Here is a 286,252-nt window from a genome sequence, read left to right as displayed (position 1 = left end):
AAGCCCAAGTGGAGAGGGATAGCGGACTCTGGTCAGCACCCGCCTTTCACCTTTCAGATCTTTCAAGTCCCGTGCCAAGCCCAAGCGGAGAGGGATAGCGGACTCTGGTCAGCACCCGCCTTTCACCTTTCAGATCTTTCAAGTCCCGTGCTAAGCAAAGCGGAGAGGGATAGCGGACTCTGGTCAGCACCCGCCTTTCACCTTTCAGATCTTTCAAGTCCCGTGCCAAGCCCAAGCGGAGAGGGATAGCGGACTCTGGTCAGCACCCGCCTTTCACCTTTCAGATCTTTCAAGTCCCGTGCCAAGCCCAAGCGGAGAGGGATAGCGGACTCTGGTCAGCACCCGCCTCTCACCTTTCAGATCTTTCAAGTCCCGTGCCAAGCAAAGCGGAGAGGGATAGCGGACTCTGGTCAGCACCCGTCTTTCACCTTTCAGATCTTTCAAGTCCCGTGCCAAGCCCAAGCGGAGAGGGATAGCGGACTCTGGTCAGCACCCGCCTTTCACCTTTCAGATCTTTCAAGTCCCGTGCCAAGCAAAGCGGAGAGGGATAGCGGACTCTGGTCAGCACCCGCCTTTCACCTTTCAGATCTTTCAAGTCCCGTGCCAAGCCCAAGCGGAGAGGGATAGCGGACTCTGGTCAGCAACCGCCTTTCACCTTTCAGATCTTTCAAGTCCCGTGCCAAGCCCAAGCGGAGAGGGATAGCGGACTCTGGTCAGCACCCGCCTTTCACCTTTCAGATCTTTCAAGTCCCGTGCCAAGCCCAAGCGGAGATGGATAGCGGACTCTGGTCAGCACCCGTCTTTCACCTTTCAGATCTTTCAAGTCCCGTGCCAAGCCCAAGCGGAGATGGATAGCGGACTCTAGTCAGCAACCGTCTTTCACCTTTCAGATCTTTCAAGTCCCGTGCCAAGCCCAAGCGGAGATGGATAGCGGACTCTGGTCAGCACCCGCCTTTCACCTTTCAGATCTTTCAAGTACCGTGCCAAGCCCAAGCGGAGAGGGATAGCGGACTCTGGTCAGCACCCGCCTTTCACCTTTCAGATCTTTCAAGTCCCGTGCCAAGCAAAGCGGAGAGGGATAGCGGACACTGGTCAGCACCCACCTTTCACCTTTCAGATCTTTCAAGTCCCGTGCCAAGCCCAAGCGGAGAGGGATAGCGGGTTCTGGTCAGCACCCGCCTTTCACCTTTCAGATCTTTCAAGTCCCGTGCCAAGCAAAGCGGAGAGGGATAGCGGACTCTGGTCAGCACCCGCCTTTCACCTTTCAGATCTTTCAAGTCCCGTGCCAAGCCCAAGCGGAGAGGGATAGCGGACTCTGGTCAGCACCCGCCTTTCACCTTTCAGATCTTTCAAGTCCCGTGCCAAGCAAAGCGGAGAGGGATAGCGGACTCTGGTCAGCACCCGCCTTTCACCTTTCAGATCTTTCAAGTCCCGTGCCAAGCCCAAGTGGAGAGGGATAGCGGACTCTGGTCAGCACCCGCCTTTCACCTTTCAGATCTTTCAAGTCCCGTGCCAAGCCCAAGCGGAGAGGGATAGCGGACTCTGGTCAGCACCCGCCTCTCACCTTTCAGATCTTTCAAGTCCCGTGCCAAGCAAAGCGGAGAGGGATAGCGGACTCTGGTCAGCACCCGTCTTTCACCTTTCAGATCTTTCAAGTCCCGTGCCAAGCCCAAGCGGAGAGGGATAGCGGACTCTGGTCAGCACCCGCCTTTCACCTTTCAGATCTTTCAAGTCCCGTGCCAAGCCCAAGCGGAGATGGATAGCGGACTCTGGTCAGCACCCATCTTTCACCTTTCAGATCTTTCAAGTCCCGTGCCAAGCCCAAGCGGAGATGGATAGCGGACTCTGGTCAGCAACCGTCTTTCACCTTTCAGATCTTTCAAGTCCCGTGCCAAGCCCAAGCGGAGATGGATAGCGGACTCTGGTCAGCACCCGCCTTTCACCTTTCAGATCTTTCAAGTCCCGTGCCAAGCCCAAGCGGAGAGGGATAGCGGACTCTGGTCAGCACCCGCCTTTCACCTTTCAGATCTTTCAAGTCCCGTGCCAAGCAAAGCGGAGAGGGATAGCGGACTCTGGTCAGCACCCGCCTTTCACCTTTCAGATCTTTCAAGTCCCGTGCCAAGCCCAAGCGGAGAGGGATAGCGGACTCTGGTCAGCACCCGCCTTTCACCTTTCAGATCTTTCAAGTCCCGTGCTAAGCAAAGCGGAGAGGGATAGCGGACTCTGGTCAGCACCCGCCTTTCACCTTTCAGATCTTTCAAGTCCCGTGCCAAGCCCAAGCGGAGAGGGATAGCGGACTCTGGTCAGCACCCGCCTTTCACCTTTCAGATCTTTCAAGTCCCGTGCCAAGCCCAAGCGGAGAGGGATAGCGGACTCTGGTCAGCACCCGCCTCTCACCTTTCAGATCTTTCAAGTCCCGTGCCAAGCAAAGCGGAGAGGGATAGCGGACTCTGGTCAGCACCCGTCTTTCACCTTTCAGATCTTTCAAGTCCCGTGCCAAGCCCAAGCGGAGAGGGATAGCGGACTCTGGTCAGCACCCGCCTTTCACCTTTCAGATCTTTCAAGTCCCGTGCCAAGCAAAGCGGAGAGGGATAGCGGACTCTGGTCAGCACCCGCCTTTCACCTTTCAGATCTTTCAAGTCCCGTGCCAAGCCCAAGCGGAGAGGGATAGCGGACTCTGGTCAGCAACCGCCTTTCACCTTTCAGATCTTTCAAGTCCCGTGCCAAGCCCAAGCGGAGAGGGATAGCGGACTCTGGTCAGCACCCGCCTTTCACCTTTCAGATCTTTCAAGTCCCGTGCCAAGCCCAAGCGGAGATGGATAGCGGACTCTGGTCAGCACCCGTCTTTCACCTTTCAGATCTTTCAAGTCCCGTGCCAAGCCCAAGCGGAGATGGATAGCGGACTCTAGTCAGCAACCGTCTTTCACCTTTCAGATCTTTCAAGTCCCGTGCCAAGCCCAAGCGGAGATGGATAGCGGACTCTGGTCAGCACCCGCCTTTCACCTTTCAGATCTTTCAAGTCCCGTGCCAAGCCCAAGCGGAGAGGGATAGCGGACTCTGGTCAGCACCCGCCTTTCACCTTTCAGATCTTTCAAGTCCCGTGCCAAGCAAAGCGGAGAGGGATAGCGGACACTGGTCAGCACCCACCTTTCACCTTTCAGATCTTTCAAGTCCCGTGCCAAGCCCAAGCGGAGAGGGATAGCGGGTTCTGGTCAGCACCCGCCTTTCACCTTTCAGATCTTTCAAGTCCCGTGCCAAGCAAAGCGGAGAGGGATAGCGGACTCTGGTCAGCACCCGCATTTCACCTTTCAAATCTTTCAAGTCCCGTGCCAAGCAAACCGGAGAGGGATAGCGGACTCTGGTCAGCACCCGCCTTTAACCTTTCAGAACTTTCAAGTCCCGTGCCAAGCCCAAGCGGAGAGGGATAGCGGACTCTGGTCAGCACCCGCCTTTCACCTTTCAGATCTTTCAAGTCCCGTGCCAAGCAAAGCGGAGAGGGATAGCGGACTCTGGTCAGCACCCACCTTTCACCTTTCAGATCTTTCAAGTCCCGTGCCAAGCCCAAGCGGAGAGGGATAGCGGACTCTGGTCAGCACCCGCCTTTCACCTTTCAGATCTTTCAAGTCCCGTGCCAAGCCAAAGCGGAGAGGGATAGCGGACTCTGGTCAGCACCCGCCTTTCACCTTTCAGATCTTTCAAGTCCCGTGCCAAGCCCAAGCGGAGAGGGATAACGGACTCTGGTCAGCACCCGCCTTTCACCTTTCAGATCTTTCAAGTCCCGTGCCAAGCAAAGCGGAGAGGGATAGCGGACTCTGGTCAGCACCCGCATTTCACCTTTCAAATCTTTCAAGTCCCGTGCCAAGCAAAGCGGAGAGGGATAGCGGACTCTGGTCAGCACCCGCCTTTCACCTTTCAGATCTTTCAAGTCCCGTGCCAAGCCCAAGCGGAGAGGGATAGCGGACTCTGGTCAGCACCCGCCTTTCACCTTTCAGATCTTTCAAGTCCCGTGCCAAGCAAAGCGGAGAGGGATAGCGGACTCTGGTCAGCACCCGCCTTTCACCTTTCAGATCTTTCAAGTCCCGTGCCAAGCCCAAGCGGAGAGGGATAGCGGACTCTGGTCAGCACCCGCCTTTCACCTTTCAGATCTTTCAAGTCCCGTGCCAAGCCCAAGCGGAGAGGGATAGCGGACTCTGGTCAGCACCCGCCTCTCACCTTTCAGATCTTTCAAGTCCCGTGCCAAGCAAAGCGGAGAGGGATAGCGGACTCTGGTCAGCACCCGTCTTTCACCTTTCAGATCTTTCAAGTCCCGTGCCAAGCCCAAGCGGAGAGGGATAGCGGACTCTGGTCAGCACCCGCCTTTCACCTTTCAGATCTTTCAAGTCCCGTGCCAAGCAAAGCGGAGAGGGATAGCGGACTCTGGTCAGCACCCGCCTTTCACCTTTCAGATCTTTCAAGTCCCGTGCCAAGCCCAAGCGGAGAGGGATAGCGGACTCTGGTCAGCAACCGCCTTTCAACTTTCAGATCTTTCAAGTCCCGTGCCAAGCCCAAGCGGAGAGGGATAGCGGACTCTGGTCAGCACCCGCCTTTCACCTTTCAGATCTTTCAAGTCCCATGCCAAGCCCAAGCGGAGATGGATAGCGGACTCTGGTCAGCACCCGTCTTTTACCTTTCAGATCTTTCAAGTCCCGTGCCAAGCAAAGCGGAGAGGGATAGCGGACACTGGTCAGCACCCGCCTTTCACCTTTCAGATCTTTCAAGTCCCGTGCCAAGCCCAAGCGGAGATGGATAGCGGACTCTGGTCAGCACCCGTCTTTCACCTTTCAGATCTTTCAAGTCCCGTGCCAAGCCCAAGCGGAGATGGATAGCGGACTCTGGTCAGCACCCGCCTTTCACCTTTCAGATCTTTCAAGTCCCGTGCCAAGCAAAGCGGAGAGGGATAGCGGACACTGGTCAGCACCCGCCTTTCACCTTTCAGATCTTTCAAGTCCCGTGCCAAGCCCAAGCGGAGATGGATAGCGGACTCTGGTCAGCACCCGTCTTTCACCTTTCAGATCTTTCAAGTCCCGTGCCAAGCCAGAGCGGAGAGGGATAGCGGACTCTGGTCAGCACCCGCCTTTCACCTTTCAGATCTTTCAAGTCCCGTGCCAAGCAAAGCGGAGAGGGATAGCGGACTCTGGTCAGCACCCGCCTTTCACCTTTCAGATCTTTCAAGTCCCGTGCCAAGCCCAAGCGGAGAGGGATAGCGGACTCTGGTCAGCACTCGCCTTTCACCTTTCAGATCTTTCAAGTCCCGTGCCAAGCAAAGCGGAGAGGGATAGCGGACTCTGGTCAGCACCCGCATTTCACCTTTCAAATCTTTCAAGTCCCGTGCCAAGCCCAAGCGGAGATGGATAGCGGACTCTGGTCAGCACCCGCCTTTCACCTTGTAGATCTTTCAAGTCCCGTGCCAAGCAAAGCGGAGAGGGATAGCGGACACTGGTCAGCACCCACCTTTCACCTTTCAGATCTTTCAAGTCCCGTGCCAAGCCCAAGCGGAGAGGGATAGCGGGTTCTGGTCAGCACCCGCCTTTCACCTTTCAGATCTTTCAAGTCCCGTGCCAAGCAAAGCGGAGAGGGATAGCGGACTCTGGTCAGCACCCGCATTTCACCTTTCAAATCTTTCAAGTCCCGTGCCAAGCAAACCGGAGAGGGATAGCGGACTCTGGTCAGCACCCGCCTTTAACCTTTCAGAACTTTCAAGTCCCGTGCCAAGCCCAAGCGGAGAGGGATAGCGGACTCTGGTCAGCACCCGCCTTTCACCTTTCAGATCTTTCAAGTCCCGTGCCAAGCAAAGCGGAGAGGGATAGCGGACTCTGGTCAGCACCCACCTTTCACGTTTCAGATCTTTCAAGTCCCGTGCCAAGCCCAAGCGGAGAGGGATAGCGGACTCTGGTCAGCACCCGCCTTTCACCTTTCAGATCTTTCAAGTCCCGTGCCAAGCCAAAGCGGAGAGGGATAGCGGACTCTGGTCAGCACCCGCCTTTCACCTTTCAGATCTTTCAAGTCCCGTGCCAAGCCCAAGCGGAGAGGGATAGCGGACTCTGGTCAGCACCCGCCTTTCACCTTTCAGATCTTTCAAGTCCCGTGCCAAGCAAAGCGGAGAGGGATAGCGGACTCTGGTCAGCACCCGCCTTTCACCTTTCAGATCTTTCAAGTCCCGTGCCAAGCCCAAGCGGAGAGGGATAGCGGACTCTGGTCAGCACCCGCCTTTCACCTTTCAGATCTTTCAAGTCCCGTGCCAAGCCCAAGCGGAGAGGGATAGCGGACTCTGGTCAGCACCCGCCTCTCACCTTTCAGATCTTTCAAGTCCCGTGCCAAGCAAAGCGGAGAGGGATAGCGGACTCTGGTCAGCACCCGTCTTTCACCTTTCAGATCTTTCAAGTCCCGTGCCAAGCCCAAGCGGAGAGGGATAGCGGACTCTGGTCAGCACCCGCCTTTCACCTTTCAGATCTTTCAAGTCCCGTGCCAAGCAAAGCGGAGAGGGATAGCGGACTCTGGTCAGCACCCGCCTTTCACCTTTCAGATCTTTCAAGTCCCGTGCCAAGCAAAGCGGAGAGGGATAGCGGACACTGGTCAGCACCCGCCTTTCACCTTTCAGATCTTTCAAGTCCCGTGCCAAGCCCAAGCGGAGATGGATAGCGGACTCTGGTCAGCACCCGTCTTTCACCTTTCAGATCTTTCAAGTCCCGTGCCAAGCCCAAGCGGAGATGGAGAGCGGACTCTGGTCAGCACCCGCCTTTCACCTTTCAGATCTTTCAAGTCCCGTGCCAAGCAAAGCGGAGAGGGATAGCGGACACTGGTCAGCACCCGCATTTCACCTTTCAAATCTTTCAAGTCCCGTGCCAAGCAAACCGGAGAGGGATAGCGGACTCTGGTCAGCACCCGCCTTTAACCTTTCAGAACTTTCAAGTCCCGTGCCAAGCCCAAGCGGAGAGGGATAGCGGACTCTGGTCAGCACCCGCCTTTCACCTTTCAGATCTTTCAAGTCCCGTGCCAAGCAAAGCGGAGAGGGATAGCGGACTCTGGTCAGCACCCACCTTTCACCTTTCAGATCTTTCAAGTCCCGTGCCAAGCCCAAGCGGAGAGGGATAGCGGACTCTGGTCAGCACCCGCCTTTCACCTTTCAGATCTTTCAAGTCCCGTGCCAAGCCAAAGCGGAGAGGGATAGCGGACTCTGGTCAGCACCCGCCTTTCACCTTTCAGATCTTTCAAGTCCCGTGCCAAGCCCAAGCGGAGAGGGATAACGGACTCTGGTCAGCACCCGCCTTTCACCTTTCAGATCTTTCAAGTCCCGTGCCAAGCAAAGCGGAGAGGGATAGCGGTCTCTGGTCAGCACCCGCATTTCACCTTTCAAATCTTTCAAGTCCCGTGCCAAGCAAAGCGGAGAGGGATAGCGGACTCTGGTCAGCACCCGCCTTTCACCTTTCAGATCTTTCAAGTCCCGTGCCAAGCCCAAGCGGAGAGGGATAGCGGACTCTGGTCAGCACCCGCCTTTCACCTTTCAGATCTTTCAAGTCCCGTGCCAAGCAAAGCGGAGAGGGATAGCGGACTCTGGTCAGCACCCGCCTTTCACCTTTCAGATCTTTCAAGTCCCGTGCCAAGCCCAAGCGGAGAGGGATAGCGGACTCTGGTCAGCACCCGCCTTTCACCTTTCAGATCTTTCAAGTCCCGTGCCAAGCCCAAGCGGAGAGGGATAGCGGACTCTGGTCAGCACCCGCCTTTCACCTTTCAGATCTTTCAAGTCCCGTGCCAAGCCCAAGCGGAGATGGATAGCGGACTCTGGTCAGCACCCGTCTTTCACCTTTCAGATCTTTCAAGTCCCGTGCCAAGCCCAAGCGGAGAGGGATAGCGGACTCTGGTCAGCACCCGCCTTTCACCTTTCAGATCTTTCAAGTCCCGTGCCAAGCCCAAGCGGAGAGGGATAGCGGACTCTGGTCAGCACCCGCCTTTCACCTTTCAGATCTTTCAAGTCCCGTGCCAAGCCCAAGCGGAGATGGATAGCGGACTCTGGTCAGCACCCGTCTTTCACCTTTCAGATCTTTCAAGTCCCGTGCCAAGCCCAAGCGGAGAGGGATAGCGGACTCTGGTCAGCACCCGCCTTTCACCTTTCAGATCTTTCAAGTCCCGTGCCAAGCCCAAGCGGAGATGGATAGCGGACTCTGGTCAGCACCCGTCTTTCACCTTTCAGATCTTTCAAGTCCCGTGCCAAGCCCAAGCGGAGATGGATAGCGGACTCTGGTCAGCAACCGTCTTTCACCTTTCAGATCTTTAGAGTCCCGTGCCAAGCCCAAGCGGAGATGGATAGCGGACTCTGGTCAGCACCCGCCTTTCACCTTTCAGATCTTTCAAGTCCCGTGCCAAGCCCAAGCGGAGAGGGATAGCGGACTCTGGTCAGCACCCGCCTTTCACCTTTCAGATCTTTCAAGTCCCGTGCCAAGCAAAGCGGAGAGGGATAGCGGACTCTGGTCAGCACCCGCCTTTCACCTTTCAGATCTTTCAAGTCCCGTGCCAAGCCCAAGCGGAGAGGGATAGCGGACTCTGGTCAGCACCCGCCTTTCACCTTTCAGATCTTTCAAGTCCCGTGCCAAGCAAAGCGGAGAGGGATAGCGGACTCTGGTCAGCACCCGCCTTTCACCTTTCAGATCTTTCAAGTCCCGTGCCAAGCCCAAGTGGAGAGGGATAGCGGACTCTGGTCAGCACCCGCCTTTCACCTTTCAGATCTTTCAAGTCCCGTGCCAAGCCCAAGCGGAGAGGGATAGCGGACTCTGGTCAGCACCCGCCTCTCACCTTTCAGATCTTTCAAGTCCCGTGCCAAGCAAAGCGGAGAGGGATAGCGGACTCTGGTCAGCACCCGTCTTTCACCTTTCAGATCTTTCAAGTCCCGTGCCAAGCCCAAGCGGAGAGGGATAGCGGACTCTGGTCAGCACCCGCCTTTCACCTTTCAGATCTTTCAAGTCCCGTGCCAAGCCCAAGCGGAGATGGATAGCGGACTCTGGTCAGCACCCATCTTTCACCTTTCAGATCTTTCAAGTCCCGTGCCAAGCCCAAGCGGAGATGGATAGCGGACTCTGGTCAGCAACCGTCTTTCACCTTTCAGATCTTTCAAGTCCCGTGCCAAGCCCAAGCGGAGATGGATAGCGGACTCTGGTCAGCACCCGCCTTTCACCTTTCAGATCTTTCAAGTCCCGTGCCAAGCCCAAGCGGAGAGGGATAGCGGACTCTGGTCAGCACCCGCCTTTCACCTTTCAGATCTTTCAAGTCCCGTGCCAAGCAAAGCGGAGAGGGATAGCGGACTCTGGTCAGCACCCGCCTTTCACCTTTCAGATCTTTCAAGTCCCGTGCCAAGCCCAAGCGGAGAGGGATAGCGGACTCTGGTCAGCACCCGCCTTTCACCTTTCAGATCTTTCAAGTCCCGTGCTAAGCAAAGCGGAGAGGGATAGCGGACTCTGGTCAGCACCCGCCTTTCACCTTTCAGATCTTTCAAGTCCCGTGCCAAGCCCAAGCGGAGAGGGATAGCGGACTCTGGTCAGCACCCGCCTTTCACCTTTCAGATCTTTCAAGTCCCGTGCCAAGCCCAAGCGGAGAGGGATAGCGGACTCTGGTCAGCACCCGCCTCTCACCTTTCAGATCTTTCAAGTCCCGTGCCAAGCAAAGCGGAGAGGGATAGCGGACTCTGGTCAGCACCCGTCTTTCACCTTTCAGATCTTTCAAGTCCCGTGCCAAGCCCAAGCGGAGAGGGATAGCGGACTCTGGTCAGCACCCGCCTTTCACCTTTCAGATCTTTCAAGTCCCGTGCCAAGCAAAGCGGAGAGGGATAGCGGACTCTGGTCAGCACCCGCCTTTCACCTTTCAGATCTTTCAAGTCCCGTGCCAAGCCCAAGCGGAGAGGGATAGCGGACTCTGGTCAGCAACCGCCTTTCACCTTTCAGATCTTTCAAGTCCCGTGCCAAGCCCAAGCGGAGAGGGATAGCGGACTCTGGTCAGCACCCGCCTTTCACCTTTCAGATCTTTCAAGTCCCGTGCCAAGCCCAAGCGGAGATGGATAGCGGACTCTGGTCAGCACCCGTCTTTCACCTTTCAGATCTTTCAAGTCCCGTGCCAAGCCCAAGCGGAGATGGATAGCGGACTCTAGTCAGCAACCGTCTTTCACCTTTCAGATCTTTCAAGTCCCGTGCCAAGCCCAAGCGGAGATGGATAGCGGACTCTGGTCAGCACCCGCCTTTCACCTTTCAGATCTTTCAAGTACCGTGCCAAGCCCAAGCGGAGAGGGATAGCGGACTCTGGTCAGCACCCGCCTTTCACCTTTCAGATCTTTCAAGTCCCGTGCCAAGCAAAGCGGAGAGGGATAGCGGACACTGGTCAGCACCCACCTTTCACCTTTCAGATCTTTCAAGTCCCGTGCCAAGCCCAAGCGGAGAGGGATAGCGGGTTCTGGTCAGCACCCGCCTTTCACCTTTCAGATCTTTCAAGTCCCGTGCCAAGCAAAGCGGAGAGGGATAGCGGACTCTGGTCAGCACCCGCCTTTCACCTTTCAGATCTTTCAAGTCCCGTGCCAAGCCCAAGCGGAGAGGGATAGCGGACTCTGGTCAGCACCCGCCTTTCACCTTTCAGATCTTTCAAGTCCCGTGCCAAGCAAAGCGGAGAGGGATAGCGGACTCTGGTCAGCACCCGCCTTTCACCTTTCAGATCTTTCAAGTCCCGTGCCAAGCCCAAGTGGAGAGGGATAGCGGACTCTGGTCAGCACCCGCCTTTCACCTTTCAGATCTTTCAAGTCCCGTGCCAAGCCCAAGCGGAGAGGGATAGCGGACTCTGGTCAGCACCCGCCTCTCACCTTTCAGATCTTTCAAGTCCCGTGCCAAGCAAAGCGGAGAGGGATAGCGGACTCTGGTCAGCACCCGTCTTTCACCTTTCAGATCTTTCAAGTCCCGTGCCAAGCCCAAGCGGAGAGGGATAGCGGACTCTGGTCAGCACCCGCCTTTCACCTTTCAGATCTTTCAAGTCCCGTGCCAAGCCCAAGCGGAGATGGATAGCGGACTCTGGTCAGCACCCATCTTTCACCTTTCAGATCTTTCAAGTCCCGTGCCAAGCCCAAGCGGAGATGGATAGCGGACTCTGGTCAGCAACCGTCTTTCACCTTTCAGATCTTTCAAGTCCCGTGCCAAGCCCAAGCGGAGATGGATAGCGGACTCTGGTCAGCACCCGCCTTTCACCTTTCAGATCTTTCAAGTCCCGTGCCAAGCCCAAGCGGAGAGGGATAGCGGACTCTGGTCAGCACCCGCCTTTCACCTTTCAGATCTTTCAAGTCCCGTGCCAAGCAAAGCGGAGAGGGATAGCGGACTCTGGTCAGCACCCGCCTTTCACCTTTCAGATCTTTCAAGTCCCGTGCCAAGCCCAAGCGGAGAGGGATAGCGGACTCTGGTCAGCACCCGCCTTTCACCTTTCAGATCTTTCAAGTCCCGTGCTAAGCAAAGCGGAGAGGGATAGCGGACTCTGGTCAGCACCCGCCTTTCACCTTTCAGATCTTTCAAGTCCCGTGCCAAGCCCAAGCGGAGAGGGATAGCGGACTCTGGTCAGCACCCGCCTTTCACCTTTCAGATCTTTCAAGTCCCGTGCCAAGCCCAAGCGGAGAGGGATAGCGGACTCTGGTCAGCACCCGCCTCTCACCTTTCAGATCTTTCAAGTCCCGTGCCAAGCAAAGCGGAGAGGGATAGCGGACTCTGGTCAGCACCCGTCTTTCACCTTTCAGATCTTTCAAGTCCCGTGCCAAGCCCAAGCGGAGAGGGATAGCGGACTCTGGTCAGCACCCGCCTTTCACCTTTCAGATCTTTCAAGTCCCGTGCCAAGCAAAGCGGAGAGGGATAGCGGACTCTGGTCAGCACCCGCCTTTCACCTTTCAGATCTTTCAAGTCCCGTGCCAAGCCCAAGCGGAGAGGGATAGCGGACTCTGGTCAGCAACCGCCTTTCACCTTTCAGATCTTTCAAGTCCCGTGCCAAGCCCAAGCGGAGAGGGATAGCGGACTCTGGTCAGCACCCGCCTTTCACCTTTCAGATCTTTCAAGTCCCGTGCCAAGCCCAAGCGGAGATGGATAGCGGACTCTGGTCAGCACCCGTCTTTCACCTTTCAGATCTTTCAAGTCCCGTGCCAAGCCCAAGCGGAGATGGATAGCGGACTCTAGTCAGCAACCGTCTTTCACCTTTCAGATCTTTCAAGTCCCGTGCCAAGCCCAAGCGGAGATGGATAGCGGACTCTGGTCAGCACCCGCCTTTCACCTTTCAGATCTTTCAAGTCCCGTGCCAAGCCCAAGCGGAGAGGGATAGCGGACTCTGGTCAGCACCCGCCTTTCACCTTTCAGATCTTTCAAGTCCCGTGCCAAGCAAAGCGGAGAGGGATAGCGGACACTGGTCAGCACCCACCTTTCACCTTTCAGATCTTTCAAGTCCCGTGCCAAGCCCAAGCGGAGAGGGATAGCGGGTTCTGGTCAGCACCCGCCTTTCACCTTTCAGATCTTTCAAGTCCCGTGCCAAGCAAAGCGGAGAGGGATAGCGGACTCTGGTCAGCACCCGCATTTCACCTTTCAAATCTTTCAAGTCCCGTGCCAAGCAAACCGGAGAGGGATAGCGGACTCTGGTCAGCACCCGCCTTTAACCTTTCAGAACTTTCAAGTCCCGTGCCAAGCCCAAGCGGAGAGGGATAGCGGACTCTGGTCAGCACCCGCCTTTCACCTTTCAGATCTTTCAAGTCCCGTGCCAAGCAAAGCGGAGAGGGATAGCGGACTCTGGTCAGCACCCACCTTTCACCTTTCAGATCTTTCAAGTCCCGTGCCAAGCCCAAGCGGAGAGGGATAGCGGACTCTGGTCAGCACCCGCCTTTCACCTTTCAGATCTTTCAAGTCCCGTGCCAAGCCAAAGCGGAGAGGGATAGCGGACTCTGGTCAGCACCCGCCTTTCACCTTTCAGATCTTTCAAGTCCCGTGCCAAGCCCAAGCGGAGAGGGATAACGGACTCTGGTCAGCACCCGCCTTTCACCTTTCAGATCTTTCAAGTCCCGTGCCAAGCAAAGCGGAGAGGGATAGCGGACTCTGGTCAGCACCCGCATTTCACCTTTCAAATCTTTCAAGTCCCGTGCCAAGCAAAGCGGAGAGGGATAGCGGACTCTGGTCAGCACCCGCCTTTCACCTTTCAGATCTTTCAAGTCCCGTGCCAAGCCCAAGCGGAGAGGGATAGCGGACTCTGGTCAGCACCCGCCTTTCACCTTTCAGATCTTTCAAGTCCCGTGCCAAGCAAAGCGGAGAGGGATAGCGGACTCTGGTCAGCACCCGCCTTTCACCTTTCAGATCTTTCAAGTCCCGTGCCAAGCCCAAGCGGAGAGGGATAGCGGACTCTGGTCAGCACCCGCCTTTCACCTTTCAGATCTTTCAAGTCCCGTGCCAAGCCCAAGCGGAGAGGGATAGCGGACTCTGGTCAGCACCCGCCTCTCACCTTTCAGATCTTTCAAGTCCCGTGCCAAGCAAAGCGGAGAGGGATAGCGGACTCTGGTCAGCACCCGTCTTTCACCTTTCAGATCTTTCAAGTCCCGTGCCAAGCCCAAGCGGAGAGGGATAGCGGACTCTGGTCAGCACCCGCCTTTCACCTTTCAGATCTTTCAAGTCCCGTGCCAAGCAAAGCGGAGAGGGATAGCGGACTCTGGTCAGCACCCGCCTTTCACCTTTCAGATCTTTCAAGTCCCGTGCCAAGCCCAAGCGGAGAGGGATAGCGGACTCTGGTCAGCAACCGCCTTTCAACTTTCAGATCTTTCAAGTCCCGTGCCAAGCCCAAGCGGAGAGGGATAGCGGACTCTGGTCAGCACCCGCCTTTCACCTTTCAGATCTTTCAAGTCCCATGCCAAGCCCAAGCGGAGATGGATAGCGGACTCTGGTCAGCACCCGTCTTTTACCTTTCAGATCTTTCAAGTCCCGTGCCAAGCAAAGCGGAGAGGGATAGCGGACACTGGTCAGCACCCGCCTTTCACCTTTCAGATCTTTCAAGTCCCGTGCCAAGCCCAAGCGGAGATGGATAGCGGACTCTGGTCAGCACCCGTCTTTCACCTTTCAGATCTTTCAAGTCCCGTGCCAAGCCCAAGCGGAGATGGATAGCGGACTCTGGTCAGCACCCGCCTTTCACCTTTCAGATCTTTCAAGTCCCGTGCCAAGCAAAGCGGAGAGGGATAGCGGACACTGGTCAGCACCCGCCTTTCACCTTTCAGATCTTTCAAGTCCCGTGCCAAGCCCAAGCGGAGATGGATAGCGGACTCTGGTCAGCACCCGTCTTTCACCTTTCAGATCTTTCAAGTCCCGTGCCAAGCCAGAGCGGAGAGGGATAGCGGACTCTGGTCAGCACCCGCCTTTCACCTTTCAGATCTTTCAAGTCCCGTGCCAAGCAAAGCGGAGAGGGATAGCGGACTCTGGTCAGCACCCGCCTTTCACCTTTCAGATCTTTCAAGTCCCGTGCCAAGCCCAAGCGGAGAGGGATAGCGGACTCTGGTCAGCACTCGCCTTTCACCTTTCAGATCTTTCAAGTCCCGTGCCAAGCAAAGCGGAGAGGGATAGCGGACTCTGGTCAGCACCCGCATTTCACCTTTCAAATCTTTCAAGTCCCGTGCCAAGCCCAAGCGGAGATGGATAGCGGACTCTGGTCAGCACCCGCCTTTCACCTTGTAGATCTTTCAAGTCCCGTGCCAAGCAAAGCGGAGAGGGATAGCGGACACTGGTCAGCACCCACCTTTCACCTTTCAGATCTTTCAAGTCCCGTGCCAAGCCCAAGCGGAGAGGGATAGCGGGTTCTGGTCAGCACCCGCCTTTCACCTTTCAGATCTTTCAAGTCCCGTGCCAAGCAAAGCGGAGAGGGATAGCGGACTCTGGTCAGCACCCGCATTTCACCTTTCAAATCTTTCAAGTCCCGTGCCAAGCAAACCGGAGAGGGATAGCGGACTCTGGTCAGCACCCGCCTTTAACCTTTCAGAACTTTCAAGTCCCGTGCCAAGCCCAAGCGGAGAGGGATAGCGGACTCTGGTCAGCACCCGCCTTTCACCTTTCAGATCTTTCAAGTCCCGTGCCAAGCAAAGCGGAGAGGGATAGCGGACTCTGGTCAGCACCCACCTTTCACGTTTCAGATCTTTCAAGTCCCGTGCCAAGCCCAAGCGGAGAGGGATAGCGGACTCTGGTCAGCACCCGCCTTTCACCTTTCAGATCTTTCAAGTCCCGTGCCAAGCCAAAGCGGAGAGGGATAGCGGACTCTGGTCAGCACCCGCCTTTCACCTTTCAGATCTTTCAAGTCCCGTGCCAAGCCCAAGCGGAGAGGGATAGCGGACTCTGGTCAGCACCCGCCTTTCACCTTTCAGATCTTTCAAGTCCCGTGCCAAGCAAAGCGGAGAGGGATAGCGGACTCTGGTCAGCACCCGCCTTTCACCTTTCAGATCTTTCAAGTCCCGTGCCAAGCCCAAGCGGAGAGGGATAGCGGACTCTGGTCAGCACCCGCCTTTCACCTTTCAGATCTTTCAAGTCCCGTGCCAAGCCCAAGCGGAGAGGGATAGCGGACTCTGGTCAGCACCCGCCTCTCACCTTTCAGATCTTTCAAGTCCCGTGCCAAGCAAAGCGGAGAGGGATAGCGGACTCTGGTCAGCACCCGTCTTTCACCTTTCAGATCTTTCAAGTCCCGTGCCAAGCCCAAGCGGAGAGGGATAGCGGACTCTGGTCAGCACCCGCCTTTCACCTTTCAGATCTTTCAAGTCCCGTGCCAAGCAAAGCGGAGAGGGATAGCGGACTCTGGTCAGCACCCGCCTTTCACCTTTCAGATCTTTCAAGTCCCGTGCCAAGCAAAGCGGAGAGGGATAGCGGACACTGGTCAGCACCCGCCTTTCACCTTTCAGATCTTTCAAGTCCCGTGCCAAGCCCAAGCGGAGATGGATAGCGGACTCTGGTCAGCACCCGTCTTTCACCTTTCAGATCTTTCAAGTCCCGTGCCAAGCCCAAGCGGAGATGGAGAGCGGACTCTGGTCAGCACCCGCCTTTCACCTTTCAGATCTTTCAAGTCCCGTGCCAAGCAAAGCGGAGAGGGATAGCGGACACTGGTCAGCACCCGCATTTCACCTTTCAAATCTTTCAAGTCCCGTGCCAAGCAAACCGGAGAGGGATAGCGGACTCTGGTCAGCACCCGCCTTTAACCTTTCAGAACTTTCAAGTCCCGTGCCAAGCCCAAGCGGAGAGGGATAGCGGACTCTGGTCAGCACCCGCCTTTCACCTTTCAGATCTTTCAAGTCCCGTGCCAAGCAAAGCGGAGAGGGATAGCGGACTCTGGTCAGCACCCACCTTTCACCTTTCAGATCTTTCAAGTCCCGTGCCAAGCCCAAGCGGAGAGGGATAGCGGACTCTGGTCAGCACCCGCCTTTCACCTTTCAGATCTTTCAAGTCCCGTGCCAAGCCAAAGCGGAGAGGGATAGCGGACTCTGGTCAGCACCCGCCTTTCACCTTTCAGATCTTTCAAGTCCCGTGCCAAGCCCAAGCGGAGAGGGATAACGGACTCTGGTCAGCACCCGCCTTTCACCTTTCAGATCTTTCAAGTCCCGTGCCAAGCAAAGCGGAGAGGGATAGCGGTCTCTGGTCAGCACCCGCATTTCACCTTTCAAATCTTTCAAGTCCCGTGCCAAGCAAAGCGGAGAGGGATAGCGGACTCTGGTCAGCACCCGCCTTTCACCTTTCAGATCTTTCAAGTCCCGTGCCAAGCCCAAGCGGAGAGGGATAGCGGACTCTGGTCAGCACCCGCCTTTCACCTTTCAGATCTTTCAAGTCCCGTGCCAAGCAAAGCGGAGAGGGATAGCGGACTCTGGTCAGCACCCGCCTTTCACCTTTCAGATCTTTCAAGTCCCGTGCCAAGCCCAAGCGGAGAGGGATAGCGGACTCTGGTCAGCACCCGCCTTTCACCTTTCAGATCTTTCAAGTCCCGTGCCAAGCCCAAGCGGAGAGGGATAGCGGACTCTGGTCAGCACCCGCCTCTCACCTTTCAGATCTTTCAAGTCCCGTGCCAAGCAAAGCGGAGAGGGATAGCGGACTCTGGTCAGCACCCGTCTTTCACCTTTCAGATCTTTCAAGTCCCGTGCCAAGCCCAAGCGGAGAGGGATAGCGGACTCTGGTCAGCACCCGCCTTTCACCTTTCAGATCTTTCAAGTCCCGTGCCAAGCAAAGCGGAGAGGGATAGCGGACTCTGGTCAGCACCCGCCTTTTACCTTTCAGATCTTTCAAGTCCCGTGCCAAGCCCAAGCGGAGAGGGATAGCGGACTCTGGTCAGCAACCGCCTTTCACCTTTCAGATCTTTCAAGTCCCGTGCCAAGCCCAAGCGGAGAGGGATAGCGGACTCTGGTCAGCACCCGCCTTTCACCTTTCAGATCTTTCAAGTCCCATGCCAAGCCCAAGCGGAGATGGATAGCGGACTCTGGTCAGCACCCGTCTTTCACCTTTCAGATCTTTCAAGTCCCGTGCCAAGCAAAGCGGAGAGGGATAGCGGACACTGGTCAGCACCCGCCTTTCACCTTTCAGATCTTTCAAGTCCCGTGCCAAGCCCAAGCGGAGATGGATAGCGGACTCTGGTCAGCACCCGTCTTTCACCTTTCAGATCTTTCAAGTCCCGTGCCAAGCCCAAGCGGAGATGGATAGCGGACTCTGGTCAGCACCCGCCTTTCACCTTTCAGATCTTTCAAGTCCCGTGCCAAGCAAAGCGGAGAGGGATAGCGGACACTGGTCAGCACCCGCCTTTCACCTTTCAGATCTTTCAAGTCCCGTGCCAAGCCCAAGCGGAGATGGATAGCGGACTCTGGTCAGCACCCGTCTTTCACCTTTCAGATCTTTCAAGTCCCGTGCCAAGCCAGAGCGGAGAGGGATAGCGGACTCTGGTCAGCACCCGCCTTTCACCTTTCAGATCTTTCAAGTCCCGTGCCAAGCAAAGCGGAGAGGGATAGCGGACTCTGGTCAGCACCCGCCTTTTACCTTTCAGATCTTTCAAGTCCCGTGCCAAGCCCAAGCGGAGAGGGATAGCGGACTCTGGTCAGCACCCGCCTTTCACCTTTCAGATCTTTCAAGTCCCGTGCCAAGCAAAGCGGAGAGGGATAGCGGACTCTGGTCAGCACCCGCATTTCACCTTTCAAATCTTTCAAGTCCCGTGCCAAGCCCAAGCGGAGATGGATAGCGGACTCTGGTCAGCACCCGTCTTTCACCTTTCAGATCTTTCAAGTCCCGTGCCAAGCCCAAGCGGAGATGGATAGCGGACTCTGGTCAGCACCCGCCTTTCACCTTTCAGATCTTTCAAGTCCCGTGCCAAGCAAAGCGGAGAGGGATAGCGGACACTGGTCAGCACCCGCCTTTCACCTTTCAGATCTTTCAAGTCCCGTGCCAAGCCCAAGCGGAGATGGATAGCGGACTCTGGTCAGCACCCGTCTTTCACCTTTCAGATCTTTCAAGTCCCGTGCCAAGCAAAGCGGAGAGGGATAGCGGACTCTGGTCAGCACCCGTCTTTCACCTTTCAGATCTTTCAAGTCCCGTGCCAAGCCCAAGCGGAGAGGGATAGCGGACTCTGGTCAGCACCCGCCTTTCACCTTTCAGATCTTTCAAGTCCCGTGCCAAGCAAAGCGGAGAGGGATAGCGGACTCTGGTCAGCACCCGCCTTTTACCTTTCAGATCTTTCAAGTCCCGTGCCAAGCCCAAGCGGAGAGGGATAGCGGACTCTGGTCAGCAACCGCCTTTCACCTTTCAGATCTTTCAAGTCCCGTGCCAAGCCCAAGCGGAGAGGGATAGCGGACTCTGGTCAGCACCCGCCTTTCACCTTTCAGATCTTTCAAGTCCCATGCCAAGCCCAAGCGGAGATGGATAGCGGACTCTGGTCAGCACCCGTCTTTCACCTTTCAGATCTTTCAAGTCCCGTGCCAAGCAAAGCGGAGAGGGATAGCGGACACTGGTCAGCACCCGCCTTTCACCTTTCAGATCTTTCAAGTCCCGTGCCAAGCCCAAGCGGAGATGGATAGCGGACTCTGGTCAGCACCCGTCTTTCACCTTTCAGATCTTTCAAGTCCCGTGCCAAGCCCAAGCGGAGATGGATAGCGGACTCTGGTCAGCACCCGCCTTTCACCTTTCAGATCTTTCAAGTCCCGTGCCAAGCAAAGCGGAGAGGGATAGCGGACACTGGTCAGCACCCGCCTTTCACCTTTCAGATCTTTCAAGTCCCGTGCCAAGCCCAAGCGGAGATGGATAGCGGACTCTGGTCAGCACCCGTCTTTCACCTTTCAGATCTTTCAAGTCCCGTGCCAAGCCAGAGCGGAGAGGGATAGCGGACTCTGGTCAGCACCCGCCTTTCACCTTTCAGATCTTTCAAGTCCCGTGCCAAGCAAAGCGGAGAGGGATAGCGGACTCTGGTCAGCACCCGCCTTTTACCTTTCAGATCTTTCAAGTCCCGTGCCAAGCCCAAGCGGAGAGGGATAGCGGACTCTGGTCAGCACCCGCCTTTCACCTTTCAGATCTTTCAAGTCCCGTGCCAAGCAAAGCGGAGAGGGATAGCGGACTCTGGTCAGCACCCGCATTTCACCTTTCAAATCTTTCAAGTCCCGTGCCAAGCCCAAGCGGAGATGGATAGCGGACTCTGGTCAGCACCCGTCTTTCACCTTTCAGATCTTTCAAGTCCCGTGCCAAGCCCAAGCGGAGATGGATAGCGGACTCTGGTCAGCACCCGCCTTTCACCTTTCAGATCTTTCAAGTCCCGTGCCAAGCAAAGCGGAGAGGGATAGCGGACACTGGTCAGCACCCGCCTTTCACCTTTCAGATCTTTCAAGTCCCGTGCCAAGCCCAAGCGGAGATGGATAGCGGACTCTGGTCAGCACCCGTCTTTCACCTTTCAGATCTTTCAAGTCCCGTGCCAAGCCCAAGCGGAGAGGGATAGCGGACTCTGGTCAGCACCCGCCTTTCACCTTTCAGATCTTTCAAGTCCCGTGCCAAGCAAAGCGGAGAGGGATAGCGGACACTGGTCAGCACCCGTCTTTCACCTTTCAGATCTTTCAAGTCCCGTGCCAAGCCCAAGCGGAGATGGATAGCGGACTCTGGTCAGCACCCGCCTTTCACCTTTCAGATCTTTCAAGTCCCGTGCCAAGCAAAGCGGAGAGGGATAGCGGACACTGGTCAGCACCCGCCTTTCACCTTTCAGATCTTTCAAGTCCCGTGCCAAGCCCAAGCGGAGATGGATAGCGGACTCTGGTCAGCACCCGTCTTTCACCTTTCAGATCTTTCAAGTCCCGTGCCAAGCCCAAGCGGAGAGGGATAGCGGACTCTGGTCAGCACCCGCCTTTCACCTTTCAGATCTTTCAAGTCCCGTGCCAAGCAAAGCGGAGAGGGATAGCGGACACTGGTCAGCACCCGCCTTTCACCTTTCAGATCTTTCAAGTCCCGTGCCAAGCCCAAGCGGAGAGGGATAGCGGACTCTGGTCAGCACCCGCCTTTCACCTTTCAGATCTTTCAAGTCCCGTGCCAAGCAAAGCGGAGAGGGATAGCGGACTCTGGTCAGCACCCGCATTTCACCTTTCAAATCTTTCAAGTCCCGTGCCAAGCCCAAGCGGAGATGGATAGCGGACTTTGGTCAGCACCCGTCTTTCACCTTTCAGATCTTTCAAGTCCCGTGCCAAGCCCAAGCGGAGATGGATAGCGTACTCTGGTCAGCACCCGCCTTTCACCTTTCAGATCTTTCAAGTCCCGTGCCAAGCCCAAGCGGAGATGGATAGCGGACTCTGGTCAGCACCCGTCTTTCACCTTTCAGATCTTTCAAGTCCCGTGCCAAGCCCAAGCGGAGATGGATAGCGGACTCTGGTCAGCACCCGCCTTTTACCTTTCAGATCTTTCAAGTCCCGTGCCAAGCCCAAGCGGAGAGGGATAGCGGACTCTGGTCAGCACCCGCCTTTCACCTTTCAGATCTTTTAAGTCCCGTGCCAAGCAAAGCGGAGAGGGATAGCGGACTCTGGTCAGCACCCGCCTTTCATCTTTCAGATCTTTCAAGTCCCGTGCCAAGCAAAGCGGAGAGGGATAGCGGACTCTGGTCAGCACCCGTCTTTCACCTTTCAGATCTTTCAAGTCCCGTGCCAAGCCCAAGCGGAGAGGGATAGCGGACTCTGGTCAGCACCCGCCTTTCACCTTTCAGATCTTTCAAGTCCCGTGCCAAGCAAAGCGGAGAGGGATAGCGGACTCTGGTCAGCACCCGCCTTTCACCTTTCAGATCTTTCAAGTCCCGTGCCAAGCCCAAGCGGAGAGGGATAGCGGACTCTGGTCAGCACCCGCCTTTCACCTTTCAGATCTTTCAAGTCCCGTGCCAAGCCCAAGCGGAGAGGGATAGCGGACTCTGGTCAGCACCCGCCTTTCATCTTTCAGATCTTTCAAGTCCCGTGCCAAGCAAAGCGGAGAGGGATAGCGGACTCTGGTCAGCACCCGTCTTTCACCTTTCAGATCTTTCAAGTCCCGTGCCAAGCCCAAGCGGAGAGGGATAGCGGACTCTGGTCAGCACCCGCCTTTCACCTTTCAGATCTTTCAAGTCCCGTGCCAAGCAAAGCGGAGAGGGATAGCGGACTCTGGTCAGCACCCGCCTTTCACCTTTCAGATCTTTCAAGTCCCGTGCCAAGCCCAAGCGGAGATGGATAGCGGACTCTGGTCAGCACCCGCCTTTCACCTTTCAGATCTTTCAAGTCTCGTGCCAAGCAAAGCGGAGAGGGATAGCGGACTCTGGTCAGCACCCGCCTTTCACCTTTCAGATCTTTCAAGTCCCGTGCCAAGCCCAAGCGGAGAGGGATAGCGGACTCTGGTCAGCACCCGCCTTTCACCTTCCAGATCTTTCAAGTCCCGTGCCAAGCCCAAGCGGAGAGGGATAGCGGACTCTGGTCAGCACCCGCCTTTCACCTTTCAGATCTTTCAAGTCCCGTGCCAAGCCCAAGCGGAGATGGATAGCGGACTCTGGTCAGCACCCGCCTTTCACCTTTCAGATCTTTCAAGTCCCGTGCCAAGCAAAGCGGAGAGGGATAGCGGACTCTGGTCAGCACCCGCCTTTCACCTTTCAGATCTTTCAAGTCCCGTGCCAAGCCCAAGCGGAGAGGGATAGCGGACTCTGGTCAGCACCCACCTTTCACCATTCAGATCTTTCAAGTCCCGTGCCAAGCCCAAGCGGAGAGGGATAGCGGACTCTGGTCAGCACCCGCCTTTCACCTTTCAGATCTTTCAAGTCCCGTGCCAAGCCCAAGCGGAGAGGGATAGCGGACTTTGGTCAGCACCCGCCTTTCATCTTTCAGATCTTTCAAGTCCCGTGCCAAGCAAAGCGGAGAGGGATAGCGGACTCTGGTCAGCACCCGTCTTTCACCTTTCAGATCTTTCAAGTGCCGTGCCAAGCCCAAGCGGAGAGGGATAGCGGACTCTGGTCAGCACCCGCCTTTCACCTTTCAGATCTTTCAAGTCCCGAGCCAAGCAAAGCGGAGAGGGATAGCGGACTCCGGTCAGCACCCACCTTTCACCTTTCAGATCTTTCATTACCGTAATTCGGCCTGTCTCCAAACAGCAGTAAACCAATTTAGAAAAGACGTAAACCAAGGGGCAGATCACTTTGTTACAGGGTATCCTAATAATCATGATTAAAACTTTTACCATGATTTAATCATTTTTAATCTTTGTACAGCCAAAGCTATAGATTTAATTTTAATCTAATCTAATCATGATTAAATCATACGATGGTGTCCTAATAATTATTGGAGCATAGCCGGCTGTATTAGAGATTGGAGTGAGCGGCCCCTCAACGTAAACTGACTTCGGCGCTTTAAGGGTTGCCTGGCTATCCAAGAAAATTACTTTTTCTTGAGACGAAACACTGAAGCCCATATTTTCATCAAATCCAAACGTACACTTTATGTGGATTTTCCAGGAAATACGAGATAATTAGAGAGACTGGTAAAAACCACCAGAGATTTCTATTACCCAAATCATTTTATGGATTAAAAAAAGTCCTACTATTTCATTGCTCGAACATGTTTAGCTCTTACAAGGGAACTACCTTTGGTGTTACCCATAAATTTTGTTCAAACTCGCTGCTTATGTAGAGTCCTTTGTATTATGAAAAACCCTAATGGCCAGCCGTTTTGTCATGGCAACCCAGGCCAGTAGCCAGGATTTTTCAGTTAAGGGGGGGCCAAGAAATTCCTAAGGGGGCAACCTTAAAAATCAATGTTTTTCCTAAGACCTATGAGGCTATGACTACTTTCAAATGAGCTTACAGGTCCACAAGAGCCGCACTAGCGTTTGACATTTGAACACGTTATAAATAGTAGTTGATCGTCATATATGTTGGAAGTTCTAATTCTATTAAATCTTTTTAACACTGCACAACGCTAACGGGAGTCACATCAGGGAGGATAAGAGAGTCGTAAATTTCGCGCTCAATATGTCCAAGCAGGGAAACCGAGACTCCGAGGGGGGGGGGCTGACAATAGGAGTAAGATCAAAGGGGACCCATTACGGGACAGGTTCAATTTAAGCGCCATCTATCCTCCCTGCTCTCAGCTTACCATCAGCATTAGGCCATTTCAAATCTTTAGTTGTGTAGATGGCGCTTAAATCGTACTTGTCGCGTATTTTACGACTCCCTTATCCTTCCTGGTGATATCCATCTGGTACAGCTCCGTTGTATAACTTTCAAATCTACCATAACCGAGGTGTTCCGTCACTTCAAGGAATCACGTATAGGCCCTGGATTCCCTTATTCCGAATCACAGGAATCTGGGCGGGAATCTTAAAGCAAGTGTCGGCTCTAGGTGAAGTAGCTCTTTTTTCAACAGATGTCGCTAGCGTCGAAATTAAAACAAGATGCTGAAGCTACATTTTGACCCAAAAGGCGGGACATAAAAGTATGCTTCGCGTTGATTGGCTTGTTTGTAAATTTGTCAATAACTTCAATTATAGTAATTGTTTACAATATATTTTATATGGGATAAATAATTTAGGTTAAAGTTCACTAACGAGGAGTGTACCCGAGGTGTAAATCACCGTTTTTGATGAAACTCGGGGGGTATGTAGACCTTGGGATAACATGAATTTTCACCGAGGGAAAAGTTACGCTGGGCTTCCGTTTTGCTATGGCAACCGAAAACGTTTTTGACAACATAAAATGAAAAAATCTACATTTAAAAAAGCATGGGATTTTCTCGGTTTCACAGGGGGGCTACTTGATGGATTTCACCCAAAATTGTTAAAATTTAGCATTTTAGTTGAAATTTTAATTTTAATTTTTTTTGAGTTTTCAAACATTTTCCCTGGGAAACCGAGAAAATCCCATGCTTTTTTAAATGTAGATTTTTTCATTTTAAGTTGTCAAAAACATTTTCGGTTGCCATAGCAAAACGGAAGCCCAGCGTAACTTTTCCCTTGGTAAAAATTAATGTTACCCCAAGGTCTACATACCCCCCGAGTTTCATCAAAATCGGTGATTTACACCTTGGGTACACTCCTCGTAAGTAGAGTAAAGGTGGTATAAATATAATACTCTATAATGGCTCTCTGGCGACGTTATTGTTTCGCTATTTGGAATTTTAGCTTCCGTTCCCATTAATAGATGGCTCCACGCTCTCCACGAAAGTAATTGTATTCGAAGATTCGGATAGATTCATGGCCATCTCTAATAACAGGGGCCTTTTAATAATGCAGGTGGCAATTATAGAGCCGACAGTTGCTTTAAATTTTTCCGGAATCAAAGAATCATCTTCGGATCTGGAATCATAACCGAATCATGGAATTTTATAGGGTATCAAATTCTAATCCTTGAATTATCTCATGAATCTGGAATCATACCAGAATCGTGGAATCACCTCGGGAATCAAACTCTAGTGAGGGAATCTTTTCGGTTAATCATGGAGGATATGAATCAAAATCGCGCCCGCCATTACCGGATTTACTGAAGGTGGGGCCATCGACAAATAACATAGGGACTCATAAGGTAAGCCAAACTCCCGGCAGGGAAATTTCCCAAGAACGGTCACGCTAAACGACTGGATCGCCACCTCGCGAATTTTTAAGGAAACAAAAATATAGGACAATATGGCTGCCTCCTAGCTCTCTGTTTATTTACGAAAAATTTCAATTTTTTACGTATAATGACGTTAAAATAGTGTTTTTATGGCGACAGCAAGAATGATTCAAGGCGCGAAGTTGAGGGAATCAAATACTGTAGGTTTCCAAACCCTAAAAAACAATTTACAAAATTTGAAACGTGGTTATTGAACAGCGGTTGCGACTTGGCCTATATTGATAAATTCGACTACAAGAAGAGTGCCAAATATGTTTGCTCACTACATTTCATAGGACAATCTGGACCAACTATTTTAAATCCACATCTAGTCCCACTAATTGGAAAGGTAATTAATCAGTCTGTTTATAATATTTAACATATTAGGTTTTCAAAATCGTTGTTAAGAATATCTGAAAAAAAAACCTATTAGCCAAGGCCTAGAAGTCATAAGCAATTATTAAATAAATATTCTAAACACAAGGCTAGAAAGATTCATTTCATTTTCTAACTATTCCAAATTTATTATTACTAACACAAAATTAATTAATCCTGTATCAAAATTACTCAAAAACATTTTTTACCTTTTATTAGCGACTTCTCGTTGACTCGTTTGGACGTAGCCATTTTGTCCTAAATTTCTTTCTCCAGAGAGCCGCGCTAGAGGGCGGGTCGTTATTTAGGCTAGACAGAAAAGGGCAAAAATTTCTATGCTTGCCTTATGAGTCCCTATGTTATTTGTCGATGGTGGGGCCCTAGGCAAATTTTGGTGGGAGCCTATGTAAAGAAAGCATAAAAACGCAAAACTCGTGTGTCCCGAAGCTGAGCTTATGTCACAAGAATAATGATTTTTCCAATAATAATGCAAAAAGCCTAATATCTTTTTCGCTTAAACGAAATCAGTGAAAAATCCATTGATTTCATCAGTGGTGGGGCCTTTTGTTGGTGGGGGCCTTCTGTTGGTGGGGGCCCATAGGCCTGTGCCTGGTAGGCCTAGTCCCTAATCCGGGACTGGCACCCTCTCGATCGCGCCTCTGAATCTTTGCTTCTCCGTCTATTTTTTCTGTTGTTTGCTACGTACTTTACAAATCTATAACGAGGTCGGTGTGGGGATGGGGCGTAAGCCTTCCAAGGCCCGTGGGGATGGTGGGGAGTGCGTATGTATTCCGAGAGCGGAGAAGTTTGATCCCACTTTTTTATTTTAGGCAGTATCATTTTAAAGGGATGTGCAACCTAATTTGCAGAAAAATGGTAAAAGATGGATGTAGTGGGAATACCTAGTGATCGCGGATGCTGGTGGAGGGATACAAAACATCATTATCAAATGCTGCAACGTAGGTTGCGGATCCCTTGTAATGCAAAATATTACATTTCCTGTTCCCAAAGAAATATCCTTAATCAGAGGGATCAATTAAGAAATTAGGAATTTTCGTAAAATTGTGATTATTTGGAATTTTAGCAGAATCAACGATTTTTTGAAGGAATTAATCCACGGAATCAAAGGTGAAATCAGAAAAATCAATTTGGATTACGAAAGAATCAGAATAGAATCATGGAAGCAAGGCGGAATCAAATGGTGTAAAGAATTTTTGGAATCAATTCTAAGATTCCTTGATTCCGAATCTTGTACGCATTTTTCTTAAGTGACGGATCCCTCGACCATGACTCGGAACTCGCGAAGACGGAATTGTTTATGAAAATAATATATCTCCTAATAGCAAAAATAATTTGACAATGTTGTTTATTGTTAAATAAGAATTTAGGTTATAAATATTTTTTATGATTAATGATAATAAATAATTAAACATAACATTTAAATCTTTCTTAAAAAAATTAAACATGAAAATCAAATCTAAATAAATTAAGCGAAGACAAAATTAAAGAAAGAAAGAAATAATCAGCTAGGCTAATACCCTTGGCACCGCCTTAGGCCTAAGTCATCAAGCGACTTTTAAAGCCATTAATTCAGTTGGCTCGGGTTATTCAAGTTTATTTAATTTAAATATGTTCGAGTTTACTCATAAAAAATTTGATTTTGTCAAATTTCAGCTTAACCAATTAAATCGAAATTATCCACTTTCTGGATTTTTTTTAAAGTTATTCCATTTTTACCCAATTTATTCGATTTTAACGAAATATTCTTGATTTTACCCAAATTACCGGCAATTCACCTAGTTTTGGTGAAATTAATTAAATTTACATGATTTTACCTAAAATTTTAAAATTACCCAAATTAATATATATATATATATATATATATATATATATATATATATATATATATATATATATATATATATATATATATATAGAGCTTTTAACACCTATTAATTTCCCCTTATCAACGAATTTTACTAAAAATTTACTTGCATTTACTCAAATTCACTTGTAGTTTTCATCTCAAAGGTCTACATAACCAGCGAGTTTGAAAAAATCGGTGGGTAACACCTCGGGTAGTTCCCTTGTTAGTATTCGGCTTTAACGTACATTATTTTTATAATTTGTCAGGTAAATGCACTTACCTCTTGCGCGATTGAAAACCGATTTGGAGTTAAATAGATGAAATGTTGACAAGTCTCACTCTCTCGTGTAGAATTCCATTCGGAAATGTTAGCTATAGCAACACTGCATTTAGAACTGGTGTAGTTGCTGTACAATTCACCAGCGGAGACATTTCCCAAAAACGAATAGTCGCAACTAAACAAAGGGCTTCTCGATATAAAATTGTAATTATTGAAAACAGAAGAAACTACGAATTGCTTGAGCGCATTTATTAAAAGAATTCTCTTTTGTAATGCTCCAAACTCTCCAATAACATCAGTCACGTCCATTGTATACGCTACGTTGCGTTTGTCTACGGACCAAGGTTGTTTATTGTGACAACGAATGCTACAAAATCCCAATTTATATAGCAGATGTGCGTTAACCAATACTGTAAAACAATACTTGTTCCTAAATCTACCGCTACTTCAGGAGGTAAGCAGCCTCAAGCGCCACTAAAAATGATATTGGTGATTTTAGACGTATGTACCACTAGATTATAGTTGAGTCAGGTCTGAATTAACCATTAACAAAAGAAGTACGTGTTTACTGGATTTTTGTTCTCAGGTAAATAATGTAATATGGAACCCTGGCTTTAAAATGCAGTACAATGTAACAATTCCAAAGAACCTCACCTGACACCATTGCATAAAGCTAGACAGGTAGTGTCAGGTGACATTTTAATATTTGAAAAATTAATTACTTATATCAAAAGAATAAATCCCGTATTTAGTGCAAAATCCGGGACTAGCCATTCTTGCATCTCCCCCCCAGTGTGAGGGCGTCCAGTATGAATATTAGATCCGAATCCCCCAAACCTACAGGAAATGTTATGTGAGTATCTGAATTTTAGGTTTACTTATTTTTTTTGTTACATCTTTTATAGCACGATATAGATATACCTTTTGAATCCGGATGTTGGGGATCGCAAAGGTCTTAAGAAATAATTTAGCCCAGGGCTTTCTTCCTGTATATACTGTAGCTGACTTTTCCAGTGAAATACATGGTTGGGACCAGTAGCCCGTATAGTAAGGCAAGTGCCATTGTCATATGTACTCAGAATATATAAAGCGAGACACTGCAAACAAAATTTTAGAGCTGAAAATAGTTGTTTAGCCTCGAAAACTAGAAATTTTCGGTCCACTAGGACATCCAGGTGCTTGTGATACTCCCTAGATCTATAAAGATTGAAATAACATAATCAAATTTCAATTCCTAGGAATTACATCATGCCATAATTTTGTATAAATAAATAACTTTTAAAACCAACGCTTAAAACTCCCTGCCTATTCTAACCCTCGATTATGCCCTTACATTAAAAGATCTTCCTCTGGTAACTCTGAAGGACAAAAACTGGTATCCAATCTTAATCGAAGTCATAGTGAAGTTTATCGTTATCGGAGTACGAGTTCAACAATGAATGAAGTGGAAATGTTTGACAAGACTGGTCGACCATTTTCCAGTTGTTATTATAGTTATGATACCGGTCTGACATGCTGAAAGTAGTTAACCGTTTAATTTCCATCCTGAAACCTGTGACTTGCGCGTGACGATAGCCTAACTCGATGTTTGGTATTTAATTTTTTGTTTTCACATTCAGGCTGTACCACTACACTTTTAGTGTCCACCTTTGAATGGTGTAATTTAATATTAACAGCGTTCCTTCTATAAAAATATCGTTGAGCTTGCTACTCGTTACCTCTCCGCAAGCACGTAGATATAGAAAGTCTAAGGGGGGGGGGGGGCGGGTTATAAGACAACCAGATGAAATCGCGAGCGCGAAATTTTTCGTTAGCAATAACGCATATTTAAAGTACTGGCTAGACTCGGGACGAGTGACAATGACATTTCCGAACGTGTATCAAACGAAGTTTTTTTAATACATTTAATGTTGCGCTCCTTTCGTAAGAAAGGAATCGACTCCTAAGGGGGGGGGGGTTTGAACCCCCTAAACCCCCCCCTTATATACGTGCTTGCCTCTCCGTGTATGTGTATGTATATGTGTGGGTGCGTGCATGCGTGTGTGTGTGTATGTAACAGAGTATTGAATTTCGGTTTTTATTAAAATGGAACGAAATTTCGTGTTCCATTTAAATTATTGCATCGAAGATATTCTAATATAGCGTCTTCTCTGTTGATTAAAAACGAATGCGCCGCCCAGGTTTCGAACCCGGGCCGTTCTGCGTGGCAAGAGAATGCTTTACCACAGAACCACTGACAAGTATTAGCACTAGTTAATTTTTTAAAAAACAGCTTTGGCAAAAGGTCCGTTCTCCTTTACGCTCTTATGAACTTATTAATGTCAAATATTTCTATCATGTTGTTCACATTTATGAATTTCATTACAATTAAAAAATCTATTAATTTTTATCGTCTTTTTTTAATAAAAAACGTTTAGAGGATATTTAAGGAAACTTTTAAGGAAAACGTTTATGGAAATTTAAGACAATTTATTTTATTTTTAATAATAAATATTCTGCGGGTCGGGACTCGTGAATCGAAACGTGAGCCATTGCTTCTTGTGTTTTTTGTTTAATCATATTGTCGTATTTAATATAAATTAATAAAAAAATGAATTAATATAAACTCAAGCTTTCGTTAATGTATTTTATTAATTATCACGTACTTCACTGGGTTGAGCAAAAGTAGGGTTTAACGATACTTTCGTTTGAGTGTTTTTTTTAATTTAATTTATTTATCGAACGAGAGAACGAGTTGTTTTTAATTTAACTTTGTTCGATTTGGTTCTTTCTTGTTTTTTTAAGTCGTATATTTTTATCTATTGTGTGGTTAGCGTATTTATTTTCAAGCGTAATATTTCATTTATGAAGTAAATTTCGAGTTGTATACATCTGGCTCTTACATGTATGTTGGTCTGGTTTTTAACTGGGTCGTCACTACTGCGTAATTTAATTTAAACGTTTTCTCGACTGATTAAGATGTTTAATGCAGTTCATCAATTGGGTTTGTTTGTTACCTCTCCGAGGGGACAAAGTCCCCTAGGAGGGGTTATACAACGACCGTGTCTGTCTGTGGGTCTGTGGGTCTGTCAGGCCTGCGAACGCGTTCGCATTTTCAGTGCAAAGTGTGATCACTGCGTACGCAGTTTCTCGAGATCTCTGCGTTCGCAGTTGCTAGTAATTAGGGAACAAAGTCGAAAAACCGTGTTTGCAAAACAACCGTGGGACGGTGAGCGTTAACGGATAAATTTGCAGTCGGGGTTGGTTTGGTGGTTTTTTTTCGTCAACAGTCACGACAGGTTTAATTCAGTGGTTTGGATATTTCGCTATTGTAATGTTTATGTGTAGGGTGGTAATGTTGTGTTATTGTTATGACGTTTGTGGGTGTTGAGTTCGTGGTGTGTATGTACGGGTGGTATCTCTCCAACTCTTTCTTATTGACTTTTGGGACGGACCGAGTGCTGAGTGTATTGCTACCTCTCAACATCCAATGGCAGGGTTTCCACCAATTGTTCACGGTATTCGTCTTAGTATCAATTTGCGATCGCAACGGTCGGGTTTCGAACCCGAGACCGCCTGTTTGACAGGCGGACGTTCTACCGCAGAACCACCGACACTTATCACGTTTAATTGAAAATTAGACCTTCAGCTTTATCGAAAGCGTATTTAATAGAGCATGAAATTTTGGTTTAATTGAAATAGAGCAAGATTTCGTGGAAGATTTAAATTATTGCATCGAAGAAATTCTAATTTAGCGATTTCTCATTTGATTAAAAACAAATGCGTCACCCAGGTTTCGTACCCGGGCCGTTCAGTTAGGCAGTCGAGCGCTCTACCACAGAACCAACGATAACTTCAAGCTATACTGCAAATAAGACACTCATTGTAAGCATAATAGTTAACAAAGTCTTGAATTTTTTTACGAATGAAATTGTGAAGGCCTAATGTGGTTTTTTTACGAAAAAATTATAAAGACTTAATCTTGTTTAATATAATAAGTTGCTTTATTTCAATTTGGTACTTTTGTTTAGGGTTTTTTTAATGAATGGAGTTAAAGATTTTTTTCTTCTATTATTTGACGTTTTATTTTTGCGGTTGTATATTTGTTTTATCTTTTATTCTTTTAAAATTATTTACTTCTTCCGCAAAATGGTTCATTTTTTGAAGGAACCTTTTTACTTATTTTTTTGTGTATTAATGTTTTGAGAACCTTTACGTTTGGGAAAGGATAATTTTTGACGGAACCTTCAAAGTGTATACGTCGCATTTTCAAAAAATTGAATGGTCAAATCTTGTTTTAGCGCAGTCAGCAGATAAGATAAAGGGTAGAACCCGTTAGTTTTTTGTAATTTATTTAGTTTTTTCAGTCGTATATTCTTATCTATTAGGTTTAGCGTATTGGTTTTCAAGCTTAATAATTCATTTATTAACAACATATCGAGTTGGTCTGGTTTTCATCTCGGTCGCAATTTATTTTAAACGTTTTCTCGGCTGATTAAGATGTTTAATGCAGTTCATCAATTGGGTTCGTTTGTGTTTATTTATAAAGAACCCTAACTATTCCCTCTACGGTCATTTATTGATATACGTTTAGTCAAGTGGCTTTCTGTGCTTTGTGAATGGTAAGTTTTTCGCTTCTTGTTAATAAGTTTTTTGGTGGTGTGGATATTTGGATATCTACGATTCCTAATGCAGTCATTGATATCCTGGGTGTGCGAGTCATTATATGATATTGGAGATTGGACGGTTTTGGTCTTTTTCATGCGGTATGTGTCACAACGTCAACAGGATGGTTCCGACAGTCTACGAGTCGTCCACTACCAGATATCTACGGTATCTTGATCGGGCGAACGTTGAAATAAAATGAGCGTTAACTATGCGGCAAGTATTTCGTAAGCGACAAAAATACAAATACCCTCTGTAGATATTTCTTTCATTAAAATTGGCTTCGTATTATATTTAACTGCTAAACTTGTACCGTAAATAGGGTTAAAGTCAATTGTGCATAGTTTTAGTACGTCTAACTCACTGTTGTAACTACTTAATTTATAATATTCTGAATTAATTAATCTCGGTTGTTTCGTCTCAATTATTTTAATTCAAATTAAAATTTTATACCGGGCGGGATTGAACCGGGATTACGTTATTAGTAAATAACTCTGAATTGGGGAGATATAACTTTGAGGGTCATCTCGAGAAATTAATACCGCTAGTTGTATTTTAATTTTGATTGTGTTGAGCTTTTGGGCGGTATTGTTGGCTTTAATTATCATTTTTTCGTGTGAAGTGGTTTAAAGAAGGTTTTCTGTGTAGTTATATCGTAAGCGATAAAAATACAAATACCCTCTGTAGATATTTCTTTTATTAAAGTTTGCTTCGTATTACATTTAACTGATAAAATTTTTCTGTAAATAAGGTTAAATTCAATTGTGCGTTGTTCTAGTTCGTCTAACTCACTGTTGTAACTACTTAATTTATAATATTCTGAACAAATTAATCTCGGTTGTTTCGTTTCAATTATTATAATTCAAATTAAAATTTTATACCGGGCGGAATTGAACCAGGATTACGTTATTAGTAAATAACTCTGAATTGGGGAGATATAACTTAGAGGGTCATCTCGAGAAATTAATACCACTAGGGACAATGCTTCCGAGGAGAGGGATATTTTGGCTTGCCAACTTGTTTGTTATTTATTTACGGGTGTTCTTAACGACCTATATATAGTTGTGTTAATTCAAAGGAGATAATTTAACGTTAATTGCTTTAAGAGCTGGCGGTTAGTCAAGTGGCTCTCTGTGCTTTGTTGATGGTAAGGTTTTTGCTTCTTGTAAATACATTTGGTGTGGATATTTGGATATCTACGATTTCTAACGCAGTCAATGATTTCTTGGGTGTGCGAGTCATTATATGATATTGGAAATTGGACGGCATTGGTCTTTTTCATGCGGTATGTGTCACAACGTCAACTGGAAGTTGAAATAAAATGAGCGTTAAAGATGCGGCAAGTATTTCGTAAGCGAGAAAAATACAAATACCATCTGTAGATGTTTCTTTCATTAAAATTTGCTTAGTATTATATTCAATTGATAAACATGTACTGTAAAAAGGGTTAAATTCAATTGTGCATTGTTTTAGTGAATCTAACTCGCTGTTGTAACTACTTAATTTATAATATTCTGAATAAATTAACTCGATTGTTTCGTCTCAATTATTTAAATTAAAATTAAAATTTTACACCGGGCAGGGTTTGAACCGAAAATACGTTTTTCGTAAATAACTCTGAATTGCGGAGATATCTTTGGGGGTCGTATCGAGAAATTAATACCACTAGGGACCATACTTCCGAGGAGAGGTATATTTTGGCTTGCCAACTTGTTTTTATTTATAAAGAGCCCTAACTATTCCGTCGTCATTATTTTATTGTACGTTGTAAGCCGTGTATTGCTAACGGTAAGGTGTTTTTCGTTTTTTCTTTCACATAATTTTTTCAACTTTCGGTAATTGGGTTTATTTATTCCCGATTTCAAAGTATTTGAATAACTTGTTTCTTGGTTGAATATTCTTTTATATTTTTCTATTGGCTATTTTTGTGGTTTAATTTTATCGAAAGTATTGATAGTTTATAACAAATAAAATGTTCGTATTTGGATTGGCTTGTACATGCTTCGTTGGGTTGTCGTGGTGAATTGACGTTATTTTGTTCAGAGCTTCCACTTATAATTTAAATTTTCGCTTAACATTTAGTTTCCTATATATCTCATTTTTAAGGACCTATAATACCATTTGTTGGCTTTTTCCCCTTAAAGTGGTTTTTCGCACGTTTATACTGTACCGAAAGTGTTGATAATGTGAGCGAAAATTTGTGTTCGATGTTTTATTTGCATTGATCCAGAATTCCAGACTAACCCTATTCTCGTTCACCTTAATTACTAAAGTGGTAAAACCTTCAGAATTGTGTAATTTCTAAATAATTTTACATTATCGCTGTGATAATTAATAATTGTTTAAGTAAGTATTTGATAAAGTATAAGTCGTTGTGAAAACCTGGTCTAAAGAACAATAAACTATTTTGTGTTGTGTTTTTTCACCCTTACAAACCGAATTAACAACCTAGTACCAAATACATTTTCGATGTAGCAGCAACGGGATTAAAGCCTCGTAAATTTTGGAATATATTAGTGAAATATATAATACATATTCAATTTTTAAATTTTCAGCCCGTTTTCTTATTTTCTTTTAAAAAATGTAGCGCCGTTATAACAGTTTTGATTAAACGTAGTTATAATACTGCGAGACGACACGTGGGGAATGAACTAACTCGACCCCGAGGGGGTCCGTTAAGTTGACCCCGCCATAGAACGATATGCAAATTAGTAGTGCCATAATTTCGCTCTCATTTTTCTCTATTAAATTGCACTATAAAATAATTTCTCTCCGCATTCGTTAATGAGTTATTTAATTTTTAATCGGCGGGGCCAAGTTAACGCTTGGCCCCGCCACTCAAACTATATGCAAAATAACAGTGCCATAATTTCGCTCTCATTTCTCTCTATTAAACTGCGCAAGAAAATAATTTATCTCCGCATTCGTTAATGAGTTATTTAAATTATTAATTGGCGGGGCCAAATTAACGCTTGGCCCCGCCTTAGGCCGATATGCAAATTAGTAGTGCCATAATTTCGCTCTCATTTCTCTCTATTAATCTGCGCAAGAAAATAATTTATCTCCGCATTCGTTAATGAGTTATTTAAAATATTAATTGGCGGGGCCAAATTAACGCTTGGCCCCGCCTTAGGCCAATATGCAAATTAGTAGTGCCATAATTTCGCTCTCATTTCTCTCTATTAATCTGCGCAAGAAAATAATTTCTCTCCGCATTCGTTAATGAGTTATTTAAATTATTAATTGGCGGGGCCAAATTAACGCTTGGCCCCGCCTTAGGCCGATATGCAAATTAGTAGTGCCATAATTTCGCTCTCATTTCTCTCTATTAATCTGCGCAAGAAAATAATTTATCTCCGCATTCGTTAATGAGTTATTTAAATTATTAATTGGCGGGGCCAAATTAACGCTTGGCCCCGCCTTAGGCCGATATGCAAATTAGTAGTGCCATAATTTCGCTCTCATTTCTCTCTATTAAACTGCGCAAGAAAATAATTTCTCTCCGCATTCGTTAATGAGTTATTTAAATTATTAATTGGCGGGGCCAAATTAACGCTTGGCCCCGCCTTAGGCCGATATGCAAATTAGTAGTGCCATAATTTCGCTCTCATTTATCTCTATTAAACTGCGCAAGAAAATAATTTCTCTCCATGAAATAAAATACCTAAACATTTCGCCAAGAAATAAAATTAACTCAATTTCATTCGTATAAAGGGCATCATGAATACTTTTACGTGTCTGATATTGGTTATTATTTTATCTTATAAGAAGTAGACTTTAAATATCATACTTCTACTGTTTTTTTGTCTTAACCGAATGGTGACCTCCAGCTCTGTATTAATAAGTTGCTTCTATTATTAACACATATTATTTCAGCAATATGATACAGGATAAAATGGTTAAGTTGACCCCGCCATAGAACGATATGCAAATTAGTAGTGCCATAATTTCGCTCTCATTTTTCTCTATTAAATTGCACTATAAAATAATTTCTCTCCGCATTCGTTAATGAGTTATTTAATTTTTAATCGGCGGGGCCAAGCGTTAACTTGGCCCCGCCGATTAAAAATTAAATAACTCATTAACGAATGCGGAGAGAAATTATTTTCTTGCGCAGATTAATAGAGAGAAATGAGAGCGAAATTATGGCACTACTAATTTGCATATCGGCCTAAGGCGGGGCCAAGCGTTAATTTGGCCCCGCCAATTAATAATTTAAATAACTCATTAACGAATGCGGAGAGAAATTATTTTCTTGCGCAGTTTAATAGAGAGAAATGAGAGCGAAATTATGGCACTGTTATTTTGCATATAGTTTGAGTGGCGGGGCCAAGCGTTAACTTGGCCCCGCCGATTAAAAATTAAATAACTCATTAACGAATGCGGAGAGAAATTATTTTATAGTGCAATTTAATAGAGAAAAATGAGAGCGAAATTATGGCACTACTAATTTGCATATCGTTCTATGGCGGGGTCAACTTAACGGACCCCCTCCGGGTAGAGGTAGTATTACGGGCTTGACCGTCTTGTTGGTTTCACATTGCTATGGACGGAATGTCGTTAAGTGTTTGTTGTTGTTGTTTGTTTGTTTGGCGTGGAAAGCGACTACACAGTAGATGGAGCTGCGAAAAATAATGGCGAAACTGGGTTTCGAACCTAGATTTCTGACCGCGTAATCTCCAAAACCAACGCCTGTACCAAGTGAGCCTCGCCGTCCTCTTCAAAATTAATGCTTGAACTTTTAGCATTGAACACTTTTATAGTTTGTATAATTGGTCCAGAAATGTTTCCGCCCCCTCCGACCAACCCCCTTAAAAGAAGAGGGACCGGAAAAAACAAGTTGTTCTCATTCGATAGAACTCTTTGACGCGTACGCAGTGCCGTAAATTTCCGCCTACTCCACCCAACCCCTTTGGAGAGTGACAGCTTTTGTATTGGTTTGCCCAACCGCGTATCCTGAGGGTGGGCGGTGGCCACTCTTTAACATAGGATGGTAAATTATACATCAAACGATAATAAATCACATGGCCTCAACAGCTGTTGTATTGGTTTTCCCACCCGCGTATCCTGAGGGTAGGCGATGGAGGCCCCTCTTTAACATAGGATGGTAAATTGTATATCAAACGATAGGAAATCACGTGGCTTTTGTATTGGTTTGCCCACCCGGGTATCCCGAAGGGGGGGGTGGGCGGAGGCCCCTCTTTAACATAGGATGGTAAATTATATATCAAACGATAGGAAATCACATGGCCTCAACAGCTTTTGTATCACTATAATGATTAGAGTATGGTCCGGCTATCGCTATTGGTATCGGTATTTCAGTATATGTATCTGAAGCATCTGTGCGCGTCTCCGATATCAGGGATCTCTGTAATTTTATTGGCAAAAACTTTATTAGGATCTTTAACTGTATTTTCCACACTAGTTTCAGTAAGTTGAGTTGTGTTATCTTTTTTTTTTTGTAAAAATTTGGCTTACCACTGTTATCAGTTAAAATTAAACAACCTTTTTTAAAAAGGTATCAACTTTTGGCAATGTATTAGTTTCCTCTTTTTTCTCTTTTGAAATCTGTTTTCAAAAGATCTCTTCATCATGTTTCAATTTATGATTTTCTTTAGTTTTAGTTTTAGGCTTTTAGCTTCTGAATTTGTAAGGTTTTGTCTTATCGTCTAGTGTTCTATCAGTGGCGTAGCTTGGAAAATTCGGCCACAATGCAAGATACGTCACTGGCTTCCAATATCGTGATAATGACATCACGGTAATACTCTCTTTAAAAATACACATGTATACGGCGTTGTTTCGTGAGACAGCCGATCGGACAGACGACTAAGTAAAAGTTTATGGACCCCATTACTGGGGTGGGTTCCAATACACCGCATTGGCTGCATTGGCGTATTTACGCCACTGTGTTCTATACAAAAAGTGGTTCTCAAAATACGAGGTATTATAAACCGTACTCCACTGCAATCGCTTAGCAAATTTTTACGAATTCATAAATCTCAATAATCATTAAGCAAAACAGAATTTAGACTAATCCTACTTAAAATGCTATCTAATTCTAAACCTTTAAAGGGCAACGCAAGTGACCATGCAGGGGGTAAATTATCTTATAGATAAAAAGAACGACTGCGCATGCGCTATCTGCCTAAGCCTTTCCCTCTGTAAAAAAAGCAGAACCATATTTGCCGAATTTATTTTGTATAAATGCGCCTCTCTCGGTTTTTACGCAAAATCCATGCATTCTTTAGTCGCGAAAATGGCCGAGGAAAGTGAAGTCTCCGTGCTTACCGACAAATCGGATCCTAAACTTCTACAAAATAAATGTAATAAAAAAAGATAAATATTCTGTCGGGGTATAATGATAGGGAAATTGTTAAGGGAGACGGGATTTCAGAGTGTGTGTGGTGTTGTATTTTCTTAATCCAATGTGAGGCTAGCGGCAAAGATTTACCGCGTCAAAGGCCTAATGTTTCAACTTCCATTATTAAAAATATTCAATTCGCAAATAATTTTATTTCAAAACATTGTTAAATCGAAAATATCAAAGTCCAACTCTCGGAAACTAACCTAGTTCTTTTCTCCATAATAAATAAATTAAGCTAGGCCTAAATTCCTGGATTCGTTGATTGCGAGCTAAACTCAGCGAAGAAAATCGAAAAATTCGCGAATGAGAGCGAAATTGCGCCACGTGGCTACACCAAGGAGAATAAGGCTTTCGCGCTCTATAAAATCATCCTTGGAAAACCTACTTACGGCTTGGTGAAGAAAACATAGTTCCCCCCCCCCCTGCATGACCACTTGCGTTGCCCTTTAATTAAACCACAACATTCATCAGCTAACTTGCTTACCTGTCAGAGTCGTTCTTTAAGTTTTTACTCCACTCAGAGCACTCTCCAGAAATCCCAAGGCCTACTGTACCGAATGTAGCTAAAATAAGTCTTCTTTTCCCGCAATAAGTGGAAAGCCAAATAAATAACCAATAGGCCTTTCGATTTTCCTATACGCCAGGCTACGCGGTTACGCCGTAAAAGGGGGATCTAGGATCTTAGGACAAAGCAAGCAAGAGTAGAGAGGGGCCAGGCTGAGAAATAAGGAATTTTTTAAACTGGACCTAGTTTAATTAAAAAACTGGCCACTGGCCACTTACCATTTTTAACCTTCAAAATCAGGCTTTCATAATTTATGGTCAAATTATCTATTGTAGGGCATAGGCTTAGTAGGTTAGTGCTTGGAAACACACAGCATAGAAGCAAAGACCAAACAATTTTAGGGATTAATATAGAATTTTTTTAATGAACTACAATCTTGAAGGGAAAAAACTTTGAATTATTTAAGTGGTCACCAGGGCCACTGACACCCCAAGAATTTAATTTTTAAACTGGCTCAGCGAATTTTTAAAATGGAGATTGGCCTGTGATAGTGCCTTATTTCTCACACTGGAGAGGGGCACTTCCACTCGCTCGATACAGACGATTAGTCGATACTCCAGACGAAACGATGTATTTTGATTTTTGACACAGACTAAATAAAGAGCACTTGGCGGGTCCTATTGGCAATTGTCATTGAATTGTACTCCTTGGTGCCTCTCCGAAATTGTTTTATTAAAAGGTATATTTAATAACATAAGCCTATCATAAGGTCCCCATAAGCAAAGGTCTAGGCCAAATTTTTAACGATCAACTACCCGTAGGTATCAGTGCTTCCACTTCCAAAAGATCATTTTACCCAGACATAAACTGAAAAATACCCTTAAAATTCCCACAAGAATCAAACAATAAAATACCCACTTTTACCCATTTTTAATTTAAAAATAGTAAAATAAAATTCCAATAAAAAACACCGATTTAAAAAATGTAGTTTAATTAACACAGTTTTTTCTTTAATTTTTACAAAGAAAAAGACACTAATATTAATGGTAGGTATGCAATTTGCTTACTAAGGGACGAAAACAATATTTTTGTCTGCTCCAATCGGCAAAGCTGACAACAGAGAAAGAGCCTAAAAAGGTCTCGACTTAAGCAAAAGCAGTTTTCCACTTACGGCCAACTTAGTTACACTTTGTCAAAAAGGGAAATTATATTTCATGGTAAATTATTTTCAAAATGTTTAAATACCCTTAAATTTCCCATGAAATGTTCAAAATACCCTCATTTTACCCATTACCCTCAATCTCGAAAACCAATCCCTCTCGAAGTCAATTTTTCGCGAAAAAGGGCAAAATACCCTCAAAGTGGAAGCACTGGTAGGTATTCAAAATCTGCACTTCCTAACTGGTTATACATGTATTGCATGATGAATCTCTGACCAAATTTCAAAATCTCTGACGAAATCGCGAAATCTCAGATGAAATCGCAAAATCCCTGACGAAATCGCGAAATCTTCGACGAAATCGCGAAATCTCCGACGAAATCGCGAAATCTTCGACGAAATCGCGAAATCTTCGACGAAATCGCGAAATCTGATGAAATCGCAAAATCTTTGATGAAATCGCAAAATCTTTGATGAAATCGCAAAATCTTTGACGAAATCGCGAAATCCCTGACGAAATCGCGAAATCTTCGACGAAATCGCGAAATCTCCGACGAAATCGCGAAATCTCCGACGAAATCGCGAAATCTCCGACGAAATCGCGAAATCTTCGACGAAATCGCAAAATCTTTGATGAAATCGCAAAATCTTCGATGAAATCGCGAAATCTTTGACGAAATCGCAAAATCCCTGACGAAATCGCGAAATCTTCGACGAAATCGCGAAATCTCCGACGAAATCGCGAAATCTCCGACGAAATCGCGAAATCTTCGACGAAATCGCGAAATCTCCGACGAAATCGCGAAATCTTCGACGAAATCGCGAAATCTTCGACGAAATCGCGAAATCTTCGACGAAATCGCGAAATCTCCGACGAAATCGCGAAATCTGATGAAATCGCAAAATATTTGATGAAATCGCAAAATCTTTGATGAAATCGCGAAATCTTTGACGAAATCGCGAAATCACAGAGATTTCGAAATCCCGTACGCTTTTTTTGGGAATGTCCGACCCCTCGGTTATAACGATTTTCATAACGGGAAAAGTTCTCGAAGTAGAAGGTCTTATAAAATCGGGTCAATTGGTTTTCCCGATATATTTATATTCTCGCAAGGTAGAACTGATTGGTTTTTAACTATGTTAATCTGCATTACTAGGCCTATTGGAAGAAACAATAATTGACCTTCTATTTCGAGAACTGGCGAAATATTTGGTTGTTTTTAAAAATGCACGCGTTCCAAAGCAGAGAAATTCTATTGTAGTCTGAGATTTTAAGTAGTTTAATATAGTCTAACCGGTTTTTCGTCTTATTGAGTCCTACGTTACCCCAAAAATATTTTTCGTTGAAAATGATTTCTGCCCTTAGCACAATTTTATCACTTTCAATCTTAAAATTAACACTTATCGTTGCAAAATGATTCATCAGAACCTAAAACTGGCTTTTGGATATAAGAGAAATTGTTTCTGGAGGTATTTATTTTTCAAATTTGATATTTAGACGCTTTTTGCGTAGCATTTATCAACCCGAGCGTGGCTGCTCTACCAAGTAAGAGAATATTTTAGATGTAGAAATTTTTGAAACGAAGATGGCGCTACTGCCCTAACGTTGTACGTTAATTTTCTTCTCTCCAGGGCAACGTCGTTAGCATGGGCCCCTATGGTATGGTAGACCTTTGCTTATGGGGAGCTTATGATAGGCTTATGTTAATAACTAAGTCTGTATCAACGGCGGCAAGTCAAGGATATTAGACGAAAAGTTTGTTTGACAAATTCTAAGTTAGCATGGTCATTGGCTGAATTTCCCTCATTTCCTTAATTTTAACGGCTTAGAATATTTATGAAATCGAAAATTTGGAGGCCCGTCCAGCCTGAGGCCCGAAGCTGTAGCTTTCTTAGCGTGTTCGGTAATCCGGCAATGATAATCGACCTTGAAAATGTCAAATTAGAAATTTGGGCACCCCGTAAAATATTGTTAAAGGGGAACGGCCAAGCTTTTCCAAATATGGCCTTATTTCCGTATCAAAAGATTAACAAGACGTTCAATATACTAACACGTACCTTTTTTTGTCTTGAAAAAATAGCTTTTGGCCCAAAAAGTTGAAACGAAAAATAACGCCAGGTGTTTGGGTTTGAATTTTCGCCGCCATCTTAGGGGGTGCCGCCAGCGCCCCTAACCCCGTATGAGCGATTTGCGAACTATCCTAACTTTTAAAATCGCGCAATTTAGGCTTAAGTCTCTTATAAATGGAACGCGCCACGCGTGCAAAACCAATTTTTCGCGTCTTCAGCAGCGCGCGCTTTTCGGTTGTTTTTCTGTCTCACCGACTTCTCACCAGGTGTCGCGGCGGACGCGCGCTTTTCGATTTCCCGAAATTTCTTTATTTTATTAAAAATTAACCACTCAATATTTTTTGACGTGGTTTTCGCCATAAATTTTAGATTTTAATGGGCTATAGGGCTATCTAACTGGTTAAAGCTTGACCGCTCCCCTTTAAATAAAAAGTTACGTAAGAATAATAACAAACATTCTCTTTTTCACAATTTTATTCCACTATCGAGTGATTCAGAAAATAATGAAGCATATAGATTTCGCAAGCATGACGATGATAGGACAATGTTGTTGCTGTTTTGTTTGGCACATTAATAAAACCGAAAGAAATACAAGATTGCGGTCCTCTCTTTAAAACAGAGACAAAAAGTAGGTGTGTTTTTTCGTTCGAACTCGCAGCTCCTTGTATAAGTAGCGCCAGGAAAAAACAAAAAAGTTTTCTTACGTCACAAAATACACCTTTTTCACGATATTTTTCCTTTTTTTAATGGACTATAAGCTCATATCGCCAAGGTGGACCACAAAATGCACTACATGTAATGGCTACATTGTAAATAGCTACATTTGTTTTACACATTCTGTTAAAAACTATGATTTGCTGAATCACTAAAACAAATTCATTGTTCGTTTATAGTTCGTAGACTATTTTTTTTTAGCTGGAGGCCAGAAATCAGCATCATTTTCCTTTAAATCTGTCACCATTGGTAGGTCCTTCGTCGTAATAATGTTTGTTTAATTATTCTTTTTTTAAAATAAATAATTTATTAAAACGCAAATAAATTATTTCATACAGTCGTGTCATCGCCATCTTAATTTTTTAGGAGTAATTTTTAAAACTAATTTATATTAATTCAAACTAATAGAAAACTAAATTTGAAACTAAAATAAAAAAGGGGTTCCAATTAATAAAATTAAAGGACGAAAGATATGGTTTAAAGTTTTTTTTTGTAACCATCATATAATTATTTAAATCCTTGAAAACTCACGTTTTTTTCTGTATCACAGATCCTTCTTTTGGTACACATTTTTTGTTTAATCTTTATAATTATGGCACACTTTATCGACCAGGATCGGGGGTCTGTTAATACATGAGAGCGCCAACGCACGAGTTTATAATTTCTCAGTTAGATGGCGATACCATCGTGTTAGAACGCAATCCATTCGCGTCTTCCGAAAAAAACGGCCAAACTTTTTTGATGCTGACAATTTGTATAGTGTTGTACTAAAATTCACGTCACATTTAAACGCTGAAAAAATAGCACAATTTTAAATTATATACAACCATTCTCGAGGGACAGATTTCTAAATCTTTACGTTAATCGATGAGGTACTCTAAAATTTCTTTTAAACCGAAAATAAGCACTTCATTTAAAAAAAAAACTTGTTTCAATTGAACTTTTCAATAAAATACAACTAATCAATTAAGCGCGGTTCAAACCACAAAACACTATGTGCGGGTGAAGGGGAACTTGACATTAAAGAACTATTTACAGACGATTAAAGTATTAATAGAGATTTAGGGCGACAGATGTCGCTAGGAGAGAAAGAAACTGTACATAATAAAAAAAGCGACGACGCAAAAATCCAGAGTCGACGTCTTAACCCGTGTCTATCCGCGGATTTTGTTATAGATTAGGCTCAAGTCTTTGTCTCGCGCTGGTCACAACTAAAATTAGATGAAAACGTGGATTTATTTTTGTTAATAACGATAACGCCTCGTTAGTATTTTATGTGTGACTTCTCCGAGGGTCTTGAAAATCTTTTTAAATTCCATTTCAGTCTTTTTTTATTTGATTCCGCCTATCTCTGATTTTTCTTCTCCTCGGAGGTTTCGGATTTCCGGGATTCCGCGTTTCCGCTACTTCAAAGAAAAGTAAAAGTTAAAAAATGGAAACAAACCAAGGTAGATTAAAAAAAATCTACCAGAAACAATTTAAGCGCCTCAACTTACATCGTTTTTGACACTTCGGGCAACATTCGCTGATGGGGCCATCTGACGTCGGACAACCCACCTTCGGGCATTTTACTCTCCGACAACGGTAACGTTTGTCCTTAAAGAAATAACCAAAATTTTAAAGCAAGTTTCGCTAGGCGTCGACATCAAAACAAGATGCTTAAGCTACATTTTGTCCCTCACGTTGATTGGCTCGTTTTTAAATTTGATAATAACTTCAATACGAGTAATTTTTTACAATATATTTGATATGGGATATATAATTTAGGTTAAAGTCCATCAACAATGTAAGTTCTAATTATAATACTCTACAATGGTTCTCTGACGACGTTATCGTTCGCTATTTTGAATTTTAGCTTCCTCTGCCATTTATAGATGGCACCACGCTCTCCAGTAAAGTCGTTTCTTCGAAGAATCGGTTATATTCATAGCCATTTCTAATAACAATTGCCTTAGCATAATACAGGTGGCAATGATAAAGCCGACAGTAGCTTTAAGGTAAATTAGAACACTGACTTGTACACTGACTTGTTTAATTTTTCATATTTATGAAAATTCATTTTGCGCGTTAAAGGTTGTAAAAGAAAATAAATAGCCCAATTTTAAAATCTGTAAAATTTCATTGGCTGTCATAGGATTTCCGCGCCTATTTGGTTTCACATTTTCACTATAGGTGGCGTCATGTTAAAAGGATTTATAACTAAATTAAGCTTAGTATAAAAACCGGTAAATAACCCTAATTTTAAAATCGACTAAACATTATTTATGTTTTAAGCTTAAACCGCCTAGCACTTACAAGTTAGTGGCTCCATCTAATCAGTGGCTGCTCTTAAAAATTTAACTCGTTACAATTTACGAAATAAAATTCAGTGCCAAGCCTTGGTAAGACCTTTTCTCAAAAGGCCTTATGTGGCTTTTTACCGATCTGAATTCCTCTTTTATAAATTTCTGCCGTTAGATGCCGCTACTATTTAGGTGCTTCTCTCAGTAGTCACATGTCTTGGATGCCTATATTTTATTGGCCAATACTCTGGTCGTATCTGGGGGTAAAATAGCGACACCCAGTAGCGAAAACAATATCTCGCGAGAGAAAATCACGGTCGCGAAACATTCTTTTCTAACTGACAGTAACGGGGTAAAAGGAAACGGTATGACAATCTTACTTTGCAGTGACAAGTGACGCATTTCTCCAGTCCATAAGGCTGGAGCGTTGGATACCAGGAGTGGCCATTTTCGTAGACCATCCCTCGGAAAAGGCAGCCTAAAAAAAGAGAGTGATAATTATTTCCCGCGCTCAATTCTTAACGAACTCTTTATCGATTCGCGATAATAGGGAAAAGAGAGTGGAAAGAGACGTTCGAAGAAAAACGTTTCCAATCTTAGCTGTCGGACATACTAATTTAGGATTGGAAATTGCCGCTACAATCATTCGCTCTCTATCTAATAAATTCCGCCTAGAATCGGGCGCCAAAGGGTCAGTTCGAAGATTAACTCGCAGTAGAAGCAATTAAAGTTTAAGGCTAGAAACAGAAATCGACTAGAAGTATATCTTGTATTTCGATATATATATATATATATATATATATATATATATATATATATATATATATATATATATATATAGATTGCGATCAGTCGGAACAAGAGTAACTTAATAAAATAAGTAAGACCTTTCCTACGGCTTTAAAGGGGAACGGTCAAGCTTTAACCAGTTAGACAGCCCTATAGCCCATTAAAAACTAAAATTTATGGCGAAAACCACATCAAAAAATATTGAGTGGTTAATGTTTAATAAAATAAAGAAATTTCGGGAAATCGAAAAGCGTGCGTCCGCCGCGACACCTGGTGAGAAGTCAGTGAGACAGAAAAACAACGTAAGAGCGCGCGCTGCTGAAGACGCAAAAAATTTGTTTTGCACGCGCGGCGCGTTCCAGTTATAAGAGACTTAAGCCTAAATTGCGCGATTTTAAAAGTTAGGATAGTTCGGAAATCGCACATACGGGGTTAGGGGCGCTGGCGGCAGCCCCTTAGATGGCGGCGAAAATTCAAACCCAAACACCTGGCGTTATTTTTCGTTTCAACTTTTTGGGACAAAAGCTATATTTTCAAGACAAAATCTTTAAATACGGAAATAAGGCCACATTTGGAAAAGCTTGGCCGTTCCCCTTTAATGCTAATTTCCTGACTATTAACCTTTTTTCGACACTGACATTCTCACGTCAAGAACGCGTAGAACTAACTACTAAGAACTATAAAAATGGAAAATTCTGGCACCATGAAGCTATACTTTTCAAACTTAAACAATTGATTGGCGCCCTCTAGTAGTCTTTAAATTAAAATTTATTATTATATGTTATTATTATTTTTATAATTCTAAGTAATAATACTTCAGTTACAAATAAAAATTCAATAAATTTTCTTCGTATTTTTGAATGTTCAATCAGAGCGGGCAAAAATTATTCAACTTTTGCATTTTCCAGATGGCGCTACGACTCGAGTTCTTAGGGCGTTTCCATTCCAAGAAGCATAACATCATGGCCGCAGGGGACAATAGTTCTTAGTTTCTTCGAGGGGCTGACCACTATCCGTAATCGGTGTACAAGCCTGTAGCTTTGACTGTACTAAAGTGATTACGTAATCGATTTAAAATTTAACACTACCAAAGGCTGTAATCGGTGTACAGAATTTGAGGAAGTGGTTAGCCCCTCGAGTTTCTTATAGAGTAATGGCACTCCGTAGCTTTGACCATGGTCGCCATTTTGGTCGCGATTTTTTATCTATAGGAAAAAGCATGGGTGACGTGCCGTGACGTCACACTGCCATTGCTCTATACTCGTTCTTGGTAGCATGTTATCGTCCAAGGTAGTAGTATATTTCACTTACAGAATATTTACGGGCTTTGTGCTAAGAACTCTGAAAATCCGTTCGGTGATAAATTTTCCTAATTGACATACTTATTGTTATTATGTTACTTATGGTTAGAAGTATATAATATCGCTCTTAGATAGAAGTATCCACAGCAATCTATTGCTATTCCGATATATTGAAAAATCATACTGTATATATTTCATAGATGGCGCCACTCTCCAGGTATTAAACCCCTTACCGCTAGAGAGCACTCACCTATGAATAAAGTTAGTAGTTCATCTATCGTACCCGATGCTTGTAGCTCATTCAATTCGCCTAATCATAGTTAGTCCTGAACATCACAGTAAAAGAATAGAACACCTATAATTGCTAATCACGTGGAAGGTGTACCTTCGCAGACTCTCGCGGCATTTTTCAAAAGAAGTTTCATTAGAAAAAAATAGTGCGGAGCGAAATACATCATTATCGTAATTTTCTAAGACTATTTCATCCGAAAAATTTGTTTTCATATGTAAATATCCTTATAGAGCGTAATTTGAACAGGTTTAAATCTTTACTCGGAGAAAATCAGGCGTTAAAATTTAACGCGTTATGTGTATTGTGCTGTATACATCCGCGGTTTGCAATGTTTCCACTCGGGCGACTTAATTTTCCCCCTTTTTGGTAACAAAAAATTGTTTTTCCCCGTTTTTAAAAGCCGTTTTGTCTGCAATTTCACTCACGAATCCCGCGGGAAACTAAATTTAAACGCGTTAATTACCCCTTTAATTAATTCAAACATACAATTAAATTCTATTAATTAATTGATAAATAATACAATTAAATTATATTTATTAATTGTTAAATAATACAATTAAATTCTATTTATTAATTGATAAATAATACAATTAAATTCTATTTATTAATTGATAAATAATACAATTAAATTCTATTTATTAATTGATAAATAATACAATTAAATTCTATTTATTAATTGATAAATAATACAATTAAACTCTATTTATTAATTGATAAATAATACAATTAAATTCTATTTATTAATTGATAAATAATACAATTAAATTCTATTTATTAATTGATAAATAATACAATTAAATTCTATTTATTAATTGATAAATAATACAATTAAATTCTATTAATTAATTGATCCGGACATTTTATTGTGAAACAATCGAGGATTTTTTTTTACGAAAAGGGGCCTTTCGAAAAAGAATTGTTTTTAACTCTGTTGGTAAAAGTTGATATTTGATGGAAAATATCTTCGGAAGACCAAGCTAAAATTCTGGCAAAAGAGTCTTTCAATCTAACGGCGGATGTAATAGTAAAGCCAGCTAAGGTTGATGGGCAAAGCTTTTAGGAAGAATAGTCCACTGATAACGCGAGAGGGGACCTAGGGAAGCTCTTGACTGCAATAAAAGAAAGACGTTTTCCGGGGGTGCTATTTCTATTTGTCTTCTGAAAAGTGTAGGCCTAGAAGATCCTGTAAAAAGCGACACAAAAGAAATAAAGAGGGCTAAATGTCAAATAACCCGCGAGTAAAGACGCTTTCGGGTAGTTCTCGGGAGGACGTGATTTCTGTCTTCTGACGACGACCGCTCAGAAAAAGCTCTTCTTACTAAAACCCTTTACAAAAAAACTAAGCCTGTAAAGGATTAGGACCGGGTTCTAGAAATAACGTCAAACTCTCGATAAGAATCTGGATAATTAATTTTCTCTTTACAACCGATCCAAATGTATCATATATACGAACGGTAAATTTCAGAAATAGTCTTAGGAAACTAATTCTAGATGGCGCCCGTGTAGTAATAATTGGCTGAAATAAGCGGATTTTAATCACTCATTTTTAAGCTACTTTATAATATTTATTCCACAAAATGTTATTTAAAGAGAAAGATTTTTACTCCGACTATGCTCTAGATGGCGCTACACAACACTAAGGTGCTTTCTCGCTCCTATTTAATAGACCATGGACCAATAATCTAAGGGGACTCACTGTTAATACTGGGAATAAGAAAATCACGAATAATTTTAGTTAAATGTGGACAAACTTGGCATCGCTAAAGTCGTTTTCCGACGTAGTTTCGTAGAGAAGCTGGAGCGTTCACGTTCAATTTTGACAAAATTGCGCCGTTGTTTTCGGTTAAATGATTAGGCTTAGTAAGTTTTAGACCTATTATTTTTTAAATTGGTTCTTTAAAAAGTTTAAGTAATGGTAATTAACTATTGTGTTAAGTAAAAATAACCAGTAATCCCCGACGTATGGCTGATGTTTTTTATTTATCAAATTCACTTCATTTCTAAACTTTAAAAATTTAATGAACTAAGCCTAACCTAACTTTATCGCACGTACTGTCGCCTAAGCCCCGACTAAGCCTCTCGTAGTGATAGTTGAACAGAATTCTTAAGGCGCTTCAAAGCGGCTGATGTACCTCAGTATGGCTTCCGATTTAGGCCACGCCTACCGTGTCAAAATATCGGGAACAGTGAGTCCCTTTAGATTTGTGGTCCATTAATAGACGCACGTGTTATTTGGAACGTGCCACTGAGCATAAAGTCACGCGCTTTATTAAATAGAAGAGCGAAAGCACCCTTGTGTTGTGCCTAGGTTAAAAACGTGTTTTAAACTTCTAGTCTATTTTCGCTATTTCCAATTTTTTAGTTAGAGTTAGGTTAACATAACTATCAGAATATAATACTTATGTCCAAATCGTCGTTAAATGAAGTTTCACAATGAAGGTCGTTGAGATTATAAAAAAGTAAGTTTGATAACTTAACCTATGATGCTTATGAAATTATATTATAATATAATCAGGGTTGCCACAAAATTTTCAGATTCAAATTCCCTGACTATTCCCTGTTTTCCCTGACCATTTTAACAGATTTTTCCTGACTTATTAAGGCCAAAATTTTTGTTTTATATTTTACTTTTATCAGAAGTTAATAAATTTAGATGAACTTATATTTCAGTAAAAAGGTTATTGCAATGTTGAAAAAATTAGCCAAACATTCAAGGAAATAAATGATAATCGTGGAATTTGTCATAGATCTAGAGTAAAATTATATTCAAAAAGTGCCCAGATAAAATTGAATTCCCTGACTTTTCACTTAAATTTTTACCAATTCTTAAAATTCCCTGACATTTCCCTGACTTTTTAGGCCCATTTTTAAATTCCCTGACTTTTCCCTGATTTCCCTGTTTTCCCTGACGTGTGACAGCCCTGTTATCTCATTTGGAAATTATTTGTAATTTGTGTTTTGCATAGTTTTGGTAACCATCCTTAAATAGGCCTTGCCTCAGTGCTAGCTTTTCTTTAAGAACTAAGCTTGATAGTCTTAACGTTACAATTTCAGTTATACAAAGGAAAACTCTGTTCACAAATTCTTTAAAATAAATTAAATTATCGGGTTCCATCAATTAATTATTTTATCATCGCGTGGCAGCTTTAAAAAATAAGTTTCTTTCATAAATTGAAGTGCCAAGAGAAGCAAGAACGCCAAGCAAAGATTATTCGCTCTACGTGGAATATTTAAGACATCAAAATAGCTGAAATCGTCCATTACCAACCTACGCGTTTCGCTAAATGTTGCGTCTCCAAAACGCCTCCAAAGTTATTAGAAGATGAATATAAAGGGGGAGGGGGTATCGCCTTTTTACTCCGGCGCTTCATTGTTGCCGCCAGAATGATACTCTGAAAAATCGCAGACCACCTACCCCAAGAGGGACAAGTATTGGTTGTTGTTTTTTCAATTTTTTTTATGTCTCGAATGTTACGCGACTTTTTAAAGAGCGCGCCATCTCACGGCAAGTAAAAGCAGTTTTAAAGGTAGAAAGTTGACCCTCGTTATTTTTATTTCGTAAAATAAAGGATTTTCACGCTCTATTTTCGGTTTGCTGTAATAAAAGTCGCATTATTTTTAAGACACCTTTTTTCGAGGTTTGATGCAAGTCCTTCTTGGGGTAGGTGGTCTGTGGATAAATGCACAAATTTCAAAATATTCGTTTAGCGCACCTTGAATATCCGCAAATTGGCTTCCAGCGTATAGAGGGAGAGTATATAAAAGGTTTTTCGCTTGGTCTTTGTCGCTGTCTGTTCTAGGGTAAAGCTGTCTATTCATTCACGCTGGAGATTAAACTCGAAAGCGTAATTTTAATATTAAATTAAAATGAATAATAATATCAATGTTAAATTTAAACGAAGAATTACATCAATATTAAATTAAACTGAAGAAATTTATCAATAATAAATTAAAATGAATTATATCAATATTAAATGGAAATTGGGAATTAAATTAATTAATATTAAGAATTAAAAGTGAATTAAAAGTGAGATTAAAATTAAAAGTTAAATTAAAAGTGAAATTGAAATTAAGACTGAAATTAATATTAAGAATTAAATTTAAATTAAAAATTAAATTACATTTATAATAATATTATTATTACTGTGCTTTTCTCGCCAAATGTTCGGTTCCACAATGTAGATGGCAATGTAAGCGCCGGACTATATTTCGACTTCACGCAGCTTGTTTTTTAACACGCGTGGCTAGATCGTATTGCCGAAAAAAAAAGCGAGGTAACCGTGTGGGCCCAACCCATCACATTAAGCTTGTGGTGCATAGTACAAAAATCATTAAGGACAACTTTTAACGCAGTAGTAGCCACAATTAAACGTTTTATTTTTTTAATAACTTTCACCTTTTTATGAAAAAAAAATTGTTGGAAACGTAAAAAGTTAATAGGTAGGAAAGGTAATACGGCTGCCCCATGGCAAAACCTTATAACCAACAAATTTTTGAAAAATTAGATTTTTACGCATCAGTATTACTTAGGCATTCACAAGAGTACTGTAAAAGTTTGAGGTAAAAGTCACAAATATTTAACAATTTATGACTTAAAAAATGGTTTTGGATTTTATAATTTTCGCATTAAAAACCTCGTTAAAATCTTATAACTTAGCTTTTGAAAAAGTCGAATATCTCCAAATTACGTTCGTGTCGGTTAAAAGGTTTTGCCATGGGACAGCCGATTAGCTCTTTATATAAAATACGAGAGGTCACGTGATAACGTTAGATTCATCGTGCAGTTAAAGTTAGAGAGCGCGCGCATATTTTTGTTGTTGTTGAGCTCGCGTGAAAACGCACGAGACCCTCGACACGGAAATATTAGGAAGCGCGAGCTCCAAAAAATAACACTTGTTATACATGCATGCGTATATAATATTTTATAGAAAGAGCTATTGAAATCTGCACATTTTTATAAAATAAAATTAAAATAAATGTGGGAACACAAAATGTTACTTTAACTTCAGAAGAATAGCAAAACGCGAGATAAAGACGTAAGAGCTACGCAGAAACAAGGTGGTCATAGGATTAATATTTTTAAACACCATAGCAGGCACTGTATAATATAATTATATTAGAAGTTCATAAACTGCTGGATTTTCGTCTGGTAAGAAATTTATCTATTTCAAAAAGTCTGATTATCACATGAAAATCCAGGAGTTTTAGGTCCTTGGGTTGGCCGCTAGGTGACTCTATGCAAAATGAAAAGGCTAATTTAAAATAGCTTTCTATACAAAGGTAACGTGTAGAAATTTGGGGATTGATAAACTTATGCGAAATATATATATATATGTATAGTGATGATATACATCGGGGTGGTTAGTACTTTCACCTCGCAAGAGCCGGTTTCGATCCCAGCTTGTGGCACTGGGTGGAAACTCGGAACAACTCCTTCCGCGTTGAGTTAAGGAGTTTTCCCCGAGCTCTTCGGTTTCCCCTTCCATAAAATCTTGTAGAGGTTAACGGTAATAGTGAGTGTAGGGAGCTGTTGGCTCGCGTGGCTTGCGGGGCTAGCCACCACCCTCCTACGCATTGTAACCCGGCCACCTGAATTAATGGCCTTAAACGTCGCTTGATAACTTAGGCCTAACGTGGTGCTTTGGGTATTAGCCTAGCTGATTATTATTATTATTAACTATAAACAACAACGTATAACTTTTCCCTTGATGCCCTGTGCACGAGGTTATATAGCTTAAAGGGAGTATCACGAAATACCAAATTAATGGTAGATCAAAGAATTTAACATTTAGCCCACCAGGTTTATCAGCAGCGCTAGTCACGTTCAAATCGAAGCTCGTGTTGGCAGACGATTTTTCGTTTTAGTTCCAACTCCTTTTATTGTTTAATCCGTTACTTTATAGAAAACACCATTTATTTATGAAATGGTGCTATCACGAGTAAATAACTACTACAAAATAATTATTAAGTACATAGCGAAACTATACAAACCTCCGTTGGCTAGTAATGTCTCCTTGAGGTTGGTCAAGGAACCAGCATCTCCCATCACGTCCAGGACACTCGATGGTGGCGAAAGGAAGCCTGATTTGACTGACACTGGGTTTGGACGGAATCAAAACCTCATTAACAAACCATATCAGTTTAATCTTGGACCAATAAACTACAGAAACGCATTATCGACCATTTTTGACTTTTTGAGTTTGAATGCTCTTCGTACTAATTTTAGGGCGCTGATTCTTAATTTGAAGTCCGTTTTCTTCTATCTGGTCTAGTTTCCGAGATGTGAAAATGCAAAAAGGCATTAAAATCGTAAAGTTCGAAAATACTCAGCAAAACGCATTAAAGGCCTAGTACTTCTTCTGGCTGTTTTCCTTGAAGTTTACTTCCCGCCGCGCAAATATCCTGGTGGTAGGCCAACGTGTTCTGCGGTTGGCCTACCACCAGAATTGAGGCGCTTCCTCAATTTATAATTGAGAAATGGAAGGAAAATTCATTTTGCTGCCAGATTTAGTATGTCGTCAGGGGCTAGGCGGCAGTCCGTCAGAGAATGTGACAATCAAACGTTTTTGGTTCATAGGGGTGGACGCATTTACTAAAATTACTCCGGAAAATATTTTGTGAAAAGCAAATGATTAAAGTTTTGTACCCTCTTGGTGCCCCTTGTAGGCTTGGTGCCCTAGGCCCAGGCCTATTCGGCCTATTGGTTAATCCGGCCCTGTGTAGAGAGATGTTGGCTAGCTTTGCGCTGAAGGGCTTGCCATCACCCTCCTACGCATTGTAAATCGGCCACCTGATTTAAAAACATTAAAGTCCAGGGTTTTGCCGGGACATGAGGGAAAAACCGGAAAAATGTGGAAAAAACCCTTTTCAGGGTAAATTAATCATTGATTAAGTTACTAATTTGGTCATTGAAAATAGGAGAGATGAAAAGCCAGAAGAAGAGTGAATAGAATAGAAGAATATAACTTCTTTTATTATTTATGTTTTATGGAATTTACTCCGGAAAATATTTTGTGAAAAGCAAATGATTAAAGTTTTGTAATTTTATTTTTTTCGATCCCTCTTGGTGCCACTTGTAGGCCTATTGGTTAATCCGGGCCTGTTTAGCGGGTGATATAATTTGAAGAAAAGGGTTTTGGTTCACCATTTGGTTCCAATAGTTTGTTGGTCCACGATTTAATAAATTGCTAGCAGAAGTATATAATATCCCGCTTCAATAAGTGTAAGAATTGATGGCGCCACTTACCGTTGCACTTCTTGCAGCAGGCTTTGTCCGGCCGGTACGAGTCTTTCTCGGCGCAAGTTAAAGATGGGCATGTTAATCTCTTGCACTGCACCGTTAAAGACGCGGCGTCACAAGTGCAAATGGCGCAGGAGCTGAAGCCCGTCGGCGGTATATAGGGGTGCCACCTAGTGCCCGCTAAGTGAAACTTCTTGTCTCCTTCGAAATAGCAGCCCAAATATTTGCCACCCATGGTTGTGGCGTTGCCTCGATTCACCGGATATTCACCTACAAAAACTTATTTCATTAACTGGTTAAGTTACTTACGATATTACTACAGAAACGCGGAACCTAAAACGAACTTAAATTTAAAATTACTAAAAACTAAAGATAGGGGGAGTTGTTAACCTAAAACGAGCAACTTACTTCATTAATTAGCTAAGTGGTTAAACTTAGTTCCTTAATTAGCTAAGTGAAGTTACTTACGATATGACTACAGATACGGGAAGCCTAAAACGATCTTAAATTTAAAAGTACTAAAAACTAAAGATAGAGGGAGTTGCTAACGTAATAGCGCCATTGAGAGAAAGCTTTACATAAGTTCGCGAAATCGCATCGAGAAGCTTTTATCTTTCCTTCTAACATTCATTAAAGAGTTGGAAAATTTCGCCTTAATATACTAGGAATCGAATCCTAAAACCGTATTTTGCCTAAGCCACGATGTGGTACAGTCAATATCCGCCAACCACGTACGGCATCGACCCAACAATACGCCTTTGCAGCGACTATACGTTCAGTATCGACTGAGAGAGAGAGAGAGAGAGAGAGAGAGAGTGAGAGAGAGAGAGAGAGAGAGAGTGAGAGAGAGAGAGAGAGAGAGAGAGAGTGAGAGTGAGAGTGAGAGTGAGAGTGAGAGTGAGAGTGAGAGTGAGAGTGAGAGTGAGAGTGAGAGTGAGAGTGAGAGTGAGAGTGAGAGTGAGAGTGAGAGTGAGAGTGAGAGTGAGAGTGAGAGTGAGAGTGAGAGTGAGAGTGAGAGTGAGAGTGAGAGTGAGAGTGAGAGTGAGAGTGAGAGTGAGAGTGAGAGTGAGAGTGAGAGTGAGAGTGAGAGAGAGTGAGAGTGAGAGTGAGAGTGAGAGTGAGAGTGAGAGTGAGAGAGAGAGAGAGAGAGAGAGAGAGAGAGAGAGAGAGAGAGAGAGAGAGAGAGAGTGAGAGTGAGAGTGAGAGAGAGAGAGAGAGAGAGAGAGAGAGAGAGTGAGAGAGAGAGAGAGAGAGAGAGAGAGAGTGAGAGTGAGAGTGAGAGTGAGAGTGAGAGTGAGAGTGAGAGAGAGAGAGAGAGAGAGAGAGAGAGAGAGAGAGAGAGAGAGAGAGAGAGAGAGAGAGAGAGAGAGAGAGAGAGAGAGAGAGAGAGAGTTTCCCAGTGGAATGAAAAAAGCCCAACATTTAAAGGTCACGTATCGCGTAACGCTGGAGAGAGCAGGGGATACAATTGGGGGGGGGGGTGAAATTTTAATTGCGAGCCTCCAAAATTGCCACTTAAAAGCGCCCCCCTAACCTTTAAGTCTTCACCCCCGCCTCAAACTGTCTTCTTGAATTCCCCGCAGATTTTAATTTTAAATACATCGAAGATAAAAGGCCCAGAGCTAAGTAAATTCCTATACATATCAAGACAGTACGTACGCCTCGACGTACACTGTCAGTTTGTCGTAAAAGTTGACAATGCCATACGTCCCCCTGGACCCGTGCCAGAACGTTCCTCGAGAAAAGAAAAATATCATTTCAGACCAAGACAAAATGGAATACACTTTTGCTTTATAGACAAAGCGTTGGGAGGATTCGAAAAAAGTTGAGTCTGCTCGCTGGTAGACGAGGCTCAGACGAAACCATTGTGGCTTAGACTTTTAAACTACTTTTTTTACCACACCCTCCCACTCCTTCACCATTGACTCCACAACCGACTGACTTTATCTACAGTCTAAAATCAGAAGTTTATTATATAAGTCGAAAGAGATAAGTAACCATTCGGCTATTAACGTGAAAAAAGTAACTTCACGGGATGCCCACAGACCACCTTCCCCAAGAGGGACCGGTATCGTTGTGTAGTAATTTCAATTTTTTTATATGATGCAGCTATTTTAAGAGCACGCCATCTCACGGCAAATAAATAAAATGTATTGTAGAAGTTGGCTCGCTCACGACTTCATTTAAATTTCGTAAAATTAATAATTTTAATTAAAAATAGCCGCATCATTTTGAGACACCTTTTATCGAGGTTGATGCGAGTCCTTGGGGTAGATGGTCTATGCTTCGCTTGAAGATGTCAAATGTAAAAATTAAACGGCATAGGGATTTTACTACATGACATTGGGATTTACTACACGGCATTGGGATTTACTCATTATAAAACTTTTTGAAAATTCAGGCGAATATCATAAGCAGTAAATGCAGACATATACTTATCTCGTAAGATTTGTATTATATACTTCTGATAAAACGTATTCGGGAAATTTATCTCAATCGGTTTTATTATTATTTTCTTCCGTCGCGTCGATTGTAACTTCTTAGCGCCATCTGTTTTCAATCGATATAAATCGAATATATATAATATCTAATATCGTCGATTTTGTTTTCAAAACGGCTGCCTTTCGTTTAATATGAAATGTACACGATGAGGCGCGGATATTTGTTTTTTATTAAAGTCGGCTTCTCCCTGAACACCGGAGTGTGTGGGCTGGAACACTTCTACAGGGGAAATTGGCGTATTTTTGACCTACGTAATAATTACGAAAACCATATTTACCTGGGCAAATTTTGCAACATTCCCCCTCGTGGTTCTCTGGATTAGTGCAAGGAGGCGTTGGACAGATCATGTTATCGCAAACGACCCGTCCACGCTGGTTACAAAAGATAAGAAGTGTCAGATAAAATAGACATTTGATAAGGGAAATAATCCTTCCACATTTGAAAATGCTATTAAAGGTTGATTCTTAAATACCCTAAATCGTACCAGATGGCGCCAAAATGTTTTATACGTTGAAATTTGAAATTATAAAAAAATCACTAATTAAATTCTTATTCTAAAATCTTATTGGTCGTTTTTACTACAACATTGTGTGGTTTTTAAGTAATAAATCAGTTAAAAATTAGTCAAGAGTGTACATTAGCACCATCTAGTACAAATAAAAGAAATAAAATCGAACCTTTAAACGCTACGTTTTCAATATTTGTTTCCCTGTAACCAATTTGCAGTTTAAGTCTAACATTTCGTCATAGAAAAATAACACAGCTATCTTCCTCCCGCACACGCCAACCCAAATAAAGTGGCTAAAATAAAAATGGTAGTTTGTCTACGTCCGAACCACCAGTAAGTTTCCTAAAACGTTCGCCAAGATAAACTATAATAACTTTTATTAATTAACTACGTGAGGGGGATATAGCTAGAACGTTTTCTACGTATATCTACTCCGTTGGAAACACTCCAAAAGCCAAAAGTGATAGTTCTCCGAATACCAACTAAAATATGTTTCTACTTTTTCTTTTCTCCCATAGATACAAAATATATATATATATTTTCCGAACGCTTTGGGAATTTTTCTGGAGAGGTTACCGGGTCTTTGATCCCGACACTTTTTTCGCGACCCGTCGTCCTAACCAATTTTCTTTTCGAACGCGTCAAAATTGATACCATTTGCAGGCTGTCTACTTCGCTGAGTTATATTTGGGCTTATAGCAGACACTATTTTTTTCCTGGAATTGGATTGTTTGGTGGTTTTTAGACAAGTTATTTCCATTTAAAGCAATGTCTTGAAATTATAATACTGGCGTTTGACACTAGATGGGGTAAGTGGTCCCTCAGCTTCACGCTGTATTGACTTGTTAGGATGAATTACATTATTTTCATCTAGAAACGCTTCTAAAACTTCAACTTTTAAAATAATTAACATATCATTATTCGTAAATAAAGTAAACTAAAAAAATTGACTAGATTTTAAAAATTTGGCAGAGGGGTTCGCACTTTCACCTCGCAGATTGTGGCACTAGGTGAATATTTATAATTTTCTTGCACAATATTTAGTATAAACAAGAATGTATTTATTTCTACTCAGGGAGAATGAATATGTCGAGACAATCGACGGACACGTTGAGGCCCTAACCCCGTCACGCAAAGGGGGGGGGAGTAGGAAAAAAGGAGGCGGTCTTATTTTTTGCGTCCTCGCAGCAGCGTTAATCGCGTCGAAAAACGTAATTTTTAAGAACCAATGAGATTGCGGTATTTGATTTTAGTAAAGCGGGGGAGCATACCGGGGCCTCCAACGGGTGGAATTGGAGAAACGCTAAAAATAATCTCGACATATTCATTCTCCCTGAGTATAAATAAATACATTCTTGGTATAAATGTATACTAACAATATAGAGATTTGACCCCACGAACAAATTATCCTAAGTGGGGATGCATATTATGTTTCAAACCAAATATTAGAAATAAGAAATAAATAAAAAAAGGTGGTTGAACTCACCAAACAAGAGCACATGACGCAATTACTCCGACTAGAGACCCACTGGGCGCCATCGACGAAGTGGTGTCCATTATCGTAGCAACTGTGAGGATTGTTATCATTGTTGCCGATATTGTTGGGGCCGTCGCCCGGGTCCAGGGAGTTACTGTCCGAAGTGCTCCCCATAGGACGCGATAAACAAATCACGGGAATCGGAACCTAGCGTCAAAAAAAAATAGATTAATCCTCGTAAAAAAACGGCCGATATAAAAAGTGTTCCGACTTCTTTAAGCCTAGTTTTGGCTTAATACATCCTTAATGCCCCAGAGTAATATATCACGGCCGAAAATAGGCTTAGCTGGCTCGGATTTGTATTAGGCGTACCCGGGAATAACATTCCCATCTAGTCGGCAAACGTCAAAGAGAAAGAATTGCCCAGGGCGTTATAGATGAGCCTTTTATACGATTATTAGAGATACGCGCGCGCCTTCTTCCATAATACGATTTTACCGATACATAATTTCGTCCGAAAGTTATAGTCCAAGAGCCCATGACAAAATAAGCATGTGATAAGGTACACGATGGGACACGGTATTTTTTAATTAGGTTAGTGATTTGTAACCAAGAACTGTTTGTCTTGCGGGTCAAATTGGGGGCTTTCCGGAAATACGAGTCACGTGACGTCACTTCCGGTGACCTAGAAAATTGATATGACCTGATATTGGTATCTTTCGATTGATCTCAACGTGCTCTTACGAAATATCGCTAAATTAACCTTCAAATCTGAACCAAGAGGCGTATAAGACTAAAAAAGTAATTTCGAGCCCCTCCCAAATTTACATGTATAAGTCAAAATTACTTTTTTAGTCTTATAGGCCGTTTGGTTCCGACTTGAAGGTAAATTTAGCGATATTTGGTAAGAGCACGTTGAGATCAATCGAAAGATACCAATATCAGGTCATATCAATTTTCTAGGTCACCGGAAGTGACGTCACGTGGCTCGTATTTCCGGAAAGCCCCCAATTTGACCCGCAAGACAAACAGTTCTTGGTTACAAATCACTAACCTAATTAAAAAATACCTTGACCCATCGTGTACCTATCACATGCTTATTTTGTCATGGGCTCTTGGACTATTATCCTTGTGTTTCTATATTGACTTCGGTGGCGTGAGAAGCTTAATTGTATGGCGTAAACCGCTTTAAAAATTATTAAGCGTTTGATTCATTAACTAAATTTGAAGTTCAATTTTCTCCACGTTACTAGCGACCTCCACCCGTAACCATGGCAACTTGGGTCGCCGCTCGAATTAGCTCGTGCTGGCAGCGCGCGAAAGCTTGATTTAAAGTCTTCCGCCGAGTGACTCTGGGCGTATGCTATTCCTATTAGTAGCTTTCTCGAGGGTGTGTGTTAGTTGCCATGGTAACACGATTAGGTCGGCCATGACATTAAGACGCCCATGGTGGTCACGTGATTATTAAGCAAGATCGTGTGGCGTTTTGCCTCGTGATCTGCCACGTCAAATTAATGCCAAACTTGGTCAAAAAGGCGGGAAATTATAAATAAAAATGGCAGCTAATATTCTAATCAGTTTACTTGGTGCTGAAGAAAATAAACAGTATGACATTTTTGTCGACGAAAATAAATTTCAGAGAAAACCGAATGTTAAGTTAATTTATAATTAAATATTTATTGTTAAATTATAAATAAAATGTTTTCTTTCTTAATATTTTGCCGTCAAATCGTGCAAAAATAATATTTATTGTCAAAGGCTTAGTTTACTACGTTCGTGGGATTATCGTAAGCCGCCATCTTTAGAAGAATCTTTTTACATTTGACGCATTTTAGCGAGTTCCCCGTGGGGATAAACATTCTCACGAAGAACTCTTCTCAAGAGAAGAATTCCTTCTTCGAATTTAGACGTGCCCCATGGCGGCGGTTTCAAGGCAGGGCTTATTTATGACGTATGCCTTCGAAGCTACGAGCAACCACCGAATAGTGATTCAGATTAACATCGAAAAGGGCGAGGGGCTAACCACTCTCTGAAAATCTGTACACCGATTACTAATGAGTACAGCCTTTGGTAGTGCTAAATCTGTACTCATTTACATAATCATTTTAGTGCAGTCAAAGGTACAGGCTTGTACACCGATTACGGGGAGTGGTTAGCCCCTCGGAAAAGGGGAATAATTCTCTCCGAGCCATTAGATGGATTAGGTAGTTAAAACGTTAATGTTTTTAAATTAAATGGGGCTTTGTTCAACGTTTAAATAAACTGATAATTGCAAATGTTTAGCGTTTAATCCCAATCTTAGATTAGAACAATATTGTGATGAACTTACATTGACTATTTTGGTCTTCAGTTCGACCATTTTTTCTCTAGAAGCTCGTAGCGAAACTGCAAGATAGACAAACCCGTGCTGTATCCTGTCCAACGTTACAGGTTCCACGTCCTCTTGTACATCCTCCGCCTATAATTTAAATATAAGAAATTGTTTTATTAATAGGTGGGATGTCTTTATGAAATAAATAAATATAAGTAACCTTATCAATGAGTTAAGTTAATAAGGACCACCTACGGAATGTACGAAAAATTTCTAAAACACAAGAAAAGGACTTATATACCGTTTCACGTGTTAGTTTTGCCATTCTTCGCATTGCAGTCTATAGTAGTGCTCGGAATTGTTTATTCATTATCCACAAATTTTCCGATTTATTTAAAAAACGTTGGTAAAAAGAATATCATTTTAACTTATTTAATTATGTTTTTTACGCAACCAAGCATTTATTTGAATAAAAGTGGTATTTATTTAAATAATTGTTTTATTTAAATAATAGGCTTAATCACTTTCGATTATTTAAACATTTAACAATTTTTATTCAAATATTGGTTATTTAAATAAATATTATTTAAATATGCCGAGCACTAGTCTATAGGTGGTTCTTATTAACTGAACTTATTGTTATTTAGTTTTAAGGTTAGCGAACTTGCACAGAGATACTAGGTTAGTCAAGAAAAAACAACGAAGATTTAAAAGTGCACAAGAAGTTATTTTAATTTTTAAAAGATTAAAAATATCAAAACCATATTTTTAATATTAAAAAAGTTTCTTGTGCACTTACAACTTTTCGTTGTATTTTCTTGCCTAGGCTAGTAACTTTTCGTATTTTTTATTTTCCACCACTAATCCCCCTATTTGGCTTTCCGTTGCTACGCAACGAGTTTTGAAATTTTTAACGATTAGGCTTAGCTTCTGTTTGGTGTGTTCGTCGCGAGCATTGAATCATGGACAGTAAATTAAGAGGACAGGTTTTCGATAGCCTTCCACAGTGCATTTTATTTCTCCCCGCGTATCAATCAGCTCGAGAGACTCCGAGGGAGTCTTGCAAGGTCGTTTGTACCACGTGATCTTAAAATTTCAAAATGGCAATCTTATGCGGTTGATATTGTTACTTAATTTTTTGCGCTTTATATTTTATTAATTTTTAATTTTGTTTTTTTAATTCAATAAAAACTATCAACTGATATTTAGTATATCATATTTAATCTATAAAAACGTGAAAAAATACCTTTTGCGTAAAAATGTACTTTGTGTTTATCTTTTTTCTTTTTTCGAACAGTATCGTCCAATCTTAGCGATACTTGTTTTTTTTTTCAAATAACCTTGGCCGACTCCCTTAGTGTGATTGGTTTACGGGGGCTAAAAATAAGGCTTTTTACCGATCCTGTAAAATCTACTATCCATGATTGAATTGGGAATAATACAGCTAGAATTACAATTACGATTTCGGTTGCCATGGTTACGTGGGACCTGTTCCGATAAGACTGTACGAAATTCATCTTTATAATTAGGCGGTAGCGCCATCTATATTTTGTAAAGTGATATGGCTAAAAATAAATAATTATTAGCTAACTCACCGTAACTTGAGTTAAAATGGATCGTGTTGACAGAATAAAATTATTTTTAAAGAACTTCAAAGGTTTTTTTGTTACGAGAAATCATACATTTCAATTTCGCATCAGATTCGCGAAAAAATTCAATTGCAATATAGTTTCCACCACTTGAGACAGATGTCACCACGGTAGAACGATAAAGTTGATAAAGCCTCCTTATGGAACGAAATTGGTACCGCGCCACCCAGATTTATTGTACCTCTATTTATTCCCAACTCAATGGTCGCGAGCCAGATTTCCCGCACGGTACTGATGAGTCCCAAATAGGACGAAACCGGTCAACCGTTTGAAATTCTGGCAAATTTATTTCATTTTGGGTCTTAGCTTTTTCCCGCCCTTTTCATTGTGGACTTTTCTATGTTTTCGCGTGTTTTGCCATAATAATAATAAGTATGTCAATTGGATACAATTGACGGCTTTCAAAAATCATTTTGCGCGTGTTAATTTTAAGTTTGAAAGTGATAAAATGGCGTATAAGCCTTGGCTACGGTGCTAAGAGCTAGCGGCGGAGATTTATCCCGCGTGGTTCTAAGTTTAAAAACTTTCGCGCGAAATTCATTTGGGGAAATGCCTAGTTGAGAACATAACCACTAGGAGGTGCAGGTTTTGAATACCTACCTCTTAATAACGGGTATGTGATCGTCAAAAATTTGGCCAGACCTTTCTTTGCTTATGGGGACCTTATGATAGGCTTAAAAGCTTGTTTCCCTGTAGGCAATTTTGGAATAAATTTCATCTTACGTCATCGGAGGTGAGTCGCTGCAGCACCCTCTGTTGGGGGGAATCGATATGAGACGGAGGCTCTTCTCGAAGTTCCAGCAGATGGCGCTCTCGACTCTTATCGTCCAAATCCGAGCGCCTCGCTTGGCTCGTCATGAGTTCGGTAATGGGCAAACCCGCGACGTACACGGCGTAATGAAGGCCGCAATCCTTGTCCACCGATAGCCACGCTTGACCAACGGCCGATGGAGTTCTGATGTTCTCGGACACGAGGGTCATGGCTGCACCTGCAATTGAAATTATTTAGATATACATTTAACAAGCGATAAAACACAAAAAACGACCCTTTTATTCGGTGCGGAACACTAATACTTCTAGCATTGTCCGCAACATTATATGGCGCTAGTTAGTGAATTCTTGTTTAAATTTTTAGGAGGAAATAGTTAAGGCTAAATTCCTTTTAAAGAGGGTATTTATTTATTATACGAAGTCACAATATAACGTATATTAAACGTTTAGGGGTAGTATCCAATGGTACGAGTTTTGCATAAGAAAGTATTACTATAAATAATTTTCTAAAAACCACTTTTGCATAAAGAATAAAACATTTATTTTAAAATACTGAAACTACTAGTTTCAGATGAGGTTACCTGATGGCAACGAAACTAGTAGTGTCAATATTTTAAATATGTATTTTATTTACTATGCAAAAGTAGTTTTTAGAAAATTATGTATAGTATTTTAATGGAAAGGCTTGATTCAACCATATCAATAAGACATTATTAATAGAAAGCATAAGTTACATAAGTGTGACACTTCCTATTCTTAACATGAAAATGTTTTACTGAGAGCTATTCACAAGACAGACTGTATTAAGGGGTTTGTCGCAGTTTTGCGTCCGCTTGTTAAGGCGTCACACTCGCTAGGGGGAGATTTTCTTCTTGTGATGACGTCACTCCATTACTAGCTCTCCGTAAATATTCCCCAAAGTGACAAACTTATGTAGGAACTAATACAAACTTTTAACCCTAACAGTTAATCAACAGTAGAGCTCGGCGGAATAGATAAGGCGAAACTATAAAGTAAATTTGGTCTTAACCAACTTGTTAAAATGGGAAAACAAAATCACGTGACTACCATATCACAGCCAATTTCGATTCGCAACTCGTGTTTATAGTTGGCCGTGTGACGGTAAAGGAAAAATTATCCTTCCAGATACTGCAGACAGCTATTTAACTTCCACTTTTCCATTACAAAATGTTTTAAATAATAATAATAATAATTAGATAATTTAGATAAATCGATCAAAATTTAAACCGCCATTAGCAAAATAAAATGAATAATAGAACTTCGTATTACTTAGGATAGATGGCGCAACAGCTCTCCAGAAAGTCACGTGACTACCATCTTTTCAGCCCCCCCCCCCCCCGGACTTTAGAGTTTCGTCTATTAACCGTCAAATTTTCGATTATTCATAAAAGATTCGGTTAACTGTTTATTTATGGATTATTCGCGGTTATAAAACGATTTAATATGCAAAAAATAGGTATTTATTGGGATAATTTTCGGTTATGGATAAAAGCAAATAAAACGGATACTCTAATCAACAACGCTTCTAGCGACAAGAATGTTAAATGCTGCTTAACGTTCTACTTCATAGTCCCTTAAACGGTTCAAATTATTCCATTAAAAATTCTAGAGTTGTTAATTTTCCGGAAAAATTAAATGCGGAAAAATTTCCAAGCGGGAAATTTTCCGGCTTACAACGCTAAAACATTCCCTTAGAAGCATCTTTTGAAGATGGGTAAATAATTTAGAACTCGAAAATACTGAAAACATCAAGGATATTTACCCATTTTTCGGGGTGGGAATGGTGTAGCAGCTTAGATATAACGCCGCTAGGTGGACATATTAGTAATTTATAACAAACAACGTCATTTATCAAACACGCGGAAAACGGAGTGGCAAAACGAAAACCCTTTTAAATGGGTTTGAGGCAAAGAGATAATTAATGCACTTACAAACCCAACCATAATCTTTTAATGGCGAGAAGTTGGAGGAAAGCCGGGGGGGGGGGAGGCCAAGATATATCCCTCCAACGGCGCCTGAAGGCAGGGTGCTATTTTCGTATTCCTCCGCCGTACCGAGAGCCAGATAAGAAGAGCGGTTCCTTTTCCCAAATGACCATAAACAGTATAACAGTGGGCGGTGGGGTTCAGCCTATTTGCGCGGGGCCAAAGCGTCAAACATTGTTACTCGTTACGAGCGCCGGTAGCAGACGCCGCGAATTCACTTTCGCGCCCTTCAGCCGCTTTCCTTTTGATTAATGTCCAGTTTGCGTGGATAGAATAAAATGCCCTTCGTCCACCCACGCACTAGCCATTACGTACGAAAGCCCGCCACTTCTTCTGATCAAAAGCAAATAGGAGATGAAAGTCTAGGACTTGTATCGGCTGCCGCTATTTGGAGGGAGGAATTATTGGTCACGATTTCGTTTCCTTCCCCCCTCTACCTGTTTACGGGGACTTTATCAATGCGTGTACTCTGACGCGGTAAAATATAGTTCCGTTCTTTTTAAGGTTTTAATAAGGTTAAATTAAACTTGGGAGTGTTTAAAAACATTGTATTCTATCCATTTTTTTACGCGGTTATTTCTATTGCAAAATTATTATGGATTTTAATTGAAACTTGCCCAAGAGCAATAATTGTTTGTTTGACATTATAATCAGCTAGGCCAATAACAATAATAATAATAATAAGTTAGGCTAAAATCCAAGACACCACCTTAGTCCCAAGTTATCGAGCGTAGGAAGGTGGTGGCAAGCCCTTCGTTACTATTGCCAAGAACAGTGAGAACCTTCCCCTTAAACCAAACCATAAGAGCCTAGTATCCCATTGGTTCTCTAAAAATGACGTCTTTCGATGCAATTGAAGACGTTTTTCGCCCCCCCCCCACCTCTCGTGAAAGGGGAAAATATATTTTATCTTTAACCTCTGAAGTATTATTGTTTTTATTATCAAATTAACCTCACATTTTTACCCATATAAAAAGCATATTTATTTTTAGAAAAGGGACCGATTTTGGAGCGATTTCATTGGCACTAGGAGTGACTTGTTTTCTATCTCGTCTTATAAACCGCAGTGGACAGGTGACGCACAGTGGAAGTTAGTACACGAGGCCAGTCCAATACTTTCTCCTCCTATTTGCTTTTGCTATCGACAAAGGAAGCCAAGACAGACAGACAGACAGACAGACAGACAGACAGACAGAAAGCAACGAATGCCGATAGGAAAGGGGGCAAATATTAACACTGCATTCTTGACAGGAGTACCTAGAGATTTGGAAATCCTCCTCGGACTTTATTTCGCTCTAGTCCCGCAATGAAAGCTAAACAATTTTGGTCTTCATACGGCGAGGAATGGCCGGAAGGGGCGCTGCACGTCCACACATCAGAATGACCACTCCTTCTCCTCCCAAAGATAAACGAGCGCCTGTCTTGTTTATTTTATTTCCTCCTCCCCCCCACCCGAAACAAAATATATCGATTGGGCTTTATCCTGTTGCGAGAGCTATATCATAAGCCGATAAGTACCCTTTTGGAAAGTGACCTAATTATCGTTCCATTTCGAATGGAGAGACGTCATTATCGAAAAGATTCTGGAAGGATGTCTCTTTGCCGTTAAGCCTTCCGGTACTTGCGGCAAATTGGAGCGAAGCTGGTACGCGGTCTATACTATCTAGATACTGGCACTTAGGCGTAACTAAGGGTGCTGTCATAGTGACACTACCTGAACCGTACTTAACAGGTCATAAAAGGTCACGTTTCTTGTAGTTTCTCAATAATAACTTACAGATTATACCCAGTGGCGTAACTAGGTTATGGCAGACATGGCACATGCCATGGGCGCCACTTTGAGAAGGCCGCAAAATGGCCAAAAATAAAAAAAAGTAATATGAAAAAATTCAGAAATATTTCTTAAAAAGTGTATATCTTCAGTAAACGTTTTAGCCTCTTTAAGAAATATCACATGTTGGTCTGACATCAATACAAGAGATAATAAAATAATCTATTCTTTTGCTTATACTATTCATTAATCACCTTTCTCCTAAGTAGAAGCCCCCAGTGCGTACGGTAACACGACATTTTTAACTCCCCTGGTCCCAAACCCCCTTAAATGCGCCCTTGCAGACTGGGCGCGATTTCTGTGCTTGCTATAGGCGACATTTACCCTAGTTACGCCGCTGATTATACCCGGGATAATAATAGCAAAATTTGTGTATATTTTCAAGAACTGATCCAAGCTACTGAGAATAAAAGAAACGTGATCCACTATTATAGGCAACGCCTACTTACAATTTAGTGGCGAAATTAGATATTAAAATATTAGTTTTACAAATTTTAAACTGAATTACTTATTAATAGTAATTGAATGTTAAATATTTAGATTTTAAATATTATTTGTGTTTTATTTTAAAATCAGTTATACTAAAATGTTACGCTGCTACTACGATTGTCCATTTTAAATATTACAATAAAAATTAAAAATACATTTTTAAAAATTTAAAATATTTTTGTAAAATAGGATTTGTGACCAACAGATGGCGATTATATACATATCCCTGACGTAAGCCCCACCAATTCAATATAAGAACGAGTACATCACCCAAACAAAGTGATATATCAGTGTTTATTCTCAGATGCCTCGATCGGTTCTTGATAAAATTTGATGTGGCTTCCATTGGAGCGCTTAATTCGTCTAAAGTTTGTTAGTTCCTGGATATTTCGCAAATTGCTTATTAACCAAGACATCACCTTAGGCCCTAGTCAGCTAGCTAAAGAATTGTCATGATTTTGCCAGGGTGGAAAAAATATATTTTCCGCGGGTTTTCCCACCTGTTGTTTTCTTGTTAAAAACCGTGTGGAAAAACGTATGCATGGTTTTTTCCACACCTATAGTGGCAAAATTCCATAAAAAATAAATAATAAAAGAAGTTATATTCTTCTATTCTATTCACTCTTCTTCTGGCTTTTCATCTCTGCTATTTTCAATGACCAAATTAGTAACTTAATCAATGATTAATTTACCCTGAAAAGGGTTTTTTCCACATTTTTCCGGTTTTTCCCTCATGTCCCGGCAAAACCCTGGACTTTAATGTTTTTAAATCAGGTGGCCGATTTACAATGCGTAGGAGGGTGATGGCAAGCCCTTCAGCGCAAAGCTAGCCAACATCTCTCTACACAGGGCCGGATTAACCAATAGGCCGAATAGGCCTGGGCCTAGGGCACCAAGCCTACAAGGGGCACCAAGAGGGTTCGGAAAAAATAAAAGAACAAAACTTTAATCATTTGCTTTTCACAAAATATTTTCCGGAGTAATTTTAATAAATGCGTCCACCCCTATGAACCAAAAACGTTTGATTGTCACATTCTCTGACGGACTGCCGCCTAGCCCCTGACGACATATTAAATCTGGCAGCAAAATGAATTTTCCTTCCATTTCTCAATTATAAATTGAGGGAGCGCCTAGCTCGCTTCGCTCGCTATTGAAGAGGGCACCAAAATTAACTTCGGCCTAGGGCCCCAAAAAGTCTTAATCCGGCCCTGCTCTACAGGAGTAATCGAAGAACACGGGGGAAAACATCTAGTACGAAACAGTCAAAACACTCGCGACACATCATTATCCTTGCCCCCTTTTTGTTTGTTTATCAGCAAACTATTTGTAAATCCATCTATTAAGAAATAGACGGAGAAACCATAGGGAACAGCTTGATCTAATTAGTACACGCACTAGCCATCTTGACACAAAGGTAATCTAACAGAGAAAGATTAGCTCGTACAAAGCAAAGGGTGTAAAAAGCGTATCTTACCATTGACGAAGGCGTCGGAATAGAGTCTTTGTCGGATGCGACCGCTGAGGCGGGGCCAAGGGGGGCCTCGGGGCGTCGACATGGAGATGAACAAGTCTCCACTCAACAGCATCTCCGCTTCTTGGACGTTCTTGGCGCTCTTCGGAAACAGACCCGTCACCTTGAGAGAGAGAGAGAGAGAGACCCGACAATGAGAAAAAGACAATGCTTATAAAAGGGCCAAAGAAGAACGCTTCTTGTTCGAAAATCCGCGGATTTCTGCCCGTATCTCTTATAGGCTCGCACCATCATAACCCTCTTTTTCTAGATCTACGTTCGGTTCGAGAGCGTCTTATAAGCCACGTTCACACCTACCCTCGGAAACGTTTTGCCCATTGAGTTGGGAATAAATAGAGGTACAACTAAATCTGGCTGGCGCGGGACCAATTTCGTTCAATAAGGAGACTTTATCAACTTTATCGTTCTACCGTGGCCAGGGCCGCATTAACCAATAGGCCGAATAGGCCTGGGCCTAGGGCACCAAGCCTACAAGGGGCACCAAAAGGGTTCGAAAAAAACAAAAGTACAAAACTTTAATCATTTGCTTTTCACAAAATATTTTCCGGAGTAATTTAAGTAAATGCGTCCACCCCTATGAACCAAAAACGTTTGATTGTCACATTCTCGGGCGGACTGCCGTCTCGCCCCTGACGACATACTATATCTGGCAGCAAAATGATATTTCCTTCCATTTCTCAACTATAAATTGAGGAAGCGCCTAGCTCGCTTCGCTAGCTATTGTAAGGGGGCACCAAAATTAACTTGGGCCTAGGGCCCCATAAAGTCTTAATCCGGCCCTGACCGTGGCGGCATCTGTCTCTAATGGTGGTACCTATATTGCAATTAAATTTTTTCGCGAATCTGATGCGAAATTGAAATGTATGATTACTCGTAACAAACAAACCTTTGAAGTTGTTTACAAATAATTTTATTCTGTCAACACGATCCTTTTTAACTTAAGTTACGGTGAGTTAGCTAATAATTATTTATTTTTCGCCATATAACTTTATAAAATATAGATGGCGCTACCGCCTAATTATAAAGATGAATTTCGTACAGTCTTATCAGAACAGGTCCCACGTAACCATGGCAATCGAAATCGTAATTGTAATTCTAGCAGTATTATTCCCAATTTAATGGTTTTGCCTCGTGTCGATCTCGCTGCGGTTCTTAGCGTTTGGAAATCTTTTAGTTCACACGTTTGATTTCCAGTGAGTTTTGTAGAAAATTGGGCACGCGTAGTATAGAAATATAATTAGAAGTTCGTCCGCTCACGCATTTGAGTGGCGTTTCAAAACATTATTATTAAAAATGAATGCACCTAAAATAAATTTGTTGGATTTTTTGAATAAATAGACAAAAAGTTGCGAGATATTTTCTTCTAAGAATAGGCATAAAATTTTATTAGGCGCAAAAAATTCACGATTAACGATATTTGTAAAAAAAAAAGGCTCGTGGTTCACAAACCGACTCGATGACGTCACGAATCGCTGCCAAAATGGTCAATGAAGCGGTTGAGCCGAAGCGATCTGAAACTCTGGGACGCGTAACGGTCACTGTTCACACGACGGGATACAAACGTTGCGGGAGCACATGCAACGTTGCAGATGCTATGTGTGAACGCGGCTACAGCCTCGAAGGATGGATATATCGAGCAGAAAATAACAAGATTTCAGAGTTATCTTTTTTCTCGAAACTTTTCCGAGACGAGGTAGCGCCTTCGACGCTTCATAGCGACACGAACCCAGATCGAAACGAGAGATGAGACGGGGGGAAAGTTTTTCCGAAATTAGTTTAGTTAAGATTAAAAGTTCCCCTCTTGAGAATTGTGTACCTGAGAAGGAATCCTTCTAAATAATTAAGCCGGTAATTAAACCGGTAATTAAGTTAAAAATATCGGAAAGGCTGTAAGTTACAAAATTGATAATGACAGAAGTATATTATATGCCTTTTACCAAAGCCATGGAGGCGTACAGGGCATTGCGATACAAAATGTTCAGTGCAAGCCAAACGATGTAAAATGTAAGTTACATTATCTTATGATATTGAGCTATTTTAAATCCGTTATAGATTTCGTCTCCCACAAATGTTTCTTCCAAAACATTTCGAAAAATCTGCGGCAGCCTGCGAAGGCACAAGTATCAAGGCCATAACATAATAATAATTATCAGCTAGGCTAATCACCCAATTTAATTTTATTAAATTTAAAATTTTAGCGTATAATTAATCACCCGAATTTAGAATTAAATACACAGAAACTTTTCTAAAAGTTATATTAAAAAATTAATGGGGTTAATAGCGAATAATAATAATAATAATCAGCTAGGGTAATACCCAAGGCACCACCTTAGGCCTAAGTCATCAAGCGACTTTTAAAGCCATTAATTAAGGGGGCCGGGTTACAACGCGTATAGAAGGGTGGTGGCAAGCCCTTCATGCCACGCGAGTCAACAACTCCCTACACTCACTATTACCGTTAACCTCAACAAGTTTTTATAGAAGGGGAAACCCCTTAAACCAGTGGGAAGAGAGCTTGCAAACTCAATGCAGAAGGAGTTGTTTCGAGTTTTCACCCAGTGACACAAGCTAGGATCGAACCCAGCTCCTCTTACTGCGAGGTGAAAGTGCTAACCACCCCACCCTCTATAGCTATAGGTAGATGCATACTCTGTGAATAATGATTACCACTGAAATCGTTCTCGGAACGTTAACTACCTAGATTTTAGTGTCCGAATGTGAGATACTTTAAAACGCAATCTGGTCTATTTCTGGCCAACCACCTCCATCAAGAGTCGCCATTAAGCCAACAGTGAAGGAATATAATAACCCTCAATTATATGGGCGGCCACATCGGAGTGGAATAAGACACAATGTTAGTTCTAAGTATCCCTTCCAAAATCCTCAGGAACGTACGTTCTCCTCGAATAACAATAAGAGGTGATAGGGCACGCCAAATCCTAGGCAAACATAGTCTCCGCGAAACCATTTAGGCATCCATTCCGGGCATAAACACTATTACAGAATGGAGAAGACTCGCTAGTAATAGATTCCCTTTGGCGTTATCCCGAAGGTAGATTCTTCGGATGGAAGACGTTAAAAATAGAGCGGGGCAGCCATTAAGCCCACCCTCAGCCCCGCAACCCTTTCTCCTTCCAGGGGCGAATCGCGTCAAGCCAAAAGGGAGATGGATCTCTTCTTTAGATTATAATGACGCCAGGGACCGTTCCATCACGCTGACAGAAAAAACCGCGCCATAGCCTTACCGAAAGCGGAACCGAGTTAGAAATATCATTGGGAACTTTTTGCTCGATCCCTTGATTAGGCCTGCCGGGGTGATAAGCGTAAAACTGCATCAGCAATATACGGGGAACGGGGAACAGCAGCAGGCAGCTGCCGAAGTAGGATTACCAAGAGGGTTTTATCCGCGACTAGTTTTCCCCAGACGCGAGAAGCTGGGATACATTTTTTCGGACCCAATAACCTATCTTTCCAACCCGATTTTTTTCTCGCTACAGTGTATTTTTCGTGGTCGCTTTTTTTGGGGTGTCATACAGTTTTTCTTTGGTAAACTAAATTAATATCATCACGTGTTATCACTTTATGATGTCCAAAAAGTATCTAAAGTTACGGGAAAGCTCGAGGTTATTACCGGTTTTTCGTTTCATTTGGTCCTGAAGGAAAATTTTTCGTATTACAATCAGTCTTCGTACTGTTAATAATTCCATAAATTAAGATGTTAAGAACTACCGAATTAAACTAGAAAAGGATAAAGAACTACCGTATTAAACTAGATAAGGGTTAAGAACAACCGTATTAAACTAGAAAAGGGTTAAGAACAACCGTATTAAACTAGAAAAGGGTTAAGAACAACCGTATTAAACTAGAAAAGGGTTAAGAACAACCGTATTAAACTAGAAAAGGGTTAAGAACAACCGTATTAAACTAGAAAAGGGTTAAGAACTACCGTATTAACCTAGAAAAGGATAAAGAACTACCGTATTAAACTAAATAAGGGTTAAGAACAACCGTATGAAATTAGAAAAGCGTGAAAAACTACAGTATTGAACTAGATACGGGTTAAGAACAACCACTTTAAACTAGATAAGGGTTAAGAACAACCGCTTTAAACTAGAAAAAGGGTTAAGAACAACCGCTTTAAACTAGAAAAGGGTTAAGAACAACCGCTTTAAACTAGAAAAGGGTTAAGAACAACCGCTTTAAACTAGAAAAGGGTTAAGAACTACCGTATTAAACTAGAAAAGGGTTAAGAACTACCGTATTAACCTAGAAAAGGATAAAGAACTACCGTATTAAACTAAATAAGGGTTAAGAACAACCGTATGAAATTAGAAAAGCGTGAAAAACTACAGTATTGAACTAGATACGGGTTAAGAACAACCACTTTAAACTAGAAAAGGGTTAAGAACTACCGTATTAATCTAGAAAAGGGTTAAGAACTACCGTATTAAATTAGAAAAGGATTTTACATCTTCAAAGAGAAGGGATTTTCTCCTTCCGAAACTACGCAAAAATCAGCCGGCACTTCAAAAATATTAGGACTAACGTTGCAATTTTTATCCGGTCCAATTAGTCACGATAAATAATAAAAGAATGTACCCGAAAAAGAAGCCATTAACGATTTGTACAAAATGATTACTAAACATTTTTAAACAACGTTGGCGACTAAAGTATTAACGGCGAATTGAATGTATACGAGAAACGTGAGCTATACGTAAAATGACTTGAAAGGAAAAGTCTTAAAAAGGAAGAAATAGGATGCGAAGTAAAGTCGAAATAATGGGCGCAGATTTCTCCTTCAAAAATGAAAGGAATCTCGCTTGGTTGCTTTTAAATAAAGAACGATTAGAATATAAGCGATGTCTGACATCTCAAGGCCCGAAGCGAGCGCCCCCTGACGACCAGCGCGAGAAAAGGATAATGGATGAATAATAGAGTTTGAGCCACCAGCGGCTCCGTTCAACCAGCAACGAAAGATGGAAAATGATGAAGAGGAAACAGAAGGTGAAGTCGACCAAAGGGAGCGCCTACTTTTTGCCACTTTTCCGCTACTTTTTTCCCCAACTCACTTTTTGCAAACCCAGCCTCACATGGTTGTTTCGCGTAAGGCGAATAAGTACCAATTTGTACGTAATATTTAGTGTCAGATTATTCTACGTTATTCGCAACACATTACGAAAAAAAAAAGAATTATGCTTTCGTTCGAAAGTAAAATTCAAATTGGCTCTTCTGACTATTCGAAATCAATTTTGAAGGCTTAAAAATGGGATTTATTTTCTGAAAGGGTTGTACGCCAATACGCCATAATCAATGATTTTGTTTTAGAAATTGGTAGTAAAAATATTCAGTATTTCTACGTTATCCCGAAGCGAAAAAGGTTTTTAGAAAACTTTTTTTTCATAGATAATAAATGGATCAGTATATAGAATCTCGCTCGAAGGCATACAATTTAATACCTAGTTCACACCTGGAGAACATTTTCCCAAAGACAGCAAACGAGGAAGTCAGCGTGGCCGCCATATTGGGGGAAAATTTTTATTTGTAGTGAAGTGACATTACCAAGAATGTGTACATTCTTAATAATACTTTTTAAAAAGTTTATGAAATAAAATACTTCGTGAAATTTGCATATATTTTTTTAATTTAAAAAGGCTAAGCCTAGGTCACCACTATAACGCCATCTGGGACACTTTCTTTATAGGCATAACGCGAACAAAAAAATTGTAAATAAACAAGTATATAGTTTCTTAAAAATAAAAATAGATTAATATAAATATCCATAACACGATAATAAATATTCAAATTATACGTATTTTCTGTCCCGGTTGGTAGATTTTTTAGCGTTTTTTCTCACTTTGACAAGGTTTTTTATGGCTGCTGTAATGTTAGACTTCGATGTATTTATAAAAATTATAGTTGTTTTAATTTTGAACTTTGTTATTCTCTCGTAACCATGTGACTTTTGTCCTGTTTTTATGATCATCTAAGCTGATCGAAACTTTGTAAGACCTAGGTTTAGCCTTTTTAAATAAAAAATATATGCAAATTTAACGAAGTATTTTATTTCATAAACTTTAACCAAGCATTTAGAATTGCTAACTAATATTTTAAACTTACCTATTTAAAAAGTTACAAATTAAATATTATTCTGGATTTTCTAGCTCAGTGAAACAATAAACACAGTAGTTTAAAAAATACGGTGACAATTACCTTATTGTCAGTCAAAAAGATTTCGTTGGAAGTCATCAGAGTGCGCATTTCTTTCTTGGTAGGTTCCTCGGCGTCCAAGGTTATGAGGACGGGTTGGTCTGGCAAATCCACCGACTCAATCTATATTATAAACAAAAAAAAAGAAAAAAAAACCCTCAACATTAGAAATTAAGTCGTTTCGATTTTCGTAAAGAACGCGCAGTTTCAGATAAATAATGGTTTTTAAAACTGTTTTTGTAGCTTGTAAAACGAAGAATGATGGAAAAATTGTCAGCGGCGGAATTCAATTAGATCAAGGTTGTACATTTTCGAGTATGACACCGATTCTGGTACCGTTTTTTACGGCCTTTTTTTTTCGTTCATTTAATGATTAGACTTTTGGGAATCCGTGAGCTGATTTTAAATCAGTTACCCGTTACGTCCTGTGTTTTGGATCCTTGAAATTTATTTAACAATCTTCAATTTTCTTTGAAAAAGTCTTAAAAAACATTCCACTAACTAAATGGAATTTTTACCGTATATTATATTGAAAAGTATCAATTTAGGACGTAAAAATTAAACAGAGGTTTAATGTAGTTTTCCCGAAACAAACTAGTGTTAACTAATATTAACGATGTTAAATGACATTTACAAAAAGCAAATTAGCAAACAAGGTCAAACGATATTTCAGAGGCGATTGAAGTAGCTTGTTTCCACGGCTATCATAGGGTCCAAAAAAAAATTAGTTAAGACGACTTTACTCCCCCTCGCGATTTAAAAGTAAGCTCCTTCACCCTGCAAACAATTAAAGCAAGTGACGCCTCGACGTGTACTAGCTCTGTTGTCAATAGATGTCGCTAGCGACATAAAAATAAGATGCTGAAGCTACATTTTGACCCAAAAGGCGGGACATCAAAGTACCACTCACGTTGATTGGCTCGTTTGTAAATTTGACTTTCTAACAATATATAATTAAGGTTAATTTAAACTAACAATTGTAAGTAGAGTATAAGTTGTCTAATTATAATACTCTACAATGGTTCTCTGACGACTTTATCGTTCGCTATTTTGAATTTTAGCTTCCTCTGCCATTTATAGATGTCACCACGTTCTCCAGTAAAATTGTTTTTTCAAAGAATCGGTTATATTCATTGCCATCTCTAATAAAAATGGCCTTAGCATAATACAGGTGGCAATGATAGAGCCAACAGTGGCTTTAAGAGACTATGTCAAAAGTCTCGTTATTCTACTAGAAACGCCTCCTTTCTCGTTATTTAAAATGCCTTAAAATACCGATTCGATTTCAGTTCATCCTATAATAATAATAACATATCAAGAACTGATACCGGCAACTGAGAATAAACGTAGAATTGATCTATGGTGTCGTCAGTTCGTAACGACTTCTGTTGACAGGAAAGGGAACTAGCTATCTCGTGTTTTTTCATTTTGGAATGTTAAACATTAATATAATAATAATATTTTCAGTTTTTATGATTTTTAAACTGTAATATTAATTAATTGTAATTAAATGTTTAATTTTCATATTTGTAAATACTAGAAGTTATACTACTACTTCTACTATAAATGTTTATTTTTAATTATAAATATTTTTCAGTTTGGTTCCCTTAAACTGACCCCATTTAAAGGGAAATTGTAACCACCCTAAAATTGGTTAAAAACCATTTAAATGGATAGAGGACGTCCGAAAATGGTTATACAAAAAAATTTCATGTTAATATTTCCAGTATTTGATTTATCATTTGTAACCAAATTTCGAGTTTTATGCCCCTGACTCGAGAATCTCAGAGCCGCTCGGTTGAACCTACCTGCAGCACCATCTCGTGAACGAAATATTAATTTCCCTGGTTTTATCGTTTTTTGATCGGAAGTGTCGTCTGCTACGACATTCTCCTTGGCTTTACAACCGAGTTATACTCGTAGATTGTAGTTTATCGTGTTTTTAAAATGCCTTACACGCCGCACTTTCTCAAATATTTGCCGCTTCATTCTGTTGGCGCTGCACGTAGGTTCAACCGCGATTTCTGAAATTTTTGGAGCCGTTTGATGTAGGTTGCGGAAAAAATAGCGTAACTTTTTAAATACTTTTCCAATAACTATAAAATTTCAGGGACATAATCATTAATATGTTTTCCATAATCCTGTAAAAAAATCTCGTAAATTTTGGTTTTGGTGACAATTCCCCTTTAAGCTACATTTTGACCCAAAAGGCTCATTTTTAATTATGAATATTTTTCAATTTATTTTGGTTCCCTAAAACTGACGCGATTGAAGCTCACGCCGGTGACGTCTTTCCTTCCCCCATTTACCCCCCCCGGGGTGATGCGACCATGATACCAACGGACCGTCTTATCCATCGATTCATTCTCCAAAAGTACAAAAGAAAACATGATTAAATACTCGAAGAAAGGATAATAAATGCGGAAAGTGTGAACTTACGGAATAGGCCAAACTTCCGTCCGTGTGCAGAGAGACGACGGCCGTGCCGACGGGACTTCTGCTATTGCTCCAGGGGTTGGAGGTCATGGGAGGCGGCACGTAGGGCGCGTCGCCGTCGAAAGACGGGCCCTGGAGCGCTTTGGCTGGCGTCAGGGATTCCCCGCCTTGGTTCTCGAGCGTCATGGTGGCTTGGAAAACTGGAAGAAAGGACGGCGGAATCGATTTTAATTACAGGCCAGATCGCTCGTGATTCCGAGACCCTCGTTACGTCCGTGATTAATAGGAAGCCGCCACCACTGCCCCCCCCTCTCCGCTCGGGGGTCAAAAACATTTTCACCAACACTGGCCGACGAGACACCCCTGACGAATCTACTTCATATACTGATCTTTTAATAAGAACCGGTATGGTTTCTATATATTATTACTCATTTTTTCCCCAAGTTTTTTCCCCCACTAGTTTTATTTATATTGCACCCGAGGGGTCGGACATTCAGAAGACCCATGTACGCGGTTTGCAAATACAGTTGATTTTTTGAAAAAATTATCAAACTGTATTTTTGAAAAAATTATCAAACTGTATTTTTGAAATAATTATAAAACTGTATTTTTGAAAAGATTATCCAACTGTATTTTACAAAAATTATCCAATTGTATTTTACAAAAATTATCCAATTGTATTTCACAAAAATTATCCAACTGTATTTTACGAAAAAATATCAAACTGTAATTTAAAAAAAATAATCCAACAGTATTTTTAAATATTTATCCAACTATTTATAAAAAAAAAATTATCCAACTATTTATAAAAAAAAATTATCCAACTATTTATAAAAAAAATTATCCAACATTATTTTTGAAAAATTAAACTTCTTTAAGAAAAATCGCGTATTTATAGTTTATTGTTGTTTTATCTCTAATATTTTGAAATTTAAAAAAAATTAACTATTTTAAAACATACAAATCTACAAAAGAATGCAAATCGGTGTAAATTTATGTTGGATTTTTTTCCAGAATTTAGTGGATTTTTGTAGTTTGGAATTTGTTTCGAGATACTTCACTGCGTCGCTTGAGGAATTCTAAAATCTTTCGACGGATTTCGTGGATTTGTTAAAAATCCATGATTTTTAAAATGTGTCGTATTTTCGGTGTACTTGAATATTTAATGGGCGGCCCCCCGCGAACAGCCGGTTGTTAATTGAAGCATTTCTTCGGCGGCTTCGTTCTTTCTTCTTTAATAAGTGATAACGAGGGAAAATATTTTTTTGGCGAACATTATAATTACGAAAAGATTGAGCCTCCGAGCCGATTTAGGGCGCGCTTCTTCCGACTTGGAAGCCCCCCTGGTAGGCTCACTTCCTAGGAGGGTTACCCCTCGCGTAGTGAAGCGATATTTCTCCAAGCGCAATTGCTTTGGACAAGGAAGCCGTCGCGCGGGGGCAATAGACTCGATAAACTTTTTAATTGCTCCAGATGGCGACGATTTTCACGATTTGATTTCTATAAATGCGAGAAAGTCATTCTCTCCAAATATAAATAAATACTATATTGAGACTATCCGCGAGCATCATGGTCGTAGATTATCCCTGGTACAAGTGAGGGGATAACGTCACTGGCTTCTGCTTCAATTGCGTGGGGAGTTAAGGACCCAATGAGATGCCGTGATGGTTTGATTGACTTTAGGGGGAAGGAGCTTGCTGTATGAGTGTGAAAATATTTCCCTTCCACTGCTAACGCCTTTCCCTTCCACTGCTAACGCCTTTCCCTTCCACTGCTAACGCCTTTCCCTTCCACTGCTAACGCCTTTCCCTTCCACTGCTAACGCCTTTCCCTTCCACTGCTAACGCCTTTCCCTTCCACTGCTAACGCCTTTCCCTTCCACTGCTAACGCCTTTCCCTTCCACTGCTAACGCCTTTCCCTTCCACTGCTAACGCCTTTCCCTTCCACTGCTAACGCCTTTCCCTTCCACTGCTAACGCCTTTCCCTTCCACTGCTAACGCCTTTCCCTTCCACTGCTAACGCCTTTCCCTTCCACTGCTAACGCCTTTCCCTTCCACTGCTAACGCCTTTCCCTTCCACTGCTAACGCCTTTCCCTTCTATTGCAAAAATATATCATAACTGCTTAAAAATTTAAGTATTTAATTTTGTTAACACATTCAGTTTTTTATTATTAAATTTAAACAAAAAGGCGAACTACTTTTATGTTAGATCGTTTTTAGGAAATGGAAACGAAATCGTAAAAATAATAATTTATATCTCAAATGGCTCATGACGATCCAAGTTCTAGACTTTACCCGTCATTTACTTTTCATAAAATCACATTAACTAATCTATCAACAAAACCAAATTATTTTAAATGTGAGCAAGAAGATATAAGATTAACGTCTGATCTACAGGTATATTCCCATTCGACCGAATTCAATATGTTTCCGAAATATAGCCCAAAAAGCGGATTCGGTTCATTGGGACCTTTTGTTTTGTTTTTTACTTCTGCCCCGAGATATAGCAGGGTACGCAAAAAACGTTATACCTAAACAAAATTGCTACAGGTGTACTAACGGTAAGGTTAGGTTAGGTTAGTCTCTCACTTCCCTAGGGTGGCGCGCTTTTATAAATATATTTATGCTTTGAACTTTTTATTTATATCAAGAATACAATAATTCGAACAATTTGAAACACTTATTTATATAAGAAGTAAACCTATTTTAAAAACGTCTCATAAAAACGAAATTTGATGTACTATAAAAAATAATATAAACGTGCAAAATTGGGCTGTAAACCGCACAACTGGGGTATTTTCGATCGATTGGGACTCAATGTTAAATCGTTTTCGAACGAATGGGATTTCGGTCGAATGGGACCAAAGCGATCTACAACTTTTGGAGAAATATATTTTGGGAGTAAGTGTTAAATCAGATTAAAAAACGTCTTTAGTACGGTACGCTTTTTTAAGTAGCTATAGTCAACCTTCCATTAACCTTTTAAAGGCTAAAATTCCATCAGTTCACTGTCTACAAAAAATAATATTTCCCAGACTCCGATAAAAATGTAAATAGGTAGACTACATCGCGGCTTGGGTCAACCAGAATTGACAGTGGAGCGAGACTAAAAATCGCCAACTTCTATAACCCATCTAATGGAGCCAATACCGTTTGTCAAAATCCGGTAAACCTATCAACAATCAGGAAACGATGAAGTTATCGGTATTTTTTTCGTAAAAGAAACCGCTAGAAAAACGATGTCGCGATAAGGTCACGTATTTTTATCTCTTTGAGGCGTCGCGAGATGGCGCTGATCACTAAAAGGGGACAAAATGTGTTTGAGTGTAAAAACGAAACGCTATTCCTTACCACCCATTTTTGGGGAATAAAAAAATAAAATAAAAGGCATCCATTATGGGCCGCGCCGAAATCGATGTAAAACTTTAAAAAAATAAGAGCTCCAATACAGGAAACGAAAATTGACCTCCTTTCTTTCAATAAACCTCCCCACCAGAGGGCCTTCAACTTGACCCTCGCATTACCAATGATTGACTTTAAAGTTCGACGGGTAGCAACCGCCAGGGGGATTCGTAATCGTACAACGGTTTATTAAATGTTTCAATCGGAAACTAATAAACCCGGTTATTGGATAATTCTAACAGAGCCACTATCGAGATATTGAGTACGCCCTCGAAAAATGCCTTAAAATACCGATTCGATTTCAGTTCATCCTATAATAATAATAAAATATCAAGAACTGATACCGGCAACTGAGAATAAACGTAAAATTGATCTATGGTGTCGTCAGTTCGTAACGACTTCTGTTGACAGGAAAGGGAACTAGTTATGTCGTGTTTTTTTCCTTTTGGACTGTTAAACAAATATAATAATATTTTCCGTTTTTATAATTTTTAAACTGTAATATTAATTAATTGTAATTAAATGTTTAATTTTTATATTTGTAAATACTAAAAGTTATACTACTACTACTATAAATGTTTATTTTTAATTATAACTATTTTTCAATTTATTTAAATTTTTTTTAAATAAAATTTGTGACCAATAGATGGCGACTGATTTTTTGAGAAATATAATTTGTGACCAACCGATGGCGACTGATTTTTTGAGAAATATAATTTGTGACCAACCGATGGCGACTGATTTTTTGAGAAATATAATTTGTGACCAACAGATGGCGACTGATTTTTTGAGAAATATAATTTGTGACCAACAGATGGCGACTGATTTTTTGAGAAATATAATTTGTGACCAACAGATGGCGACTGATTTTTTGAGAAATATAATTTGTGACCAACCGATGGCGACTGATTTTTTGAGAAATATAATTTGTGACCAACAGATGGCGACTGATTTTTTGAGAAATATAATTTGTGACCAACCGATGGCGACTGATTTTTTGAGAAATATAATTTGTGACCAACAGATGGCGACTGATTTTTTGAGAAATATAATTTGTGACCAACCGATGGCGACTGATTTTTTGAGAAATATAATTTGTGACCAACAGATGGCGACTACATAATATACCCGACGTAAGCTTAGTCCACTAAATTTGAGAGAGTATATCACGCGCGTTTGTATGTTCTCAGAGGCCTTAATCCGTTCTTGTAAGTAAAATAAAAGGCTGCTGTAGCTCAGTAATATACCCGGGTGGCATTCTTGTTTGCCCAAAAACGCCCGAATAAAATGGCTAGCCCAAAAAACGCGATAAATTTTACCGCTTTATACCGAAAACGAATAGAGAGATTTAGCTACAATATTGGAAACCATTTTTCATTTCAGATCAAATTTAAAATATAAAAAATGTGAAAAATGAAAAGAGGAGAGGAAACCCAGAAAAAACATTGATTTCGGGGTTTGTCGGCATTATCAAGAGTCTAAGCGGGGACCGTTCATCATCCCCAGCTCGGTTTATAGGTTGAGGGAATGTTTGTCATCTCATTTGCATATCGAGGTCTCGACCCCGCCAAATATTTCCCGCAAAAGAATGTTCAAACCGACGTCGTTACGACAAAAATTGTCATTTGTTTTAACCAGTTTTTCCCGGTTCGCGGTGTAACCTCCTTGACATTATGACTTACCATAAAACACCAAAAATACCGAGATGCGTTTTTGAAGTGTCGCGAATACGTTTTATCAGAAGAACATAATTAATCTTACGCGTAAAGTATCTGTCTCACTTAACTGCGATTGTATCTTCGCAGGCCCACAGAAAGCGTTATGTTATCACATTGTTTCTCAAAATTATTGTGTGATTTCCAATAATGCTTTAAAGGGAATATAACCTCAAGTCTTTTTTAAGGTTTTTTTATGTTTTTATGTTAACAATTAAGGCGGGAAATCACTAACCAGCGCCAAAAATATCTGAAGCCATAGGAGGGAGCGGGATATGGTCGAATTGTTGGTGTTCCACACCCAAAAACCTGAGGTTATTTATAAATATTAAATTTCATTTCCATTGTAAATTAAAATTGGTAAAATTTTAAATAAAAAAGGGATACATTTTTAAACAAACAAACAATAGTATAATCAATTAGGCTAACAGCCAAGGCACCACCTTATGCCTAAGTCATCAAGCGACTTTTAAAGCCGTTTTTATATACAATAAATAGATAAAAATGGTTAAAAAAAACGTTTTTATCGATGAAGTAACAGTTTCTTGAATTTTTGATTTACTTCATGGATAAAAATGGTTATTCTAATTAAACATTTAGAATGTTTTAAGAAAATTTCCATGATTACCAAAGATTTGTATACCTGATATTATAGTGTTTTTTTACAAAACTATTCCAACGGTAAAATATGTTTTATAAATAAGTAAATTTCATTTTAGGTAAGTTAAATCATTTGAGGCTGTGGCTAAAGAATCACGTAATTTTCGAGTCGTGTCCCGGAAGAGTAGTCCTGAGTTACACGAAATTCGGGACACATTTTTCAAACGATCTTGTGAACATTTAAAAGGAGTACAAGTCACAGAATTACTCCAACCAAACTTCAAGCGCAACTTTATACTCCCTTTAGATCTCAAAATTACTACAACCAAACTTCAAGCGCAACTTTTTACTCCCTCTAGGTCTAAAATTACTCCAACCAAACTTCAAGCGCAACTTTTTACTCCCTCTAGGTCTCAAAATTACTACAACCAAACTTCAAGCGCAACTTTATACTCCCTTTAGATCTCAAAATTACTACAACCAAACTTCAAGCGCAACTTTATACTCCCTTTAGGTCTCAAAATTACTCCAACCAAACTTCAAGCGCAACTTTTTACTCCCTCTAATTCTCAAAATTACTACAACCAAACTTCAAGCGCAACTTTATACTCCCTTTAGGGGTCAAAATTACTCCAACCAAACTTCAAGCGCAACTTTTTACTCCCTCTAGGCCTCAAAATTACTACAACCAAACTTCAAGCGCAACTTTATACTCCCTTTAGATCTCAAAATTACTACAACCAAACTTCAAGCGCAACTTTATACTCTATTTAGGTCACGGAATTTCTAGAACTAACTTCATACCATTGAGTTGGGAATATTAATCTAGAGATCCAATGAAATCTGCTCCCCGCGAATCAAGTTTTTGAAAATTACGAATGTGACGTCTCGTCTAAAATGACGAGAAAACGTTATCATATGACCCGTGGCGCCATCCATTATTTTTGAAGAAAAAATCTTTTTGCCGGAAAACGCGTCTTATTTGAACGAACCATTGAGAGATAGACGGCGCCACGGGTAAAATGATCAAGTTTTCTCGTCATTTGGGAGCAGACGGCCTTATTCTTATTTTTTAAAAACTTGTTTCGCGAAATACTGAAATCCGACGTTTACCTTGGACCTTTAGATTAATATTAACAACTCAATGCTTAATATTCCCTTTAATCACGCGTAATTAGTACGTAGGATAATGCGTATGTCCACTTACCATTGCAAGTAACTTTGACGGTGATACGTCCGAGCAGGAACATGGCGTCGTCCTTGGCGGATAAGCGCAAGCTTAATTTCCCCGCGTACAGCAGCATTTGGGCCGATTGATCCAAATCCATCTTGACGCTGTGCGAGTTGTATTCCTGAATCCGGGAGTGATATTAACTAATTAGAGTTTAGAAATTGGCTGAATGATTTAAGCTTCGTCGTAGAGGCTTACCGGATGGACTTTGCTCATTAGAAATACGTTCGATTCGACGGCTTTGGGCTGCTGCTCGTCAGTCGTATTCATTAATTGCACGTACACGGGCACGTTTCGACTGTCTACGGTTGACAAAAGGAAACAATTAAACTTCACGCGTCACCATTTAGGACGTAGGCATTTTGCTTCCCGAAATTTCCGATCTACCCAATTTTTGATTATAACTGCCTTATTGTTATCCTTAAAGGCCTAGGATTTCTTCCGCCTGTTTTCCTTTAAGTTAACTTCCTGTCACGCAAATATCCTGGTGGTAGGCAGTAGGCTAACCGCGGAACACGTTGGCCTACCACCAGGATATTTGAGCGGCGGGAAGTAAACTTAAAGGAAAACAGCCAGAAGAAATACTAGGCCTTTAAAGAAATTAATAATTTCTCTGGAACCTGTCTTCACTTCGCGAAAAATGTAAAGGTCTCTGTAACACGTAATTATTTCCATCTAAGGACACAATTTTGTAAAACAACTAAAACAATTACTTCTATATTTTATTACGGGACCAAACTTTGAATATTCGTTGAATCCTTCTTTACAAATCACTGATAATTTTACCTATTTTAAATTGTAAATTAAAAAGCTAATATTTCGGTTAGCGGAATAATTTTTTTTATAACTTTTTATTTTTTCATACACTTCTGTTATTCTAAATATTACTTTTTTTTACATAAAATTAATGATTTTGTATTTTACTTTTACTAATTGGTTTGATTGTCGAAGAGGGGCTTACTGACTTAGCCCCTTACAACCTTGTACCACTTTACCACTTCCACTCGAAATATTCTAACAATAAAAATGAATGAATGAATGAATGAATGATGATGGCGCTAAGGTCTCGGTTGGGCCTTAACGAGTTGGAATAGAACCAGAGTCAATTTGGCGTTCTGCCATTTAAAACCCGGACATTCATCTTCCTAGGAATTTACACTCCTAGACGAGAAAATGCTCGAATATTTGGTAATGAAGAGGAGAGACCGCGGAAGAGTCAGGAGGGGAGAAAATACCGCGAGACTCAGGGCTAAAAAGTCGAGTTTTACCGCCAAAAAATGTAGGAAGGTTTTTGGGTCCCAGTCTTAGAGACGGTAAAGTTCTCATTCCAATAAATTACCTGGCCATATTCGCTTCCTAGACACCACCTACACACGAAGTTTAGCCAAGAGCCAATTTGAGTGGCTCTTATTTTCAAATTAAGTGGGGCTTTCCGATTTAAAACTTAATAAGCACTTAAACTTCTACTTCTAAGTCTGGAAGCGTAATAACTCAAAAGATTTCGATGTTTGAAATTTTTCTACATACATAGTCATAAGAAGCATTTTGTAGCTACTAACGTCAATGGGAATAGAACCTTTCACGGGGGTAACGCCATTAGAGGTTGAGTTTTTAATAGCGCGAGCTTTACCAGATGGAGCCACCAGTCTGAAAAGCCACCAAATATATTAACTTTCCCGTATTACTTTTTACGCCGATTTTTTCCAAAGTTGAACTTTTGTTTATAGTTTTTACATAAAGCATCGCTTTAAATAAAGTGTTTTTATAATAAATCAGTAGGTACTTATTCCCTTCCGTCAGAAGGTTTGAATTCGCGCCACTAAGATGTAAACTTCGCCGAAAGTTCATTGATTGATAACTAATTTCAAACGTCTGGTCTACGTTTTGCTCAGAAACTACGTTGAAAATTCCTAAATCTTTCGTGTTGGCTTACGACAGTTATCGCCGTACACAAATTTGAGGTCAGAATGTTTTAAAGGGAATATTAAATTAAAAGGAACCACCTATGGACTGCATTGTAAAGGATGATCAAATTGGCGAATAAGTAGATTAGTCCATAATGAAAAGGGATAATAAAGCTAAACCCTAAATAAATTTCAAGGAATTTAAAAACTTACTAATAGCTCGTACCGATAGGTCTTCGAGCAAACAAAAAACGCGAAACTCGGACCAAATAGATCTTCGAGTGAATAATTAAATAAAATAAAATAAAATAAAATAAAATAAAATAAAATAAAATAAAATAAAATAAAATAAAATAGCCAGAAAATCCAACGGTAGACCGGTTTCGTTTTATTTGGGACTCGTCAGTACCGTGCGGGAAATCTGGCTCGCGACTATAACACCGAATAGAGAAACTAAGCCTAAATATTAAAGATTTCAAAACGAGTTTAAATTTCTTCAAATTTATTTAGGGTTTAGCTTTATTATCCCTTTTACATAATGGACTTATCTACTTATTCGCCAATTTTATCATCCTTTACAATGCAGTCCATAGGTGGTTCCTTTTAACTTAACATTACGTATATACTAATCTCCACCACTCTCCCCCTATTCGGCTTTCCGTTGCTACGCAACTCGTTTTTAATTTTTTAATATTTAGGCTTAGTTTCTCTATTCGGTGTTATAGTCCCAATGTTTGCAGCTTTGGCCGCTCTTGCCTTTGGCTTTAAAAATATTTGGCGCCACTGTACAGAGTAATTTGAAAAATTGAAGGGGTCTTCCGTAAAGACGGCTTTGCAGGTTATGTTCCCTTTAGTAAGCATCGTTCGACTAAAAAATATTTAAATCGAATTGCCTGCACTAGTCACTATAGTTTATTTAGGCCTGTGTGGTTCCCCTTCATTTTAGATGATCTCTAAGGGCTTCGATCTAAGTGTTTGTTTCCCTGAAAGGAATTCCCGAATCGGTCTGCAACCTTCTCTTAATGTTGCTTTTAACTTACCCGTTAATAGAAAAATTCCATTGAATTCCAGGTCTAGATAGATGCTGTTCCCTTCAGTGTAAATGATTGCAATTCCGCCTCCGCCCAAGGTCTCCTTGCTCGTCGGTGAACCGGGAATCAGCAAGGAACTGAATACCTCTGCCAAAACGAGAAACAAAATTTGCAAATATCAATGTTTGTAGTTTTCTAGAAAGATTTTTTTTAAAAAAAAGGTCAATTCCAGTCATTTCTCAATTTATCCTTGAGAATGCGCGTTTGTTATTCAGGCCTTTTCACGGAGTTCGCGACCCCGAACGTCAAATAATTGCCGATTGAAAAATAAAATAATTATTAGTTCATTTATACGATTGATCGAACGTTTCTTTAAAAATAAATATCAATAAACAAAATATTTTCGTAATTAAACCTTTTGAAATAAACGTGAAATTCATGCCTCATCAATTGTAATTATTTTTCATGTATTATTAATTTTAAATCCTTTACAAATCTCTTTGGCAATTATTTAACATACGACTATAAAAAAACCTCACCGCCTTCATAAGAATCAACTTCATAAGAATTATGAGATTAATAACAAAACATTTAAATCTAGGGATAAGAATAAATTATTTCGAACATTCGCGTGAAGAAAGTTAAAACCTACAAAACGAATCCTTCGATTGATTATAACACAAATAACATAGCTAACGTAAGTATGACAAGGGCTATTCACGAGCTGCTTAAAGCAGGGTTAAAAAAACCCCGGGTTTTTTTTTAAATACCCAGCCCAGTGGGTTTTTTTTTGGGTTTTTTCGGGTTTTATTGGGTATTTATGGGTTTTATTGGGTTTTTTATTTTAAAAATATTAAATATATTATGTTTATAAAATTATTATTGTTTATAAAATTATTATTGTTTATTAAATATATTATGTTTATTAAATTATTACTGTTTATTAAATTATTACTGTTTATTAAATTATTACTGTTTATTAAATTATTACTGTTTATTAAATATATTATGTTTATTAAATTATTACTGTTTATTAAATTATTACTGTTTATTAAATATATTATTGTTTATTAAATATATTATTGTTTATTAAATATATTATTGTTTATTAAATATATTATTGTTTATTAAATATATTATTGTTTATTAAATATATTATTGTTTATTAAATATATTATTGTTTATTAAATATATTGTTTATTAAATATATTATTGTTTATTAAATATATTGTTTATTAAATATATTGTTTATTAAATATATTGTTTATTAAATTATTAGTTTATTAAATTATTAGTTTATTAAATTATTATTGTTTATTAAATTATTATTGTTTATTAAATTATTATTGTTTATTAAATTATTATTGTTTATTAAATTATTATTGTTTATTAAATTATTATTGTTTATTAAATTATTATTGTTTATTAAATTATTATTGTTTATTAAATTATTATTGTTTATTAAATTATTTTTTATTAAATTATTATTTTTTATTAAATATATTATTTTTTATTAAATATATTATTTTTTATTAAATATATTATTTTTTATTAAATATATTATTTTTTATTAAATATATTATTTTTTATTAAATATATTATTGTTTACTAAATATGTTATGTTTATTAAATATAATAACAATTTAATTTTACAATTTTAGATGTGAAAAGGCAATGAACCTTGTGAAAGTCTATAGAGTAGTAACACTCTGTAGCTTTGGCCATGGACGCCATTTTGGTCGCAAATTTTTATCTCTAGGAAAGAGCATGGGTGACGTACTAGGACGTCTTTGTGCCATTACTCTATAAAGATTTAGATATAAGGTTGTTTAGATAATAAAAGTAATAATAATCTTACTCTGAGTAAGTTAGTCTTTTTAAGTTCTTTACAAGTTGTAAGAATATTTTTAAATTTCTAAAATAATAAATATCTAAAAATTTTCCACTCGTGTTTTTTAAAATTCAAAACATTGAATGGGGTTTTTTTAAGTGGGTAATACCCAAAAAACCCATGGGTTTTTTTGGGCTGGGTTTTTTGAATTCGAACCCTGGCTTAAAGCCTTTGTAACTGCCTTAGATATCTTCGGCTCCAACTTATTTTACCTAGCTGCTAAGGCCTATTTATTTTCATCAAACTTTACAGCTTCATTTGAAGAAGAAACGACATCTTTCCCACCCATTCCCGTTGAATTAATATCCATTCGCATACCACTACCGTTCAAATATTTGTCTTACAACTATTCCCATTCTATTGGACATTTTCTTATTCCTGTCCATTTCCGAAATTCCCATTCCCGATTCAAGTATTGCGACCAGAGGGAAAATCCATTCCCGATTCAATTATTGCGACCAGAAAGTAAATCCATTCCCGATTCAAGTATTGCGACCAGAGGGAAAATCCATTCCCGATTCAATTATTGCGACCAGAAAGTAAATCCATTCCCGATTCAATTATTGCGACCAGAGAGAAAATCCAATCCCGACCATTCCCGAAATTCTCAATCCTGATTCAATTATGGCGACCAGAGAGAAAATCCATTCCCGACCATTCCCGAAATTCTCAATCCTGATTAAATTATGGCGACCAGAGAGAAAATCCATTCCCGACCATTCCCGAAATTCTCAATCCTGATTCAATTATGGCGACCAGAGAGAAAATCCATTCCCGACCATTCCCGAAATTCTCAATCCTGATTCAATTATGGCGACCAGAGAGAAAATCCATTCCCGACCATTCCCGAAATTCTCAATCCTGATTAAATTATGGCGACCAGAGAGAAAATCCATTCCCGACCATTCCCGAAATTCTCAATCCTGATTCAATTATGGCGACCAGAGAGAAAATCCATTCCCGACCATTCCCGAAATTCTCAATCCTGATTAAATTATGGCGACCAGAGAGAAAATCCATTCCCGACCATTCCCGAAATTCTCAATCCTGATTCAATTATGGCGACCAGAGAGAAAATCCATTCCCGACCATTCCCGAAATTCTCAATCCTGATTAAATTATGGCGACCAGAGAGAAAATCCATTCCCGACCATTCCCGAAATTCTCAATCCTGATTCAAGTATTAGGACGAGAGACAAAATCCATTCCCGACCATTTCCGAATCACAGTATTGCACCCAGAGAGAAAATGAAAATACATTTCCGAACTAAAAATTACAATTTCGATCCATTAACTAACTCAAAATAAGATATCAATCCGATCCCCACCTATTCTCGCGGCTACCGTGGTAAATGGTAAAAAACCGTTTCCACCTCAAAATAAATATATTTTAAGAGCAGAAATTTATACAATTGTTTTTTTTTAATTTCTTCACAAACTAAGTATATTTTAAGAGCAGAAATGTATACATTTTTTTTTACTTTCTTCTCAAACTAAGTATATTTTAAGAGCAGGTATTGATACAATAGGAAATTTCTTTAATTTCGTGTCATTAATTAAAGAAATTTCTTTAATCTAGTGTCTTTAATTTAAAGAAATTTCTTTAATCTCGTGTCATTAATTAAAGAAATTTCTTTAATATCGTGTCTTTAATTTAAAGACATTTCTTTAATATCGTGTCATTAATAAACGAAATTTCCAATTACATCAAACTGCTGATATTTTGCGGTGTAGGGTCGACTAGGACTCTTTCCAAACCGACTGATCATTAACAAATTTCGTTCAGTGTCATACTTATACGTACTATTTTACTTATAATAAAGGGGGGAAATGAACTGAAAGGTTTCAGACGTTCTTTAAAAAAAGGAGATAGAGACGAGAAACACTTGACATCAATATTTTCTCAGTGGCGGCGGCGGCGGGGAAAGTGGTTTATGGGTGTACTTTACAAGGCGCCATCTTCAGGAATAGATTCTAAATATAAAACGAAAAGATCCCCTCCTGAAGGAAGTCCCTCTGCAGGGCGGAAAATCAACTCGTTATCTCTTCTCTTGGCTTGGAGCGCTCCAAAACTTCGCATAAACCGATTATAGATTAGTCCCGGAAAAGAACACTTTCTGCTCGATAAAAAATTTTATAAATAAAGACACGTAAACTCGTCAGAATTTTTGCAAGTTAAAATAGAAATTCACTTTAAAGAAAGAAAAAAAAGTTACCAAAGGGTTTTTTTTTTATACATGTCGTTGTTGGGGTTCAAGGGGTACGTTTAGATTTTATAAGAAAAAAATATATTTATAGAGGTTTGGTTTATTGCGTTTGTTAGACGGTAAATCAAATTTAAAAGTATAGGCAGGATAAATATAAAATATGGAAAATAAATGAGATTTTGTTTTGTCAATTTCACTTTATCCTGCCCAAAATTTATTTATTTATAATGACTATGTTGTAAAAATACAAAATAATGAGTTTTGCAAAACCGCATCATAAATAAAGCTCCAAATACATATTTAAAGGGCTACGAAAGTCATATCTTATAGATAAAAACAACATCAGCGCATGCGCCTCTGGTAGGGGAATGGAAACGTTAAAGGGGGGGGGGGTCTGAGGGAAAGAGAACACTTGGGAATTAACGGGGGATTGGCTCATGCGCAGATACAATTCTCACCTGCATCATGACTTGTGTTGCCCTTTAAATGAAAGACCAATGTTTTTGCAAATGCACTCTGTTTACTTTTTATTAATGAATTTATTGTACACGCGGAAAACATGATTAAATACTAATTAATTATTATTATTAATTAGTAATTAATAATAAATGTGGAGATTTGAAAAGCATCCTCGAAGTCAGCGTGGGAAATAAAGCGGTGGCACTGTACGAATGTTCGTCTGCTTCTGACAAGGAGACTACCCGAGGTGTTACACACCGATTTTGTTCAAACTCGGGGGATTGGTAGACCTTCATGTACCTTGAAAATTTTATTCAATGGGCAACAGGTTTGCCATTGCAACGAAAAATGTTTTTGACAACTTAAAATCGAAATTTTCCCATTGCAAATAACATGGGATTTTGACCGATTTCCCTGTGAAAAATATTTAAAAAATCGATCAAAATGTGATAAATTTTATTTTTTTCGTCAATTTTTATAAAAAAATTATAATTTTGGTATATTATTTTTTTTCCAATTTTGTAAAATGTTTCACAGGGGTATCGGTCAAAATCCCATGGTTTTTTCAATGGGAAAATTTCCATTTTATGTTGTCGAAATTTTTTTTCGTTGCCATGGCAAAACTGTTGCCCATGGAATAAAATCCCTTTAGGATTTTTCAAGTTATATGAAGGTCTACTAATCCTCCGAGTTTGAACAAAATCGGTGCGTAACACCTCGGGTAGTCTCCTTGTGAGTAAGTGAGTAACTGGGTATCGCCATCTATGATTACTTGGGAGGGAATAAGAGCTGCGATAATGGTACCAGAGTTAAAACATTTTGAAAGGTTTTTCCATATATCAAACCCACAAAATGCAAAATAGTTTCCTAGAAACTCAAAATTCAAAATGGTATTTTTTGAGAACGTAGAATGAACAATAAATACTACAAAAGATATTAACGAAGACTCCAAAAGTCCATCGAAGGTTCCAATTTCCGATCCACCAAGATTTAGACCCTGAGGAGAGCGTGAGAGTACAGAATACAGGCCCAACTGATTCTAAGGGACGCGTGTACTGCTGGGCGGCAAAAAGAAATGAAATTCGTCGTCTAGAATGAGGGTGGGGCCTGGGGATAGGAAATCTGTCTTGGGCTGAAATTGCATCCCGCCAAAAAGGATCATTTTAGGTTTATGCCAAATATGAAAATCAATAGCGTTAAACCCACGTCCAATATACGCCAACAGGAAGGATGTCGAGTATTATGGCCTGGCAATATTCAGGGCATTTTTCTTAGAATCCCATCCCACCTCGAAAACAACAAATAATAAAAAAAACTTTCCCATTTTATCGTCGAATCAGAAATTTTTGCAGGTTGGGCATTTTTGAGACCAACAAGATGTCACGTATGAAATATCCAGTAATATTTAGGTAGTATTCCGCCTCGGGACATAGGGAGCGATTTGATAAGACTTCACTTTGAGCTCGGTTTTTTAGATTTCGCATCCCTCCCAGAAGAATAATGAAGGCAATAAGTCAGTCGACAAATGCCGCATCTATACACCCGCAAAGAAAAGGTTTCTTACAGCGGAATCCCCATCTGCCCGCGTTCATCACTATATCTAGAGCGGACACTTAAACGATCCTTTTTTACCAGTTACAAGATCCGTTATACAGGGTGTTTCAAAAGGTGATGCAAGAATGTTAATTGTTGTAGGGGGTGAGTTGAGAAGTATGCCTGTTTTTTCCCCATTTTCCTACGATGAGTTAAAAGAGCGCCAGAGAGCTTCAAAGTGTGGCCTATTAGCCCCTGGAAATAGGCTGCAACAAGCGCAAAACCAAGCAGCGGGGAACGGCGAACATTAAGGTTTGGGTTCGTGTGATAGGTAAAAAGGACTTTGTAAGCAAATCGAGGTAACCAGCGTTAAAAAGTAAGCTTAAAAAGTATTTAAAGTCCCTGTTGCGTGGTTTTGCGCTTGTTGCAGCCTACTTCCAGGGGCTAGTAGGCCACACTTTGAAGCTCTCTGGCGCTCTTTTAACTCATCGTAGGAAAATGGGGAAAACAGGCATACTTCTCAACCATTGCCCCCTGGATTAAGAGAAGGCCTAGAAATGGGCAGATGTTGAATTTTTGAAACTGGCAAAATCAATTTTAGTTTTATGCATCTGTTGGCCGAAAGATGGCCCTAGATCTTTCCATTTTGACGTCATCAAGTCAGGCTGACAGCGAAAGATCGGCTGCTATTGCTTAAGGGCATTGGCTTATGCGATAAAATTTAAAATTCCCGCCTTGATCGTCTCGATATAAAGGTTGGAAATCGCGCCCTCTACTGAGTGTTTCGCGAGCGAGTAAAAAATGTTTGCCGCCCCCTGTAGAAAAACGATTTCTAGGCCTTCTCTTAATCCAGGGGGCAATGTCTCAACTCACCCCCTACAACTCCTTCAAATTTTTGCAGAACCTTTTGAATCACCCTGTATATGCCACAAGAAAAGTTTACTTAAACACACTCGAAAGCGCAAATGGTATGGGCTCGCGACCCACCTGTTGAGAACCTCGAAGACAACATCGGGTAAATTCGCAATGCGGAATCAACCTTTTTTTCCAACTGCTAGAACCCGGAAGACAGAATTCCGCGAAACGCATTTAATTAAGTTTAATAGTCGTAAATTAGCGTTGGCACCACGTGAGCTGACCACCCAAAATTTGACCATTTAAAGTTTTAAAAGTCCAATTTACCACAATTACTGGAGGGTAAAACTAGAAGAATAAATTCAACTTCCTACGTTAGATGGCACTGTTGACAGAGACGGATGGGACTAATTAGTAGCGAACGAGGAAGGAGGGGCGACCAAAAAAAAACTACGTGCTAGTAGACGATTTGTATCCGAAAGAAAAAATGCCCAAATTAAAAAGGATAAATTAAGAGACATACTAGAAACTAATTTTACCCGCGACTAAGAGCGATGAAATACGAAGGTCCTGTAGCTTTTGATAGCGGTAACTGGTAAGGTTTAAAGTCGAGTACGCTAATTTTCCCCGAGCGCGGCTTACTCAAAGCAAATGTAAAACGAGAACCCAAAGGCGAAGGACCTCGCTCAAACTGGTCATTCAGAGCGGGCTTTCACATCCACCTCGTTTACCCAGTTGCGAATATGAGGTTTACAAGATAGCCAAGGTCATATGACTGATTTACATAAGCGCGACATTTAGTTCGGAACCATAGAATTGGGAGTAGTACCGGCAGTGGCGGACTGGGTCTAATATTTTGGGCTGCCAGAAGACAAAGGGCCCCAGCTTTAACAATTATAACGCTATCATGTTTGAGGGGCCCACCTGTCATCGGGCAGGTTCATTCTATGGCCAGTCCGCCACTGAGTACCGGGTTCGGGAGTCGTGGTTTCGCGAAACAAATTCTGAAATTTCGAGTCGGTGCACTCAGCCGTCAACTCTATATCTAGTGTTGTAAGTCGGAAAATTTTCCGGAAAATGATCGAGGCCTTTTTCCGGAAACATTTCCGCAATTTTTTCGAAAAAAATAAAAAAGTTTTCATTACATGATTAGTCTAATATTGTTTGAAAATTTAAATAAAGAGGAATTTTCGCCTCATTTTTTCCAATCAAAAAGTAAAACAAAACTTCTAGACTAGTTTAAACTGATTAGCAGTGTAACATTATTAATGTTTTGTAGTATGTTTACTGTTATTAGATTTTTAGATCGATAATAAGTTAAAAACCCTTAAAAAATAATTTATGTTCCAATTTTTAATTTTTCAGATTTGCGGAAACTTTTATGGAAATTTTTCCGGAAAATTAACAACACTAATTCTATAATTACATGGTGGCGCCATCTATCACTTTCAAGGTGGAATATTGGAAAAAGTCATTTTCATAGGATATAGTTCCCGCCGCTAACCGCGGATGGCGCCACCGACAAATGCGAGTTCTCAGTTCTCAATTTTTAAAAATTGGTTTCGTGGAAGGCAGATTGAAACTGTAATTCTAGAGATACTATTCCCAATTCAATGTTCAAAACTGATCTGCGTAATCGAAGAACGCAGCTAACTTTGAGATTTCCTTCCGCTTTGAGTTTGTTAGTTATCTCTTTGCTGATTAGGGGTTTTTCAGTTTCCCCTGTCCATCAAAACTTGCTGAGGTTAACGGTTATAGTAGGTGTCTTTTCGCTTGTTCCGGGATTTCGGAGTAGGGTAAGAAGAGTAAGGCTATGACGTCATTTTACTCCGAATAGTTTGGAGTGAGTAAAATCGTTTTTCCAAAATGGCTGCCTGTGACCTTTTTAGCAGACGACCAAATCCGATTTACTCCTTTACACCTCCTTTCCAGATGGAGTAAAAAGAGTAGCCCTAATTCTCCGGTACAAGCGAATAGTTTATGGGGCATAGTAATTCTTATCCCCGGAACAGGCGAATAAAACGTTTTAGGGTAAAAAGAGTACACTTTTAGTCCGAGAGCAGGCGAATAAAACGTTTTAGGGTAAAAAGAATACACTTTTAGTCCGAGAGCAGGCGAATAAAACGTTTTAGGGTAAAAAGAGTACACTTTTTGTCCGAGAGCAGGCGAATAAAACGTTTTAGGGTAAAAAGAGTACACTTAGTCCGAGAGCAGGCGAATAAAACGTTTTAGGGTAAAAAGAGTACACTTTTAGTCCGAGAGCAGGCGAATAAAACGTTTTAGGGTAAAAAGAGTACACTTTTAGTCCGAGAGCAGGCGAAAAGAAACCACCTTTTGAGTGTAGGGCTTTCCATCACCCTCCTACGCATTGTAGCCGGGCACCTGTTTAAAGGCATTATAAGTCGCTAGATGACATAAGCCTGTGTGGTCTCTTGGGTATTAGCTTAGCTGATTACTATTTCTTCAATGTCGCATTGATTTATATAAACAAGAACGTATTTAGGTTACTAAGAACATTGAACGGTAACTTCACGGAATATCCACGCACCATCTGGTGATTGTTGAAAATCTAGATATTTTTTGTTATTTAACAACTCAGGATCAAATGCCGGATCAGTCCGGCCACTTCTACAGCCAACCATACCCAATTCAATAAGTTTCCTCTCCGAATTAAACTAAAAGCGGCGCAAATTGAAAACGACCGCAAAAACTACCAACCACCCAAGGAGTTACAGAGCCGAAAGGGACAATTTAACTTGGCAGTAACGAAAGGGCGAAGAGGGAGCGGAGATAATACAAACGGGGGGCATGCCAAGAGTTTAATATTTTTCCATTATTTCAAGTCGAAGAACTAAAATGGTTCGGCGTTTCTACGATTCGCAAAATTCCATTAGTAACAATGCCCCCCCCCCCCCCGAGACAGCGCTAAAACGAACTCCGTGTTCGATTTAAGCTTAATTGTTTTAATTTGTTTATACTTCATCAATTTCGAGCGGGGGACACTGCGGGAGACAGTAACGCTTTCCCTAGAGTTCAACGAAACGGCGTCCGTCGTCCCAAATGACGCTAAAGCCACGCTTTGAAAATTGTCGACATACAAGAAACAAATATAACGATAGTGTATCGTCTCTTTCCGAGTAATTACGTAACTTATCTATTAAGAGTGATAGTTTTAAGTCGAAACAGCGCCCTTTGGCGGTGAAAAATAAGAGGTTTTTAGCTTATTCCATATAGCTAACAAATATACTTTTAAATTGAGCTACGGATTAATATTAATGGTTTTGTCTGTTTTCGAAGTTCTCTATCCGCTTTATTAACTGCGTTGCAACTGTTAATCGATTTAAATATGGAGAAAAGACGAGTGTTTGAGTTACCATTGGAGCCCCTAGGATGAGTTCGGGCTTCAATAAACCTTTAAAATTTAACGATGTCGTTCGGGTTTGCTATGCTATTTAGCCTATTGGTTAATAATTTTAGTAATAATAATTAGCTAGGCTAATACCCGAGGTACAACCATAGGACTAACAAGGAGAGTACCCGAGGTGTTTATTGCCGATTTGGTTCAAAGTCGGGCGTGATGTAGACCTGTATGAGATGAAATTTCCCAAAAGGAGACGTTGCACTAGCCATTTGATTTGCCATGGCAACCGATAATGTTTTTGACCACTTAAAACAATAAAATCTCCATTTAAAAAAGCATGGGATTTTCTCGGTTTCACAGGGTCCTAGCCGAAAAATGTTCCAATTAACCCATTTCGTGATTTATTAGGTAGGATCCCATGCTTTTTTAAAGTCTAGCGTAATGTAGACCTATATGATATATGAAATTTTCCAAAAGGAGAGGTTGCACTACCCATTCGATTTGCCATGGCAACCGAAAATGTTTTTGACCACTTAACACAAAAATAAGATTTTTTCCTTATTTTACCCAAAAATTATTACAATTTTAAGCCAAAAATATTCCAATTTACCCAAACTTAATGAAATTTACCTAAATGTGGTCCAAATTACCCATTTCGTGATTTTCAAATTTTTTAAAAACTTTCGTAGAGAATATCCCATGCCTTTTCAGATGGAGATTTTTTGTTTTAAGTGGTCAAAAATATTTTCGGTTGCCATGGCAAATCGAATGGGTAATGCAACGTCTCCTTTTGAGAAATTTCATCTCTCATATATCTACATTACGCCCGATAGAGGTCGGGGATGGTTAACTTTTATTCAATAGATAAAGCTCTCAAAATTATTCGTAAAATGTTTTGATCAGGTAATTTATATTTCTCTATTATCCGATTAATTTTTTGATAAATTTGTAAAATTAATCGGAAAAACGACGTTTTTTTTCGATAAAAAGCTCAAATTTTACGAATAATACATGTTTTTTAATCATTTTCCGAAATATTAACTGGTAAATTTCTTTGTTTACATTTTTTTCCTGAAAAAAATCAATTTAAACATGGAGAATGATTAACCGTCCACGACCTCTAACGCCCGACTTTGAATAAAATCGGCAATAAACACCTCGAGTAAGTGATTGTCTTGCCCGTCTTCCTTTATTTTAAATTATTCGAATGACACCAGATGACTACGTTAATTCTTTTTATATAAATAAAAGACCTGGTTACAAGTCCCTTTTAGAGTAGTTTTCACTAGCATGGCTAAATCTTTGTACGTGCCAAAGTGAACAAAAGTTAATGGAGCGACTCTACATAGTGTAAACATTTGAAACTACGTCCTGAAATGTTAAAACTCCGTCCGTATAATTTTAATTAGGACGCTATGCTTTGGCTCTTCGTAAATTCCGGAAGAGGGCTTCTCCTTCCAACTCGCGTAGCAGTCCTGGAAATGGTCGGGACTACTAACTGCCGAAATTAATGAATTCCTAGTCTTGACGGCTTTGAAATATGATACCGGAGACATATTAAGTTCGGGTAGAATATTAACTAGACTCCTTGCTAGACGCCTAGTGCTCGGAATTGTTTATTCATTATCCACAAATTTTCCGATTTATTTAAAAAACTTTGGTAAAAAGAATATCATTTTAACTTATTTAATTATGTTTTTTACGCAACCAAGCATTTATTTGAATCAAAGTGGCATTTATTTAAATAATTGTTTGTTTTATTTAAATAATAGGCTTATTCACTTTCGATTATTTAAACATTTTACAATTTTTATTCAACTATTGGTTATTTAAATAAATATTATTTAAATATCGCCGAGCTTATTTTATTCATGGATAAAAATTAATCGAAATCCGAGCACTATATACGCCACTATTTGGAATGTCTGACGTGGATAATTCTCCACCGGAAACGGCGCGAGGATACGAGGACACGAAATGGTTAAGAGATGGCGTTAGTGTCCTCAACAATGTCTTTCGTATCGAATTAAACGCCGACCGAGGCTTATTTAACATCGGAAAGGAGCTATTAAAATACGCGGGAACGTATTTTCGAGAATTGTGACAAATTCGAAAAATGAAAGGCATACTTCCGGATGTTAAATTCGGATGGCGACATCGGCCTAGTCATTGTCTGAAAGCTTGTAAAATTTGTACGATGTCCATATTTTTATGACTGTTATCCCCATTGTCCGAGCGTCGCCAGCCGAAACTGTTTGTTCAATTAAAAACGATTTTGTCTTCATTCGTCACACCGGAAACTCGAGTTCCACATTTCTGTCCTTTTTACTTTTTCAACCCTTTCTCGTCGCCGAGTCCCCAATTCAACTTTCATTTTCTACTCCCCCCCCTCCCCATCTCTCTCTCTCAAGTTCTTTCGTATTCCCACGCTTTTATGAATGCTTGAGTTAACAACTCATTCAAAATCTCTATTTTTCCTCCCCATAATGTTGCGTCAGTCTACCAAGGTTCATTTAAAAAAAAATACCCAAGGCGCCACCTTAGGCCTAAGTCGTCAAGCGACTTTTGAATACATTAATTTGCGTTCAGTGGCGTAAATAAGGACCCCCCAAATTCCGGGGCCATGGCTGTAGAGGCCCTTATATTGCTATCAATCCATGGCTAGATACCGGATAAAATCTTCCTAAGATATCAATTTCGTTCGATGGTATCGGAATTCTTATTTACCGATTGGATTGTTCAAAATTCCTAATTTATTTCAATTTATATTTTTTATTGTTTTCTTTTTGTCTTAAAAGTATTATCTTAACTTACTTTAATTTTACTTTTTATTGTTATTTATTTAATGTGTTTGTTAGTGTCCTGGTAACCGCCCACAACAGGATTTGTCTCTGGGGTTGCCTGCAAAGCGTTTGCGAAATAATAATTATTATTACTACTATTACTACTATTATTACTATTACTTCTATAATTATTACTATTATTACTATTACTTCTATAATTATTACTATTATTACTATTACTTCTATAATTATTACTGTTATTACTATTACTTCTAGAATTATTATTATTATTACTATTACTTCTAGAATTATTATTATTATTACTATTACTTCTAGAATTATTATTATTATTACTATTACTTCTAGAATTATTACTATTATTGCTATTACTTCTAGAATTATTATTATTATTACTATTACTTGTAGAATTATTACTATTATTACTATTACTTCTAAAATTATTACTATTATTACTATTACTTCTAAAATTATTACTATTATTACTATTATTACTATTACTTCTAAAATTATTACTATTATTACTTTTACTTCTAGAATTATTATTATTATTACTATTACTTCTAGAATTATTACTATTATTACTATTACTAAACAATTTTATTTTAATATCGTAATAAGTTAATAATACACTTATGCTATTATTATTAGCTACGTCACTGGTTGCATTGTTTATTTAAAAATACGTCGACCTTTCGAATTTTTTACAAATAAATGTTTCCACATTCTTAAGACTTTCCAAATATGGTCGAAAGAACGTCTTTCAGTATCTAAAGAAATAAGAGTTCACTCTGTCACAGACCGAAAATAATTTAAGTCTAATAACAAATTTTCTATTTATTATTAAATTAAGCCTATATGATAATTTGAGTAAATAAAACCAACGTATTTGAGTGCAATATAAAAATAAATAAATTAATTTATAGTGCACTCAAATACGTTGTTTTTATTTATTCAAATTATAACTTTGCACTAGTGATGGGTATATATTTATATTAGGCCTTAAGGGTTATATAACTTATATTATATTATATTTATTAAAATTTCATAAACTAAAACCTAATATATTTTTACCCGTGTTAATTTACTGTCATAGCAGACAAAATTTTATAATTAGTCAAGCGCTATCTGTAGATTTATTGCTGAAGAACTATTCACGTATAATTGGCTTATAAAATTAAGAGTGAAATCACAGTTTCCCAAAAAATAATTAAACGTTACTAGATGGCGCTAATGAATGATATCCGCTTGAGAGAGAAGCTTGGGTAGTAGGTTCTTAACCTCCGTGCATTTTTGTTTGAATTACTATGTAATAATTGCGTAATTTAGTGTTCTAGATATTTTACCGTAGGTTTTCTACCGATACGGCAGGATTATCATAATTGGTTATAGCTAGTGCTTGGAATTGTTTATTCACTATCCACAAAATTTTCCGATTTATTTAAAAAACGTTGTTAAAAAGAATATCATTTTAACTTATTTAATTATGTTTTTACGCAACCAAGCATTTATTTGAATAAAAGTGGTATTTATTTAAATAATTGTTGGTTTTATTTAAATAGGCTTATTCACTTTCGATTATTTAAACATTTTACAATTTTTATTCAACTATTGGTTATTTAAATAAATATTATTTAAAAATCGCCGAGCTTATTTTATTCATGGATAAAAATTAATCGAAATTCGAGCACTAGTTATAGCGTACGAGAACTGATTTCCTGGGTTGGAAAATGGGGTAAAAAACGCATTCACTTTCGAACAACTTCGCGTTTAAAACGTTGGCAGGCGAGCCATAAAGAATAGGCAAAAAGGCGCGAGACAAGGCTCAACTTTCTGCGCTAATCATCTCAAAAATAGACGCGTAATGTTAAAACGCTTACGAACAGTAGCGGGAACACGTCGAATCAAGGAAAGGAAAAAAAAGAAAAATTTAAATGGTTTTTCTCGAAGACAAGAGTGGCCATTTACTAGTCGACCAGTCACTCCGGCTCCTACTGGGAACTTCAAAAAACGTTCTTTCAGACTTTTGGCCTACTTCGAAAGAGAGAAAGAGTGCGCGATGATTTGGCACGCTTCTTGTAGAAACCTTTTCCATTCTAAAAAGCGGAAAATTGCTCGAATCGTAGAAGCCTTGAAGAACATTATTGTAGTCCTTTTGCTAAAAATCTAATGCTCTTTTTATTCTTCGTCAAAAAGCTTACCAGCTACTTCACCAGATTTTTCGGATAGTCTATAGCGTTGATACGACCTTCAATGGGATGGGTCAACCCATCTAATAACTACTTATGTGACCTCTAATTCCTTACGATGAGGAAAAAGGGGTCAAAGTTTTATTTTGGCAAAACAAGATCGCTTCCCCGACTGAATAGGGAGCCAACAGTTCTACGTCACACGACGTCACCCTTGCTTTATTCTAAGGTAGCTTTACCCTTTTATTTTTGATTTTTTGGATCAGTTTTCTTGCCGTTTGGTTTTTGTTAGAATAATTACTTGTTCAGATAAAATTATGGTACATATTCAAAATTTTTTCAAATAAATCTTTTGATTAACCCATCTAGTTATGGTTTTAATATTGAATTTTTTTTAATTGATTTTATATTGGAAAGACGTAAGATAAATGAATGGGTTTTATTTATTTTTTGTTAAATAGGTAAATATTTGAAGTATTTTCAGCGGGTATTTAAAATTTAGGCCCTTAATTATTTTTTACGCATTATTTAAAAATAGGAGTTTTAAGTCGCCCTTTAACCATCGTCCTCGGTACTTATAACATAATAGATTTTGTTTTTATATGATTCAATTAAATTAAATTTTATTAGAAATGATGACTTGTAGGTTTAATTACAGAATTAATGGGGTCAAACTTATTAGTTTCAACACTTCTAAATACGTAGCAGCCTAGTTTAAAAATTGCTTATATTTCACCCGAGATATGGATGAATTAAAATACGATGTTTAGAGACTTTTTATTCAAGCCTTACTCTAGTCAAAACAGCGTGATGCTAAAGGAGTTGTTATGCCATCTTGTGGCAGAAAAAGGTACGAAACATTCGCAGGGTTTCACCGTAAGCGATTGCGTATAATCTAAGGGCGTGAAAATCGAATATCAAACATTGAATTTCTAGCCACGTCAAATATATCAAATCGAATATTTATAACGTCGAATAGTTTGACCAAATATTTTTGAATTAATAATTAGGCTAGTTAACTTATCAAATACCAAAAATTTGTAATCCCAAATAATTTGACGTATCGGGTTTTACAGTTCGCTGTACACTTTCAACGAATCGAATATTCGATTTAGTATTCAACCGAATTATTTGGCGTATCCGAATGTTTCGTAAACCCCTAATATAATCTGTTAATTGTTTCTGTTGTTAACGACGTATCTAGATCAAACTAGCAAAAAAGGTTGAACTGAGGGGAAATAACTTGAGTAATCTGGTGTACACTCATTAGGTAATCCCTCGGGTAATCCCAGAAGAAAATAGTAATCTCAAGTAATATCCGTAATTCCATAATAATCCCAAGTAATATCCGTAATTCCGTAATAATATCGAGTAATATCCGTAATTCCATAATAATCTCGAGTACTATCCGTAATTCCATAATAATCTCGAGTAATATCCGTAATTGCAAATAATCTCGAGTAATATCCGTAATTGCAAATAATCTCGAGTAATATCCGTAATTGCAAATAATCTCGAGTAATATCCGTAATTCCATAATAAGCTCGAGTACTATCCGTAATTCCATAATAAGCTCGAGTACTATCCGTAATTCCATAATAAGCTCGAGTACTATCCGTAATTCCATAATAAGCTCGAGTACTATCCGTAATTCCATAATAATCTCGAGTACTATCCGTAATTCCATAATAATCTCGAGTACTATCCGTAATTCCATAATAATCTCGAGTAATATCCGTAATTGCAAATAATCTCGAGTAATATCCGTAATTGCAAATAATCTCGAGTAATATCCGTAATTGCAAATAATCTCGAGTAATATCCGTAATTGCAAATAATCTCGAGTAATATCCGTAATTCCATAATAATCTCGAGTAATATCCGTAATTCCATAATAATCTCGAGTAATATCCGTAATTGCAAATAATCTCGAGTAATATCCGTAATTGCAAATAATCTCGAGTAATATCCGTAATTGCAAAATAATCTCGAGTAATATCCGTAATTGCAAATAATCTCGAGTAATATCCGTAATTGCAAATAATCTCGAGTAATATCCGTAATTGCAAAATAAACTCGAGTAATATCCGTAATTCCATAATAATCTCAAGTAATATCCGTAATTCCATAATAATCTCGAGTAATATCCGTAATTGCAAAATAATCTCGAGTAATATCCGTAATTGCAAAATAATCTCGAGTAATATCCGAGATTCCAAAATAATCTCGAGTAATATCCGAGATTCCAAAATAATCTCAGGTAATTTCCGTAATCAGTAATCTCTAGTAATCTGAATTAATCTCGCGTAATATCCAGTAATCATAATGAATTGCGATGACGTAATCTTTGAATCTCGCGTAATATCAGGTATCTCGCGTAATCTCTAGTAATATCGCGTAATATCAGTAATGTCCAGTAATCTCGCGTAATCTCATAATAATCTCTAATAATATTACTTGGATTACACAAAATAAGTAATCCCGCGTAACGTTTGGTAATCTGTAATTTTTTAAGTCATCTCTTGAAATATAATAATTTAGAATCAGATACGGTTGAGAAATTTCAACTGAAAACAATTCATGAAAAATATGAAGAAACGATTTTGGCTTCGTTCCCATCCGCGACACGTCCTCATAATCATAAAAAAACCAAAAGCATCAAAAAAAAACTTTTAAAACTAACGGCGCCCAAAATATGGCAGTTTTTATATTTTTTAAATGATCATTTCAGTGGCGAATCGAAGTTGGTGGTGTGTGGAAAGCGTTGGGTACGGCAGTGTCGCGAGAGAGAGAGAGAAGTTTAGGATGGGGAGATGGCAATTAAAGCATTCTTGTTTATTGGGAAAAGTTGTAACTCATACTCAATGGCGCCCCTTACCCCGATCCTCGACGCGCTACGGTTCAACGCTCTCGAAATTCGAAGTCAGAATATAACGGCGACTGAAGAAGAACATTAGATTCGCCTTTTTCTCGTGGAAAAAAAACGTGATAAGAAAACGCTCGTAAATTATTTTATGTTTTTTATCAAAACCTTTTTCTTCTAATCGAACGAGTGATTCTGGTAAATAAACAACTGGATTGGAAACACGCGACTACTAACAAGCGTACTCGATCGCGTTATCAGTTCGTTCGGAGTATTAAATCTTTAATCGTAAGTCCATTACGACAGAATCAATAAACCCGATACAATCGATCTATGGAAAACAAATTCATAAACATTGATCGAACATGAGTATCCACTCACGGGATCAAGATGCGAATAAATTATCTTCCGAGAAAGTATATCTTTAGAACTATTATCAGAAGCATAAAATATTAATATTTATATCACAGTTTTTATAGATTCAAATTCCCTGACTTCTCCACGTTTTCCTTGAATTTAGAAGTCAAAATTAAAAACAATTTAACCTATATTTTAATAAACGTTTTTCATTTGCAACCAAAAGTAAATTCCTCAGTGAAATTTGTACTACTTTTTAAAATTACCTGACTTTTCCCGGACTTCCTGACTTGATATTAAGCCAAAAAATACAACCTATATTTTAGTAAATCTTTTTAATTGACAACCAAAAGTAAATTCCTCGACTTTTCATTGACATTTGTACTATTTCCTAAATTTCCCTGACTTGATATTAATTTATTAAGCTAAAAAATATAACCTATATTTTAGTCAATCTTTTTAATTGGCAATCGAAGTAAATTCCTTGACTTTTCACTGACTTGTAATATTTCCTAAAATACCCTGACTTTTCTGACTTGATATTAAGCCAAAAAAATATAACCTATATTTTAGTAAACCCTTTTCCTTTGCAAACAAGAGTAAATTCCTTTTTTACATTATCAGGCACAGTAATACAATCTGTATACATTGCGCACTGCGTTTCTAAAACATGGCGAGAATATGAATTATATATAGTGTAATTTTTCCCTTTTTTTACATTCCCAGGATCAGTAATAGTAATAATAATCAGTTAAGCTAATACCAAGGAAACAAACTGACCTAACTCAACTTGTGACTTGTGAAGTCAGTTACCGGTGGCTGGATTAAATTCAATTGGTGCGAATCACGCAGTACAATACTCAGACATTCGTCGAAAAGGATTTCACCACATGTAAAATATCAGAGGGTAAAACACTTTCTACAGTAAACAGCTACGTTTCACCTATAATTACTGGACTCGAAACCTAAGCAAAATCCCCGGTTCCACAATTGGCATCGCCCGTCAGCGCTCCTACCGAGAGAATCGCGAAATATTTATATCCAAATACAAACCACGCGCGTAAAAATGTCAGATGACCCTCATTCCGTAGTCTGCTCTGCTGTTTTTAATAGAAGTGGGATTTTTGGAATTTTAATAGGCTTTAGATTATTCAGAAATAATTGTATTGGAATAAAAATGAAAGGGTAATTGTTTAATTAATTTAAATAAGAAGTTAACTTTACTGTTTTTGCATATTTAGTTTGTGTGAAGGTTTAAATATATTATGAATTTAAATATGCCTAATCAAAATGGAAATTATGGTGTAAGCTTTGACGCTAGGCCTAAAGTTATCCGCTAATATTGGGCACGTGTTTATTATTTGGATAGAAATCTTTCCAGTACTTGACACTACGGCGTTAAAAGCGGCGTTGCCGTAAAAGCACCAAGCGCGACATTTGGTTTCGGGTCCACTAATTATTCGTCCAAGGTTTCACCTAGAGATACGAATCGGTAATTTACGTGGTAAATTACCCTGGTAACAGGAATTTACAATTTTCTCAGGTAAATTACGAAAATGGTAATTACCCTGGTAATTACCAGGGTAATTTACTGTGGTAAATTACCATGGTAATTTACCATTGTATTCGTGTTTCACTGTTTCTCAATTTTCTTTGATCTTTCGGGCTAAAATGTACCTAAAATACGTCGCGCAAGACTTCAAAACTCAAAACCTAACGTTATTCGCGTTTAGTGTATTATTGCATCGTTTAATAATGTAATTTCACACTAGGTCATAGGCGTAAACCGCGTAACGCACTAACTCGAAGAGCTAGGCACCACTGCGCCACCTAGATTCGTTTTGGTTGCGAATTTTCAAGGAGTCGAAGGCCGTGCTAGAATAGTTTGATACGTTTGATAGGAAGAATACTTATGTCTAGCCCTGTTTCTACCGGTTCAATTGACTATCGATGAATCTGACGATGATGAAAACGATAGTGAGTACCCCGAGGAATATGATGATACTGATAATGCATCTCAAAATGAAGATAATTGAACATATTTGGGCATTTATAACCTATTGTGGTAATTTATAAAATGTATAATACCAAACAAAAGCGTTTCTTCTTTGTATTCCTTGTTTTAATCGTAAAAAAAAACCATTTAAAAAAAAAAGAAAATTATGGTAATTTACCTCAACACGGTAAATTACGCGGTAAATTACCGCGTAATTTACTGATTTCCTAAATTACGGTAATTTAAGAACTCTAGTTTCACCTTATGTAAAAAATCAGAGGGTAAAACAGTACTACATTAAAAGCTACGTCCAAAAGGGGAGTATCAGGAAACCCCTTCTACCTACGCCACTGGAATTCTCACCCATTGAAAACGGCTTCTATCCCGCAAACGTACGAGTTTCATTTTAACTTCTTCGATTGATATCTCACTCTAAGATATATATATATATATATATATATATATATATATATATATATATATATATATATATATATATATATATATATGATATATATTATATCATACGTACGTAAAAAGTTATTCGTAGATGAAAGAAACGTCCCGAAGACGCCAATGATAAACCAGGTTTCTTAACCTTCCGTGGGACCCCCGACAAACGGCGACAGACTTCCGGGTTAAGTCGAAAACTACACGCCACTATCAGCGTATCAAAAGGTACGGTATCGTACGGGAAGCGGTTATTTATGACGCCAGTGAATCCCCATCTTTTAATGGGACGGACGTTCCACTCGAAAATGATAATCGGGCTCTAATCCGAGGCTCATTCTCGTGTTTTCGCCGACGAAAACCGGGAATTTATAGTTATCTCCTTATTTGGGAAGCCACCCAGAAATAATCCCCCCACACTGTTAGGGGCGGGGGGGGCGTCTAACGTGTTACGTAATAAGGGGAAAGCCAAGGAGAGGGGGAAAGCGAGCGGGATACAAAAGGACGGAAAGATAAAAGGATGTTTTTCTCGCTTTACCAAAAACCCGACTGATATAAACGCCCGATAGGTCGCTTCTCCCTACGCACCGATGGACAAGCTTGGAGGGGTTATCATGGACACGTTCCCGCGCTATTCAATTACAAAGACACGTTTCGTTATCGCCAAATTAAATGAAAACGTTTCAAATAATTACGAAAATTCTAGTAAATATCGGGTGGCGTAGAACGCAAGCCTAGACTTATATTTATAAATGAAAGTAATTTTTATAATTTAAATTACTTACTTAAATTAAATAGTAGATACGACACATAATTAGGTGGAAATTTTAATGTCATTGCTTGTTCACTAAATTGTCAATAAAAATCGAGGGACTAACCACTTTTAGAAAGTCTGTACACCGGACTACGCTTAGATTAGCACTGCCAAAGGCAGGGACTTCAAAGATTACGCGTAATCCCATTAGTACAGTCAAAGGTACGGCTCTGTACACCGATTACGCGGAGTGATCAGCCCCTCGATAAAAATTCGTTAGAATGATTTTTATCTCTCCGAGGGGACTTTGTACCCTAGGAGGGGTTATACAACCACCGTGTCTGTCTGTCTGTCGGTGGGTGGGTCTGTCTGTCTGTCTGTCTGTCTGTCTGTGGGTCTGTGGGTCTGTCTGCCTGCGAACGCATTTTCGGGGCAAAGGGTAATCACTGCGTACCCAGTTTCTTAGAATCAGGGAAAGGGTTTTTCCAAAAGCGCCATCTTTTTGTCATTGGGTGTAGTATAATTTTTCAATCGGCCGGGATTCGAACCCGAGCCCTCTTGCACGACAGGTGAGCGTTCTACCGCAGAACCACGGATACTGTTACGCTTCAATGAAAATTAAAAACTCTTCCGAGGAGAGGTATATTTTTGCTTGCGAACTTGTTATATTTTCTTATTGAGTCACCCGTGATAAAGAAATTTAATTATGGTTTTGTAACTTTTAAACTTGCCTATTTTCTTTAACTACACAAAATTTCAAAGCTAAATTACGGTTTTGTAAAGTTTATACTGGCTGTAAAATGTTTTTTCACTACATTCTTTAACTACCAAATTAAAAAAAAATTAGATCTACGATTAAAAATAGGATTTAGCAACTTGCGCAAAATTTACTAGTTACACGAAAAATAAACAAAAAATGTTTCTAGTGCATAAAATTTATTTAAAATGTTTTGTTTATTTTTTCGTTTAACTAGTAATTAGATCTACTTTAATAACTATAAAAAAATTGAGATAGACAAATTACACTTTTTATATTAATTTAAAATTTATGGCCGTTCAGTCAAAAGTAATTGAAATTTTCGTCCAGAAAATTTTAATTAAACAATACGAAGTGTCGTACTTCTGGTTTCTGTTACTTTACTTATGATTACAGTAATAACAATCTATTGAAAATAATGAAAAATTGTCTTCATTTTGTACCTCGTTCTTTTTCCCATTATTCTAACAATAGAACACATAAAATAAATATTAGACCTACCACCATTCAATCAAAAATTGGACGTGAATTCGAAAGCTAGAAAAACGCCAAAAAATATCCGTTCGCCAAAAGAAAATGGTAAGAAATTTTAAAATACGGCTGCAGTCAATCTCCATAATACGAGAGATTCCGGATAATATAATACCCAGCCTCTAGAGAGAGTGAAGACGTGACCTTTCACCCGTCAAAACCGTCGTTTCGAGAAATATATCTAAATCTCAGTTCAAAACAAAACTCTAGTCCAGAGGGGATCGAAGAGAAGGTGGGGCTAAAAATAAAATATAGATATAAAGATATATAACGCATCTTCGAAAAAGACGAAGAATCCCCGTGCGAAACGTCAAACTCGTCTCGATTCTCTTTAGATATTCCGCCTTCACGCGTTGCGGTAAAACCCGAACCCAAATAAAAAGATTGATAGCGGCGTCGCGTGGTGGCGGACAGGCGAAATAAAATTGGCGAATAATATATAAAAACGCACGTTGAAATGAAAACACTTCGACGACAGATTTTTCAAAATGGCTATAACGGCTTTATTTTGGTCTTCTAAGAACTGCTCGTACCAGAAGTAAATAATATGTCTCTTACGAGAGAAGTAAGTCTCCCTATAGCCACCAATGTTATTCGTTTGATGTACCTTTGACGAAATACAGGGTGTTTCAAAAGGTTATGCAAAAATGTCAAGGGGTTGTAGGGGGTGAGTTGTGATGTATGCCTGTTTGTTTCCTATTCTCCTACGTACGTTAAAAGAGCGCCAGAGCTTCAAAGTGTGGCCTACTAGCCCCTGGAAGTAGGCTGCAACAAGCGCTAAACCAATCAGCAGGGACTTTAAATACTGTTTAAGTTTACTTTCATACGCTGGTTATCTCGATTTGTTTACAAAGTGCTTTTTTTGCCTTTCACACGAACCCAAACCTTAATGTTCGCCATTCCCCGCTGCTTGGTTTTGCGCTTGTTGCAGCCTATTTCCAGGGGCTAGTAGGCTACACTTTGAAGCTCTCTGGCGCTCTTTTAACGCATCGTAGGAAAATGGGGGGAAAACCAGCATACTTCCTAACTCACCCCCTACAACTCCTTCAAATTTTTGCATAACCTTTTGAAACACACTATGTAATTTCCAAAGATAATTATTTTATTTCCTGTTAATTTTATGTTAATTTCCATGATTATTTATTGTTATTATTATTAGCAGTATAATTTTTTAAATGAGATTTGTCTGCGTATAAGGCAATGGGACTAATACTTATGATGGAAACACAAAGATCACCAATAAATTAACATCAACATGATTAACATAATTTTATCTAATTGACATACTTATTGTTCTTAACACCGAAGTAATTTTCAGAGCTATTGCGCAATCTAGGTTTAGTTCTCAGCACAGATCCCTCTGGCGTCTAAATATGCCGAAGAAACACGCTACTACCAAGCATGATAACACGCTGCTCAGTTCGAGTGCAAGTCGGTTACCAAATTAGCATTTAATCAATAGGGAGTGTCATACTTATTGTTATTAGGTTACTTATGATATTAATGTGAATTTCAATTTTAATGGACGGATACTTATATCGCAAGGGAGATAAAATATACTTCTGATTATATTAACATACGTTCGCGACCTTTTCAAGAAATAGGTCTATTTTGATTGACGGGCAAAAAATTCGCTTACGTCTAGATTTCTCTACAGGATAAAACTTATTTAAAATAAGATCCGAGTTTCGATTAAAAATTGGAAAAAAGTAGACTATAAAAATAAATAATTGACGATGGAGAAATTTCCATCCATTTTCAGATTTCGATTTCGATTAGGCATTCCGTTGACTAGCTTATCGAAATATTTTCGCTATCTTAAGGGTTAGTTCTTTAGGCGATTTATGGGACTAATATAAATATTTCAGATATAACCAATTACTTTGACGTATTTATAGAGCTTATCTTGAGGAATAATTTATTCGGGGTCGTAAATTATGGGTAGTTAATTAAAAAAAAGAATTTAAATATTTAAAATAGTTTTAGGAGGGTCTAAATGCTTAGATTATCTTTCAGTTTGTTTAAGTTTCATTCAAAACGTTGAATAGATAAGTATGATCATAAGTAACGTAATATGAGTACGACACGTCCTATTTTTTTAATTATTGTTTCACAAAGAATGAATAATTCGTAAGTGAAACGGACTAGCCAAGGCTTATCGAAAATTAAAACTCTTGTAAACTAACCTGGTAGTAATTCTGTTTTAATAAATTTTACTTTAAGAATATAAATACAAACCGCTACGGCCGTTTCGACGCCAAGACTAGCACCGTCGTCAGGCAAAATTTACAAGAATTATTATAAAAATTAATAATCAACTAATTAATAATATTGACGGTCCTGCTCATGACATTGTGTCACACTACGCTAACCTGTTCAATCCAGGGTAATTTGAATTTTTTGCGGAAGAATACTGTGTGAAAGTTTCATTAATTTTTGTTTCGTTACTCAAACTTTATCTACAGTGTTTTTCGTGTTGTGCCCTCAACAGATTCGCGATCGTGTCATTCTTGTACATTTTGCCTGACGACGGCGCTATAGTCTTGCCGTCGAAAGTTTTCATTGTACAATAGTGGTTTGATTTATATTCTTAATGTTATTATGTACAAGTTTGTCCATTCACAAGTTTAGGAAATTATACTTAAAATTGTTAGTAATTCTGACCAGGGTCGTATGTTTTAAACTTTTAATAAGTTATACTTCAATGTTAAAAGTTACTTACGCATTTTAAATAAAATATGTTTAATAATATGATGAAGCTCTCGAATGGGTCATAAAACTGTTCGTCTATTTTTTATAATAATAACAATTTATTATACAGTAAGCGGGTTTTAATTTTTTATTTCAAACATACTTTAATGTATTGAAAATTTGCGAACATAAGTTCTCTAACAATGCCAATTCATAGCAAACTATTAAATTTAATTGTTAATGAATAAGTAAATTTTTAAAAGATTAATTTAGATTTTATTTAACATTACCACCGACCTCAAATTATTAATGAATTTGTCAAAAGAAAAACAGACAAAACCTTTAAAAAAAATCAATATAAATCTAATTTTTAGAAAAATAATGATAAACCGTCTGATATCACGTGTGACATACTTCTACTTAAACGTTATTTATGATAAATGAGAAAGAAAAAATATTAGAAGATAGGCCAAGCAATATATTTTAACAATACCATATAAATAAAACGGTTGTACTCGACCCAAAGGATTTTGACGAAAACTTAAAAAATGACCCACTTATAAATCGTAACATTAAAAAAAACATTAAGGCATATTTTAAGAGCGCGTCAAACAGGAGTACAGGCTACGTTTACGATAATATAAAACATTTTATGAAAACACTGCTTTTACCGCAATAGGCTCGGTATAAGAAATCAAAATGTAACTCATTTTTCTGTGTTTTCCACCAACCTACAAAGATACCCTTTAGTTTCTTTTGGGGGAGACGTTCATATCAAAACCCATTTCATCGCGAACCCCAACACATCGAAAATATAGACATTTTTTCTACGATTACACTATTTTCTGTATTATTTTATATCTCGCTCGAAGGATTCGAAAACACGTCGATCGGCGCCCAAAAAATTCTCATGTGTAAAAAAAGTAAATATAAGAAAAAATAAATCTATTTCTTTCCTAGGCGCCAAATCCCGCAATCTAAAGAACATTACCGAAAATCCCGACACACGACAAAAGAAGCGAGGCTGTGAATTTGACAAGCGCGTCGCTGACGGGACATTCACCTATTTTATCTTCCACCGAAATGGGGTCGAATCGAAAACATAGCTCATAAAAGCGAGTGCTAAGAACGTTTTTTATTTAACAAATATTTCACCCCATCGCGATTGAGACCAGAAATCAACAAGAAAATTGAGTTCTGAAATCTCAAAATCAGTTTCTGATTTCGGAAATTACTTTGTAACTCAAAATCTCGTACGCAAAGTTTGTAAATATTGAACCCCTCGCAGTCACCCCCATTGAGTTGGGAATAATAATCTAGAGATCCAATGAAATCTGCTCCGCGCGAAACACGTTTTTGAAAATTACGAATGTGCCGTTTCCTCTAAAATGACGAGAAAACGTTATCATATGACCCGTGGCGAAATCCATTATTTTGGAGAAAAAAATATTTTTGCCGGAAAACGCGTCTTATTTGAACGAACCATTGAGAGATAGACGGCGCCACGGGTAGAATGATAAAGTTTTCTTATTTTTTAAAAACTTGTTTCGCGAAATACTGAAATCCGACGTTTTGATTGGACCTCTAGATTAATATTCCCAACTCAATGGTCACCCCTACAACTACGAGTCTCCGTCATGGGTCAATTGAGATACTTTCGCGCATTTGGATTTTCGGCGAAGGGCTAAAAAAGGCAGAAGAAAAGAGGGTCTCTCCTACCTTTGTTGATTCTTGTCTCCGGAATGGGGAGAATCTTTCCTCCCACGTATCCATCGGGGTATTTTTCGCTGGCCAATTCCATGGAGATACGCTCTTTGGGAAAGTGTTTACGATATGTCTTCGGCACCTTCCGCCAAACGCCGCATACCTGCGAGCGGGACAAAAGACAGAAAACGTTCATGCCACCAGAAGTTGATCAGCTCTCTCTTACGAGAGAAGTATTAAACTTAAGAATGTGCCACGCCAAACCGCAGAGGCATTCACCACAAGGGCGTATATAAGGGGAAGGGCTTGGAGTTTCCAACCCCCCGAAATAGCGTAATGTTAAATTGTTTTAAAGTCTCAAATAAGTGTGTTTAAGTTAAGTGACTAAAGCCCAGTTCACATTATACAATTATTTGGGCCACTTAACTGTATCCAACTAATTGTAAGCAAGAAAATTGTATAGTGTGAACAGGAAAATTGTAACAATTGTTCCCACTTTTTCTGTTCACACTATACAATTTTCTTGCTTACAATTAGTTGAATACATTTAAGTGGCCCAATTAATTGTATAGGGTGAACTGGGCTTAAGTCAAAAAGGGGGTGCACAATTGAGCAACCGCATCGCGGTTTCACAAAGTGGTAACTTTGGTATTAGGCAAGCTGGTATTAGCCTAGCTGATTATTATTATTATTTATTTTAGTTTTTGCAACTCATTATATTATGTATTTCACCGAATCATCTTTTACAAAAAATAATAAATAATAGATTGTTTCTTTTCGCCTGTTCTCGGACTAAAAGTGTACTCTTTTTACCATAGAACGTTTTATTCGCCTGTTCCGAGGATGAGAACTACTGCGGCCCGTAAACTATTCGCTTGTTCCGGAGTATTAGGGCTACTCTTTTTACTCCTGAAAATGAGGTGTAAATGTGTAAACTGAATTTTGTCGTCTACTAGCCAGAATTTATCTGCTAAAAAGGCCACGGGCAGCCATTTTGGAAAAACGTTTTTACTCCGACTCAAACTATTCGGCACCACAGATTCAGTGTAAAATGACGTCATAGCTTTACTCTTCTTACTCTACTCCGAAATCCGGGAGCAAGCGAAAATAAACCACCTAATAATCAGCTAGGCTAATACCCAAAGCACCACCTTAGGCCTAATTGCAAGGGGAGCCTGCAATAACATTAGCAGGATAGTGAGTTTAATACTTATCTCCTGAAAGAATATTATATACTTTTGACTATAGGATATCTGTGGTGTTTGATAATCCGCTTGGATGGTACGAAGATTTCTACCGCTATTTGGACGGGGATAGAATCTGTTGAGCGAGGACTTAGCGCGGGTCAAACGAAAAGGTGTATAAAGCTCTAAATTCCATTCTTAGTCAATACCCGATTTGAATGGCTGATTTTTCTCTTGTTATTTGAAAGAGAAACGCGTCTGAAAATCTCGCATATTTGGTTATCCCGAACAGACCTGATTCTTCACGTTAGGCATTTCAAGATTTAGCATATTATTATGATTTGTAAATGCTGGTTCCGTAAGGTGTCAAATTACATAATAAATATAAATATGAAACGATCGAAAAATGCGAATTATATATTTGGGGAAAAATCTATATCTATTGGAATTTTTTTCAATGAAAATGAAAATATGAGGGGGGGGGGGGGCCTTCAAAATAAAAATTTGTGGGGCCCCTTATAGAAACTTGTGGAGCCCCTTAAAAATAGAAACTTGTGGAGCCCCTAAAAATAGAAACTTGTGGAGCCCCTAAAAATAGAAACTTGTGGAGCCCCTAAAAATAGAAACTTGTGGAGCCCCTAAAAATAGAAACTTGTGGAGCCCCTAAAAATAGAAACTTGTGGAGCCCCTAAAAATAGAAACTTGTGGAGCCCCTAAAAATAGAAACTTGTGGAGCCCCTAAAAATAGAAACTTGTGGAGCCCCTAAAAATAGAAATTTGTGGAGCCCCTAAAAATAGAAATTTGTGGAGCCCCTAAAAATAGAAATTTGTGGAGCCCCTAAAAATAGAAACGTGTGGAGCCCCTAAAAATAGAAACGTGTGGAGCCCCTAAAAATAAAAACGTGTGGAGCCCCTAAAAATAGAAACGTGTGGAGCCCCTAAAAATAGAAACGTGTGGAGCCCCTAAAAATAGAAACGTGTGGAGCCCCTAAAAATAGAAACTTGTGGAGCCCCTAAAAATAGAAACTTGTGGAGCCCCTAAAAATAGAAACTTGTGGAGCCCCTAAAAATAGAAACTTGTGGAGCCCCTAAAAATAGAAACTTGTGGAGCCCCTAAAAATAGAAACTTGTGGAGCCCCTAAAAATAGAAATTTGTGGAGCCCCTAAAAATAGAAATTTGTGGAGCCCCTAAAAATAGAAATTTGTGGAGCCCCTAAAAATAGAAATTTGTGGAGCCCCTAAAAATAGAAATTTGTGGAGCCCCTAAAAATAGAAATTTGTGGAGCCCCTAAAAATAGAAATTTGTGGAGCCCCTAAAAATAGAAATTTGTGGAGCCCCTAAAAATAGAAATTTGTGGAGCCCCTTAAACAAATTTGTGGAGCCCCTTAAAATAATTTGTGGAGCCCCTTAAAATAATTTGTGGAGCCCCTTAAACATAGAAATTTGTGGAGCCCCTTAAAAAAATATTTGGGGGGGGGGCTAAAAAATAAATATTGGGGGGGCTAAAAAATAAATATTTGGGGGGGGGGGGGCTAAAAAATAAATATTTGGGGGGGCCCCTTTAAAATTGAGGGCCCTATATTCGTCACTGAACACATTAGGGTCAAATATGGACTGCTAAATATGACCGTTAGCGCCAAAGCTAAGGGTGGTAAAAACCCGAAGTTTCTTCCCACTGTAGGCGTGGTTGGGTTGGTTTCGCTAAAGAGCTCCTTCAGTGGCGCTTTCCCACAGTTGGCGCGCCAGCCAATAGCAGCGGCGTGAGAAGTGGTACTGACCTTGGATTCGGTGACGTGTTTGGGCGGATTGGCGATTTCGTGCTCCTCGATGATGCTGCCGTCTTCGTTCTTGAAGCGCACCCACTTGGGCCGTTCGAGCCTGAAATCGGAGAGAACAATCAGCGTCGACTTTAGCGACCTCTCGTGCGTGTTAAAAAGGACGGGATACGCGATTGAAGCTGAAAAGAGGACGACTCTTACCCGGAGAAATGGATGGTGTAATGGACGTGTCTCTTGAAAGCGGTCAGATAGGCCCGGGCTGCCCCGCTCACCGGCGTCGTCGGTATCAGGCCGCGGCCGCTCAGCAAAACCGTGTATTCTGCAATTGAAAGAACAAAGATTTCATCGGTTAGCGTCTTTCAATTGGCGTACAAACGCGGTGTCTAAGATAATTGAAGACCACTATTAGGTAGAACCAAAAGTGACAATTACCAAAAGTGTGTCAATCGGACCTATTTCGTAATGAATGCTACGAGCGAAATAAAAGTTGGGAGGGGAGAAGGGAAAGTATGCCTTGGGGAGGAATTGAAGTTAAAACCAACAAATAACGCCTCGTAGTGAGGAACGGAGGAACTAACAAGGAAACGACCCGAGGTGTTTATTGCCGATTTAGTTCAAAGTCGGCCATAATGTAGACCTATATAAGATATGAAATTTCCCAAAAGGAGACGTTGCACTACCCATTCGATTTGCCATGGCAACCGAAAATGTTTTTGACCACTTACAACCAAAATAAGATTTTTTCCTTATTTTACCCAAAATTTGTTACAAATTTACCCTAAAAATGTTTCAATTTACCCAAACTTGATGAAATTTACCTAAATGTGGTCCAAATTACACATTTCGTGATTTTCAAAATTTTTCAAAATTTTCGTAGCTAGACCCTGTGAAACCAATAAAATCCCATGCTTTTTTAAATGGAGATTTTATTGTTTTAAGTGATCAAAAATATCTTCGGTTGCCATAGCAAATCGAATGGGTAGTGCAACGTCTCCTTTTGGGAAATTTCATATTTCATATAGGTCTACATTACGCCCGACTTTGAACAAAATCGGCAATAAACAACTCGGGTACTCTCCTTGTAAGTAGCACTGGTCAAAGTTAGTGTATTTTTTGATTTTTCGTCGTTCTGCGGAGATGCTATCGATATAATACCATAGACTAAAAAAGATCCAGAAAGGCGACAATAAATAGTCTTTTGTGTAGTCGATCTCGAGTCGAGCATTCATTAAACCTTAAGCGTACGGAAGTACAGGGATTGTCACACTTTTGGTAATTATGTCACTTTTGGTAGAACTAGCTAAAACCGCCTGCAAAATAAATGTACGAAGCTTAAATATTATTAAATTATAACGTTGAGACCATATTATTACATCAATAAAAATACCATCAAAAACGCATCCCACCCAGAATAAGAAATAATTAAATCTTAATTTTTATAATTAAAAAAGCAACCTTAAGATAGGCGGAGTTGGTAGCCCTCGGGAAATTTACCTATAAAAGAGAATAAAACCGCTTCTGTCGGGAGTAACGATATGGCAATTAAAAATCGTTAAATGACTACAAAGGCTTAACAATGAAATAGTTCACTCGTGACTTTCCGAACGGGGTGGAGTACCCGATGTCGAAATAACAATCATTTCGCCCGCCGCCGCCGCTATTATTAATATTGGGCCAAGGCTTTCTCCGAGCTCGCGATGCTAGCGGACGACGCAATAACCTTACCGTCAATTCCCACCCCTTTTTCAATTGGTAACCCGTCTTCTTGACATATCCCGCAGCCATTGTATCAAATTAATAAAAAATGAAGAACTAGTTAATCGCGAAAATATTTCTACCATAGCGCTGGCCATTTCATTTTTTTTTGGTTGTTTGGCTTAATCCGACCGTGGACCAAGGACATCCGCTGCCCCCCACCGGGTTGCGAAACCAAGAAAACAGGAACTAAAGAAGTCGTGTTCATTTTGAAATGAAAACATCCAAGATAAACTAAAATGGAAAATATTTTTCTCTATACTCGAAACAATTTATCTTAATAAATGTAATAAAAATACAAACTAACAAACTGTCTCATAACTATGCAGACTTAATATTAAATATGCAAATTTCTAAGGAAATAAAAATATTTTGTTTTACATATTCTCAGAAGTGTATTATCAGATATTTCATATACGTCTGATATTCTGTACCGTCCAAAATTATTCGTATTCTATATACCATCTCGCCTTGTAGTATAAACTCTAAAAATCTAATTTGCGTATTTATTAAAACAGAAGAGATGCTCTAACTTCAAAAGAGAGGAACATCAAAGTACTGACCCGAAACAGATATATTACAAATTCTGGAAAATTTCATAAACTCAATTTCAGTTTTAAATATTTACGCTTCGAAAAACCTAAATTATTCCTCCCCACCAAAAAACAGGGGCAACATTGTATTTTTTAATAAAAACTTGGGCACAGGGTTTTCCGTATCTATTTCACCCTAAACGAAACTTAATTTTTAATAAAACCGAAACAGTATAACGAAATTCCAAAAACGTTCATTCCATCTAGGAGAAACTACACCCTATTGTTTTCAATTTACAAACGATTTGAAGGAAACTTTTCTGCATTTCCCTTTACGTAGGAATCGACGGAGGGGGGTCGAACTTTTCTAATTTTAGGCGCTCGAGATTTAAGGTTTTAATTATTTGGTAGAGTCGTTAAAAGTTTCCCCAGAAAAGAAGGAGGAGGAGGGGTCCCCACCTACAAAGGTTTCGTTTCAAGCGGCGAAAAAAAGGGAACGGCGTTTCAAAATTGCCGCTGTATTTAATGAGGGTCACCTTGCCTTAATTGTTCTTTTTGTTTTTAGAGGAGAGAGAGAAAAGAGCTTTTCTTTTCAGTTTAGTCCACTGGGAGGCGCTAGCGCTGCCCCCTCGTTATCGAGACTAGTGTCAAACGAGCGAGGGGGCAGACAATCCGAACGCCCCCGGTGCGTTTTCAGCTTACAAGCGCTCGTTGCTAGAGACCTTCCCGCGCTAACTTTCCCCACTTTAGTCTATTGTAAGAGGGAGAGTTAGTTCCGAATTCCTTTAATGAGGTGGGGGGGGGGGGGGCTAAAAACGGTAGAAAAATTCGTCTCCAAATTGGAGAATCTTTGCTAGAATGCTAAAAAGGACTCTTCGGAATGGGGTGGATAATATCGCGAACAAAAGGAAAATAAGATTTTTCTCGCTCGAGTATCTTCGATCCAAGGTTTTGCCTCTTTTTGTATTTCGAAACCACGCGAGAAAAATGGGAAATTTTATAATGGAAGAGAAGAATTTTTCTTAAGCACTTTAATAATTATCCACAATTATTTATTGTTAAGTGGTTTTTTAAATTTAAAATAACCTACGTGCTTCATCTCCAACTAATCTACTAATCTTAAGCATTGCAGCATTTCGGTTACTTATCTAACTATTATTTTCTTATATGGTCAATTTTTAAGATTTATGAAATTTAAAACAAATATTCTAAGAATTCAAAGTGACTTATAATAGATATATTTAGTTTGGTGAACTACGAGAAAATTGATATTAGAGAGAGCAGTAGCATCACTGAGGGGGGCTGGGGGGATGCAAAGATTGCGAACCGTACTAGGTGTCACCTTCAGATGGGGCTGCTCTTTAATTTTATTAATGATATGTTATGAATTAGTAAGTATATGGTCCAGGGAGTCACTCCATGAGCTACCACACCCATGAATAATTTTAGATTAGGTAATGGATGGAAAACGTTATTTTAGGTTCGAGAATAGTTTGAAATGTAACTTTCAATCGAGAATTGGGTTTTGGTATTTTCGGCAATTGGCGGGAATGGAGAATATGTTGTGTTAAATGGATTGGGAATGGTTGGAAGTGGGAATGGTAAGATTGTGATTTTCGGGAATTGGCGGGAATGGTGAATATGTGGTATCAAATGGATTGGGAATGGTTAGAAGCGGGAATGGTGAATATGTGGTATCAAATGGATTGGGAATGGTTAGAAGTGGGAATGGTGAATATGTGGTATCAAATGGATTGGGAATGGTTAGAAGTGGGAATGGTAAGATTGTGATTTTCAGGAATTGGCGGGAATGGAGAATATGTTATGTAAAATGAAAAGGGAGTGATTGTTAGACAAATATTTAAACTTCAATTAAATTTCAATTAATATTTTTCCAACGGTAATGGGCGGTAATGGCAACTTTTCCGCGTTAAATGCATCTCCCTAAAATAAACTAACTAACTTTTCTATTTATTTTCCACGGTAAACCAATTGAGCTCTCGAAAGGAACATAACAAAACTGCCTTCGAAACCACCAAAGACGATCAAATTCAAATATATTACGGTGAAAGCAAACTCTGAACGGCCACTATAAGCGATCGCGAGAGAGCAGGAAGAGGCTACCCGAACAAGAATTCAACAGACACGTGTTCCGGGAAAATAACGAAGGATTTTTGGGCCCACACAACATCCACGCGAGGCGAAATGATACACCGAAAAGTAGAAGTTGTTAAGAGCGGACAAATGAAAAAGAGACGCGGCCCGGGAACGAAAAAAAAAAGATGGAAGTAGAAAGAATGAGTGAGAAGAAAGTTAACACGGCAGAGAGTGTGTAAGGCGACAAACAAGCGAGTAGTTTCTCGGGACGAAAAATCATTAATCTCTCTCTCGTAGCTCTCCTCATCGCGTTGGATAGTGCGCTATGGGAGTCGCCTCTCTCCGTACTTCGAGGCCATCGCGATGCCGAGAACAGAGAGGTGTCCCTTTTACATCCCCGTCTCGTTCTCTTTCAGGGTTCTCATCATCATCCGGCGTCAAGGTTACAGCGAAAAGCGGCGCCAATTTCTGAATTAGCAGTGTGTTCAAATGAAAAAGATACGAATCGTAATACGTGTAACATTAAAACAAGTTGAGGTAGCTAAAACAACGGTACGTCGCTTTCAATTCTAGACGCTTTTACAAGGAGATAACCCGAGGTGTTTATTTCCGAAATTCCGATTTTGTTCAAAGTCGGGCGTAAATAGAACTATATGAGATATGAAATTTCCGAGACGTTGCACTACCCATTCAATTTGCCATGACAAACGAAAATGTTTTGGACCACTAAACAAAAATAAGAATTTTTCCTTATTTTTATGTTACAATTTTAGCCCAAAAATGTTCCAATTAACCCATTTCGTGATTTCGTAGGTAGGATCCTATAAAACCGAGATAATCCTATGCTTTTTTTAAATGGAGATTTTTTTGTTTGAAGTGGTCAAAAACATTTTCGGTTACCATGGCAAATCGAATGGGTAGCGCAACGTCTCCTTTTGGGAAATTTCATATCTCATATAGGTTTACATTACGACCAACTTTAAGCAAAATCGGCAATAAACCACTCGGGTACTCTCCTTGTAAGATCAGTGCCGTATTAACCCAGTAGGGGTCCTTGGCTTCGAACTTATTTGGGCCCCTCGACACGCCCTTCCCCTCGTGATGCGGGGAGTCCTGTCTTCGTGGCTCCCTAGACACTGTCAGAGATAGGACTAAGGTTCCGAAATCAATGACTACAAGCTCGTCATTAAAGATATACATAGACACCTTTACTTCGAAAACGGGGTCAAAGATCTTTTATCGATTCCCCATCGTAACTCATCTATTAAAAAAGAATGTTAGCTCGCTCTTTGAACTCTGGACGAAAAGAATGGAGTGTAATGGTCATTTGCATTCGCACGAAAGAAGCTGATGATAGCCTATGATCATTTTGATTTCGCACGAAAGAAGCTGATTGTAGTTTAATGATCATTTTGATTTCGCACGAAAGAAGCTGATGATAGCCTATGATCATTTTGAATTCGCACGAAAGAAGCTGATGATAGCCTATGATCATTTTGAATTCGCACGAAAGAAGCTGATGAATCTATGACCTTTTTCATTCGCACGAAAGAAGCTGATAATAGTATGACCATTTGCATTCGCACGATAGAAGCCGATGATAGTCTATGACCATTTGCATTCGCACGAAAGAAGCCGATAATAGTCTATGACCATTTGCATTCGCACGAAAGAATCTGATAATAGTCTATGATCATTTGCATTCGCACGGAAGAAGCTGATGCTAGTCTATGACCATTTGCATTCGCACGAAAGAATCTGATAATAGTCTATGATCATTTGCATTCGCACGGAAGAAGCTGATGCTAGTCTATGACCATTTGCATTCGCACGAAAGAAGCTGATGCTACTCTATGACCATTTGCATTCGCACGAAAGAAGCTGATGCTAGTCTATGACCATTTGCATTCGCACGAAAGAATCTGATAATAGTCTATGATCATTTGCATTCGCACGGAAGAAGCTGATGCTAGTCTATGACCATTTGCATTCGCACGAAAGAAGCTGATGCTACTCTATGACCATTTGCATTCGCACGAAAGAAGCTGATGCTAGTCTATGACCATTTGCATTCGCACGAAAGAATCTGATAATAGTCTATGATCATTTGCATTCGCACGGAAGAAGCTGATGCTAGTCTATGACCATTTGCATTCGCACGAAAGAAGCTGATGCTACTCTATGACCATTTGCATTCGCACGAAAGAAGCTGATGCTAGTCTATGACCATTTGCATTCGCACGAAAGAAGCTGATGCTAGTCTATGACCATTTGCATTCGCACGAAAGAAGCTGATGCTAGTCTATGACCATTTGCATTCGCACGATAGAAGCTGATGGTAGTTTAATGGTCATTTGCATTCACACGATAGAAGCTGATGATAGCCTATGATCATTTTGATTTCGCACGAAAGAAGCTGATGGTAGTTTAATGATCATTTTGATTTCGCACGAAAGAAGCTGATGATAGCCTATGATCATTTTGAATTCGCACGAAAGAAGCTGATGATAGCCTATGATCATTTTGAATTCGCACGAAAGAAGCTGATGAATCTATGACCTTTTTCATTCGCACGAAAGAAGCTGATAATAGTATGACCATTTGCATTCGCACGATAGAAGCCGATGATAGTCTATGACCATTTGCATTCGCACGAAAGAAGCCGATAATAGTCTATGACCATTTGCATTCGCACGAAAGAATCTGATAATAGTCTATGATCATTTGCATTCGCACGGAAGAAGCTGATGCTAGTCTATGACCATTTGCATTCGCACGAAAGAATCTGATAATAGTCTATGATCATTTGCATTCGCACGGAAGAAGCTGATGCTAGTCTATGACCATTTGCATTCGCACGAAAGAAGCTGATGCTAGTCTATGACCATTTGCATTCGCACGAAAGAAGCTGATGCTAGTCTATGACCATTTGCATTCGCACGAAAGAAGCTGATGCTAGTCTATGACCATTTGCATTCGCACGAAAGAAGCTGATGCTAGTCTATGACCATTTGCATTCGCACGAAAGAAGCTGATAGTCTATGACCATTTGCATTCGCACGAAAGAAGCTGATGCTAGTCTATGACCATTTGCATTCGCACGAAAGAAGCTGATGCTAGTCTATGACCATTTGCATTCGCACGAAAGAAGCTGATGCTAGTCTATGACCATTTGCATTCGCACGAAAGAAGCTGATGCTAGTCTATGACCATTTGCATTCGCACGAAAGAAGCTGATGCTAGTCTATGACCATTTGCATTCGCACGAAAGAAGCTGATGCTAGTCTATGACCATTTGCATTCGCACGAAAGAAGCTGATGCTAGTCTATGACCATTTGCATTCGCACGAAAGAAGCTGATGCTAGTCTATGACCATTTGCATTCGCACGAAAGAAGCTGATGCTAGTCTATGACCATTTGCATTCGCACGAAAGAAGCTGATGCTAGTCTATGACCATTTGCATTCGCACGAAAGAAGCTGATGCTAGTCTATGACCATTTGCATTCGCACGAAAGAAGCTGATGCTAGTCTATGACCATTTGCATTCGCACGAAAGAAGCTGATGCTAGTCTATGACCATTTGCATTCGCACGAAAGAAGCTGATGCTAGTCTATGACCATTTGCATTCGCACGAAAGAAGCTGATGCTAGTCTATGACCATTTGCATTCGCACAGAAAAAATTGGACATCCACCCATGGCGATTCGTTAGTGCAGTTGGCTTTGTTTCAAATGAAACCAAATGCATGGTGGGTTTCAGCGGCGGACGATACTAACGCGTAGATATACTCGCATACCGAAAAGCGAATGGACGTCGAAAATAGCCCCAATCTCCAGCCGATCTTCCTGGCTTTTATTCTTGGTCCTTTAATCTTGGTATTGATATACTACTTGCTTGCATCAAGTAGAAATAACTACGCTTTTGGTCTTATACTCAAAAAGCACACGGTCTTATATTCTAAGAGCAGATAATGCTTTATTTTAAAGAACCAATAGGAAGCCTTAATTCCAGTGGGATATAAATTTGAACATTGAATTCCAGTGGGATACAAATTTGAACATTGAATTCCAGTGGGATACAAATTTGAACATTGAATTCCAGTGGGATACAAATTTGAACATTGAATTCCAGTGGGATACAAATTTGAACATTGAATTCCAGTGGGATACAAATTCGAACATTGAATTCCAGTGGGATACAAATTCGAACATTGAATTCCAGTGGGATACAAATTCGAACATTGAATTCCAGTGGGATACAAATTCGAACATTGAATTCCAGTGGGATACAAATTTGAACATTGAATTCCAGTGGGATACAAATTTGAACATTGAATTCCAGTGGGATACAAATTCGAACATTGAATTCCAGTGGGATACAAATTTGAACATTGAATTCCAGTGGGATACAAATTTGAACATTGAATTCCAGTGGGATACAAATTTGAACATTGAATTCCAGTGGGATACAAATTTGAACATTGAATTCCAGTGGGATACAAATTTGAACATTGAATTCCAGTGGGATACAAATTTGAACATTGAATTCCAGTGGGATACAAATTCGAACATTGAATTCCAGTGGGATACAAATTTGAACATTGAATTCCAGTGGGATACAAATTTGAACATTGAATTCCAGTGGGATACAAATTTGAACATTGAATTCCAGTGGGATACAAATTTGAACATTGAATTCCAGTGGGATACAAATTTGAACATTGAATTCCAGTGGGATACAAATTTGAACATTGAATTCCAGTGGGATACAAATTTGAACATTGAATTCCAGTGGGATACAAATTTGAACATTGAATTCCAGTGGGATACAAATTCGAACATTGAATTCCAGTGGGATACAAATTTGAACATTGAATTCCAGTGGGATACAAATTTGAACATTGAATTCCAGTGGGATACAAATTTGAACATTGAATTCCAGTGGGATACAAATTTGAACATTGAATTCCAGTGGGATACAAATTTGAACATTGAATTCCAGTGGGATACAAATTTGAACATTGAATTCCAGTGGGATACAAATTCGAACATTGAATTCCAGTGGGATACAAATTTGAACATTGAATTCCAGTGGGATACAAATTTGAACATTGAATTCCAGTGGGATACAAATTCGAACATTGAATTCCAGTGGGATACAAATTCGAACATTGAATTCCAGTGGGATACAAATTCGAACATTGAATTCCAGTGGGATACAAATTTGAACATTGAATTCCAGTGGGATACAAATTTGAACATTGAATTCCAGTGGGATACAAATTCGAACATTGAATTCCAGTGGGATACAAATTCGAACATTGAATTCCAGTGGGATACAAATTTGAACATTGAATTCCAGTGGGATACAAATTTGAACATTGAATTCCAGTGGGATACAAATTTGAACATTGAATTCCAGTGGGATACAAATTCGAACATTGAATTCCAGTGGGATACAAATTCGAACATTGAATTCCAGTGGGATACAAATTTGAACATTGAATTCCAGTGGGATACAAATTTGAACATTGAATTCCAGTGGGATACAAATTTGAACATTGAATTCCAGTGGGATACAAATTTGAACATTGAATTCCAGTGGGATACAAATTTGAACATTGAATTCCAGTGGGATACAAATTCGAACATTGAATTCCAGTGGGATACAAATTCGAACATTGAATTCCAGTGGGATACAAATTCGAACATTGAATTCCAGTGGGATACAAATTCGAACATTGAATTCCAGTGGGATACAAATTCGAACATTGAATTCCAGTGGGATACAAATTCGAACATTGAATTCCAGTGGGATACAAATTCGAACATTGAATTCCAGTGGGATACAAATTCGAACATTGAATTCCAGAGGTATACAAATTCGAACATTGAATTCCAGAGGTATACAAATTCGAACATTGAATTCCAGAGGTATACAAATTCGAACATTGAATTCCAGAGGTATACAAATTCGAACATTGAATTCCAGAGGTATACAAATTCGAACAATGGATTAAGTCTAGGATTATCAAAAGTCTAACGTTTAAAATTATATAGAAATGATTAAAAAAATAATATATCCCATAGACCTAATGGTAATTGTCGAAATGACCTTTCACGTCAAGTAACAAATGTCATTAAAATCATTACTCAGATGAAACGTCATCCGTGACGTAAACGAGCCAGGGAACAAATGGGGACGTGTCCTCCAAACAATTTAATAGCCCACACCACTTAACTATCGCGCGGAGGAAAAGCGGAAGTTTCATTAAAAAAACTAACACGACGATCCACCAGCGAACATTTAGGCGCAAACTGAACCCAACGCGCGTCTTCGAAAAGAAGCGTCAACAAAATGTATCGAGAGACGCGTACCGTCGATCGGTGTCGCCCTCTCTGAGCAAGTGACGGCTATAATTAATCCATTTGTAGCGGTCATTAAGTTTGCTAGAAAGCCTACAGAGTTTAGCACTTAGTCGGCGAGAGATACCCCAACGCCAGCTTCGCGGCTATAAAAACTAGACTAGAACGAGCTCCTGTTTTTCGAGAGCGAAAACTCATAAAAAGAGCCACTCCTCTATATCGCTCGGCACTCTGAGCCGCTCCAAGCTCGTAATACCACTCACCTACCCCCGAAGAGAGCTAAAAAACCCGCTCCCCAAATTGACAGTTCCCTCAACGAGGAAAGGGGGGAAATAAAAAGGCCTTAATGCAACAGTGACTAGAGCGTTTCATTTTTTAATCAACGTTATAAAAAAGTATCGCGGATAACGAAATTCTCCATTTATTATAAATGTAATTATTGCACCGAATTATGGCTTTTTAAAATAAAGTCTCCTGGGAGATACATTCACCCTAAACACCGAAGTTCAGTTAGTATAACACTTCTACAGGGGCATTTAATAAATTTGGCCTACTTTTATATGTTATTACCGTGGTTGTTTACAAAACCAAAAGAAGGACATTTAATAAATAAATAATGGGAGCTTAACTTCACCCTGAACACCAAAGCGTTGCGGTTGGAATATTTCTACAGGCGTTTGATCTATTTTGATCTACTTTAAAACCTGGAATTTATACAACGTTCAAGGTTGTTATACGGCTAGTTAAATACAGATCTGTATCTATAAGAGTTTGATTGTAAAGAATTTTTCATTTAAAATCCATGATTTTTCATTTGAAATTCGCTAGAAATATAATCTTCAGAGACCATTTTTGTATTATTTCATGGAGTTGACTCACATTTATGCTATTACCATTAAAAAGGTTATAACCATTTACTTTATTAAACTTACAAAAAAGACTGGTTACAATCGATTTCAAAGTTTGTATGAAATAGGAAAATTTTTCTGTTAAAAATAAATTATCAGAGATATAAGGAATCTTTACCCCAGGACCAAAGTAAATAAAACTTAAAGAATTTAAAATTTTCTTTCATATTTTAGAGAGTATAAAGCCCACTCAAAACCTTTTTATAACAGAAAATATTTAAAATCAAACTCCCACAGATTAAGTTTTTTCGATAGTAAAATGAGAAGATTATCTACCATTGGCAATTATATCTAGTCATTTTCCGAAGAAAACCGTATATAAAACAAATCAATTGATTTTAAAAATTTATATTTGCTTACTAATTTATGCCAGGTTAAAACCTATTTTCCTTGGGCTAGATAATAAATAAATTTATTTATTTATTTCGGTTAATTTTAGGTATTATTGAAAACCTATATACATTTAATAATAAGCTAGACTAGGCTAATACCCAAGGCACCACCTTAGGCCTAAATCATCAAGCGACTTTTAAAGCCATTAATTTAGGTGACCGGGTTACAATTAGAGATCGGCGGAACAAATAAATTAACCGGAAAAATTTCGATTAATCATAAAAATTTTGGTTAACTGTTTATTTATGAACATTTTATACGAATAAACAACGATTTAACATGCAAAAATAGTGGTTTTTTTCTGATATTTTTTTTAATAATTGTCGGTTATGAATAAAAATAAATAATTGGATAATTTCTTATTCAAACGCCGATCTCTAGTTACAATACATTGGAGGGTGATGGCAAGACCTTGATTCCACGCGAGCCAACAATTCCAAACACTAACTATTACCGTTAACCTCAACAAGGGGAAGCCGAAGAGCTCGGGGGAAAACCCCTTAAATCAGTGGGGAAAGAACCTGTAAACTCAACGCGGAAGGAGTTATTCCGAGTTTTCACCCAGTGCCACAAGCTGGGATCGAACCCGGTTCTTCTTGCTGTAACTGTTATTTAATTTTACGCAATACCCTCATACGGAAACAGTTGGAATATCTTTTTTGAACAATAGGGGAATTTTTCATACCCGTATCGTCTTTACAAACGATAACCCTTCTGAATTTTGACAGATATAGACCACGCTATGGGGGTGGAATAAAAACTGCGGGTCGGCGGCGAAAGGGGGAACTGCATTTCTCATTTTGAGAAGAAACAGAGAACGTCTTTAAAAAGTAATACATCTCGACGACTCCACTTTCTCCATTCCCCCATTTTGGATATTACTATTTGGTTTCCTTTCTCTCCGGCCTCCATTCGACCAAACAAACAATCATTCAAGAGTGTTTGTGTTTCCCCTATTCTCGCTCTTCTCTCTTGACAATTTGATTCCCCGGAAGTGAAACCGTAAAAAGTTGGGGAAGCCAATATGGGCGAAAGGTCGCGTCAACAAAGCGTCGAGGAGGGCTTATTCGTCGCGTGACACCCCGGTTAATTTGGAACTCTATTGAAACGGGATGCATTATTTACCTTTCTGGTTGCGTTCTTCGTCCTCCAGCTCTAATTTCCTCATGGCCAAATCGTCCTCGATGGCCGCGTTATCTGCGGAAGACAAAGACGCTCATTTAAACACTTTTAAGATATTAATTTTTCGGCTTCAAATTGGAAGATAAGGATAGAGTAAGTTTCATACATAATTTAATTAGATTTACGGTGCCTAACTTAAGAACTATAATGGCCTACAGATAAGCGACGATATTTTGACAAGGTCATGTATAAAACATTTAGGTGTTGATTTGAGTTTAAGGAATATCCTGACATTAACTATTATAACAATATACAATATGATCAATATATTTCGATCATTCTTTTATGTTGTGGGTTTGCATTGAAAAGTTGGCCGTTGGAAGAATTTGAAAAGTATTGGTCAGTTGGAAGAATTTGAAAAGTATTGGTCAGTTGGAAGAATTTGAAAAGTATTGGTCAGTTGGAAGAATTTGAAAAGTATTGGTCAGTTGGAAGAATTTGAAAAGTATTGGTCAGTTGGAAGAATTTGAAAACCATTGGTCAGTTGGAAGAATTTGAAAACCATTTGTCAGTTGGAAGAATTTGAAAACCATTTGTCAGTTGGAAGAACTTGAAAACCATTTGTCAGTTGGAAGAACTTTAAAACCATTTGTCAGTTGGAAGAACTTTAAAACCATTTGTCAGTTGGAAGAACTTTAAAACCATTTGTCAGTTGGAAGAACTTGAAAACCATTTGTCAGTTGGAAGAACTTGAAAACCATTTGTCAGTTGGAAGAACTTGAAAACTATTTGTCAGTTGGAAGAACTTGAAAACTATTTGTCAGTTGGAAGAACTTGAAAACCATTTGTCAGTTGGAAGAACTTGAAAACCATTTGTCAGTTGGAAGAACTTGAAAACTATTTGTCAGTTGGAAGAACTTGAAAACTATTTGTCAGTTGGAAGAACTTGAAAACTATTTGTCAGTTGGAAGAACTTGAAAACTATTTGTCAGTTGGAAGAACTTGAAAACTATTTGTCAGTTGGAAGAACTTGAAAACTATTTGTCAGTTGGAAGAATTTGAAAAGTATTTGTCAGGTGGAAGAATTTGAAAATTATTTTTCAGGTGGAAAAATGTGAAAAATATTTATCAGCTGAAAGGATTAGAAAAAAATTTGTCAGGTGGAAAATTTGGAAAAATATTTGTTAGCTGGAAAAATTTGAAAAATATTTGTCAGATGGAAGATTTTGAATAAATATTTGTCAGATGGAAGATTTTGAATAAATATTTGTCAGATGGAAGATTTTGAAAAGAATTTGCATTGGTATTCACCCAACATATTCTAAACAACAAAGTATCGACGAAGTGATGGTCTGACCCAAGTTGTTGCTTGGCATTTGGTGTTTAAAATTAAAAGCAAAAGGTAGGGCCTTGCACTCATTTTCATACTATCAGCATTATACGAATCACTCCTAAGTCAGCCAGTCTTATTCAAATTAGATTTAGATCATCATCATTATATTGGCTAAAATATCCAAGTAATAATTCCGTTGCGTCATCCCGAGTCAAACTCGACTCTTCAAGCGCGATCAATATTTAGACAACGCGAAAAACGAAACGAGAGCTAAGCATCTCCACACGCTACCCCTCCCGGCCGCTAAGTAATATCAATCTCCGGTGACAGACTTAAAAAGAACGTTGAACTCCATCGAGAACAATAGGAGTTCTCGTAATATATAACTGAACTTCTCGCGACCAAATAAAAAAACTGAAGCTAAAAGAAGGGACCGGAAGTCCAGTCCGAAATAACAGAGTCGGCGGATGCCACCCCGAGAATACTTCCGGGAGGCTGGACGTCAAAAATGAGTGGCTACCGTTCCTTTTTTGTGGAGGGATTTTTATAGTGACTCTTAACGGGCCCTAGGGTCAATATATCGTTTGGCCAAATCTCTTTTTGGGAGGGGATAAATCTGCTCCCGGCGAATCTTCTTAATCCAATGGCGAGCCATTACGGCCTCCAGTGGCCAAAGCTGATAGTTTGGAAGTCGACTAGATGAGTTTATATAAGCCATAAAAATGGCTGTTATTGGGGAGCATCGGAAATAAGCGCGCGAGGATTTTCTGGACGGAAGACTAACTAAGACTAAGTCAGATAAATTGAATAACCACCACTTTCCTTAGAAAGAAATTATTTCCCATTACCTGTTTATAGTGAAAATTTCCAATGAAATTCAAAGGTAAGTTATTATTACATAATTCCCTGGAATCGTGGACAAACTACTGCGGACATTTTTTATTACGCTATATGCACGATATTTAATTTTACCGTCGCCATCTGGTGTTAGCGAAGAAATACAAATTCGGGGAACAGTACACGAGGACAGTTTTTGTTAGAGGTAACTAGTCCCGTGGTAGCAATTGTCTATGGTTTTCCATCTTAAAAGATGACGCTTTGGAAATGACGAGATTTAAGTTTTCATTATGAAAAATACTTTTCTGGCACACTTATGAGTTAATTGTGATATAACGCTGTAGTTTCGTTAATACTACGTTCAGGAAATTTAATTAAAAATCTAAATCTAATGGTCACGACGATATTGCTATTGAAACCATAAAAAAATTAAGCTTGTATATCTCTAACCCATGATCTTATATTATTAATTTATCGTTAACCACTGGTACTTTACCGAATATCTTTAAAAGAGCTATAATTATTCCATTGTATAAATCGGGTAATAAAGCCGACATAGAAAATTACCGGCCAAGTAATAATATTTGAAAAAGCCATAAAAAACAGCTGACGGAATTTCTAGAAAGTTCCAACTACCTATCTAAAAACCAATTTGGCTTTAGGAAAGGTTTGAGCACGAACAATGCTATATCAGAAGTAACTGAAACGCTATATAGGGCTGTTGATAAAAACATAAAGTTAATTGGAATTTTTCTTGATTTAAAGAAAGCTTTCGATACAGTTTCACATAGTAAGCTTATTGAAAAACTCGAAAGAGCTGGTATTCGTGGTATTACCTTAAGCTGGTTTAGAAGCTATCTGCGTGGAAGAGATACCGTCGTAAAAATTAATAATGTCATAAGTGAACCCCGCGATATAAATTTTGGTATTCCTCAAGGTACGATTATAGGACCTATTTTGTTTTTAATTTATATAAATGATTTATGTAATATGGAACTTGATGGAAAACTTGTATCATTTGCGGACGACACTGCATTATTGGTTCAGGGGAGGACTTGGCTAGAAACTTCTACTAAAGCTCAAAAAATGCTGAACCTAGTCAGTAATAACCTTAAAGACGATTTATTAACACTAAACATTAATAAAACTAAGTATATTTGCTTTTCTTCGAGAATCGAAAAAGATACACCCATGGAATTAAATATTCACACAGAAAGTTGCCTTGGAAATTTAAATAATTGTACGATTGATTGCTTGAGCCTGGAGAAAGTGAGCAAGATTAAATACTTGGGGGTAGTAATCGACGAGAACCTAAAATGGAAGGATCAAGTTACTAATGTAATCAATAAAATTAGAATATAAGATTCGGGAAATCCGTAACTTTCTACAACTGGGTTGGCTTAAAATAATTTACTATGCTTTAGTCCATTCAATCTTGTCGTATGGAATAATCGGCTGGGGAGGAACTTATCAAATGATAACCGATCCTTTAGAAATAATGCAAAAAAAAATAATACGTATATGCCTAAGAAAAAAACAAACCTACCCAAGTCGTCTGCTCTTCGAAGAATTTAAAGTGCTCTCTCTCAAACAAATATATGCCAAAGAAATCTTGCTATACACCTTCAACCACAGGCAATCAATGGAACCAAGTAAAGCTTATAACACCAGATTTGTGGTAGATGGCAACTTATTGCCGTCAAAACCTTCAAAAACTATTGGGCAAAAACATGCGTATTACTTAGGACCCAAATTATATAACTTTCTTGACCAAAATGTAAAAATAATTAGCAACTTTAAAATATATAAATCCAAAATAGTCACGTGGCTGTTAGAAATTGGTTATACTCGATTAAAAAACTTTCTATCAAATTAAAAAAAATAAATAAATAAATAAAAATGCGCGAAACTCCTAAATTACTAACTCTAATGGAGCCCTCTACTTGATGTAATTAATTGATTTTTATGTTTGTAAACTAACTCGGATTATGGCATATAAGAACGTCCCTGCCACGCACGAGCGTTATGCTCATGTGGCAAAGGGACGATGTGTTATTTTTGTACGCTACAATGTAAAACTACAATTCGCATCAATAAATTATTATTATTATTATTATTATTATTATATTGCGGAACAGATGGGTTTCATTTTTACGATATCGCCGATACGAATAGTAGATAAAACGAATATTAAATACAGCGCACGTACTACAGACGATCCTATTTCATTCGTATTATACCTCGGGGCGTGACTAAAAATAGCCCAAAATTGCCCCAATAAAAAAGAAAAAATGAGAATGGCTGGAAGACACTATGGAAAAAAACACGTATCGTGTTCACGCATTAAGGACAATAACAGCGCCGAGCGAGGGCGCGCGGGTTGAGGACACTTACGAAGCCGAGCGAGGGCGCGCGGGTTGAGGACACTTACGAAGCCGAGCGAGGGCGCGCGGGTTGAGGACAATAACAGCGCCAAGTGAGGGCGCGCGGGTTGAAGACAATAACAGCGCCAAGTGAGGGCGCGCGGGTTGAGGACACTTACGAAGCCGAGCGAGGGTGCGCGGGTTGAGGACAATAAAGGCGGATGCACACATAGCCTTCGCGCGTGAAATTTCGCTAGCAAATCGCGTCGCGTGACTTAAATAGAATGGAAGTCATGGCGAAAATTCGCAGGCAAAATCGCTTGCGAACCGTATGTGTAACAGCGCCGAGCGAGGGCGTGCGGGTTAAGGACACTTACGAAACCGAGCGAGGGCGCGCGGTTTAAGGACAATAACAGCGCCGACGGAGGGCGCGCGGGTTGAGGACACTTACGAAGCCGAGGGAAGGCGTGCGGGTTAAGGACACTTACGAAGCCGAGGGAAGGCGCGCGGGTTAAGGACAATAACAGCGCCGACGTAGGGCGCGCTGGTTGAGGACACTTACGAAGCCGAGCGAGGGCGCGCGGGTTGAGGACACTTACGAAGCCGAGCGAGGGCACGCGGGTTGAGGACAATAACAGCGCCGACGGAGGGCGCGCGGGTTGAGGACACTTACGAAGCCGAGGGAAGGCGCGCGGGTTGAGGACACTTACGAAGCCGAGCGAGGGCGCGCGGGTTGAGGACACTTACGAAGCCGAGGGAAGGCGCGCGGGTTAAGGACACTTACGAAGCCGAGGGAAGGCGTGCGGGTTAAGGACACTTACGAAGCCGAGGGAAGGCGCGCGGGTTGAGGACACTTACGAAGCCGAGCGAGGGCGCGCGGGTTGAGGACACTTACGAAGCCGAGCGAGGGCGCGCGGGTTGAGGACAATTAGAACGCCGAGTGAGGGCGCTCACATTGTTCAGTGGGGCGAGACGAGCCGGAGAGGCAGAATAGGGTGCTAACTTACGTAAGAAGCTCGTCGCCGGATCGTTGAACCCGGCGAGCAGCGCCACACAAAATATGACATTAGTCTTCGGCGCGGCCCCCCACTTCCCTTCTCGCTTACGAGATGGGCGCTGTTCGCGGAGAGAGAGAATTTGTGGGGGGCACGCGAAAGGGGCAATATCAACGTATGAGGTCTTTTCTCCGCAGACGACATAACCTCCCACTCTAAGCACGTATAGTCGCCTGTAGTTCTTTTTTTGTCGGGGCTACGTTCTCAATATTACCGATAATATCGAAATGAAAGAACGAGCCGATAAAACAAGAATATTTCCCTCGCGAACATACGCCGCTTCGATCTCGAATCTTCATCCGATTCACTTTCCCACTGGCCGCGCGAAAGTTGGACCCAAGTACGCTGATTGGGCCTTAAACTTCGGTGACCAGGCAGTGGCGTGGACAGGATTTTGGGATTGGGGGATTGAAAAATAGCTCGTACAACGGTACAACCCCCCCCCCCTGGTTAACCCTTCGTTACAAGGGCAAATTTTACTATTATTTTTAACAGATGGAATAGTTTTATTATTGTAATTAATATTTAAAATTACTGGAATTCAATAGCATGCAAAATGTTAAAATTATCTAGTTGAGGAATTTGGTGTGTCAGTATTTTAGTTATTTAAAATGGGCTAGGGTAATTAAAATACTTTGAATTTCAAAATTTCGAAAACACCGAGCTGAATGGCTAAAGCCCCGAATAGAAATATTTAAACTTGCCGTTTGCCGTACCAAAACCAGAACAATTCTAAAATCAGGAATTCAAAGCGTGACGCGTGATTCTGGATCAAAGAAACCTGCCAAATCAAAACGAGAACCGTATGAAAATTTCAGAAGTCTAATAAGGCTTCTCGAAATCAGCGATGGGAGAACATTACGCAAATCTAATCAATAAACAACCACACCTCATATAGATAAGAATGGAAAAGGAATGAGAGCAAGGAGCCAAGGAAATGGCCATTGCCGGAAAGAGTGGCATCGGGTTGGGATGATTTTCCATCGAAGCGGGGCTGTTTGGGAACGCGATATTCTTCCGATGGACGTATCGGTGAAAGGGACTGAAACTCGTGGTTACGAAATATCAATTTCATTAGATTGGGGACGAAAATAGGAACCCCTTTGGCCCCCATCCGTTTTTTTTGAGGCGCAAATTACGCGAGGCGCCGGAGAACTAGCCGTAGCGCTGATACGGGGTGAGCTATCCAAGAGCGATCGACGACTCTTGATGGATTTTTATGGCTTTCTGTTCGACGGAGACGCGCCCTGGCGGTGAGCTTGAAAAGGGAGACCAGTAATATATGGGCGAGCGACTGGTCTCGGGCAATGCCACTAGACTCGAGACGACGCCCCAACCCGATACTTTCGATAGAGCCTTAAGCGGCGTTAACTGCACCCCTTCCAAATGCCTTTCTTCCTATTACCCGCTGACACCCCGCCGCGCGTATAAACAGACTACAAAAGGGAACCGCCAAAAAAGGAAAGTTACCCCTTTAAAAATAAATTCGAGATTTTTCTCTCTATATATATATCCAGGTTTTTGGGAGGCGAGCCCGGTTGGCCGGATAAAAAATTTCGATAAGGAGTTTTCCTTCTTTAAATTCGACCTTTTCGTTCGCTATATATCTACCAATTTAAAGACTGAATGAAACGCCATAAACGTAAAACATCGGAACACGTTTCCTTTTATATTATTTTCTATCTCTCTCTCTGTGTGTATGGAACTCTCTTACACCTTCGAGTCGATGGGAAAACGTGGGATGCAGATACAAGACGAGAATCCCAAACAAGGAATAACATTTGAAAAAAGAATTCGCCATTGCTTCAAACTCTCTTCAATGCGGAGGAAAATCAGCGCCTTATTCATTCGTTTATTGTCTCGCGTCGGGGCATATTTATGCTCATTTTACAAACACCTTTAAGACAGTTATTTAATATTAATAGTATTAAAATTGTTATAACATTAATTCGAAATATTAATACGTATAAATTATCATATAATAAAATAATGATATTACAATATTATTAGTATTAGTATTAGTATTATTATAATTATAATAACTTATAACAATATTAATTAAGTTATAGTATAATATTATAATAATATTATACTATAACATTAATAATTAAATAATATAATATAGTATTACTATAATATAATTTATAACATTAATAATTAAATTATAATATAATAGTATTGCTATAATTTATAACATTAATAATTAAGTAATAATATAATATTACAATATAGTTTATAAAAATAATTAATAATATATTATAATATAAGTATTAATATTAATAATTAAGTAACAATAAAATATTATAAATTAAGTAATATAATATAATATAATTAATATTTAAGTAATATAATATAATATAATTAATATTTAAGTAATATAATATTATAATAATATAATTATTAAATTAATAATTAAGTAATATTATAATATTATAATATAATTATTAATATTAATGTTTTATTAAATTAAGTAATATAATATTATAATATTAATAAGTAATATAATATTATTATAATATAATTAATAAAATTAATAAGTAATATAATATTATTATAATATAATTAATAAAATTAATAAGTAATATAATATTATTATAATATAATTAATAAAATTAATAATTAATTAAATAACTAACAATAACAACAATATTATTAAAATATTTGGAAAACGAATATTAGTCGTAAAACGGGCAACATGGAGAATATAGGGAGGATCCGCGGCGGTAATTAGAGGTTTGAAAAGCTTTTGGGTCGGGCGCGGTGCTGCTTACACTCGTAAAAACATTCCTGGCGCATACGACTGGCGAATTAGGAGGTCTAACATTATTCGTCGCTACATTTACGGCGAAGGAATGAGTGGAATATTCGTTGCGCGCTGGCAAATTAAAAAGTCGACAACGGCAAAAAGGCTTAGTCAGACCGAGAGATAAATGTGACAATTAACGAGATGAAGACGACTGGCTAATTTCCGTCGGGGTCGCCGAGAAAACAGCCCTAGAATTAGCTTTTAATTGTTAGGTAGGCGACTGACGTTCAAATGTCAGTTTCCGGTATGTTAAAAGGCGCAATTTTTGGCTGAGTTTCTTTTTTCGTTTTCCTTTACATCATCTCGAGTGTCGTAAGCGGAGTACTACTTTCTTCTACGGCGTATTTTCTCCATTCGAATCCCTCCGCCGTAGCTCAAACCACCGCTGTCATTTACCACTTTAGGGGGACCTTAGTTAGCGAGGCTAGAGACTGTTGAAATTGAACGAGAAAGCGGTACTAGTCTCAACGCCCATTATTAGTTACATTTGGGGCTCTAGCGCGGTTACACAGAGATGGTATAAGAACGTATTTAGATTACCGAGAACGTACGAGTCTGTCTTCCAAGTCGGCTACTAGCAAAGAGCTCTCAATTTTGCCAATTGTATATATCTTTACCTTTCGATTGTATAATTAAATACCGAAAGTTCAATATAGCTTGTAATTTAGTTGAAATTTATTGATGTTTTTGTTGTTACAAAATATAAAGAAATTAACGATATAATAGACGTTTCAATAAATAATCCTCCAAGGAAATCGCCAAGAAGTAATAATTTTGAAAGCCAGGACCTGCAATACACTGTTTATATAGTGCTTGTTAAAATAATGGACATTTTTCCCTTTTACAAGCGTTCCCTTTTAACCAGGTAGCTTTTTTGACAAATTAAGGCTTGGCAAAAACAACCTTCTGAATGTAGCTACTACGTCACAACTAACTTTGGTATTATTACGAGCGCGCGCTTAGGGCGCGAGAAACCTCGGATTTTCACGTGCACGTGCGAACCGCGCGTGTCAAAACTATTCAAATAAAGCTTTGGCATCGTGACGTAAGAGTAGAATAAAAACAATGTCCGCCAGCGTAGCTGAATTTGTAAAAATAACTATTAATTAATCAATAGGTTAATTGGGCTTAACTCTAGGAGCCCGACGGCGCATTAATCAATAGGTCAAAGCTAGGAGTAACAAACACAAGGAGAACGTAGCTAGCGTTTAAACACGCTAACGCAGTGTTGTGTACAAATTTCATTGGACGAACCTATACGCCGAACTTTTCCTTGGGGAGGGGGTAAGACAATTTCGGAATTTTCCCCTTCCGACGGCAACAGGCGCTTAAGCGTCTAACCAATGAAAAATGTACGCATGAAAATGTGTGGGGTGCTGTGTTTGTTGCTCCTAGGTTAAAGGGACGCGTAAAATAAACATTTGCCCGATGGTATTTGGTGTGCGCGTGTCCAGGGCCCGGGTGGTAATTAATCCGTTACTAATAATAAAGATAAAAATATTTAATACATTCTAAATTATTTTAAAAATAACATTTAAAACAAGACCCTTAAAGATGGCTATCTAGTAAGTCTTGTTTCCGTTAACGGGTCGACTCTTACGTTCTCAGTAACCTAAATACGTTATTGGCAGGATCGAATACTGGCTGAGAAGGAAAGAGATATTTCCTACGAACGAAGCAAGGTCATTGCCACGAAGAAACGACACAGCCTAAAGAGACTTATTTGGGCACATCAAGAAGCCGACGGAAGAGGATGACAAGTAGGAAACAAAAAAGATATACTTTTTCTTAAGTAGACAATTAGAATCGTACGAGCTGGATGCTGACGGGTAAATAAGATCTCATTTATATACTATAATATGATGGATTGATTTAACCCACTTTGGGTAACGTTAAGTTGTCAACTTCTTGAAAAATGCGTTTTCCGACTTTTATATAGTTGATGTTAGGTATTAAGATAAATATAGTTATTGTACGTTTTGTTGTTCGGGACGTCGTAATTATTGTAAATACACTTTATCAAGTTATCTTCCTCCAGAAGGAGCTCTAATTTAAGGCGTGACCCAAAATTGGAAAAACGATGGACTACAGATGTGTCGGACTGTTATCTCTGAATTGTTACGTTTGTCGCGTAAGAGCCAAGGTTTTCCAACTATCTCATTAATTACTTTTCACAGATTGCACAATGCCCTAATTAATGTAAAATAAGCACACGTTAACTACCAAATAAATTTAAATGTTCTAAAATATTTATTTTCGTTTGGTTGTCAATCTGAATCACTATATGAAATCAACGCCATTTATTTTAAGCGCGAATACCCTACCCGCAGAGCCACCAAGTGGAGGACGCAAAAACTAACTTGCCTAGATTAATACGTGCGCTTCTGGCACGAGCAACTAATCGTGGTGGCCTAGTCGCGATGGTTACAGGCCGTCTCTATTGGGATGAGGTTGTTCGTCAAAGTTTCATTACAACCACTTCGTAATTTTCAACGCGGTTTTCACTCAAAAATTACGTTTTTCGTTGACTAAATTAGTAGCTTTCTCGAGGGTGTGTGTTCGTGGCCATGGTAACGCGATTAGGTCGGCCATGACATTAAGATGCCCATGGTGGTCACGTGATTATTTCGCAGGATGGGGTTGGGGTTCTGCTTAGTGATCTGTGACGTATCAAGGTCGGGTTTAGCTACGACGTATGCCTACGATGTTACGAGCAAGCTAAGAATACGTTCATGCTACTAAAGCTTGGCACTCCCTTTAAACGGTTTCTTCGAAAACATTGTTTCCATAGAAACTATTATATAGAAATATATCTAAGATAAGTTTCGGCTAAAATCGAATACGAAAATGGTTTAAAAAGGAGATTGATGAAATCATTGACGCATGCTATACTAAAGCTTGGCACTCCCTTTAAACGGTTTCTTCGAAAAAGTTGCCATGGAAACTAAGCTATAACTAACTATATTATATAGAAATATATCTAAGGTAAATCTCGGCTAAAATCGAATACGAAAATTGTTTAAAAAGGAGATTGGTGAAATCATAGACTCGTGCTACTAAAGCTTGGCGCTCCCTTTAAAGGGAATATAACCTCAAGTCGTTTTTTATGTTTTTTATGCTTTTTTATGTAAGCAATTTTGGCGGGAAGTCACTAAACAGCGCCAAAAATATGTTAAGTCATAGGCGGGAGCGGGAAATATTCGAAGTTTGGTGTTCCACACCTAAAACCTGAGGTTATATTCCCTTTAAACGGTTTCTTCAAATATATCTAAAATCGAATACGAAAATAGATTGGTGAAATCATTGACGGAACCCTATATTTTAGTGCAAAAAGTAGACCCATTTTCGCCTTACCACGAGCTTTCTATACCAAAAAGAGAAAAGGTTATAAATTCTTCGAAATGGGAAACTTCATTATTTCTTAGCGAAAGTACGTCGCATTTAGAGCAACAGGAAAAAGGAAAAAAAAAAGCACGTAAACGACAAAAATCGTAGAAATATATGACTGGCTCTATCTCGAAAAAACCCGCGAATTTGGTGGACATAAAGAAAAATCCAGTTTTCTTTCTGAAAGAAAAATTTCGTCGGTAGAGGGAGCACGCGCAGAGGGGGGGGGGGAGGCGGGGGACAAAACGTAAACAAATAAAAGGACCCAAAAAACGAAAGTCTGAAGTCGTCCCAGAAGTTGAGAAGTTTAAAGATTTAGAATCGGTTGAGAAGTATTAAAAGGGTTGTCGACCCATTTCCACTCGCTCGCGACACCCTCGCCCCGCTTGACAGCGACATAAGTTAGGCGCGCTAAGCCGCGTTTTTGCTCGACGCTCGAAGGTAAAAGTGGCAAGGAAAAGTCGGAAACGTTTCAACTCCGAACGATACTGGCCAGAAGGACGATTTCCTTTAGAACGCGGCATCGACACTCGAGACACGGAGGCGGGAAATTGGGGACGAGAGGCTGTAAACAACGGGAACGAAACAGAACCGCCAAGTTCATAATAAAGTTGCGCTATACTGGCGTATTGAAGAGTTCAAAAGGGTCAAAGGCTTATTACGATAAATTAATCCGCAACGATTCGCTATACGAGGCTGACCAAGATTGGATTTCAACTGTGGCACTGTTTAGAATTTGAGAGACTTTTGAATTTCGGATATTTGACCATGGACAGTAAATTAAGAGGACAGGTTTTCGATACCCTTCCACAGTGCATTTTATTTCTCCCCGCGTATCAATCAGCTCGAGAGACTCCGAGGGAGTCTTGCAAGGTCGTTTGTACCACGTGATCTTAAAATTTCAAAATGGCAATCCTATGCGGTTGATATTGTTACGTACTTTTTTGCGCTTTATATTTTAGTAATTTTTAATTTTGGTTTTTTAATTCAATAAAAACTATCAACTGATATTTAGTATATCATATTTAATCTATAAAAACGTGAAAAAATACCTTTTGGCATAAAAATGTACTTCGTGTTTATCTTTTTTCTTTTTTTCGAACAGTATCGTCCACTCTTAGCGATACTTGGTTTTTTTTTTCAAATAACCTTGGACGACTCCTTTAGTGTGATTGATTTACGGGGGCTAAAAACCAGGCTTTTTACCGAACCTCTAAAATCTACTATCCATGATTTGACTGGAAAAATTCCACAATGTGATTTTTTCAAACGATTGTAAAGTGGTAGGCACAGCCGCTATTTTATAGAGAACCGACTATGGAAATAATATCTTTATGAAAATTAATGCGCTAGCACCATTTGGGCGTGCGCAAAGCCGGAAATAGAAAAACTCCTTAACTGCCCACACTCAGAAACCAAATCTAGTTCCATTTTGAAAATCGGATTTGAACTTTTAAAGTTATTGAAGAAATAGTGACAAAAACATTAAAATTAACCCTAATTTCATTTTATCGCTCTTGTTTCACATAAAAATAAAATTAGGGTTATTTTAATGTTTTTTTACATTTTTTTTGAGTGGTTTTGCTATTTCCAGCTTTGCTCACACCCGAATGGTGCTAGCGCATTATTTTTCACTAATATTATTTTCGTGAAGGTATTCTTTCCAAAAAGCCCCAGTCGGTTCTCTACATAAATTAGAAACTAAATGGTAGCCCAGAGAAAATAGCTAGAAACGTTTGTGGTTAACAGGATAATTGTTATTGCTACGGAAAATATTTCTCGAACGCCGGCTACAGCTACTCATCCAATTTCATGACTTTACTCTCTAAATATAGCGTTATGATGCTGGGTTAAACGTTCTTCGATAAAAGCTAAAGAAGAAATATGAAAAATAAATACGACTGGTACTAAAAATGCCCATGTTTCTTTATACAGAAACGTAATAAAATAAAAATCTATATTAAGTCTCCAACTTAACCGATAAGACTTCTTTATTAAATTTATACACACTTGTCACAAACATATACATATATATATCAGAGAAGAGTTCAAACCCTACGCAACGTCCTATTCTATATAGACACTAGATTCAGAAACACGTCGGTAAGGCAAAGAGAATCACAGTTTCGACGCTGTCGGAAGTGAAGGAACCAAAAAACTAATATAAAGTGCAGCCTGCCAAACTTTTGAAATGTATTTAATGAAAAGGGAAAGGTTTTCGTGGATTTTTCTCTTCCCGCGACTTCGAAAGTTCTCTATTTGTAGATTCAAACCGCGCTACTTCGAAGTAGGCTTATATTTTAAATGTAGATATTAAGGAAGGCTTACAGTCAAACTTACCTTGTCCTGGGCAGGTTTTGCAGCAACGTTGCGGCAATAGTACCGGACTGTCGCAAGTTGGCTTGGGACATATGTTTTTGATGTTCTCGCAACGGGTTTTAGCCACTATTCTCTTCTTCCTGGGGGTCTGCAATCACACAAAAATAATTTTTATTCAAATCTCAAACGCAGACTTTAGGAATATAAACTTCAGCATTATTCAAACTTAAAATATTTAAAGACAATAGGCGCTTGAATAAAACCATATGTAACATAATCACTCATAAGTATGCCATAAAAGAATTTTCTTTAATGAAACCTTGTTTACGGGATATGATGCAAATCACGTCATTTCCGACTCCGCGACGGAAAACGCGTCATCAGCTTTAGTGCTGGGAAACGAAAATTAGTGAAGTATTTTTCGCGCGTTTCTAATTTTAACAAAAAGTAACTGAGCCAAAACTGAAATAGTAAACTTAACCAACTCTAACCTAACCTAACCTAACCTAACATAAACATGGATCTTCGATAGTACATACCTTATAAATAAAATACCAAATCACCCCGCCAATTGGGCTACATTTTAAAATTCTTTCGGTCGAATGGGATTCGGTCGAATGGGATTCGGTCGAATGGGATTCGGTCGAATGGGATTCGGTCGAATGGGATTCGGTCGAATGGGATTCGGTCGAATGGGATTCGGTCGAATGGGATTCGGTCGAATGGGATTCGGTCGAATGGGATTCGGTCGAATGGGATTCGGTCGAATGAGATTCGGTCGAATGAGATTCGGTCGAATGAGATTCGGTCGAATGAGATTCGGTCGAATGAGATTCGGTCGAATGAGATTCGGTCGAATGAGATTCGGTCGAATGAGATTCGGTCGAATGAGATTTAGGTCGAATGGGATTTAGGTCGAATGGGATTTCGGTCGAATGGGATTTCGGTCGAATGGGATTTAGGTCGAATGAGATTTAGGTCGAATGGGATTTAGGTCGAATGGGATTTAGGTCGAATGGGATTTAGGTCGAATGAGATTTAGGTCGAATGGGATTTAGGTCGAATGAGATTTAGGTCGAATGAGATTTAGGTCGAATGAGATTTAGGTCGAATGAGATTTAGGTCGAATGAGATTTAGGTCGAATGGGATTTAGGTCGAATGAGATTTAGGTCGAATGGGATTTAGGTCGAATGGGATTTAGGTCGAATGGGATTTAGGTCGAATGGGATTTAGGTCGAATGGGATTTAGGTCGAATGGGATTTAGGTCGAATGGGATTTAGGTCGAATGGGATTTAGGTCGAATGGGATTTAGGTCGAATGGGATTTAGGTCGAATGGGATTTAGGTCGAATGGGATTTCGGTCGAATGGGATTTCGGTCGAATGGGATTTCGGTCGAATGGGAATAAACGTTTTCTGTATGGATTGCTCTCTAGTTTCGAGCGTAAATTATACATAAGGATGATATATAACCATTTAGATACATATTGACACTAGCCAGATAAACACGTGGGACAAATATACTGACTGAGTAGTATACACGCATTTAATCATATATATTAAAGCCTCAATGTAATTCGCGACGAGCTTTATAAGCTGCAATAGTTCGTCATCAAGGAGAGTAAATGAACGTTAATCATGTCTAATTATATATACTTTAGGTTTGAATATATTGCAGACAATTTAAACTACATCCATCTGCATTTAGGCGTTATAGGTATGGTCGTAGCTATTTGCGTGTAAAAACTAGATAGCTGCATTTTACGCAGATAACTTAAAAATTTGCGCTCAATCACGATGAAAAAATTCCATTCCCGCGGGAAAAACATATTCCCATCTCATTCCCGTTCAAATTATTTGTTTTCCAACAATTCCCATTCCATCTGACAAATTTTATCATTCCCACCCATTTCCGTTTAAAAAATCCATTCCCATTCCAATTTCGTTCCAATTATTGGATTTCCCATCTGAAAAAATTTCACATTCCCGCCCATTCCCATCCCCATCCCCATCCCATATCCGTTCAAATTATACGTTGTCCAACCATGCCCATTCCATCTGACATAAAATTTCTCATTCCCGTGGAAAATTTCCATTCCAATTCCATTTCCGTTCAAATTATATGTTTCCCAACTATTCCCTTCCCATCGGAATTTTTTTCTCATTCCCTCCCATTTCCGTGGGAAATTTCCGTTTCCAATTCCATTTCCGTTCAAATTATATGTTTCCCAACTATTCCCTTCCCATCGGAATTTTTTTCTCATTCCCTCCCATTCCCGTGGGAAATTTCCGTTTCCAATTCCATTTCCGTTCAAATTATATGTTTCCCAACTATTCCCTTCCCATCGGAATTTTTTTCTCATTCCCTCCCATTCCCGTGGGAAATTTCCGTTTCCAATTCCATTTCCGTTCAAATTATATGTTTCCCAACTATTCCCTTCCCATCGGATTTTTTTTCTCATTCCCTCCCATTCCCGTGGGAAATTTCCGTTTCCAATTCCATTTCCGTTCAAATTATACATGTATGTTTCCCAACTATTCCCTTCCCATTGGATTTTTTTTTCTCATTCCCTCCCATTCTCGTGGGAAATTTCCGTTTCCAATTCCATTTCCGTTCAAATTATATGTTTCCCAACTATTCCCTTCCCATCGGAATTTTTTTCTCATTCCCTCCCATTCCCGTGGGAAATTTCCGTTTCCAATTCCATTTCCGTTCAAATTATATGTTTCCCAACTATTCCCTTCCCATCGGATTTTTTTTCTCATTCCCTCCCATTCCCGTGGGAAATTTCCGTTTCCAATTCCATTTCCGTTCAAATTATACATGTATGTTTCCCAACTATTCCCTTCCCATTGGATTTTTTTTTCATTCCCTCCCATTCCCGTGGGAAATTTCCATTCCAATTCCATTTCCGTTCAAATTATATGTTTCCCAACTATTCCCTTCCCATCGGAATTTTTTTCTCATTCCCTCCCATTCCCGTGGGAAATTTCCATTCCAATTCCATTTCCGTTCAAATTATATGTTTCCCAACTATTCCCTTCCCATCGGAATTTTTTTCTCATTCCCTCCCATTCCCGTGGGAAATTTCCGTTTCCAATTCCATTTCCGTTCAAATTATACATGTATGTTTCCCAACTATTCCCTTCCCATCGGATTTTTTTTCTCATTCCCTCCCATTCCCGTGGGAAATTTCCGTTTCCAATTCCATTTCCGTTCAAATTATACATGTATGTTTCCCAACTATTCCCTTCCCATTGGATTTTTTTTTCATTCCCTCCCATTCCCGTGGGAAATTTCCATTCCAATTCCATTTCCGTTCAAATTATATGTTTCCCAACTATTCCCTTCCCATCGGAATTTTTTTCTCATTCCCTCCCATTCCCGTGGGAAATTTCCATTCCAATTCCATTTCCGTTCAAATTATATGTTTCCCAACTATTCCCTTCCCATCGGAATTTTTTTCTCATTCCCTCCCATTCCCGTGGGAAATTTCCGTTTCCAATTCCATTTCCGTTCAAATTATATGTTTCCCAACTATTCCCTTCCCATCGGAATTTTTTTCCATCCATTTTCTAACCGAAAATAAGGTACAAATCTGATTTCCGCCCATTACCGCGCTATCTCCAAAAAGGTTTTTATGCAGCTCTCCAATACAAACTAAATTTAAACTAACTTTTATAGTTATATATTAAAATCAAGGGAAGAAAACTTCACCAGAGTGCGCTTCAATCGCGTCGGATGACGTTAAATTGAGGGAAGCAATGATATACTGGGACAACGAAAGGGATTGGGATCAACGCAAACACACAATCCCCCCGATGTATTAACTATATTTTAAGTATTAAATTTAATTTTGAACAAATTTCCCAAGAGGAATTTTATCGAAAAATAATTTGAGTTACCTGGTTTTGGAAATAAGGCAGCCAAACACGAAAACGTTCATTTACACTAATTTTTAGACAAGCCGAATTTTTCGAGATACTTGGTTTTGGAAGTGAGATTGCGAAATATGACAATAGTGCGTACGCGGGTTGTGGGGTCCCGCGAATTGGCAAAAAAATTAAACATTTCCTAATGCAACTGAAAACGTAGTTCAGAAATGATCAGTACTAACTACAAATATAATATTCAACCAAATCTCAGATTAATTAAAAAAAATATGTAACTTTTAAAGCAAAAATCGCCAAAAACCCACTAAAATGGGAAAATGATTAACTTCTTGATCTCCGATTCCAAAACTTTTTAACGTGCTACCGAGGGCATGCCAAATGCTATCGATTGACATATCACCGACCCTTCTAGAATTAATTGGAGAGTTTAATTAATTTTAACCTGACTAAAGTTGATGATTTAAAAAGAAAACTATATCAAGAATGTATTTATTTATACCTAGGGAGAATGTCTATGTCGAGACGGTTTTTAGCCTTTCTCTCAATCCACCCGTTGGTCCCCCCAGTACGCTCCTCCACTTAAAATAAAACGAATAGTCCCGGTATTTCATTGGCTGCTTAAAATTTACGTCACCTAACGCGTTGGAAATCAAACGCCGGTGACGTTTTGTCTTCCCCCCCCCCCCCCGCGCGAGACGGGGGAAAGGCGTTCAACGTGCCCGGCGGTTGTCGCAACATAATCATTCTTCCTAAATATAAATAAATACCAAGGGCGTATCCAGGATTTTATTTCAGGGGGGGTTTTGAGGGAAAATTTCAAGGGGGGGATGCTGACGGTAGTTTCACTGATTTTTATTAGGCAACCCCCCTGGTCATCAGCATTTTAGGGGGGTTTGAACCCCCAAACCCCCCCCCTTAAATACGTCCTTGATAAATACATTCTTGACTATACTAAAGTTAAAAAAATGAAATAAATTCCAAAATTCCCAAATTTTCTCCATTGAGCGTGGTTTACGGTTTTGTAAATCCGATTACAATATCCTACATATCGACATAAAGCCGAAATATTAAATAGGTGACTTTCCGAACCTTTTAAAAAAGAAGGTATACTTATTCGATAACAGCGTAAGAAATAAAATAGTCCTAAGTGAATCGCTTCGCTTATTTAAATTTTTTTTTTCATCTCGAAGCTCGCCAAAGGGGGGGGGGGGGGATATTTTTTGATAGGAGTCGAGAGTGAAATTTATGATGCGAATAATGTAGCTTTAATGGCTAGGAATTTGCGGGCCAGCCTAATATATCACTTTCTCTCTTTCTTTCTCGATAGGGTGGGTCTCGAACTCCGCCCCAACTCGCGGTTTCCAAAAAAAGAGTCCTCTATTTATACTCGAGAACCTTATCATTTATATAAACGGAAATTTATATTTTGTATGTCTCGCGTGATAATACCCCGTCTCTGATAATGGAATCTTTATTGTACACTTCGTCATTTTGACGAAGCAAAAAATATTATTTAATCGTTTTATACGCGTTGGAGCCGCCCAAAAGTTAATTCATTTAAAAAGGACCTTTTGTTTGTCATTAAATTTTTGGGAGCTTGTCTAGTACGTAATTATAACACTAGCCAGGATAATAAAATGTATTGTTTACAATTTGAAAATTTTTTTTTTTTGTTATTGGATTTTTTTAGGTTGTATTTCAATTTTGTCTAATATGAAAAGTAGTAAGAAATACAAGATAAATTTTATGTATTTTAAAAATTGAATTTTATTTGACATTTAACTGTTATTTTTGGTATTCAAGTAGTGAAATGTTTACATATTTAATAAATGTTTTTATATTTATCACACAATGTACAATTTTGGTCACCCACGCAACTTTAGTAAATTAATTACTTTCCAGCGTCTGACATTAATTGGTGTATTAAGAGTTTGGAATTAATTTTACGAAGGTGTAAAATATCTCGGGAATACTTTTATAATTTTTAAAATATAATTTTTGCAAGTTCAGTGTAAGAAATTACCGATAAACGTTTTTTTTACTGTCCGAAAATTGGTTAACTATTAGTAGAAAATATTTAATTTTGATTAATAAACATGATCTTTTTGAAAAACGTGACCACGTATAAAGTCACAAAATATACTAGTGTTGTTAATTTTCCGGAAATCGGAAAAATAAAAATTGAAACAAATTACTTTTTAAATGTTTTTAATTTTTTTAACTTTTCATCGATATAAAATGTATAATATCAGTAAACATACTACAACACATTTATAGTATTACATTGTTAATAAGCTTAAAGCTAGTCTAGAGGTTTAGTTTTACTGTTAGATTCGAAAAAATGAGGCGAAAATGCCGCTTTATTTAAATTTGCAAACAATATTAGACTAATCATGGAATGATGAATTATTACAACACTAAATATACATGTAATCAATCAATTTCCAAATCATTGCTGGCATTTTAAAAATGGTAATATAAAATTTTTAATTAGCGTAATTAGTGTATCCTAATTAATTAGAGGGTTTTAACAACTGTCTATACCGTTTGTCACGCATTTATTCCTGAAGATAAAAATTCACAGTTGATCTCCATCAATCCAGCACGCGTTGATCTTATCAGAGCAGAGGCAGTCAGCCAAATGCCTGCCCACTAACGCATTACAGTATACACCATTTCGTAACACCCACCGCCACGTACAAAGCCCGAAATTAAAGAAAATTCTTCGTACATCGTGAATTCAGAAATCCGAATAGTTGCGCAGATAAGCGCTCGCTTATTCGCTATTAATTATCTTCCTTTAAATGAATAGCTCGGATAAAAGTACAATGTCTTACCAAAGGTCTTACGTGACTAAAAACACGAACCCGGAATAGAAAGAAAAAAGTTATCTGCGCGAAAACTCATTTACGGTTACTTTGAAAATTTTCTTTTTATTTGTTCGTAAACGCGTCTTGAGCAAGAAAGGCCTAGAGCCACGTTCACACGTACCCTCGGAAACGTTTTGCCTCGTTTCGATCTCGCTGCGGTTCTTAGCGTTTGGAAATCTGTTTGTTCACACGTTTGATTTCCAGTGAGTTTTGAAGAAAATTGGGCACGAGTAATATAAAAATATTATTAGAAGTTCGTCTGCTCACGCATTTGAGTGACGTTTCAAAACACTAATTAAAAATGAATGCACCCAGAAGAAATTTGTTGGATTTTTTAAACAAATAGCAGGGATCCGAGAGTTCCTATAAATTCCTATAATTTCAATATACTCCTATAATTTCATATTTTTCAAAATTGTTCCTATAAATTCCTATTTTTTCAAAATTGTTCCTATAAATTCCTATTTTTTCAAAATTGTTCCTATAAATTCCTATTTTTTCAAAATTGTTCCTATAAATTCCTATTTTTTCAAAATTGTTCCTATAAATTCCTATTTTTTCAAAATTGTTCCTATAAATTCCTATTTTTTCAAAATTGTTCCTATAAATTCCTATTTTTTCAAAATTGTTCCTATAAATTCATATTTTTTCAAAATTGTTCCTATAATTTCCTATTTTTTCAAAATTGTTCCTATAAATTCCTATTTTTTCAAAATTGTTCCTATAAATTCCTATTTTTTCAAAATTGTTCCTATAAATTCCTATTTTTTCAAAATTGTTCCTATAAATTCCTATTTTTTCAAAATTGTTCCTATAAATTCCTATTTTTTCAAAATTGTTCCTATAATTTCATATTTTTTCAAAATTGTTCCTATAAATTCCTATTTTTTCAAAATTGTTCCTATAAATTCCTATTTTTTCAAAATTGTTCCTATAAATTCCTATTTTTTTCAAAATTGTTCCTATAAATTCCTATTTTTTCAAAATTGTTCCTATAAATTCCTATTTTTTCAAAATTGTTCCTATAAATTCCTATTTTTTCAAAATTGTTCCTATAAATTCCTATTTTTTCAAAATTGTTCCTATAAATTCCTATTTTTTCAAAATTGTTCCTATAAATTCCTATTTTCAGCTAAAATGTTCCTATAAATTCCTATTTTTTCAAAATTGTTCCTATAATTTCCTATTTTTTCAAAGTTGTTCCTATAATTTCCTATTTTTTCAAAGTTGTTCCTATAATTTCCTATTTTTTCAAAATTGTTCCTATAATTTCCTATTTTTTCAAAATTGTTCCTATAAATTCCTATTTTTTCAAAATTGTTCCTATAATTTCCTATTTTTTCAAAATTGTTCCTATAAATTCCTATTTTTTCAAAATTGTTCCTATAAATTCCTATTTTTTCAAAATTGTTCCTATAATTTCCTATTTTTTCAAAATTGTTCCTATAATTTCCTATTTTTTCAAAATTGTTCCTATAATTTCCTATTTTTTCAAAATTGTTCCTATAATTTCCTATTTTTTCAAAATTGTTCCTATAATTTCCTATTTTTTCAAAATTGTTCCTATAAATTCCTATTTTTTCAAAATTGTTCCTATAAATTCCTATTTTTTTCAAAATTGTTCCTATAAATTCCTATTTTTTCAAAATTGTTCCTATAAATTCCTATTTTTTCAAAATTGTTCCTATAAATTCCTATTTTTTCAAAATTGTTCCTATAAATTCCTATTTTTTCAAAATTGTTCCTATAAATTCCTATTTTTTCAAAATTGTTCCTATAAATTCCTATTTTTTCAAAATTGTTCCTATAAATTCCTATTTTCAGCTAAAATGTTCCTATAAATTCCTATTTTTTCAAAATTGTTCCTATAAATTCCTATTTTTTCAAAATTGTTCCTATAATTTCCTATTTTTTCAAAGTTGTTCCTATAATTTCCTATTTTTTCAAAGTTGTTCCTATAATTTCCTATTTTTTCAAAATTGTTCCTATAATTTCCTATTTTTTCAAAATTGTTCCTATAAATTCCTATTTTTTCAAAATTGTTCCTATAATTTCCTATTTTTTCAAAATTGTTCCTATAAATTCCTATTTTTTCAAAATTGTTCCTATAAATTCCTATTTTTTCAAAATTGTTCCTATAATTTCCTATTTTTTCAAAATTGTTCCTATAATTTCCTATTTTTTCAAAATTGTTCCTATAATTTCCTATTTTTTCAAAATTGTTCCTATAATTTCCTATTTTTTCAAAATTGTTCCTATAATTTCCTATTTTTTCAAAATTGTTCCTATAAATTCCTATTTTTTCAAAATTGTTCCTATAAATTCCTATTTTTTTCAAAATTGTTCCTATAAATTCCTATTTTTTCAAAATTGTTCCTATAAATTCCTATTTTTTCAAAATTGTTCCTATAAATTCCTATTTTTTCAAAATTGTTCCTATAAATTCCTATTTTTTCAAAATTGTTCCTATAAATTCCTATTTTTTCAAAATTGTTCCTATAAATTCCTATTTTTTCAAAATTGTTCCTATAAATTCCTATTTTCAGCTAAAATGTTCCTATAAATTCCTATTTTTTCAAAATTGTTCCTATAAATTCCTATTTTTTCAAAATTGTTCCTATAATTTCCTATTGTTTCAAAATTGTTCCTATAAATTCCTATTTATTTAAAATAGTTCCTATAAATTCCTATTTTCAGCTAAAATGTTCCTATAAATTCCTATTTTTTCAAAATTGTTCCTATAATTTCCTATTTTTTCAAAATTGTTCCTATAATTTCCTATTTTTTCAAAATTGTTCCTATAATTTCCTATTTTTTCAAAATTGTTCCTATAAATTCCTATTTTTTCAAAATTGTTCCTATAAATTCCTATTTTTTTCAAAATTGTTCCTATAAATTCCTATTTTTTCAAAATTGTTCCTATAAATTCCTATTTTTTCAAAATTGTTCCTATAAATTCCTATTTTTTCAAAATTGTTCCTATAAATTCCTATTTTTTCAAAATTGTTCCTATAAATTCCTATTTTTTCAAAATTGTTCCTATAAATTCCTATTTTCAGCTAAAATGTTCCTATAAATTCCTATTTTTTCAAAATTGTTCCTATAATTTCCTATTTTTTCAAAGTTGTTCCTATAATTTCCTATTTTTTCAAAGTTGTTCCTATAATTTCCTATTTTTTCAAAATTGTTCCTATAATTTCCTATTTTTTCAAAATTGTTCCTATAAATTCCTATTTTTTCAAAATTGTTCCTATAATTTCCTATTTTTTCAAAATTGTTCCTATAAATTCCTATTTTTTCAAAATTGTTCCTATAAATTCCTATTTTTTCAAAATTGTTCCTATAAATTCCTATTTTCAGCTAAAATGTTCCTATAAATTCCTATTTTTTCAAAATTGTTCCTATAAATTCCTATTTTTTCAAAATTGTTCCTATAATTTCCTATTGTTTCAAAATTGTTCCTATAAATTCCTATTTATTTAAAATTGTTCCTATAAATTCCTATTTTCAGCTAAAATGTTCCTATAAATTCCTATTTTTTCAAAATTGTTCCTATAAATTCCTATTTTTTCAAAATTGTTCCTATAATTTCCTATTGTTTCAAAATTGTTCCTATAAATTCCTATTTATTTAAAATTGTTCCTATAAATTCCTATTTTCAGCTAAAATGTTCCTATAAATTCCTTTATTTTCTATGAATGTTCCCATAATTAATATAATATTTAAAAAAAATAGCTGGGAGCCCTGAAATAGACAAAAAGTTGCGAGGCATCGTCTTCTAAAAAGGCATAAATTTTTTTTTAGGCGCTGGGACGGGATACAAACGTTGCAGAGGGTTATGTGTGAACGCGGCTTAAATGAGATTATACCGCTCGGAGCCAAAGCAGGCTCCACCCCCCCCCCCCCCCCGCTGACGTTTTTCAGCGCCATCTTTCTTCCTCGCACGAGCTGTTTGGTGGCTTTCCCGAGACACCGAGGCGTACTCATTAGCGTCGCTCATAAACGACGCCCAATCATTAGCGAGATTAATGGTGTCTTATGGATCCCCCCCCCCCTCACGCCTTCCTCGGTACCTCTATGATCGCGTTACGCGGCGTTACCTGATGTGCAAACACGCTCACCCAAAAACACGATTTACGCGTCCTTGCGTTTGATGGTTTCGAAAAAATCTCTTTAAGTTTCCAAGATGAAAAACCATATTTTTCGTCGCGTAATTGATTTCTTTAAACCGTAATTTGTACCCATGGTGGCTATAATTGGAATTACGGCTTTAAATAGGCTTTAGAATTTCTCTCCAATCGGATTCTTATAAAAACTCGATGGAATTTCGGAGGTTAAGTTCAGTTTCGGGGTTTGGTTTTCGTTGCAAATGGCCGATTCTTTAAATTAAGAACTCATTGGCATCGATCGATACCATCAAGAATGTAATTAGGTGGACAGCGCCATGATTGGGTGCTTGCTCGTATAGCGTCTTAGGCATACCTCATAACTAAGCTCCGCCTTGAAACGGCCGCCATGACATAAATTTGACGTCACTGATCACGAGGCAAAACGCCACATGACTCCCCGAAATAATCACGTGACCGACATGAGCGTCTTAATGTCATGGCCGACCGATGCGCGTTACCATGACACCGACCACAAACCACATCCACGAGAAAGCTACGAATTGTAAAACATTGTTACGTAATTCAGTGACGTTGCAGTTGCAAAATTCAGGTGTTCCATATATGTAAAGCGAGACAAGGATAATTTAATCGTCTTCTAGACTATTTCGCGTCAAAACCTGGGCGTCGTTTGGACAATTACTCCCATATTCGTCCAACAAGCTTCCGATAGACTGCGTTCTCAATTTCGAGTAAGAATATTTAATAATATTAAAACTCTAAACCCATTTAGAAGCCAAATTGTTTAACAAACCATTGTATACAGTGAAACAAACATCTCATTAATTTTGTAAATATTCCATTTATGATATATTTCTATATTTTGAAATATAATTTCTTAACGCAGTTTACCTTCGCTATATACAGATAATTAACCTTCCCGCTGAAGATTTTAATGTAATTCACTAGTAAGATAGTAGTATTGCGAAACTAAGCTAGAATATTTAAATTAAATTACTTTAAGTTCTACTCTTAAGTATTAGCCAAAATAATTAAAGAAACATTCTTTAATATATTCCGGATATTTTCCTAATACCATTATTTTTAGCTATTAAAGTCTAGACAATTTAAATTATTTATCTTTTCTAACTTATTCAAATAGCCTATTGTTAACAACAACAGCCAAGAAAAGTTGCCTCAAGGAAAATTATACTTTTGAAATCAAAGCAACATAAGTACTGAAATTAATGTTTGCTGTTTTAATTCGCAATTTTTGATTTGATATTTTAATGAAAAAGGTCGTAGGGTAGACGTTTTAGCAAAGCTAAAGAGGAAAAATATACATTTTAATGAGAGTTTGAGAACAGTGCGAAATATTGTGTGTATTATCTACCTCTAAATTGTAACCATGGTTAATATAATTTGCAAAGGTCATTTTAACAGAGTAATGAACGGGTGATTAATAATTCTTTTGATAAGGGGTCGTAAGAATTGAATTAATGAATTCAACTCGTAGATAATAAATTATTCGTGATTCATATTTTAAAACATTGAAAAATATTGGAATACTTAGAAAACGTAAAGGTCTTATCTGCTTCTGGAATTGATTTTGTAACCAATATTTTTTGTTTTATTGTAGCTACACTTTTATCTTATTGAAAAGAAGGGAAACTATTTAAAAATTTATCGTTAAACAGATACATGTTTTTTTTTACTAAAGCACACCTATTTAGTTAGTCGTGGTACCACTTGTATATTAATAGAAATATTATTTAAGATTGTATTAATGATTCTTAAATGAATGAACTTGAACCAGTTATCCGTCCAACCATTTTTCACATCAAAAAGTAATAAGCAGCTGATGTCAGATGAAAGGGCACGTAAATTACGTGTTCAGCTTTCTTTACCAGTAAAGAACATTTCGCCGAAACGACATTCGGCTTATTTGATATTCCAGACGACTGGCTTTTGGGTAGTGCTGCAATTCAAATAGTGGACAAATCGAATCAGCTGGATATAGTCTCCAAGATGATTTGAATATTTTTGAATGAACTGAGCAATCCTTAGAAATAGACTGATATGGTAAAATGAACTGCTCCATTTTTAAACATCTTTTATGTCTCAAAATAGTTTTTTCTATAAATTATTTTTACGCTTATCCAACTTGTTAAAAGTAGAAGTATAACACGTTGCTCCTACGTCACAAGACTGAGCTTTGGTGGAATTATCTTAGCACGCGCGATTTGCACGAGCGTTAGAAAATAGGAAGTTTCTCGTGATTCGAGCGCGCGCTCTTAGTTTAGGAAAAGGTAAATATAGTGACGTAAGAGCTACATTAAAACAAGAAGGCCATGTTACTTTATAGAAAGAACTATTAGGATTTTCTGTTAAAATATAACGACCAACGTGAGAATTTCACTTAGCTACTAGATTTGTGTCTTTTAAGTAGACGAAAATTCTAACCTAACCTTAACTTAACCAAAACAATGAGGAAAACTAGCCAGTGATGGTGGAAGAAAAATTTTTGGGGTACAAAAGTAAAAATTCAAGATACCTAGCAACACAGCACTCCGAGAAAACTATGTATTTGTATGGCATATTTGCTAGGGATTTTCACCAAAATAGAGCAGTGTTTATCAAATAGCGAGTCTAATTCAGTATTTAATTAAATCACTTTCTTAATTTACATAATTATATGAATATATTATGTATAATATAATTATTATTTCCGATTGTTTTGGAAAATTATAGACTAAAATGTGTTTTATGAAAATGTTTGTAAGGAAAATTTGGGGGTACAAGTACATTAATTGTACTCCCGTCTGAAATTTATTTAATGAATTCATTGTTTCGGCTTGAATGTTACTATTTAATTCATTCCCAAGATATTTTGGGGAAAAGTTTCGTTCTGTCTATTATCCTGAAAATAACTAGCAATTATGCAATAACTATTTCTATTAAAAATCAACCAAATACTAAATTTGACACGTTTTCCCCCCTGTAAAGAATCTGTTTTCTCAGCCCCCGGGACATTAAAATTTTGCCCTCTATTGAACAATCCAGAAATGACGTTCCTGGTAGCGTTCATTAAAATAGATAAAATTTATTGCTTCTCTTCTCCATTCACGTTGGAGTAGGCTGATTTCTAAATTGGATATTCAAGTTCTGTTCCACCGCCACTGAAACTATAGGATTATAAAATTAGCGAATAAGTAGATTAGTCCATTGTGAAAAGGGATAATAAAGCTAAACCCTAAACAAATTTGAAGAAATTTAAAAACTTACTAATAGCTCGTATACCGATAGGTCTTCGAGCAAACAAAAAGACGCGAAACTCGGACCAAATAGATCTTCGAGTTAAAAATTAAATTAAACTATAGGACTAGCAATCGAATCACTAATTTCATAATAGAAGTAACAAGATGACGTAATCCGTAGCCAATGAAATTGGGAATAGTGAAAACGTTTTTAATCGCTAATTCAAATCAACGGAGTGCTCTGAAAATTACGCTCTTTAAAATCTGATGAAATCACATCGGAGCGAACATTAAACGTAAACTCAGTCGCACACTTCAGAGGAATGTCAGCTCGATTCTCAAGCGCTTCTTGTATTGACGTAGGTCGCTCTGCCAGAACGAGTCGACGGAGGGGGGGGGTCGTCGGTAGGAGGGTTAATTAAAGGAAAAGTGACGGGGCAAGCGTTGGTGTACCGATCGAGGGCTGCTAATGAAATATTGAGAAGCCTAATTAGCGAGTTGGCTGGGCGGAGAGTGTGAAAACCCGGAGGCAGAGAGAAAACGCTTTTGACAAATTTTTCGAGTGGGCCATTTTCTTGGCGAGACAAAAACGGATCTTTCAATAACGCGAAAAGCTGTTAAAATAATCGTCCCTGGCCGGATTTACATAATTTTAGGTAGGCGGTCACTTTCTCTTTATAAATTTAAACTAAGATCGTAGCGAATATAGTCTGCCGTCGCCGTATTTAAAAAAATAACTTGGCGGACAAAGTTTGGGTCCAAGCTAGAGAGAGAGAGAGAGAAAGTTGGGAGACTTAATTACTCAGGGGCAGTCGGTCGCCAATGTCGGCAGCTCTCGCGACAGTTTCAATTGCTAGATTAATGTCTGCAACTAATAAACCAATTTAAATTCTGGTTTTTTAATTAGCCGAGCTCGTGCAGGCCCCTCAGTTCCTACGCGGGCGAATAATAACTAACGCCTCCCCTCCCTCCTAAAGGATAGTTGGTCGAGTTCGAACGGAAAGGCAGACTGTTCGTCTGGACGATTAATTAGATCGATTAACCAGACCATTCTCTGGCTCCGCGTTGACAGAAAATAATGAGACTTCTTTCTCGGCTTTTGTCGAGGGTCTCTCTGCTTCGAACAAATTGCCTCCGGGACCGTTATTAACGACACCTTGGTCACCTACGATCAGCTACCGCGATATCTTCGTGGAACTGTCTACTTAAATATAATAGGGTTCAGCTCTATCTACCTTTTACACAAAAATTAATTTGAAACCGACATTTCAAAAAATAATCCTTGCTTTGATTAGATTTAGGTTACGTAAGTGGGATGGCGAAGTAGTTAGCACTTTCAATTCGCATCAAGAGGAACCGACTAGCGGCACTAGGTGAAAACTCGAAAAAGCTCCTTCCGCGTTTAGTTTGCAAGTTCTCTCCCCACTGGTTTAAGGGGTTTTCCTCCGAGCCCTTCGGTTTCCCCTTCCCTAAAAACTTGCCGAGGTTAGCGGTAATAGTTAGTGCAGGGAGCTGTTTGCTGGCGTGGCATGAAAGGCTTGCCACCACCCTCCTACACATTGTAACCCGGCCATCTGTTCAAAGGCATTATAAGTCACTAGATGACTTGGGCCTAAGGTGGCGCCTTAGATATTAGCCTAGCTGATTATTATTATAGCGCAAAGTTAAGTTTAAATTATCTTACTTATGCTTGAACAATTACGTTGAGATTATGTTTGTGCCATCTAGGAGCAACAAACACAAGGAGAACGCAGCTAGCCTTTAAACACGCTAACGAAGGGTTGTGTACGAATTTCATTGGTTGCGTTTTCCTTGTGTTGTGTTGGTTGCTCCTAGGTGCCATGAAAATTACAAATCGTCGCTACAATTAATCACGCATGAAGGAGGCGGGATGATCTATTCATTTTACCATAAGTAACATAATACCTTTAAATATGACACTGGAAGCCTTGCTTATGTATTTTTTCTTACTACATCCTTTCTTCGCCAAAGATAAAAAAAGACTAGCAACGTTGTAACTCGGAAGTTTAACAATTTAATTTTAATTTAGTTTATTACTCGAAGATCTATTTGATCCGAGTTTCGCGTTTTTTACTCGAAGACCTATTGGGTACGAGTTAGTAGTAAGTTTTTTAATTTCTTCAAATTTGTTTAGGATTTAGCTATATTATCCCTTTTAATTATGGACTAATCTACTTTTTCGCGTATTTTATCATCCTTCTCACAGTCCATAGGTGGTTTCTTCTAACTTAACAATCCTTGTGATTTCAATTTTTCTATTGTTCATCCAAAAGGAGTCAGAGTTCAAATTCAGCCAATCATAAAGAACTCCGAAAAAATTAGTCTAATGCGTAACCATAGTTTTGTCTACGAGCACGCGACGAAAAGGAAATTAGCACGCCATATTCCCGAAATATCACGTTAACGGAAGTTGGGTTTAGATTAGTTCATGGCGTGGCTACCGTATGGCGCTATTTCGAAAATAATTTGCTTCACTGTGAAGAAAGGATGCAGTAAAAGATTTTACCAATGTCATACTTAGGGGTATTATGTTACTTTTACTCCTATACCGAAATTCGAAATATATTTCGCCAATAATACGAATATAATCAGCTAGGCACCACCATAGGCTTAAGTCATCAAGCGACTTTTAAAGCCATTAATTCAGGTAGCCGGGTTACAATGCGCAGGAGGGTGGTGGCAAGCCCTTCATGCCCCGCGAGCCAACAGCTCCCTACACTAACTAATACCGTTAACCTCAACACGTTTTAATGGAAGGGGAAACCAGTGGGGAGAGAACTTGAAAACTCAACGCCGAAGGAATGGTTCCAAGTTTTCACCCAGTGCCACAAGCTAGGATCGAACTCGGCTCCTCTTGCTGCGAGGCGAAAGCGCTAACCACCCCACCATCTGAACAACCAAATCTTTAAAAATCACGATTATTAAATAACACAATGAAATGGCAACTGGCAAAAATAACAATAGGCGATATGTAATTTGAGGAATTGAATAATACCAGGAATACCTTCAATTTGCGTATCTATCGAGGAACGATATAAACACAAAGGGAGCCCGCTATTAGCATCCAACAGAACGCGATACAAATTGATGCAAATGAGCCTTATCGAAATCGAACAGATAGTCGGCAAGCGGGATCTCGCGAAGAATAGGAAGGCGCCATCTATGGGACGCGGGGGGAAGGAAACCCCGCTATTTACCAAACTTCAACAAATAGTCGTTAATTACAATTTGTAAGGGTGCGTTTCATAATGGATCTAAAACGGCCAGCGATAGGAACATACACTCCGTCGCCGTTCGATCCAATTTAATTGCGAGATAAACAGGCAATTAGGCCTCCCGTAGCGTCGTTCCTAGTTTCTAGAACTTGGCCCTAAGCCCGCGTGAAATCGCGAAGCCTTTGTCTCGTATATCTATCCAATAATTCAAACACATACCAATTTCGTGATGTGGCCGATCCACTAGGTCTTATCGAGAGGATTAACGTTATCCGCTCGACGCTACTCCCTAACATAGTTTTATCTCTACCGCGTGACTTACGTTAAAACGGCTAGTAAAAGGCGGAGGTCTAACGCTCCGGAGTCGCGGATCACCGGGAAAATCGTATCGGGAGACTTCGAACAGTTGATTATAAGTCAAATAATAGTTCCCGTCCAAAATAGTTTAGCAATTAGGCCAACGCAATGAGATATCCCAATTAGATAGTGACACTTCACTTCATTATTAAATGGAACTATTTCTCAAAACGATCGTATCAAAGGCGCAAAACTCTAGTAGGTCAAAAATAGACGAAAACGCCTGTAGAAGTGTTCTACACGTTTAGCTTTGTCGTCCGTCACGTAAGCCGACTACCAGGATTCATAAGAGTTTTCACTAGGGCAAAAACGCCACAACGGTGAGAGTCGACGCAAAAATATTGCATTAGGCCTAACGGGAATTTTTCGCGTCGACGTTCACCGTTTTGCCCTAATGAAAACCAGCCTTTACGCTTCTAGAACCAAGAAGAGCATTATCATTAATCAAAACATTTAAACAGTTTAATACTATCAAGCGCTAAAGTTGGATCAACCCTTCGTAAACCCTGGAGAATTATTTCGATGAACCTTCCCCTTAATAAACAGTTAAAATTCCCGATACGGACCTAAATTACAGCCGAGCTAACCGTCACGGGGGGTGCCAGAGTCAAAGGCGTGGTGCCAGAACCAGCTCACCCTCCGTTGTGAAAAATGCTCTCCAGTAAAGTGTTTAAAAGGGCGTAAAAGGGTTTTTTTGGGAATAAAAACTTGGCTCCAGATTAGAGAATGATGATAATAATAATGGTTATAGTGAAAGAGTTGAGAAGCCAAGGGTAGATGAAAAAATCCCATTCGAAAGCGCGTGACGCTGGGCTGAGCTCCACGCCTCATTGACGCCTCAGATTAAGCGGCGCTAAACGCGCTGATGGAATATATGTATATACTTTGACTCGACTGTTTCGCGGATGGAGAAAAAATAATTTAATGAGCTTGGAAAAGTGTATATTTTTAAAACACTGACTAAAAATCTTCTCTCTTCACTTTGATTTTTTTAATTTTCTACTAAGACCCAGATAAAATTGTGTGTAACTTATTCATCTACCATATCCCATAGAAAAATCTATTTTAAATTAATTACGTTAAATATATACGTGTATAGTTCTGATAGACGGTTTTTACAATTTTTCACCGACTTTTTTGGACCATTTTTAGATATATTTCCTGATCTTCTTTATGGCCGAATTTAGGTAATTATTTACATTTTACTATAAACGTTATATTTTAACTACAAAAACGTAGGATTTTCAATAAAATATCAAAGAACCAAAGTAAAATAACTTCATAAAATGTGTAAAATAAATTTGAATTTCATGCGAGGCGAAAGTGCTACCACTCCACGAGTCAGTAAATTATTCATCTCCAATCTCACATAGAAAGGTTTATTTTAAATTAATAGCGTTAACGTCTCAACGTTAATTATATACAGGTTTAGTTCTGATAGAGGATTTGTACAATTTTTCACCGACTTTTCCCTTTTTTTCTTGACCATATTTAGAGATATTTCCTGATCTTTTTTATGGCCAAATTTAGGTAACTTTTTACTTTGAATTTTAGTATAAATGTTATATTTTAACTACAAAAACGTTGGATTTTCAATAAAATATCAAATAACGAAAGTAAAATTAATTTCATAAAATATGTAAAATAAATTTAAATTTCATGCCTTTCCTGACTATTTTCTAACAAATTCTTTAAATTCCACGTTTTCCGGCCTTGGACTAACATTTTTCTACTTCTTTTTTTTCTAATAATGACATTTATTTACAAATTCTTAAATTTCCCTGTTTTGCCGACCTATCTTCCACTTTTTTAATTAATAAATTTATTTTTTCCCGAAACATCCCAGTCTTAAACGTTTCCCTACTTTTTGGTTTTAAATTCATAATTTCCCTGTTTTCCGTTTTCCAGACCTATCCCGGACATTATTATTAAATTTCCCTGTTTTCCCAACTGATTTTTTTAATTATATAACCTTTGTTTTACAGACCGATCAGTCTTTTTTTAATCATATAACTTCCCTGTTTTCCAGACGTTTCCCGATTTTTGGGTTTTAAATCCTTAAATTTCCTTGTTTTCCCGAAATTTATCCCTTTTCCTTGATTTTTAGGCCAATTTCTAAATCCCCAGACTTCTTCCTGGTATTCCCCTTTTGCCTAACGTGTGGCAAACTTGCGACAAAATAATAATTTTTCCAAAAAAATACGTGGTAGATTAAGTTTGATAGCTCGACTTTTAAATAAACGAAAATGAAAAGACTTACTGGAACGCATTCACACCGGACACAGTAAAGGACACCGAATGGTGGACCCAGGTCTGGGAGCCATCTGTCCTCCAATTCGTAAGTCTGATTGCCGAATCGACAGTCTGAAAATACATAAGAAAATTTATTAGGAACCCATTACAAAAAGATAACCAAAATTACTATCAATAATTTGGACAAAACACTGAACAGAACATAACAATAAAAATTTTGATTTATGAGAAAATAGCATTACTTAACGCATGCTACGGTGGTGCAATGGGTATTATTCTAGCTGCTAATTATTTTTATTAACATAACGTAACTGAACACTAAAATAACTGCAAATTTGAAAACTATTTCATTATGAAAACCTCAGGATATCATCTGTCAAACTAATGGACCCGTATCATGAGGAAAAACTCCATTCACGGAAATTACATCGCCTTTGCTCCTATCGAGAGAATCGCCAAATATTTCCACTCAAATGAAGTGCGTAATGAAGTGCGTAATGAAGTCAGATGAAAAGCCAAAAATATTAGGCCTCCCTAGTTTAATATTTGGGTGGAAATATTTCCAATATCGACCACCATGACGCTACAAGCGCTGCTACTCTAAAGGGATTAAGCTTGATTCGGGTCCAGTAGTTTATTTGTCAACCTCATTTGAAAGACATCGCAAATCCGCCTGACAAATTCTCATCCCTGAAACTGCCATGAAATAAACAAGGAGGAGACAAGGTTTTAATTGAAACAGCCTATTCATACCCCCCTCGATACAAAATTCTTCTACTAACGACGTCACCTATATATTTAATAGCCTATCGGAGTGGGTCCCGTCAAGGAGAAATAACAGAAAAAATCGGCAATCAAATAACAAAATCTTTCATCCCACGCGGACAATTTTAATACGTTAAAATGCGGAGGTCCTTAATAATTAATTGAAATATTTCGGCGTATCAATTGCCGAAATATAAGCTCACCCACTTCTCTGTCGACCGAAATAATCGGCCTGTTTGGCGTGTTTATATAATTAATTAATTCTTCGTAGTTATTCCAAATATTTAAGAAACGGTATCTCCCGCTGTCGGAGCTTTAAACGTATTCACCTTTTCTGGTTTTTAAATTATTTAAAGTGCATCCTATTTTTAGTCAGTGACGTGCCAGTTGGAAAAAAAATATGATTCTTAAAAACGGGGAAGCTTACTGCGCGTGGAATTTTTACGGCTTGCGTGGATAATTAATTCACTTGCTTTTTCGAATCGAGTAATTCTAGTTTCGTTGGGCGTTTTAAGTATTAGAAAATTGGTTAAGCGGATAATTAAAATACTTTATACGATAATTATAGTTTTGAACCAATTTTAGTATTAAAGTGATTAAAACCATGACCTAAGAATTAAAAATTGTCACATTCGTATCAAAAATAATCTTGTAACTTTAACGTTAACTTTGTTTCGAGTATTTTGTGATATTTCTTGTTTTATAACTATTTTACCATACTGACTATAGATTTCGCGATTTTAAGAGCATTGTAACTTGTTTTCACAAAATATTTCGATTTAAAAATACCGTAAAAATTCGATTTTATTTGTTAATAAAAATTTTAAGTAACTTAAAATTTTTTATTATTTTCGTAAGTAATTAGAAATTATTTATGAATTCTTTTAAACATTTAAAACGTGTATATGTTTTATATTTGTGATTGCCAATTGCAATTTTTTTAAACTCAGGTAACACTATTATAATATAATTAATTATATTAAGTTGTATATTTATTATTACGAACACATGTGTAATAAATTTCTAATGATACACGTACGTCTATTTAAATAGTTTCAGGATTTCCGTCAAATTAATTTCAATTAAATTATATTCACTTCGATAGAATTTCAACTGTAATAAATATCGCTTGGGTTCACTTTTCGTTAATTCCGTTTCGCTGCGTTTATCGTCCGTCCACAAATTGCCTCTCGAGTCAAAAATTAAAAGGGTCAGTCAAAAGTACGAAAGCCGATTTTAATTGCGTTAAACAAACAAAATCGTTTTGCCTAGCTAAGCCAGATCTAATAAACAGTTATTATTAAAGCTCGTGGTGACCGGAGTTTTTGGGTTAGATAGTCCAAATACAGGACGGCTCCCCTATTTTAATTTTGTGGATTCTGGAGTCCCTAAGAATTTTTTGCGTTTCTGGAGCCCCTAAGAATTTTTTGCGTTTCTGGAGCCCCTAAGAATTTTTTGCGTTTCTGGAGCCCCTAAGAATTTTTTGCGTTTCTGGAGCCCCTAAGAATTTTTTGCGTTTCTGGAGCCCCTAAGAATTTTTTGCGTTTCTGGAGCCCCTAAGAATTTTTTGCGTTTCTGGAGCCCCTAAGAATTTTTTGGGTTTCTGGAGCCCCTAAGAATTTTTTGGGTTTCTGGAGCCCCTAAGAATTTTTTGGGTTTCTGGAGCCCCTAAGAATTTTTTGGATTTCTGGGGTCTTATTTTAATTTTCTGATATTTGGGGCCCATAACTGAATATGGTGAAACATACTTAAATTTCAATTTTGATGTCCCCTGTAATAATTGTCGAGAAAACCGTAAAGAAATTAGTTAGAAGTTAGCCCCTAAAATGTTTTGGAGGCCCCTTAAAAAATTTCTGGATTCACCATAACCTATCTTGCCTACTCCCTGGCGCCGCCACTGAGAACAGAGGTGCCCAAGTTTCCAATTCTCAAGACGGCCATTTTGAAGGTAGAGATCGTTCTTATTATTCTTGTAATGTTTTAGCCTGCTTAGAACAACACTCGACTACAGCGCTGTGGTGGCGGCTTTTGGAAACTTGTCTACTCAAACAAAACTACCAGATAAAACTTAGCTTTAAATGTAGGCCTAGAGTAGAGTAGAGTAGAGTAGGTATATTTTAGACCTCCGCCACAAGAGATCGCCTCGTCTCGCGTTGTCAGTTGAAAAGGCGGGTTTAACAAATGTGCCGTTTCTAATTTATTTGGTCTTCGGTTTTGTTAAGCGTTGATTAAAGCAATTCGGAAATTTAGCTTAAGCTTACTAACAACAGCGCGTCAAACTTTGAATTAAAAGACTCTTATTCTTACTGATACAAAGGCTTTCTTAACGCGATACCGATCAGGAAAATAAAACTACCTTCAAAACGGTCGAGATTGCGTATAATCGAAAACTAATTCATCGTTACGGCGGCGGACACGGGCGCTTTGCTAATTTCCCGTCCACAAAAGCCCGGATATTAAACTACGACAAAAATGAAAGTTGCGAAACGCGTTGCATTAACGATTCATTAAAGGGAAAGGCAGATTATTAGAATTATAAAAATACATACGAAAATCAAAGGTCTTTCCTGATTGCAAAATTTATACCGCTATAGGAAGTTCCGCAAAGATTCTAGGATATGATATTCAGTTTATTATTATTAGTTGAAATAACCATAGAGTTATTGAGCTATTGTATAGATCGAGAGATTTTAACAGCCGATCAATGCGAAAAGTTACTACACTTAGATCTTAGTTGTTACTACACTTAGATCTTAGTTGTTACTACACTTAGATCTTAGTTGTTACTACACTTAGATCTTAGTTGTTACTACACTTAGATCTTAGTTGTTACTACACTTAGATCTTAGTTGTTACTACACTTAGATCTTAGTTGTTACTACACTTAGATCTTAGTTGTTACTACACTTAGATCTTAGTTGTTACTACACTTAGATCTTAGTTGTTACTACACTTAGATCTTAGTTGTTACTACACTTAGATCTTAGTTGTTACTACACTTAGATCTTAGTTGTTACTACACTTAGATCTTAGTTGTTACTACACTTAGATCTTAGTTGTTACTACACTTAGATCTTAGTTGTTACTACACTTAGATCTTAGTTGTTACTACACTTAGATCTTAGTTGTTACTACACTTAGATCTTAGTTGTTACTACACTTAGATCTTAGTTGTTACTACACTTAGATCTTAGTTGTTACTACACTTAGATCTTAGTTGTTACTACACTTAGATCTTAGTTGTTACTACACTTAGATCTTAGTTGTTACTACACTTAGATCTTAGTTGTTACTACACTTAGATCTTAGTTGTTACTACACTTAGATCTTAGTTGTTACTACACTTAGATCTTAGTTGTTACTACACTTAGATCTTAGTTGTTACTACACTTAGATCTTAGTTGTTACTACACTTAGATCTTAGTTGTTACTACACTTAGATCTTAGTTGTTACTACACTTAGATCTTAGTTGTTACTACACTTAGATCTTAGTTGTTACTACACTTAGATCTTAGTTGTTACTACACTTAGATCTTAGTTGTTACTACACTTAGATCTTAGTTGTTACTACACTTAGATCTTAGTTGTTACTACACTTAGATCTTAGTTGTTACTACACTTAGATCTTAGTTGTTACTACACTTAGATCTTAGTTGTTACTACACTTAGATCTTAGTTGTTACTACACTTAGATCTTAGTTGTTACTACACTTAGATCTTAGTTGTTACTACACTTAGATCTTAGTTGTTACTACACTTAGATCTTAGTTGTTACTACACTTAGATCTTAGTTGTTACTACACTTAGATCTTAGTTGTTACTACACTTAGATCTTTGTTAAATATCGACGAAGCTTATTAAATTTCGAAAAACCATTTATTTACAGTCGATTTGATAAGATACTACACTTCGATCTTAGCTAAGTGGTTCACGCTGCTTTCTTTGTATTCGAAATTGCAGGGCTGTCACATTTTTTTCACAATCAAATTCCCCGACTTTTCCAGGTTTTCCCTGGCCATCTCCAGAGATTTTCCCTGACTTTTGTATTTTTGTAACCTACATTTTAACCGAAATTAAATTACCTGACATTTCCCCGATTTTTAGATAATTTTTAAATTTCCCTGACTTTTCCCCGATTTCAAATTTCAAATTCCCCGACTTTCCCCGATTCTTAGATTATTTTAAAAATTCCCTTACTTTCCCCGATTTCTATACCCATATTCAAATTCCCAGACTTTTCCCCGATTTTTATACCCATATTCAAATTCCCCGACTTTCCCAGATTTTTATACCCATATTCAAATTCCCTGACTTTTGCAGGAATTCCAGGTTTTCCAGGTACCGTGGCAACCCTGAATTATTTATAATATACTAATTTTGATAAAATACGCGAATAGATAGAATAATCCATATTAAAAATTGACAAAAAAGGTAAACTCTAAACAAATTTGAAGAAACTAAAATACTTACAAATAAATCGTACCAATAGGTCTTCGAGCAAACACAGGCGTGAATCTCGGACCAAATAAGATCTTAAGAGTAAAAAACTAAACCAAACTAAACAAAAATAAATGAAATAAAATAAAATAGCCAGAAATTCCAACGGTAGACCGGTTTCGTCCTATTTGGGACTCATCAGTACAGTGCGGGAAATCTGGGTTGCGACTATAACACCGAATAGAGAAACTAAGCCTAAGCTTTAAAAACTTCAAAACGCGTTGCGTAGCAACGGAAAGCCGAAATGAGAGTAATGGTGGATAATAATATATATAAACCCGTTGCTATGCAACGCGTTTGGAGTTCCAAATAGGACGAAACTGGGCTATCATTGGAATTTGACTATTTTAGTTAGTTTTATTTAATTTTTTACTCGAAGATCTATTTAGTCTGAAATTCACGTCTTTATTTTGGCTCGAAGACCTATTGGTACGAGCTATTTGTAAGTATTTTAATTTCTTCAAATTTCTTTTAGGGATTAGCTTTTGTCCCTTATAATTATGGACTATTCTACCTCTATTCGCATATTTTTTCCCTCTTTACACTGCAGTCTATAGGTGTTTCTTATTAACTTAATTTTGGTAGGCTTTTCTGGAAAGAACTCAATTCCGATCTCCTAAAGCATTAAATTTATTTAACAAGGACCTCGTAATTTAAAGACCGAAAAAGGCGTCGTGTGAAAATCCATTTAAAAGTCAATTAGCTCTTCTTAGTCCGAAGCTCGGGAGCACGCTAGTAAAATTCAGATTTTGTTTAACCGAACGTAACGGCATTTAGTTTATGGAAAACGGCGTTATCAAAAATAAATTCGTTAACCTACCAATATTAGTAAATTAATAAAACAAATTTCGCCGAAAATAGGCCACTGGAATTTTCCAATACTATACCCTGTAAAACTATTTTCTCTGTAAAACTATAAAATGTTTTTCAAGTAATAAAAAAGCTTTTGAATTGAATTGAATATTATTAATTATAAGATTAAATTTAATATTATTATATTAATAAAACAAATTTCGCCGACAATAGGCCCCTGGAATTTCCCATTGCAATAATGACTCGCTATTTTTAATTTTTATTTTTTTGGTTTCCAAGAAAAATACTCTGGTTCTTTATGATTAAAAAATAGCGCTTCTTACGCTTATTAGCCGGCTTGTAACTTTCATTATACGAACGACTTAGGCCTGGTTCACACGGCACCAATTTTCCGTGACCGCTCGTTTTTCTCATTGCGCCGCTTGGTCTTCAACGGCGGTATAATAAAAATATAAATTACAACACTAAAAGTGTACTGATATAAATATTAAAAAATGTGAATCGGTTTAAAATTTAAAAAGTTGATAAATGACTGGTTAATTGAATTTGGAATTTGTGAGTTATATAATTTTATGGATTTCTGATTATGACCATCTATATTCTGTTTCTCTCCCCTACTAAAATTTCAAATGTTTATTTTAAAAATGTAAAATTGTTATTTTTTTTTTTTTTAATGGGGAGATGCATAAAGTTTGTCTATAATTGTAATATTATATAAAGCATGTATAACAATATATATATTTCAACGGAAAATAATTTCGTTGTCGTGTGAACTAGGCTTCATCAAAAAAAAACCTAAGAACCTCTGGTTAAAAATATTTTTGTCTCCACCAGTAGCAAAAAAAGAAAGTAGACGGGTCACGTGACCGTAAGCTTTATTGGCGCGTCGAAAGTAAAGTGACGTCACCGGTGATGAGGTGGGCGTTGCCTGTTGGCGACGGCCACGAATTGATAATGACGAGGGGCACCGCTAAAAATGTGACGTCACAAACGGAAATAGGGGGGAGACTAAGACTAAGGCAACGCGAATGTTGGGGAGGGGGGGGGAATTCTGTAAATATATAGATGACGCAATTCGGGTACAGGAGTCGAGAGAGAAAATATTTAGAATTGGAAATTAATTCTCGTTTTAAAGGCCTTGGGAATTTTTTTATCGTGGCATGATATGTATACATTGCATTCGTCAAAGGACAAAGTCTCCTCACGCTTAATGAAGTTAAGTTCGGGATTTGTGACCGTGTAGATTGCGGCTTTTCTTTGGAACCATAATTGGCTACCGAAATGAAATTTAAAATTTAGAGTAATTTCTCTAATATTTACGAATTATATGAAATCTTGAGAAACATTTTAGCGAATATTTACAACTCTAAGGTTTTGAAAATTAAATTACATTTCAACGCGTTTTAAATCGAATTATTTCCAAGGACTCAGTCTTATTTTTAAAATTGTTGTAATTTTCAAGTTAGTTTTGATCGTAAGATAGGCTGATTAAAATGGGTTAGAGATTTAAATTGTTGGAATACCCCGCGGGAACAACATTAATACGTATTTCGGGAGTTAAATTTCCTTACATTTGCTCTTATCGAATCGAAGTCATACGGAATATATAAATTTATAGAAATTAAAATTAAAAATTCACGTTTTAAAGCTACGTTAATTTTACTATCGCTAAAGGAACCTGGATTCTAAAATTATATCCAAGTAAATATAGTGGCGGTGGAAGAAAAATATTTGTATTTGTATGGCATATTTGCTACTGATTTTCATTACAATACATCTTGTTATAAATTCCTAGCTTTCACAAAGGCTACATAGCGCTACTTCAGTAGGACTCGCAATCTTATTTATGCTTTGGTTTTAAAAATTATGTTTGTGCTCAATCCAATTTGTTTTGTATTTTCCTATAAAGTCGGTTCTGAAAATATAGTAAGTCCATAAGTTAACTATTTACAAAAAAAAACAATGAGATATAGTTAATTAACTATTTATAATGGATTGTATAAAACTATAACCGTTAAATAAGTAGGATTTTGATCAAAAATCTATTTATCCAGACAACTAGGTTGGCAGGTTTACCAGATAATCCTTTCACGAGCCTCCTTTGTTCATGAAAAATCGGTCCAAACCTATGCCTATTTATACACAAAAGTGAATAACCACATAAGTAGTATTTTATTGAATGGTCTATAGAAGTGCTTGGCAATTAGCAAGTCTATTTCACTATTGAATTAAATCAATTTCTTAATATATATTATTATATTTGTATAATATTATTATTTTTTTCGAGGGTTTCGGAAAATTATAGACCGAAATGTGATTTACGAATTTTTCGATGGGCAACTTGGGGAGTACAAATACATTGATTGTACCCCGGTCGGAAATCTAGGAGGGTACAATGTACTCCTGTAAACACCTATTCCGCCGCCACTGAGTAAATATAGCGAGAAGAAGCATTCGACTAAAAACACTTTTTCCTCGACGGCCTCTCATCCGGACGACAAAAATAGTAAAAACGATTTCACAAAAACATCCGCCGACTTTTTACGCAAAAACAGATACGAAGAGAAGAAAATTCTTCTTTTCGGCGCGCCAACGACGACCTATTTCGGTTTCCTTTCTGCCGGCGCATCGCGTAAAAGAACTCCCTTAATCTAAAACTATCAGTCTCTCACACTCCAAAAAATTCCTTCTATTCCAGTCCAAATACGAAAAGCCTTTAGAAAACCTTAAGCGGGCCTGTCCCGAATCTCCCTATTGCCTCATTTCAGTTTCTACTACCCCAAGACCCCCAAGGCCCTTAAGGCCCCCAAGCCCATTGATCGACTCAAATTACGTTTCACCAGAAGTAGAAAATCTCTATTTTCAGAGAAGTAACACTTTTAAAATAACGTATACGTACAACAGCGGATGGGTACACCCAGGGTGACCGCGGAATATATTAAAATCCTATAAAGGAATTACAGGAAATTTATCAGTGAAATATAGGAAAATATAGGAAATTTATCAGTGAAATATAGGAAAATATAGGAAATTTATCAGTGAAATATAGGAAAATATAGGAAGAAAATTGGGTGGGGGGAGCAAAAATCGGAGAAAATTAATTATACAATAAAAAAACGGTTGTCAAAATTATTTAAAGGGGTATAAACTTTATTTTAAAGTTGATAACCGAAAAAATAAATTAAAAGTAGGAAATTATAAGCAGACGACGAAGCTGACGCTCGAGGCTCAAAAGAGATAATTGAACTGTCTGAACAGGGTAGGAAATGAGGGTTTTCTAAAAATATAAAGCGTATCAATATACAAGCAGATGATAGAAATAGTAAAACTATCTGCGAACAGTGTTGGAAATAAGCATCTTTAAAAACTAGGACGTTTTAAAGACTTCTAAGGGTAAAATTTCAACTATTTTAATTTCGTCAGACTTTTGAGTTAAAATATAATGTGTCATAGTAAATATAATGCAACAATAGGAGAAAATAGGAAGGACGATAAATTATAGGATCAAATAGGAAATATAGGAACTGTTGTAACCCTAATCACGGCTCAAAAATTACCTCGTGTATTATTCATCCTGATGATGTAAAATTATTAATGCTATACTGAGTAGTTATTTATAAAGCATATTTTTAGATGTATACTTAAAGATGAATTTTTTCGACGTTACAAATACACTGAATCCAATAAAAATTAAGTCTATTTCTAATTGTTTTACATCTAGAAAACCACTATTTTAACTGAGAAAAACAAGTATTAAATTGCTATTGCAATTTATTTGATAATTTTGCTTCCGCGTTGAGTTTGCAAGTCTTCTCCCCACTGGTTAGAGGGGTTTCGCGTGGCATGAAGGGCTTTCCACCACCCTGATAAGCATTTAAAGGCATTAATAATAATTATAATAATCGGCTAGGTTAATCACCCAAGGCACCACCTTAGGCCTAAGTCATCAAGCGACTTTTAAAGCAATTAATTAATGTGTCCGGATTACAATGCGTAGGAGGGTGGTGGCAAGCCCTACAAGCCACGCGAGCCAACAGCTCCCTACACTAACTATTACCGTTAACCTCAACAAGTGTTTATGGAAGGGGAAACTGAAGAGCTCGGGGAAAAACGCCCCAAACCAGGGGAGACAGAACTTGATTTGGGCCTAAGGTGGTGCCTTGGGTATTAACCTAGATTATTATTATTTATTAAGTAACTGATGCACAATTTTCATATTTTAGTAGTACAAGTCGTAATTTTTGAGCCATAATTCGGTGTTGGTCGGGAAATTAGCACGGACCATTGAAAACTGTCTCAAGCCTTCCATTTTTGCGGCCTAGATGAACGTGGCGATACTTTTGGGCCCAGCTAGACCGATATGAATGGCAGACGACCTTGAACGAAGACTCGACTGAACAAGTACAATAATTAACCACGACCTATCGTCGCTCCGGAAACCTAGGCAGACTGTACCCATCGCACCTTCAATGAAAGTAGCAATTAAGGGTAGACTAATGCCCTCGCATCCTCCTCATTAGGTTTCGTATAACAACAAAAAAAAAAGACCCGGCCAAGCCAACCCCAGCACTATAGCCTCAATTAAAAATATTGCGAAATGAAAGACATTTCATTCAACGAACGTAACGGTCTACGACAGAGTTGTCAGTCCTAGGTCGTGTGTCGCAACCACAAAGCGAGGGTGAGCTAATGAAGGACGCTAGATGGAAAGTGGTAAATGAATGAACGTAGGAGGGCCTATAATGCCACTTCCTGGTCTAGCGACTACTTTACGACTCTGGGTTAAAAGGTTGGGTAAATTCGGGACCAATTTCAAATAAGCTCCTCCCCATCCGTCACGTGAATCAGACGTACCTTCCGGTTTCGCGAAATAAGCTCCACCCTCGAAGTTGAAAACGATTCTGGGACCTTTTAAGATCTTAAAGGAAATATAACCTTTCACCTCGCAGCAACAGGAACCGGGTTCGATCCCAGCTTGTGGCACTGGCAAGGGCGTAGGAACCAGGGGAGGGGGCAAGGGGTGCAATTCCCCTCCCTATAATTTTACTGGGAGGGGCAACTAATGTTATTGCCCCCTCCAACGTTTTGGTCAGTTGAAATATTCGCAAGGCTCAAATTATCATTTTAAAAGCATATAAAGCTTATAGAACCTCAACTGTTTAAATTTCAGTCTTTTCCCGACAATGTATTTAGTAGACAAATGTACAAATGCATTCGGAGAAGCTACACTCCATTAAAAATTCAAAACCATACTCCAGACCACTTTTGGTTTCACTTTGCCCCCTCCAACTTCTAGAAGGTTCCTACGCCCCTGCACTGCACTGGGTGAAAACTTCTATCTCCCCACTGGTTCTTCGTTTTCCCCTTCACATAAAAACTTGAGGCTATCGTTAATAGTAAGCGTAGGGATCTGTTGGTTCGCGTGGCATGAAGGGCTGGCCCCCACCCTCCTACGCATTGTTACTCAGCCACCTGATTAAAGGCTTTAAAAGTCGCTCGTTGACTTGGGCCTAAGGTAATTCCTTGGGTATTAGCCTAGCTGATTATATCTTGCGAAACTCAAAGATTGTTGTCTCAAGAAAATCATATTTATTAATTATCGATTAATTAAAATGAGTTTTAAAAACCCATACGCATTAGGTTATATTTTATATCAGCTAAATAACTTAAATTTAAAAGCATAGACCGTGGAGGAAATTTATAAGGAGAACCAACTCATTCAACATCTCGGCGCTGGCAATACAATTTTATAAGCGAGATAACGAGGGGGTAACCTACTCGTTAATACCATCATCGCGAAACGTCCATAGAGGGCGAAAGAGTCGCTTTTCAAAAATCGCCTTTAATAGCTCAAAGGTTGAGTGGGCTCTCGGTATTTCATCCATTCGCAAGCCCTTAAATGCAATTAAAATTGCCGATGTCTTTGAAAACATCAAAAGATTTTTCGGCTTTATTCCATTCACCAAAGGCAGTCTCCGAAACCTCCGCAATAGGAGATTGTAATTGCAGCCTAGCCTGGGGATGGGGGGAATAATTCCTTAAAATTCCTGGAGAGGCTATATATCCTTTAAAGGGATCAAAGAGCAGTAGATCAATAGCGTTAGACAATTTCAGATTTCGTAAAATTTATTTCTTTACCAGTTGAGTACTAAACCTTTTAAGGGTACTACGGGGTATATATTCGTTTGTTACTAATAAATATCAAGAATATGCGCTACAGTAAAACCGCGAGTATGCGCGATTGTAAAACCGCGAGTATGCGCGATTGTAAAACCGCGAGTATGCGCGATTGTAAAACCGCGAGTATGCGCGATTGTAAAACCGCGAGTATGCGCGATTGTAAAACCGCGAGTATGCGCGATTGTAAAACCGCGAGTATGCGCGATTGTAAAACCGCGAGTATGCGCGATTGTAAAACCGCGAGTATGCGCGATTGTAAAACCGCGAGTATGCGCGATTGTAAAACCGCGAGTATGCGCGATTGTAAAACCGCGAGTATGCGCGATTGTAAAACCGCGAGTATGCGCGATTGTAAAACCGCGAGTATGTGCGATTGTAAAACCGCGAGTATGTGCGATTGTAAAACCGCGAGTATGTGCGATTGTAAAACCGCGAGTATGTGCGATTGTAAAACCGCGAGTATGTGCGACTGTAAAACCGCGAGACAGATATTGTTCTTGTAAGACGTATATTATATTTTTCGTGTTAGACTCCAATTCAATTCAATTATTTTATTAATATTTTCAGGTTTTTTTAACAGGTTTTTTCACGTGTATACTAACCATCTCTAGTTTTAATAGGAAATAGTTAATTAGCTAAAACATCCGAAATAACACAACACTATCTTTATATTATACCTTTACTAACTAATCCATAAAAAATCAATCAAACGCTAGTAGACCCACAAGCCACGTTTGATTCATACATAGAACAACCATACCATTTAAAAACAATAACAAAAAGTTAATCTACTACCCAAGGAACCATCCAGCCTTGTTAATGGTTACCAGGTTACAACGCGTAGAAGGGTGGTGGATAGCCCGTCATACCAGCTCCTAATACTAACTATTACCGTTAACCTCAGCAAGTTTTTTTGGAAAGGGGAAACCTGTTTTTTAAATAAAGAAATTGTGAATTTTAAAACCGTTTTAAGTCTCTTTTCATTTAGTTTTTCACAATGTGCTTCTCTTCACTTCCGTGAGGAGATAACTTGCAAACTCAACGCGGAAGGAATTTTCACCCAGTGTCACAAGCTAGGATCGAACCCGGCTCTTCTTGCTGCGAGCCGAAAGTGCTAACCATTTTGCCACCCCACTTGCAATTTCATTCAGTGAAGCTTTTATCAAAAAGATAAATCTCTTATTATGACCGGAGAAACTCTTAAAATTAATTATAATCGTGAAACCTTACAATACATTTTAAAAGAGGATTTCGGTATTGAATTCAAGCAAGATAGCGATAAAACAGGGACGGGGAATGTACCGTCTCATTTCCTTCGTTTATCTGAACCAAGTATCTTGTCTCGGATTCACCGGAGCGAATCTAACGATTGTGGGAGGGTTTCCAATTTCACGTCTCTCCCTTCTGCCATTATAAATTCATCGAGATATTTAAATGAGGTTTTCGTTTTACCCTATTTTACTCCCCCAACTTCCTACTCGACGCCCCAACAGAAGCCGACTCTTATTTCATAAATTGTCCTAACGAGTGAGCGAGGTTCATTCGCCATATACGCGACAGTCGCCCTCGCGCGTGTAGAGGAAAATACTGACTGCGCAAGCGCGATATACGTCAGAAGATGTAAAGTGGTCGCTCGCTCCTGTTTTCTCGTAGCGTCTGACGGAGGCACGCGGACGGTCTTCTCTGCGTAGCTTGTGACGTCAAGAGCGCATTTCATCCCACCTTAAATGCGTTTACCCCAATAATCTGACGTAGTACGAGCTAGTGTTGTAAGTCGGAAAAGTTTGCGGAAAATGATCGAGGCCTTTTTTACGGAAAAAATCAAAACGTTTTCATTCCAGGATTAGTCAAATTGTTTGCAAATATAAATAAAGTGGCATTTTCGCCACATTTTTTCGAATCTAAAAGTAAAACTAAACCTCTAGACTAGTTTAATAGTGTTACATTGTTAATCAGTTTAAGGTTTTGTAGTATGTTTACTGATATTACACATTTTATATCGATAAAAAGTTAAAAACATTAAAAACCCTTAAAAAGTAATTTATGTTTAAATTTATTATTTTTCCGATTTGCGGAAAATTTTCTGGCCATTTTTCCGCAAAATTAACAACACTAGTACGAGCCAAACCTAGAGCAGTTTTAAAAAGTTATCTAGAACAGCAACGTGAACTATTGAACCCCTGATGAAAAGATTTCAAGGAGATTTTTTTTAATTGGATTTTTGTTTTAAATATACCCCAGAGAGTAGTTCAGACAAACGGGAAATTTTATCTTTAAAATTGCATACTCCCCAATTGAAAACGAGTTGTTAATGAAACGTTAAAAATGGCGTCACTAAATTGAGAATGCAATCGGTAGATAAGGCTACCTCTTAGCGTCTGGTTACACCCCAGAAAACCGACCTATCGACCCCTGGAGCCCCCACAAAAAAACCCCAACGCCGCTGACGGTGTGTGGCACGATTTCGTCATCGCATTTGCATAAACCAAAATTACCCGACAAAAAATATTATTTATGGCTAATGACGACAACGAATAAAGGTCATAAAGCACAAAAAAATGTTCCCACGGCCCGTTTATTTTGGAAAAAATAATCAGGTGTTACGTCACCTCCGAGAAAAGCTCTTCCCAACGAAGATTACATCTCGGAGTCGTTAAAAACGGAGCGGCCAGTTCTCCAAGACATAATGGTCGAGTGTCTAACCAGTTAAGCACATGCCCACGCAAATATAATGCGTGCAAAACCAGGAGAGGAGCTCGTTTCGGATAACAATGTAATAAAGAGGGACCGGGATATGAGCTCAAAACTGTTTTTAGCTTTCTCTCCCTTTGCGGAGGGGGTGCTCGTAGGGTCCCAAACGGGTACGGTGGCCATCCCCGTTTTTGTTTCGGGGAGTTTCGCCCTCACCCTAAATGTAACTCCTTATCTTCTTCTACCAAACGTTTTGTTCATCCCAAATGGATACAAAAAAGAATGCGATTTTTGGCAATTTTTAAAACAACCCTAACCTCTCGAATCGTGTTGCGGAAACGTATGAAACGGACACGAGTGAAGTAGTTGAAGTAACCTTACATGTTTTCACGTTTGAGAGCCGTACCTTAACTTGTTGAGGTTAACGGTAATAGTTAGTGTAGGGAGCTGTTGTCTCGCAGGGCTTGCCACCACCCTCCTACGCATTATAACCCGGCCACCTGAATTTATGACTTTAAAAGTCGCTCGATGACTTAGGTCTAAGGTGGTGCCTTGGGTATTAGCCTAGCTGATAATTTATTATAGGGCTCGGCGTTCGGATAATAAATTTTACGTTAATTTCTTTTATATCCATATCCGAAAATTATCCAAATAAAAACTTATTTGTTGCATAATAATTCGTATAATAGCCGCGAACAATTTCCATTAATACACAGTTAACCGAATTGTTCATAATTAATCGAAATTTTGGGGGTTAATTTATCCGTTTCCCCGAGCTCTAACATTAAATAAAGTAATGGAAATTATTTAAAAGTGATGATTGAAAATATAAACATATTCAAAATTAAGGCTTTTTTTTCAAATCCCGATAATTTGATAAATTTTTCGAAACGCAATAGGGAACTAACATTCCGTAGCTTTGGTGGTGGTCGCCATGTTGGGTCGAAATTTTTTTCATAGGAAAAAGCATGGGTTATGTCGTGTGACGTAGAACTGTTAGCTCCCTATTGATCGATTCTAAAAGTCAGTGGGTAAAATTTCATCCCCACTATTTCGACATCTCTCCCACTCTCACAAGCTTAAAAGGAGTATGAACTAAATCAAAATATGGTCTGCTAACACGCGCTACGACGTAACTAGCTTCTGTTAAACCTGGTGGCCAAAATGTGAAATTAATTGATTCGTCTTAAACATGGAAGTTCATACTTCAAAAAACCAAATAAATCTCGAAATTATTTAATTGAAAAATATACTTTCATAGACTATAAACGACATAGAAGCTACTAAATAGAATGGTGAAACTGCCCCTTAAACGGAGTAGAGCCCTCCTTGTTGGGTAGGGTGCGCCATAGCTTCTCTCTTTTCTCGCTCATGGCGCTAGTTTAGAAACACCTTATTCTTCTACTAGAGGAAGCGTGCCCGCCCTGAAGAGGTTTTCTCACTTGATACCTTTATTGTTTCATATTTAGTGTTTATTTTTTAAATTGACCCTTAATTAACGTATAAACAACAATATCCGAGCTATAAATTATTTTTTTTCATTATAGTTTTGATATTTATTGAAATATAATTTCTTAATAATGAGGTACGTGGTTTTAGATTCACAAAAGGCGTTCTAGTAGATATGATATACTCCCTTTAAATGTTAATTTCTCCGTAAATAAGAGCAATGATTCATTTGGAGGTGAAACATTCTGTTGCTGTAGGCCAGCTTGTTGCGATAGGGCAGATCCCAATCTCCGTCACCCTAAAAAAACACCTTGGTTTTTACGAGCAGAACGTTATTTCTTTGGGTTCTTTTAGCGCTTATCCGCCGCTTTCACTTTATTATATCGCGCAGTTTCTTTTTATAGAATCTAAACGAGTTTCCCTTCGTGTATTATTATTATTATTATTACTACACTCTACGGAGTTGCTAGCGGAAAACTATTGAAACTCCTTAACATAAAACAACCCTCTGTAGGCATTCCCAAAGCTCACTGGGGACCACTTGGCCGTAGATTTAGCCCCGACCCGCGCCATTGGCGATACAACCAGCTAAGCTCGTAGATTTCCATCTACAAAGTACAAGGTGGATCCGATAAAATGTTATCCCTTTAAGAAGCCAGCCAATATCATTTAAATTTATTTTTTCGTGTTAAAGAGTATATTTTATATTGTAAAATCGTCGTTTATGAAACTTTAAAACCATTTGAATAAATTTTATTTTGCTACGAGGAAGGAATAAAAATTAACTAGTACATTTCTAATATATTGTAGAGGATAGACCAAATTTTTAACTAAAACTAAAATCTTTGGATATGCCAAAGGGAATCCGGTTAAATCTGAATTTAGATTGATCCATACAGTGTATTCTTAAAAGCAAATTGAACATTTTTAGTGTATAACTTCTTATGTGTTTTTAACGTTGCCCTTAAAGAAACATATCTAATAAAATTAACTTTCTACAATCAACATCAAGTATATGACAAGAAGGTCCCACTAATGAATATATATATATTTATTTTTTCCAGCGAAATGCTGCGGTATATGTAATAGGAGATACCTTTTAACTTATTCATTTTAGGTAAAGCTTTAGTGTACAAAAACTAAAGGCTATTTTAGGCAGTACACCAATATTACACTTCGTGTAACCACTTTCTTCCAACCCAACCGAGCCCCAACCCAACCTTATCTAATCTTATTCACCCCGGCTCAACCCAACCTAATCTAATCTTATTCACCCCGGCTCAACCCCAACCTAATCTAATCTTATTCACCCCGGCTCAACCCCAACCTATCACCCCGGCTCAACCCCAACCTAATCTAATCTTATTCACCCCGGCTCAACCCCAACCTAATCTTATCTTTTTCACCACGACTCAACCCCAACCTAATCTAATATTATTCACCCCGGCTCAACCCAAACTAATCTTATCTTTTGCACCCCGGCTCAACCCCAACCTAATCTAATCTTTTGCACCCCGGCTCAACCCCAACCTAATCTAATCTTTTTCACCCCGGCTCAACCCCAACCTAATCTAATCTTTTTCACCCCGGCTCAACCCCAACCTAATCTAATCTTTTTCACCCCGGCTCAACTCAACCTAATCTAATCTCATCGAACCCGGCTCAACCAAACCTACTCTAATCGAACCCGGCTCAACCCAACATAATCTAGTCCAACCCGGGTCAACCCAACATAATCTAGTCCACCCCGGCTCATCTCAACCCAACGTAACATATTCCAACTCAACCCTGAGGCTAACGCAATGTTTTATACTAACCATTAAGCTAAACCAACCTAACCCTTATTCCCTTTTCACCTAAAAACCGGGTTTAGTAAGTAAAAGTTTATTTTATATTTCTGTAAATAAAGTTGACCGAAGCAAGAAAGGACCAAATTAGTAAGTAGCTCATATAAATAAAACTTTCTTTCAAGTCTAAAACTTAAAAGAGTCTAAGCTCAATTTTAAGATCAAGGCTTCAAAAGTCGCTTGATGACTTAGGCCTAAGGTGGTGCCTTGGGTATTAGCCTAGCTGATTATTATTAGTATAACTAACTTAACCAGCGAGAGGGTACGCTGTAGTATTGTCCATCACTCTTTTTTCCTTCGTATACCCGTCTGTACCAAAATTCAAAAACTTCTTAAAAGTTTTTTTAAGTTTTTAAAGTTTTTTTAAAGTTCAAGAAATGATGGAAGGCGAAGTGGATACGTTGTATCAAATGCAATGAAAGAGTCGTTATTAATGAACGAATGCGCCAAAGAACTCTAAGCTGTCACAATAAATAAAATATCCCGATAAATTTTAATATAACAAAAATCGAGACGAGGATGATTGAGGTAATCGGACGGACAGTTTAATCGAGCTTATTTAAAGTGGGAGTCGTCAAAAGACAGAGGTGACAACGAACCCAGTCCGCGCGCTGGAAGGCACGCGTCATCCTCTCTAGCCGCCATTCCGCGAACTGTCAATCGAAGAAGAGGATCGAGCGAGAGCCAGTTTGGTGGAGTTCAAGATCGTGAGACGTCGCCTCCACCCTTCCCTTCATTCCGATAAACGCCAATATCGATAGGATACGATTATCGCGTCGCGGCCGCCAGGTTGTCGCGGTCTACTTTGAGGTAAATACCGCCACCCTACACCATCGAAGCCCAACTACTTATACGTGACACGACACGTCCGTTTTTATTGGGTCAAAAGTGTCCATCAACGCGTGAAAAATCCAAGGACTTATAGTCACTTTATTATGGACCCACCCTAGCACGACCGACACGAACGTTTTTCATTACGGACATGATTGCCAAAAAAAAACAGTGTCTGGCCCAGCCACCATGGAGACATCGTGTATCGAGATAAGGTGATAATTGGAAAATAATCTTCGCTGGTTTGTTCAATGATAAATGAAATGCTACTTATTTGGGTTAACGTATAGAGTCTAAAATGTAGCCGCGACTATAGTCTTCTCTTTCATGATTCCCGGACGATACGCTCCGCCCACACTTCCATTTTTATCCGGGAGACAGTGGCGTAGCTGATGGTCCACAGGGCCCACGGTGCGGGGGGCTCGAGCTTCAGGGCCCCCGCTAACCATAAAAAAATTAAAAGGGGGGGGGGGGGCTCATAGAGATTTTTGCGCGGGGGGGGGGGCTCTGAGTTCTAAGCTACGCCAATGCAGGGAGAAAGTGGGGATGAACGTTTAGGTGGAGCGTATCTTCCGGGATTCACAGCGCTATAGCCATCCACACCGGAGAAATGTAATGTAATGAAAAGATTACACATAGAAAGGGCGTGTTTTTTCTCCCGGGTATTCGTAGCTTGCTCGTGAGTGTTGCTTTTGTTCGTTGCCACGGTAACGCGTATGGGTCAGCCATAACATTAAAACACCCATGGCGGTCACGTGATTATTTCGCGGAATCGTGTGACGTTTTGCCAAGTGATCTGTGACGTGAAATTTATGTCATGGCGGCCGTTTCAAGGCGGGGCTTAGTTATGACCTATGTCTACGACACTACGAGCAAGCACCCAATCACAACGCTGTCCACCTAAGTACATTCTTGATGGTATCTATCGATGCGGATGAGTTCATAATGGGGTAAGTATTCGACGAAATATCCACCTAAGTAAAAGTAGAGTTGATTTCAACCTCATCAAACTAACAAGGCGAGTACCCGAGGTGTTTAATGCCGATTTTGTTCAAAGTCGGGCGTAATGTAGACCTATATGGGATATGAAATTTACCAAAAGGAGACGTTGCGTTACCCATTCGATTTTCTATGGCAACCGAAAATGTTTTTGACCACTTAACACAAAAGATTTTTTCCTTATTTTACCCAAAAATGTTACAATTTACTCAAACTTGATGAAATTTACCTAAATGCGGTCCAAATTACCCCTGTGAAACCGAAAAAAATACCACGTTTTTTTAAATGGTATTCACCTTTGTAAGTCTGGAATCAGGTCGAAACTAACAAAGTAAGAAAGCCATTCATATTAAAACCCCACTTATCAAACACGCCACGCTGATAGGATAAATGCCTAATCTAACGTAAAAAAAACTTCGGTAGAAATTCTCGGAATAAATTGCCACTATAGAAATTAAGGATTCTTCTACAACTCGATGACGGCTATCGAGGGGGGAAATTCCGGGTCGTTTTAACTCACGAAGTATTTGATCAATTCCGGAGAAGGAACCCAAATCAAGCGACCGATAAAGGAGTCTCTTCCGGCAGAAAGGCGTCGGATCAGTTCGTCGACGGAATAGCATTTTCTCGCGCGCCTTCGCGGCTGTTTATCGCTGAGAAAGAGATGATATTGGCGGCGTCTACAAAGCGAATCGTGATCCTCCAGAGTGTCCGATAAAAAAAGAACGGAAATCCAGCAGACGCCATTCAAACCCGGGCAAGATGGCGACTGATTTTTCTTTCATTTTTATACTCCGCTCAGGGGGCAATTTCCTTTTTAATTCTCGCAACAACTTCGTACGTGGTCGCCTGGCAGGCTGCGAGAAATCTTTCGCAAATTCTCAATGGGATTGATAGCCCCAAACAGGTCCTCGAAAAACGGACCAACTGCGGGGCTCTTTTCTCTCGATTTGAAAAGAAAGGTTATTTTTTGATACAATCAATAGACCTTGTTATTGTTCGAAATCACAAATGAGATCGCCAGTTGGGCGGATGCCATTGGAAAGGCTAAATTGAGTTTTTTTTGTTAAATTACAGTCGCCATCGCCAGACGGCGTTTTCGTGATTATAATTACGAGGTTATAAATGACCATGTCGAAGGAAGATCGTGATAATTAATCGCTTTTGTTAAAAGAAAATATGAAGAGTGTATAAATGGAAAATAAAAATTAATAATTTATAAAAAAAATACCTATTCACAAAAGTAAACCATAGCATAGAAATTAAAATACGCTGAGATTATTTACGGATAAACGTGATAGAAAAAATTGATTTGGTCTCTAGAAAATTGAAATATTTGAAAATGTTGAGAGAGGTAACTTTCAAAAACAGTCATCCAACCATCGATTGCAATTATTGAGTCCCAAAACACCGGGTTGAATTTTTTTTAACATTTTTTTAGTAATTTTTCCCTTTCTAGATCTTCCACGCGATGCTTCTCGATTTCGGTAGTAAGCGGATTGAGAAAAGAAGGGAACGATCTACAAACTTTACCTAATCTCCAACGTCTATTACACCGTTGATTTATCACGCTCTGGTACTTTAAATTGTCACTTCCAAACCAACAGGAGAAGAAACGGCGATATCAAATCCCCTTTTTTGTCAAAATTCGAGTACCCTCGAAAGCGTTCCGATAAAGTAAAATTACGGAGGTAAAAAATGGAAGGAAACTGGGAAAAAAATTGGACAGGGACAAAGAAGTGAATTTTAAACAGGAGTTGGAGAGGGGGCTCAAATTTCGGTGTTAAAGAGTTACTTTCCAATTTATAGGGACTGAGGAATTCATTGAATATTCAACGTTTTTCAAATAAGAAATTGCGTTCTCAGTGAGAGAGAGTGTAGAAATATGTAAAAGATGGAATATTGAATAAAAAATCTTTCATCAAGGACAAATTTGACGCTTTCAAATTGTTTTCTTTACTAAAGACCATCCCTGAGAATAGCTATAGATTATACCATAAGTTTATAATATTTTTCTTAAGTTTGTCACTTTGGGGAATATCTTACCGAGAGCTAGTAACCCCCTAGCGAGGCGCTGTCAAAGGCCACGTGTGACGCGTTAGCAAGCGGACGCAAAACACAAGTTTGTCAGTAAAACTTTTGCATGTGAAGAATAGGAAGTGTCACACTTATGAAAAATATTATTCACTTATGATTATACGTATATGCAAGGATGTATTTATTTACGCTCCTCCCCTACAGTTCAATCAAATCAGCGTGCTATTTCGTTGGTTCCACAGGGCCGTCTTCAACTTTCAGGCGCCTCTGGGCTAATAATATCGGTTAGCACTTTAGCCTGGCAGCAAGAGGAGCCGGGTTCGATCCTAGCTTGTGGCACTGGGTGAAAACTCCTTCCGCGGTGAGTTTGAAAGTTCCCTCCCCGCTGGATTAAGGGGTTTTCCCCCGAGTTCTTTGGTTTCCCCTTCCATAAAAACTTGAGGTTAACGGTAATAGTTAGTGTAGGCTCGCGTGGCATGAAGCTCCCTATCCACTAACTATTACCGTTAACCCCTCACTACCCTGTACAAACCATATTCTTTGGAAATCATTAAAATTGAGTTAGACCCCAGGGGGGTTTGAACACGGATACCCTCCCCTTGTCTACGCCACTGATCAAAATAAATATGTTCTTGGTATAAAGAAACATACTTTTTAGAAAAAATTGCGTCTAGTTTGAAAACAAACACGTTTATATAGAGAGACCGATCAAACGGGTAAGTCTGGATTAGTGCTCGGAATTGTTTATTCATTATCCACAAATTTTCCGATATATTTAAAAAAACGTTGGTAAAAAGAATATCATTTTAACTTATTTAATTATGTTTCTTACGCAACCAAGCATTTATTTGAATAAAAGTGGTATTTATTTAAATAATTAGGCTTATTCACTTTCGATTATTTAAACATTTTACAATTTTTATTCAACTATTGGTTATTTAAATAAATATTATTTAAATATCGCCGAGCTTATTTTATTCATGGATAAAAATTAATCGAATGCCGAGCACTAGTCTGGATCCAGTTTAAATAAAAAAAGGTATAGAAAATTCATGGATAAAGCGCGGATTAAGTAGAAGAGCACGGCTGAAGGAAAGTTCAAAACTAGTAGCTAGCAAAAACCAAATGCAAATAAACATCAACCGCAATAAGCACTCGTCTCGCCGCCTATAATCAAGGGGAGCCACCCCTCATCACCGATACGCGCGCCGCAGACCGACCGACAGACCGACCAAAAGGGGGGGGGGGACGATGATTAATCCCAAAACATACGCCCCCCCCCCCCCTGGGCAAATCCCCCCGGGTAGCACGCTTAAAGAGGACAGCTAGGGGAAGAGGTGAAGTTTGTACATCGCGCGAGAGCCAGATCGGGCGGTGGATTTAGCAGTTTCTCCATTGAAATATAATGGTTATCCGCGCGTGCTGCCGGACCAGAAGAGAGGTCAAAGACGTGATCGAATCTCAACGCGTGGCCAGCGCTACCGTTTAGGGCGCCTACCGCCGGTTGTTGTACGTAGGAAGTCAACTAGCGAGATGGTTGAAGAAAGTAGCGAACGCGGGAAGATCGTTTGACGCCGGCAACGCCCTTTTAAAGGAACCGCAGATCCGGGTTGGAAATTTCTTTTATTTGGTCGAAAACTTCATTGGTTTCTTATTTTTTATCTCGTTCGGGATTGCCTCTTCGTAGAAGTTTAAATTCGCGGCTCCAAACCTATTCGTCCCGTCGCAGACAGCCTACGACTACAATCGAGCGTTTCTTTTGGTCTTTCTTCGAGACAACAATGGAGATTTATCTCTCTCCTCTTCTCACTATCAGGAATCCATACTCTCAGTTAGAACAGAAGTATATAATCTCGATTTAAAAATAAGTATCCATACTATCGCCCGGGGTAGGTACATTTGTTCGAATTTGAATCATCCGAACGGTGGAGCAAATGTTCGAATTTCATTCGTCCGAACCGCCGAAATAACAAATGTTTCATTCGTCCGAATCGGACAACTTGTTTGTTTCATTCGTCCGAATCGGTAGCATCACTTGTCCGAATTCTGTCGCTAAATTAGTATTTTTTATTGCTGTTATTTTTTGTCCGGATTTTTTTTTTAGTGCAAGAATTGAAAATAAAAAACTACATTGTAAATATCGTTGTTTGTTAATAAGTGGGAATTGCGTTGAATGTTGTGGATATTTTAGGTTAGGTTAGGTTAACGTTACTATTTTCTTATATTAACAATATTTAAAAAAAAACAACCAATTCCTAATGTTCGAAAAAACGGACAAACGATTATTCGAACTAATGTAATTCGCGAGTAAAGTTGACATAAATTGAACGACTAAATCACCAACAAAAGTTGTGATAAATTTTTCGGGCAAATGAAATACGTTTTCGGACATACGATCCTGTTTTCCGGCATTCGGACAAATGATTATTCGGACATTTGTACCACCATTCGGACGAATGAAATTTGAACAAATGTACCCAAATCTATCGCCCACTCCAAAATAATTTGTTTCTATTTGACAGGAAAGAAATATTAGAAAAAATCTTCAGTATAACATTAGAAAGATCTTTAAGGTCCCCACTTAAAAATTTAAATTTATTCTTAAAATTCTTAAAAATATGACGCAATTTTAGACAAATAAACTGCTGGATCCGTATCTAGATTGCGCGCTTGGTTATTTTGCAGTTGTTCCGATTATAGCACCACGGTGTCCGTTATTGGAAATATCACCCAAATACTGAAATTAAGGGATAAACTTCTGGACCCGATTCTAGTTATTTTTTAGTTGTTCCGATTGTAGCACCACGGTGTCCGTTATTGGAAATATTACCACCTTAATTCTGAAATAAATGGAACTGCGTTAGGTCGGTGTTTTACGGAAGTGTTTTGTATTTGGGTGGAAAGTTTCGCGATTCTGAGGGTAGAAGCGCTGGTGGGTGATCCAAATTTGAAGAATGGAGTTAATGGTTTAACAGTAGTTTATTCGACCAAGTTGTACTCAATTCCGCCATTGCTTTATAGTATGTGGAATTTAGATTGGACATTTTTACCTGAGTAAGAACATAAATATATAATGTTATTACTTAAGTGTGACACTTCCTATTCTTCACATGCAAAAGTTTTACTGAGAGCTATTCACAAGACAGACTGCATTACGGACTTCGTCGCCGTTTCGCGTCCGCTTGCTCCCGCGTCACACGTAGCCTTTGACAGCGCGTCGCTAGGGGGAGATTTTCTTCTCGCGATGACGTCACTCCGTTACTAGCTCTCACGAGGAGACTACCCGAGGTGACAATCACCGATTTTGTTGAAACTAGGTGGGTATGTAGACCTTATGGTAACATGAAATTTCACCCAAGGGAAAAGTTGCAATGGGCATTAGTTTTGCCATGGCAACCGAAAATGTTTTTGACAACACAGTCTGTATATTGTCCCATTGAAAATAACAATTGATCAATTTTTACATATTTTGATCAAATTGACCAAAATTCATCAAAATATCATAAAATTCATTTCATTTGTCAATTTTGATCTATTTTTTTTTGGTTTTGAAATTTGAAATTTTTTTTCACAGGGTGTACCCTTAGAAGTGCTCAGATTCCCATGTTATTTTCAATGGGAAAATATACATACTGTGTTGTCAAAAACATTTTCGGTTGCCATGGCAAAACTAATGCCCATTGCAATTTTTCCCTTGGTGAAATTTCATGTTACCATAAGGTCTACATACCCACCTAGTTTCATCCAAATCGATGATTATCACCTCGGGTAGTCTCCTCGTCAGTAAAATACTCCCAAAAGTCACAAACTTATGGAACAATATTATAGACTTTAGGTAACATGTAACACCAGAAGAAAATAGTTTGTAACTCTGGTTTCACTCGATCCCTTCCAAGGTATAAGTGCTTTTCTATAGCCTAGATTAATACTTCCCTCGTAATTTACTTCTGGTTAGAGGTATGGATTCCTCTCTTTATAGATTTCCTAGTGTTGAAATGGAACCACCCGCACCTAATCCCCAGCCCCATATGCCCCATATCTCGATGGGGGATTAGCGGGAAAGTGCGCCACGGGATTAAATTATGGGATGAAAGGCTGACCTCTCGTTCGAAGAATTATAAATCTGACATTACGTCGCGTTACGAAATTTTTTTATGACACGCGGAAACTATCATCCCTAAGTCGGATGTTGACAGCTACGAGGTGACAAATCACGGATTATTTTCACAGAAAATAGACATTGACAATTGTTGAATATCCAATGAAAAATTATCCCCAGATCATTCATAATACTTCTACAAAGAACCGCTTTGCGTCGTTTCAAATTATAAGTTTCTGAAACTTTCGAAAATTAAACAGCTTCGAAAAATAAACGAGACAATCTAAACGTAAACAAGGAAGGTCTTAAAAGGGAAAGTTTCTTTCTAAAACAAATTTGCTTTTGATAGCGGTCTTAACGAGGTTGCTCTTCTCGGAGAAGCTTCAATTTTAATCATCAACCTTTCAACTATTACGCGTCGCTTACAGTCAACGGCACGCCAAACTTAACGGTAAAACCCGGTGAGTCGTTTCCAAACTAACGGTAAAACCGGGGGAGTCGTTGCGGGCATCTCTTAGGAAAAGCGAGGGGGATTAACCCCTAAGCTCCTTAAGAGATTATTATTTCATACTTGGGACTTGAGAATGAACGCGTAAATTAGGCGTCGTAAAAATTATCAACCAAGAAATGGTAATAAATCATAAACAAGTAAATGCGGTATAATAACAGTAGATAAGCGAGACACCAATTCTTCTTAATTAAAGAAGCGTCGGGGGGGGGGGGAAGGGGGCCTTTATCCGCGTGAATGCAAGTCGGCAGCCCTTCGTGCGAAATTGAATAGAAATTAACGAGTTCCTAATTCAAAGGAAACAAAAAGATCAACTTTACCGCGTTTTCACGTAGTGATAAACCCAAAATTGTTTAGTCTTATCTCTTGATATCTCGAGGGTGTCGTAAAGATCGTCTACCGAATCTAACGCGTACAGTGGATTTATGGGTTTATAAAGGCTGTGGCAACTCTGGAGACGAGTGAATTATGGATCTTTCATTATGTACAGTTTGAATGAAAACTGGTAGAAACCAGTTCAAAACAGTTCGATCTACAATTTATATGTTCTCTTTTATTAAAATTTTAAACGACAACATTACTGGGAGGAAATAAAAAAAATACTTAATACGATTAATTTCAATAAAATTATAATTTATAACCGTACACAATTATGGGGGTTGAATAGTCTATACTAGAGTTGTTAATTTTCCGCAAATCGGAAAAATAAAAATTTAAAAATACGTTACTTTTTAAGAGTTTGTATTCTACTAGACTAGTCTAGATGTTTAGTTTTACTTTTAAATTCGTCAAAACGAGGCGAAAATGCCGCGAAATGTCATGGCATTAAAACCTTTTTTTTTCCGGAAAATACGGAATATTTTTTTGGAAAAAAGACCTCGGTAATTTTCCGAAAAGTTTTCCGACTTACAACTCTAGACTACATTAACTAACTAACGCGGATTAATTATTTCGCTTCGTTAATGGATAAGTTGTACCAAAAAAAAGTATTGTTAGCTTTGTATTTCGAACGCGACCTAACTGAATTTTTTTTTAGAATTAATCATGGTTAAGAACAGATAAATCTTTGAAATCCTCTTCCGTTATTTACGGCGTTACCTGAGGGATGGAATGGTAAGATATGCGACAGAAACAAACCTAAACCCAGGGCATGATCTAATTAAAAAATTAATATTTAATTATTCAGCGCTTCAATCGACTGGTTTTGTTATAAGGTTTTTTTGGGCAAGGATTAATAATAAATAAAAACACTATTAATAATTAAGTGTGCGCAGTTTTGTGTTAAGAATTTATGCAACTTTTAAGGCTAAATTGGTTTACTAAAGCCCCAAAGGAAAAACCCAAAGTCTGAGGCTTAAATGAATTATAAATTTTATGGTTTATTCAAAAAATGCGCATGGTGATGATCATAATAATAATAATAAAAATAATGAACATGGAAAATTTTGCGGGATCTCAACTATATCCCCCCCCTCACTTTTTATTTTAACTAATTCATAATAATTAAAAAAAATGAAACTTCCAAGGACCTTTTTTACGTAGCGTCACGCAGACAGTGGGTGAATACAAATATGGCAAAAAATGGAATTAAATTAAAATGAAATTAGATTCCTGATATCAACAGAAACTGATGCCTATAGGCGCCAACTGATACTGTCACCTTTAATTACCTAATAACTCGAGTTAAGACCTATGAAAAGGTAAAGACTACAAGTATTCTTCAACCTTAAAATGGCGGTTAGATTGGAAATTTTATACTCAACCTCTACAAATTTCAACGTGGTCAAAATTAAAGTTGACAATAAACCAAATTAATTTGAAATTATAATTTATCTCTTTAATTAATATTCTACTAAATTCGACCGAAATCCGTACTCAAAATACCAACGTGTATTTAAAAATTATAAAATTTTAGAACGAATTTTTATCGGGGAAAATAATATAAAGCGACTAAATTATTTTAAGCCAAATTGTCCTTGCTTTTAAGCCATTTTTAATTTTTAAAGTATTCAAAAGGAATGCTAAGATTTAGGTCACAAGCCGAGCCTTATCTACAGATGAAAAACACGATAATAAATTAAAATAATCGATTTGTAAACAAAAGTATTCTCGATTATTACTAATTATCGAAAACATTAATTGAAAAGGGTTTGAAATGATTTCACCGCCAAATCGAACTTCTATTAACGTTGGAACAGTTAAATAAAAACAGTTAATAAATTCAAACGGGTTAAAAAAAGATTGGAAATAATTGTGAGTGAAATGGAACTCCACCCCTTTCAATTACTTTTCAAATGGAATTGAGACAGATTTTGGCATTCATTTACGAAGTCGTATATCTTTCAGTTTCAATTTTAAAGTTATCAGTTGAAAGACTGTAATTTATAATTTAGAATTATGGCCATTTAAAAATTTCGCGAGATTTGAATTTCCTGATAAGAGGTGGCTACTGTAAATCTATATGCTATACGTCAATCTAAAAGAGCTTTCATTTAGGGAACATGTAAGCTTTCTCGACAGCGACCTCCCTGGGTCGTTTTTTCTATATCGTGATTTAAACGAGAGCTGTCAAATGGTTTTAATTCAGTTAAATATTGACAATTATAAAAAATAGCATTATAAGAACGTTTTCACATTTTATAATTTAATTATAACAACGTTTTCATATTTTGTAATTTAATTGTAACTTTTCGGTATTTTATAATTTAATTGTAACGTTTCGGTATTTTATAATTTAATTGTAACGTTTCGGTATTTTATAATTTAATTGTAACATTTCGGTATTTTATAATTTAATTGTAACATTTCGGTATTTTATAATTTAATTGTAACAATGTTTTGGTATTTTATAATTTAATTTTAACAACGTTACGGTATTTTACAATTTAATTTTAACATTTCGGTATTTTACAATTTAATTATAACAAAGTTGTAGTATTTTACAATTTAATTATAACAAAGTTGTAGTATTTTACAATTTAATTATAACAAAGTTGTAGTATTTTACAATTTAATTATAACAAAGTTGTAGTATTTTACAATTTAATTATAACAAAGTTGTAGTATTTTACAATTTAATTATAACAAAGTTGTAGTATTTTACAATTTAATTATAACAAAGTTGTAGTATTTTACAATTTAATTATAACAAAGTTGTAGTATTTTACAATTTAATTATAACAAAGTTGTAGTATTTTACCATTTAATTATAACAAAGTTGTAGTATTTTACAATTTAATTATAACAAAGTTGTAGTATTTTACAATTTAATTATAACAAAGTTGTAGTATTTTGTAACAACGTTTCAGTTAAAAGGAGGCGGAATAAAATTCAACTGAAAACGTTCATTTCAATCTTTAGAATTAGCGTTTCCTGGCGATAATAACAACATTCGCCCCTTAAGAAACACAAAACAACATTAAGAGAGAGACATCAACATTCTGGAATGAGTTTTGTGTCGCGATGCGAAAAGTGTGAAGCGGAAATAGACTTAACTCGGGGTAAACGAGCACAAGGTTTCAGATATTCCCCCCAAAAAAGCGTCGACTGATGGGACATCTATTTGGCGAAACGGGTTGAAAAGTAGAAAGTGCGTAGAAGCGCGAGGGCTCCTAAATGTCCCAAGGTCTCGCCGCGCGAAAGTCGCAAAATATTAAGAGAAAAATGAGCTTGTTTGTAATCCGTCGTCGAACATTTGGCGCGCGGAAATATGACTTCTTTCTAACGACTCGTTAGTATTATCGGAGTAACCAGAAATCAAAACTTTCCTTTAGGTGTGCGCTCGCCAGGCAAAAGGAAAAACCCCGTTTTTGTTCATAGCATAATTTGCTCTTTTTAGTCAACTATTTTCGAGGAGATTTCTTGATTATTTATGGGTTGGCACAATTTTGCCAAGGGTGGAAAAAACTAGATTTTTCCTCGGTTTTTTCCACCTATTGTTTTCCTGTTAAAAACCGTGTGGAAAATCGTACTTCCATGGTTTTTTCCACCTCTAGTGGCAAAATTCAATAAAAAATAATAAAAGCCGTATATTCTTCTATTCTATTCACTCTTCTTCTGGCCTTCTTTTCATCTCCTATTTTCAATGATCAAATTAGTCACTTAATAGATATATCAATGATTAATTTACCCTGAAAAGAGTTTTTCCCGGTTTTTTCCATTTTTTTCGGTTTTTACCAGTTTTTCCAACATGTCCCGGCAAAAACCTGTTTTGGCCGGCTTTTTGTTAACCCTGCTTAAATACCCAAAGCGCCTTTTTCGCAATGCAAATAGGATATCTTACAGGGGAGCGTCAAGTGTTTGGCGAATTGTTCTCCCAGTAATTTAATTCAAAATTAACATTTGCTTTCTGGCCATATTGCAGGTGCTTTCTCCAAAATTTACTTATTTTATTTATCAGCGTCTACTTTATCTATGCTAGGTGAAACACTTAACAACAGTTGCTAATTGGCATTGGGCAAAAATCCTCCACCAAACCAAGAAGTAATGTTTCAAGCAAAATACCTTAGAATTCTTATAGTACCCCCTAATTTAACCTAACCTTAACCTAAACGAATTTAATCAAAACAGCACGAAAAACTAGTCCTAACCGACAATTCACGATTTTCATAGAACGCTACCTAATTTTGTATAAGGTAGTAAGCTCAGACTTTGCACCCTATAAGTCTATCAACAGCGCTTTTAACGGTAAAAACGTGAAATTCATTGATACACTATCTTTTAAGAAAGAAGCACGCATCTAGGCCGTAGAAGTGAAACATGGTACTTCGTATATTCTAATAAGCACGAAGTATTTGAAAAACCAACAGGGGTATTTATTGGTTTTAAGTAGAGTTGTATGTCGGAAAATTTCCCGCTCGGAAAATTTCTAAGGAAGGTTTTCCGAATTTTTCCGAAAAAAGGCCTAGGTTTTTTTCTGCCTGTCCCCCTTTAAATTAACTTAGTGGAGCACAAATACCCTGGTGGTAGGCCAACCGCTGAACATGTTGGCCTAATTTAAAGGGGGACAAATTTAAACTTTGGGGCATTTTCACCTCATTTTATCGAGCCCGAAAGTAAAACTAAACCTCTAGACTAGTCTAGAAAAAACCCTTAAAAAGTAATGTGTTTTAATTTTTATTTTTCCGATTTAAGGAATATTTTCCGCAATTCAGAAAATTTTCGGGAACTTTTTCCGCATTTAAATTTCCGGGAAAATTAACAACTTCCGCGAAGATAACACTATTGAAGCAAAATATTTACGTTGTGGAATACTTCTGTCTTAATCAATAATATACTTCTGTTAACATAAAATGTCAAAGCTTTCATTTTAAATTATAAAATGAAGGCGAATAATTTATATGAAAGAGTCGCGCTGCCTTTGGAAACGAATTGAAAGCAAAGCCCGTCAAATCGGAGTCTAGCGTACATTTGTGGTGCAATTCCGTACCCATCCCTGCCTGGCCTTTAGTTATATTTTATTTACCTATCTCTTTTATTTGACTAATTTGTGGGCATCGCGGCGAAGACGTGTTTAAAGGGACGGAAAATTCGAGTCGAGCGTCAAATCCCAAATGGCCGAAGAATTTAAAAGAATAAATTTTTCCGCCGCGGTAGGATTGAAGGAAACCTTTAATGAACGGTTCAGTTTTGTAGGTTCTCGACGGAAGGCAAAATGCTCCGATGGGAAATACATATACCGACGACTTGTCCTTAATTTCAAGAACGTTTTGCCAAACCGAAAATCTCAATTTACATACGCGCTAAATTGAGAAGTTGTTGATTGGGAGGAAAATTTTCCGTTGGTGGCTCGAAGGAATCGAGATACTTGATAGTCTTTGCACGCCCTTACAAATATATGCCAACTTTATATTTTGTTAATAACGTTTGGGAATGTCCAAAGTATAGAAAGTTATAAATTTTTCATTTTATAAAAGCCACATTTCTGAAATTTCACCGAGATAAATTACTTTAGAAGTTTACATGAGCGAATTTTACAAAACATATTTCGAAAGAAAAAACTAGTAAAATATCATTTATAAATAATGAAATATCATTTATAAATAATGAAATATCATTTATAAATAATGAAATATCATTTATAAATAATGAAATATCATTTATAAATAATGAAATATCATTTATAAATAATGAAATATCATTTATAAATAATGAAATATCATTTATAAATAATGAAATATCATTTATAAATAATGAAATATCATTTATAAATAATGAAATATCATTTATAAATAATGAAATATCATTTATAAATAATGAAATATCATTTATAAATAATGAAATATCATTTATAAATAATGAAATATCATTTATAAATAATGAAATATCATTTATAAATAATGAAATATCATTTATAAATAATGAAATATCATTTATAAATAATGAAATATCATTTATAAATAATGAAATATCATTTATAAATAATGAAATATCATTTATAAATAATGAAATATCATTTATAAATAATGAAATATCATTTATAAATAATGAAATATCATTTATAAATAATGAAATATCATTTATAAATAATGAAATATCATTTATAAATAATGAAATATCATTTATAAATAATGAAATATCATTTATAAATAATGAAATATCATTTATAAATAATGAAATATCATTTATAAATAATGAAATATCATTTATAAATAATGAAATATCATTTATAAATAATGAAATATCATTTATAAATAATGAAATATCATTTATAAATAATGAAATATCATTTATAAATAATGAAATATCATTTATAAATAATGAAATATCATTTATAAATAATGAAATATCATTTATAAATAATGAAATATCATTTATAAATAATGAAATATCATTTATAAATAATGAAATATCATTTATAAATAATGAAATATCATTTATAAATAATGAAATATCATTTATAAATAATGAAATATCATTTATAAATAATGAAATATCATTTATAAATAATGAAATATCATTTATAAATAATGAAATATCATTTATAAATAATGAAATATCATTTATAAATAATGAAATATCATTTATAAATAATGAAATATCATTTATAAATAATGAAATATCATTTATAAATAATGAAATATCATTTATAAATAATGAAATATTTATAAATAATGAAATATCATTTATAAATAATGAAATATCATTTATAAATAATGAAATATTTATAAATAATGAAATATTTATAAATAATGAAATATTTATAAATAATGAAATATTTATAAATAATGAAATATTTATAAATAATGAAATATTTATAAATAATGAAATATTTATAAATAATGAAATATTTATAAATAATGAAATATTTATAAATAATGAAATATTTATAAATAATGAAATATATGTACTTAGTGACAACTTTACATTTTACATCCTGATTTATTTCGCGAAGGGGGATATTTCAACCGTGTTCTGGTGTACACTGAATTGACACCCATAGAACGATGTTCAATTTTAGTGATCTATATGGCTATATCTCCATAAAAGATATATTATAAGCTACTGATATACTGATAACTTGCAATGTCCTTAACAGTAGGTTTTATATAGTCTTTGGAATAGTCCTAGACAGTGGCGCACCCAAGATTTTTTCGGGGGGGGGGGTAAGGGATAAAAACCGAAGTCAAATAATGTAGATTTTAAGAGATAGATGAATAACCGACTTTTTACCATAGTACAGATTTAATAAATCAATGAATTTATTCAAAATTTCTAGACAAAAATAGAACAAAATACTTCAACCGCGACGTCACATGACGTCACACGTGTTTATCCATTGAAGAAAAAATGTTGACCATGACCAAATCTAAGAGGTAGTATATTTAATTGAACATTTGTAAATCTTAATTAAGAGACCCTATCACATTTTACATGTTACGTGAAAAAAACTAACGGGTATAGTGTACTTCTTAATGACGTTTATCTAATCTTCGCTTCGGATAAAAGATGGGTTCGCGTGCCTGCTTTTCAAAGAACATTTATCTACCCTCCGAAACCCCTTCGAAATCATCCCCCAAAAAACTCAGCTCTTCGCTGTGGCGAAAAAGGGTAGAGTATTGAATTTCAAAACATTCCCAGAATTTAATTGATTACGAGGAAAAACGGATAATTAATATTTATTTAAAAGCGAACCGTTTCTTGACAAGGCATTGAAAAAATGTACATTTGGGGCAAACATTTCTTTTCGGTCGTTCTCTCTCGCTCGCAGATAACGTCAAAACGTTATTGATTGCTCGTTAATATTCACTCCGAAACATGGTCTCGGCAAAAATGCCTGGCATATTTGGTTTTTTTCCGGTATCTGCCTAATTCCCGATCAAGCTCCGATTGAGAAATTTGCGCTATTAATTACCGGGTTCGAGCGTAATATATTCACAGAAGCGTATTAAAAGAAAAGAAAAAAATATTATATCTGATTCCAATCGTTTCCGAACCATTCACCCACGGATAAATCCATTTCTAACAAGAGCAGTTTTTGGGATTATTCGCCAAACCCTATCTGGCACTTTAAAGGGAGTATAAATTAGTATATTCGATTGTGGATCAACGGGGAATTTAGTTTTGTTTCCGCTAAGAGCGCTGCTGATTACTCTTTCTAGAGTTAAAGATCTGCGGAATTCTCTGCTTCTACCATTTTAGGTACGTTTTGATGGAACTAAACTTTTATTTAGCAATCACGAAAACTCTTTCTAATCCCTCAATCGGGAAATATAAGCGTTATAGCGATTGCGAAAGTGCGAAGGTATCCCGAGCAACAACTCATGTTCAAAAATTAATAACCACAAAATAGCGTATTTCTTGAGAGTGAGTTACGGTTTTTGTAATCGGGAGAAGAATCGCTAAAGTGTGTTTTACGTTTATGGACTGTTAATAATTAAATAGGCCTTTTCATAAAATAAGCTACACTTGCTGAACTGGTTTTATGTAGCTCATTCGTCACGAAAAATGTAGAAACTCAGTTCAGTTTTAACTTAAAAACAGGGTGTCGAATTTACCCTTATGTCCAGAGTTTTTCGTAGAAAAACGTCATCAATACGTCACCCGTGACGCAGAAGCAACATCAAAACCAGATAGTCAATGTTACTTTATAGAGAGTCCTATTAGTCCAAGCCATTAGTGGAAAATGGTTTGTTTAGTTCTGCAATTAGGTGCAATTAGGGGTGCTACCAATCCAACATTGGTCCCCTAAATTAATTGTATTGTAATTAATACTACCCCTTAAATTTTCCAAGCAATTTATACTCGCTTTAAAGGGAACATAACCTGCAAATCAATCTTTATGGAAGACCCAAATACCCGAGTTTATATTCCCTTTAAAGAAGGAGATCGTACAAGGTGACCCCAGAATATTTTAAAATCCTTTAAAGGAATTAAAGGAAATTTATCAATGAAATATGGGAAATAAATTGGGACTAAAAAAGTTAAAATAGCATTAAAATTAATTATACAAAAAGAGGATTGTCCAAATTGTTTAAAGGGGGTATAACATAAAAGATAAAGTTCATAACCGATATAAATAGTCACAAACTATCGGCGAACAGTGTTGGAAATAAGCATCTTTAAAAACTAGGACGTTTTAAAGACTTGTAAGGGTAAAATACCAACTATTTTAATTTCGTCAGACTTTTGAGTTAAAATATAGGATATTATTAGGAAATTTATGGAAATTATAGGAGAAAAAAGAAAGACGTTAAATTATAGGAAAAATTAGGAAATGAAGCATAAACCGTAATATCAGCTAAGAGTGAGGAAACGCAGATAGAGAGGTAGAGAAAAATCGTCACCCAAATATTTAGGGAACGACTGGTTGGGTGTATGGCTGACAGGAATGATGCACGAGCGTCTACTAAAACCCTTTTCCGGATTGGTGGATTGGGGAGGGGAAAATTCTTCGGCTCCCTCGCAAAAATAGGGAAGACAGCTTGCTACGATAAAATAACACGGCCGACAACTTCACCTGACAGGTACACGTAGCCGCGACTCATACATCACACTTAGCTTCCGTACCACTGCCAAATACGATGCGACAATTTTCTCGACTGAAAAATAACAAAAAAATCGAAGGGCATTTTATACGAGTGAGAAAAAATATATTTCTAATATTTTTCAACGTCGGCGACGTTTTGGGATAAAGAAAACCTAAACGTGACGTTAGTGAGGATCCAAGAAAAATATCAAGTCCAACGTTCATTTTTCTTCAAATGTCACCAATTTAGTTCCACCCAATATAAATTATTCATTAAAATAATATTCGAAAATGACTCAATTCCGTTTCTAAAAATTATTCTATTTTATTTTTGTTAGAAAAATATTCCGAGCTCTACCGGTGAATCATAAAATTAACTTTTGAGTTCATATAAAAACGCTGGCTATTATATTATATGGATAAGTAATAAATGACTTATTGCCTAGGTCAGAGGTCAAGGGTTTCGCCAACGCCATTCAATAATCCACAACCATTACAACAATTCCGTGATTAGATTTATAGGTTAGGTCGTTAATTAGCATCTTAGCCATTCCCGTAAGATTCAATTAGAGGTTAATAATGGATAGAGCAGGAACGACTAAGTATACGTGCTTCTGATCATACATTATAAGACAAGGAAAAAAAATTATAAGTGACCTAAAATAAATTAATATTACGAGGAGCTTAAAAATTAATTATTTGATTCCCAAACCCCATTTAACACAAGGAGACGGACCCGAGGGGTAACACACCGATTTTGATCAAAGGGAAAAGTCTACATAGGCAACCGTTTTGCCATGGCAATTCAAAATGTTTATAATATTATTATATTATTATATTATTATTATATTATTATATTATTTTATTATTATTTTATTATTATTTTATTATTATTATTATAGCTCCCACAGACTTTTCATCCTAAAAATCAACCATCAAAGCACCTAGCGGACAACAGTGAATACTTGTCTATACCATCCAAGCTTTCTACTCCCTTCAAAAGCAAAGTGCAGCAGCGTGCCATAAAGCAATTCACTACAAAAGGTCGACGGAGAGATAGGAGAAAAAAGTAATAAACAGAATGAAATCTGGCGCAAAAAACCTTCTCGTAAGAATGTCGAGGAAGGAAATCAAATTATTCCACCTTTCGAGACAGCAACGGTCATTCTTTTCCGGGAGTCACGCGACCAAACCGAAAAGATGAGCGGACGAGCAAAATGGGAACCAGAGGGGGGAGAAGTCGACAAATTATCAGTCTCGGTCAGAAAAATGTCGAGCGAGGGGAACAGGCAAGACCCGTAGATTCATCAGTCGGCTTAATTAGAAAAACTAATAACGAAGTATAGTAAAGCGAAGAAGAACCAACCAAGATTCTCCAGAAGATTTTTACCCTCCGCCATTATCCTTTGCAAGGAAAGAAATTCAATAACTACCCATGTACTGAAATCATCTATTAACAAGAACTATGAAATATAACATTTTTCGCCACGCTGTCATCTACGTGCAACAAACGCAGCACCCCACACAAGGACAACGCAACCCGTCAAAGTCGTGCATTTTCTTGTGTACAATTTTCATTGGTTAGACGTTCAGCGCCTGCTGCCGTCGGAAGGGCAAAATTCGGAAATTGTCTCCCCCTTCCCGTAAAACGCTCAGCGTAAAGGTTCGTCCAATGAAATTTGTACACAACACTGCGTTAGCGTGTTTACAGGCTAGCTGCGTTCTCCTTGTGTTTGTTGCTCCTAGCTGCCTTTCATACTTTTCGGAATGGAAACGCCCTAAACATTTATCCGTAGCGCCAGCTGGAAACTGCAAAAGTTGGATATTTTTATCCCACTCTAATTGCACATTCAAAAATGGGGAATATCATTTTTTTTTAATTTGCATTCGCAGCGCTTCCACCAGGTCCCAAATATACCTTATATCCCTATTTTTCATCAAGGTCCTTAATCTACCCTAAAATCGAGATTTGGTCCATAAAGTACCCTATTTTAGTGTTATCCAGGGAATTCAACATGATCTTAAAATATATTTATACATCTGCTCGAGGACAGTTTACAAAATAATTTATTAATAAAATCTTTTAATAATAAGTAAATGAAAGTTCTAGAGGGCGCGCGTTATCATGAAACCATCACGCTAATTGGATGAAATTCTATGACGTCGTATTGGAACTTTGCAAAGCTCATATTTTGTGAATGATAGTTTTAAGCCTTGGTAAATCTGAATACGTGAATTAATGATCAACTACATAGACTCACAAGGAGAGTACCCGAGGTGTTTATTGCCGATTTAGTTCAAAGTCGGCCGTAATGTGGACCTATATGAGATATGAAATTTCCCAAAAGGAGACATTGCACTACCGATTAGATTTGCCATGGCAACCGAAAATGTTTTTGACCACTTACAACCAAAATAAGATTTTTCCCTTATTTTACCCAAAATTTGTTACAAATTTACCCTAAAAATGTTTCAATTTACCCAAACTTGATGAAATTTACCTAAATGTGGTCCAAATTACACATTTCGTGAGAAAATCCCATGCTTTTTTTAATGGAGATTTTATTGTTTTAAGTGATCAAAAACATTTTCGGTTGCTATAGCAAAACGAATGGGTAGTGCAACGTCTCCCTTTGGGAAATTTCATATCTCATATAGGTCTACATTACGCCCGACTTTGAACAACATCGGCAATAAACACCTCGGGTACTCTCCTTGTCAGTGAAGAATCTTTGAAATTCTTCAAGATCTTTGCAGTTCGGAATTTCTTAAATGCACTTTTCTGGTGCGTTTATTTTTCAAAGTCTACGTCTTCCATTTTTTGCCGGCGGTCGCGGCTGCACGAAATCATCTGCTTAGCAGACGAAAATAGAGGTAATTGATGAACTTCTAGAGTTATAGCTTTAGGCTTCCCGCTATTAAAGATATCTAATTTAATATTTTATTTACTAATGAACAAAAGATCTGCTACTTCGTGGTTTTATTTTTAAAAATCTCTGGAACTTTTGGTCCTTCTGCAGCTGAGTTTTACAAATTAATAATTAATATTTACCATCTCAAAAAAAATCTTTTGTTCATTAGTAAATACAATATTAATTCACCATGGTAATTAAAGGAAGTATTTATAAATATCGAATTTAAACCGACAAACCGGTAGTTGGCTTCACAAATAACTAGTGTATTTCTTTGGGCATTAGCTTAGCTTGTAATTATTATTTATATTATTAAGTTCGCCATAATAGAGATTACTTTCACCTCAATTTTATATAGAAAAAGAAGTATTAATTATTTTATATAGAAAAAGAAGTATTAATTATTTTATATAGAAAAAGAAGTATTAATTATTTTATATAGAAAAAGAAGTATTAATTATTTTATATAGAAATGAAGTATAAATTATTTTATATAGAAATGAAGTATAAATTATTTTATATAGAAATGAAGTATAAATTATTTTATATAGAAATTAAGTATAAATTATTTTATATAGAAATGAAGTAGTAATTATTTATATAGAAAACGAAGTAGTAATTATTTTATATAGAAAACGAAGTATTAATTATTTTATATAGAAAACGAAGTTTATAAATTATAAATTTTACTCATTTTAATTTTCATATTAAAAATGAATATACACAATTTAAATTTTAACCGCGACAATTTCACTTATGGGCTGGGGCCAACTTGTTATTTTGGGTGGACGATTTTGGCTCCTCAGGAAAAGAGTGAGTTCTGGGGGGAGGGAGGCGTGGAATATTAGATCCTGGCGGCTCTTTGCACGCTCGGTTTCCCGCCCGGAAAAAGGAGTCAAAGCTTTTTAAATCGATTACAGAAAGTGTCGCGAAAAGCCGTTCGTTCTCGTTTTACTCCTTAATTGTCGACCTTTTCAAAAAAGAGGAAAAAAATTAAAAGACGGAGTGCTCAAAGGAGGAAGAGCAAGATGAAGAGCTGGATGGATGGAGAGGGATGGATGGAGCCGGCTTCTTTTATTTCATACGAGATTAAATTTAAAGGTGACGCTGGAGCCAGCCCGAACATAGACGCCTAATGAAGAAGGCCGACCGTAGTTTGGCGTCATCAAATGAGCCCACGAATTTATTTGGGTCAATTCGCGAAACTTTCACTTCCGAGAAAGTTTTCGCTCCCGTTCAGGAATTCGCTAATTCAAGTAATTTAAGGATAAAAGAAGAATACAAATTTTAATCCCTCTAATAACTAAGTTTAATAAAAGATTATTATAAGCCTCACCTATTATTAGTTCTTCATTTATTTTCATAAAAAATTTAGATAAAAGTTTGATTGTTATTGCTTGGGTTATTGATGGTGTCAGTCAGTAGGCAGTAGAGCTCGGGGTTTGGATAAGAAATATCAATTTTTATTTTTATCCATAACCGAAAATGATCTGAATAAATCTAATTTTTTGCATATTAAATCGTTTTATAACCGCGAATAATATCCATAAATAAACAGTTAACCGAAATTTTTATGAATAATCGAAAATTTTGTGGTTAATTTATCTGTTCCTCCAAGTTCCATTAGGCAGGCAATGTCCGATTTTGGTTATATGAGGCCCTAGTTGCAATTTGATGTAATATTTTCTATAAATTTGATAATTTTACACCATGTAATTTTAAATTCAAAGTGAAGGTTCAATGTACGCACCTAATGTACCTAGTGGATAATCAACCACTAATAGGTCAAAATCACCACGTAGCTGTTAATTTTAATTAATTGGACCAACTAAGATTCCAGTGTAGTTGTCAGGGGTACACCAGATAAACCATACATCTAATTTAGCGAAAACATTCCACCTTAACCTAACGTTATAGTTTTAACAATTACACAATCGAAATATATTTTTATTAATATGCTGAACCTTCCTCTAGTGCTTAAAATAATTTTTATAATTCTAATATTAATGGTTAACGAGATATAAGGCTATAACTAAAGGGTAGTTTGGGCCCAACTTGTTTAGCTCCGTGGGTCCAAATTAAAACGTAATAATTAAATTACTTTGAAATTTAAAATGTCAAAATTTATTTAAGCACATCAATATTAATTTTATAAGTTAAAACACCAAAATAAAACAGTTCAGCTTGAAATAGTGCGAAACTAGACAATGGCGACTGTAGTCTTCCCCCTTAAATTCTTTAAAATGCTATTGAAATTTATGGAAATGTTGTGGATATTTTGCTAGCATTAAAATTAAAGGACCCAAAAATACCCCTTAAGGGGTCCAAAAAATAAAATGGTTTTATATAGCGCGTTAAACCATATTTAGGGGGGGGAGGTTCATTTGAAAAAGTCACACTGGGATGTTGAGACCTTGAGACAAAAAAATTACGAGTGAATTAATTTTAAAAAAGATTGGGGTAAAGTTTTCATGATGGCTCCGTCCAAGAAAGGTATAAAAGCTAGCCCCTCCTCATTAGAAGGTATGTCAGCTCGCTCCCAGACTATAAGATCCCCCGCGGGGGGATTACGAACCGGTGGGAGGTAGGGGGACGCGTTATCAAAAAGGCGCCAATAAATTACAGGCCAGCCATTTATTTTCTATATGCGTAGCCACTGCCCAGAAGGGAAAAATATTAAAAAGCAAAAGTTACCTAGAAATATATTTCCAATGGGGTGTCATTTTCATAACGTATAATATCCATAAGTCATAATGTGGGACAAATTTTAATAATAGGTTAAAAATATGTCAAAAAGACTGAATCAAAAAACTTATACAGGATGTTAGATAGTCAATAAAAATACACAAAACATTTAATTTTTGATGCTACGTAACATTGATAATTTATTTTTTAGTTTATTCTAGTAACGAAATTTAATATACCACACTTATGTGAAACAATTATATACTTATGGTGCCAGTGAAAACCCTACTTATGCTAAATACCACAGAGAAGCTAGGCTTTTGGTGGAAAATTTAAGAAAAACCTCTTAAATTGTTGAAAGTGGATAGTAAAAAAAAATGTTTTCACCAGTACTCAGCGCAGTTTAGCAGTAAAATATATATATATTATCATTATTTCAGTTTATTCTACTTTTATATTACATAATTTTGCTTCATAATTTCTATAAATATTAAGTTTTAAAAGCCAAAGTGCGAAAAAAATATTTCAAAGAATTATTTCATTTGTAATATTAAAAAGAAAATGATGAGCTATTGTTATTTTGAAAATCAAAATTTAAAATATATTTTGTTAAAATTAAAAGAAACATCCGTATTTTTACCGTATTTCGGTTAATCTTTCATCATACGAATAATGGATTTAGCAGGTAAAATTTAAATGTAAATATTCTTAAAATATTTTAATTTTAAATTCGATTTTCATCGAAATTTTATTTTTCAACTTACGACGTTTTTAATCTAAGGAGAAATGGGGGGGGGGTAATGTGGAGGGGGTCGTCAGTTAGAAAAGAAGAAGTGACGTGCCGGCTTACCGACGCCTCAAAACGGCACGCGCGCCGACGCGCCACTGAATATTATTACCGCCCGGGGGGAGGAAAGGGTGACAGGGAGAATGCCGCTCGACTTCGAACGTCACCTGACAGCACGCCTAACAGCGGGGAAAGGGGTTAAACTCGACGCTAAGCACTCAGCGCGTACTGTCGGTTAACTGCTACATACCTAGATCAAAATATTAAAGTCGAAACAGGTCTGGTAGAGTCGAAGGGGGGGGGGGTCGAAATCAGTTTCTATACCTGACCAGACAATATCTGTTTTTAACTCTAGCGCTACCACTGCTGGCACACAAGACTTTTCGAGTTCGCATTTACTCAGTAAGTATTATCAGAAGCAGGGTTTACTGATTTAAATAATTTGATTTTAATCATGATTAAAATTAAGATTTAAATCAACGGATTTTTTTTTAAATCATACAATGTATTTTAATGTAGGGAAAAATGTCAAAAAAATTGTTTCTTTAAAAATTAAAATACATATAAAATCTGAGAGCAAACTAAAATATTAAATAATAATTAAATTAAATTGAGATTTAATTTAATTCAAGATTAGCTAACTGAGAAAAGTAAAATATCCGTTAATTATACAGGAAAAGAGACATTAATTGTATAAAAATCAATCAATTCCAGCCGATTTAAATAAAACAAAAACGCTTGATTTAATTTAAATTAAAAATAAAATAAAAAAAGTACCAACTCTGATCAGAAGCAAGTGATATATAAATTTAGAGAGAAGTATTATTAAGAAGTAACAAGTGGGTTTTTTATGAAACACAATTTATAAATATGGTAAATGTGGTGTAATTTTAACATTTTACATAATTCTGTGTTTGCTCGTATTTAAATAGCCCCCTTAAACAGCCGCTGTTGCTTGTCCAAATTTGTCATTGTCATTTAAATTTAATTTAAATACTTAACAGTTTTTGTAAAACGTATAAAATATGTATATTCTACATTGTTATTACGGCAAGCAAAATAACTTTTAAAACCTTTAAGCGTTACATATCGTGGGCGTCTTTATGTCATGGCCGACGTAAACTCGTTACTATGACAACGAAAATACGCCATACCCACGAGCAAGCTACGAATTAGAGGGAGTACTTCTGGATACTTCTGTCGTAAGAGATTTTATTTACTTCTGTTAGTAAGTAGTCAGAAAAACCAGATATTTCGGTATATTTCCTCAAAGGATGCTCTCCCGAGTACGTTACCGAGTCCCGGGATTAAGATTTCGTATTTATTCTAATTTTTGATTTCTTGCCAGTTTCGGTTTTTTTTAATATTTTTCACAGGTGTTTTTTTTTGTAATTAACATTTCGTCTCGAATTTGACACAGAGGTTGGATTCGTGTTTAAAATGGTTATTTAAATCGTTTATAGAAAATCCAGCTGCAGAGTTAAATAAATTCGTTTTAATTTAATTAAAATAAAATAAAATACGATTACGGAAGATAAAGTAATAAATTATATATTTGTTCCATAGGGAGCTAACAGTTCTACGTCACGCAACGTCACCCATGCTTTTTCCTATTAAAAAAATTCTACCCAACATGGCGGCCACAGCCAAAGCTACCGAGTGTTAGTTCCTTATTCAATTTAAATAAAGAGACGTTTACAAAAATAATAAATTCTTGGCACCACCCTCCTACGCATTGTAACCCGGCCACCTGTTTAAAGTCATTAAAAGTCGCTCGATGACTTGGGCCTAAGGTGGTGCCACGGGTATTAGCCTAGCCGATTATTATTATTATTATTATTATTATTAAATTAGTCTCCATTTAATTAAAATCAAGAGCTCTTAACGAAACGGTAAACCAGTAAAATATTATTCCATTACACCAGATAAATTGTTTAATTTAAATTAATTTTGCTCCGGTAAACATGTAAATAAAATTTTACTGTTTTTAATAGAATACCATGAAGTATCAGTCACATTTTAACCATCTATTAAACTAATATTTAAAACCATGGTAATAAAACGTTTTAACTTATACGATTATAACCAGGCTAGCATGGGTGTTTATGAAAAAACAAATACGTACGATAATTAATTATACTAACAAGTTTCGAGACATCACGTGACACTAAAAAATTAATGTCACTGCGTCAGTTTAAAAACATGTGAAGATGCAGCGGAGAAAAGGGTTACGCGGGCCACCAGGTGAGGGGCCCCCGAAAGGCGCGTCACTTCAAATTCTTCCAAGGAAAAAATAAAACGGATGATCCCCCCACTGGAACCGTCTCAAAACTCTTCCCAAAAAACTCTACGCCCCCTCCCAGAACTCAAACCTCTCTCTTACGCGGCTAGACACAGAAATATATTTTGGGAATCTAAAATATTAGACATTTTTGCGTACATCTCGGAGCTTATGGAAACGCGCATCGAGCGAAGAGTTCTAAAGACGCTCCCCTACGTAAAATTTTGTCATAAGTGTATAATTCAGTGTCGCGTAAGTGCGACAGATCCGTATCGAGGTGCATTTCAAATTGTCCTTTTATTAGTGTAATAGTATCTGAAATAATATAAAACAACTAATACAATAGGCCGATAAAAATATTATCCTACGAGGAGACTGCGAAAAAGAGGATTTCTCTGATTAGTCGGAATTTACGGACAACTTCGACGATTTTTTTTTTAGTCTAACGAATTTGCAATTCGCGAATAGGCAAGTTTGAAGCGATGGATTCTACAAAGAAAAGGTTTGTTAATGTTTTTGATAAATGCAAATTAAATAGCATTTAAATAAAACAGTAAACAGATCCTCCAATTCCAATTAGACGATTCATTTTATATTTTTAACTTATAATTTAGTGTTCATCATAAGAAACGTTCGCGTAAGGCCACGATTCTTGCTAAGGCTTATGTTTCCCACAAAAATACTGCAGCCGACGAAATTTGTTTTAAACGTTTTTTATAGTTTTGATATCTGTACATAGATGGCGTAGAAGTATTATATTTGTAATTTAAGTTATTTAATAACTTAAACAAAGAATTAAAAGCAGATATGTCGTATAACTAATTTAAAACTCAAATTGACAAAATATATTAAGGCTAGTGAAATTACCATTTAAATTATGTTTATTTTAATCTTATTATTTTGTATCTATTGCTACTAAAAGTTTTCTCCCCCTAACTACAAGCACTGCTTATCTAGGGGGGAAAATTGTGTATTAAAAATAGAAAACTTTTAAAATGTATATTGCTTTGCACAAAACAAATAAAAATATATATGAAAATACCCATTTCCTTTGGAAACTTAGTTTTAGCCTATCCCAAAACATCAAAAAAATTAAGCCCCCCCCCCCAGACCAATTGAATAAAGAAAATAACACAAGTACATATGCTAAAATTACGCCAGCAAAAAAACCTCTTGGGACAACCTTTCGAATCTTCAGCCTTTTTTTGGCCCACCCATAGTTGGGGCGGGGGGGGGGATGTAAATGAGACGAAATTATCTGTTTATCATACTTTTGGTCCATCCACCCTTAATTTTAATTCGAGGAAGAGACAGTTAATTTTCCACGACATCGTAATTATGATTAATTGGTGTTTTGAATTAGCAGAAAACCAAATAACTTTGTCATACGGCCGTTTGTAGTGGTGCAACTATACATTTCCCAACCTTATTTACCTCTTTCTATCCTATTACACGCGTGTGGGTGTTTAGGAACGGGACAATTTTAAATTGTTTTGAAATTTAAAATAAGCGGCAGTTTAGTTAAAGGTCACCCGAAAATGAGGTTGAAAGGGGGGTGGGTCTATATCGTTGTCAGTTAACCCTTTTGACAACAGCGAGAGCTACACGCCTTTCCCTTTAATTAATTGCCAACTCGTTCGGTATCCTCCTATCGACAATCAGGCAAAAGCGTGGTGTAAATGTCGGAGATTTGATACATTTTTATACTATTAAACCATCAACGACACCCATTTTATTATAAACACGTGCCTTTTAAAATTATTATTTAAAAGGGCTGCGAAGTGCGGGTACAAAATGATTTAGTGACTTTCGGAAGAGATAGAATTACTGGCTCAATAAATTTATCCAAAGTGATTAAAGGGAGGTTTTCGGAACTTCAATTATATCTCTATCGGAAACTGTCGAGAAGTAAATGTAATTTAATAAAAGTTTATTTTTTATTAAATGACTATCCAGTTTTGTTTTCTGCCCCGTCGCTGGTAACAAACGGTTTGAGCAAAAGGCTCGGATGACTCCCTTCGGAGCCACAAAAGACAAAACGGCACGCGCCTATTGAAGAAAAATAACTAAAGACAAGTGCAAAATAAAAAAGCCAAAGAAGCGCTTGGTAACAAGAGATATCTGCTAGAAAATAAAAATGGCGACAAAGAAAGACAAACGTCACGATTAATGTATAACAATAAAAAATGCTTGACGGAGGACACAATGCGACTTAAGAGTTTCTGGGTATGGTCGTATTGGCTACTGCCGAGGGTTACGTAACAGAAAATAAAGGTTTTCACTTTCATTTTATGTAAATTTTAATTCACCTTTTTAGTTCCACATCGATATATATTTCAAGTGTAGCTTTTGCTAGGGCCGAACTGTAGAAGTAGTAGTAGTAGTAGTAGTAGTAGTAGTAGTAGTAGTAGTAGTAGTAGTAGTAGTAGTTAGATGTCGTAAAAGCCACACTCTTTGAAAGATTTCATCAAAATACCTTCCTAGTTTTACACATTCGCTTAGAGCTCGGGGAAACTGATAAATTAACCACCAAAATTTCAATTGATCATAAAACAGTCGATTAACTGTTCATTTATGGATATTATTCACGACTATTAAACGATTTAATATGCAACAAATAAGTTTAAATTTCTCTCACATTTGCTGCGATTTTCATAGATCTATCGCACGCTTTCAGAGAGTTTCCATAAGGTTTGATATCAATCGACTTCTCAATATTTTTCGGTGATTTCCGCTGATTTTCTTAAGCACTGGGAATTTTTACACCTATTTAATTACGTGTCAATTCCCTCGAAATTAATGATGGGGAAAACCCTTAAATATATGTAAAACCCAGAGCGCTAAATAGCTTCCAATTGAAGTGGACAATTCCTAGTACCAGTTAAAAGCTGGGTGAATTCGTCCTGGCTAGAGAATTTCGCTAATTAGAACAGTGGTCTCCGAGATGTCCGTTTCCTTAAAAAGTGTTCCCAGAAATCTACGATCCCAAGTGCGTAAGCGAACAGGGTAAAATATTTTTCCGCAAAGCCACGAGTAAGTATATATTCCAAAGACAAACTGCACCCTGAGATGCGGTTTACTTAAAAATAGTTTCCAGTATCGTTCGAAAAGATCTGCGAACTCAGACAAAACGAACGTAGAACACTTTGCATCGAAGTTAAAGTCAGCGTAGCACACCCGGAAATCACCGTAAGATTTAGTCACGTCCCGGCTTTAAAACGTGGTGCAAAATGTTAGCGTATCTTTCCGAAAGAGTGACTGAAAAACGCTCGATCGGCTAAACTGACTTCGCGGAAAAACGTATACATTTTTTTCCTTAGCGTAGCTTTTTTCCGCAACTACAGTCGGTCGTTGCAACTTTGGGTGATTCGTCGAGTCAACCGCGAAATCCGCTGTAAAAGTCGAGGGTTATTGGGCAAATTATGTCGAGTTCTAAGGACTTTACGTTTCTAATTAACCATTTCTCGGAAGATACGAGCGAAAAAAGGGAACCTTCATTGTCAGACCGCCTTGTCTGAGAACAACTTCGAGGCGGACCTTGGCATATTTTTTCAACGCGATTTTGGAGCTTACGCCTGAGGTTCATCTTCCCCTTTTGTCGCCTATGTTTGAAGTGGAATACGAATGGCAAGGGGGCCGAGTAGAAGACAGACCTATAGGGCTAATTTGGGTGGAGAATTTACGCCGTTAGAAACACCCCATTTTTCCCCAAGATAAAAAAGATTTCGCAATTTTTGTGGTATACGAAATATGAAGGTTAAATAATGATCATTTAAATTCCGATCTAGAAATGTTGTTAGTTATGACACGAATTCACGAGTGAAATTTTAATAATAATCATCCAAGGCAACAGCATAGGCCCAAGTCAGAGACCCACTTTTATTTGCAAATTTTGCGTAAGAGATTTTGAATCTCAAAGTTAATTTAGAAATCAAACCGATTTTTCGCGTTGATTTCTTGTTTTTACCCACAATCCTAAGGGATTTGTGTGTACTGGAGTAACGTATAGCGTAGCCGATGCCGCCGTATTCCTTATAACTATCCAAGAATTAGGCTTAGAAGGGCCAGGAAATATCAGGCCCTCGGTAAGCCCGCTAAGAAATTTGGATATCGGTAAGCCCGCTAAGAATATAAAGCCCCAGGAATGGAAGGTGTAGCTCCGTCTAGTGGAACTTTTGCGCCTCTCGTTTTTAAAGAGAGACCGGGTTGCGTTAACCGTTTCCGGTTACTCAGATGGCTTGGCCGGAAATTTCTAGCGCAACCAAAACACGCGGCCAATAATATCAATCCTTCCATTCCTGGGGCTTTATATTCTTTGAGCACACAAGTTGGTCATTTGTCCATATTAATGCTATATAGCGATATTCGAATTTAAATCTACTGACTTTTTTTAAATTAAGACCGACTTGGTTGAAAATTATACTTTTAGTTAGTAATTATCATTTCTGATCTACGTTTTCGGTTGAAGAAATTTTAATTTGAGATTTCTGGCCAATTCGCGGGCCCTCATAGCCCCCACGTACGCACTATTGTTATATTTTAATTTCGTACCCATTAATACAGGCACCATCTAACTCCAAAAAACATTGCTACCTTTTTTTGAAAACCAGGTAACTCTAAAATTTCATTTTCGGTAAAATTTATCAAGGGTTCATTAAGTTAATGTACAAGATGATTGTAGATTTGTTCAAATTGAAATTTATTATTATTATTATTACCTAAGAAACAGAGGGAAAACCACTTACTAATCTCGAAATACTACTTATATTTCTTTCAAAATTAGAGCTTAGAAAAACACGAATTCATTAAATAATTCGCATTATTCATTAAAATGAAACGTGTAACTTCCCAGGCGTGAAACATTACCCTAATTTTAAGTCGATATCGACAAATCGACAATTTTAAAAGAACCACTGTAGATCTTTTTAAATTGTAAACTATCAACCGTCCAAATAGTTTCGACTTTGCGAATATAGAAGGTCCAAGACTTTAAAGAAGTGCCATACGTACACTGTATAAAGCATACAAGCTCACACTTCTACAACCCAAATACCTAAATTCGGGCGAGTGTACACTTATTTAAATTCTGAAGCTGACGCGAAGCGATTTAAATAATAAGAAAAAAAGTCCACTTCTTAGTTTCGCTGCGAGTGCAATTTGAAAAGACAGCCTTCGTTGAGACGTGGAGATCAAGATAACTGTAGAGCGAAGGGGGGCTTCTAGGCCAGCTCAACACAAAGACGGCCATTCATGAAAGTGGGAAAATAATCAAAACTAAAAACGGCAAGAGGGTTCAGTCGGGAAAAGGCTAAAGCCAATAACGTACGAATAATATTGGATCTACGAGCAATAGGCCCGTGTTTCAAAATGAGTGACATCCTTCAGTTTGGAACCACTTAGAAACGCCATCGACTAAATTATCGAATTAATTTTTCTTTTTGCCAATTGAAAGATTTAAAAAGCGTATTTTGGCCTGTTTACGTAGCTGTTTTGTTTTAAATTTTTGTACTTTAAGTAAACGTGATACAATTTCTAGAGTTCTAGATAATTTTCCGGAAAATTTTCTACGACTTTTTTCCCGGAATATTTTCCGTATTTTCCAGAAAAAAAAAGGAAAAAGATTTCCATTCCATGATTAGGCTAATATTATTCCCAAAATTTAATTTCGCGCATTATCGCCTCATTTTTCCGCAATTCTAACAATTCTAAAAATTTCATTCTTATAAATTGGGATTTTAACATCGTTTCCTTAATAAATTTCTGTAAAAACTCTATAGGGTCATTTAGTTTTCTATGAATTTTACCAAGTTCTATAAAATATTTCATGTATGTTTGAAAAAAAAAGTAAATTTCAACGGCTTTTAATATTAATTAACAATATTGCAGGGTCGATTTTCAACTTAAAAGACAACCCTTAAAATTTTTGTAAATAGTGTAAATACGTTGTACTGTATAAGTGATTTTTATATAAATAAATGCCTATTAAGTATTGAAGCAGGCTTAAAAATTAAAAAAAATAGTAATAATAATAATAATAATAATAATAATAATAATAATCAGATGAAGCTCAACTCAGCTAGCAACTTTCAATGCTTTTAAATGAGATGGCCGGGTTAAATTGCATAGGAGGGTGGTGGCAAGCTCATCATGTCTACATTCACTATTACCGTTAACCTCAAGTTTTTATAGAAATCCCTCTACCCATTATTTTCACTGAAAAATGTTTAGTATGTTTTTTTACTTTGAAACCACTACGAGATAATACCCTGTAAAAAGGAAAAATTTCAAAACCTCCATATTGCGAGATTTTACGAGCGATTTATTCAAATGCGCGCGACCATATTCGCAGGTTAGTTACGATTGCGTAATATAACGTAAAACACCAAATAACATTTTAAAAGGCCATCTACGAGTGTACGTTTTAGCGTTGAAACTCCTTAACGCGCGCTTCGCTCCTTCCACCAGGCTTCGCTCGCGTCCGCGACGAAAGCTTCCTGGTTAGGCGTTAAGGATTCGCGAGAAGCCGCGACGGGGAGGCAGAGTATAGGCGTAGGCGTCCTCGACTCGCAATTAGAAACTGCGACGAAAAACCGCTCATTAAGAGTCCTCCAAAAAAAATTTAAATAATTGCTCTAGCAAAAATCAACCGCGCCATCCGACAAATAGGCCGAGTATGTTTAAGCCTAGAAGTCTAAAAGGGTACCTAGCGCCCTTAAACAATGTGATCGGGGGCAAAGGGGAGAGGGTCAGAGGAGCCCTGATCCGCCACTGAATACATCGTCCACAAAACAAGTAGTCCCTCACGCTTGATTTCCTCGCTCAAGTGGCGTAGTTGACAGACAGGAAGAAAGATTTTATCGGCTCACGCTTCTTCGAGCGCACTTAGATAGGCTCATTATCATTCCCCAGTTATAAACGAAAGAAAACTAAAAAAGGAGCCTAGATTAAACTAAAATAGGCTTAAAAGCCTCCACTAGTAACCAAAATTTCTAGCTACGGATACAAGAAAACATTATTTAAAAACACGTTTTTAGGAGCAGTTTCCCCTTTTAAAAAACGTTTTTAAATTCAGGCGGATTTTTTAAATCTAAGGGTCAAAAAGCTCAAACGCAAACGAAATCTTTAAAAGTACGGCGCTAAATTCTCAATCACTTATACCAGAAGTACATAATATAATTTAGATGTATCAGACTCCATTATACTTCTAATTCTTGGCAACACTCTTTTGGTTACCCCCTAGAATTTAATCCGTCGAGCGACAAACTCCGTCTTAAGCATTGACATTTACAAAATACTTCTAAAATAAAAGGTATGTATTAATAAAAAGACTAAATTTAATATTGATTTAAAAGAAAAAGATAAGAGATACATTAATTAAATAAACCAGATTCAATCCTAATTCCCTAACACACTAGATACTTTAAAAACTAACCAACTTAATAACTAAGTGCTTTAAATAATTTTTATAATTCTAATATTAATAGTTAACGAGATATAAGGTCCTAACTAAAGGGTATTTTGGGCACTTGTCCAACTTGTTTCGCTCCGGGGGTCCGAATTAAAACGTAATAACTTAATTACTTATCAATTTAAAATTGTCAAAATTATTTTAAGCACTAAACAAGAGGCTGTTATACACTTAAATATTAATTTTATAAGTTAAAATACAAAATTAAAAGAGTTCAGCTTGAAATAGCGCGAAAGTAAAGTAGTAAACAATGGCCACTGTAGTCTTCCCCCTTAAAGAAATTATACCTCAAGCATTCAACAGAATGACTACAATGAACGGGAAATTGTTGAATGCTCGAGATAGAATTCTACGATCTTGCCCATCTCTATTCCCATAGATCGGTTGTAAGCCTATATCTTATTTTTGAACTTAGAATATTTGAAAAGATATACTTTGTGAAATTAAAATGGTACGACTATTAAAGATCGTTACAGCTATTTATCTAAGTAAATATCCCTACATTCAACATCGTTAGGCGAATTTTACCGTTTTTCCCAATTCCCTAAATGATCAATGAGTAAGTTACATCTTAAAAATATTAAAGCAGCCCAGTATCTGATTGGTTCCCCAAAACTGGCGTCTTTACTAACCAATAATACCGCGTACATATTGTAATTATCAGCTAGGCTAATACCCAATTCACCACCTTTGGCTTAAGTCATCGAGCGACTTTTAAAGCCATTAATTCAAGTCACCAGGTTACAACGCGTAGGAGGGTGGTGGCTAGCCCTTCACGCCACGCGGGGCAACAGATCAATACACTTTAACCTCGGCAAGTTTTTATGGAAGGGGAAACCGAAGAACTCGGGGGGGAAACCCCTTAAACCAGTGGGCAGAGAACTTGCCAACTCAACCCGGAAGGAGTTGTTCCGAGTTTTCACCCAGTGCCACAAGTTGGGATCGAACCCGGCTCCTCTCGATGCGAGGCGAAAGTGCAGTTGCATTTTTAACATCCTAGATGGATTCAGTCCCATTTACAAAAAAAAGGTGAATAAATAAGGGTGTAGAGATTGTCAACGGCAAGTGGCTTCTACAGAGAACTGCAGCGAAACTTCAACCCAGTCGCGGCCATAGATGGAATCCAGCTGAGATTAATACATTTCGAAGACGACAGCCGGCGCGTTGATTTCGTTTGGCTACACACGCAAACGCCGTAATCGCCCTCCCACCATTGGATAGTGCCGACCCCCCTCGAGAAATGGTTACGTAAACGGTGATATAAAACGTAACAGCCGTTTGCCTTTTCGCGCGAGGTGGGCTAATATGGGGGGGGGGCTCATCCGATGCCAAATTGTCCACAACGGATATCCCCCATTAGGGGGGACGTTCGGGGATCCTATTCTTGCCCTCCTCCAATAATCTCTTCTCCGCAAATAGCCGGAGACAGTCACAGTGTACGCCGATCATTTGCCCTTACACACAATATCGTTATTAAGCTCTGTCAAGAAAAACGCGCGCGATACACGCCCCATCAAAATCTTCACTTCGATGATTCGGAAGATACGCTTTTGTTTGGATTCATATTAACAGAAGTAAATAGCATCTCCCTTGTACGAGTCTTCTTATTACATGGGGTGGCGGAGTGGTTAGCACTTTCGCCTCGCAGCGAGGGGAGCCGGGTTCGATCCCAGCTTGTGGCACTGGGGTGAAGAATTGGAACAACTCCTTCTGTTTAGTTTGCAAGTTCTCCCCCGCCCCCCACTGGTTTAAGGGGTTTTCCCCCAAGCTCTTCGGTTTCCGCTTCGTTAAAAACTTGAGGTTAACGGTAATAGTTAGTGTAGGGAGCTGTTGGCTTGCCTCCCACCCTCCTACGCGTTGTAACCCGACCACCTGATTTTATGGCTTCCAAAATCGCTCGATGACTTAGGCCTAAATTGATGCCTTGGGTATTAGCCTAGCTGATTATTATTATTATTGACAAATAGTTGATTATAGAATAAATAGTAGTCTTGCCCAGCTTGTTAAAATGTTTATCTTACGTCGCAAGACACGGCTTTATTAGTATAATCTTCGCACGAGCGATTGGCACGCGCGCTAAAAAAACCTATATTTATCTGACGAGTGTAGCGCGCGCTCGTATACTTGTCAAAGTAAGAGACTGTGACGTAAGAGCAACATTTAAACAAGAAGTCCACGTTACTATTACGCAACGCACTAAGGGTGTTCGTACAAGCGTTACTAAACTTTACATAGAGCTCATCAACGTATCAGATAGGCTAAGCCCCAAGGCACCACCAAGGTCCCAAGTCAGCTAGCCACTTTAAATACCTTTAAATCAGGTGGCCAAGTTAACAATGCATAGGACGGTGGTGGCAAGCCCTTCATGCCACGCGAACCAACCTCCAGACGTTATGGAAAGGGGAAACCGACGAACTTGGGGGGGAAATCCCTTTAACAGTCTCTGAGATAGGTTGCAAACTCAATGCGTAAGGAGCTGTTCAGAGTTTTCATTTAAGCGTTTAAATCATCCATTTAAATTACAATAGCATTTTTTACTTGCTTATCTCATTTAAAAATTGACCTAATTTTGATGGGTTTTCAGAGTATTTGTTACGTCGATAAAATAGGTTTTTTTTTGTTACATAATTTGTAGTTCCAAAACTATTACATCGAAAAAAATATGCTTTATTAATAACTACTCTTTGGATCAAAACCGGAGGTAAATTTGCAATATTACGTTAATTAAAAGGTACTTTATCCGTAAATATAAATAAATACATTTAGCTCGGAAATTTAAAATTTTAAAAAAGGTCCATTGTTATTGAAACAATTATAATATAAATAAGAATGAAAAACTACTTTAGTTACACAGTAAAATAATTTATTTATCCAAGATTAAAATAATTAAAAATACTACATTTAGTACGGTAGCGACTTAGTTTCGCCGTCTATTCCAAGGCTTCATCAGATCAATATAATCTTAATCTTCTTTTTTAATATATGAAGATGAATGTTTGATTGTTTGTAATTTGTCCGCTATAGGAATCTTCGGTTTTCAACTTAGGTCGACCACATTTGGTATACTATCTCATGGTTTTCGACGGTTACGGTCGGAAAAACAACTTTAATTAAGTTAATAATTAGGTATATTCGCTATATACAAGATACTACACTTTTATCTTAGCCAAAAGACCGAGTTTCTTAATTCTTTAGCCATACACATGAAAAAAAGCTTAAATTATTGATTTTTTTTAAAAACCCTTCTCCTATAGACACTAGGTCATACACTAAAAGTTTAAATTTTATGTAATCAACGTATAACTGGTTAAAATTGGCATTAACCAGTTGTTTATATTGGGTTTTTCTTGATTCTTTTGTAGAAGAAGTGTTAACTTGTTATTTAAGTTAATAAAAAATTCCAATCAGTTAAATAATCATCGTAAAAGTTGTTAAAATTTTCATAAGAGATACTACACCTTATAATACAAATATTCACATTTCCCTGGGAAATACAGGGTACCCCAGCTAGTATATTCTTTATTTTTAATGAAAAGCTTCCCTAAAATAAACAATATCTGAAACAAAACCTCCAAATCAAGCAACCGGTAAAAAAAAATAGTCCAAATTCAATTTCGACTTTAGATCCAAAACTTCGTGCGGTCTTATAGATCTAGAACCCATGTTGAAATAGAAATTGGGAAGGGTGGGAAGAAAACTTCGGGGGGGAGACAGCGACTTTATTTCGGTCGTACGAGAAACTAAAGGCGGATGCGCCGGGGGGGGGGGAGAAAACTAAAAGCATTGGAAAACGATAGGGCAGGCGGGGGAGGAAATAATCAACTTCAACAGGCGTCAAGAGCAAAATGAATTGGAGCTGTCAGAAGTTCGCAAACTCGGGCCGCAAAAAAGTGAGCGCGGCGTGAAGGCCTAGACGAGGTTAGTTTCCTCTTCTCCGTCCCTATTCTGGGGGACTTTATCTCCCAAGACTCTCCGGAGCTGAAAGCATCAGCTCTCTGCGCTCTTCAGCTTCCTTCTGATTGTCATCCTCCATCCCTTTCCGGAGTTTTTCCGGGATGAAAACTTCCAACCCTAGTTATCAAAGTGGATTTTCATCGTCAAATCTAATTAAGCTAAATAAACCTTCGATACGACAAAGGTTTCCAAGAATGCACCGTAAGTTCGTTACATAGTGGGTTGCTAAAGTTCAAAGTGCGGCTATATTTAAACTTTGTTATCCTCGCTATTACGTTAGCCACTAAATTACCGCGAAAGCTACAATAGACTGCTTTCACCCTTTTGGGTATTAAAGGTCAACTGACAAAATTAATTTTAAAATCGCTCCATCAAGTTGTAGTAGAATTATGGAAGCGCTTAACTTCCTACTATTTTTAAGGTAACATATTGTAGACTTTGTAGCTACGTAAATATTTTTAGTGTTATTTAAAACAAGTCTAAATATAAGCGTTATTATACGTAACATGCCACGATATAAGTACGGCACTCTAACAAGGAGACTACCCGAGGTGGTTATCTCCGATTTCATTCAAACTCGGGTGGCAAGTAGACCTTCACGTAACTTGAAAATCCCCAAAAGGGTGGACAAGAATGGGCTTTCGTTTTGCCATGGCAACCAAAAATGTTTTTCACAACTTAAAAACTGATTTTCTCTATGAAAATTAACATGATAAAATCGAAGATTTTACGGGTCCCCCCCTAACAATATTTTTCAAAAAATTAAAAAAGGTTCATCAATTAGATACATAATTTAGATCATGGGGCTAAATCTGGTACATTTGGACCAATATACGTCAATTTTGGTAAATATGAGTAAATATACATATATTGGGTAAATACGAGTAATCAGTTTTTAAGATGTGAAAAACATTTTTGGTTGCCATGGCAAAACGAAAGCCCATTCTTGTCCACCCTTTTAGGGATTTTCAAGTTACATGAAGGTCTACTTACCACCCGAGTTTGAACAAAATTGGAGATAAACACCTAGGGTAGTTTCCTCGTAAGTCCACAGAAGTAAAGTTTGTGACGTCGATACTGCGTGTCGCTATTTCGATATTTATCCACGTCACCCAAAAGAAAGGAAACTGAAACAGGGCTGAAAAAATACTACGATATGATTGGCCAGATTTGCTACCACGAGCTACAAAATAGGAGGTATTTTATTTCCACTAAAAATTTTCGAAATTAAAAATAAATTCAAGGATTTTATTAATAAAAATTAAAATGAAATAACAAAATTTAAACTATTCGCGAACCTCCAAAGTCAACTATTCCTTTAAGTGGGAAGAATACAGTAAAAGCCTCTTTTTCGTTCAAGCCGAACGTTTCGGTTTGAACAATTACATAATTGAATTATATTTTTCTTATTAGGCTGAACCTTCCTCTAGTACTTAAAATAATTTTGATAATTCTAATATTAATAGTTAACGAGATATAAGGTCCTAAATAAAAGGTAGGTTGGGCGCTTGCAAAACTTGCTTCGCTCCGGGGGTCCGAATTAAAACGAAATAACTTAATTACGTTTAAATTTAAATTTGTAAAAAATATTTTAGTCACTAAACAAGAGGCTGTTTACACTTAAATATTAATTTTATAAGTTAAAATACAAAATTAAATTGAGTTCAGCTAGAAATAGCGCGAAAGTAGACAATGGCCACTGTAATCTTCCCCCTTAAGGCTTAGATTGAAACACGAAATAACGAAGTTAGAAACAACGTTAAAGTCTACAAAATTGGGTTAGTGTTGACCACTAGTGAATATTAGAGCCTAATTTGGTTCGGCTAAAAGCAGCGAAAGGCTGGTTGGGTCGGCGAGAGGAATAAACGTGGATGATAATACGAAGCCATGAAGGAATTAAGCGAATTCCAAACAAACAGAGGAAATGGAGAAAAGGCAAAACAGGAAACTCAACCCAAAACAAACACGGCCAATAAAAAGGCGCCCGATCTGTTCATTCAAAGACAGTTTCCGAATATTACACGACGCCTTGTACAATATTTAATAGAGTCAAATTTCACAAGAATGTAATTATTTCTACTTAAGGATAATAATAATCAGGTGGGGTGGCGGAGTGGTTAGCGCTTTAGCCTCCCGGTGCCACAAGCCGGGTTCAAGCCCAGCTTGTGGCACTGAGTGAAAACTCGATACAACTTCCGCGGGGATTTGCGTGTTTTCTCCCTACTGGTTAGGGGTTTTTCCCCGGAGTTCTTCGGTTTCCTCTACCCAGATTACTCTTGGAGCGTGATGGGGTATTAGGAACTGTGCTAAAAAACGTCTCAACAGTCGTTCTCCTTAAGTAGAAATTAATGCATTTTTGGTAATAGAATTTCAAAATAAATAATAGCAGAAGTATAATGTCATTTACTGAAATGAATTTATTTAAGTCGATTTAAATTGATTTTTATTCTTTATATGAATTGATTATCTATTTTAATTGCTTCCTTTTCCTCTTAAACTGAACTTAGTAATTGATAACCAGTTTAAATTATTTGAATTAAATTTAATTAGTTTTTATAATTACTTTGAATTTTCTTTTCAAACGGCCACCATTTTTCAACATTTTCATAAATGCATTAAAGTATGATAGGTGATTTCAAAGAATAATTTTAAAAACTCGTTAATTTTGATTCGCTTATTTGGGGTAAAATCTTTTCTTAAAATATTAACTCGGGAAAAAATTGTTTGGTAAATAAATATCCCTACGCAGTGTAATTTTACATCCACGAATTGGCGAGAAACCCGAAAAGTACCTTTAATTTTAATGAACAATATTAACATTAAAATTAGATAAAATCTAGATTAAAATCTGCGAAATGTTTTAAAACCGCCTTTAAGAAATGTAAACCTAAAATTGTACAATTTATAAATCGGTTATTTCCGGTTAACGCCGGTTAATAATAAATTAACCAAGAACACGTCACCAAGGCCTCGTAAGACGTAAAGTTACGGATAATTCTAAGGAATTGGGGTAAAAATTTAACACCATAACAAAAAAAAACCTAAAGGTAAACCACACTAGAATACTCGAAAAACTATATTTTCCATTTTGTAATAGATTGTAATTTCTTAAAAATCCGCGTAGTATAAATTCGGTAATTACCCGCGTATCTCAATACCGCGTCTAAGAGGCAAACTTTACCATCGTCCATTAGCGCGAGGTAAGCGTCAAGTGAGAGGGTCGTTAAAAACTATAAAGGTACCTCTTAGAAACGCTTTAGATTCGAACATCAACGAGTGTTGTCGAGTTGAAGAACAATCATTACCGAGATCGTATTAGCGGGATGCCAATGCGGGAGCCGCCATTTACAACGTGTTAACCTCCAAATGACATTCCGACCACGTAATACCAGCGACAAAAATTTCTTCGAAGCACCCTTTTCCCGTACAATATTATCAGTATGACTTACTAATCATCCGCCATAAACCGCCTAACCCCTCTTCTAAATGGATGGCTTATGTTATGGGAACTACTGTCCGTCTCGTCATTAAAGCGGTTAGCACTCTCGCATCGCAGCAAGAGGTGCCGAGTTCGATCCCAGCTTATGGGTGAAAACTCGGAACAAAGCCCTTCCGCGTTGTGTTTTGTAAAGCCAGGTTCACACTTACCCCTAAATTCGCTTCGTTTAGATAACTGGTTTTTAAAACCAGCGTGAGAAATCGCTTCGTGTTGGTTCGGGAAGCAACTCGTCCAAGTCGGTTCGCTTAGAATCGCTTTCAAAACGACCAGGCGGGGAAGTAACATTGCTCGTATTTTCCAAAATAATGGGAATAAACTTATAAATTATGTCAAATAATATTACTGTGTGTATAGTAAACATGATTAACTAATTGGTTTGGGATATATTTTAGTATTTTCCAAATTCTGATCTTAATTTGAAATGACGTTAAGCCTTGGTTGTAAGCGAACCGGATACCAGGAATTACCATCGGCTGTCGAAACTGGCATTCAAACCGACCTAAACTGGGTTTTAAGCTCTAGTGGCACCGTGGCTTAAGTTATCTCCCTACTGGTTAGAGGAATTTTTCTCCGAGTTATTCGGTTTGCCCTTTCCATAAAAACTTGTCGAGGTTAATGGTAATAGTTAGTATAGGGAACTGTTGACTCTTGTGTGTTGAAGGGCTTTCCACCACCCTCCTACGCATTGTAACCCGGCCACCTGAATTAATGGAATTACCACCTTAATCCGTATCTAATTATTATTATTAATATAGTTCTTCAAAGTTTCTTAAGTAGGCGCTGTTGTCGCCGAGGTTAAAAAAGCTAAATTTTAAAAAAATTATTAATTAACAATCTCTTAATATTTTTTTCGTCATAGCATTCAAGTTTCAGATGACGTCCTAAAATACGAATACTTAAATTTCTTATTAGAACTCTTAAATAAAGGATGTAAAAATAACCAGGATGACCAAATATCGGCATGACCGTTATTTTTTAGCCACAACGCGGAGGCGATCACGAAGTAATAGTAATAACCATAAAACAAAGCCATCCGCGAGCGTCTCTGAAGCGCTGGGCCAAACCCGAAATAGGTGATAACGTTTTGCCCAAACACTATAATAAGGCTAGTCAATGTGGGTTTACAGAAAACCACTAAAGACAGAAAAAGAAACAAAAATTGAGACCGTCTGCCATTTGCCCCCCCCCCATATCCACTTTTTCCCCCCTTTTTACCTGCATTTCATATCTCTCCGTTTACCTCGAAATTTGGAACAGATTTTTGAGTCGATGTAGCTATTACAATAGGGAGTACGTAGCAACGAAGGTCGCGCCACCTAGGAGCAACAAACAAAAGGAGAACGCCGCTAGCCTTTTAACACGCTAACTTAGTGTTATGTACAAATTTCATTGGACGAGCCTTTACGCTGAGCGTTTTACGGGCGGGGGGAAGACAATTTCCGAATTCCCCCCTTCCGACGGCAGCAGGCGCTAAAGCGTCAAACCAATGAAAAATGTACGTGAGAAAATGCACGACTTTTGACGGGTTGCGTTCTCCTTGGGTGTGGTGCTGTGTTTGTTGCTCCTAGGCGCCAGAAACTCACAAAATCGATCCAAATATTTTATTACATTCCATAAGTATTTCTATAAAATACGGGAGGTCGCGTAAAAATTTTTTTTTCGTCACTAGCTAGTTTTTGAGTCGATAAAGATTTTGGAATTTTAAGTCCGCGTACGAAACGCGCGTGCCAATGAAGTACTTAAAAGCTCAAGCTCGAGCCAACAGCTCCCTACGCTAACCATTACCAATAAACTCAACAAGGTTTTATGGAAAGGGGAAACCGAAGCACTCGGGCAACACTGCTTTTAACTGGTGGGGAGAGAACTTGCAAACGGGTCATTCCATGTCAATTCGACCAGCGGAAAATTTGCCTAATTTCTAATTTTAATAATATTTATTCTACGAGTATATTAGCTTAAGAAAACTCGTTTCCCAAAGTTTTAGACTTGTAATTAAATTATTTGCAAAGTTATATATTTTTTTAATTTTGGGTTATTTTCGATTTTAAATAATTTAAAATGAGTTTTTCTCGAATATTTTGGTATCTAATAGACATATACCAAAGAGAATATGTAAATTAAGTATAAATTTAGTGCTGAATTCCAATGTGGGAGTCAAATTTCGCTAAATAAATTACCAACCGAAATAATTGACTACTTGAGGGGTCCAATAGACTCCCTGATTTCGACTTGTACTCCACCTTCAAAAATTTTGAAAATTTTATATTTTTGGCCCAACAGGCTAGTTACTTTAAATTATAAATGGCATCAATGAGAAATTATTTTAAAGCAGAAAAAAGTAATTATTATAATATTTAAAAAAAACACGAAATAAAATACTTTACTATTTGCGGAGTCCAATAGACTCCCAGATTTTGACTTTTACTCCACCTTCAATATTTTTAAAAAAAATTATATTTTGGGCCCAACAGGCTAGTTACTTTAAATTAAAAATGGCTTCAATGATAAATTATTTTATTATTCCTTTGGTGGCCCCTATTCGACCGGCCGCGGCGCCCCCTTATTTCAGGCGTAAAAGTAACCCGGCATCTTACTAATGAACCATTTGATACGATTGCACCCGTTTTGTCCGGTACGCGACGGGCTTGTTAGTCCTTTTTGTGAGCGTTCGGAGCAATTCTTTTTATGGAAAAAGGTGGAAAATGACGCAACTTGGAAAAATCTGTCAACGACTAACAATAAAATCACACCCACATTCTGTTCCCTTTTCTTTCAAAAAACATTGAGAAAAACATTCCCCAAAATTGGAGGGGCCCGACACCATAGTCGAATGGTGCGTTAACGGACAGCGCCACGCTAGGCGGGAAGAGGGTACAGTCTGCTTCACTACGAGCTTTACAACCCATACGCGATGGATATAGCAACTTTATTAGAATGCCCCCTCGGGAAATAGACTTTTTAGGAGGATACTACCAAATACGGGGTTAGATCCCTGAACTTTCAAAAAATATATATTTTCTTTTATATTTTTTTGGTCATCCTCCCACCTGATTCTTTTATCTAAAATGCTAGAAACCTCAAATATCGATATTTACGCGTGCGGGTTGAGTATGATAACCTATTCTTTAAAACGTTTGAATTTCTAGTTTTATTCGCGTTTTTTGGTCACGTTTTAATACATGGAAGAAGTTTAATTATAATTTCATTAATTCATTTGTTCAATGGGAATGGTAATCAAAATTTCAAAATATACGAATTCGGAGTAGTATTGTTTTGATTTTAAATATTAAACATTTAGAAATTGACGTTTTAATTTATTTTTTCCCAAGTATGTAGCGTTACATATATTTTCCTAGTCTATTTACTCCGCAAATATGCAGAGTAATATTCCACTAGTCTATTTTACTCCGCAAATATGCAGAATACTATTCCACTAGTCTATTTTACTCCGCAAATATGCAGAACACTATTCCACTAGTCTATTTTACTCCGCAAATATGCAGAATACTATTCCACTAGTCTATTTTACTCCGCAAATATGCAGAATACTATTCCACTAGTCTATTTTACTACTCTAATATGCAGAATACTATTCCACTAGTCTATTTTACTACTCTAATATGCAGAATACTATTCCACTAGTCTATTTTACTACTCTAATATGCAGAATACTATTCCACTAGTCTATTTTACTCCGCAAATATGCAGAATACTATTACACTAGTCTATTTTACTCCTCAAATATGCAGAATACTATTACACTAGTCTATTTTACTCCTCAAATATGCAGAATACTATTACACTAGTCTATTTTACTCCTCAAATATGCAGAATACTATTCCACTAGTCTATTTTACTCCTCAAATATGCAGAATACTATTCCGCTAGTCTATTTTACTCCTCAAATATGCAGAATACTATTCCACTAGTCTATTTTACTCCTCAAATATGCAGAATACTATTCCGCTAGTCTATTTTACTCCTCAAATATGCAGAATACTATTCCGCTAGTCTATTTTACTCCTCAAATATGCAGAATACTATTCCGCTAGTCTATTTTACTCCTCAAATATGCAGAATACTATTCCGCTAGTCTATTTTAATCCACAAATATACAGAATAATATTTATCCACAAATACGTAGCATACTATTTACGTAGTCTATTTTCACCACAAATATATAGCATATTAGAATCCTATTTAATATTGGAGAGTAAATTTAAATAAAGCAATCCATCTCAATACTTCCTAAAAAGCCAGATTGACATGTGCAGCAACAAAACACGTTATCGGAGCCAACCAAAGGAAAATGTACCTTTACATGCCTGAAAAATTAGCATATTTCGATCATATAATAAGCAATTTACTCGATTGTGAGAGAATCCGACATTCCTATCATGTTTGCCGCTCAATTAACAAGGCTACACGATTCAGCGACTCCGCACCAGATGTCACTAGTGTATCGCGTGATTTCCAAATTTTTAACGACACGCGGGAGAAAGGGGGGGGGCGATAATTAATAAAGGTCACATCCGCATCCCCCTTCGCCACAAATGCCAACCTCACCTAACACTTAACCCTAGCGCGAAATAAAAGGGGTTATCGTTAGGAACCTCGATACCAGGTAATAGTTCCAACTCGTCAGTACAGCTGCGCTACCTGTGGTTAAAAATTCGCATATCCGCCGTCGATAATTTATGCATATGGGGGAAATGACTAGAAATCACATAATAAACTCGAAAAAAATTATTCATAAAGCCAAGTAAATTAAATAAATACGCGTGGAATTCGGGAGAATATTTTTTGACGGCTTCCAACTTTTATTACTTCCATAATACCGATAATGCTCTATAATACCCGACACTATTGGATAATGATAAACTTGTTCTTGATAAAAACACTACTTTTTTTATCTAATTTTTATCTGGGACAAAATAAAAGAATAGACACGATTCTTAAACAAATAAAACACGCGTAAGATAAAACTATATTGTTAGTCTATTAGATGCCAACATTATTTACGATATTACTTCAAAGACCAACAGCGGGAAAAATATAAAAACGTTTATATGAATAATTAGTTTCTAACTTTAAGATCGACCTATATTTAGTATATTTAACGCGTTTAAAGATAGATTTATTTTTAAAATAAGAATTTATATTTATCGAGCGTGTTGGGAATGAAACATTAGCCTACATAATCGGTTATTGTTTTTACACTTAAACGTGTAACGCTTTTCATAGAAAAGAGAACACTGCACTGGTATTTTTCTTTTCCAAGACAGTGTTGCATTTTTGCAAAAATAAACTGGGTTTGATAAATAATTTCCATAATTTTCTATTTTAACTTTACATCACTATATTTTTAAAATATAATTTTAATTTTATAATATTAGCGAAATAATTAAAATTTTATACATAAAAACATGTATTCACTTATTTTACCGTAATTTCAGAAAAAAAAAATAATTTTATATATTTAGCTAAATATTTTTAAATAAAAAGTAAGAATTGTGTATTTTGCATTCACTTTGATACACTAATTATGTATTCTATATTCACTTTAATACACTAATTATGTAAAAGTATAATTTTAATTTTATAATATTAACGAAATAATTCTTACTTCTTTATATAAAAAATGTATTAACTTTATTGCAGTAATTTTATGCATTTTAATTTTAAATTATTATTTCATACCATTAAAATAAATGCTATTTACAAATTGCCAATCCCTCGTTAATATTTATATTTATATTAGAATACGTTAAATTGAAAATAAATATGTTTATATTTATATTTGAATACGTTAAATTGAAAATAAATATATTTATATTTCAATACGTTAAATTGAAAATAAATATTTATATTTGAATACGTTAAATTGAAAATAAATATTTATATTTGAATACGTTAAATTGAAAATAAATATTTATATTTGAATACGTTAAATTGAAAATAAATATTTATATTTGAATACGTTAAATTGAAAATAAATATTTATATTTGAATACCATAAATTGAAAATAAATATTTATATTTGAATACCGTAAATTGAAAATATATATATATATTTATATTTGAATACGTTAAATTGAAAATAAATATTTATATTTGAATACGTTAAATTGAAAATAAATATTTATATTTGAATACGTTAAATTGAAAATAAATATTTATATTTGAATACGTTAAATTGAAAATAAATATTTATATTTGAATACGTTAAATTGAAAATAAATATTTATATTTGAATACGTTAAATTGAAAATAAATATTTATATTTGAATACGTTAAATTGAAAATAAATATTATTTATATTTGAATACCGTAAATTGAAAATATATATATATTTATATTTGAATACGTTAAATTGAAAATATATATATATTTATATTTGAATACGTTAAATTGAAAATAAATATTTATATTTGAATACGTTAAATTGAAAATAAATATTTGTATTTGAATACGTTAAATTGAAAATAAATATTTGTATTTGAATACGTTAAATTGAAAATAAATATATATTTATATTTGAATACCGTAAATTGAAAATAAATATATATTTATATTTGAATACGTTAAATTGAAAAAAATATATAATTATATTCAATGAGTACTTTAAATAGAAATTTGTTTTGTATATTTCTAAATTTTGCTTAGATAAAATAATTTCCAAGAAGAATATAATATAATATAATATAAGCAGAACAGAATGTCTGGAATGGGTGGGCGCGCGAGGGCGCTGATATCGAGGCGAAAAGCAGCCAAATATCTCTGGTGTTCGCGTGCAGATGCTGTCAAACACGCCAAAGATGTCCGCTCATCTGGCAATAATTTCTCGCGCTAAAGGAAACCTCCCAACGAAAAAAAAATATATATACTGATATATTACTATATAGTATACGCGGAAAGCTCAGTTTGATCCAACAAACAGAAGCAAAAATACAAAATGGATAAAATTCCAAACTGGGGGGGGGGGGGGGCGAATATCTATCTTGGCTCCGGAAGTTTTAAAGCCAGGAGGAGATGGAATTCTTCTCGGCTTTATCCCAACTGCGCGACGGATAGGCAGAGGTCAGATCACGCATGGACACATTCGATACTTATAACGAGAGAGTACGATGGAGTCTCGTTTTTACTTTTCTCAGCAGTGGCGATGTTCAATTTTTGGACTCGGTATTTTGGGTGCCTTTAGAAAAATTTGCCATGTTCGTAGTCAAAATTTAATTTTCTACGCTCCTTATATTAACAATTTTATAGATAATTTTAAGGAATTAAAAGTTTATCTTTAAATGATTTTGATTTCTTTAATTTTTGGGCTCCATTGGTAGGATTTGGGGGCCCCTAGAAATATATCCCATATTCATACTTCAAGTTTCAATTTCAACACTCCGTATATTAATAGTTTTCTATAGAATTTTAAGGAATTTGAAATTTTATCTTTAAATTATTTAGATTAATTTGTTGGGTCTACTAGACAAATTTAAATTTCTACGCTCCTTATATTAATAGTTTTCTGGATAATTTTAAAGAATCAAAAGCTAATCTTTAAATCGTTAGGATTACTTTAATTTTTTGGGTCCCCTAGACAAATTCAAATTTCTACGCTCCTTATATAAATAGTTTTCTAGATATTATTAAGGAATTAAAAGTTAATCTTTAAATTATTTGGATTACTTTAATTTTGGGGCCCCATCGAAAAACAACCAGTTTTCATATTGAAAATATATAAATTTCTACGCTCCTTGTACTAATAATTTTCTAGAAAATTTTAAGGGAATTAAAAGTGACCATCCAAATTTCAACTTTTTTGGGTCCCATTGATAGTATTTGGTGGATCCCTCTAAAATTTCAAGGTGGGCTATAACATACCTCACCTACCTCCTGGGGCAACCACTGTTTCTTAGTCAAAGAAATATTTTGAAAAGTATGGAAAAGTAGAAATGGGGGTAATGAAACATTTTCGTACGCCGTTGGGAAGAAAAAAAAAACGTTTTGACAATTTCCTATGCACTCTCTCGAAGTACCGGTATATTCGAGTAATGATTTTTTGTGGAAATGACGTTATCGCTAAATACGGTCGACTTTAAACTAAATTTGTTTAAAAAAAGATTTGTCAATCGCATTTATATAGCTATATATTTATCACGAATTTATCTTCATATTTAAAAGATACATACTTAAAGATAACATTAATATTCTCACTCATTCAAACGCTACAAAATATTCAGAAATGGTCGAATATCAATTAATATTAATTTTGTAACCGCCTCAAAGGCATTTTCTGTACCGCGTTTTTTCTTATCCAAATTAGCGTTCCTATTATCAATGTTTTACTTTATTCATAATTAAATACATTATTTAAGGAGTAAAAACGCGAACAAGTAAAGAGACCAAGAAGTGGGGTAGAAAACTAAGCTAAATTGGGGGGAAATACGCGGTACTTGGGCCGATAGGCCTTCAAGGCGAAAAACTTAATTAAGACCAACCGAAAAGTTTAAAAATATTAAAAAATTTTAAAACTTTCAAATAAAATAAAATAAATTAAAATTACCCTCACCCGCCGACAAAAATACGCAAAACGTTATATCAAGAAACATTAACAAATAAAACGGTCCAAGCATAAAGATTGAAAAACTTTAAAAAAGTAATCTGAAACCTGCCACGTGTTTTTTTAAAAAGTCGCCGATAAAACAGATCAAACTGAGGGAGGGAGAAACGACTTACGGTGGAAGGGGGAGACAATTAACGAAAATTTAAAAAACTTACGAGTCTGCTTGGGTCGCTTAGACCTGCCATTTTTGTCATCTATCAACAGAGGTTTCGACCTATTGCGTCCGGGCGCATTTTGTTTGTGGTCTTTGCGAGCCGATTCGATTTGCGCCGATAAGACCAACAACACTAGCAGCGTAATCATCCAAGCGATATCGTACGAACGAGGCATACTTGGACGTAAAAAGTTGAACAGTGTTAACAACGAAACGAAGGGCTATAAATAAACTCGGCACTTTCACTTCCCAGCGACTTCGAATTTCGTCTTCTTGAGAGCGAAGCGCGTGCTCGTCGAGAACAACTTTCTTAATTACGAAGGCCTAGCTTCGTCAAATGACCGTTGCCGGACAGTTCGACCAATCACGAAGCCGGTCATGATAATAATAGCGACGGGTCACGCCACCTAGCGTACGGAAATATTAATACGCGCGACTTCGATAAAAAACACCAACCTTTTGAGAAATGAAAAATTTAAGCCAAAAAAACTTGTCGATATCCGAAAGTGACGCGGGGGCAATGGGTATACCGGTAATTATCGGTACGAGTAGAAAATATTCAATGTCGTATAATATAATATTCCCAAATCGCGCAAGGTCACTCGGGGTAGAAGAGAGTATTTAAGACCGCGGAACGAAACGTTAAAAACGCGCGACTTTCCAACACTAACCGAAGGTCTCTCTTTCAAAAAAAATTCCAGATATATTTCCCTTGATCCGATTTTAAAGCGATGAAATGTTAAACAAACGCGCGAAATATTTTTCGAAATTCCGCGGATGGAAACCAAATATTTCGGCTCGTTTACTCGGTAAATATATGGCGAAGAATTTGTCTGGAAAGTGTGACGCGCAAAAAGCACACTCTTTTTTGGCGCGAGCGAACTTTTAGTCTCGGAGAGCGGAGCGAGGTTGGCGCGTCCGCTTACCGTCGAAAACTGGGCTCGATTAAAAGCGTTTTATTCCGGGCGGCGCGCGATCTGGAGAGCCAGCCGACGTCACTGGCAAACAGCCAATAGGGGCGCGCTCCCAAACGCGCCGAGTTGTCTCCAAACTCTTTCCCTACTAAATTCAGAAAACGAACCACTCTCTGTTCTAGTTCGAACAGAGCCTTCGCCAAAAGTCGACTTTTTTTATTTTATTTTTTATTTTCAATACAATATAGAAATTTATTAAAAAAAAAACATTTCTTACCACCAGATGGGGTAAAGGGTGCGAGGAATTAATATTTTACTCAAAATATTTACGATTACTATAAATAAAATAAACTTAGGAATATAAATTGTAATATTTAGGATACGAAAGAGTTAATATAATATCTATAATATAAAGGATAATATTCAGAGGCGTAGTCAATAGGGGGGTAACATGGTGTACGTGCCCCCTGTGACGTATGGTTTTTTTTTTCAATTGCATACCACCCCAACGAAAATCCTAAATTTTCCAGTTTCTGTTCCTGGTGTATATTTCGTCTGATTATTTTCAATTTAGCTTAGACATGAATTTTAAAAAACAAAAACATTATTTCGAATTTTGACGCCATAAGGCAATAGATTAAGATTTATTCGGCGCCAATTTCACCGCGAATCTCTCGTGGGTTTTGGTAAATTTATCTAATTTTGTCGATGCAGTCACTAAGGTTTTTTTTATTAATTCCGGTGATTAATATATTGGAATTAACAAGAATGTATTTATGATAGCGGAGGATATGTAACCGGAGTTATATCGCGTCTTTTTCCATGATTCCCGGACGATAAACTCCGCCTACACGGTGGGAAAGCGAACCGCTATCTCCCCCCCCCCCTTCCCTCACGGATAAAAAGGGGGCGGGTATTACACGGAGGGGCGGGGATTTTCGTCCGGGGAATCATGAGGTGAACGGGATATTGCTCACATATTCTCCGTTCACTCGAATACATACTTGGTATTAAAAATCGACCCTTACTTTATCTCGTAATTAAAATCTGCGTGTTTTATTTCTTCTATTTAAGAAGAAAAAAAATAATGTTTTTCTTTTTTATACTTCGTTGATTGATATGTCATTTTGGTTGTTGAATAGAGGAATAACGAATGAAAGGGGGTATAAAATTATCTTATAAAAAGGGAGGGGTGGAAGCTCTCTTGGCTTGAATCCCATTTGCTACTTTTAAATAAGGAAATTTTAAGCCATATTTATTAATAAGAATTTTTATTTCAGCAAAATTAATAGGCGAGGTTTTCGAGGAAGCTCAAACACGTCTGAAGTGTAGGTATACCTGAGGGGAGGGGTGCCAGGTGACGGGTGTTAGCTAATTTGTATGAAATATTGCTAATTGAAAGCCTTTTGACCTCTACTACATTTATTTTTAAATTATTTAGTGTTGTTAATTGTCCGGGAAAATAAAATGCGGAAAAATTTCTAGAAAATTTTCCGCAAATAAGAAAAATAAAAATTGAAACAAATTATTTTTTAAGGGTTTGTAATGTTTTTAACTTTTTATCGATATAAAATGTCTAATATCAGTAAACATACTACCAAACATTAATAGAGTTACATTCTTAATCAGTTTAAACTAGTCTAGATGTTTAATTTTACTTTTAGATTCCAAAAAAAGAGGCGAAAATGCCGCTTTATTTAAATTTGCCAACAATATATTAAACTAATCATGTAATGAAAACTTTTATTTTTTTCGGAAAAACACGGAAATCTTTCCGGAAAAACGGTCTCGGTCATTTTCCGACTTATAACACTAAAATTGTTTGTAATTTGTATTTGGTGTTTGTTCAATCTTGGTAACCATAAAAAAATAGGTGAAAATATTATTTTAGACCGATTCCCAAAATACTTACTGTCGAATAAACATTTAACAACTCCTTCTACGTTGAGTTTGCAAGTTCTCTCCCCACTGGTTAAAGGGGTTTTCCCCCGAGTTCTTCGGTTTCCCCTTCCATAAAAACTTGTCTAGGTTAACGGAAATAGTTAGTGTAGGGAGCTGTTGGCTCGATCTCGTGGCATGCAGGGCTTGCCACCACCCTCCTACGCATTGTAACCCGGCCACCTGAATTAAGGGCTTCAAAAAGTCGCATGATGACTTAGGCCTAAGGTGGTGCCTTGGGTATTAGCCTAGCTGATTATTATTATTATTATTATTTTAATGCTTTAATTTAGGCTAGTTTTTTGTGCGAGGGGAAAAGTAACCTACTGATTTACTACAAAAAATTCTAAAGATGTTTTAAGCGATTATTTATATAGAAACAATAAACACAAATTATACTTGGAAGAAATTCTGAACAAAAAGGAACAAGAAATAATACTTTTTCGTGGTTTTCGTTTCAGGCTGTTATCGCCATCTGGGAAGACTCGGAGTATTAAAAAATCAGCATCTAATGGCGTTCATTACCAAAGATTAATACTTTTACAAAATTAAGTTTAAATTGATTTTAATGCGAAAATATAATAAATAAAGCGCTCAAGCACTGAGTTCTTCATTGTCCATATTCTGATCTTATATCATCGACAATCTCTCTAAGCCCGTAAATGGTCGAGCTGAAACACTCTTTATTGAGCAATTTCTGAGCTCTTAATTCCCAAATATAAAGCTCTTGATTGCCTAAGACCTAAGCGCCTCATGAACCCAATTTTGATCTGGTTTCAATCTCCAAATTCTGATCTGATCTCACGGTGCCAATTCTGAGCTGGTTTCAATCTCCAAATTCTAATCTGATCTCACGGTGCCAATTCTGAGCTGGTTTCAATCTCCAAATTCTGATCTGATCTCACGGTGCCAATTCTGAGCTGGTTTCAATCTCCAAATTCTGATCTGATCTCTCTCCCAAAATTCTAATCTAATATCAGTGCCTAAATTCTGAACTCTGTATTGCCGAAAGTTTAAGCAACTCACTGTAAATACGCTCGATCAGTTGATGTCATTACCTACATTCTGAGCTCTTCATTGCCGAAGCTCTACGCTCCTAATGCTCAAAATTCTGAGCTGCCCTCATGGTCCAAATTCTGAGCTGCCCTCATGGTCCAAATTTCGAGCTGCCCTCATGGTCCAAATTTCGAGCTGACCTCATGGTCCAAATTCTGAGCTCTTCATTTTTAAAGTTATCCACTCCTAAAACGCCCAAATGTTCAAACTAACCTCGGCGATAACGGCTACAGCGCAAGTAAAACTAATACATATAATTCCACAATTAAGTATAATAAAAAAAACAAAAAAAAAACAAAACCAAATCATCATTAATTCGAATGCAACCCAACAAACAAAGCCATTTGTAAATAAAAAAAGTACTTCATTCCTGTCAGTTAATTCTAATGAAACGTTCAAAACCAGTCTAAATTATTTCGTGACTGACAACCCAGAAACCTCTAATTAAAGGGAAATATCCGTAATTAATTTTATAGCTCGGATAGAACTGAGGCGGTTCGTTATTTACATTCTTCAACGAACGAAAAAAAGGAGCAGAATGAAATTGAGAAATAGCTCACCCTGTGTCGCGGAATTTCGAATAGAATCCCAAAAGCTAATTACAAAACCATAATAAAAAGACCGTGATCTAAAAAAATAACGGTTTAAAATTTACCCGCCATTCTCGCATCCTCGCCTTTGGGAAACGTTGGATAATCAAATACTTCTATTTAAGGCGGGGATGAGGTGAATGCCGCGCCTCTACGTTTAGAGGTTTCTTTTTTTCTGCCTCATTCTTAAAGAATGCGTAGAAATTCCTTTAAGCCTTGGCTGAAAATACGCCAGGCATTTGAAACGCGAGAAAATCTTTACGTAGGATCACTTAGGCTCGAAAAATGTTTTAATGGAAAAATTTTAAACACGCCTGCCAGAATTTTTAATCATAGACACCCCAAAAAGCGGCCAAAAAGGGGAAAGGGGAGAGACCCGTCTCACGGCCAGACTAATTACATTAATCTCCGCTAGATCGCGCCGCTGCTATTTTTACAATAGCGCACCGGGAGGGGATCAAATATTAAAAAGACGCGCGCCGGAAAACAAACCAGAGACGCGGGGTTCGAATCTAATCAAAATTTATCAAGACCTTTTTCTATTAATTATTAAACTACCCCCAAGTTAATAAGGATTAAAAAGAGCGAAATATAAAATTGACCAATGATGACGAAACACCGTTATCTCTCAGGTCCCGCGTACCTAACAAAAAAAAAACGTCTGGAGCACCGAGTTGGAAGTTGTCCACCGTACAGTGGTGCCATCTGTAATGAAAAATATGAACCGTTTGTCCAAAAAAACTGAGATAAAGGGCTAATTACAGAAGGAATTTAGGGAATATGGAATTAAATGTAAGAATTAAAAATAATCCGGTAAAACGACTGTCGGGGGATTTAATAATTTTTAGACCAAATACATTTCCTTATTGCCAGGAAACGGAAGATAACGGTTTTTTTGGTCGTGATGGTTTTAATGATGGTCGGCCGTTCGGTCGAACCATTTTATTAAATAAATTGTCCCCGTGCTCCTCACCTGCCCCCTGGGGAGAGAGCTTAATGATCCTAATGCGTCATTAGGCAGCTGAGGAAGGCAATTATTTAATTTCTAAAAGTAAGAAATCTTCAAAGTAGACATAAACGGAAATAAAATCCTTTGCCGGAAATTATCAGATTTTTTAAGACAATGTCATGGTCATAAAAGAAAGGAAATTTTATACAAGTAATGTCGAATTCACTTTTCTTATTCTGACCAAGAACGTTTAGAAGTAACTAAGAACTATGTACGATAATCAGATTGTCCCCGGCTGCATGAACCAATAATCTAATATTAAACACGGTAGGCGTGACCTAAATCGGAAGGCTTACTGAGGTACATCAGCCACTTTGAAGAGCCTCTAGAATAGGCGAAACTATAAAGTCCTGGGGGCTGAAAAGATAGTAGTCACGTGACTTTGTGGAGAACTGCAGCGCCATCTATCCTACGAAATACGAACTAATATTCATTTCCTTTTGCTAATGGCGGTTTTAATTTTGATCGATGCACCTAAATGATCTAATTATTATTATTATTTAAAACTTTTTTAATAGAAAAGTGTAAGTTAATTATCTGTCTGCAGTATCTGGAAGGAATATTTTTTTTATTTACCGTCGCACGGCCAACTATGAACACGAGTTACCAAATCGAAGCTGGCTGTGAGATGGTAGTCACGTGATTTTGTTTCCGCATTTTAACAAAATGGTTAAGACCAAAATTTACTTTATAGGATCGCCTATTCTGTTCAACAGTAGGTGCGATAAAGTTAGGTTTAAATTTGTAAATGAAATTGATTCCAGTGAATTTGATTAAAAAACCTCAGTCGTGCGCGGCTTACTGGTTATTTTTACTTCACACAATGGTTAATTACCATTACTTAAACTTTTAAAGGACCAATTTCAAAAATAAAAGGTCTAAAATATACTAAGCCTAATCATTTAACCGATAAAAACAGCGCCATTTTGTCAAAATTGAACGTGAACTTTCTCTACGAAACTACGCCGGAAATCGACTTCAGCGACGCCAAGTTTGTCCACATTGAACTAAAATTACCCGTGATTTTCCTATTCCCAGTATTCACGCGTGCTTTTTAAAGCCTTAACAGTGTGTCCCTTTAGATTCTTGGTCCATGATAGTTCTTAGTTCAAGGCGTTTTTACTCTTGACAAAATAAATAACTTATTTGTATACTTATGGAAGAATATTATAGACTTATGGTACAACTTTGACAAATAACCGCGTTAAATGTATTATTTTTTTTCCAGATGCTATGATCATATGTAACATAGTCTCTCATAAGTATGCCATAAAATATTTTTATTTAATGAAACTTTGTTCACGGGAAGTGACGTAACTTACGACACTTCCCCCTCAACTTCACTGATGGAAAACGGAAGTTAGTGAAGCGAATTTTGAATTCCTCGTTCGTTTCCGGATTTGACAATTTAGCTCGTGCCTCGCTATCACGTGATTTCGTTTCCATGGTAACCTTTTTCATGGTTTCAATAGCTCAAAGATATTAAGAATTTTTGCATTTTTGGGTCTTTATTGAATTTTCCGTATGAAATATTTTTTATGGAAATGTTGTACAGAGGCATACTTATGGGTAATATTTGTTACACATGCCATGATGTACCAACAATAAAATATTTTATCCCAGCTTCTAGCGCAAAATAAATGTTTAATGTAAATAAAAAGCCCGAATAGCAACCGCCTGTTTCTTCTGACAAACCAATATTGTATTTTTATCTAATTAGGGTAATTAGAAAAAGATCAGGTGACAGCGTGGTCGAAGGCGTTAATACCGTAAATTCCGCGTTTATTGTCTGGCAGGTTATTTAGAATAAGAGTTTGGTAAATTAATTTTCTCCCAGCAAGAAGGCGACTTTGTCGTGATAATGGAGTATTCCCGGAACTCCTGCATTCATTGTTAATGTACCTTTCTCCACTGAATGGTGAGTAAATGAAACAGTTAATTATGAGCTAAGCATCCCTCGCTACAATTATAAGCTAGAATAATATTTATTTTTGGCCTACTGGCGTAAATTACATTTCGTGGAGAATGCCAAAAGAACATTTTTTAGTAGACTTAAAATCTCTTTTCGTGTTTTTCTCCAAAAGGTTTGAAATTTTTACAATACATCAATTGATATACCAATAAAATATTTATTCTAGGGATAATAATTTGCCAATAGAAAACGAAAATTTTATACCACCAAATCGTCATTTTTTTTCATAATTGATTTACTTGAAAGTGGAGTCTAAATTTCGTGGTTTTTAATATTATCATACTTCTACAGGATGTCCACTAAAAAACTATCCAGAGCTAATAATTGAAAAGCTATTTTTCATTAAAATTTTATATTTTCAGATCTCATAGCACGTGCAGGTGGTCATTAGATGATAAAAACTCAATGACCCTAAACCATGCCCTGAAGGTCATTCAAAATTTATCTCGGGAACCGTTGGGATTAGAAACTCCGTTTCAAATAGAAAGTTACCAGATTGAATGTTTCCTGAAAATGACGTCACCTTCGATTTTTTTAATTTTTTTATATGTTAGTTATATTTAAAATATCAACAATGAGAAACTTTTATTTTAAGTATAACACTTAGTTTATTTTATTTTGAATTTTTTTTTAATTTGTAATGTTGAATATAGAGGTCACTTTTTCAATACAGTGCATTTTAAATGTTTTGTATTTATCATGAATGAATTTATATATGTATCTATTATTTATTTCAATTATAATTGAACATTAAAAACCATTCAGTGTATCTTAATTTGTCATCGAAATTGGTTTTCGATCATTATAGAAGACAAAAACGGAAATGATGTCACCTTCGATTTTTTTAATTTTTTTATATGTTATTTCTCCTGACCCAAGTAACTTTTATTTAAAATATCAACAATGAGAAACTTTTATTTTAAGTATAACACTTAGTTTATTTTATTTAAAAAAATATTTTTAATTTGTAATGTTGCATATAGAGGTCGCTTTTTCAATAAAGTGTAATTTAAATGTTTTGTATTTTCGATTTTTGGGGATAAAATGAACCCCCCTTAATACCTTAATATCTTCTACAATAATAGTCCGATTTAAATTTCATTACCAGATTCGGATTTCTTGGCAAATTTGTGATCAAGTGACTCATTGTTATTAGTATTGGGTAATTTCACCGCGAGTTATGGTCAAATATTTGAATTTTTGGGGCCGCGAAGCCTTCGTTGTGTGTAAATTTCAATAAATCATAAAACGCCCAATTTTACAGCTAGAGGGCTTAAATTTTTGGAATTATCACTATTTCAAGCCTACAACCTCTCGATTTCACATGGAATGACCCAAAATGCCATGGCACACACCTTTCTAATTTAAACAAAACGGTTCTCAAGATAGTTTTTGAATGACCTTGAGGACATGGTTCAAGGTCATTGAGTTTCGTATCATCTAATGACCCCCTTGTGATTACTGAAAACATCTAATTACTATTAAAAATTGCTTTTCGATTATTAGCTCTGGGTCGTTTTTCAATGGAATGCGTTTCGAGTTGTCGCGAAGATATAAGCTTTAGACTACGAATATTCATGACAACACCTATTCATATTGAAGTGAATGCAATATTCTTCCAAAATGTTGACACATTAGTTGTGAATCAAGGATTTCACCCTCTAACAAACCCATCGCTGCCCGGGTCAAATTTAAAACCAGCGTCGTTAGGGCACCGCTCTACGTGCTAACTGTTCGTTTCATATCCATTAAGATAGCCGTTTCCGCTACCAACGGAAGTTGAAGAAGGTAAACAGATAGGACAAGAAATCGCCGCAGGGATTCACGTATAACGGTTCTAACTTTTTATGGGATATATCGCTGTTATAGCTAGATCTATAGCGGATTCTAACTTATAGGAACCTAATATATTGTAAACTTATGTCGAAACTAATTCTATAATAAACTTTTTAACCACTTCAATAAAACCTTTAAATATTTGGTTTTTTTTTTTAAAAAAGGTCACTTCATACCAAATATTTTTTTTATTTAATAATAAGCTAGTACTTTGACTAATAAAAAAATGTAGTATCTTTTTGCATCATTTGTGCAACCATTTAATTTAGATCAATGTATACGATACGTTTTAGCATAAGTTCAAGTTCAAGTTTGTCACTTTGGGGAATATTTCACTGACAGCTAGTAACGGAGTGACGTCATCACAGGACGAAAATGTCCCCCTAGCGAGGCGCTGTCAAAGGCTACGTGTGACGCTTTAGCAAGCGGACGCAAAACGAAGCCCGTAATGCAGTCTGTCTTGTGAATAGCTCTCAGTAAAACTTTTGCGTGTGAAGAAAAGGAAGTGTCACACTTATGTTACTATATTATACACTTATGGTATTAGTTCAGCCTAATACATGTAATTAAATACTAGTTTCTATTATTATCAAAAGTAAATTATAACGTAAGTGTACCACATTGGAAATGTTCTTTAATCGATACAATCTCTACCTCTATGGTACATTGCAAACAAACGCTAAAAAATAATCTGAGACAAAGAGAAACGTGAGGATAATGTTCTCCCCAGACTAACCCAAAAAGAGAAAGTTCTATTTGCTTTCCACAGCGCCTAAAAATGGGTTTGCTGCGAAGTATTTTCTTAGGGCTGAAAACGTTCTACTACCTAAAGTGTCAGTGCCCTAAGCCGGGGGGGGGGAGGTAAATACAGTTAAAGGTTATGACTAGGCGCTCTCGAAAGGGTTAAAGGTGCTAACTATTCCCAACGCGAGCGAAGCTTTGAATACTCAGTGTTGCCGGTAATCTGGAAGAGTGTTTTAGAAATACCTTCCAATACGTATTTAAAATAGCCCAAACCTGAAATATTTCATAAAATTTGAAATATTTAAAGGGAGTAGAATTTTACGCAAGAACTTAATTGGATCCTTTACTTGAGAATGATCTAGGCCTCAATATGTGAGCCCCAGCTTGATTTGATTACGAGTTTAAGGTGAGCCCAACACCGAGTTTAAGGTGAGCCCAAGACCAAGCCTAGGTGTGTAGCTAATTTTAGGGGAAAGGGGCTTACTCTTCGACCATGATAGGTTTTGGTAGCAACCTCTCTAACTATAAATAAAAATCTTCTTGATTATCACGTTCTATTTCGAAAGACATAATGTTAAAAATAATTAGCTTATTATTTTAACACTATTTTAAAAATCCGCGCAATTGGACTACTAGTCGGAAAACCTGGCAACCCGAAGCCGGGGAAAAAAATGTGGAGACAGGCCGGGAGAGAGTTAAAAAAAATATCGGGGCGTCTCTCTGGCTGGAAAAGTTGTAAAAAGAATACACGCTAAAAAAATCAGCCTCCCTCGAGACGGCAATATCATAGGCCATTTGTTTTTAGGCTTCCTTCTGTCATTTTTAAACGTGATTCGGCATACGAAAAAGCTTATATTTTCGCGCGAGTCTCGAAGCAGCCATTTCGAGTCTTATAGGAATTACATTTTCGGCCTAATTCTTCGAGGTCACGTATCGAGAGTAAATCCAATATTTTTCCATTTCTTAGATCTTCCTATACCCAATCCTGCTTGATGGTAGGCAGAGTCTGTACAATGATTGTTGAAGATACGAAACCCATTACCTAAGTAATATTTCGAATATTAATCATTGATTTAGTATACATCAAGGCTGTAAAAAATGAACAAGCTCGAGGTGAGGGGCAGGTCACTTCCATTTTGGGTGCGTCTTAATCATTGTAAAATGATTAAATCAGGGTAATCGTGATTAAATCAGGGTAATCGTGATTAAATCAGGGTAATCGTGATTAAATCAGGGTAATCGTGATTAAATCAGGGTAATCAAGATTAAAAAATCTAATCAAGATTAGAAAATCTAATCAAGATTTAAACGAGATTTAATCATTCTAATCATAATCTAATCATTTTAATCAGGATTTAATCATTTAAACGAGATTTAATCATTCTAATCATGATCTAATCTTTTTAATTAGATGTAATCATTTTAATTAGATTTAATCATTTTAATTAGATTTAATCATTTTAATCACGATTTAATCAATATAATCGGTTGAATCGAGAATTTATCATTAAAATCAAAACTAAAGTACGATTTAATCATACTAATCACGATATAATTTTTTAATCAGGATTTAATCATTTAATCATGATTAAATCATATTTAAACATTCTAATCATGATTAAACGCGATTTAATCAACTTAATCGTGATTAAATTGAATTTAATTAAAATAATCATGATTAAATCGGATTTAGTCTTTTGAGGGGTGCGTCGTTAATCAAGGAAGTGACCTGCCCCTCGGCTTGAGGTGAGATTTTCCCGCAAATCGTGGGTGCGTACACCCCATCAGGTAAATGGTGCAATGCTCGGGGGGCCCCACGCTATTTTGGGGCCCAGTCGGGCCATGCTGCGAAGGAAAAAAACCGACCAGCTGGAAATTATTATTAGAAACCACATTAATACGTTGATTTTGCATTCTCTCTCCAGTCTCCACTAGTTATAGGGGTTTTCCTCGAGTACTTCTGGGTTAATTTTCCATTATAAAGCTAACGGTAACACCGTGATTAACTTACTTCATTTGTAATATTTGCTAAATACGCAATAGGCCTTTCCATAAATTAACGTGGCCTTTTCGTGTAATGTTTTTTTTCGCTCACTTCTACAATGCTTCCCCAGCAGCTCGCTACCTGAGAGCAAAAGTCAAGTAAGTCGAGATACGTGACTATTGAAAGAAATTCAAAATAAGAATCCTTGAGGGTTTTTGAATTAAGGTGACTCAGTATAAATTTTTCAATATATATTTTCTATCTATTTTTATCAATTTTAATTATTAGATTGTCATTGTTATCATGCTAGATTTCTAACTTAAAACTGGTTTTTCTCAAATAGGAGTTTTCAGACTTGCTTGACTCTTGCTCTAAGGTAGCGAGCTGCTCACCCACTATAAAGAGAGCTTGACTGCACAATTTCAAGAACCAGTTGGGCAATCGTAGCGAATTTATTTAAAGGCCTATTAGCTTTGATTATAGTTTTAATTCTAATACGTAATATTTTAGCAATAAAATTGAAATATCTAAATAAAAATTATACAATATAATCAAAAGCAAATGAATCGAAGTTATCAGACTGCTATACTCCCCATGTTGGAGGTGGTTTCCTTATGAAGTTACATTTTGACCTCGAATTTAAAAAATTTCGCGCTCCTAGGCCGAAAAAAAACTTTTTGTTTTTATGAAACCATTTTTTATACAATTCCCAAGCGCAATTTATCGCGTCAAAAGACGGGGATGGAAATTATCTTTTATACGACTCGATTTTCTCATCATTTTCATAAGGAAAATGCCCTCCGATTCTGAGCGCTATTTCGATAACTTTGGTTCATTTACTTCTGATATAATATAATATAATTCATAAACACTTACAAAGTTACGTTTTACCTTATTTAAACCTAAAAAATAAGCGAACTACTTTTTCCCAGTGCGGCGGAGTACACGATTTGATATAATCTTTGTAAATAGGTATTGGGACCGAAATCACGCCCCTTAAATCGCCGCTATCCAAGTCCAATATTGTATTTAACTCTTACACCCTTTCGGCAATAAATGTTTAGATTGCCGAGCAGTGCCAGCGGAAAACAATTCAAAAGACTAACACTCTGGGAAACGAAGTGTGGCCGATCGGGATTAAGGAGATTAAAATTTATTTACAAGACGCGGGTGGCGCGAAAGGCGAGGGAATCAGAAATAATTACATTTGCATATAATTCGAGGCTCTGTTCAGCTAATCCCCTTTACCAGTATGAAAAGGGCTTAAAGGCTCAATATCGAAACCTATTTCGAGCTAGAGAGAGAGAGAGAGGGAGGGATATATTCAAAACGAGAAATTTGAATCTAAATTGGTAATGCGGAGGTGGATGCTAATGGCTGGCGAGGTCGAGCAGCCCTCAGGCGATTCGTCTCTTCGACCGCTCCCAGATATCCGCTATAATGTCGCCCATTCCGTATAATTACTCACTGCTAATGATATTTCCGGGCGCGCTCCACGCGTCATAAAGGAAGCCAGTGTAGTATAATGTAAAACAAACCGAAACAAGGGCTATTCTAAAGGGAAACTCTAAATATAGAACACCCCAGAATCCTCTAAGAAATAGACCGATTGGCAAATAGCTTCCAGCGAAACAAACATTCACAGAGAAGCCATTATAATGATTTTATTTATTCTGGCGATAAAAAACTTCTAACACTAAATTTTAAGGGCGAAGAATACGGTAAAAGCCTCTTTTCTCTGAACGTTTCTGTTTTAACAATTACATAATTGAATTATATTTTGTCTTATTAGGCTGAACCTTCCTCTAGTGCTTAAAATAATTTTGATAATTCTAATATTAATAGTTAACGAGATATAAGGTCCTAACTAAAGGTTAGTTTGGGCGGTTGCACAACTTGTTTAGCTCCGGGGGTCCGAATTAAAACGTAATAACTTAATTAATTTAAAATTTAAAATTGTCAAAATTATTTTAATCACTAAGCAAGAGGCTGTTTTACACCTAAATAATAATTTTATAAGTTAAAATACAAAATTACATGAGTTCAGCTTGAAATAGCGCGAAAATAGACAATGGGCAGTGTAGTCTTCCCCCTTAAGTGATGTAAAAACTATGAACAAATATCAAACTTAGGTAACATTAATCAAAAGGAAACACGAAAACATTTAGGATAACCAAACATTTCGACGATTCAAACTGCTGGCGCCATCTAGTAAAACGTCGGGTTTTTAAAAAATCGACCTCCAATGGCGTGTTACCCTTACGAAAGGAGCTTTAGGAAGCGCTTATCGTTCTATTGTTGAGCGTAATATCGGAAAACTTTGTTGAAAGTAGCATTTTTCAGATACTTTGGAAGGTAGGCTTGGAAACAATAGCTTGAAAATGGATATTCTCGAGTGAAATTTTAAAAAAAGGTCAGACTAATCAAAGAAGCTCTCAAAACAATTGACACTCGAAGCGATAAAGCGGGAAATTATCTACACGGATTGCCAACTTTTCAATTATATTCCCATGGCTGATAACGGAAAAACAAGAAAAATGAGTCCCAGCTCGAAAGACTATTGGTCGGTGATGAGCGCGCGTTAATGACTATCACATCCCATTCGCCGCTGATTGGTTGGCAGTGCGGCGACATAACGCGACATGACTACCGAAATAGTGACACACCTTGACGGAACAATTATTAATTCCCAATTTTAACAAGACGGTTTCACCCATGAAATTATCCACTTCACTATCAAAGCACGACCACCTACAGCCTAGTGCCGCCGCCGATATATTTACTTTTCAGCGCGCCGCCGACGCCGCCGATAAATTTTTATCCCTTCGCCGATTTTTTTTTTTAATTTTCTAAGTAACTTTAATTTTTTCCACCACCCTCCTACGCATTGTAACCCGGCCACCTGAATTAAAGGCTTCAAAAGTCGCTTGACGACTTAGGCCTAAGGTGGTGCCTTGGGTATTAGCCTAGCTGATTATGATTATGACATTTTGGATTTTTTTTTTTCAAAATATTGAAAAGAGGGGATAAACTTTTTCCCCTTCGCGCCGCCACGCCGAAAAAAAATTCAACGCCGCCGTGGATTTTCGCAAAACGCCGCTGCCGACCCAAATCAATTCGGCGCTATGTTCTACGACCACCGTCTATGTGTAACGTTGGACTTGTCAAAGAAGGGACGATTCTAATAACTTCGTTCCATCGGAGAAACTTGAAGGCGCTGTTAAAAATAAAATGAAGCTAATCGATGTGGACGTGTGATTTGGAGAAATATTTTGTTTTCGTCTTTCACGCGGGTGGCTTATTCGCGATGATATCAACCCGGTTTATAATATGATTGATACCCCTCCACGATATATTAGTTTCTCCGTCACTACGTGTAAATTTAAGTTTCACTTACAAAAAAATTCTAAACACAAAGTAAAATATGTCAGTCAATATTTCGAAAAGTTCATTATGTAGACAAAAAAATACGTTGCTTTCTTGTTATAAATTAGCTCTGACGTCAAATATTCGACCGCCTGTACAAAGACTACGCTACTTCGCCTGGTAACAAAACCACTCAACATAAATTACGTGCTTTTTGCGTTAAAGAGTAATTTAAATTCTATAATGAATTCTGATACCTGTGGGGAAAACATGCACCTTTTATCACAAGTATTCCTGAAGATATTAAATTTTAATAACAAACGTGCTCTAACCAGACGGTTTTGAAATATTTAAACCAATATTTTTCAATATGCCCTTTGTAAAGTTTCCTTCGGGAGACAGCTAATAAACTTAAATATCTTCTGACGTAGAGCAAAATTTTATATTTCATTCATTTTAAAATATTCAATTAAGCTCCGTAAACACTACGCAAAACTCACCGAATTTGGTAAACTTCGTTAATTTCGTTTGCTCAATTTGAGTAAGCATATATATTATTTGCAAGGTAAATAATATAGTGCAAAATTAAAGTAAATTAATTAATTAATTTACTTCGTCTGCATTTGCACAGAGGCCGCTATAAAAATAACGTTTCCGATCATTAATAACGCCTTTGGATTTTTCTAAAAATTCCTTTATTCTTCCGCTACACCAAAAACCTAAATTCCCAACTAAAAAGGAGAAAATAAATTTAATCTTTAACGCGAAAAGCTGGGCAAAATGTTAAGCTGACATTTTCATTATCTAGTCGAAGAAGGTATCGCGAAAAGGGTCTATAGATACCCCAGCCTCGCGGACAAGTGCCAGGTGTCTGGCCGCGAAAGAGAAGCTAACGAGCTGATGATCAAACTCATTAGAGATTTAGCCTACGCAATTAAACCGTCATTTTCGACCTTCATTAAAGCTTTCTGGTTCGTCCGGAATAAAAGTTCCAGGGAGAGATCGAAGGGTGGAGCACTGGCTCCTTAATTATGCAAATTTCCGGGATTGGGTTTGACAGCTCTGAAATCCGCGAAGAGAAAACCGACACAATGCGAATGTCTTACTTAAAACAGTAAATCCCCGAACAATACTTAAAGCATAAACTATAGTAGAGACGTCATTACAGACCCGTGATTGTTAAACGCCAATGGGGATTTTACTTAAGTACGTCAGAGGCATCTGGAGGGGATACGAGAAACTATATCGTATATTTCAAATAATACTCGAAGGAATTCCGGGATTGTGCGGACAAATAAGAATACACCCTTATATATAAACTCTTCGGATAATGCTATGCTTTTCCCTTTCACGTATGCAAACCAAGGAAGCTCAAAACGAGAGAGATAACTCTTATCTTATGTATCTGGCAAACCTGCGAGACTATTTGCTTGGTTAAATATATAGATATAAGTGCGAAAACTTATTCATTTATCTGGTGCATTTTTAATCAAACGATTGTATGCCGTGCAATAACGATATTTAATTGATTGCGTAAATAGTCCAGTTATTATATTGCTATGTTTTGAAATATATATATTAAATTTATTATTTACCATGGTGAATATTAGTAGAAATTATGTTTAATTCAGAGAAAACGGTATTAGAAGATAAAACTTTATTTTAAACAAGACGTTTCGAGCCGAGGCTCTTCTTCAGTCGTTCGTTAGTTTTAATTTGATTTAAAATTTTACCACGTGCCATATTCAAGTTCTAATATCACGTGAGCAGAAATACCCTATTCACGTAGGAATATCGACCTCATGCCTGGCCCTTTGAAACATTCCAACGAAAAAGAACTGAATGTAAGCCGAATTTTTAAAACTGTTACAAGTATAGAAAGAACCATTATGTAGTCTTTGTGAAGGGTTTGGTCGATTTATAGAAGGGTTTATTCCTGTTAGAGAAAATCACAGAGTAGAACACTGGTACTAAATTGTATAAGGACAAAGTATTTAAATTTGCGTTGAGAATCAGATATACGTACTGATACAATAGACCCTCCACTTAAACTTCGCCCCATAAGTGGCGGTAAGTGGATCACCGAATGAAATATCAGGTCGGTTACCAGATACGCCTGCTTAAGAAAGCAACTTCCAATCATCAGTGGCGCACCCAGAAATTAATTAATAGGGGGGCGGTGGTTTGTGGAATACTCGGATGAAAAGCAATAAAAAAAAACTTAAATCCTTATGACCTAGGTGCCATACTCTAGTCAAACCAAGATAACTAGGTTTGAAATTCATATTATAAACGCAATTTCTTTTTTATTGCAGGTATTAAAAATGCAAGAATTGACGAAAAGAAATCTCAGTTAGGCCATGCTTGGTTTCCACTAGCGCGCGTCCTAATGCATTTTTCTTTACGCGCTTTGTATGTACCAAAGTTGAGTGCCCGCTGTTACGTCTGCTAGTGGAAACTAAGCATACTAAAGGGTTTTCTTGTTGACGGGAAAAAAACTTGGTTAGGCCTAATGCTGGGTTTCTACTAGATGACTTAGGCCCAAGGTGGTGCCTCGGGTAATAGCCTAACTGATTATTATTATTACTAGCCACATAATGAATTTTTATTTACGACCGTCAAAACGATTGTACGTCCGAAAGTTGAGTTACGGGGAGTTACACGCGCTAGTGGAAACCCAGGCTAACGATGCTTTCCACTAGCGCGCGTCCTATTGCATTAGTGCCCACCGTTACGTCCGCTAGTGGAAACTATGCATAATTCAGGTTTTTCTTGTTGACGGAAAGAAACCTCGGTTAGGCCTAATGCTTGGTTTCCACTAGCGCGCATCCTATTGCGTTAGTGCCCACCGTTACGTCCGCTAGTGGAAACTAAGCATACTTATATAAGTTTTTCTTGTCGACGGAAAAAATAACTCGGCTAGGCCTAATGCTTGGTTCCCACTAGCGCGCATCCTATTGCATTAGTGCCCACCGTTACGTCCGCTAGTGGAAACTAAGCATACTTAGGTTTTTCTTGTCGACGGAAAAAAAACTTGGTAAGGCCTAATGCTTGGTTTCTATTAGAAACATAATGCATTTTTATTTACGCGAGTAAAAACGTTTGTACGTCCCAAAGTTGAGCGACGCACAGTTAACACAATTACTTCACGTCGACGCAAAAATTATCCGTAAGGCCTAAAGCCCCATTTTCATGCTCGCTGGTAGCGGATAAAAATCGTCAAAAATCGCTTCTGCCATTCGCAAGCGTGAAAATAAAGCTAAAATATTTGTTTGAAACAGATCGACGCGGAAAGTGAAAAAGTGGGGCTTAACACATTGCGGGGTTTTAAGTTTTTACAAACCAGCACTTACAAAGACCATATAAAGAGTAGCTTCCACGTCCACGCATGTATGTTTAATTATTTCTTAACAAAATCTCTTCGATAAATGATACGTTGTACCATAAGTCTACAATATTGTTCCATAAGTTTGCCACTTTGGGGAATATTTTACTGAGCGCTAGTAACGGAGTGACATCATCACAAGGAGGAAATCGCCCCGTAGCGAGGCCTTGTCAAAGGCTACGTGTGGCACGTAGCAGGCGGACGCAAAACGGCGACGAAGTCCGTAATTCAGTCTGTCTTGTAAATACGCTACCTTAGAGCAAGTGTCAAGCAAGTCTGAAAACCCCTATTTGAGAAAAATTAGTTTTAAGTTTCAAATCTAGCATAATAACAATGATAATCTAATAATTAAAATTGATAAAAATAAATTGAAAATATATATTGAAAATTTTATACTGAGTCACCTTAAAGGCCGACTACATAAATCTTCGGTTTACTCTGTCTTTCACTGGAAGTAGGCTGACTGCATGGCACACGTGTATTGCAGTAAGCCTACTTCCAGTGAAAGACAGAGTAAACCGAAGATTTATGTAGTCGGCCTTTAACGTAAAAACACTCAGGGATTCTTTTGCTCTCAGCTAGCGAATAGCTCTCAGTAAAAATTTTGCACGTGAAGAATAGGAAGTGTCACACTTATGTAACAATATTATACACTTATGGTTGTACATTTCGCAGCTAAGAAAATAAATGGAGAGTTAAGCCCAGTTCACACTATACAATTGGGCCACTTAATTGAAACCCACTAATTTTGAGCAAGAAAATTGTATAGTGTGAACAGAAAAAAATTGGAATAGTTACAATTTTTCTGTTCACACTATTCAATTTTCTTGCTTACAATTAGTTGGTTTCAGTTAAGTGGCCCAATTAATTGTATAGTGTGAACTGGGCTTTAATGTAAAGTTAGAAGTGATAATTATTAGGGTGGTTCAAAAAAATGCAAATATCGAAATGTTTTGGTGCACATGGATTTTCTTGTTCATTTTGATGAGAACATGACCCACGAAAAATTTTAGGCAATTTCATTAATATTTAGGACTGCCTCAACGAGGTTAAATTTTACCACTATGAACTAACCCATTTATAAGCAAAAATCGGTTATGTCACTCAAATACTTTACTTGAACGAAAAATTTAATATTTATTACTTATTTAGGTTTTTATAAGGTTTATTATAGAAATAAGTACCGGTACAAAATAAAATATTTCGCAGAAAGCCCCACTAAACCAGGTCATAACTGCTGAAAATCACAAGTTAGGACCTGGTTTTGTGGGGATTTCTGTCAATTATTTTATTGTGTACCGGTACTTATTACTATAATAAACCCTGTGTAAACTTAAGTAAGTAATAAATATTAAATATTTCGTTCAGTTAAAGTATTTGAGTGACATAATTATTTTTTGCAAATGGGTTTGTTGCATTTTTTTTAAACACCCTAATAATTATATTTAGATATTTGGGATCTAAAACATTCTTAGGAAATTTCAATAAGTTTATTTTTAGCGATGGATGGAGAAACGCAAGTTGATCAGGAAGGAAGACCCATCGTCACATCATTCTTTCGGCGGCGCAGCCAGTGAAGAAGGAATAATAAACGCGGTTGGGTTTTGTTTTTTCCGATTCCGCGCGCGCTCTCTTTCTCGGGTCTTTTTTGTTTCTACTTCTTGGTAAAAGGTCGTTGACTTTTTTCGCTAATTTTGAGGGTGAAATCGCGATTTTCGCTAAACGCGCTCTTGCGCGACTTCGAAATGTTGCTGTTAGAAAACCATTTATACATATCACCGTCTATTTTTACAGCGTATAGCGTGGCTATGCGAAAACTAATACTTTACAATTCTACAAATCTTCCCCCTGCAAATACTGTCAGTAGCGAGAGACTCTCCCGAATTTAGAGAAGGCAAAATTCACTTCAACGCGTTTAATTATAAAAAAAACAAAGTCTTAAAGAAATATTTCACTTACAAGGAGAGTACCTGAGGTGTTTATTGCCGATTTTGTTCAAAGTTGGGCGTAATGTAGATATGAAATTTCCCATTTAAGGAGACATTGCACTACCCATTCAATTTTCCATGGCAACCGAAAATGTTTTTGACCACTTGAAACTAAAATAAGATTTTTACCTTATTTTACCCAAACATGTTCCAATTTACCCAAAAATTGTTACAATTTTACCCCATAAATGTTCCAATTTACCCAAAAATTGTTACAATTTTACCCCAAAAATGTTTCAATTTACCCGAAAATTGTTACAATTTTACCCAAAAATTTTACAATTTACCCAAAAATTTTACAATTTACCCAAAAATTTTACAATTTAACCCAAAAATTGTTACAGTTTTACCCAAAAATTTTACAATTTACCCAAAAATTTTACAATTTTACCCAAAAAGTTTTACAATTTTACCCAAAAATTGTAAAAGTTTTACCCAAAAATTGTTACAATTTTACCCAAAAAATTTTACAATTTTACCCAAAAAATGTTACATTACCCATTTCGTGATTTCAAATTTTTTCGTAGCTAGGACCTTGTGAAACCGAGAAAATCCCATGCTTTTTTAAATGGAGATTTTTTTGTGTTAAGTGGTCAAAACCATTTTCGGTTGCCATGGCAAATCGAATGGGTAGTGCAACGTCTCCTTTTGGGAAATTTCATACCTCATATAGGTCTACATTACGCCCGACTTTGAACCAAATCGGCAATAAACATCCCGGGTACTCTCCTTGTTAGAGATAAAGCCCGCAACACACGAAGAAGACTAAATTGAAAATTTTGGCGAAAGCCATTAGGCTGGAATCGACGGTATATATCCAAGTACATTAAACAAAGGACCTCCAAATGTGAAAATAACGAGGCTACGATTGGGGAAAAAAATTAATGTTTTCAATATATAACAATGTATAGATTAAACTAATACAGAGTAAGAGCATGAAATAAAATGTAAAAATAATTTCGAGTTTTTAATATAGCGAGAAGGGAAAGCAAAAAGGCCGAACTAAAATCGAGTTAAGTGCCAAGCAAATCAGTTTGAAATCGCAACGCCTCATTAGAAAGGGTGCCTTGGTGTCGGCAACGGGTTGAAGGAAGGCAACTCCACCCTCATTTCGTTAATTCGCTAATCGGTTAAGTAACTTCGGCGCGACAACTCGGCAGAAAAAATATTCTTTTCAGTTTTTTTTATCCTCAGTCCCTAAAAACTCCGCGTATAAGGGACGTTAAATGACGTGTTTCCGGCGTGCCGACCAATGAAACGACTAGATAGGGTTCAAACACCCGTAAATGGAGTAGGCTTAAATTAAATTAAAAATTTTTTCCCAGCGTTTAGTATTACATTACTTTTATTGCCGAATAATATATTGAAAGAAAAAAATGTTGCGTAAAAAGTCGTTAGGGGTCGCTGGTGGCGTCTGGGCGCCTAGGAGGCGCTGGCACCAAATCCGAAAAATCCGCTCGGCGTTTAATTGAGCAATAACCATCCGCCGTAAAATCGTGATTTATTTCTTGTCAATATAAAAGAAGATACTGACATTTTCTCTTTTTTTTTCTCTCTCTCACTATTCACCCCCACACTTCTCGCTCGCGAGAATCACCGCAAGCTACGTTTCGTACCATAGACTACGCAAACTCGACCCGGCCCCTCAGTTTTGCTTCATTGTCCGCTTAGTAAGTAGATATCATTGTATTGCGTATATTCGTTAGGTTTTGCCCTAAGACTAAATGCTTTGAAAAGTTATGAACACCCAGTGAAATCGGGGTACACTCTTCCCTGTAGTAAGTGCGAAATCCAGGTCATCTCAACGTACTCAGCGGATAACTCTTCATGTAATATCAACATTCTCTTAGGGTAATCTGCATACTCCATGTTATCTGCGTAATCTCGGCTTGCTCGTGGTAATTTTTAGGTAATGTTGCGGTATTTAACGTAATTTAGCTTGTAATCTTGGCGTATTCCGGGTAATCAAAACGTACTCATCATATTCTTGGCGTACTCCGAGTAATCAATGCTTACTTTTCATGCATTTGGCGTACTCCGAGTAATCAATGCTTACTTTTCATGCTCTTGGCGTACTCCGAGTAATTTATGCGTACTCCTCATGCACTTGGCGTACTGCGAGTAAACAATGCTTACTCATCGTATTCTTGGCGTACTCCTAGTAATCAATGCGTACTCCTCACGCACTTGGCGTACTGCGAGTAAACAATGCTTACTCATCGTATTCTTGGCGTACTCCTAGTAATCAATGCGTACTCCTCATGCTCTTGGTGTACTCAGAGTAATCACTGCTTGCTTTTCATGCTCTTGGCGTACTCCGCGTAATCCAAAGGTACTAATCATATTCTTGGCGTACTTCAAGTATTCAAAACATACTCATCATATTTTTGGCGTATTCTGAGTAATCAATGCTTGCTTTTCATGCTCTTGGCGTACTCCGCGTAATCCAAAGGTACTAATCATATTCTTGGCGTACTTCAAGTATTCAAAACATACTCATCATATTTTTGGCGTACTCTGAGTAATCAATGCTTGCTTTTCATGCTCTTGGCGTACTCCGCGTAATCCAAAGGTACTAATCATATTCTTGGCGTACTTCAAGTATTCAAAACATACTCATCATATTTTTGGCGTACTCTGAGTAATCAATGCTTGCTTTTCATGCTCTTGGCGTACTCCGCGTAATCCAAAGGTACTAATCATATTCTTGGCGTACTTCAAGTATTCAAAACATACTCATCATATTTTTGGCGTACTCTGAGTAATCAATGCTTGCTTTTCATGCTCTTGGCGTACTCCGCGTAATCCAAAGGTACTAATCATATTCTTGGCGTACTTCAAGTATTCAAAACATACTCATCATATTTTTGGCGTACTCTGAGTAATCAATGCTTGCTTTTCATGCTCTTGGCGTACTCCGCGTAATCCAAAGGTACTAATCATATTCTTGGCGTACTTCAAGTATTCAAAACATACTCCTCATGCTCTTGGTGTACTCAGAGTAATCACTGCTTGCTTTTCATGCTCTTGGCGTACTCCGCGTAATCCAAAGGTACTAATCATATTCTTGGCGTACTTCAAGTATTCAAAACATACTCATCATGCTCTTGGTGTACTCAGAGTAATCACTGCTTGCTTTTCATGCTCTTGGCGTACTCCGCGTAATCCAAAGGTACTAATCATATTCTTGGCGTACTTCAAGTATTCAAAACATACTCATCATATTTTTGGCGTACTCTGAGTAATCAATGCTTGCTTTTCATGCTCTTGGCGTACTCCGCGTAATCCAAAGGTACTAATCATATTCTTGGCGTACTTCAAGTATTCAAAACATATCATCATATTTTTGGCGTACTCTGAGTAATCAATGCTTGCTTTTCATGCTCTTGGCGTACTCCGCGTAATCCAAAGGTACTAATCATATTCTTGGCGTACTTCAAGTATTCAAAACATACTCATCATATTTTTGGCGTACTCTGAGTAATCAATGCTTGCTTTTCATGCTCTTGGCGTACTCCGCGTAATCCAAAGGTACTAATCATATTCTTGGCGTACTTCAAGTATTCAAAACATACTCCTCATGCTCTTGGTGTACTCAGAGTAATCACTGCTTGCTTTTCATGCTCTTGGCGTACTCCGCGTAATCCAAAGGTACTAATCATATTCTTGGCGTACTTCAAGTATTCAAAACATACTCATCATATTTTTGGCGTACTCTGAGTAATCAATGCTTGCTTTTCATGCTCTTGGCGTACTCCGCGTAATCCAAAGGTACTAATCATATTCTTGGCGTACTTCAAGTATTCAAAACATATCATCATATTTTTGGCGTACTCTGAGTAATCAATGCTTGCTTTTCATGCTCTTGGCGTACTCCGCGTAATCCAAAGGTACTAATCATATTCTTGGCGTACTTCAAGTATTCAAAACATACTCATCATATTTTTGGCGTACTCTGAGTAATCAATGCTTGCTTTTCATGCTCTTGGCGTACTCCGCGTAATCCAAAGGTACTAATCATATTCTTGGCGTACTTCAAGTATTCAAAACATACTCCTCATGCTCTTGGTGTACTCAGAGTAATCACTGCTTGCTTTTCATGCTCTTGGCGTACTCCGCGTAATCCAAAGGTACTAATCATATTCTTGGCGTACTTCAAGTATTCAAAACATACTCATCATATTTTTGGCGTACTCTGAGTAATCAATGCTTGCTTTTCATGCTCTTGGCGTACTCCGCGTAATCCAAAGGTACTAATCATATTCTTGGCGTACTTCAAGTATTCAAAACATACTCCTCATGCTCTTGGTGTACTCAGAGTAATCACTGCTTGCTTTTCATGCTCTTGGCGTACTCCGCGTAATCCAAAGGTACTAATCATATTCTTGGCGTACTTCAAGTATTCAAAACATACTCATCATGCTCTTGGTGTACTCAGAGTAATCACTGCTTGCTTTTCATGCTCTTGGCGTACTCCGCGTAATCCAAAGGTACTAATCATATTCTTGGCGTACTTCAAGTATTCAAAACATACTCATCATATTTTTGGCGTACTCTGAGTAATCAATGCTTGCTTTTCATGCTCTTGGCGTACTCCGCGTAATCCAAAGGTACTAATCATATTCTTGGCGTACTTCAAGTATTCAAAACATACTCATCATATTTTTGGCGTACTCTGAGTAATCAATGCTTGCTTTTCATGCTCTTGGCGTACTCCGCGTAATCCAAAGGTACTAATCATATTCTTGGCGTACTTCAAGTATTCAAAACATACTCATCATATTTTTGGCGTACTCTGAGTAATCAATGCTTGCTTTTCATGCTCTTGGCGTACTCCGCGTAATCACTGCTTGCTTTTCATGCTCTTGGCGTACTCCGCGTAATCCAAAGGTACTAATCATATTCTTGGCGTACTTCAAGTATTCAAAACATACTCATCATATTTTTGGCGTACTCTGGGTAATCAATGCTTGCTTTTCATGCTCTTGGCGTACTCCGCGTAATCCAAAGGTACTAATCATATTCTTGGCGTACTTCAAGTATTCAAAACATACTCATCATATTTTTGGCGTACTCTGAGTAATCAATGCTTGCTTTTCATGCTCTTGGCGTACTCCGCGTAATCCAAAGGTACTAATCATATTCTTGGCGTACTTCAAGTATTCAAAACATACTCATCATATTTTTGGCGTACTCTGAGTAATCAATGCTTGCTTTTCATACTCTTGGCGTACTCCGCGTAATCCAAAGGTACTAATCATATTCTTGGCGTACTTCAAGTATTCAAAACATACTCATCATATTTTTGGCGTACTCTGAGTAATCAATGCTTGCTTTTCATGCTCTTGGCGTACTCCGCGTAATCCAAACGTACTCATCATATTCTTGGCAAGTATTCAAAACATACTCATCATATTCTTGGCGTGCTCCGAGAAATCTAAACATACTCACCTACTCCTCATGATCTTGGCACACTCCATGATTTGGTAATCGGTGTACGCGAAACTTCAAATTGATTCGACCCTCGTGTTACATTTTGAAGATTGTGAAGTGATTAGGCCGCGGCCGCCTTGTTTATTATCCGTCCCGTTTCAAAGGGATTCCGCTATATTTCAATTTATTTGGGATAAACTTATTAAAGTTGCGAGACTGATTTTCCATAATCACCGTCAGCCAGGGTCAGGTTGGCTCCGGTGGGTCGTAATAAGCCCATTTAAATGGAAAGTGGTGCTTAACCAGCCCACCACGCCCCCCTTTGAACCCAATCGCGAACTTCTTAAGCGACGCTTACCCAAAATAGCGAACCCCTGTTTTATAATCAAAGTTGCAATTTTTCGGAGATTGCCTTGTACGTATGACGAAATGTCACTTCCAAATAAGAGCAGAAGTATATAAGATATCTCTAGCGAGAAGTATCTAAAGCCCAGTTCACACTATATAATTAATTGGGCCACTTAATTGAAACAAACTAATTGTAAGCAAGAAAATTGAATAGTGTGAACAGAAAAATTGTAACCATTGTTCCAACTTTTTCTGTTCACACTGTACAATTTTCTTGCTTACAATTAGTTGGTTTCAATTAAGTGGCCCAATTAATTGTATAGTGTGAACTAGGCTTAACTCTCTGTTCTTCCAATGTTATTTACGTTAAATATGTAAATTTACGCTTCCATTATTGATCCGTTGGAAATACTCCAAAGCAGAATACTAACGGAGGAAAAGTAATTTATATCCCAGTAATTTACTACATAATGATTTTAGAGTTTTCTTTGTTAGCCAATTACATACTAAATCCATCCTAATGTATGCTTTTAAAAACAAATGAAAATTAATTAAAATCAATAATAATAATAATAATAATCAGCTAGGCTAATACCCAAGGCACCACCTCAGGCCTAAGTCATCAAGCGACTTTTAAAGCCTTTAATTCAGGTGGCCGGGTTACAATGCGTAGGAGGGTGGTGGCAAGCCCTTCATGCCACGCGAGCCAACAGCTCCCTACAGGCTACACTAACAGACAGATTAGCGCGTTTTCATTGTTAGAAGTAGGAGATCATGGCAGAAAGGGACACCCTTCGACGCACGAGCACCCTATGCTCATGTGGTAAGGACGAGTGATATATTATGAAATTGAAATTGATGTAAAATTAAATCTAAAATGGCATCAATAAATTAATTAATAATAATAAATATAAAATGAAATGAAATGCTTTATTTAACGTGAACTTCTACAGTAAATAAATACCTATGAGGATGTACACGACAACGTCACAATATTTACATCTAAAGTTATTACATCATTAAAATGTAGCAGAGTAAAACGGCTCTTTTAAAATCAATTGATTATCCAATAGGAAAAAAGTGGAATTTTGCGCATATTAATAAACTATTTTCAATAACCAAACCGCCATCTATCGGTTTTAAAAATAACTAATAGGGTGGGGTGGCGGAGTGGTTAGCACCTTCGCCTCGCAACAAGAGGAGCTGAGTTCCATCCCAGCTTGTGGCACTGGTTGAAAACAACTCCTTCTGTGTAGAGTTTGCTGGTTGAAGGGGTTTTTCCCCAAGTTCTTCGGATTCCCCTTAACCTCTCCTAGGGGACTTTGTCCCCTCGGAGAGGTAAAAAGTCGCTCGATGACTTGGGCCTAGAGTGGTGCCTTGGGTATTAGCCTAGCTGATTATTATTGTTACAACAATAGGCTGACGGTATAGATCACTGAGGTCACGCTGAGGTATAACCTCGTCTGATTTTTCGTCAAACTGAGCATGTATCAGATATTATTGAAACTCGCTTATTGAAAGATAGACGGCGCCACGGGTAGAATGATAAAGTTTTCTCGTCATTTGGGAGCAGACTGCAGTATTCTTATTTTTTAAAAACTTGTTTCGCGAAATACTAAAATCCGACGTTTTTATTAGACCTCTAGATTAATATTCCCAACTCAATGGCTAAATCAAGAATGTATTTATTTATACTCAGGGAGAATGAATATGTCGAGACTATCGACGGACACGTTGAGGCCCTAACCCGTCAAGCTAAAGGGGGGGGGGGGGAGAAGGAGGCGGTCTTAGTTTTTGCGTCCTCGCAGCAGCGTTAATCGCGTCGAAAAACGTAATTTTTAAGAACCAATGAGATTGCAGTATTATTTGATTTTATTAAAGCGGAGGAGCATACCGGGGCCCCAACGGGTGGAATTGGAGAAACGCAAAAAATAATCTCGACATATTCATTCTCCCTGAGTATAAATAAATACATTCTTGGCTAAATCAAGAGAAATTCGACGAGGAAAATTATTTAATTTAATACAATCATCAGTATTTTGTTGGACTCGCTTTAGCTGGCACCCCTGCAATTTTTTATGGTAATTGGGAAAGTCGACTGCTAAATAACTGTCCCACAGGAACGAGTTCGAACGACGTTTCCCCGCTCTATCTCTAGTACAAACTGTATACTAGTAAAATTATTCGTATAGTTTTAATTCATTGCGAGATAAAATAAAAGTATTATTTTTCAAGACATTTGTTATTTTACAACGTTCCAAGTAAATGTTTTACGCAAATATCATTGTTTAAAGTGTTTTGGAAAACTAGGGAAATTTTAGTCCAAAAAGAGAAATTTCAAGGGTCGGAAAGGGAAATACTATTTTCGCGACCTGGTATCACTGAGCAACATCAAAAAAAGAACTTAAAGAAGGCTGATCAATGTTGCTACTCCTTGGCATTTCTCCCAAGATCTTGGCATTTTGAGATCGATCTTGGCATCTGGGTATTTTTTTTCAACACCTTGGTATTTTACCTAGGGTTTTTCGGTTCTAGGATCTTTTATTATCCCTAAGATTGTCTTTGCGAAAAAGTTATTTTTTTCATATTGAACATCTTTTTGACTCAGCCAGAGAGGGTAAAGTCGCTTCGCTACTGAGAGGCGTCTCTCGTTCAAAAATCCGTATTTATTTTTTTCGTCGAAAATGCCCATAGGATCCGAACGTTTGATGGCGCTGCAAGCGTATCCGGAAGTCCTAGCGCGCGATTCAATATTCAGTTTAGTACGACGCAAAAATTGATTCGTTTTTAATTTACATTTTAAGTAGTTTTTAAATGTTTTAAATATGCCTGGACCATTGTGTTCCGCCGTAAATTGTTCTAATACGAAAAATAAGAATTCTCGATTATCATTTTTCAAGTTTCCAAGGGAAAAAGAACGGTGAATACGCGTTTTTTACATAGGTTTATTTTTACTTTAACTTTCTTATTGAAATTTCAGTTCCCTATCATAGTTGGATAATGTAAAAAACGAGAAACTGACAAATAAAACAACGGAATACCTACACTTTAACCATAGGTTTTGCTCTAATCATTTCACTGACGAGTTTTATGAATATTAAAACTAAAAATAGTCTAATACCATCAGCTGTGCCAACAATATTTTATTAACACTACTCATTTTCCAGTACAGTTAGTGAAGTATAAAGAAAAACGTCTAAGGGTTCTTAATGTGGTTTAAAAAATTTACTGACAATTAGTATACTAAAATGTATAGCATATCCATACGCGACATATGAACATGGGTTGGAAGAAAGCGCGTTGGTCACAAACGCAACACAACCAATTTCAGATGAACATAATTACACTTTGTCCAACAGTATTTCATGCGAAAATTCAGAAAATGGTAATTGAAATTTGAAACTGTCTATCTCAATAATAAATAATTTTAATAAATTACATTACTTTAGTTGTTAATCACAATGGTAAAAGAACTTTAAATTTAAACACGCAATTGTCATCATCTTCTAAACACATTCTAACAGAACATATGCAATTCAATTGACAGTCCAAATCTACTTAAACAAAATGTCCTTAGCTATATATCAGGATATTTAATCCATCGCTGTTTTTCCAACCACCAATGCTCCTCTTGCCTCAGCCAACTCAAAAAGAACAATCCAATTATTGATCCTACAAATGTGCTCTCCTTCTTCGAGTTTTTCAAAACAACAAAGAACTCTTCTTTTGGTAGCCTTATAGTACCTACTGACAATTTTTTAAAGTTTATTACAGAAACAAATGAGGTATTTGATACTATAGCTTTAAACTACTATCTCACATGCCAATGTCAAAGAGCGTATGGAAAAATTTCTTACACGTCGAATTGACAAGACTTGGTTTCAAGCATCAATAGATTCAACATGTCCGACTGTATTTCAAAACATGATAAGTTTCTTCGTTGAGTTTTGCATGCACAGTGCCCTGAAATCTCGATCATGATTACAAAAAGACACAGAAAAGACTGGACAGGAAATTGATGAAGATACAGCACTAAACTCATACCTCATATTCGTCTTTTTTTAACTACTTCGAAGCTTTATCTTATATATTTATTTCTTATTTATTTTCATTAAGTTATTTGATCTTATTTCATTTCCAATATATTAATTTCTATTGTTATTGTTGTTAGGCCTTGGCTATTTATGTTTCCCATTATTTTAGGCTGTTAAAAAGAATTGACACTTCAATATTCAAATATAATATTTAAAAATATTTAGTTGTACTTACTTGCGTCATAAATTCACATGAAACAACCATTTCACATTTTATTTAAATTTTTTAGTATCAGAAATAAGAAAATAATCGGTGCCATATTGCGGATGTAACAAAAATCTTCTAAAAAAATTTAACTAATGACACCCTGTAGCACCCTGGTAGTGGGATCCTGAACTTCATTTGTAATTTCTTCTATTCGCGCGTGCGTCAAAAACTGGTAACGAAATTTTAACATTGCGGGAATAGGAAGAGACGCCTCTCAGTAGCGCAGCGACTTTACCCTCTCTGACTCAGCCCTTCTCCTTTTTGTATTGTCTATTTAAAACTCAGATAAATGGAAATTGAATTGAATTGAACTGAATTGAAATGAGAAAACAATAGGGGGAAATAAAAAAAAAGAATTGAGCTACCTTATTTCCAAAACTACGTATCTTAAGATTTGTGTACAAAGTTACGTGGTTTTCGAAATAAGGCCATAAAGATATGATCTATGATGTCTTTATAACGAACGTCATCGTTGTTGATAGGTGGCGCTGACCACTGTCAACTGTAACTTCCAACCAATTTTAGTTGAGCTTCTACGTCACTTACGTCATTGCTGCTACACCTGCTACTTGCAAGAAAAAAAAATATTCGACACCGAAGACTATGGCTAAGACCTCTTTCGAACGTAGACGGAATTAGTAAGAGGTAGCGCATTAGCAGACAGTGACGTAGATAGCACCCCCACAATGCGGGAGGGCCCCAGCGCTTCAGGGGGCCCTAATTTATTCTCAAATAATATGCTAAATGCTGACTAAAACCCCGAGGGGCTCAGGGTCTTAGCTTCGCCACTGTTTTCAGACTTGTCTTACAAATAAAGTTTTAAAACCGACTCGTACATTTATGAAAAAGTATTGTTTTCCTTTGGATTACACGCTTTATTGTTTCAATGCACCACAGAACGGAAACGACTCCAAAATTAACCCATTTTTCGCACTGGTAGACGCTACATATACAATAAGTGGCAAAAAAAAACGTCGGCACCGCAACGCCACCTCGAACCGTTTCGAATATAAATATATATATTTTGTTAAATGATTTTTAGTCAATTTGAGTCCACTCTTTTATTTATAAATCACGACGACCTGTATAAAACAAAATTTCCCCTCTTAATTTTCGTTTCTGCTGTCAAATTTCGCTCTTGGCATTTTTTCGAGCTCGATCTTGGCATTTTGTAAATCACAGAGTGGCAACTCTGAGGCTGATGTTACTTTATAGAAAGGCAAAGGCCTATTGAGTGGTTGCCTTCTAGCAAATAATCGGCACGCTCCAGATAAAGTCAATTAGGGCAAAATAACCCTTCATCGGCGAATCAAAGCGCTCTGACCGCTGCAGCGAAGAATCCAGTAATTTCCCAGTCATTTGCTTTGTTTACGACGACAGTAAACCCATAAACAAGGGCCCTTTCCATAAACGACCTTAAGCCTAGTTTTCACTGGGAATAAAGCGCCTGAAAGCGTTAGCGACCGAATTTCGGTTATGCGGAAAATTCGCTAATGAACTCGGCAACTCCACGGTAGGAAAAAATTCGTTGACAAGGCTTAGCCGTAAATCCTAAGCCTAACCTTATAGATTTCCACCGGTTGTCACGTTTTTGTATCCATTTATCATCTGTTCTTTATTACTTCGCGAGTATTTTTAATAAATAGTTTATCCAACGTTTATTATTGATGGCTTTTGTGCAACCCAAATTAATTTGTTACGAGATTTTTTCGGCCATTTTGTGTCTGTAAAAAAACCTTTCTCTGATTACTCACTGTTCAAAATGTAACGTTAGTGGCCAGCTAGGAGCAACAAACACAGCACCCCACACAAGGAGAACGCAACCCGTCAAAAGTCGTTCATTTTCTTGTGTACAGTTTTCATTGGTTAGACCATGGAGGAATAGTAGAGGAGGGGAAAGGAAAGAAGGTGCTAAATCCGACAGCGTAGTGCCAGTTCGAGACGGGGAAAAAAAGGGGGGAAAGTCGAGGTAGACTTTTTAAAGAATTCAAACCCTAACCGGTAGATCACGCTATGATCGCGCTGCCTGTGTTGGAATGTATGAAAACATGGAGGAATAGATAAAAATCTACCTCTATATACCCCCCGTTTCTACATCCCCCTTTACGCGATTTCTGAAGAGGAACGTCAGTGCTTAGCCCAATCAGAACTATCAATACCACTCCACGGCTATCCCTCTATGGTTAGACGTTTTAGCGCCTGCTGCCGCAGGAAAGGGGAAAATTCGGAAATTGTCTTCCACCCCCGCCCGTAAAACGTTCAGCATAAAGGCTCGTCCAATGAAATTTGTACACAACACTGCATTAGCGTGGTTAAAGGCTAGCTGCGTTCTCCTTGTGTTTGTTGCTCCTAGGTGACCAGGGCGTATTAAGGGGGGGGGGGGGTAGGAAGGATCAAACGCCCCGAGAGGGATCAAATTTGGGCTTTGTGCGGCGTTGCCAGGTTCTGAAAATCAAATGATCGTACCAGAGTCAAAAAATTATCGATTTCTGAAAAAATATCGTACGCCTCAAAATTGGCGGTAAATTTGAATTTTGAATAGAATTCCGACGTCAAACTTATGATTTTTTTTAATAACACGGAAAATAAAGTTTAACCGATTGAAAACTTATGTTTAAGAGTTTTTCCTGATTTAAGGCCAAATTAAAAAAATATATCGTACATTATCGTACGTGTAAGCTGAATTATCAATAAATGCGTACTATATAGTCAGAGCCGGATTAACTCTTTTGGGGGCCCTGTGCAAAGTAGAATTTGGGGCCCATAAAAAAATCAGACCTTACTTTTTGACTCTATTACCACCAATGTGGTTATAAACATAAAATACTAATAGAATTACTGTATTCAAGATTTGGGGCCCCCTAACCTCGGGGCCCCCTGTGCTATGGCCCACTTGGCACATGCCTTAATACGGCCCTGTTTATAGTACGCCATTGAAAATATCGTACGTCCGAAAAATAAGCTCAAAATTATCTTATTATTAACTTATAGTTGATGACTTAGGCCTAAGGTGGTGTCTTGTGTATTAGCTTAGCTGATTATTATTATTGTTATTATTATCAATTATTTTATCAATTTTATCAATTATTTTATCAATTTTATCAATTATTTTATCAATTTTATCAATTATTTTATCAATTACTTTATCAATTTTATCAATTACTTTATCAATTTTATCAATTATTTTATCAATTTTATCAATTATTTTATCAATTTTATCAATTATTTTATCGATTTTATCAATTATTTTATCAATTTTATCAATTATTTTATCAATTATTTTATCAATTTTATCATTTATTTTATCAATTTTATCAATTATTTTATCAATTTTATCAATTATTTTATCAATTTTATCAATTATTTTATCAATTTTATCAATTATTTTATCAATTTTATCAATTATTTTATCAATTACTTTATCAATTTTATCAATTACTTTATCAATTTTATCAATTATTTTATCAATTTTATCAATTATTTTATCAATTTTATCAATTATTTTATCGATTTTATCAATTATTTTATCAATTTTATCAATTATTTTATCGATTTTATCAATTATTTTATCAATTTTATCAATTATTTTATCAATTTTATCAATTATTTTATCAATTTTATCAATTATTTTATCAATTTTATCAATTATTTTATCAATTTTATCAATTATTTTATCAATTTTATCAATTATTTTATCAATTTTATCAATTATTTTATCAATTTTATCAATTATTTTATCAATTTTATCAATTATTTTATCAATTTTATCAATTATTTTATCAATTATTTTATCAATTTTATCAATTATTTTATCAATTATTTTATCAATTTTATCAATTATTTTATCAATTTGATCAATTATTTTATCGATTTTATCAATTATTTTATCAATTTTATCAATTATTTTATCAATTTTATCAATTATTTTATCAATTTTATCAATTATTTTATCAATTTTATCAATTATTTTATCAATTTTATCAATTATTTTATCAATTTTATCAATTATTTTATCAATTTTATCAATTATTTTATCAATTTTATCAATTATTTTATCAATTTTATCAATTATTTTATCAATTTTATCAATTATTTTATCAATTTTATCAATTATTTTATCAATTTTATCAATTATTTTATCGATTTTATCAATTATTTTATCAATTTTATCAATTATTTTATCAATTTTATCAATTATTTTATCAATTTTATCAATTATTTTATCAATTTTATCAATTATTTTATCAATTTTATCAATTATTTTATCAATTTTATCAATTATTTTATCAATTTTATCAATTATTTTATCAATTTTATCAATTATTTTATCAATTTTATCAATTATTTTATCAATTTCCATGTACCAGGCTATAACATTCGCAAACCTCTTACATTTAGTTTAACAAAGGTTTTAAGCCCGATGCAAAGGATGCAACAAACCTGCAACCAATATACTGAACAAGTAGACATTTTTAAATGTAAACGCTCGGATATACTGCGGTTACAATAACTTAGAACATTGTATCGACTTGTATGTATGTAAATAACTAATGTTTTACAAATTTTAACCCTCTTGCGCGTACACCCTTGTAGGTACATTTGTACTCTTGATGTTCACAATAAAAAAAACTTTTTCATTTCATTATTATTAATTTTGTTAAGGCCTAACCCCCGAACCAAAATCCTGGCTACGCTAAGGGACTTATTAAACTATACTATATAAACTCTTGGATGCCCTTGGTTAGGGGTTAGTAGCGAGAGGGTTACCTCTTAAGTAATCAGATGTAAAAATCGTAGATAATCACGAAAAATCCCTGGAAATCACCGAAATATTGTGAAAAATCACTGACAATCACCGAAATATTGTGAAAAATCACTGACAATCACCGAAATATTGTGAAAAATCACTGACAATCACCGAAATATTGTGAAAAATCACTGACAATCACCGAAATATTGTGAAAAATCACTGACAATCACCGAAATATTGTGAAAATTCACTACCAATCTCAGAACGTCTTTCGAAAATCAGAAATGAGGTGTACACACGTGTTACGAGGGACTACAAAGCGTGATAGTATGCGGCAAAAACGCAAAAGCGAACCAAACTTGTTCGTGTAAAGTTCCAGTGAAAACTAGGCTTAATAGCAGCGCGGCACCTAATAACCCATTGAATTGCTCGGTGAGGATGCTTTGCCCCGAAATTCCAGGCACTATAGGACTCGAGACAAGGCTCAAAATAGAGTAAACGCCAGCCCGATTCCAGCACTCCACGCTCCTCTATTACATCAGATTCGCCTATAAATATGGCACAGAGACAATAAGAGTTCACCGACATATAGGTTCAATATTTACTCGTAGAGGGCGCTCGTACGTGCCAAGTTGCGAGGTGGAAAGGCCCCGGACGGAAAGTTTGAAGTTATTAGGTACGGGAGAGTGTCTTGTTTACACAGACGGACTAGTGTAGGCGAGGTAAGAGCAAACTTCACCTTTTCCTCGGGCTTTGATTAAACCGTATTTGCCGCCTGGTCGTTGTTTAATAAAAATGAAGAGGGGGTAGGATTAGTAATATCGACCCCCCCCCCCCCCAACTTCAAACACAAAAGAGGGGTAGGCGAGGGTAATCAAAAGTAGATTGGAGCATCTTATCTCCAAAACGTGTTTAACTGCAGTTGAGGTAGCGGGGCTATAATAGAGAACATTTTCACGCTGTTCTTCGGGATGGAGAAGACTGTGGATGAAAGCGATTTGGGAGACGTTTAACAGCGTCATTTCCCTCTCTCTCTCTCTCTCTTTTTTCGGTTTTCTTCAGCCTTAAAAAATTTCTTGGTGCTCAGAGACAAAATAATAAACGATATTTAGGACTGGAATACATACATTTTTTGTCTACTTTTTTACTATACAAGGGGTGCTGTTTAAAAACAGTTAGACAAGTTGTTACACGAATTCATAACAGCGACCGGTATAGTTTTTAGAATAATAGAAAGAGCTTCTGATGATATTAAATAAATTAAAATGTTTGCTTATAGTAAGCTTGTTATAGAAGTGAAGAGAAGCACATTGTGAAAAACTAAATGAAAAGAGACTTAAAACGGTTTTAAAATTCACAATTTATTTATTTAAAAATCCAATGTTTCGGAGGAACTCTTCCTTCTTCTTCAGGGATTTTTACAAGACTTGTAAAAATAATACGTTTCTGATAATATACAGCCAAATAGTTTGCTTATAATACGTTTCTGATAATATATAGCCAAATAGTTTGCTTATAATACGTTTCTGATAATATATAGCCAAATAGTTTGCTTATAATACGTTTCTGATAATATATAGCCAAATAGTTTGCTTATAATATGTTTCTGATAATATACAGCCAAATAGTTTGCTTATAATACGTTTCTGATAATATATAGCCAAATAGTTTGCTTATAATACGTTTCTGATTATATATAGCCAAATAGTTTGCTTATAATACGTTTCTGATAATATATAGCCAAATAGTTTGCTTATAATACGTTTCTGATAATATATAGCCAAATAGTTTGCTTATAATACGTTTCTGATAATATATAGCCAAATAGTTTGCTTATAATACGTTTCTGATAATATATAGCCAAATAGTTTGCTTATAATATGTTTCTGATAATATACAGACAAATAGTTTGCTTATAATACGTTTCTGATAATATACAGCCAAATAGTTTGCTTATAATACGTTTCTGATAATATATAGCCAAATAGTTTGCTTATAATACGTTTCTGATAATATATAGCCAAATAGTTTGCTTATAATATGTTTCTGATAATATACAGCCAAATAGTTTGCTTATAATACGTTTCTGATAATATATAGCCAAATAGTTTGCTTATAATACGTTTCTGATTATATATAGCCAAATAGTTTGCTTATAATACGTTTCTGATAATATATAGCCAAATAGTTTGCTTATAATACGTTTCTGATAATATATAGCCAAATAGTTTGCTTATAATACGTTTCTGATAATATATAGCCAAATAGTTTGCTTATAATAAACTTCTGATAATATTGACTAAAATGGTTTTATTATAATAAGCTACTATAATATTGAATAAATCCAATGGTTAGCTTATAATAAGCTACTATAATATTGAATAAATCCAATGGTTAGCTTATAATAAGCTTCTTATAATATTAAATAAATCATATGGTTAGCTTATAATAAGCTTCTTATAATATTAAATAAATCATATGGTTTGCTTATAATAAGCTTCTTATAGTATTGAATAAATCCAATGGACTGCTTATAATAGGCTTCTGATAATATTAAACCAAATGGTTTGCTCATAATAGGCTTTTGATAATATGAAATAAAGCAAATGGTTAGCTTATAATACGCTTCTGATAATATTGAACCGAATGGTTTGCTCATAATTAGCTTCTGATAATATTGAATCAACTGGATTTGCTTGTGATAGTAAGGAATAAATCAAAAGCTTGCCTTATAATAAGCTTCTGATCATATTGAATTAATCAAATGTTTTTATAATAATCGTTTGATAATATGGAATAACTCAAATGGTTTTCTGTTAATATTTCACAAGTTTCGACGAATACAGGACTGACAAAAAGGCGACAGTCGTAGGCTGGACCAGGTAATTGAGACTATTGACCAGATTTATAAAATTTTCATGACGCAATTTTATTTTGCCTGTTTTCGTGGGCTTCCCATTGGAAACGACTCTGTGTCGCCGACGCACGTGCCAATGTCCCGTCCAAAATGAGTTCACGCGCTAACGTCATAAATAAAATATTCTTCCAGGCGGGAAAAACAACCTCTAAAATGCAATCAATCTGACGAAACTAGCGGATTTCGGAAAGTGAAATTTGAGTTCAAAAACGGAAACGTGAATCTGAAACCTGGCGGAATAAACATCAAATGTCTAAGAGATATAAATCGGCACTTAAGTCACCATCTACATTCGTGAAATCGAACATTTGACGAGAAAATCACAGTAATATTTTAATATTAATTTAATGAAGCTTATTTAACATTAATTTAGTTTTTATTTTTTTGTTAAATAAACCTTAATTTTAATTTATAATTAATTAAACCTTAATTTTAATTTATTATTAATTAAACCTTAATTTTAAATTATTATAAATTAAACCTTGTTTTTAATATATTAGTAGTTAATTCTTTATTTTAAATTAATATTAATATTAATCTAACTTTAATTTTAATTTTGATCTTATTTTGTTAAATTACTACTTAATGGTAATTTATAAAAATTAATTCTTAATAGTAGTTTATTCAAGTTAATATTTAATGGTTATTTATTCAAATTAATTTTAAAGATAATTTATTTATTTTAATTTTTTAAGTTAAATTTAATATTATTTTAAATTTTTTAATTAAATTTAATATTAATTAAATTTTTTAAATTTAATTAATATTAAATTTAATTCTTAATCCTTATTTAATTCTTAATTTTAAATTAATCCTTATTTAATTCTTAATTTTAAATTAATCCTTATTTAATTCTTAATTTTAATTTAATCCTAATTTAATTCTTAATTTTAAATTAATAATAATATTATTCTTAATTTTAAATTAATCCAAATTTAATTCTTAATTTTAATTTAATCCTAATTTAATTCTTAATTCTAATTTAATCCTAATATTATTGTTAATTTTAAATTAATCCTAATTTAATTCTTAATTTTAAATTAATCCTTATTTAATTTTTAATTTAAAATTAATCCTTATTTAATTCTTAATTTTAAATTAATCCTTATTTAATTCTTAATTTTAAATTAATCCTTATTTAATTCTTAATTTTAAATTAATCCTAATTTAATTTTAATACTCATATAATTCTAAAATTACTCTTGTTAAGTTTAGCAAAATTGAGGACTCAATATTCCTAGATCAGACAGCGGCAAAGCGAAACGACGAAGCCCTCTAAATACCGTCTACATGTATACGCTGGGAGCCATTTTGCAGATATTCAATGGCCGCTCAACCTTTGACAATGGCGTCAACCAAAACGAAATTTATGAAATCTCTTCCTTTTATCAGAGTATAAATCCAGCAAAACAAAATCGAGTCAATGAGTCCCAACGTATCTAATATCATTTTAAAAGAAAGATTAAGGTAAAGGGGTTTCGAGCAATGACGTGTTGACGATGGGCTTTGCATCACGTCCGCGCGCGCTCTTTGGAGAATTCTGGGGGAAAAAACTAGAATGATATTTATTGAGCAATGTACGCTTAAACGGGCGACTCGTATATTTGTATAATCCTGTCAAAATAAAGAGCGCCGTAATGCATTTCGGCGCCGTTGTCGCGAATATGAAATACACTACGCCGGATTAACAAACCGGTTTCCGAGAAACACTTATACAGAGCAGAAATAATATATCTCCAATTGGTTTTCATTGCAATGTTTACATAACGCTATTTAGGGTAGACCAATATATAATACAAGTACTGGTATTTCTGGGAATATTTAGTGATTAAAGAGACTGTAGTTTCGTGTTTTTCGATAATGAAGGGCTAATGGACTGCACCTAATAAAGGGTCACAGACTCATTTGAAAAATTTGGTCCGAATTTCGGGAAGCTCCTCCACTTCAGTACCCTGTGGTAGCAGTTTCAACCTATCATAATTGTCATTTTCAAGCCCTATTTACGAAATTTAAACGACTTTCTGGACTTTTAAAGGGCCACAGAGTAATTTGTAAAATTCGGTCCGAATTCCAGGAAACACCTCCCCATCAGTACCACGTGATAGCAGATTCGACTAATCTTTCTTTTATGGGTAGGTTTTTAGTGTAATATTGTAAAAAAAAATGAATAAAACATTTATGTGTCAACAAAATAGATGAATTTGAATATATTTTATTTTATTTGAAAATAATCTTCTTCATCCTTCCACTAGGATCAAAGTATAGTATATTTTTGCCACATCACAATATATGACTTCGTACAAAATATAATTTTTATAATTATTATTTTTTAAATTTAATAATAAGCTTCTTAATCGTTTGGCTAAAATTAAAATGTAGTATCTATTTGCATCCACAAAATAGCGACTTGGCAGCAAGACGTCAGATAATACGTCACCCATGCTTTTTTCAATTGGAACAAAGTATGGTCTAAGATCAAAGTGTAGTAAATATCTAGGCACGACCACCACTAAAATGCCATAAATGTGTTGTAAATTGAATTAAATCCTACTTTTTAATTGTACTTTTAATTTTTTCTCTTTCAATAATTAAGCCTTCGGAAAAAGTTCTTATTACGCTTAAATGTTCTCTATAGGAATAATTATTCTAATAATAATAATATTTTCTATCGGAATAAATATTATCGCCAAAGTTTTATGACCAACAATAAGGCGGCCCATTCTTTAAAACGTTTTATAAAGTAAAATATAACAACAATATGATTTCTAAAAGAAGTCGGCAAAGAAATCTGGTAAAATATAATCTGTAAGTTTCGTAGCTGTCGGGGGGGGGGGAAAATCGAGGTTAAAAAACTGGCATGAATTCAAAGGCATTCTTGTTTACTCTTTAGAATCGGAAGAATGCGCGCGACTGGGCGCCATAGATTTGCGGTCGCCCATTATTACTGGTGTCCCCTTTTCGCGCCCAATGGAAGATCGCTGTCTGATTGGCGTCAAAATGACGCCACTACTCAACTATACAGCGGGGCTTCTCCTAACAAAAATATATCGCACGCGGAAGAACTTCTTCAGCGCGAGACTCAAAATTTATCCCTTCCCAGAACCAACTATAGCGGCCGTCTCATTGCATCGCTCACAATGGATGTCATTTATTTTCGATAATATTTATAAAAATTCATTTTCCTGCCTCCACATTTTGAACGAAACCGAAAGTGAACCATTTTAGGAGTATTGCAAACAAAATAATAATTATTTTTTTTTGGCTGACAGTGCTGTTTCTTCACGTTGAATAGGGTCTGTGTATACTATTTAAGGGGCCCCTAAATTCCTAATCGCCCCCTATAAACGCCACTGACTATTAGGCACCCCATAAGAGTTTAGCGCGTGGTGAAAATTTAGTGCCGCTGAAATATTTTCCTAAATTTATCGGTAGCTTCATTTACCTTTATTTTAAATTATCGCCTAAGACTTGGAATGCTTATCGCGGCAGATTTTCGTCTCGAAGTGGCTGACGGTTTTTTTGACGTCACTATGTTAACTTAACTAACAACAACGTGAGAGGGGAGCACGCGCAGAGGCGATATTTTATCTCGTAGGCGGGGCCAAATCCGTCAGAGTGATCTTACCATACGCGATACGCCAGGATAAGCATTCCAAGTAGAGGTATGGATTCCTGCCTAAGACTATAAACCTTTTCAGATATCCTAGAGCCACGTAGCGGACAACGAGAGAAGCTCTTAAAAATAGCATAGCAGATTAAAATTCAACACTTTATGAGTTTCCCGAGTTGACCGCTATGTGGCGCTACGTAAACTGAAAACGCTCAAATAGTTCGTTTTAACAGCCCCTGATTTAACTATAATTAGACCTTGACTTTTTAAAAACAGCATATTGTATTAATAAATAAAATTATTGCGTGTATATTAATATAGAAATATAAACATTTAAGTGGAGAAAATTTTGACCTTAGATTCGGGGTAAATTCGCTATTATATAATCGTTATAAAAAATCTATTTCACCGAAAAATTATTATATAAAAATAAGTAAATACCCTTAAGCAGCGTAATTTCTAAATTTTACATCGATATTTAAATAGTCAACCAGGCTTATTAAACTAAACTTATATAAATAATTATAAAAACTTGACTGTGGTTTACTATACGAAGTCTAAGCCCGATTTAATAGGCCTCGTATGAAAAAAGTATTAGGCGAAATAATAAAAATGGGTTCCCATGAAATCTACATAATCCTAAATCAATACTTATCTCATGCACTTCTGGTAAACCGGATTACATGATTTCTAAAAATGGAAAGAGGCGCTTCAACTTGTTCCATAGATAAGGGGGGAAATCTAGCGCCAGTGGGAAATATATGGGCCAATCTTCCGGTTCTTTTCGTAGGCGCCTCTAGATGTGATCAAGACATCTTCGGCGTACGTTGAAAGAGTTATGACGACCCCGTCCGCACGCCACCTGACAGCCCCGTCGATGACTAGAGCTAGCCTTCCTCCTTTCTCCGGTAGTGTCAGCTAAGTGAAAAAGACGGATAAATATCTATCGCGTATATAATTGAATGGCGATATTTTAAGCGTTGGAGCATTTTTAAGTAAACAGTTGTCAAGAGAGAGACAACTGACTATATTCTCCAGAACGCGGTGCGCCTAGCCTGATTTAGAGCCTTATAGAACACTTACTAGCTGCAGAAGTGCATTATAACATTCTTCAGAGAGAAGTGTACATTTAGGACATTATTTAATTGAAGTGCATTACGAATGTAGGTTAATATGATCAAGTTAGTGGTGATTGACGGTAGGTACGTTACAAACAAATCGTAACACGAATTATCAAACTATATTTATATGCGAACATTAAGGTTAGGGTTCGTGTGATAGGTAAAAAGGACTTTGTAAAACAATCGAGGTTACCATCGTAAAAAAGTAAACTTTAACAGTATTTAAAGTCCCTGCTGCTTGGTTTGGCGCTTGTTGCAGCCTACTTCCAGGGACTAGTAGGCCACACTTTGAAGCTCTCTGGCGCTCTTTTAACTCATCGTAGGAAAATGGGGAAAAAACAGGCATACTTCTCAACTCACCGCCTACAACTCCTTCAAATTTTTGCATCACTTTTTGAAACACCCTGTATATAATGTATATAATATATATCATATATATAATTATATATATAATGTATATAATATATATAATGTATATAATATATCATATATATAATTATATATATAATGTATATAATATATATAATGTATATAATCTATAATGTATTAAATATATATAATATATATAATATATATAATATATATAATGTATATAATATATATAATGTATATAATATATATAATGTATATAATATATATCATATATATAATTATATATATAATGTATATAATATATAATGTATATAATATATAATGTATTAAATATATATAATATATATAATATATATAATGTATATAATATATATAATATATAATATAATATATATAATGTATATAATATATATAATATATATAATATATATAATATATATAATATATATAATATATATAATATATATAATATATATAATATATATAATATATATAATATATATAATATATATAATATATACTGAAATAATAACAATTCTGACAGTGCATCAAACTTGTTTTCGGTATAATATACAAAATCTTTTAAATTATGCTAAAATTCTTTAGGCCTAATATTTTTCATTCTAAAGTCACAGTATTCGAAGGGATATTTTATTGAATTGCATTTCGAAGGAAGTCAAGATCGGTTAAAGTTATCCAAAGAGAGTGCTGACAAAACCTATTTACATGTAAATCAAACTATATCCTTCAGGGGCAAAATAATATTACTTTTATAATCAACTTCAAAATAAGGCGCATATTTTCTTCATAAATGAAAATATAAAAATAAATAAACAAATTGAACGTAGTTTGTGGAATTAATATTATTTCTATATCTTATCGGTAGGATCTATCAATAGTTTAAAATTTACAATTAATCTAAATATAATTGCCAAATACTCCTCAATAAATTTAAACTAATTCTAAGTAGATTTTACCCATTCGCCGCTTTAGATAGAAATGGCAGGTCAATTCCAATTTCTTCTTGCAGTATCGTTAAGAACTTAGAAATATTATAAATCAACTGAATTGAATGTTACATCGAACTGGGAGCTTTAAAGGCGGTTAAATATTCATAATCGATTCGATCTATAAATTTGTAAATGTTGTAATGTGGGATACGCAATTTTACTGGCTTGTTAGCCCCATTCGGAAGACGATTATTAAGATCCACTTGTTTATTTAGCGTATATTATAATCAAAGTTTCCAAAAAAATCCAATATAAAAATCGTGACTCTTAAATTCAATTTATCAATACGAAATTTTCGCAATATCGCTAAGAAGTAAAACTATTTCGTAGCGTTAAGTCAAGGTAATTTTGATAAGAATATTTCCCTTGGAGCCGGAAAATACGCATTTAAATTGCCCGAATATTTATCAAAATTAAAATTTGACACCACGTAGCGCTTTAATTTGGTTGACCCATAATACGATAGTAGGTAATTAATAGGCCAAAACGCACGTCCTTGCACCTACATTAAAACACCTACATTTAGTGTTGTTAATTTTCCAGAAAAATAAAATGCTGAAAAATTTCCAGAAAATTTTCCGCAAATCGGAAAAATAAAAAATTGAAACCTAAATTACTTTTTAAGGGTTTTTAATGTTTTTAACTTTTTATCGATATAAAATGTATAATATCAGTAAACATACTACAACACATTAATAGCGTTACATTGTTAATCAGTTTAAACTAGTCTAGAGGTTTAGTTTTACTTTTAGATTCGAAAAAATGAGGCGAAAATGCCGCTTTATTTAAATTTGCAAACAATACATTAGACTAATTATGGAATTAAAACTTTTTCTTATTTTTTCGGAAAAATACGGAACATTTTCCGACTTACAACACTATATTTATTAAAAAAACACGTTAAATATATAACGTCTATCAACTTTGGTTGATTTGCCAGGTGAAATTCTTCCAAGATATATTTTCGTCTTGGGAAATCGCCTTCATTTCTCAGGAAAATTGCGAAGGCATTTGTCGGCACTAAAAAGTATGTAGTCTAAGCCACTTCCTGGCGCTGTCTGCGAGGAAATGACGAACCAGGAGGGGAAGCGATTCGATTGGTATCGTGTCTTAAGTAGTTCGACTCCAGATAAAAATAATTTTATGTCGAGTTGAGAAATTGAAATTTCGATACGCAAATTAGAACATGCGGCTACACCAAAAGGATTTTCTACTTTTAAGATTGATAAATAATTTTTTTTAAATTAAATTATCGGGTTGCCGTAATTATCATCTATGATTTCGAAAATCATCTACATGCTCAAAAAACACTTACATTACGAGTCAGCTTAGAGGTCGGAGACGGTTAATTATTATCCATGATTAAATTGATTTTTTTCGGGAAAAAAATGTAAACAATGAAATTTACCGGTTAATATTTCGGAAAATGATTAAAAAACATGTATTATTCGTAAAAGTTTAGCTTTTTATCTAAAAAAAACGTCGTTTTTCTGATTAATTTTACAAATTTATCAAAAAATTAATCGGATAATACAGAAATATAAATTACTCGATCAAAACGTTTTACGAATAATTTGAGAGCTTTATCTATTGAATAAAAGTTAATCATTCCCGACTTCTAAGTCAGCTACATTATCAAAAATCAGCTACATTATCGAAAATCACCTACATTATCAAAAATCACCTACATTATCAAAAATCACCTACATTATAAAAAATTACTAACATTATAAAAAATCACCTACATTATCAAAAATTATCTTCATAATCAAAAATCACCTACATTATAATAATCACCTACATTATCAGTCACCTACATTACCAAGTCACCTATATTACCCAAGTCACCTATATTACCAAAGTCACCTACATTACCCAAGTCTCCAACATTACCATAGTCCCCTAAATTACCAAAGTCACCTATATTACCAAAGTCACCTACATTACCCAAGTTTCCAACATTACCATAGTCCCCTATATTACCAAAGTCACCTACATTACCCAAGTCTCCAACATTACCATAGTCCCCTAAATTACCAAAGTCACCTATATTACCAAAGTCACCTACATTACCCAAGTTTCCAACATTACCAAAGTCACCTACATTACCCAAGTTTCCAACATTACCATAGTCCCCTAAATTACCAAAGTCACCTATATTACCAAAGTCACCTACATTACCCAAGTTTCCAACATTACCATAGTCCCCTATATTACCAAAGTCACCTACATTACCCAAGTCTCCAACATTACCATAGTCCCCTAAATTACCAAAGTCACCTATATTACCAAAGTCACCTACATTACCCAAGTTTCCAACATTACCATAGTCCCCTATATTACCAAAGTCACCTACATTACCCAAGTCTCCAACATTACCATAGTCCCCTAAATTACCAAAGTCACCTATATTACCAAAGTCACCTACATTACCCAAGTTTCCAACATTACCATAGTCCCCTATATTACCAAAGTCACCTACATTACCCAAGTCTCCAACATTACCATAGTCCCCTAAATTACCAAAGTCACCTATATTACCAAAGTCACCTACATTACCCAAGTTTCCAACATTACCATAGTCCCCTAAATTACCAAAGTCACCTATATTACCAATGTCACCTACATTACCCAAGTTTCCAACATTACCATAGTCCCCTATATTACCAAAGTCACCTACATTACCCAAGTCTCCAACATTACCATAGTCCCCTAAATTACCAAAGTCACCTATATTACCAAAGTCACCTAATTTATCAAAGTCACTTACATTACCAAAGCCACTTAATTTATCATATTCATCTACATTAAAATATTCATCTACATTAAGAAATTCACCTCCATTACCAAAGCCACTTAATTTATCATATTCATCTACATTAAAATATTCATCTACATTAAGAAATTCACCTCCATTACCAAAGTCACCTAATTTATCGGGTCGAACTAAACTATCGGGTCAACAAATAATTATAGTGATTAATATCGAAATAATAAAAATGTTTGTTTTTTTAGCGTGCCTTAAATTGAACCATTAATTACTAAAATTCTCCGACAAACATCCCAAGTGGGAAAACTTCAACACGTTCATTAATCAATATAAATTGAGTAGTCTGGGAACCAGTATACAGCCCCCAAAAAACAAGAAAAGTCCAATATGGATAAGAAAACATATTAATTCAAAGTGTATACCAATAAAGGACTAAATCCAATGGGACAGCGTTGCTTATTTTCCATTTAGATGGGAAAACGGGTTTTAATAAGAAAGAACGAGGGTATCAGTGGAGGACACCAACGATATCAAAGAAGTGAAAGAAGTGTGGGACAACGTAATATCTTTCCACGATGCTGTTGTCAAATCGATAGAGCCAGAGTTACCAGCTATTATTGATGTCGCCTTCAGCCCAAATGGAAATAAAACTAGCCAAAAACGTCGGCCACCATTTAAAATTGCGTTTTTTTTTTAAAAGAAATGTAGTAGAAACTTTTAAAGAAACCCAAATTATCGTCTAAATCATTTTATTATTACTATTAATATCAAGAATGTATTTCATTTTACCTTCCCCCTAACGACCATTATACTCGTTGATATATAAATATATTCTTGGTTACACCTAGCAGCAACAAACGCAGCACCCCACGCAAGGAGAACGCAACCCGTCAAAAGTCGTGCATTTTCTTGCGTACAGTTTTCATTCGTTAAACACTTTAGCGCCTGCTGCCGTCGGAAAGGGGAAATTCGGAAATTGTCTTCCCCCTTTCCGTAAAACATTCAACGTAAACGCTCGTCCATTGAAAGTTGTACACAACACTGCGTTAGCTTGTTTAAAGGCTAGCTGCGTTCTCCTTGTGTTTGTTGCTCCTAGGTTACACTAACACATAATTTTCCGAATATTAAAATATTTTTTATAATATTTATCCGATATAAAAAGATGAGCTGGCGTTAATAGCATAGTTATTAATCATTATAATTAACTAAATTTAAAATTTCATATTGAAGAGACCGATTCACAAAATGCTTAAAGGGAAACGAACATATAAAGCGAAGGCCATTAGAGGTTCGTTTTTATGGCTCTTATTTCTACAATATGGCGCCAATTAAAAAAAAAATCGTTTGGCAGGAAGCAAAGACTAATTTTATACTAAAACAAACTGTAACACTGCGAAATTTTTTGTAAATATTAAATTCGGTAAATTTCTACAAAAAATAAATACGGAAATATATTTCGTAGCTTTCGGGTAATTTAAAATTTTAACGTCTTAGACTGTGGGCGCCATCTGGTAAGATTTTCGGTATTTAATGTCTTAACTAACTGCGAAATTATCTTTTTGGTTGTCAAATATCTGTTTATTTGAGGGAGGGCAAGATCTGGTCTTGACGAAACGAATTCTGGGGCGTTGGGGACAATATATTTAACACTTTTTCTAGTTTGTGCCAAATTTAAAAATGTATTCCCTCTTGCAAACGCATTCATATTTAAACTGTAAATAGTGTAAATAACTTTATTTTTAGTCCTATTCATCATTTTGTTTTATTTTATTTTTCTACATTTCTATAGTTTATTCTTACTTTTAAAGTATGTAGCTCGTGAAAACATATTTATAATTTCCTCCCTGGTATAAAAGGAATTTGTTCTATAACGAAGAGTAAATAAATATTAATTAATTCATTGTTTATTTGATTCATTTTCCATCCAAGCGGGTTTCCCCCGCCCTGTATTTTTAAAAGAAGCACAATTGTGCGGGAAACCAGCCCAACTGGCAACACTGGCTAAAGCATACGCTGGAAGGATCTCTGCCTCCCCTTTTCCTCCCCCCGCAGGTGTTCCGGATATAAAAGCGAGAGCCAGCGCTCCGATAAAAGAAAGATGTGCAAAAAATTCCGCATCGGAAAAACGCGCTGGGATGCTTATTCCTAGTTCCAATCACCCGACACTCGCCACTCGGTATATACCGAGCAGACTGTACTCCCTTCCCGCCTATGGAGCGGTTGACGGGGTGATCCGCGGATGGTCCGGGCAGGGAAGATCGCGATGCAGGGGTCACTCTCTCCGTACATAGTAAAGAGCAGCAGAAGGAAAGGTAGAGGACCTAGCTAAAGATATTGCACCCCCCCCCCCTTGATATTGGGGCAGGTGCAAACGCCCCCAAACGATAATAAGGCGGGAATGAATGGAGGCTATTTACCAGCAACGATTGCCTTCGGTGTTTCACATAAATCACAAGCCAGTCGGTGTTTCACATAAATGCAAGATACTTTAGTATGAATAGTAGGTACTTAATTTAAGGAATAACAGTTCTAACTTCTACGTTAAGGAACGTAATTACCGCATAAATATACGAAATAATTCATAAATAAATATAAATAGGTGTTTCCATAATATAAAACAATGTAAAAAATTAAAAGTATAAAATGTTTTTCTCCGCGTCATGAGCTTAAAGGTCTAGATTTTCTTCTGCCTGTCCCCCTTTAAATTAGGCCAACATGTTCAGCGGTTGGCCTACCACCAGGGTATTTGTGCTCCACTAAGTTAATTTAAAGGGGGACAGGCAGAAAAAAACCTAGACCTTTAAGTTTACTTTCCTTCCAAACAAATACGCTGGTGGTAGGCCAACAGCAGAACACGTTGGCCTACCACCAGGGTATTTGTTTGGAGGGAAAGTAAATTTTAAGGGTGACAGGCGGAAGAAAACCTAGGCCTTTAAGCTTTTTAGTAATTTATTGGCACACGCGTTTCGCACGTGGACTTTCATATTCCAAAATCTTTATCGACTCGAGCGTGTGCTCTCCATCTTCGATAACCATAGCTAGTGACGTAGAAATAACATATACGTGTGCCCTCCCGTATTTTATAGAAACACCTATAAGGACTTGGTAGCATGACGTCACGCCGTACCTTTGGCTATGGCCGCCATGCTAGTAATATGATAAAATTAGAGAATAAGTAGATTAGTCCATTATGAAAAAGGGATAATAAAGCTAAACCCTAAACAAATTTTAAGAAATTTAAAAACTTACTATCGGTACGAGCTATTAGTAAGTTTTTAAATTTCTTCAAATTTGTTTAGGGTTTAGCTTTATTATCCCTTTTCATAATGGACTAATCTACTTATTCGCTAATTTTATCATCCTTTACAATGCAATCCATAGGTGGTTCCTCTTAACTTAGCATTGCGTGTATGCTAGTAATATTTTTTTTTCAATTGGAAAAAGCATGGGTGACGCATTATATACGTCATGCTGCCAAGTCCTTATTACCGCATATTTATATGAAATAACATATTAATGTTACTGAGAACGTATAAGTCATCTTTCGAGCTAAAAGTTTTCAACCATGTCT

The 286,252-nt window shown here is 37.3% G+C and overlaps 1 protein-coding gene and 1 long non-coding RNA gene across 4 annotated transcripts; both read right to left on the bottom strand.

The window, feature by feature from the left end:
- Positions 1-42,864: 42,864 nt before the first annotated feature.
- Positions 42,865-236,213, bottom strand: LOC149925079 (dorsal-ventral patterning protein Sog-like). 3 transcript variants are annotated; one of them, XM_090160406.1, is made up of 22 exons: positions 235,268-236,213; positions 166,230-166,333; positions 146,259-146,397; positions 132,153-132,224; positions 119,176-119,293; positions 118,975-119,074; positions 116,027-116,174; positions 88,622-88,759; positions 85,876-85,979; positions 85,654-85,798; positions 78,732-78,928; positions 76,296-76,415; positions 70,029-70,188; positions 64,181-64,446; positions 61,827-61,955; positions 59,507-59,704; positions 57,790-57,883; positions 55,017-55,280; positions 53,762-53,866; positions 45,769-45,866; positions 44,603-44,702; positions 42,865-44,512 (listed from the first exon to the last, which is right to left on the bottom strand). In XM_090160406.1, the coding sequence occupies exons 1-22, from the start codon at positions 235,440-235,442 to the stop codon at positions 44,427-44,429; spliced, it is 3,060 nt and encodes a 1,019-aa protein (XP_090016532.1). In that variant the 5' UTR covers positions 235,443-236,213; the 3' UTR covers positions 42,865-44,426. The 3 variants fall into 3 exon arrangements, with proteins under 3 accessions (XP_090016532.1, XP_090016533.1, XP_090016534.1); XM_090160407.1 differs by having other exon boundaries at positions 42,865-44,509; XM_090160408.1 differs by having other exon boundaries at positions 146,271-146,397.
- A 29,318-nt stretch (positions 236,214-265,531) lies between these two features.
- Positions 265,532-266,180, bottom strand: LOC149925078 (uncharacterized). Its single transcript, XR_016477093.1, has 4 exons — positions 266,099-266,180; positions 265,874-266,033; positions 265,687-265,792; positions 265,532-265,576 (listed from the first exon to the last, which is right to left on the bottom strand). It is a non-coding gene; the product is annotated as an uncharacterized LOC149925078 (long non-coding RNA).
- Positions 266,181-286,252: the final 20,072 nt, after the last annotated feature.

Source organism: Leiobunum rupestre, chromosome 10, assembly GCF_980474605.1.
Source record: "Leiobunum rupestre chromosome 10, qqLeiRupe1.1.hap1, whole genome shotgun sequence".
NCBI lineage: Eukaryota > Metazoa > Arthropoda > Arachnida > Opiliones > Sclerosomatidae > Leiobunum > Leiobunum rupestre.
Note: the sequence above shows the minus strand (reverse complement) of the source record. Positions and strands in the feature narration are given on the sequence as shown.

Coding starts and splice junctions, on each gene's coding strand:
- LOC149925079 (XM_090160406.1), bottom strand. CDS start 235,442: ATGCCTCGTTCGTACGATATCGCTTGGATGATTACGCTGCTAGTGTTG. Junction 85,980..88,621: donor TGGAATTTTTCTATTAACGG/GTAAGTTAAAAG, acceptor TGTCAACCGTAG/ACAGTCGAAACGTGCCCGTG. Junction 76,416..78,731: donor ACGGAAGTTTGGCCTATTCC/GTAAGTTCACAC, acceptor TTTATAATATAG/ATTGAGTCGGTGGATTTGCC.